General features: G+C 44.8%; 3 protein-coding genes across 4 annotated transcripts in view; 1 reads left to right on the plus strand and 2 right to left on the minus strand.

Annotated features, from left to right (window-relative positions):
* Positions 1 to 5816: 5816 nt before the first annotated feature.
* On the minus strand, positions 5817 to 23503 carry CLEC19A (C-type lectin domain containing 19A). The gene is made up of 5 exons (XM_083152005.1): positions 23245 to 23503; positions 18339 to 18504; positions 17039 to 17132; positions 15440 to 15572; positions 5817 to 6186 (listed from the first exon to the last, which is right to left on the minus strand). Exons 1-5 carry the CDS (start codon positions 23351 to 23353, stop codon positions 6107 to 6109), a joined length of 582 nt encoding a protein of 193 aa, XP_083008131.1. The 5' UTR covers positions 23354 to 23503; the 3' UTR covers positions 5817 to 6106.
* A 15250-nt stretch (positions 23504 to 38753) lies between these two features.
* Positions 38754 to 148572, minus strand: SYT17 (synaptotagmin 17). 2 transcript variants are annotated; one of them, XM_083153280.1, is made up of 9 exons: positions 148430 to 148572; positions 148229 to 148318; positions 117792 to 117809; positions 113137 to 113285; positions 103934 to 104079; positions 100865 to 101484; positions 75883 to 76003; positions 74145 to 74300; positions 38754 to 39940 (listed from the first exon to the last, which is right to left on the minus strand). In XM_083153280.1, exons 2-9 carry the CDS (start codon positions 148241 to 148243, stop codon positions 39744 to 39746), a joined length of 1422 nt encoding a protein of 473 aa, XP_083009406.1. In that variant the 5' UTR covers positions 148244 to 148318; positions 148430 to 148572; the 3' UTR covers positions 38754 to 39743. The 2 variants fall into 2 exon arrangements, with proteins under 2 accessions (XP_083009406.1, XP_083009407.1); XM_083153281.1 differs by lacking the exons at positions 148229 to 148318; positions 148430 to 148572 and adding an exon at positions 142143 to 142317.
* Positions 148573 to 201240: 52668 nt separating this feature from the next.
* Positions 201241 to 288358, plus strand: part of SMG1 (SMG1 nonsense mediated mRNA decay associated PI3K related kinase) — a 112476-nt gene continuing 25358 nt past the window's right edge. Inside the window, exons 1-42 of the mRNA XM_083153282.1 lie at positions 201241 to 201515; positions 214823 to 214986; positions 217956 to 218105; positions 218801 to 218937; positions 219344 to 219402; positions 226452 to 226665; positions 228023 to 228148; positions 229829 to 229901; positions 234224 to 234321; positions 236880 to 237053; positions 238483 to 238707; positions 241748 to 241849; positions 246474 to 246743; positions 248460 to 248590; positions 250063 to 250224; positions 250747 to 250865; positions 252201 to 252288; positions 252977 to 253078; positions 253742 to 253882; positions 255962 to 256158; positions 256237 to 256433; positions 258371 to 258532; positions 258648 to 258802; positions 259273 to 259412; positions 259537 to 259738; positions 260551 to 260657; positions 261807 to 261954; positions 263109 to 263268; positions 265335 to 265455; positions 274662 to 274910; positions 275014 to 275298; positions 275701 to 275845; positions 275985 to 276123; positions 277477 to 277707; positions 277823 to 278000; positions 282350 to 282511; positions 282696 to 282913; positions 283007 to 283161; positions 285240 to 285462; positions 285983 to 286229; positions 286344 to 286573; positions 287895 to 288143. Of these exons, the coding sequence (XP_083009408.1) occupies positions 201436 to 201515; positions 214823 to 214986; positions 217956 to 218105; positions 218801 to 218937; positions 219344 to 219402; positions 226452 to 226665; positions 228023 to 228148; positions 229829 to 229901; positions 234224 to 234321; positions 236880 to 237053; positions 238483 to 238707; positions 241748 to 241849; positions 246474 to 246743; positions 248460 to 248590; positions 250063 to 250224; positions 250747 to 250865; positions 252201 to 252288; positions 252977 to 253078; positions 253742 to 253882; positions 255962 to 256158; positions 256237 to 256433; positions 258371 to 258532; positions 258648 to 258802; positions 259273 to 259412; positions 259537 to 259738; positions 260551 to 260657; positions 261807 to 261954; positions 263109 to 263268; positions 265335 to 265455; positions 274662 to 274910; positions 275014 to 275298; positions 275701 to 275845; positions 275985 to 276123; positions 277477 to 277707; positions 277823 to 278000; positions 282350 to 282511; positions 282696 to 282913; positions 283007 to 283161; positions 285240 to 285462; positions 285983 to 286229; positions 286344 to 286573; positions 287895 to 288143 (6915 nt within the window). The 5' untranslated portion in view covers positions 201241 to 201435. The remainder of the gene's footprint in view (positions 201516 to 214822; positions 214987 to 217955; positions 218106 to 218800; positions 218938 to 219343; positions 219403 to 226451; positions 226666 to 228022; positions 228149 to 229828; positions 229902 to 234223; positions 234322 to 236879; positions 237054 to 238482; positions 238708 to 241747; positions 241850 to 246473; positions 246744 to 248459; positions 248591 to 250062; positions 250225 to 250746; positions 250866 to 252200; positions 252289 to 252976; positions 253079 to 253741; positions 253883 to 255961; positions 256159 to 256236; positions 256434 to 258370; positions 258533 to 258647; positions 258803 to 259272; positions 259413 to 259536; positions 259739 to 260550; positions 260658 to 261806; positions 261955 to 263108; positions 263269 to 265334; positions 265456 to 274661; positions 274911 to 275013; positions 275299 to 275700; positions 275846 to 275984; positions 276124 to 277476; positions 277708 to 277822; positions 278001 to 282349; positions 282512 to 282695; positions 282914 to 283006; positions 283162 to 285239; positions 285463 to 285982; positions 286230 to 286343; positions 286574 to 287894; positions 288144 to 288358) is intronic.

The following is a 288358-nucleotide window of genomic DNA, read 5'->3' on the forward strand; positions in this document are numbered from 1 at the left end:
GTTGGCAAAACCATCTAATCAGCTTTTAACTCTAATTGAACAGCTAGAGAAAGGACAACGAAAGCTGATTGGTTGCTATGAGCAATTTTTCACTTTATATTTCGCCAAGATTTTATAAACTTAAGAAGTTGATCAAATCAACCAATCAGCTTGTAACTGCCATTTCAAAGACTATGGGGTCCATTTACTAAGTCTTAAAGAGAGAGTATCAGCCAACCAAGTTTCAAGTATTAACTGATATTTTTCAGACACGGGGGCAGATGTATTAAGCCTGGACAGGAGACGATTGGCTTCTGCATTATTACAGTATCTTCCACTTTATCACTTCAAAAGGCTTAATACATCTCTGTCTCACAGTCTGTAACATGGCAGTTAGGACCTGGTTGGCCTGAACCCTTGGCTGCGAATTCGCAGCCTGAGCGATTGTCAAATGATTGCATACGGTCCGCGGTGCTTATGCGCAAGCTGCCAGTGGTGGCTATCCTGAGGCAGTGTGGCAGCATTTTCTGGGAGTGCTGTGGAAAACTCAGCCTTCAGACTCATCAGCGGCCTCCTCCTCTTGGCCACAGCAGCGCAGAACAAGGCAAGACTTCCACAGCTGCAAATAGGGGGAAACCTTTAGTGGTGAGTGATTGCAAATGGTTTCCCCCTGTGTGCATTGCTGCGTCGGTATTTGCAGCCATGCACAGGGGTGGGGAGAGCTCTGGCGAGGCTGTGTTTTCCTGATCGCTGTGTTCCGAAAAATTACAGCCCAGCAATCTGGTCTGAATCAGGCCCCTTATCTCTCTACAAGGCTTAGTACATAGGCCGCTGTGCTACTGTTAGAAGATGCTACCACTTTATCTCTTTCTCTAAAGCTTGACATATCTCCTCTTATTTTTGTATGGGCCCTGTTCATGCCTTTAGCCCATATTTATCAAAGAATGGGCCTAATTCAGACCTGCTTGCTAGGCTGAGTTCACTCACAGCCTTGTGTACATGTAAACGCTGCCGTTTGATGAGCTACTACAGAAAAAGATAAAGGCGCCTATGATATGAGCTGGTTCTCAAAAGCAGCTGCTTAGGTATAGTGGCAGTCAATCCCTATGGAGGTAAAACACGAATAATACAAATGAAGCAGCGCTTATACAACAACGAATAAACCCTAAAGCAGTTTGAATAATAAATTATTTATGTAAAAAAATAATAAATAAAAACATTTATAGTATACATATACACATTACAATAATGAGTAATTAAAACTGATTGATAAGCTCACTCCCAGGACAAGGTGAAATCGTAGATGTTGCTTGCTCAATAGTAAACAGATGCAAGGTAAGTGCACTTTACCAAAAGAGCTGGGATGTAGATCACTGTTCCTACATGTTAAAGGAAGATGGAGTAACACAGGTGCTCTCTATTCGTATGGTATCCTGATCCGATGCCACTGGAGGAATCTGTGAAGGGATAAAGGTGTTGTAGACCCCAAATCTAACCCAAAAGTCCTCTCTGGTGATGCGGTGCCCCCAAAACCGCTGGAGGGAGTGTAGTAGGGCAATAAAGCAGAAGGTGAAAGAATCCTCTTTTGAATGGTGTTTAGAATGGAAATTTCACCTGGAGGTTTTCACCCAGATTGTCTTTTACTTGCTACGGATATGGCCGAATTCAGTGTGGGCACGCTATGGCCCACAGGCACAGACCCGCAACAATGGTCCCTGGACCAAATTCACGCAAGACCGTTCGGATCTGAATCAGGCCCAATGGCATACGTACCTATCCTCCAGGATTGTCCGGGTGGGTCCCGAATATTGGGTCCCCCTTCCGGCATCCCCCCCCGGAAGGGTGGCTAAGACTCCCGCATTTAGCGGGGCCCCCTGCATCAGCCCCCCTGCCGTTCAAATACCAGCATTCATGGGGAGTGTGCGGGGCTAAATTGATGCAAATCGCATAATTTAGTACCACCACCTCCTTAAAGAGCAGCATTTAGTGGTATTTACCAAAATGGGAGCAACGAGCTGCACAGTCTCCTCTCAGGGCTTCTCCCAGACAGGAGATAGACAATCAAAGTAGGGAAGTATGCCCAATGGCCCAGTACATTGTGTCCCTTCTTCAAAGGAAGCAGACTAGCATTACACACTGCTGCTGATTTCACATGCTCATCAATGTGCTTCTTAGTTCTTATAAAAATAAGAGTATTCCTATAAGTCTTGTAATGAATTTTTCCATCCCTGCAATCAGCAGGCAACATACATATTACGTGTACAGAAACATTGCATAACTTCTTTAACAGTAAAATACATAAATATTAAATGCAATCTAATAGAGCTGCTAGTCCTGCATTACTTCTCTAACTCAATACAGACACATTATAGATTGCTATGTTGTAGCAGAGGCATTATCCGGGGTGGATAGTTCAGATAACTGTATACGGTGGATTTCTATAGGCCATAATGTTCTGTCTCCCGCTGAATCACAGCCCTCTAGAGGATTCTGCTTTCCAAGAATTGTGCCACAGACGATTCCAATATAAAGAAAATGAAGTAAATCTCCGGCATGTATCCTCATGTTTATAGTTCAAGGAAAGGCGTATTGTGAAGAAGCCCTCATCGCGACTCTTCAAATTCATCAAGATTAGTCACAAATATTCCATATTTACATTCCATACTGGCAATCACATAAAGCAGAACATTCACATATTTAAGCAATTAAACTAACACTGTTTCTCCTTACCACCAGTGGGGTTAATGAAATTGCAGCATTACTACTGACCGGATCCCATCAATGGGGCAAAAATGAGCCATTAAGGGTCCTATTTACGAGAAAGCATCCCCTCGCTTGAGCCGCTGGCAGGAGAAATCTTTCGATGGTCATCGACAATCAAATGAGTTGTCCTGTCTTGGCAAATAAGAGTCAGTCTCGGCTGACTTTTATTTGCATATGGCTGGTCGAAGACGAAGCGGCCGGTTGATGTCCTGTGCTGTCAGCCACCTGCCCCTGGCATGATGTTGCCCACCTGCATAGCCATGGGAACGCCCAGCGTTCTCATGGGGATGCCCATAAAATGCTGGGCGTTTCCATGGGCGAGCCCCATTCCCGCCACCATCCGCCCAAAAAGTTTGGGAATGGTTCGGCGACTATGCAAGTTGCCGAAGCCATTCGCAAAAGGAGGCTGCACATGCGCATAATAGACCATGCGCATGCACAGTCCCCTAAACAACAGGATGGGGCAGAACTTGCTACATAACAAGGGAACCAGAATCAACCCCTAAGTGCAAGGTTTCATTTGAACATTGCATAATGGACCTGACTCAGCTTAATTTGCTTAAAACGCAAAACTGCAACTGCGGTCTCTCGCCATGAGCCTGGTGCTGGTTATAGAAATACAGCCTACCCCAGCTTTTCCCCCCGGTATTTCTGCAACCGGGACTGACACAATGAGCCCAGGGCTGGTTATAGAAATAAAGCCTACCCCAGCTTTTCCCCCCGGTATTTCTGCAACCGGGACTGACACAATGAGCCCGGGGCTGGTTATAGAAATAAAGCCTACCCCAGCTTTTCCCCCCGGTATTTTTGCAACCGGGACTGACACAATGAGCCCAGGGCTGGTTATAGAAATAAAGCCTACCCCAGCTTTTCCCCCCGGTATTTCTGCAACCGGGACTGACACAATGAGCCCGGGGCTGGTTATAGAAATAAAGCCTACCCCAGCTTTTCCCCCCGGTATTTTTGCAACCGGGACTGACACAATGTGCCCGGGGCTGGTTATAGAAATACAGCCTACCCCAGCTTTTCCCCCCGGTATTTTTGCAACCGGGACTGACACAATGAGCCCAGGGCTGGTTATAGAAATACAGCCTACCCCAGCTTTTCCCCCCGGTATTTCTGCAACCGGGACTGACACAATGTGCCCGGGGCTGGTTATAGAAATACAGCCTACCCCAGCTTTTCCCCCCGGTATTTTTGCAACCGGGACTGACACAATGTGCCCGGGGCTGGTTATAGAAATACAGCCTACCCCAGCTTTTCCCCCCGGTATTTCTGCAACCGGGACTGACACAATGAGCCCGGGGCTGGTTATAGAAATACAGCCTACCCCAGCTTTTCGCCCCAGTATTTCTGCAACCAGGACTGACACAATGAGCCTGGGGCTGGTTATAGAAATAAAGCTTACCCTAGCTTTTCCCCCCGGTATTTCTGCAACCAGGACTGACACAATGAGCCTGGGGCTGGTTATAGAAATAAAGCCTACCCCAGCTTTTTCCCCCAGTATTTCTGCAACCAGGGCCAACACAATGAGCCCCGGGCTGGTAATTGCCAGGCGGAGGGACCGCACGCATTTTTGTATACATTAATTTATGTCTACACATTTTTTACAGAAGCACATGGATCAGTCAGATCCATGCAGGGTTCAGCCCAATACGCCTGGAATATGAGGAGTATTTTCCAGGCGTATTTCCTGCTGAATTACTGGCCGTATTCAGCATATGGCCTGATACTAAATTTGGATTCACCATTCAACTGAATGGTGAAATATGTTCGTGTTCTGTAGATGGAGTATTCATTCATTTAAAAAAAAATATATACAAATGAATATACCATTCATAAAACAGCATACATACACGTATTTTCAGCTTAGTAAATTAGCAAAAGCATACGGGCATTTGTAGCCATTCGATCTTAGTAAATATTCCCCAGTGTGTATTTACATTTCTGAGTAAAAGAAACAAAGAGAAAAACATTGGGGGTTATAGGATGTCATTTAAAGAACATTTCCGTATGTCATTGGCAATTCAATAAAAGTGAATTTTGGTCTCCTTGGTTGTGTTATTTTCTGTGTTGGGGTGGTGACTCCTGCCTCTCTGGTGTGGGAAAGACAGAGGTAATTTCATGTTCAAGCATGGAGTGACAGAAGGCCAAGCAACACCAGGGTAGAAGCATCAACAGATAAAATGTCCTTCCACTTATTCAAAGTTTCAGATTAATGCTCAATGTTATCTTAAACTGTACTAAATGATTAGATAATATAAGCTTGCTTATTAGGAAGTAGGAAATTGTATTTTATTTAAAGTAAATCTGATAAGGGCTTCACAACACAACTGATGGCCACAAGGCTAAAATTAGGCAGAGGCTCAGGTTACCCTGAGGCAGTGCCAGTGCAGCAGTGATTATAACTGCCACCTTTTATATGTGTCCTCTCGAGGTAGGATTCAACAGGACACATACAGCATACACAATGTGTATCTTTGTGTGTAACAACCCGGCTCGATGTGCAGTGTAAATGGGCATCGACCCAGGACCCTTTCACTGCAATGCAATTGCCGGCACTGGAAAATACTCTCATCTCCCAACGCTGTCTCAGGACCCCCCTTGGGTAATGTCACCCACCTGGCATAATGCCAGTGTAGACTCCGGTGTAAAAGGGGCCACAATCCGGGTCATGGGGGGTATGCAATCCGGGATCACGGCTGTCGACCCCCGCCGGCAGCCGTGATCGTTGCCCGTTTTCGGTTTGATCAACCGCACAACAACAGGCGGGATTCAATGTCCCGCCTGCCGCTCTGTGGAAAGGGGGTGTGGCCACAAAACGGCCGTGAATTGGCGATTTGTGGCCAGGATCACGTCAATCCACGGCCGTTATCATTCTGTCGTGATCCCGCTTCAATGCTAAAGATAGCATTGAATAGGGAGCCACCGCTATTTCCCACGTTGGAAATAGTGGCGGCAGATTGCATACCCCCCCATACCCGGGTTGGAGCCGGGTGCAAAATCCCTGGTGCGAGTAGGTGTAAAAGGGGTATAAATGATTGTGGAACAGAAATCCTTGTATAAACTTTTCTTTATTATTTACAATGTATGTGCATATGATATTTCATAAACGTGAAAATGTACTGATTTTACTTCATTTAGAATAGAACTGTGATAATAATCTATGTTATTACAACTCCTAACCACCTCTCTTGTTCTGTTCCCAACATCACCTTTGCTTATTAAAAATGTTTTAAAAACAAAAACAAAAAGATTGATAGAAACATTCCGTAATAAAATCTCTTCTTTCCATCAGATAGTGAAGATTATGCAGGATACACAATTGCTCAAAGTTCAGATGTTTAGGCTGTCACCAGAGGGGTCACATGTGTGTCATAGACTGGATCTTGCATACAAAAGGAAATTCTCGGTTGCAGCTGTTGTCATTCCAGGAACGTAAGGCTGGTGGGAGGAAAACAGGTAACTGTAAACTTATCGAATGTTCTACAGTATATAAAGTTATATAACAACTAAACAATATAATACATCATGTTGCAGTATTTGATGGGGAAGACAGGGTCCATGCAAACAAGCTACAGCCCATAAAAATCAGCTGGACTGCTATTCATTATGTACATGTCCTTTATACTCAACAAATCATCATTTTTTTTTATATTGGTCAATATGTATAAGGTTATTTCTACTGGAATCAACTGCAATAGAAGCCAGTGGTGCCAGACTGAATAGAAATGTGTGCTTGCATTAAATACCTAATTTTACAACTAATAATGTAAGGAAAACATTTCCAAACATGGAACTGGAATTTGTGGCCCCATAGCAATTACCTAGACGAAGATGCGCCCCCAGTTTTTCTCTGAGATCTATCTATCTATCTATCTATCTATCTATCTAAAGCCTAGCAGCCCTCCTTCTAAAGCCTAGCAGCCCTTCTACTAAAGCCTAGCAGCCCTTCTTCTACAGTCTAGCAGCCCTCCTTCTAAAGCCCTTCTACTAAAGCCTAGCAGCCCTCCTTCTAAAGCCTAGCAGCCCTTCTTCTTAAGCCTAGCAGCCCTTCTACTAAAGCCTAGCAGCCCTTCTACTAAAGCCTAGCAGCCCTCCTTCTAAAGCTTAGCAGCCCTTCTACTAAAGCCTAGCAGCCCTCCTTCTAAAGCCTAGCAGCTCTTCTACTAAAGCCTAGCAGCCCTTCTACTAAAGCCTAGCAGCCCTTCTACTAAAGCCTAGCAGCCCTCCTTCTAAAGCCTAGCAGCCCTCCTTCTAAAGCCTAGCAGCCCGTCTACTAAGCCCTTCTTCTACAGTCTAGCAGCCCTTCTTCTACAGTCTAGCAGCCCTTCTTCTAAAGCCTAGCAGCCCTCCTTCTAAAGCTCCACTTACCTGACCAGCTCTTCTCCGCAGTTCGCCCCCTAACTATTCACACCTCCTATTAGCATGCCACCAGAGCTCCTCATCTAGTCATGTGCCCTTACGTGTGAGGCTAACTGTGTGCTGATCTGCCTCCAGTCACCTCCGCTGGCCCATCAAGATACATAGATACCCAACCTTCACCCCCTTATCTAACTGTACTGTACCTAGATTTATTATTCTATGCCCCGAAGATATGCTAGCTTACATTACTCACTGTGGCTGACTAGGACCCACCCAGAAAATGGTAGCAACATGCTTTTTGGATCCCCATCACCGCCCTGTTACAAAGTCATTACTTTGCAAATAAATCCTCATTGCTTCCACTACTGCTAATCAATCCCAGCACAGTGGCCAACAATTACTATACCACATCCAACATTGACACTGCATCCACCTGTGAATCCTATGTGAGCACTGTTGCTAACGAATTCACAAATTGAGATTGGACTAGGTTGACTTGAGTATGAATCTCCAATACAACTAATGCGCAAGCTCAGCCCCAGAGCCATCTATAAGAAAAACTGACCAGTTCAACTCTGCATCAGCCCCAAAATGGGAAGTATGGGAATGGGTTTTAGGACAGTTTTATAAATGTTACAGGTGTCTGAGCACATGAGAGTGGAATTAGGGATACCAATCCCAAGGATTTTTTTCAATCCCTAGATTCGGGATTGAAAAATGCTCAATCCCAACATTCATGGGATCCCCGGAATTGAGTTTGCCAGTTGCAACCCAGCAGGTGGGCACCCAAGAGTGCAGTGGCCAGAAATGGTACAGTGGGAGGGTGGCAAGCAGCTTTAGCCGGACTGCACAGCATGACATGCTGAGGGTCAGGAGTAGCCGGACAGCATCTGAGCTACAGTATGCTAAAAGTAATTGCACATATGCATACTAATCCAGGACTAAAGTGCAACCATATTCACATATCTTCACATGATAGTGTCCTCTATTCACCCTTATTCACGTTATGTCATACAGTAGTGTCCCTTGTTCCTGTTATGCCACTCAGTAGTTCCCCTACACATAGCCACTGCATGCTGTCAGGCTGAACCAGCACTAGGCTTGAAACACACTAGGAACGCATACCCCTTGGCATTCCTAATGCCCTAGGCATTTGAATAGTTTGCCTATGCCTAGAGCCAGCTCTGCATATGTATCATGTATAATTCAAGTATGCATTGTGGAACCTGATCTCTAGAGGTGGAGGTGGGCCTAGAGGCAGTAGGGTCCACCAGGGTTTCCACTGCATTTAGGGGTGCCATGGGTTGGTGGTCCAGTGCCAAATCAAGTTATGAAATATGAATGGCCAATGTGAGAGACAAAATGGACAAACAGAATCGCAATCCGGACCCTAAGGATGAGATGAAATCACAATTTACTTAATTTAATAATTTTTACTGGATTTTCTCAATAAGAAACTATTATTGGTCTAGTGGTACCGTAAACAATATACTGATACTCTAGTGCCCTGGGATTCAAAAGAGTTTGGAAACCACTGCTCTATTTGTATAAGTTCCTGACCTTTTCAAGCTGTGATACATCTGTCAACACAAATGCTACATGATGTATTGTACTACATCATACCTGCAGATGGAGCGCCTCTCATGCTTGCGGGTCCTGGCGATTCTATCGCCAACCTCCAGGACCCGCCATCAGAAGGTAGGGGACATGGGCGCATGAGATGCTCCTGCCCCATTCCATCTGAGCCCTGCGTTGCCACCCGTCAATTCCCCGCACTCCCCCGTAGCTCCCCCTTAACCCTGCCTGTCTCCTTGAAGCGGAGACGGGCAGGGTTTCCCCATCCGCTGCCGAGAGAAGGGGACCCATGTGCATGTGAGACGCTCGCGTGTCCCCATCAGATGGAGCGCCTCTACGCCAGCTCTTGCCAGAGGAGGAGATCTGGCGATTCCCACCGCTGACTGAGAGGCGCTCCATCTGTATGTGCAATTGTTGTAATAAAACCATACATATATAACGATTGTTTATCATGCATGTTTCCATTCTGTCTGGTGATGTTTGCTACAGTGAGATGAGTTGCATTATTAAATATCATCCAAAATGAAACATGCAGATGGGTTAATATTTAACTTAAAAATGTATACAATAAATTTGATATAGGGACAGATTCAGAGATGAAGGCAACCCCAATTATTTGCGTAAAGTACATCTCCATTGTCTGCAATGCATAAAGCACATGCAGATCTGTCTGTAATAACGGTTGCCATGCCACCTAAGCAGCAGTATCACTGACATGCTGTGGATGTTTGGGGATGAGGATAGACCAAAAATTGGGGGCGTGTCAGCCTCCTTTTCTCAGTATGCCAAGGCCAGTGGCGCAGAGAGGGGGGCAGTTGGTACTCTTTACTTGGGCCTAGGCCTGTTCGAGGGTCTTGCTGCCTCCCTTCCCCAATGTAGACAGCAGGGAGAGAGAAAAGTGACTGCTGCAGCAGCAACCTCTCTCCCCAGCGCTTCGGGTGAGAGTTAGCCGCAGAAGCACTTACTCCTCTCTTTCCCACGTAAATGTGTATGGGGTGGTGGTAGATCACACCCGCATGTCCGCTGCCTTCCCATACGTTATTTGACGCTGATCAATTTCCATGATGGTCCCCCCCTGTGCGTTGTGTACATCCTATATTTTCTAAGAAGGGGTGCTGGCCACACCTTACTGCATTGGCAACGCCCCCTCCCTTTACCTAGGCTCAGCACAGCTGTTGGCGCTCCTGGTGACTGTATTAAAAAAGAAATAGGGCTGAATGCAGTAACATCCGCAGCCCCTCTCCGTCACACATAGATGATAATTGTATATGCACTAACCTAAGCGATTATTATCGCAAAGGACAGCTCTTGTGTTAAGAGCTGGCCTTTGCGATGCGCCTGGCATGAGCAGGCGCCTCTCCCTCCTCCTCCTGCCTGGCAGCCTCCTGCTGAGATGGCTGCAGGGCCTGCCGGGGTGTGACTCCTCCTCCCTGCACCCGGAAGATGTGCAGGGAGGAGGAGGTCACAGGTCCGGGCAGCACAGCAGGATGCGATACCCCCTGCAGCGTAAACCCAGCATTGGGGGTTTTCCTGCATATCAAAATGCGGTAAAAACTCTGATCTGGTAACAGGGTTTTTACCGCATTTTTCCTTTAGTGCCTCTCGCCCGTAATCACTTTACTTCCAGACTCTGATCTAGTAGTGTTACTATACACATGTGCCAGTGGCCATTTCCATAGAGGGATCCATACAAATAGTAACTTGTTGTAGCCTATACACTACAATGGCTAATGCAATCAACCCAAGCTCAGAGGCTGTTCCTGCGACCAGTCAGGAAGACCCCATGAGTGCTTCCATTTTTTTTTTTAAACTGCTGGCTTCTCCAAAATGTCCTTAATTAATATCCATACCATGTTAGACCTACTTTGTAAAGAATGTGAACTATCAACAGTATACTCCAGTTCTGTCATCTGATATTAGGAAAATATATTCAGATGTTTATCTATAGTATATGGGAAATTCATGATTATGTTCTGACATTCATGGTGTAGTCTGCTGTTTGGTTGGAACCTATTATTTGAAAAGTATCATTTGGATTGACACTGTTCCTACTTAAAATTCAGGATCTTTTGGAAAATGACAAGTAAGAAATGAAAGGGGGTCAGAAAGGCACGCATGCCAAGAAGGTAATGCTCAGCAAGTGAGAGATTCTCATGTTGGTCTGGGCTAACGTAAGGAAACAATTTAGAGAGGAAAACAGAAAGATAGGACAGATAGTGTGGAGAGCTCTTACATTTAGGAGGGGGGCTACTGCTACCACATGCCTGGAGAGAAGAAGATACATCCAGCGGGTGCCGGACGGGTTCCCGACAGTCGGGATCCCGACAGTCATTTACCCGACGTCGGGATCCCAACTGTCAAAATGCCGACAGCCGGGTGCCCGACGGACACCCGCTATTTTCCCTCGTGGGGGTCCACGACCCGCAGCGTGGCGAGCGCAGCGAGCCCGCAAGGGGATTTTTTGCGCTCGCCATGCTGTCTGACTCCGGGCAGTCGGGATCCCGACGTCGGGATAATGACTGTCGGGATCCCGACTGTCGGAGTCCCATACCACACCCCATCCAGCCAGGTTCCTAGACCTGCATAATAGATCTGACAAGCACCAAAACTGGCACATGTGCATGACTGTGAACAGCACTGACTTCTATGGACTGCATTAGCTGCAGCAGATAGAAGCCAGCTAGGGCTGCAAGAAAAGCAGGGAGTGGCTTCCCATAGGAATCAAGCTGTCTGCTAATTGCAGCCCGGACTGGCAATCCCAGAGGAAGGAATTGAATGACAGGGAGAACTTTCAATAGGAAGTTACTGCAAGTCACAGTGAAGCCAGTGGAGTCACAGTCTGCATCTGGACCACTGGGGCTGATTTGGGGTATTTTGCTGGGGGCACTGCAGCCATACGTAAAATCCGTCATTGAGAGTAATTAAGTTTGGTGCCATCATTTGGAACTGGAAATTAGAAGATAATGCACAGTACAGGAATATTAGAGAGCGGAGGACAGATGAGAAAGAACATTTTTGAGTAAAATATTTACACGCATTTCACATTATTTTAGTATCACCTAGATGTACAGTATTTAAGGGCATTTGGGGAAGTTTACTGGTGCATTAAAGTGATGCTGCAAACCGGCAGCTCAGTTTACAGCACTGGAGATCACAGGAGCCCCGATGGGTGGCAGCTCTATAGGACTTGTCATCCCTGGGTATTGGTAAGTAAAAGCAGCGTTGGTGGTGATGAGGAGCAGCGAGGTGGGCATTGTTAAGTAGAGGGGGCACTGGCTGCGATGGTAGTGGCAGCTATGTCAGACAGGGGCAGTGGCGTAACTACTGCAAGTGTTTGAAAAATGACAGTTAGTAGCTGATTGGCTGGAGCACCATTTATCATATGCAACAAGTTTTAAAACTCATTATGTACAGTATGATAAACTTGATAAATCAGCTCTTAAGTATCAGAAAATGTTTAGAAGTCTGACATTAAATATGTCTAAAAATTGTAGGTACTCTGTTTTTTACATAAGAACACGTTAATCAAACCCAACAATTTTGTAAATGTTTGTAGGAGTCAGCACCTATTTAGGGAGACTAGGGGCATGGCCAGCAGCTGATAGAGCGCCAGCCATGCCTCCTGAGTGATAAAAAACATTGGCATGGAACGCGGCATTGATGTAAAGCCACGTCCCCTTTAGTGAGGCCTTTTCGGGAGTTCCGACCCCGCAATTTAAAAAATTTGGAGGTATGCTTTAGTGCAGTGTAGTTAGTCAGAATTGGAAAATCAGTTGGAGGAACTGAAGCAGACTCCTGAATACTGAATGCTATGGTTTAGTAGTGTTCCCTCCAGCATCGCAGGGGGGCAGGGTGCTGGAGAACAAGGGGCACTTTGAATGCGGCGGGGGTCATTAATGTGGGTGGGCTCGCCCGCTGACATCACCAGTGCGGGCGGATCCGTCCACCAACACCACCAGTGTGTGCGGGCACGTCCGCCAACTCCACCCATGCGGGCGGGCCCACCTGCCAAAGTCTATGTTGGGGGGTGCCTGGCACCTAGGTGGGTGCTGGGCCTCTCCCTAGAGCTCCGGAAGCCCGCAGCGGGGACGAAAGGGCTGAATTGTTTTATCAGGGTGCCGCAAAATGGGCAGGGTGAGTTTTGCCCTTAAAAAATTGTGCAGAGCGCATTTTGCCCTTTAAAAATCGAGCAGGGGCGCTCATGCAGCCTAGCCGTGAACACTAGTTTGGGAGGTAACTAGGTGGCTGAATGTAGACTTTCTAGAAACCTACAGTATCTTACAGGCAGATGAATGGATTGTCCTTACTTCTCCATACTTTGTATTGGTATTGGATCTCGCACAACAGCATCATCGAGTCTTTCCTCTTCCAGAAACTTTAATAATAAACAACACTCATCCTAAACATTTAAAAAAGCAACATAATCTTGTTTTTCGCTGTGATATAATTATTTTTGTCCTTTTGTAAGCAGCTGCTGTGCTGGGGATGCATATATTCCCTAAGCCTCGTTATGACAAATTCATATTACTGTCTTAATTGCCTTAGTGACAGAAAGGGGAATAAGTGAAACAATCTAAAAAATAGAGATGTGATTCTGGGTTCTTGGAGCCTGACAGGAGGTATGCAAATGAGTAACCTTTAGATGGAATATGCTAATAAGGAAGCGTCAAGCATCCACCCTCAGATGCAGATTGCATTGGCACAGACACATAATGTCACCCTCTACAGCAGCGAGCTTATAAATGTGAAGGCTGGAATGCTATAGAAGACAGCCCTCTGATATACTAAGCAGATAGCTATGACAAGGTGAAGGAAACTCAATAGACAATCATCTTTGTTCTGTCATGTACTATATCTATTATGTGCAGCCTTTTTCCTACCTGGTAGTGGAAGGGTTACTAAATAATACATCAACCGTCTCACTGAAGGGGGTTTCTTTAGGTGTGCATTGGTTCCATGTATGCAGACTACATGACCTGGCGTGGGGTTTAATAACCAACGGTTTCCAGATAAGCTTCCATTAATGGTAAACTAATGCAGATGTTGCTGTTACAGGGGGTGAACAGGGTAGACTCAAATATGTTTAATGTCTGGGATCAGAGGAAGGCAACCTCATATGGGGAATTTATCAAATATTGGAGAGAGATAAAATGCAGAGAGGTAAAGTACTTTATATCACTCTCTAAAATTTCATAAATATACATAAATAATTTTGCTGCAATGCATGCTTATTCTTATTGTTAATATACTAGTGTTGCGCATCTCCTAGCTGTCACAAGTTAAGCAGCACATTGGGTCCCCCTCCTGGCCCCCGGAAAGGTGGGCAAACCTCCTGGATTCAACCGTCCTGGATCCCCAGGTCCCCCCTCATCTCCCTGGCAGTGACTTTTCAAGTGAGGGGGTGGGGCTAATGATGCAAATGGCATTATTTTAGCCCCTCCCCTCCTTGAAGACCCGCAAATTGCGGGATTTGCAGTACTGGGATCGAGGCTTGATTTTGTCTACATCAAGCTCCGCCCCTGAAGTGCTGCTGATAGTCTCTTCCCTCCTTTGAAAGTAGGCAACCCTGCCATGTGCACTGCAGGAGGGGCAAATGCAACGTGCGGAGAGAGTGGGTGGGGTGTGATCAAATTGACATCTAAATTGCAGTGTAAGAATACAGCTGACAGTATATACCCTGCACAGAAACAAAATGACTCTTTGCACATGTTACATCTGCCCCACCTGCAGTGCAGCATGGTTTTGTCCATCTGTAAAAGCCAACAGGCCCATAGGCTCCGATAAGAGCCCATCTCAGTGAGGAATAAAGTGATGGTTATAGAACCTCTGTGTGTCTTCTGCACATGTACGGCTTTCTGGCTGCACTTGCACAATTTGGTAAGATTGCTTCAGGATGTCCTGAAGCCCACCGGAGGGGGATCGCAAAATTTCTGTCCGTCAAGTAATGAGCTACCATAGCAGGTAATGTGCTAACGCCATCTGTAGATAGCATTAGCCCAGGCAGGCAATAATAACAAAGCTTTAGATAACCTCCCCATAGAAAACGTATGGGACGATGCTGCAGGAGTCAGCGGATGGAAATCAGGAGACATCTCTAAATATCCCCCTGTGTAGTACGTGGCACCCTCCTGTGCAACCAGGGTCAGTTGCTGAGAGGGGCAATGCAGCGCACAGAATTCTGTCACTTTGTTTAGGTAGTGTGGACGCATTGTCACAGATTTGGTCACACCCACAGCATGCCACCCCCCAATCTCCCATCACTTTCAATATGTAAGTAACCTTTGGGACCTCCACATTCTTCCTTGCCCCTGGAAAATGATCACTTTATTAAATAATTCAACTAATACTAATACTTTAACGCCTCACAAATAACATGGGTTGATGCGGGGTCAGACTGCCGCCCCGTCCCCAGATGATGTCACCGACCCACTCCACCACGCCCCCTGATGATGTCAGCGACCCACTCTGCCCCTCCCCCCAGATGATGTCAGCGACTCTTCTTATATACTGTATTTGCTTCTCCCTTCCCCATCTTTCTACAGACTCTTCTAAATGTGTTATCAAGACAGAAGGGAAATAATGTATTCAGTTCTTATTTCCCATTATATTTTCCTGTGTAAATAACAGTCTCTTTACAACATTTCAAGTTCCTCTTCTCAATATTCCAAATATTAAAGAAATGCTGTTAAGTTGCATGGAAATATATTTTAAGTTATCTAAACGGCATGTACAGAAGCTCCAGAGCCATAGTACTCACCACTGTAGTACCTGTACCATATCTGTACACAGTCCTCATCCTCTGGGCTGCTATTGCTGGCATCATCCGGCTGATTTCCATCCCAGTAACTGTAGTCATGGGCCGTTCCATCAGTCCACTCAAACTCACCTTCCTGAAATTGAGAAGACAAATTAACACTCAGGGGTAAATTTACTAAAATGGGAGTTCTATTGAAGATGGGATGTTGCCATAGCAACCAATCAGATTCCGGGCCAGATGCACTAAGCTTCAAAAGTGATAAAATGGAGCATGATAAACAGCCAGCCAATCAGCTCCTGCCTGACATTTTTCAAACACAGTTTGTGACATGGCAGGTAGGAGCTGATTGGCTGGCTGTTCATCACTCTCCATTTTAGCACTTTTGAAGCTTAGTGCATCTGGCCCGCAATCTATTCTCTTTTTGAAGGTGCTAATAAATAAAGTATATTTGATTGGTTGCTACGGGCAACATCCCATCTTCAATAGGACTCTCATCTTGGTAAATTTACCCCTCACCATCTCATGCAGCTAAAGCACATTCTACATTTTCAACACACATAAGGGAAGACATCACATTATGAAGGCATGAGATATGTGGCATCTGTCACAACTGAAAACATGTGCCAGGGTGAAGAAAATATAGACAAGATACTTGTAAAACAAGTGTCAGACACAAGCTCTTCAGCTTCAGAATCACCCAGCGGCTAGAATTGCTATTTAGAGACTAATTTGGCATCGCTGTTGCAAGATTGAAGCACTATCTCTGCCTGTTCTCTAGGAGGGGCATGCAGGAGGTATGCTTCTTGCATGTAACTGTGATCCCAGCAATGAGACCAACTATTGGTCGTGGTTCCTTGCAGTAGTCCAGCTGGGTAAGCGTAGCGTATAGTGAAAAGAATTAAAGATCTAAGAACTAGCAAAGACTAATGGCTGCCTTTATGTGAAAATCTGGGTAAAAACCACGGTATCAGAATTTTTACTGCATTTTCGTATGCACTAAAGCTCCTCTGCTGGGGCACCGCTGCGTGGGGTGTCATCGAATCATAAAGCAAAGCTGTTATTGCAAGCGCTGTCCGTTGCGTTAATAATCACATATGTAAGTGCAAATGCAATTATTATGGATGTGGTAGCCGGCGAATGCCAGTGAAGTGGGCCACGGAGGTTAGAGAATCCCACCCCATATGAGAGATGCTTAAAGATCAGACAGTGCTCTTAACTATATAAGTACGGTGGGGCAGATGTAACGTGCATTTTAGATTTCAGTTTCAACACACCCCACCCAAATATAACTCTCTCTGCACATGTTACATCTGCCCCACCTGCAGTACACACGGTTTTGCCCATTTTGAGAACAAATTTGTTCTGTGATCAGATCTGAATAAGGGCATATATACAATATAATGGTTCTAGATTTTTTTTTCAAATATATTTCACCCACAGCTGTATGTTTCTTGCTTGCCTTATAAACACTGTAAATCTCAGCCTATTGTACACTCATGAACTCTGACCATAATAACGCATTCACATTTCTACATTATGTTCTTGTGTAAAATAAAACATTAACATATGTGTTCTGTCCATGTGTAATATGACCCTTACCTGTCTCCTGTCACTTAATCCTATCCAGATATCTGTGGGTATTCCTGGGACTTGACTGTTCACAAGATCAAATACAAAAATATTTTCATCCCAGCTAAAAAGGGAAGAAAAATAAAAAACGTTTAGGAAGTAATTCATTAAAATGGGTACCTTCAGTGGTGGCGCCTACCGCAGCTTCCGGGGGATAGGCAAGAATGGTCTATGGGCCTGATTCGGCATCAGTTGCAGTGTTGCTAAATTCACAAAACTGCAAATGCTTGCTTTTGCATGCTAGGGGCCGCCCACCACTGGACAATTCCGCCCAGCATACAAATAGATGGCAAGCAATCGCAGAACCAGGAAATAAGGGTGAAAAGCAAAAGGCAGGTGAACCACCGCCATCTTTCTCTTCGCAACGGCTACATGTGATGTCACGTAGCTGCCCTAAAAATGCTGCGTCAGGGCTAGCGGTACTATCATGTGGCGTAATGTGAATAATTAGCACTGCTATGTGGCCTAATGTGAAATAGATTGTGCTACTATCTGACGTCATTTGAATTAGGGGTACTATTTTGTGGCCACACCACTTCATTGCTAGACCACACCATCTTTTTGAGGCACGCACCTTCGGCACACACTGTTCCCTTTGAGTTATGAGGGGCAGGTCACAAATGTATAGTTTGCAGGGGGCACTGAATACTGTAGCACTAGTTCTGGCTTTGCCTAATAAGAGTGGGTGTAGGTGGCTTGGGAAATGAGTTCCACAATCTCTCACAACCACTCTAAGTACTGATTATTTGATACAGATTAAAGAGATGTAAAATGCAACTGGTATAGATTGACTCCATTCGCATAAACAGTACATAGTATAATGTTTCCCACGCTTGTACAGAATTCACTGTTGTTCGAAAGCAACAAACATCATTAGTGAAATGTAACAGGATGAGAGATGCAGAAAGTGAGAGATTTGGTAAGAAATCACCAGGGTTTTTTCTTTTAAAGTGGCAATCATATGCACTGCAATACCAGTTTGATTTTGCAGTGTAAATAATTGCCGCTTTAAAAAAAACTGTAGATTTCTTACCAAATCTCTCACTTTCTGAATCTGTCATGCTATTAAATTGCCCCCATTATTTGGAATAATAAGTGTAAAAATAGAATAGCTTTCACTGTAAGGGGCGAGGAATAAATGCTTCTGCAGTACAAGGCGGCATGTTACAATGTACAACAGTGGCTGATTATTCAGTTAGCTGTTATGAGTGGAAAGTAATAACAGTGGCTCATGTTCTGGCTCCTGCAGACGAGTAGCGCTATACAGTACCTGTGGATAGAAACTAATTTGGCAGATGTCTTGCCGAGCGAAAACTCAGCACAATAAAAGTCGGCTTCTGCCCATGTTTTATTCATTGGGAAGAATCTGTAGCAGTTCCCGCTGTACTCTGTCCAAAACAGGGGGCACTCAAACGGCTGGCTGACATCTGTAAATGCTGGGGGGGGGGGGGGGGGGAATAAAACAAACAAAGCATTATTTTATTACCTCTACTCCAGCTAAGTAACGCTGGTACATGTGATTACTGTACAGATTGGGCTTGATTCAGACTGGCTCGCTAGTCAGCATATGTTCACTGCCTAGTGAGCACCTTAACGCCGCCGCCTCCCCTCCCCCGGCACCTGAATCGCTTCCCTGCCATGCGAGGGGATGTGTTCGATAACTAATGATTTCTCCTGCCTTCGGTAATAAAAGTCAGTTTCACTCTCAACTGACTTTTATTACAGCTGCTGATGACCGAAGATGGGGCAGGCGCTGACATCAGGTGACATTGAGCAGGGAACACCAAACCTGCACTCCCAGGGGAACGCAGGTGTTACCCTGCTCCATGGGAGGTTTCTGTCCTCCCTGAGCGCACCTTAGGACACCTGCGTTATGGTTTGAAAGGTGTACTGCCCCAGTCAAACTCCCCACCTGCCACTGTCCCCGGAGCGGGGACACCCATAAAACATTGGGTATTCCCCTCCAGCCACCCCCTGCCTGCTCCTCTCCCCTATCCGGCCCCGTCCGAACATTTTGTACTGGGAGCTCAAACATGCAGCTGCCAGTACAAAATAAGTTATGGGGCCATACATCAGCACTACATCTCTCTGACTTCAATCCGCCAATCAAAAACACCAATAGGTGGCCATAGATGATAGATGAGCAGTTGGGTAACGACATTCTGCATGTTATAGATCCCCAATATGCTGATCCTTATCATTTTTTTGGTACTTGTGGAGTATCACGGCTCCCACGATGGCCATCGTACATGAAAAAATCGCATGCGATTTGATCTCATGCGATCGCATGCGATCTTTAACAGAAAAGCATCCAAATGTATTGAAATTAGTATGAAACATGTTCAATGGCCCCCAAATAGATTTTTGAGGCTGTACCACCCCCACTATCAACGCGAACCCAAAGCGTGGCGAGCGCAGCGGTACGCGTCCTACGACCTTTTCATACCTCCACTATCCACGTCTACATGAATACATGAATTTAGGGGCAGATATAGCGCAATGCTATAATACTTCCTGCTTCGCCTTATTAACGAGGCGAAGCAGGAAGTAAATAGTTGTCACCATTTTCTTGTGATTTACTTATATGTGTGGGGCTCGCTTGTGTTATAAATTTAGGTGTTACCCCAGCAGCCATGACCGCTGTTTAGAATGGCCACAGCAAGTCCTAAACTGCCTCTGTTGATGCGTCACAGAGGGTGGCTAGTACCTGCAGATTCTACGGCTTCACCTCTGATAGCCACATTTGGAGGGATAGATTAGGTCCACCCCATCTCTGGTGCCACCAGGTCTTAAGATGGGCCAAAGAACCAGAGACCCTCTGGGAACAGTCAAAGGGTGAAATAATGACTAACAAGGGCCTGACTGGGGAAGACACTAACTAAGGGCTCCTGAGCCAATATCAGGGAGGTGAATCTGCTAACTTAACAAGCGACCTCATCGCATAAAATAGGCAACCAAGTCGCAAGCATAAAAGTAATAACACCACACAAAGAGTAACGGCATGCAATGACACAGCAAACCACACACAAATTATACCAAAAGTATCGAATACAAATATGGACCCAATTTGGGTCTATGTGCTTAAAGCACAACCTGAACCACCTTCCTGGTGAAGACCAAGATGGTACAGAAACGGGGCACTTCTGTCCAACAGAAGCAGCCAAAGAATAAAGGAAAACAACAGCACTTGCGGTACCAACACCGGACCGTGGTGGATGACCAGTGAACCCAGGAGATGACGAACCGGACTGACCAACAGGAGTACAACTGGAACCAAGAGCAGGCCAGCAGAAGGAACCAGGGTAACAGGATCCAGCAGAGAGGCAGGTGAGTGATCCCAAAATGGATGCTATCACTGGTAGGGGTTGTGCTTGCCTGGACCCCTTAAAATGACTCAGGTGGCCAATCACCTGAGCCAGGTGCAGACCAGCCTCCCAGTCCTAATTATACAGCTGCAGCTGCTGGGCCCAGCTGGCTATTCTGGGTAAACCCAGCAACCGCTAAGCAGAAGCTGTAATGGCCCCACCGGAAGCAGGAAGATGTGGATGGTGAGTATTCTCCCTGCGCCTGGCCCCAGTGTACACAGGAGCAAGCGGCAGAGACTGAAGACCATCCCCATCCCCGAGACACCGAGCTCCACTGTCGTCGTACCACCCGCCGTGGGCTGCATGCGGACAGCACTGAGGGGCAGATTTATTAAGCTCAGTGAAGTGATAAACTGTCTGGTTTTTATCACCGGCCAATCAGTTCCTACGTGTGAAGTTACAGGCTTGGTTTGAAAAATGACAGGTAGGAACTGATTGGCTGGTGATAAAAACCAGAACTTTATCACTTCACCGAGCTTAAAAAATCTACCCCTCAGAGAAGCCGCCGTCTGCTCTGCCCACTCCCGCAGACAGGTAACAACAGGCTCAAATCTCTTGAGTTATTGAGTCAACCCGTCAACTGGAAGGTACAAGTACGATAGTGTAATATCGCCTCCTGTGACGGATCACTACTGTGCTAGCAGTTATTACTGCATACACATCTAAAAATGTACCTTATAGGCTATGCCACATACTAACCTACCCTCCCAGGATAGGCTGTAATGTCCCAAAAATCGGGTGACCCAGATGGGTGGGCAAGCCTCCCGCATTTGCCCCCGCACCACCTCCCTCTGCCAGTCAAATACCAGCATGTGTGGCTCTTTGGGGAGAGGGCTGGGCTAAAATGATGCCAATTGCATCATTAAGTACCACCCCTTTCCCTGAATAGCCAAGAAGCATGGCATTTTGGAATGGGGCATGGCTTAATGATGGCAAGCCCCGCCTCCACCCCCGGAAAAGCTGCAGAAGGTCTGCTCTTTGGGCTTCTCCTGGAGATGAGACACTTAAGGCAGGCAAGTATGCTACAGTATGCCATCAAAAGCTACAGTTGGCAATATTGCAGTCACAGCTGAACCCTGTGGTGGCTGCTGGCCTTTTAAAACATCAGGGAGATATTTAATTAGAAAATCATTCAAAAACTGCACTTTCTCAGGATTTCACGCAATTAAAGTAGTACTATTAAATATGATTCTCTATAAGAAATCAACTTGAATTCTTATATCCAAGGGCCCAGTAGTAGAGGAAGTTATTTATGTCCATATGAGGAGCCATACCTAGACATAGTATACTGATTAGGTCCAGCTGCTCATGCTCTGAGATAACAGTCTGAGAAATCCTATCTTGGTGGCACACAAATAGCAATGTTATCTGCATACCTCAAACATATCATTATAATCTGGTTTTCCAGAAACTGTTAAAGAATTAATGGCAGCTTGGAGACTAAGGATGACATAAATCAGTCACTCCACCAGCTGGAAAGCATCCCTAGCCTATCACTCAGTACTGAAACAGGGAACAGAATAGGGTTTGCTCACCCCCTGTAACACAGGAGCACACTCTCAGAGAATGCCTCATGGAGTTTGGAGCATAAACCACATTTACTGTGTATGAGGGATGACCATTCCCTATTCTGTTCCCTGTTCCGACACTGAGCGATATGAGTGCTACAGTAGGAACACTTCCTAGTTGGAAAAGTGCTAGTTCAATGCAGTGAGTCAACACAAGGATTTCTGTGGTATGGGCTCTAATGCTAGACTATAGGAGGAAATGTTCTTCCTCCCAGAGCACCACTGATACTGCCCTGACATTGTATTTTCAAATGATCTTACCGGGTCCTCCAATAGGGATATTTATAAATTGCCTCCTGTTTATGTGATAAGATGACAATTTTAAAAGATACGTTAGTATTATATCACACTTCTAGTGCTTTACAAGTAATGAATCTGTACAGCACATTTCAAGACAGAATTAAAAACATAATGCAAATAAACTGTCCTGAATCCTGTATCAAGCTCAACCAGTCCAATTCATCAGTCTATAAAATAAAGGCAACCTCTAATTCCAATGTAACTTGTGCCATTTGATAATAGAATATTAATAACACTATTATTGTACTCTATTTTTGTTATTAATTCAATGTTATGCCAAGTTTTGTCTCCCTGTATTGTTCCTTTGTACGGCGCTGCAAAACACTTGTGGCGCCTTATAAATAAAATTATAATAATAATAATAATAACACAATGGGTGAAATTTAGTAGGGTGAGATATTCAGAAAGTGAGAGATTTCGTAAGAAATATCCAGTTTTTTTAAAGCGGCAATCATTTACACTTCAAAATCAAACTGGCATTGCCGTGTAAATGATTGCCGCTTTAAAAAAACCTGGAGATTTCTTACCAAATCTCTCACTTTCTGCTTCTCACATCCTACTAAATCTCACACAATATGTTGATTCTGCATACAAGTATACCACAAAAATGCCATATTTTTATCTGTACACACACACACATAGCAATAAGGTGTCAGCTATCACTACAGTAATCATTATCAACAGGAGATGCCAATCCAAGCTCCTTCTGTCTAGTAAAGGTGGAGGAACTTGATCCTAAAGGACAGAAATACTTATTTTAGATATGTGTGACAATACCCTTTAAAAAATATGCAGTGGACCATTAAATGTTATGACAACACATGGTACCATGAAAAACTGTAATGTGCCGCACGTGTATCTATTTTTAATAGTTTTTCTTTTTCAGATGTGATCTTTATAAATGTTATGAGAAAAATGGAATGTCCAAATGAAGTGCACTCACCTTGACTGAGTTTAATCTCTGTCTGGGGAAAAGCTTGAACTGTGAGTGTAAATAATGCAAGGATTGTGAACACGTCCCATTGAACTGGAGCAGTCAGACAGTGTCTCATTTTCAGGTTTTAAGACAGCTTTAGTGAGATGTCAAGCCCTCTTGGAGTCAGACTTGGAAGCCTTTGCTTTGCACATTTAAGTTTCCTAAAGCAGATGTGATCTTCATGCAGAACACACCCCTAACATAAGAACTGTCAAGCACTTGTGGGATAGGCTGGACACAATTCTCCCAGTCTTTTACCAGCTCCTGAACAGTAAAATACCACATCTCCGTTGGGTCCATGGTTTCGTTTAGGAGGAATAACCTTTGGCCCCAAGACATTTGTGAAAAGGAATTTGAATGTAACACAATCACTTTAGTTTGAAACATGGTTCAAACCCTACAGTGACTTGAATGACATTTCCAATAACCATACAGGCACGTACAGTACTTAAAGGGAGTTTCTTAAATCACCACCACCACGTGCTCACATCCAGGGGAAGCATCTATTTAATCTCCTTCTGTCACCATTGAGAAAGTAGGGGCCCTGCAGACTATTTTGGCATAGCAATACCTATTCTAAAAGGATCCTTTTTGTCTTGCTTTGCAGCAAATATGCAGTCCATTATGAATAACAGTGTGTAATGATAAACCTGTCACGATTTTCGTGCTACAGTACCATTTTTTGGGGACTGTCCTGCTCTCTCACCTGCGGGCAGTAGTGTGCCACATTGGGAGGGCAGTTTAGAGACCCCCTGTGCAAATGTGAGTAACAGGGCCCTAACTAGACATGTGTAAGTAGTGCCTCCCATATATAGCCTGATTCAGACCTACTCGCTGGGCTGTGAGTGCTCGGAGCCCAGCAAACAGGTAAATGCTGACCTGCCGAGTTCCCACCTCCGCCCAGGGCCGGTGCAAGCTCCCCGCCCGCCCCAGGCAAAACCCCCTGCGCCGCCCACCGGGGGGGGGACGGTGCGGACTATACTACTCCACGGGGTGTGTGTGTGTGCGGGGGTGCGATACTGCCACACCGAAATACCCCCAGCGTTATTTAACGGGTGGGATGGAGGTCAGGGAGGGGGAGGAGGATTACAGACTCACCTGCTCCCCGTTCCCTGCTTTCTGGTACCTCTCTATGGTACCTCGGCGGCTCAGTACCGCCCTCCAGTGGCCGGCGCCCTAGGCAAATGCCTAGTCCTGCCTAGTGGTGGCGCCGGCCCTGCCTCGCCCCTGTGCAGGGCTATGAATGCATTCACCATCAAATGATTTCTCCCTGCTCACAGAGCCGAATAAGTCTGAATCAGGCCCATAGTGCAGAGCCATGGGGGTGCCACCATCGCTGCCCCACTGCCAGTGGTGCCTCCAATAACATAACCCCCTCCCTCTGTAATGGGGGCAGAGTCCCCATTAAATGTCATGCCAGGAAGAGTCCTCCGCTACACATTATGCCAGGCAGAGCACCTGTTAAGCATGAAGCCAGACAGGGCCCTTGTTATGGCAGGTAGAGCCCCTTATACATATTATATTAGGCAGAACCCCCATTACACCAAGCAGAGCCTCCGTTAGATGTTAGGCCAGGCAGAAGCTCTCTACCTGGTGCAATGTGTACAAGTGAAACTACTTTGTGGTGTAATATGAATAGCGGACACTACTGTGTGGTGTAATATTAATTGTTACTAATATGTGGCCACAACCCTTCCCCATGAAGCTGTGCCCCTAAATATTATGTGCACACTTTTGGTGCGCACTGTCCCTGTTTTGAGTATGGAGGGCACTAATTCCCTTTTTGGTACAAGGCACCAAATTTCTATTTACAGCACTTGAAAGCCATCGATATTTCTTCTGTGGCTGACTCCCCCTCCTATCAGGATAGATAGACGTCACACTCTTTATTCTAAACATAATTTTTGCAAGCGTCACGCACTGTGTCAGAACCCATACCCATATATGAGCCATCATCGCCTAGTGTGTACAGCAGCCGGGCTGAAAGATGCGCGGCTTTCACCCCGTCAGGACGCCCCCCTCCCTCCCCCTGCGCCACACCGCCCCCCCCCCCTGCTTCAGAAGCAGCAGCAGCAGCATACTCACTGCGCCGTCCACGCCGCCCCGCTGTCACGCTCGGCCGGCTCCCTGCAGTGCTTCCCCGTCCGGCCACACACACACACACAGGCTGTGCGCTCTGCCCCTCCCGGCCTGTTCGCCCCCCCCCCCCAGTCTGCTCAACACGGAGCTTACTTGCCCTGGCCACCAATGCTTTATTTTTAAGCCATTAATGTATACATTGCTGGCACAGGCCAGCAATTTATATGTTATTGGTTCTACTGGACACCAATGATCTATTAGCCAGTAATATATATATTGCTGGCACAGGCCAGCAATGTATATGTTATTGGTACCACTGGGCACCAATGATATTCATAAGCCAGTAATATATACATTGCTGGCATGTGCCAGCAATGTATATATCACTGGCACAACTTGGCACCAATGACATTCATAGGGCAGTAATATATAGATTGCTGGCACATGCCAGCAATCTATATATCACTGGCAGCACTGGGCACCAATGACATTCTTAAGCCAGTAATATATAGATTGCTGGCACATGCCAGCAATGTATATACTACTGGCACCACTGCCCACCAATGATTATTTACTGAATTTATTAGGCAGTAATATATACCCGGCTATTTCAAATGACGGCCAATCGAAGCTAGCGGCCCAGCAACCAATCAGGCTCTGCCAGGCTGCAAGCTTTGATTGGCTTGCGAGTCACGAGCCAGCACATCATTTCAAATAGCCGAGCCACTGATGGATAGACCTGTTCTGAGACATCTGGGTTTCCCACCGCTATGCCCTGGCTGTCTCCTTTACCACGCTGTGCAGTGCACAGAGTAACTTCCCCTGGCAAAGAGCATGTAACCCCTGGCAAAGATAAAGAAAGCCGTAGCTGGCAGCGTAGGGTGGGGTTTACCTGATCGCAGCCTAGCCATTAGTTCTGAATCAGGCCCCAAGAACAGAAATGCACTAAATACAATGGCCTCTGCTCCCGCCCTTGGAATTCAAACCCCGCCCATTATGTAAATAGCCTTTTAATGAAAGATTTTCAGCAAAGTCTTTCGCCTCCTGAAAATCTTTTGCTCTTTGGGGAAAATAGCTCAGTGTGTAAGAACTACTTTGGTGAAAGATATATCTATCAAAGATTTTGCAAAAGTCTTTTGAAATGAAAATCTTCTAGTGTGTATGGGCCTTTAGAGGAGATGGGAATTGGATGGTAGAAGATTGGTGGATGAATGTAGTGCTTTCTAATGAACTGGAGTACAGGATAAATGGAGGAGAAGTTGAGTAAGGTTGATAAGTTTTAATAATCAGGTCTTGCGATACAGTGAATGAATGAACTGAAATAGCAACAAGGAACAAATACTGATAATGTACAGAATTAAGCAACAGTAATAACAGTAGCATTTTGTACATAAATGAATGGACTGTTGCATAGAACTTGGATGAAGAACTGTAAAGAGGTTGGAGATGACTGAAGGATTTGGATACCAATATATGAAGTTGTAGATGATGGTGAGGACCTTGGAGGAAACTGTAAAGATTTGGAAATGATTGAAACTTTGGAGACCACTGTAAAGAGTTTGTTGATGATAGTATACAACTTGGAAACACTGTGAACAACTGTGAAGACCTGGAGATGACCGTGGATAACTTCAAAGATTTGGAGATGACTGTGAATAACTGAAGACTTGGAGATGACTGTGGATAACTGCAAAGACTTGGAGATGACTGTGTATAACTGTGATACTTTGGAGACAACTGTGAACAACTGTGGTACTTTGGAGACAACTGTGAACAACTATGGTACTTGGACACAACTGTGAACAACTGTGTCAACTTAGAGACAACTGTGATTAACTGCGGCACTTGGACACAACTGTGAATAACTGTAGCACTTTGACATGACTGTGAATAACTAGCACTTGGACACAACTGTGAATAACTGTAGCACTTGGACACGACTGTGAATAACTGTAGGACTTGGACACAACTGTGAATAACTGTAGCACTTGGACGCAACTGTGAATAACTAGCACTTGGACATAACTGTGATTAACTGCGGCACTTGGACACAACTGAGAGTCACTATGGAGCTTTGAAGATAACTGAATAACTGTAGTACCTTGAACATGGCTGAGAATCACTGTGGAGCTTTGGAGATAACTGTGAATAAATGTAGTACCTTGAACGCAACTGAGAATCACTGTGGAGATTTGGAGATAACTGTGAAGCGCTGGAAGGTTATCCCGACAGGAGAGAGAGGTGGGTCCCCTGCAGCACGATGGTGGGTCACTGCAGCACTGGTACCTTTAAGGAACACCAGACAGGAGCATCAGCAGGTTGGACAGGAATACTGTGGAGCGCAAAACCACTGAACCACTCTCCAGGAGGTAGACTGAAGCACTGGCAGGGAGACATGGGCCAGACCCCTTTTATCAGGGAAAGACAGACCAAATTGGCTGGAGAAACCCGTGGCGAGGGAATTGGAGAAACCTTGGTCTCCAACAGGGCTGCTCCCATACTGGAGCCACTGCAGAGAACCAGGCACACCTCCTCTCATAGCCACAGACACGCAGCAGGTATGCCCCTCCACAACACTGTGCTACAATGGTGGCCTCCGTTGCCGCACCACGCTCCCCGGAACCTGCCTCCTGTGTGCTCCTGCTCCCTGGCGCCCCGACCACACCACGCAGCCCGCAGGGCAGACAGCGCGACCCCTATCTGCGGTCAGCCTCTGCGTGCTGACATAAGAAAGATGTCTGAGAGAGAAAAAAAGAGAAAGATACATGCATATACATATATATATATATTTATATATATATATATATATATATATATATATGTGTATATATATATGTATATATTTCCACGATATGCTGGCACTCGACAAAAGTAAATCAATAACAGGTGTGAATCCCGAAAAATATTTCATACAAAGTCCAGGAGTTGGGAGGCACTCAAACAAAGCGCTATCGGGGTTACCCCCATCCTCAGGGCACATACACAGGAGAAAAGCAACAAGATAGTGATCACTTACCCCTATATGAACCCCCCCTCCCCCAGAGCCTGCACCTGCCCCTTTGCCGCCCAGCACCACCATCCCATCTGCCGTAAGGGCTATTTCACACGCTCCGGCTCCTGCCGTGTGGCAAAAACCTGTACGGCCCGAAAGCCGTGCAGCACACAGTAATTTATCATGCCGTGGCCGTCCCGTGTGAATGGACACAATAGTGTCCATTCACAACTAATGTGTGCGGCATGGCTCCCTGCCCGTGTGGGATTTCGCTGTCCAGCAGGAGCCGGACTGTGTGAAACCGGCCTAAGTCTGTGGGTCACCACTTCCGGGAAGTCGTTCCAGCACAGTTACCCTGGGTTCCACGGCTCCGTCATATCATGATCCTCCTACAGGGATACAGCGGCACCCTGTGGCCGACCATGGGCGCTGCATGCCTGGCACCTACAAATACAAAACACCATGTAAAAGCATATGCTAAAGTACAAGGGGCGTTCAATAGCGCACACCAACAACTTAGCGGCACTGTGACCATTCCCATTCTACCCCTAAAAATATATCCAACAACATGAAAAACAAAACTACAAACAGAATATATAAATGTAATAATCAAACAACTATATGAAAAAAGAATATAGACAATAAGAAAAATAAGAAAAAAATAAAATGAAACAAAAAATAACAGAAGATCGCCAATACACATAAAAAACAAAAAGGAATAAACTCATTATAGAACACTTAATAACCAGGATCAGTGAACAAGATATGCAGATCTTCAACTGTACCTACCCTCAATCTATCAATAGAGCCATCTTACCATGGCCAGCAACTGCCATCATTATTTACCCCCACTCCGCTCTAATTAAATTAAACTATTCCAATTGATTTTTTTGTTCAATCCACCTGGACTAGTAGTGCGCAGACGGATAATCCACTGTGATTCCTTAATCAGTAGTGTTTTAGCCCGATCCCCACCTCTAAGTGACATGGGCACATGATTGATTATGAAGTATCATAATGACTCCAGGGGGTGACCTGCCTCCCTGAAGTGTCTAGCCACTGGTTGGTCAATGTCCCGACCTCCCAGAGCTAAACAAATGGAAGACCTTTGTCCAGCCATCCGTTGTTTAAACTTGCATGTCGTCTGGCCCACATAATGTAGGCCACACTGGCATACAATTAAATAATTAACGTGTGTGGTGCTGCAGGTTAACACAAATCTGATATCATAGTTTTTTCCTACAATGTGGGTGTTTAAAGGATTTACACAAGATCATAAATTTGCATGTAATGCAATTATTACAGCTGTAACATCCCGCCGGTTAAATGTACAGTATGTATTGGGATGAACACTTTTTCCCATTCCTGGGATATCAGACCTCACTAAACGGTCTTTAAAATTCCTACCTCGAGTGGAGGCCAAAACTGGACATTTGTCTTTAAAAATGGGGAGGTCCTTATCGGTGCTCACTATAGGCCATAACGCCTTGGTGGCCCGTTGTAGAATTCTGATCTTGGGATTTGCATCACCTCCTGTCTGGCCTCTAACAACTCGTGCTCACTATATCCACGGTCTTGAAATTTATGAACCACACTATGTAGGCTGGAGGATCTTTATTCTGAATTACTGGTGACAGGCCGCCGCGACGTTCCACGGGGGGGGGTTTGCTAGGGGCAGGGGGTGTCCGGTGATGTGGCGAGTGCCGCTATGTAACTCCAGGGGTGGGGAGGGGGAACGGGTGATGCGGTGGCAGCCACCTAGTCGCTCCAGAAGGGGGGGGGGGGGATAATTTTTGACTCACCTCTGCATCAAACGAAACAGGACATGCACAGAGCATGATTTAATGGATATGGTTTAAGTGTATCCAAAGCCACCATTTTTCCCTCTGTAAAAGAGCTTTAGCACAGCCTCCATCCCTCCGATCATCATGAAAAAACTTAATTAATTTATATCTGAGTGTGTCTGTGTTCTTTAAAGTGCCTGACTACAGGCTGTTCATTAGGATTTCCTTCAAGGGCAGACTTGATGGTACTCCAATGAAGTGCCACCCTCTTATTAAATTTACATGTGATTTTTCCAATATATTACAAGCCACAAACCTAAAAGTACAGGGTAATGTTCCGAATCTTAATTTTTTTACACAAATGCGGATAGGAAAAACTATTTCCAGTTTCTAGAAAATGACCAGTAGTGTATCCCAGACACCTGTAATAACTGCCAAGTTTTCTAGAGCAAAATGCTGCATGGGATTTTCTGGTTCCTTACATCTTACGTATTAGGTCCCTAATACTTTTGCCTCTCTTATAACATGGGAGCAATTTAGAATTCTTTGAAAATGTTAATTCAGTCTGTTTATATTATCGGAATAAATTGCTGTAATCTTATCATTAAAGGTGGGATAGTTATTAACCCAGATAATCGATTTTTTAAAGTTTTCTTAATGTTGCATTTATTTATTTATGATGTATTCCCTTGGAATAGCCCAAAACTTTAAAGGCCCTTACACACTAGTGAACGTTGTGAAATATATCATTTAGAAAGGGCCTTCTGAGCTTTATCTTTTACAATATCCTCTAGTGCACAGGTTTTCAAACTCGGTCCTCAGGACCCCACAGAGTGCATGTTTTGCAGGTCTCCTCACAGAATCACAAGTGGAATAATTAGCTCCACCTGTGGATCTTTTAAAATGTGTCAGTCAGTAATGAATGCACCTGTACACTTGCCGGGTGACCTGGAAAACGTGAACTGTATGGGTCCTGAGGACTGAGTTTGAGAACCCCTGCTCTAGCGTGTACACTCAATGCCATTAATGATGCTTGCTTACGTGCATTGTTAATGACCCCTGACGTCTACTGAATTCTATTGTTTACTGATATTGTTAAGTGTTTATGCTCATATCGGCCTCCCACGGCCATGGTTGATAATGATGCCCAATGCCGCCCAGGAGGCCTAGTGTGTATTGGCCTTTACTCCCGCTGAGCTCTTTGGAGTATCCTCTTTGTAAAAGTTTGTTGGTCATTGGTTCTATTTGCTCATTCTGTATTTATCTTCCTTGTTACTGCAAATCCAATGGGCCATAAGATATTGGAAAAAGGTTATCTCTGATTTACATTTGAAATTCAAGTTCAGGAGATACATTTTATTTAGATATTAATATTTTTCTCAATGAAGGACATTATCAACCTCCCTTTTCTACAGTCCAACTGATTGCAATAATCCTCTCCTAGCTTTGTAATGATCCAATCCCTATTTCCCAGTATCCCTGCGTGATGCTCTGGTAGGTGCCTGTAAAACAAAGAAAAAAAGAAAACACTTCTTCCAAAACTGGGATAGTTGGGAGGAAGGCAGCAGTAAAGAAAGCTGAGGATGGGACAGGGCTGAATGGGGGGAAATTGTCACGACCCAACAGTTCTTTTATAAACAATTAGTTAATTAGAATTTTACCTCCTGTAAACTCGGGGGTTATTCTGGTCTCTTCGCTCTCATGCAAACTAAAATGTTTGTGCATTTCTTCCCATGTGCATGCCCCGGGTGCGTACGGCCAAGGCGAACAGAGTGTTCACCAGTCGCACTCACCCAGGTCTGCGGGCGGGGGGCATGGGGCAACGGGCCGATGGAATTGGCTATGGGAATACCCAGCGTTTCCTGGGCATTCCCATGAAAACGGTGGGAGTTCCCATGGAAATCACACGGTGACACAGGTGCGTGGGGCGGAAGCTGACATCAATGGATGTCAGCTGCCCACCCAGTGCCCGTCAAATGTGCATGCAAATGTAAGTGACCTAAGATTCACTAAGAAATGCGTGCACCCTCCACATCATTCCAATGATGTGGGTGTTTCCCCATGACCTGCAAATGGATGTTTATGTCAATCACAGCTATCCATCCGCCCAACCAGATGGATAGGGGGAGGAGGAAAGCAGTGATATCCATCTGGAGGTACCCACTGTGCACTCTTTCAAAACAAAGAGGACTTTGACAAACTTTTAAGTAATAATTGTTCACTTCTTCTATTATATTAAAAAAAGAATAAAAATGGGTGAAGTGCACTATCTCTGCTACAGTATGTACTGCATCTGGCTTCACTTAGCCCATAGGTAAAAACCGCCACTGGTACTGCTTATTGCACAATTATGGCCTAATTCAGCTCGGCTCAGTAAGCAGCAAAATTCGCTGCTTACCCAAGCGCTGAAACGCCACCTGGCCGAACACCCTGCCACTGAATCCGAGTCTGTACCATGTGAAGGTATTTAAGCAAACACCAGTGGCGTAACTACTATAAGGCAGCCCCAGCTGCCGCTTGGGGGAGCAAGCCACAGTGGAGTCTATGTGGGTGCCAGCATCCGCTGGACGCACTGACATGCTGCTGCCTGCCGCTGCCCACTGACTGAGCACCGGAGGCGAGTCATCCGCAGCGCGGGTGCGTCTATGGCAGAGACGACAAATCCCCATCACTGATTCAATTCACTGTACACAGAGTCGGCTAATGGCTACTGTGTACAGGATGGGCATGCTGGGGCGGCCTGGGATGTGTCGGAGCCAAGGGAAGCAGCAGTGTATTTCTCCTCCTCTATTGTGCTTCAGCTTCTCCGTTATGCGTGTGACGTTGTCACCTCACACTGGGGAAATGCGCTGGAGAGGAGCAGGGGGGGGGGGCACAAACTTTTTGGCAGGAGGGGCAACATTTATAGTTACGCCACTGACAAACACATCCCCTTGCATGTGGATGAAGGGGAGAGAAATCATTCAATTGTCTCACCCCTTCGGAAATATAAGTCCGTCTAAACAGACTTATTTCCGTCATAGTCCGCTGTAGACGGGGCAGGCGCTGATGTCATGTGACGTCAGCCGCCCACCCTGAGCAGGGAACTCCATGCCTGCATTCCCAGGGGAGTGCCAAGCATTTTTACGCCTATTAAACACTAAATAAGAATACAAAGCGGTAGCACATAGGGAGGGGCAGATTAAATTTTTTGCAGACTTCAGACAGTGAAGCCTCATGTTCATATTGTGGGATATTTTTGCACAAAATTCTAACTTTTCAATTCAGTCGCTGTAATTTCTCCAGTATTGTGACTGCATTCTGTAAAGTGCAGAACAGAGTGGGGAAATAATCCTGCCCCCTCCCCAGAAGGTGGCAAGGGAGTGCAGGAGGCTGTTAGTGGCCATAATAAAAGTATAGGAGATAGTTTAAAGATGTCCAATGTATGATCTTTACAGCTTTGCTTATTTATTAATGTACAGTAGCGCACACACATTCTGCAGCACTTTACAGAGAATATTTGGCCATTTACTGTCCCTGCATCAGTAGAGCTTACAATCTATATTTCATGTGCACGCATTCTCATTCACATTGGGGTTTTCTTTTTTAGGAGTCAATTCACCTACGAGTATATTTTGGGATTGTGGAAGCAAACCAGAGCACCCAGAGGAAACCCACGTATATATGCAGAGAATATACAAACTTCACACAGTTAGGGCCATTGTGGGGAAATAAAGCCATAACTTCAATGCTATGGGGTTTATTTACTAAATGGAAGTTCTATTTCAGATGGCAAACCAATCAGAATCTACTTATTTATTTAGCATTTTCTAGAAGATAATAGCTAGAATCTGATTGGTTCCCATAGCAACATCCCATCTGAAATATAACTCTCATCTTAGTAAACCCATGTGAGGCAGTAATGCTAACTATTACACATACTTGCCTATTTTTGAAAACTAATTTCAGATTATAGTTGGTAATAAAATTTTGCACAGTGGCCTATTGAGGGACGTGTTATGCTCCACACAAAGGGCGTGTCTAGTTCTATATATGGAGAGATTGTAAAAAAAAAAGAGATTGTGAACGTGGCACCTAGAAGCGTGGGTGTGTACTGCTACATCTGAGAGGAGTTTTTTTAAATGATTTATATTCAAATGTAGATAGACCCCAAAGCAGTTAGTAAGAGCTACTATACTTGCTAAAGTGCTGGGAAAAGGCGCTGTTGATTTAATGTAAATGTATCTATCTCTAATCACTTTTTTCCCAAAAAATGTAACGGTGTAATGTGGGTTAGGTGAAATGAGGGAGATTGCTAGACTAATGAGGGAGAGAGGGAGATTGCTGCTATGTCAGGGAGTCTCCTGCAGAATGCAGGAGGGGAGGTAACTATGCTATTACACCACCCATGCTGTCCCAAGATGGAAACATGATAGCCTGCAGGCGTATTTCAGTAAATTAAAGTGTTAGAGGCACATTTAAATGTCTCCATTGAAAGTTTTATGTGCCTTTATATAACTTTATAAAATAGGAATATAAGCTGGGTCCCAGCGGCCGCGGATATTGAATGGCTATTGATGGCTAACGGGTTGGCCCGTTAGTACACCCCTTTTATTCAGCCTGGTCAGTCCCTGGCAAATCTTCATGCAGTCACACAGACCCTGGCCTCGTTCCTCTTGGAAAACGGGCATCTCATCCACATTTCCGGGAACGCTGCACCGACACTTACCTCTGGCATTTATGCTGCGGCTTACGGAATCTGAGCCACAGCAAAAGAGAGCTCAACTCTCCTCAAATCAAATTGGAGTTAGGAGGACGTAACACCATTTTAACTTTATTGCTCAGAACAATACATTTAGGTTGTGCTTATGCACATTAAGGAGTTCTGGCTTGTCAGAAGCTGGTGTTTGATTTCCGGCCCACAAAGATAAATACAGGACAGTGCTGCAGCCACTCACCTTGATAAAGATTCAATGTAATTTCATGTTGGCCAAGTAGAAGGCAGATTGCAGTAGTTTTACGACAGTGACATCCAGTGAACGGCATCACATGGACTTATCACCCATGTTCCATATCAGTCCAAGTATGTATTTTTGCTGAGTTGTATGTCATCAGATGTCTTGTATTAAGAGCCTTTTTTCCCATATGATTTTATATGTTTTATATATGCACTACAAGTTCTGAAACCCCAGAGGGGGTGAAAGATACCTTTCAGTGCACGCGGGGCTGAACTCTAATGTAAGTTCTGCCACATATCTTATTGTGAACTGAACGCAGTTTGAAAGACTGAGAGATATCTTGCACAAACACCTGTCAGAAATTGGATGTGAGTTTCTGTACGGAGGTTTTCTGCAGGAGAGGGCTGAAACAATTGGGAAGCACTTAACAGCATAAGAATTGTGGCATCGTACCTCCCAGAGACCTCCAGCGCTGATTCATCTCATATTGTGTATAACGTATTGTCATCCCACTTGTGGGATTTGGGGTGCCCTTGGGTGGACACCCAGAGATTAATTAGCTGCTGCACCAGCGCTAGGTAGTTCACAACTGTTTTGTCATGTAAAGTAATCCGTGTCCCCTCGCGGGGCTTGCTGCGCTCACCACGCTTCGGGCTCAGTGGCTCGCTGCGATCACCACACTTCGGAAAATCAACTCGACACCAACGTGGATAGTGGGAGTATAAACAGGTCCGGGAGACTCGTCCCCTCGTGGGTCTTGCTGTGCTTGCCATGCCTCGGGCTGATAGTGGGGGTTTGAAAAGGAGGCTCTCCCTGAAGCGAACACGGGCAGGCTTGCCTTACCCTGCCACAATAATACTGAGACGCAAGGAGCGTCTGAGATGCAGGAGCGTCTGAGATGCACCTGCGTCCCAGACAGATGGAGCACCTCTCCGCCGGCGTCAGCCAGTGCAGGGGACCTGGCGGTTACCGGCGCTGGTGAGAGGCGCTCACTAGGCTTGCCATGGATGACGGGGACAGAGCCATGGATGCCGGGGACTGAGCCAGGCTGCCGTGGAGTAACTAAGCTAACTACACTAGGCAGCCATTGGGCTGCCGCGGAGTCACTACACTAAGTACACTAGGCAGCCGTTGGGCTACGCTGGCAGCGTACCTTAGACTACGCTGAAAACGTAGCGTAGCCGGGCGCCATGCTATTACACAAGTACCCTCCATTCTATACAACATCTCTTCTTCTTGTTGGTATAGTCACTTATTCCCCTCATTTACAAAACATTATATTTCTTTTTCATTTATTCTATGGTTGCTGTTGTCATTGAATTGCAAGAGCATCTAAACATTTCCAGAACTCTCTGATTATTGGGACGATAATATATGTGATCACCAGCTTTGCTTCATGCAAAACCAAGATAGAAACCACACAGCGTAGAGGAACATAGATTACCTCATCTATGATGGATGATTGTCCATTTAAATAAAGTTTGCAGATAAACATATACTTTTTAAAAACAATATACTTAGTACTTACAAGTTCACAACCTAAGGGTGCATACACACTGTACAATTTTTTTGACCAATTTGGTTGAAAGACATTTCCATTGAACCCAGTGTCCTGGACTAAAGATGTTGACGAAATATATTGACGACAGACGAAAGAAGAAAGATCTAGCTACAGTTTCTAGGCTCTTTTTGAAAGATATTCAAATTGAGCTGCATGCACAGTTGACGAACAATCTTGATGAACTGGCGGGTATGCACATCATCATTCATCGTTTGTTTGTTGACAATATCTTTTGTCAACATCTTTCGTCCAGGACACTGGGTTCAATGGAAATGTCTTTCAACCAAATTGGTCAAAAAAATTGTACAGTGTGTATGCACCTTAAGATGCAAAATTAGGGGGTTGGCATATACATATGGTATGGCATTCATGATTTCATTATTTTTTTAGAATAATTTCCTTTTTTCTGCACCAGATCTGTAATGTACAATAATTATTTTGTATTTATGTAAAAACCTGATGATCTAAATTAACAGGACACATTGTAATATATTCACCATATTACTAGATTTGGTAGATTATTTTGCTAACTGTATGTCCCAAGAAGACCTTAAATCACGTTTCCAGTTTGATATTTTAAAATTATGGAAGACCTATACGTGTTCAAAAATACATGACAGGTATAACTAAAGAATGCTCACCTACAGTATATGTGACAACAACTTGTGTATTTCAGTGATCACCGCTAATGGAAGTATCTGTAAATTAGAAGCAAACTCAGTGGATAATTTACCCATTCTTTATTTAAAATGTGTCACGTCATTCTTATTTGACTGTTGCCATGTTTTTAGAAATGTACAGTATATACTTATGGAAAGAGTGGTATCTTTATTGGCCAAATAAATAGTTAATAGTTTAAATGGTAAAGACAGACATCAGGCATGTTAGTACAAGGTCAATAGCAGAACCTCTTCCACCCTTTACAACAAGCTGCATTTCTAAACTTGCCACTTAAGTTCCAGTTACCTGGGCTAAATGAATCAATGAAAGAAAGGACCAATTATTTGTTGCAGGTTACTGCAACAAATAAATGAAGAGGTAAGTTCATATTAAATCTAACGCATAGAGACTTTGCATTAGAGAATAAATACACTAAGGGGTACATTTACTAAAGCTTCTACAAATGAAAAGAGGTATTGTTGCCCATAGCAACTAATAAGATTCTGTCTATAATTTTTAATTTTAGAAAATGATAGCCTTTGTTTTTTGTCGACATTTTTGGTCACCAGCTCTGGAACTTTCTGTGAATCTGAGCAGTGAGGGCCCCTTCTATATGAAAGCTACTATAAAGAAGAAGGAATGCTTATGGGACATTTAAGTGACTCCTAACCTTGCTGCACTATAATAGCCATTTTATGGAGTGGGTGGGGACAGGGCCGCCGAGAGTGGGGGGCGGGTACTAATTACCCGGGCCCAGGCTTGCTGGAGGAGCCCAGTGGGGGCCCTGGTCCGACCCCTTTGTCCCTCCCGGGCGGCAGCACACACGTACAGCATGTGGTGTGCTGGCAGCAGGCTCAGCATGAGCATACACTGACAGCGTGAGAGCTCATGCTGAGCCTGATGTCAGCAAAGCACATGCTGTAGGTGTGTGCTAGTGCTGAAGGGGTGGGGGGTAATAACACTTCCCCCTTGACTTTAGAGGGGTTTTTTTTACTCTCCCATAATAATTTGGGGGCGTGGCCAAATCGCAGGAGGTGGCCACACCTACCACAAATAGGCCATGCCCCCAATTTTACCGGGGCCCAGCATACCTCTCGGCAGCCCTGGGTGGGGATAGTACCCCAAGATCTCATGTGCTATAGAAGTGCTCCATCATACAGTGTGTCCAGAAGAATCAAGCACCATCTGCATAAAATGGAAACCCCCTTAGGCACTAGCTTCCAGTCTTTATTCTTGTTGGCACTGCTTTCAATTCATTTTCCAAGTCAAAACAATGGGCCTTGTACAAAGGTAAGAACCCTGGAATTGAGAGACTCGCATCATGGACCTCAACAAATAAAGAGGAAACCAGAGGCGTTGAGGCCAGAATTTAGATAACCCACTTCTAACACCAAGTTTTTGATGTCATTTTCAAGTAAATACGCATTTCATAAAAATGGCAAGCATAGTACACATACAAGATATTGATGGCACAAATATATATTTATTTTTTCATAAATATACATTCTTAGACTAGACTTCTTATGAAATATACAACACAGCGTTTTGCAGTTGTTGGAGGCTGTCACTGAAATGTTTATTGTAGAATGAACAGCCTCGGAGAATGCACTAGATCGTCTTAACCCTGCCCTGGCTGCAGCCAGAAGCTACGACCCACCATCTTCAAAGTTTCCTCTGGGCAATCTCATAAACGATTTTGGATAACTGTATTACAGTAGTCTGCAGGAGCTTTTAATAACATATACTCTGTTTTTCATATATTTATTTAACATATACAGTATATATATATGTATATATAATATAGGTACCTGTGTATAATATTATATATTTAAATCAATATCTATAAATATGGATTTGTCATTTGTACTGTATAAACAAATGTAGAAATATAGATAGGTGTTTATACACAAACAGACTCACACACATTAACGGGTATAGAATTCAACATGTATAAGGACAAAACTGTATTTCATATAGGTGCAACATATTTTTGTTTTTCATTTTTTTGTTTTTGTACTTGTAGGTGTTTGACTTTGAGCACATTCACAAGTTAGACCACAGATACTAACACTTCCCTCAAAATGGACTATGACAGTGTGTACGTTGTGCAGAGTTCCGTAAGCTTACTGCAAGCTCACCTTAGCGCTAATAGCTAATACCACATACGATTTCAGATATCTGAAATAGCTCTATATCTGTATCATTTATATAATAGCTGAAATGGAAACTGGAATGGACATGCAATGCCATGGCAATTCTAAGAATAATCAGCCTATTGTGAGACATTTCACAAAGCTGATTAGACCAACAAATAAACAATTGTTTTGCATCATGAATTTTTGTTGAGGCACATAGGCTAAAATGCTGCCATTTAATCAGAAGCAGCTGAGATAGTTGCTCCCAATCCTGTGGTTTCTTGCAAGTAAGCGTTGTGACATCACAGACTTTGGGCCTCACGTCACCTCCAGTGAAGCTGGGGAGACTCTGTCACATTCAGCTCGGGATCTCAGGCTGTGCCACTGCTCCACTGCTGTCCTATGGGTATTCAACATGCGTCGCCAATGGTTGGATTCGGGGGATCCCGATGAATACTGACCAATCACTATCCTTCCGATAAAGTCATTGCTGCTTTTCATGTTGTGTCCATAAGCTGCAAAAGAACATATTAATTTGAGTTATATCATATTCTCCAAGATTTCTGCATTTTATCTGAAGATGGTCTGGGGGGGCGGGGACCATCCCCGAATTCTGCAAAGAAAGAAGTTGCTTCCCTATTGTGTAATGTATTGATTCCGAGAACAATGTTGCTTTTAATAGAAATATTTTATTTATTTGTAATTATGGTGCCAACCTATCACACATTCCGTTACAGAGAATATTTGATCATTCCACCACCAGCCCACTGCCCAGTGGCGTAAACATCCACACACTAGGGTAACTTTTGTCAGACTTTAATCATAAGTCAATAAACACATTAATATGTACATATTTGTATGCCAGGATAAGACATTTATAAAAAAAAAAAGAAAGAAAAAATATAACTGGACAACTGCCTTAACTGCTTCTACTGCTTTCACTGTATATTGGAGCTAAGGGCTGTGTATCCTATTTGATATCTCCAGATGCAGAAGGACGTCAGTACCAGGTGCAGGTCACGTCAACAAAGCAGAGTGTCTGCGTCACTGCATGAGGAGGGCCACATCCCATTAACCATTAGCTCCACCCATTGTGTGGCTGATGGAGGTGATGATAGACGGGGGGGGGGGGGTCTAAGTATTTCAGTGATATTAACAGATGATGTGGAAATTAAAAAGTGATGGGGTTGAAGGTATTATAATGATTATAATAAGGATAATGGGATTAATGAGGAGGTTTGTTAATGATGAGGATAACGGTAAGGGAGTAAATAATCATGACAGGTTAACTGGTGATAGAGAGTTTAATATTATTATGCTGAGGAGATACTTACCTATAATGCGAAGGCAAATGACCTTCATCAGGATGGGGGGATTCATGGGTGAGAGGGCTGGTGTTTATTAAGGGGAATAATGACAGAGAACATGCTACCAGCCCTGACCCCTCTGCCCCATGTCATGTGCTCAGGGGCAGGCCAGGCACAGGACGCACTGCCACCCTGTTACGCACCACAGATTTGGAGAATGTAAAACTTTGAAGAGTGAGAAAAATGTTGAGGTGGAAAGGAACAGTGTGATAAAAAAAGATATGTGGAAGTGTTATCATTACAAGTAACACTTAAATAATCTCTCCTAGGGCCAGATGCACCAAGCTTCAAAAAGTGATAAAATGGAGAGTGATAAATTACAGACTGGTTCTAAAAATGACAGTTAGGAGCTACCACCACTGCCAGGTCGTTCTACACCGGAGGTGCAACTAAACACCTCCCCACCGCACACAGCGATCCTCTTCCTGCTGTGGACTGGGAGCACGGCGGGCAGCGGGTGCTGTAAAGTAAGAAGCAGCTTTGCAGCATTACTTTACTGCACCAGGGGTTAAGCAGAAGCACAGGATTATCCAATGACTGTCATCCCCCACCAGAGCACTGATCACTGGTCCCTAGATGTAGGTGAGACACACACAGCTGATCACACTGGCTTGTCCCAGCACAGTTCTCTCTGTCAGCAGGCAGAGAAGCTGTGCAGGGGAAGGGATATCGTAGCGAGCCTTGTGATTTATGCTTTAAAAGAGATTCACAAACTCCATAATACAGCCCAAGTTTTGCTTGAGCACATGTGACTTAATTAGCACCTACTGTAAGTCAATTTGATTTACCAATCTGGATTTAAGCATGGAGATCCTTAAAACTTGAACTAGTGTTCACACTAGGCTGTTTTAGCGGGGCGCCGCACCTGCCTGATTTTTAGAGGGCAAAATCCACCATGCCCATTTTGCGGCGCCCTGCTAAAAGCCTGTCCATCCCCGTTGCGGGCTTCTGCATGCCCCGCAAGAGACTTCGGCGGGTGGGCCAGACCACATTCGTGACATTGCCGGGCAGGCCCGCCAATATTCGTGACGTCAGCAGACGGGCACATCCACATTCGTGATGTCGGCGGGCAGGCACACCAACATTCGTGATGTTGGTGGGCAGGCCCTGCCGCGTTCAAAGTGCCCCTTTTCCTCCAACACCCTGCTCTCCTGGGATGCTGGAGGGAACACTATTAAACTATAATGGCAGTCTGGTAAACTTGAGACTACATACAGTATGTGCCACGATTGTACTTGGCAAGCTACAGTTCCTTTGTAATGCTGATTGCAGTGAGGATTTAAATGGAGAATAATTGACAGGAAGGGAGCATTTGGGGGAGATAACAGAGTGGCTGCAAAAATACAGGCCTGTCACTGACATTTTTCGGGGTGTATATCTGCTCTCTTGAACATAAAGAAACAAAGTGCCAGCGTCACTACTGCTTCAGCCAGTCTGTGCGACCATAGACTCACATGACGAAGGGATGTTCCTCATTATTGCGATGGTGATGTGTATGTGTAGGCAGTTGCTGAGGACTTTGCAATGGCTCCTGTGTGTCTCTATTCTTTCTGGACGACAGATTCACTACTGTAGGCTGAAAAAATTCAGCTGCGCACAAACATGAATTAGACTTGCCTGCTTAAGGCGATCCAGTTAAAGATCACATGTGGAGGGGCGCACAGTGCATAAAGGGGGAATGTAACAGCATCTGAGGTTATTAAAAACAACTATTTTTCAGTGATTTTCCCAAATAACTATTGCCAGAAACTCCCTTTTTTCAAACACAAGACGCTGTCCCAAAGAATTCGGAGCCAATCACACAGGAACAGATTGTGGAACAGTAGAGTTGACTGGCCGGCGAGATGGATAGCTATTGTATTAGTAGTGTCACCAGCTCTGCAATTCACTGGAATATTGTGTATATGAAACATAAATGGAATCATCTAAAAATATCCGTTAATATTGCATTACTTGTCATTATCTCCTATGAGCTGGACTTAATCTCATAAGGATATTTTCTGCCAGCGAGGTCATGATTATCGGCATCCTTATATACAGTATGAGTTTACATTAGCATATATAGCTATTTTGAGATACTGACGAGACCTGGAGAGGTTACTTCTGGGATTGCCCCAGCTCACCTCTGGAAGACGACACCCATGTATCAGCAGTACTTTAGGCTCAGCCTAATAGGATGTGACATGGGCAGGACAGAGGTCCCTGGGGCAGGTGGCACAGCCGCAGAGTGCACAGAGATGTCTGCCAGCTGCATCACTAATCACTAATCTGTAGTTTGTGCAAAAAGTTGCATCATCAGAATGTCCATTAGAATATGGGCACCGATCCCAGTGTCACTGAGAAGGAGCCAGAGTCGCTGGCCGAACATGCTACGTTTAGCTAGCCACCCCCTGCTACCACCCAGATGCACCCCTCTCAGCCAATCAGAGAACGGCCGGTCATTTGACAGGAATTTTAAAAATCTAATAGCCGCCACTGCACTGCCCGTCCCCGCTGCTGCTATTTGTTATCACATGCCGGGCCAGGTCAGCAGCACTCGCCACACCCGGCACCCGCTGGGAACTCATTTGAGAGCCACCGACCCCCACTACTGCCGCTGCACCCCACCTGCTCCTCATTGGCATCGCTGCTACCCGCCCCACTGCTCCTCACCGCCCTGCAGCTCCCCATTTGTTTTACATGTGATAAATCGCAAGCGATTTATCACATGTAAAAATTGGCTCATCAAGTCCTAAATTGTATGTGAGCCTCCCGGGGAGCTGCCGGGCGGCTCAGAGGAGAATTGCGTCCGACTTGTCCTTAGGACAAGTCGGCCTAATGTATGGGGGCCTTTAATTTTAAACCTGGTATCTTTGTTTCTGGCAGACATAAAAGGAACATTTTATTCACATATACATAGCTATACAGTATAGTTCATTAGTGAGCTGGAATGGGTCTATTACAGGCCTTCGGAATCATGGTGGTGACACATTACATTTGTGGAAAGGTAAAGAAATACATAGAAGTATGTAAAGCTTAATATGTGCTAGGTTAACAAGTAGTTGGAATTTAATGGTGCCCACACACTATCAGCAGGGGCTGGTAACGTTTCTCATGTGGCAGTGTACTGTTGTTCTCTTGTTTTAATGAGCAGATAATAAAGGTTATATATGACAGATGCAACCTACAGTAGATTTAGCTTTTTAAATATACAGCTTATATCCTTATTAAATGAACATCGCAGCTGGCTGGTATATGCGGTAAGCAGTTGACCCATGCAGTGGCGGAACTTGTGGCCCAGATGCAAAAAATATACTTTGGGCCTTCCTCCTCCACCCCAAACCAAGTTCACAGAATGCAACATAGCAGTGGGTGACAGGGAGAGGAAGGGGGAGGCAGAGTGTGGCAGGGAAAAACTGCCACACTGTGTGATCACATGCCCGGCCAGGTCAGTGTGTGTGCTAGTGCTCAGAGACCCGCTGCCCGGCGTGCTCCCGGTCAGTCTGCATGCATATACCTGCCAGGTGGGCAGGCATATGCATAGCATACAGGGAGGTCAGACATGATCTTATAGGCTCCCATACACTACACGATTTGGGCCTGATTTCACCCAATTCTGGAGGATCGGGCTGATACATCGGGTGAAATTGCCCAAATCACGTAGGGTATGGCATCCAATCTGATCCGATGCGCGGCATTGAGCTGGTCTGGGGGAGTGAGGACCGGAGAGCAGGGTCCGGTCCATGTGTGATGCAGAGGGGGTAGTCGGGTGGCGGGGAGCGGGGTCCGGTCCAGCTGCAGGAGGGGTAGTGAGCTAGCTGGCGGACTGGAGACTAGGTAGCGGCAGGCGGGGAGCACGGAGCGCACGGCGCATAACAGAGTCCGGGTAGCGGCGATTTATCACATGTAAAAAATGGCACATCAAGTGCCAAATCATATCAGGAGATGCCGAGGCTGACATTAGGCTGACTTGTCCTTAGGACAAGTCGGCGTAGGGTATGGGGGCCTTTAGTGCTGACCGTCCGACCTCCCTGATCCGGTCCGATGCGCACGGGACCGCGCATCGGATCAGATGTCACACAACTGCGATTTTGGGCCGATTTCATCTGGTTATCAGCCCAAAGTGCCGAAATCGGATGAAATCGTCCCAAAATCGCATAGTGTATGGGGGCCTTAAGATGCGGGCATCATTTGGGGACCCTGGGTAGCGTTACACATTCAGAAATATTCATTTTTTAAGTTACAAGCCCATTATTTATTAGGAGACAGATGCAGCCGCCCTCTATTCCGAAAACAATGAAAACTGACATTTTCAGAGTTTGACTGTGGAGATCTACGTCATGTTGAAATGGCATTGGTTTTAGAGTCCTGCACCTTATGGGAAAGAGGTCCAGGTTGCTAAGAGGAATCCAATACCCCCCAGATCCTGTGTCCCCTCTGGCTGTACATGTGCACGTACTCAACTACCAATTAGTGTTGGGATTAGCAATAATAGGTATCACGGGGAGTAAAACACCTGGAGTGAAGCCAATTAGAATTGAATTTGGTTGCTAATTTAGTTGTTCCCAAACTTTTTTGAATTACGGCACCCTAGAGTATCAGAATTTTATTCACAGCACCCCAAGGCCAAATGTTTTATTACTGAGAAATTTTGAAGAAAATATAAAATAGGAAAATTGTGTTTATATATGTAAGTTCAGTTATGCGGCAGTTGACAGGATTTGCTTCTACTTGTCCACAGATTTTATGATCAGATTGAAAGCCATCAGCACTAGGGATGTGCACCGGGCACTTTTCGTGTTCCGTGAAACACGTTTTGGGTATGTATCTCGGGCAGTGTTTTGGATCTGGATCTGTTCCAAAACACCACCAATTTCGTGTTTCGTGTTTTGGGCTCTGATTTTTTTTTTTTTAAAGCATACAAACTGCTAAAATTGCAGAATTTGTTTTGTTTTTTTGCACCTACGCTATTATTAACCTCAATATCATTAATTTCCACTCAATTCCAGTCTATTCTGAACACCTTACACCTCACAATATTGTTTTTAGGGCAAAAGTTTGCACCAAGGTAGCTGAATAATTATGCTAAGCCACACAAGTGTGCGGCACAAACACGTGGCTCATCTAGGAGTGGCACTGCAGCGGCAGACAGGATGGCAGTTTGAAAAACTAGGCCCCAAAAAGCACATAATGGCAAAAAAAAAGGTGCAAGATGAAATTGTCCTTGGGCCCTCCCCTCCCACCCACCCTTATGTTTCGTAAATAGGACATGTAGACTTTAACAAATCAATCATTTCAGCGACAGGGTCTGCCACACGACTGTGACTAAAATGATTGATTTGTTTGGGCCCCCACAAAAAGCAGGTCACCTCTCCCTGCACAAACTGGCTCTATAGAGGCAAGATGTCATCCTCATCCTCCTCCTCTGATTCCTCACCCCCTTCAGCGTGTACTTCCTCATCCTCACAGATTATCAATTCATCCCAGCTGGACTCCACAATCACAGGTCCCTCTGTAGTCTCTGGAGGCAATTGCTGGTCTTCATTAAATAATTGATCATTCGTTTTAATAAACATCATCTTCTCCACATTTTGCGAAAGCAACCTCCTACGCCGATCACTGACCAGGTTCCCCGCTGCACTAAAAACTCTTTCGGAGTACACACTGGAGGGGGGACAACTCAGGTAAAATAGACTTGTGTCCGTCGGAAACAGAGCCACAACATACGCTTTTAAACCGAGGATCGAGTGTTCGGGGGTGTCTGGATTCCCGGAATCCGGACGCGCTCATCAATAACCAGCACTGGTTTTGCCTTTTACCTTTACCATAAAGAATTTGAATAGACCCCAGATGACCAACCTAAGGCGCCCCTGTAAGTAGCCAAAGGCACCTCGGGGTGCCACGCCACACAGTTCAGAACCACTGTCCCAATATCTTATCCTAAAGATTAGCATTTTCTATGTTGAACATACTTTCAAGATTAAGTTTCAAGCTTTCAAACATCACAGAACACATTGGTCATATGCTTGGGTTCAGTGCACAGGGGCAAGGTTTGTAACACCGCCTATGACCAGCATTCTCTCCCCCATAGCTCACTGAAGCCCATATGTGTTACTAGGCATAGCATTAGGGCTTCCCTACCAAGTTTTGTACTATACCATGACTGACCTCTCCTACCTATGGGCCTGATTCAGACCTGATTGCTTCAAATCTTCAGAGCCCAGTGATCAGTTAAATGCCACCCCGCCAAAGTCGATCCCCATCCCTGTGGACAGCTGCAAATGCGTTCGCAGCTGTGCAAACAGTAGGAAATCATTCACAATCACCCACCATCAAATGGTTTTCCCGTTTGCAGCCGCCAAGTAAGTCTAGACTTACTCTGCGCTACGATGGCCTTGGGGAGATGGAGGGCACTGCTGATGTTAGGGTCCCTCCCATTGGCCAGGCAACACCTGCGTTTTCTGGGGCAGTCCCAGAAAATGGTGGGGTACCGCCCACAAATGGCCGTTGACTATCAATCTTGTTGCAAACGGACATCGCTGGCTTAATTCGTGGGGGGGACCTTGTGCATGCGCACAGTGGGCCTGATTCTGGTTTGCTTGGTAAGCTGCAAATATCGCAGATTTCCGAGCATCAGAGACGCCGCCCCACCAAATACCCGCCCTCAGCATCCCCTCGGAAACATGCAAAGCAATGTGTAATGAGAACACATCCGCTCACATGCCTCCACTGCAGGACAAATCATTCGATGGTCGCTGGCCACTGGGATGAAGACAGGGCGGGTGGCTGACATCATGTGACATTAGGCGCCTGCCGCGGCAGGCATTGGCCCGCCCGTGTACTGATGGAAACACCCAGCGTTTTCATAGTGAAGCCCATGAAACGCTGGGCGTTTCAATGGCCCAGCACCATCAATGCCCCCATCTGCCCCGGGCCCTCCCTCCCTCCCCACTGTGAACAGCCCAGCGAGTGTGTAACTTGCCACGGCCAATCACCATAAGGGTTTGCACATGCGCAAAAATGTGCATGTGCAAACGCCGACCATTGCACAGGGGCCAAATTCGTATCACTACGAGTGATCCAGAATCGGCCCCAGTGTACTGTACGTATGCGTGGTCATTCGATAATTGCTCGGGCTACGAATTCTCAGCCCAGGAAATGGATCTGAATTGGCCCCCTTGTCTCTATTATAGCCAGGGTCGCCCTCTACTAAATAGAGATTGTCAATCAAAGGTCATGTATCAATCTTTCTCAGGGTTGCCTACCCTCCCAGATTGTCCGTGAGGGTCCCGAAAATCGGGTCCCACTCCCGGCCCCCCGGAAAGGTGGGCAATCCTCCTGGATTCTGCCTCACCCTCCCGATCTCCCCAGCAGTTGCCCGGCCGCATAGTTGAATCACTGCGATTCGCGGCTATTCGGCTAAATATGCAAATCATGCCATTTAGCCCCGCCCCTCCGTGAGGCCCCACAAATGGGGGGATTTCCAGTGCTGGGGGCGGGGCTTGATGACGTCTACATCAGGCCCCTGCCCCCACACGTGATGCTGACAGTCTCATCTCCGGGCTTCTCCCGGAGAGGAGAATTTAAAAGTGGCCAAGTATGATCTTTATGAATGATATGGTACTGGTTTCATTGTATTTAATATATGTAGAAATAGGGCAAATGGTTTTGGTTTTATTATTGATTGATATGTTTCCGTACACACAGTGGCCTAGGCAACCGCAGTTGGAAAATAAACAAAAATATCACCAGTGCGCAGTAACAATGGAGATGCCGGAGACTCAGAATAAAACATTGCTGCCACTATCACGTTTTCAGGTTCAATCCTATTATAGGATCGATCCAATATTCATGGTGTACCGTGTAGGACATGACTGAACTTTTGTAAAGACTGATCTTCCTTGTGCATCCTCAGGAGGAAGCTCCTAGTAAGATCAGCGCACGGTCTCCTCTATGTCATTCCTTATATGCACATGGGTCATTGTGGCCACTGGAAACAACTGGGAAAAATGCTTTGGGCAACTAGATTTTAGGCATAGCAAATAAAAAGTGCAGAGCGAGAAAAGTGAAAACACCACTTCAAAATCTAACCCTATTTGTCTTCACATGTCTAGACTGTCATATAGCTGCTCAGTAGCGCACGCAGGGGGGGGGGTTCTGAGTACCTAGAAACCCCCCCAGGAGTCTAAGGGTCTTAGGCTGAAAGCTGAGGGTCCCCTCTTTCCATGGGCACAAGAATTTTAAAAATCGGCCCTTGGGAACCGGAGATATCTGACTTCAAAGCAGTGGTCCCCATCCAAGCCTGTTAATTGCTCTTCCCAGTCTGATATTTCAGGTTCTGTCTGACTTAGAGTTTTTCTGAGGGTATATTCCAAAAGCTGGGACTCTCCCCCTTTGATGGACACTAGCATCGTGTCTCTACTATGCCCAGAACCAGAGATATCAGCCTTCCAGCAGCTGGTTACTGCTCCAGCTCCACACACCTGGTATGTAGTTTTATATTCTCGTGGGCAGATTGCTCTGCCTCCTGAACTCTAATCCCCTAGTCCCCAATACCATTTGGTAAGTGGGCTTCTCTAGTTTTTAATTCCATTAAAATCTAAGAAATCTAGTTCCGGGAACTGGAGATATCTGCAGTCAAGCAAGCTGTCCTCCCACCAGAAAATTATGAATAATAAGCCCACTCCACTATACACCCCTCGTCTGCATGTTAAACATCCTCTACCAATTAAACATGTATCAGGGCCCCTTCATTCAGCCCAATGCCCCCTTCTACCACCCCATCTCCCACCATCTGTGCAGTAAAGGGGTAATTAGTGGAAATTACTGATCCAGGCCCTACATGCTGAGTGGTTGATATATTACCCCCTACCACCCGGGGGACATCAAAGCTTCCCCCACCCCTACCGCTGGAGGATCGGTAGGTGCCCCAATACATTGCTATGCCCAGGGGTCTACACTGCTGTTGACGCCCCTGTATGTATGTATGTATATATATATGTGTGTGTATGTGTGTGTGTGTGTATATATATATATATATATATATATATAATTATTATTTATATACATTTGGTCTATCTATAATACTTTAACTGACCCGGCATATACTGGGTCACCTAAGTGTCCATCTCCGTGCTTTGCTCCGCCCCTCTGGAAACCAACTTCTGAAAATCCTGCGTTTGCCACTGCTGCTGATGTGACACAACCCCAGGTACAAAGTGACAAAAAACACTGGGCACAAAGGATACTTTTAACAAAAATAAACTTCAAATACTTCAATTTTAATATTACATAATATTTAACCCTTTGAGTGCCAACATCTCTGTGAGCGATGTACAAAATATCCACTAAAAATACCAGCGTCGCTCACATTTGTTATATATATTCAAATAAAAAATGTTGTGTAAAAAAGATTATATTTCCTGACATTACAGGTCTTTATGATGAATATAAATGTTTGCTTGCCAATATTCACACTGATTTTAACAAATCCACTTAACACTCAAAGGGTAAAATATCTTCTGACTTAATTCTTTATTCATAATCTGTAAACTGTTCTCCTGGGGATCTTGTGCCAGTTTACTAGGTGGGCACTTATTTTCTTATGTTCATAGGATCACAGTATAAATTACAGTAGGACTCCTCCTAACTGGAGGCTCTGGAAGTCTGTATATAAATGTTTTAGCTTTTTTGCAAACAAGAACTTTGCTGCCCTCATCAGGATTAATGATTAACATTCAATACACGGACAAGAGTCAGATGCCTTATTCATACAACACCCGTTTGTGTCACTTTTAAAATAAAATACAAAAATGTCAGAATTTCAGAATTTTTTTTATGTCAAAAAAGGCACCTCATAAAATACAGCATCAACAAATCTGGCAGGTGAGCTTAGGGGGGTGATTCTAATTGACTTGGTAAGCTGCTAAGCTCGCAGTTTACCGAGTCCTTGTGACACCGCCCGTCCGAATACTGTCAGCCGTCCGCCCCGGCAGACTTCATCCTACCCACATTCCAATGGGATCACCCAATGTTTTCATGGGGATGCCCATGAAATGCTGAGTGTTCCCCTGGCCCAGCGCCGCCACGGCCCCCGTCCCTCCCTCCCTGCTGCGAACGGCCCAGTGACATTGTTAATCAGCAAGGCTGTTCAAAGTTGGGGTTTGCACATGCACAGAAATGCGCATGTGCAAACCCCGACCATCCGGGCAGGGGCAAAATCGGTTCACTTAAGGTCCAAACACACTGGGCTACTTTTTCCAGTGTGTATGGACAGCGATGATCGGTATCATCGCTGGGGGGAAAGCCGCTCAGTGCATTCACGCTGAGCAACTTTCCCCCTGCCCAGTGCCATCAGCGGGACGAGGACGGCTTTACATAGCACAGTGCTATGCAAAGCCGTCCTCAAAGCCGCTCATCTGCTGGTAATACCAGCGCTCACTGCTCATCGCCGGGGAATACACACTGGGTGGCTTTGAGCTGAAAGCCGCTCAAAACAGAATTGGCCTCTTAGTCTAAAGACAAAAATTCACTGCAATAGGCATGCCAAAGTACATTTGCATCCTACACAAAAATTAAATGCTGAGTTTTCAGTTAGACACATTGCAACTCACCATGAGGCAATCCAGGATCATCCTATATGGTAATATAAGGGTCAGTATTCACACCAGTCACTGATCACATACAGGCCTCTCAAAAGAATAATACTCAGAATAAAAGCCGCCATATTGGATGATCCTAGGGTGCCTCCAGGTGAACTGATTTAGCACCACATGAATATTTGACCCAAAATGGTGCTTTATCATGTAGTGTATGACCCTCTGATCAGAAAAGCCTTTAGGTAGCTGGTGGCTAACCATATGTTTGCAAATTGTGTAACTGAGAGCTCTGTATTTTATCATTATGTACTGTAGTCTCCTTTGTTGTCCTATAGCAGTGTGCAGGGAAATTTTGGGAATATTTTTTATATAGATTAACCCCTCCCTTACATGCACCTGTGATAGGCCCAGGGCCATACTGGGACTGAACTAAGACCTTGCATTTAAAGCACACAGGTCCACCTCAGCGTCAGTGCCTGGCTCCTAGTTTAGATTTCTCTCCTTATGTTCCTTACTACTTCTTAGGGGGGTATTCAATCTCCCGCAGCCATCTCCCGATGGGGGAGATGGCTGCTGGGTCCTATTCAATGTTGTCTTCCCCAACAGCATTGAACAGGGTATCTCAGCAGAACCAGCCCGACATCACAAGCAGTCGGGATCATTCTGTTGAGAACGGCCGGGAAGTGACAAGCTCCCGACTGCAGCTCGCCTCTTCCCAGCTGTAGCTCATGGCCACGCCCCCTTCTACAGCGGGACATTGAATCCCGCCTGCAGATTTTCGGTCGAGCAGACCAAGAACGGGACAGGGTCACAGCTGTCAGGCCAGCTCGACAGCCGCAAATCATCCATTCGTGTGCGGGCAGCCCTTGGTGGACTTAATTTGCAGCCTTGCGAGTCAACCAGAATAAGGGCCCATGTGTACACACCATCACAGTTTAAAACAACTGATCGAGGTTTATAAACATTTCTGGAGCAGCAGATATGAGCGGATAATCAGTCAAACTGAAAGGATTAATCCTGTTGATGACAGTCAGAAGGAGAAGATGGTATATGGTAACTGAGGGAAGAGGACCCTGCTCATGAGAGCATACAAGGGAGCGGGAGACAGACAGGAGTGACACAAGGGGTAGAGACAGGGAACGAGTGGCTGCGGCATGAAGCATTGGGTTAGTGTTAGAGCTAGAAAGCTTTGATAAAAAAGTGGATCTTGAGAGTCCGCTTTGTAGAGAAGTAGACCGCATGCAGACCATTGCCTATATATTATTAAGGTGACAGGACCCACCCAGATGTCTGATAATCAGGAACATTGTAGCAATGCATTGGAATAATAGGTCTGGCACACTCAGTATCAGACACAGTGTGTGTGCACGGAAGGCACATCTGCCACTCTGCACTGTACGTTCTTAAGAGTCTTTGTAATTGAATTATAATATGCCGCAGGAGCTGAGCAATCTTGGGGGAGACATGAATTAAGATGATATTCTACCCCATCTGTAAATGACAAATATTATGTTTGCCGAGCTCCTGAATTTCCATGCCAGGCATATGTCCTTGTTTTGTTACAGCAGTGACTGCTCCAAGGAAATACAATAGAACAGAGTAATAATTATATTTTCTTCTTTTAGTGGAGTGTGCCCAATTACAGCTCTCATGGGCATCTGGCGGTCCAGCATTTCAAGGAACAAATGTAGCAAACATTCAAATGACTCTTATTGCATATTGTTGCTTGTAACATTGAATAATATATAACTGAAGGGCAGCCATGGATAACCCCAGCCATCTGCATGATAGGAGATTCATAGTAATTCACAAACAGCTTGAATGCTGAAGATTGCCCGTTCTTGGTCTCGCGTACAGTAACTGCCAGTTCCCTTCTTTACCCACTGCGCCTAGTTTTATATTCACAGTATGCTTCTGCTCATGTGCCAGACATAGCAATGCTCTGCTATTTTCCTTAGTAAATATGTATGGCCATTTAACCCAAGAACATGGTGGCATATTGATCCTTCACCCTGCTGTGTTTGGGTAGCGGTTCCCAACCTTTTTTCTCTCCCGTACCCCTTGATTAGGCTTTTTATTTATGAGTACCCCATCCTCAACCTTTGAACATGTCAACTTTTTGTACCTATCGACCTCAACTACTGTCTTCCTTTCATTGGTCGATATTTTTCTACCTGACATCCTTTTGTACCTGTTGACATAATGCATGTCAACCATTTAGTTTTGACCTAAGGATTGTTGACATAACATTTGGCGTTCCATTGATCCACACCCCCCATTAAACTTGATGGAGGCTGCGGTCTTTAGGATTGTAAAGGGTTTGAGGTAAGGATGAAAAAAAAAGCAAATCTATCCTAGGAGACATACTGTACATTTTGTTTATTACAGTTAGTATAGTGCACACATATTCCGCAGTGCTGTACAGAAAATATTTGGCCATTCACATCAGTCCCTGCCCCAATGGAGCTTACCATCTATATTCCCTACCACATACACACACACATTCATTCTAGGGTTAATAAAGTTGATAGCCAATTAGGTACTTGTTTCCTAGCACGGCACCCATCGCATACCATGCCATAAGGTATGCGATGGTATGCGATGCGATATTCGGGTAAATGACCCGGAATGTACAGCTAAATATCGCAAAGCACTGCATGCCAGCAAATGGCATGCGATGCGATTTTTAATTGTACAACCACCCTGATGGGTGCTTACAATGTTATATGCACCCCCATTGTCAATGCCACCCCCACTATCAACGCCAACCCAAAGCGTGGCGTGTCCTCCGACCTTTTCATACCCCCACTATCCACGTCGGTGTGGAGTTGATTTTAGATAGTGTGGCGAGTGCAGCGAGAGGGACGCGGAATACATGTTAAGTAGTCCGCGTCCACTCACGGGGCTTGCTGCGCTCGCCACGATTCGGGCTCCGTGGCTCGCCACACTATCTAAAATCAACTCCACGCCGACATGGATAGTGGGTGCTTGTACAATTAAAAATTGCATCGCATGCCGCTATATTGCATGCGATGCAATGCACTGCGATGGAAATTGGGGGCGCCCAATGCTAGGAAACAAGTACCACCAATTAACCTACCAGGATATTCTTGGATTGTGGGAGGAACCAGAGCACCCGGAGTAAACCCACGCAAGCACAGGGAGAATACACAAATTCCACACAGTTAGGGCCATGGTGGGAATCAAACCCACGACCTCAGTGCTATGAGGCAGTAATGCTAACTATTACATTGTACGTGCACCATCAGCGCCTGTGTATCTGTCTGGTACACAATGAGCATGATATGCCCTTAATATAGCTTAATAGGTTTGGTGAGGTGAATTTATAAACTTCTTTAACTTTTATTATTCTTTAATACTGTGTAGGATAATGTGCACAATACTTGGCTACATTTAATATCTCCAAGAGTGGAGAGACAAACAGAAGGTGAGAGCATTGTGGGGACGTATTCCATGTCTTTATGGCCCCCACCCACTCATGATATCATGTCATCAAGCCCTTGGACTGCTGAATTCATAAGGAACAGATCTGTGAGGGTATTATTAGATAAAATATATTCATAAATGACCATTGCTCTAAATCTCCAATAAAACTGCCCAGCACTGAATGGCCTTTTTTGCGACCTAGAACTAAATGTGTCTGTATCAGAGACACCTCCAGTTACAGTATCATGCTGGTAAAGTGATGAGGTGTTCAGTGAAAACAGACGGCAATGTAACCAAGATACTGTGTATCTTTGCATTCAGCAGGATTGTGAGCCGCTGAACCTGGGACTCCTGTCACTGTGCTGCTTGCTGTGTGATATGGAACATACACAATACTATAAATAGCAGTGTGCTGTGTGCTTCATCCCTCAGCTCCACTTATGTCTCTTCTCAATTGTGACCAATGGCTGGACCACAGATAATCAGCAGTGATAGAGACCATCGGTAAATGCCGGGAGGCCATCCCTGAGGGGACATGTGTTCGTGTCTGTCATTAAAGTGCATTAATGCAAGTATCTGAGAGACCTACAATAGTAAATATAAATATGATACATTAGAGCATCTGCTGGCGAATGTGTCGTCATGCACCGTCCCCCGCCAGCCGCCAGAGCTTGACAGAATGGGGCGCGCGTGCGAGACGCTCGTGTGCCCCTTTCTCCCTGAAGCGGAGACGGGCAGGGAAGCACCCCGTCCCCGCTCCTCGGCATAAGGCGGTCCGCTGTCCCTCAGCCTGCACCAGCACATGAAACCTGGTGATCGGGCAGGCTGGCGGACGGCGGCTCCATCTGTATAGTGTGTATGAATACTGAAGACAGCACATGCTCCTTCAGCTCCTTCCGGCCAGTCTGCAGATGTGATCATTCTGGTGCTGAGACATAACTGGAACAAATGCATTCACGGCCAAATACAATATTCATCAATGAAGCTTCTGACCTGTATTTCTCGTCTTGCATAATGAATTTCAAGGACCAAAAAGTGAGTGAGGGCTATAGGGTGGAAAGTAAGAAGGTCGACAGCCACTATTAGTGGTCAACAGGCCATAGTTTGACGCCTGAAAAAAGTTCGACCTGCCTTAGGGAGACAGGGTTGAAAGGTCGACACAAGCAATAGGTCGACCAGAGCTTTTCACTTTTTTGTGTCTATGTCAACATAGGTCAACATGAACACTGTATAAGTTTACCATGCCCCCTCTCATGGAACGCTACACTCAACATGCTTCCGGTACACTTTTATAATCTAACTCTATACACACTTAGTAAAGTAAGAAAAAAAATTTTAGGAAAAAAAGTGAAAAACTCATGTCGACATTTTTCATGTCGATCTTTACCTACTGTATTGCTTGTGTCAACCGTTTGATGATGTCGACCTAAGGTATGTTGACATTTTTCATGAGGTCAACCTTTTTGAGCGGACGCAGTAAAAGATATGGGGAACCACAAACTAAGATGTCGACAATGACCCACCACAACACAACCTCCAATAGCATTCACATCTAATTGCATCCCATCAGGACTGTCTTGTGATCTGATGGGACTGCCATTGTATGGAACCAGATCCTTATGTATCCAGTGGCGTAACTACTTATTACGCGCCCCCACCGCCGCAAAAAAAAATCTCCCCCCACTCTCCCTCCCCTCGGCGCCCCCCCCATGCCCATACCTGCCCACCCGCTGCTGTCTGCGGTATGTACCTGCCTGCCGTGCCGTCACGGTCCCGTAGCGCTGGCTCCTGCTGCTAATAATGAAAAGTGACTCTTAGAAAATGGCTGCCCCCATACTGCAGACAGAAAACTGTCTGTAGTATGGGGGCAGCCATTTTCTATGTGTCCGTTTCCATTATAGAAGCAGGAGCCAGCGCTAACAGAAACGGGACTGTGACGGCAGTCACGGCACGGCAGGCAGGTACCGCAGACAGCAGCGGGTAACTATAGCCCCGCAGATCCCCGGCGCCCAAACTTTCTCTGCACCTCCCCGCCACTGCGGGGGCTGCGGAGCTATAGTTACGCAACTGTATGTATCCCTCCTATTATCCCTATAGATTGTAAGCTTGCAAGCAGGGCCCTCCTACCTCCATGTCGGTTTGTTACTACCTAGTTTGTTTAATCACTGTTGTTTCCAATTGTAAAGCGCGACAGAATATGCTGCGCTATATAAGAAACTGTAAATAATTAATAATTAATAAATGACACCAAATAAATGTGAAAAACTAATGTTGACCTCTTCATGTGTCAACCTTTTCCGTGCCTGCAGAAACCTTGTTCGGGCCAAACTTTTTGTGGTGTTTCAAGTAGATGGATCCAAATAAAATGCCTATCTCCTTCTCTAACTGAGCCACAGTCATCCTGGGTGTCCACCTCAACGTTGTCCAGCGCAGACCAATCAAACACAGTGGTTCGGGGGGGGGGGGGGGGGGGGGGATTTAATGAGTTATTCACCAGCAAGTTTTTACACAGTTATTAGGTCAACACCATTAGGTCGACATGCATTTAGGTCGACTTGTGTCTAGGTCGACATGCAGGAAGGTCGACATGAGTTTAGGTTGACATGGGTTAGGTCGACAGGGTCATAATGTCGACCTTTTGACCGTTGACCTAATGACCCTGTCGACCTAACCCATTTTGACCTAGACTCATGTCGACCTTCCTGCATGTCAACCTAAATGCATGTCAACCTAATGGTGTCAACCTAATGACTGTGTAACAACTTGTTGGTGACCCAATGACCGTATCCTGGTTCGGGCTGGTGCTGTCTCTCCAAAATCACACAGAACTCTCCTGCTGTCATAGACCACTATTGTACTGTAGTTGTAGAAGATCATGACTCTGCAGTAGCCTCTGTTGAGTTCTATACCAAGTTCTATTTCAGATGGGATGTTGCTATGGGCAACCAATCAGTTACTATCTATAATCTTCTAGAAGATGTTAAATAAATAAGAAGTAGTTTTTGATTGGTTGCCCATAGCAACATCCCATGTGAAATAGAACATTCATCTTAGTAAATTTCCCCCATTGTGTCTACTCTACATATGCACTGCACATCCTTAAAACTTATTGCCCACCCCTCGTTCTAAGAATAAACACCAATATTCCAGAAAAATTGAGTACCAATGTCCATCTTATAATTTCTATTAAAATAAAATCCCGACAGCCATGCCCGTTTACGTTTTGCCTGACAGCTAATCAGCAGGCGGGATTCAATGTCCCGCCCGCCGTTCGGCGAAAAGTGGGCATGTCCGCCAAATGGATCGCGACAATCTACGGCTGTTATCGGCAGAATGGGCCCGACAACTTCTGAAGTCGGGCTCATTCTGCCGTGATCCCTCGTCAATGCTGTCGGTGAAGACAGCATTAAATAGGGACCCGCCGCTATTTCCCCGGTCTGGAATAGCGGCGGAACATTGAATACCCCCCATTGTATAGTTTACTTTCTTATTTCATTCTGGTACTTGTTTCCTAGCACGGCGACCATCGCATACCATAAGCCATACAATGGTATGCGATGTGATGCGATGTTACGCGATGGCAGCCGATGTTATACAACTTTAAATCGTATACCATCGCATTGTATGCCATATACAATGGTATACGATTTAAAATTGTATAAGCACCTTAATGGGTGTTTTCAATGTTAAATGGGCCCCCTACAAGATTATTAATTGTATAAGCACCGTAATGGGTGCTTACAATGTTAAAAGCACCCCCACACCACCCCCACTATCAACGCCAACCTGAAGCGTGACGAGCACAGTGAGCCGCGGCGGTACGCGTCCTCCGACCTTTTCATACCCCCACCATCCACGTCGGCGTGGAGTTGATTTCACATAGTGTGGCGAGCACAGCGAACCACTGAGCCCGAATCGTGACGAGCGTAGCGAGCCTCGCAAGGGGACGCGGAATACATGTAAAGTAATACACGTCCGCTCGCCACGCTTTGGGCTCGGTGGCTCGCTGCGCTCGCCACACTATATAACATCAACTCCACATCGATGTGGATAGTGGGGGTATGAAAAGGTCGGAGGATGCGTACCGCCGCCCCACGCGGGCTCGCTGTGCTCGCCACGCTTCGGGTTGGCGTTCATTGTGGGGGTGGCGTGGGGGTGCAGTTAACATTGTTAGCACCCATTAGGGTGCTCATACAATTAAAAATCGTATAGGGGGGCCATTTACCATTGAAAAAACCCATTAGGGTGCTTATACAATTTAAAATCGCATCGCATCCAGGGCTCTACCATTAGGCAGCTTTAGGCAGCTACAAAAAGAAGGAATTCCCGCACCAGTATCTTTTGTTTGGATTCTCCTCCCCCAGTTATTTTCAAGATTTAGTGGAGATCCAATCTTCCTCTAAAAATGTCCGGGGGGTGCTACCCACTACTTAAAGTTAAACCTATACACCCACAGAAAAAGAAGTATCTTATTGGGTGCACTGAGAATCAAATATCTATTATAAAATGTAACTTTTAATAGTTCCTATAAAAAGGTCTCTTAATCGAATAGAGACCACATGACCTTGTCTCAGAGTGAAGTATTAAAAGATAGAACAATGTGATAAAGATTGAAAAAAATGTGAAAGAATTAAAAAATGAAAAGAAAAGGATGAACTTGTGTGTGTCGGTTACTTATATATTTCTTGGCTTTAATTGCCTTTATAATAAGTTGCTGCTTACTGCTGCTATTATGTTGCAGCTGAATAAACAGTAATGTTGCCACCAGGGTTTATAGAATGATGTATTTAATGAGGAAGCACTATATTATATTGCAATGTCAATTTTTCCTCAAACGAGCAATATTTTATGCTGCCCAGTAATGTGTGATTTTACTCCCAATTGAGTAGTGATTTTATGCGCATCTGCACTACAGAGGTGTGTAGGGGGGGAACCTTTATAGATCAGGTTGACTATGACATGTCCCTTCAGTATTTATTGTCCAATCTGCATGTCCCTATATCCGAATTTGAGCGGACTAAACCGCCAGATCGGGAGCAGTCGGACCGTATAATTTTATTGTCACACCTCTCCTTAAAAATGGAGTTGGTTAATATAATACAGCCTATATGTATCAATGGAATCTCTATTACCCAAAATTGAGCGATGTCCTCGCTGGGTTTAGAATGGCTGTGTAGATATGTGACAGTTATGGACAGTCTAATAATTAAGTAGTCCTTCTGGGTTCTAGGGTGGTTTATATTAGCACCCCTTGTGATATTCCCCACCTCTTCTCGATCCCGGTACTAAGCGGTTTACCGCCGGGAAGTGCAGTGGTAAGTATGTTAAATTAAATGTTTATCATGTATTCAGTTTTTATTAAATATGCTTCAATTGTACACACAACGTTAGATGTTTTTTTTATAAACACATATGAACACCACATATACTGAGCAGTAACTATTATTGTGTATAGTTTTAATTTTTAATACCATAAAGATATTTGGGTTCATGCGTTCATACGCACGATTCCCTTTCTTGCCCCAGTGTTACCAGGGTCATGACATTAACTGTGCCAGTATGGAAAGCGCTATGCGCAAATTGCCAGTGAGACAGGACAGGATTATCAATATCATACAATAATCAGCGGTCGCATATATTCTTGCGCCGCCGCCTGTCAGTTTTTTATTATTACGGGCGGTACAGTGTATCTGCTCCCGGCACTGTCTGTCAGCTCCCTATCCTGCGGTCGTACAAGGTATGCTGCGCCGCTGCCTGATAGTACAGGTCCCGGGTAGCGCTGAGAGCGTGCTCCCGGCGTTACTGTGCCTTAATGCCGCTATTGTATTTACAGGTTGTCTTAATAGTACAGATCCCGGGTAGCACTAAGGATATGCTCCCGGTGTTACTGTACACTTATATCGCTGTCGGCTCCAGCAGTGGGCTCCCTGATAGTACAGGTCCCGGGTTTTGGGTAATAGAGATTCCATTGATACATATAGGCTGTATTATATTAACCAACTCCATTTTTAAGGAGAGGTGTGACAATAAAATTATACGGTCCGACTGCTCCCGATCTGGCGGTTTAGTCCGCTCAAATTCGGATATAGGGACATGCAGATTGGACAATAAATACTGAAGGGACATGTCATAGTCAACCTGATCTATAAAGGTTCCCCCCCTACACACCTCTGTAGTGCAGATGCGCATAAAATCACTACTCAATTGGGAGTAAAATCACACATTACTGGGCAGCATAAAATATTGCTCGTTTGAGGAAAAATTGACATTGCAATATAATATAGTGCTTCCTCATTAAATACATCATTCTATAAACCCTGGTGGCAACATTACTGTTTATTCAGCTGCAACATAATAGCAGCAGTAAGCAGCAACTTATTATAAAGGCAATTAAAGCCAAGAAATATATAAGTAACCGACACACACAAGTTCATCCTTTTCTTTTCATTTTTTAATTCTTTCACATTTTTTTCAATCTTTATCACATTGTTCTATCTTTTAATACTTCACTCTGAGACAAGGTCATGTGGTCTCTATTCGATTAAGAGACCTTTTTATAGGAACTATTAAAAGTTACATTTTATAATAGATATTTGATTCTCAGTGCACCCAATAAGATACTTCTTTTTCTGTGGGTGTATAGCTTTAGGCAGCTGCCTAGGGTGCCGGGATCTGGGGGGCGCCAACAAGTCTGCAAATCAAAAAATCAATGATGTCTATGAGGATCCTTGTTGTACTTAATGCAGGTGGCGGCTGTGGAACTTCTAAGACCTCACCTCCATAGTTTCCCTTGAGACATACTGTCCTACATTGCTGCCCCCTCCTTCTTGTACTCTGTTGTGGGTGGCAAAGGGGAGGGTACAGAACTCCTCCAGGGAAAGCAGGGGGCTTGCTCACCCTCCCGGGGTGGGGGAGTACGTTGAAGTTTTGCCTAGGGTGCTGAGAAGCCTTACACCAGCCCTGATCGCATCGCATGCGGGTATATGGCATGCAATGCGATACAATGCATAAGATGCCATACGACGAAATATCGTGGGCACCGTGCTAGGAAACAGGTACCTTTATTCTTTACATATTTCATACAAATTGCCAATTGAACAGCAACCCCCCAAAAGGTAACTCATTCCCCTTTCACATTGCACCCGGGATTTGGACACGTGTCCGTCCCGGGACCAACCCGGCATTTGCGCTATTCGGTGCTCACAGCAACCCGACTTATTACCGGGCTTGTTGACATCATCTGGGGGCGGTGCAGTGCGGCGGCACATCAGGCGGGGAAGAGACAGCACTAAAGTGATGCAGCTGCCTCCTTCATAGAAGTGAAGGGGACCCAGTTCACTCTACTCGGGTTACCTGTTCAGACTATCCAGCAACCCAGGTACGACCCGGGAAAAACAATGCTTATATCCCGGGTTGGATTGCCGGGTTGCTGGACTTGGGATATTCAACATGGCCCTTTCACACCACACACCGACCCGGGCAACAACCCGGGATCAATGCAGGTTATTTTTGCGGAGTAAAAGGGGGTAACAGATTCTTTTTATGGGTGGGCAGAGCTACCAAATGCAGAATGGGAGTTTGCCCTACACATGCTATATGCAGATAGAAGGTGCATCAGATAGAAGGTGCATACATAGGCGGCGAAACGGTGGCGCCCACGGAAAGTGAGGGACCCAGCAGCGGATATGTTGTCAGCAACGGGGGTCCCTGTGGCGGATGGGAACTAGTAGCGGTATTAATACCGCTGCTAGTTCCCATCTTCCGCAGGGACCCTGTTGCTGATGGCATATCCGCTGCAGGGACCCCCTTGCGGCACTGCTGCTGCTAGGATACCGGACCCCGTCGGCAAGCAGCGGGTAAGTCCTGGGGGGGGGGGGGGCCCCTGGGTGCATATGTAGATAGAAGGTGTCATATAGTAAATGATATGTTATATCACTGTAAAGTGACTGATAATGAATATAAATTCAACTTCAAATGGGAACCTAGAGACGCAGGTTGGCTAGAGATTGCAACACTGAAATAATGAATTCAGCTAAGCCTCAGGTTGCTGTTAAATATTTAATAAGAATTTATAAAGGATAACAGCAGGAAATACATGATGTATTTCCTATTCTGAAAAGATGACTGCATTAAGGGAAGGGGAACAGAACACAAGACTTTAATCACCATGGGTTATACACAATAAACCCCTTAACGTGAAGAACTGAATTTTTATTCCTAGAACCCCATGCTGGCTACCAGTGCGCTGAGTACTGTACTAAGCCTCTTTCATTCCAGGTCGCTTTTGTAAGATCCTAGCTGGTGAGCGACTTGCAAACGATGGATTTTGCAATATTAGCGAACACACGGCCCTCCACCAACAATGATCAGTACTTTTCTTTGAAATTTCTGATTTAACAAAGAAAAAAAATGACTTGGAAAAGTCGGTTTAGTAGATGAAAGAAAATAACGATCAAACTCAGAGGCAAAAAGCCAGAATATAAATAAAAAATTAAAAAAAATTACACATTTGTTTGCAAGTCCTCTTTAATGTTTTTCTCCAGGATTAAACATGTTTAATGTTTTATAAATATATTTAAGAAACAAAACATGTTATTTTTGACAACACTGTTGGCATGCTAAAACGGAGGCTAATGCTGGGTACACTCTGGTCCATATATTGGCCATTCAATTAAGTGGCATATATATATACACATAGGCACTTATTCTGGTTGATTCGCAGCCTTGCGAGTCCCCCAGACGCCTCCCGCCGAATGCCGGTCATCCCGCACCCTCGCACGCCACGTTCGTTCACATGGGCTGCAAATTGATGTTTAAAATAGACATCAATTTGCAGGCTATGTGGAAACACCCACATCATTCGATGGTCGCCGACCATCGAATGATGTGGTGAGTGCACGCATATCTAAAGTGACTCTCACTCTCTGGTGACTCTCAGGTCATGCGTGCACACTCGAGAGGAACTGGGCAGGCAGCTGACATCCGGTGATGTCAGCTGCCCACCCCCAGCACCCACGACACGGGCTGATTACCATGGGAATGCCCAGCATTTTCATGTGAACATCCATGAAACGCTGGGCGTTCCCATGGGTGTGACTATGTGCCACCACCCCCCGCCCGCAGTCTTGGGTGCATGTGCCCGGCGAAGAGTCTGTTCGCTGGGCACATATGCACAACATCGGCCCGGCCGGGATTTATCGGCCTGATGCATCAAGATCGTGGGAATAGGGCCCAAATCACACTAGTGTATGGGGGCCATTAGGGTTAGGATGCGGTGGAGGCATGGTTAGGCTTAGGTTGCATGGAGGAAGGGTTAGGTACTTAGAAGGGTAGTTAGGGTTAGGCTGCATGGAGGAAGGATTAGGGTTGGGGGGCAGGTGGATTGTAAAGGATTCCCTCCTTCGTGATGCCGTTGTCGGTATTCTGACTGCTGGACAGAGGCGGAACTACCATTGGTGCAGCAGGTGTATTGCACCAGGGCCCCTGAGGACTAAGGGGCCTGCTGTTGCCACCCACTGCTGTGGCATATTGTGAACTTGGGTTGGAGTGGAGGAGGGTGGGCCCAAATTATATATAAGTTCCGCAACTACTGCCGGCATCCTGACCATTGGTCATTCATACAGTATGTATACCTATCTAAATGTATATATTGCCGTGTGCACCACCCGTACACCTACTGCACAAGCCATCGGTGACTGACAGCGTAACTAGGTGCATGAAAATGCCTGCCCAGTTGTGACATCAGTCATCGGGCAGCATGTATGCAGAATACACTACCTGATTCGTCTAGAGATTGATCTGCAGATATAGCTATAGATGTGTGCCCAGCTTAAGGAGATCTGCTTATAAATAACAGTACTTGAAGCTGCAGTATGATCATATGCATTGGTGGACCACCAATGGCTGCTGCAGGCAGAAGTTTTGATCGATCTCACAGTCACAACATAAACCCAAGTGGTTTGATGCTTTGGGATGAGGGGTAAGCCGCAAATCATGGACACTGCAGCTTCTGATTGGTCCGCTTGTTCATGCACATTTTTTAAGTATTCACTCATTTTGGGGAAAAAAGTAGCTAAGTATCTACCTTGTACAGTACAAACATGGTAGAAATGATTTAACCACTCACTGCAATGCTCTCTGGGAGATACTAGTGAGGAGGTCTAAGGGCAAGGGACTTAATAACTTGATTTGCATAATCACAGTTAAGCGCCAATTGTGGCCAAATTTATGGCATGTAACCATAATTTGAAAGCCCATTATTTTATCTCTTTAGGGTTGTTGTGGTTTATTTACTAAGATTAGAGGTCTATTGAAGACATACTTGCCGACTTTTTTTGTCTCCTCTCCGGGAGAAGCCCGGAGAGGAGACCCGACAGCAGACAGTCAGGGAGCGGGCAGGAATACGTCATCGAGTCCCGCCCCCATGGCAGGCAAACGACGAAATTCGCAGGTCCACGAATTGGGGGAGGGGCTAAAATGACGTGGATGGAGTCCCGTATCAAACTTCACAATGCTATAGAGATACATCAAGCAATTAACCCTATAAGTTATAGGACCTCTAATACATATAAATCGATACAAAAAGGAAAACAGTAAGAGAAGACTCAGCAATATAAATAATACAGAATTCAGTTCCTAGTCGCATATAATCAATTTGCATCACTTAGTAAGTTAGCGCCATCTTCTGATGACAGGTATTCTTGCCATCTAAACCACTTGACTAGAGGAGATTTATTTGTAAAAGAGTATGGCAATCCCATAGTTTCCATCTGAAAGGCATGGTGAATTTTCCGAAATACTTTAATAACTGATGGGGGGGGGGAGGGATTTTTCTAATCTTGGGCTATCGCTGCCCTAGTAGCAATATGGACAGGGGTGGGCAACTATTTTGGCTGGAGGGCCACTTAACAAAACCAGAAAATATTCAAGGGCCGCACACATAATATCTTGTATATGCAATACAAGTCACGAAAAATGCTTTAAGATTTTTATCAAGAATATTTGTAATGAACATGTTACAAGACATACAGAATGCGGTACTTGTGTAGTTTCACAGCGCCAGCATGGCATGGAGTTGATTTTAAATAGCGTGGCGAGCGTAGCGAGCCACCGAGCCCGCAGCGTGGGCGAGCCACAAGGGGACTCAGATGCACGGCGCCATACTGGCGCCGTGAAACTACACAATTGCCCAGAATATATATACACACATATACATTATAGATTAAACAAAAGAAACAGAAAATAATATAGGCCCAACAGGCACCAGCTTACTTTAAATTTTTAAGGGCCGTGGACACAGGACATAATAATAAAAAAATGAAATGATATATAGTGCAGGTTTGTACGGCGGCACTCACAGGATTTAATTCTTTAAAAGTATGGTCTGCATTTCTTTTAAAGAATTAAGTACTGTGAATGCCGCCGCAGTACTTCGCACAAACCTGCAATATATCTCGGGAAGGCGTCGGAAGTCATTTTCAATTGCTGTGGAGTGCCGGCTCGTGCAAACATCATATATATATATATATATATATATATATATATATGCATTGTCTGTGCATACAGTTTTTAATTAATTTTTTCATCTTCTCATTTGTTTTGGGCAGCCGAATAAGATTCCATCACCTGCTCGGTGTATATAAAACTACCGGTGCATGCAATGCCCATATAAATTTAGTTAGGGTGACCACCTGTGCTCACGGTAACATTTTTATTTTACGTGCCTCTGGTCAGTCATTATACTCTGAGGCTTTCTTATTATACAGTCCACTTGGTATTGGCTGGGAACTCGAGCACAGGTGCGCACCCCTTTTTGATGTATGTACATGGTATACGTCCGCCTTTTTCAGTACATACGGTATCACCTTGTCATTTGACGCGTCACACGTCATGGGTGTTACGTACCAACAGGTTGGACGTGCCTTCTGACACCGTCCACACTGCAGCCACACCCATCTGTTCTGGCCCCCGCATACACATTGGCTGCCGCGGTCAATGTGATGTCCTTGTGACCCACACCCAGACAAACTTAGTGGCCAATAGGAATAGCCGAGCGCTAGTCTGAGTGACAGCGCCTGTGCTATTTAAACACCTACAGCGTATGTAGTAGCCACGCCCTCTGACGAAGTCTTACGACTACTACGCTCCCTCCCACCTCACTGCTGACGTTGGATCCTGGTCATCCCTGGAAGCTTCCCTGCATGCCAGCACGGCGGCGTGTTCCTGTGGACTCCAGTATCTGCGCAAAGTGTGAGCAGCTTAGCCCCTGGCTATTGTTTTAAACCTTGTGATACCCAGCCCACAGTGCTTTTTATTATGGTACGAGTCTTTATGTGATCTGTACCTTGGATTTTATTGTTGAACAATAAATTGTATGTGTGATACTGCACCATGAGGCGCCTTCTCTCTGCCTTTTTCTAGATATATATATATATATATATATATACATACTGTGTGTGTGTGTATATTATATACCCACACACTGTGTGTGTGTATATGTATATATATATATATATATATATATATATATATATATATATATATATAGATATATACACACACACCCACACACTGTGTGTGTGGGTGTGTGTATATACAGGTTGAGTATCCCGTATCCAAAATGCTCGGGACCAGGAGAATTTTGGATAACGGATTATTCCGTATTTCAGAATATTTTAATATTTCAGTTATGTATTTTGAAGTATATTGCATTTATGCTGTATTAACACATAAAATACACACAAATATATTTTATTACCACATAAAATACACACAAATATATTTTATTTGTTCAAAAAACAAGGTTTCAAAACATGAAACAAAATTTGTGTACTATCTCAGATATTGAATTTGAATGCCAAGCAATCATTTTCTTGCACATATATAGTGCCAGTTACATATCATGTCACCAGTAGTGCTGTTACAAATGTCCCCAGTGAGTTTTTAGCAAAAAAAATTTTTTTTTTCCACTTTCTGGAATGTATGGTTTTCGGAATAATTCGGATAACGGATACTCGGATACGGGATACTCAACCTGTATATATATATATATATTTATATATATACAGTATATATAAATACACACACACACACCCACACACTGTGTGTGTGGGTGTGTGTGTATATATATATATATATATATATATATATATATATATATATAACACTAATGCACCTAACATAATTGCCTGTTCCTTACTTTGCAGCCGTTTTGCTGCCTCAGATTCGCCCGCCCTGCACAGATTCAGGGAGCCTGGAAGGGGACGCAGAGAAACTTTAATACTGCTGCTGCCGCCGCCGCCGCCGTTGATGCCTGTCTGTGGCTGCCCCGCACAGAATTTCTTGGATCTTGGGAGGGGACCCGGTGAGCGGTGACACTCTGTTACAGCTGCTGCTGCTGCCGCCGTTAATGAACGTCTGTGCCTGCCGCGCACAGCATTTCTGGGAGCGTGGGAGGGGATGCGGTGACGCGGCCGCGCCAACCAATGGTGGGGAGGCATCTGCCGCGTCATCACGTCCCCTCCCATGCTCCCAGTAATGCTGTTCGCCGCGGTGTACAGACGGACATTAACAGCGGCGGCATTAACAAAGTAAACAAGCATATGTCAATGACAAGCGGCTATAGTCGGGCCGCTTGTCATACTAATATATGTCAGAGCGGCGGTCCAGACCTAAGCGGCTCGCGGGCCGCCTGTTGCCCACCACTGTGTTAGAGGCAAGTTCTTTGACATTTAGTTTGGCTGGCCTAAAATAAGCTACCTTATGCCAAGGAACTCGGCAATACTGTGCCAGATGTGCTGCCTTCGTATGAAGATCAGAAAGTAAATACAGCAGCATCTATAACAGCCACATGCACTGTACTCTGAGATTGACACATAACAGTATAACTCGGGATACGGTCACTGGGTCTACAAGCATTAGGTCGACACCACTAGGTTGACATGCATGAAGGTCGACATGACTAAAGGTCGACATGCTGGAAGGTCGACATGACTGAACATCGACATGGGTTAGGTCTACAGGGTCATAAGGTCAACATAAACATTAGGTCGACCTGGGGAAGGTCCACAGTCAAATGGTCGACATGGGGTCTGTCACTTTATATTTGAGCCGACATGAGCCGACAGGCAGTATCTCCCGCCCTACCATCCACTAGGGCGGGGTGAGAGAATAAAATAGTGTGCTGAGCGTAGTGCGCTTTGTTGCGTTTCAGTGTCCATGTCGACTGTGTTGAAATTCAAGACAAAAAAAAGTGAAAAACCCCATTTCGACATGTTTTGCTGTCGACCTTCCCCATGTCGACCTAATGATTGTGTCAACCTAATGACCCCGTCGACCTAACCCATGTCGACCTTTAATCATTTCAACCGTCCTGCATGTCAACCTTCCTCATACTTGCCGACTTTGGTATACTCCTTTCCGGGAGAAGCCCGGAGAGGAGTGAAAGGGGGCGGGTAGAGGCTTCGTTTTGGGGGCGGGGCATGGGTGATGTCATCAAGCCCCGCCCCCATGACGGGCTGAAGCCTCAATTTGCGGGTCCGTGGGTGGGGGAGGGGCTAAAAATGCCGCGAAATGCAGCGAATTGCGTCATTTAGCCCCGCCCCCTCCCCGCGGATCCGCGAAAGTCATAGTTTTTAGACCGCGGGAAGAGGGGGAGCCGGGGCTGTAGGGAAATGCGGGAGACTTGCCCCCCTTCCCAGGGGACCGGGAGGGGGACCCGATTTGCGGGACCCTCCCGCCCATTCCGGGAGGGTAGGCAAGTATGACCTTCCTGCATGTCGACCTAGTCGTGTTGACCTGATGCTTGTCGACACCTAGTTGCTGACTATCGTATGATCCATACCCATATAACTCATAGTCGTGCAAGCCCCTGCAGTCTGGGTCAGTGTGACCCTGTCACTAGTGTACTAGGTTGCTGGATTCCAGAGATAATTATCCAGAAATGATGTTACATTAAGTTCCTGGAGGCAGGGCCGGATTAACAATGGGCCTGATGGAGCTGCAGCTCCAGGCCTGGAGCTTTCCAACGAGCCTAGCCATGCATTGCTAGCTCCCCGGGAACCGGAGATACCGCCAGGCAAAGCTGGAATGTCCCCATAGACAAACTAATTCCGTGAGACCCACTAATTCCGACCCCCACCCAGTTCAGATGGCTGCCAGTCCCCCCCCCCCAGTCATCACAGAAGCTCAGTTGATCTCATTCGAACCCAAATCGCTGAGCCCTCAATCTGATACCAGACTGGTTCATATGGGTTCATTGGCTCCATAGATATTGTGGGTAAACCAATTTTTTTATTGCTGAAATGTAATTTTATGGCTGTTCGTGTTCTTTGAGGGCAGATTTCTCTGGAACCAAATGGCCCAGTTTCATGGGACCAAAATCATTTGAAGCCCACATAAAAGTTCTTTAATATGATACTGGTCTCATGTTAACAGCAGGTGGTTCTGAAGATATAGCCGGTTAAACGATATAGCTGGTTAAAGGGGGTGGGGTTTCTCTTCCCTTCACACCAGAAAATGCAAGTGTAAAAGGGGCCAGCCCAGGAATGTCCCTCCATGATCCTGGGACCATATTCCCCGTTAAGTCCCTGCATTTTGCATTTTCTGGTCTGAAACGGGTATTATTACATAATAGCCGGAACCTGCAGTGCTCTGAATACAGCCGGGCAGCCAGGGCCGGTGCTAGGGTGTTCGGCGTCCTCCTGCAAAGTATAAATTTGCGCCCTCACATACTTTACAAAGGGACAGCGCACACCAAATGAAAGACATGAGGTCTCACAAAGAAGGGGCATGGCCACACAATAAAACCCCATTCCAAATTACACCACACAGTAGCACAATTGTATTCATAATACACAGCACCAGTGCCGTAACTAGCCATTTTGGTGCCCTGTGCCAGAAAGAGAATTGATAACTGCCCCACCACCACAGACAACACAGGAAAAGTGCGCGCCGAAGGTGCGCTGCAAAAATGTAGGAGCGTGGCTTTATAGGGCAGGGGTGTTGCCATATAAAAGTACCAATAACACAGTAATGCCCATTATACATTATGCCACACATCATGATGCCCCTTACACAGTATGCAGCACACCGTAATGCCCATTACACAATATAACGCACACCATAATCAAGGGCTGAAACTAGGATTTCTGCAGTGGCACTCGGGAGAAGTAAACCACCAGGCACAATGGGTTGCCATTTCAAAGCTTTGCAATTGGATTTACATCTGCAAATATTCATACAAAGCCACAAAGTATAAGCCAAATATCACATTTTGCACATTTACACTGGGGAATGGGGGAGCATAATGTTTAGGCACAATGGGGGTACTTGGGGTTAGGCTGCATGGTTAAATGCTAGGGTTAGGCTGTGGGGAAAGAGGTTTAGGCAGGGCCGGTGCTAGGGTGTCCGGCGCCAGGGTGTCCGGCGCCCTCCTGCAAACCATAAATTTTGCACCCTTTCACTAAAGGTGCCCATACACACTGCGAGAATCGCATACATTATAGGCTAGATCGCATCGCACAGCATGCATGCAATGTGTGTGCGATGAGATCTGAAAGCAGTACAAAATGTATGTGCAGCACTCATGACTGAGGGGGAAAGGAGGGGAGAGAAGGAGGAGATGGAAGAAGAGGGGAGGAGAGGACTGGCAGTGGCACTGGCACAGCACACTGAGAAGAGGGAAGGAAGGGCGGAGCTGCTGCCTGTTCGTCATTTTATCAACAGCTGACAGGCGCAGGGAGCAATGGGTAGGGGGCGGATCCGGACATGACATGTCATCCAGGCATTCACAGACAGCACTACATGCCTCAGCGCAAGTGTCTGTGAGGAAGAGGGGGCAGGTCGCAGGAGGAGGACAGTGTGTGCGCAGTGCAGGGAGCTGCTCAGCCTCTCCATACTGCCGCCCACCATAGGTGCCTATTCTGTGGGTGCTCAAGGGCCCGAGCACCCACAGGAATTTATAAGCACCCACGTGCCCGTAACTCCAGAGTCCCATCGCCGGACCACTGTATTTGCTTGTTGAGCACAGGCTTTAGCACCCACCAGCAAAAACATAAATCGGCACCTCTGCCGCCCACTGTCAGATAGGCGCTGCGGCCAGTGTGCAGGAGGCAGTGACAGTGAGGGCTGAGGCAGCTTTAGCAGAGCAGGGAGGGAGACAGCGCCTTTTCAGTATGGCGCCTCCCTGCTTTGCAGGAGCTGCTGAGTGGGTAGCGCCGGCCCTGGGTTTAGGGTTCAGCACTTAGAAGGGGGTAGGGTTAGGCTGAGGGGAGGAAGGGAGGATTAGGGTTGGGGGGGCAGGCTAAAAGTATACCGAAACTGTCAGGATGGCCGTGCTGGTATTCTGACTGCCAGCATCATTCTCCACCATCGGTCAGCTTTCTCTCCAATATGAAGTTATTTAATTAACATAATGTAATCAATCATTACCTCCCTCACTATAAAAAAAAAGGATTAAGGGCGAGATGTATTAAAATACATCGCCACCCTTCGCGCCCCCCCACGCGATGCCAGCGCATATGTACTAACATATGCGGCTGGCATAGCAATGCGGTGACGGAGCCCCCCCCCCCCCCCCCGCGATACCTGTACTCTGGTGTGCGGGGGATGGAGGCGGCACCAGAGCAGGTAGGGGGCATCACCATTGAAGGTGGAGCCAGAGAGTTCCAGGGATGGCCTTGCAACGATGGGGGCAGGGGGAACCTAGGATACCCAGGCAGCGCTGCAGCTGCTGCAGCAGCAGAACAAGCACCGCTGGGAGCACAGAGGTAGAAGGCGCTATACATAATATCCATGAACATGGCTGCAGAGGATGTGATTGCAGTCTTTCACCTGGCCGCACATCACTCCTCCTTTGCAGCAGAGCCACTCTGTCATGTTTCATGTTTCACTCTGAGCTGCCCCTGTTCTGATGTACATGTACCCCTCCGCTGCCGACACCGTTGCCAGTCATACACTATGACAGGCGCAGCGGCAGCGGCAGCTCCGAGTCCACACATCACTGAAGACATCAGCAGAGCCACGGAGCAGGGAGGGCGCCTTTCCAGCCCAGCGCCTCTCAGGCTTTGCTGAGCGGGTAGCGCCGGCCCTACGGGGAGCCCCCCGCTCTCTGCCCGGCTGTCAGTGGCTGTCACTTCTGCCTGGCGGCGACTGTCCCACAGTTACCACAAGCATGTATTCCCACTTGGCAATGAGCATGTAATCCCACATGGCAAAGAGCATGGAACCCCTGGCAATGAGCATGGAACCCCTGGCCATGAGCACGTAGGTCAGCAGCACTTATGTAGCATAATTTTTCATTGGAATTATGGTGTTTGGCATAATACATAATAGACATTTTGTAGTGTGGCTTAACATGAAATGGGCATTATGGTGTTTGTGAAGCATATTGTGACTTTTGGCTCTATCCGTTTGGTACAGTGTGTATTATAGCTCAATCCATGAGCTATAATATATATGAATTTTTAATCAATCCGTATGCCATAGTTTGAATTTTGGCTCAGTCGGTGTGAATTTTGGCTCATTCCATGTTTCATAATGTATATTTTGACTCCATTAGGAAGCCTGTTGCACACCTGCACACCAAGTAATTTTAATGTTTCAGAGAAGAACCCCAATTCTTTGGATAGGAAAGAGGGGGTGCTGTTCCTAGCAGTCAGGCATATAATGTTTGGTACAAGAGAGAAAAAAGTACGTAAAAATCAGGATTGTGGATGGCCAGATATCTACTGGCCTCTATAGAAAAGACACAGACCATAACTCTATATTACTTCATAATAGTTGTCACCCGTTACCTTTGAGACGTGGCCTTCCTTTCTCATAAATGCTGCGTGTGAGATGTATTACTAGTGACTTGAGTGAAACCATAACTGCATTGGATGATATGATAGAGCGCTTTTTACAGCGGGGCTATCATCATGCAGATTTGTTGGCAGCTAAAACCAAAGTTTTAAATATTCCTAGACAAGAGTGTTTGGTCAGGAAAAATAGTGCTACCGATGGTGCAGCGATTATCCCATGGATTAATCATTATACTAGCACCAGTACCAATACTAATAACTATATCAAAAAACTTTGGCCAGTTGTCAGCACCGACAAAGACTTGCCATCTCTATTTTAAACTAGATTAATGCCAGCCTACACTCGTGAGTGCAATCTGCGCGACCATTTGGTCAAAATTGATATTACAGATCTCGACAAACCATCTGTTCCAGCACATTTTATGGTCAAGCGCAATGGTGTATGGGGTGCACTACTTGAGGTCCTACAATAATGAAACTTGCTTTATTTTCGTATGAATAGTTATATACCCAGTAACGTTCACTTACCTGTAAATACCAAGCTGGCATTCTCAAGCTCTTCCTGTGGGACCTTGAAGCTGAAGGACTCATTGTAGAAAGGGTCGATAGTGCCTTTCATGCAAGATGTCTTTTTGGTTTTTGATAACTTTAGCCCATGGACTAATTGAATTTTCACAAAGGGATCTAAAAGAAACATACTTTATTTTAGGTGTAAAATTATATTTTATGTACAGCAAGGAATTGGGAAAGCTCGTGCTGGAACTCACATTTGATAAGTGTTGGCAAGTTTCTTTTATTTATATATTTACCTATTGCAATGCTGAGGGTTTTCTCACCCCTGTGCTGAGCCTTTTTTGGCATTATCTATGTTAAGAAGGGGGTAACACCATGGGCAATTGTTTCCCCGGGGCCTATACTTATAATACTAAACAACTCAAAGAAATAATTTGTGGTTCTTCCATTTTAATCCAGTTTTGCAAGATTCTATAGATTTTTAATAATACTATAATACATATTTTTTCTACTAGTTTCTGCCACCTTGAATTAAATGCATATAAAGCCTGATTCAGAGTCATATGCTGGTGCAATTTGCAAATTTTAAAAAGTCACACCTGAGTTAAGTAGTGGCTTGGGGCATCTCAGTTACTATACCTAGATGCAAATATACCATTATTTGCTTTCTTATTTCCACACTTATAAATAAATGTGGAGACATCGCCTTCCCCAACTGTGCATGAATTATTTTTTATCTCTGAAAAACATGTTTTGTCATGTATTTAAATAAATGGGTGTGTTTTTTTACATTTACAACCAATTGAATACAGTCATCACTATCAACTTGACATTTACACCAAGGCCAGTGCTGCCTAAGGGGTGACCCCTTTAGTCGCATTCATGCCCACTTCCCACAATAAAAGGCCCATTCCAGCCTGGCCTCTGGCCCCTAGTGGCAGAGAAGGTCATGTCAGACTTGAGACAATAAAAGATGCATGTCAAGACAGAAAAAAGTCTCAGCGCACACTGGCTCTGAATAAAGTTCTCAATGTGTTGTAATAATATAGTAGACCAACAAGGCATAACATTTTGAACAGTAGACAACTTACGATGGTGGGGGACTGTGTATGTGCAGAGGCACTAATGCGCACGTACAGTCCCCCACGGCAAGCGCCTTCTACAAAATTTTCATTCGCCGGGGCGCTCGCTGCATGATTGAGAGGCAGCGCCGTTCCGGGGCAGGCATATGGCATTTCATGAGCATGCCCACAAAAACGGTGGGCGTGCCCATAGAAAAGCTACGTGGACCCCAGCAAATGCAGGCAGATGGATGACGTCACATGACGTCAGCACCCTCCCCCAATTTGCAGAAGACCGTTCTGCTTAAAATTAAGTCCTGGTAGCAAGGGGATTCGGGCGGCGGGGAGGGGAGCGTGCGTTTGCCGTGCGCCTTTAACAGGCTCACTAGGCTCCAAATATGCGCAGCCTAGCGATCATGTCTGAATCAGGCCCATCGTGCAGTAGCAAATGCAGGATTTCAGGAGGGGAGTTTGCAAATGTTTGATTTTACAGCGATTTTCGCTGGCCAATGAGAAATGTATAATTAGCCTGTAACAAGCTATAGTATCATATGTGCTGCCTTAATGGGTCTTAAAATATCATCTGCTTCATAGTAAGTTGCTATACAGTTGCCTTATAATGTACATTCTTATTTTATGCCAGATAATTGTATTGTAAAATAATTTCTTTCCACATAACAAATCAGACGTACCAGATCCTTGGCTCATATCAGTTTGTAGAAGCTGCTTTGCTCTGATAATATCCACATTCAATCTCCCGGCACTTGGCAGGTAATTAAGAGACAGAAGCAGCTCTCCCAGCTCAACTTCATTCTAAAACAAGACAATACATGAGCAAAACATCTTGTATGCATCAATGTGGTCTATTGCTGAAGACACATGTGGCTTTGTGATGTACATATACAATGAATTATTTACTGTAGTCCAGAGCTAGGTACATCTGTTTATGTACTTTATGCCAAAGATTTATTAATACATTGCAGCAAGCGCGTAACTACCATAGGTGCGAGGGGTGCAGCTGCTATGGGGCCCAGAGCTGAAGGGGGCCTATGTTTACTGCCTAAGTCAGTGGTAGCCAACCCTAGCCCTCGAGAGACACCAACAGTTCACATTTTCCAGACAACCTAGCTGCCGCACAGCTGCACTCATTAATCACTGACACATTTTAAAAGATACACAGATGGAGCTAATTAGCTCACTTGTGATTCTGTGAGGAGACCTGCAAAACATGCACTGTTGGTAGCTCTCGAGGACTAGGGTTGGCTACCCCAGGTCTAAGTAATATGTTTTACATACATTTATCACCATCAGTTGCTAAATAGGGGGCCCTTACAAACTTTTGCTATGGGGCCTACGAATATCTATGTTATGCCGCTGCATTGCAGTACATCAGGCATTCCCAGGGTTGCCGAGTTTTACAATCTCCTCTCCGGGAGAACCCCGGAGAGGAGACTGTCAACATCACTTCTGGGGGCGGGGCCTGATGGAGACATCATCAGTCCCTGCCCCCAGTAATGCAAATACCGCAATACGCGGGTCCCCGATGAGGGGGCGGGGCTAAATATGCACGATTTGCATATTTAGCCCCACCCCTTCCACCGAAATGCCGCGAATCGCGACAATTTAACGCTTCCGCCACCACAAGGCACATGAGGGAGGAAGGGGACAGCCGGAATCCGGGAGGGTTGCCCCCCTATCCGGGGGACCCGATTTTCGGGATCCTCCCGGCCATTCCGGGAGGGTTGGCAACCCTGGGCATTCCCAACCACGGTCTTCAAGGCACACCAACAGTGCAGGTTTTAGTGATATCCAGGCTTCAGAACAGATGGATTAATCAGAATCCCTCAGGTACTAATTAAGTCACCTGTGCTCAAGCCTGGATATCACTAAAACCTGTACTGTTGGTGTGCCTTGAGGACCGTGGTTGGGAATGCCTGCAGTACATTATGACATAGTTGCCTGTCCTCCTGCTCCCTGAAATAGGAGCAATCTCCCTGATTTCTACTAACCCACTTTATGCAGCTGTTAATTTTCTGGGGAAAACAGGAAATCAGAGATATATACAATCTGATGGGATTCGCACTTGGAATTTATTACATAGGCATCACATTTATTATAACGTATGTTGTACTGAGAGAGAAGAAACGAAATATCACAGCAAATAATTGCAAACAAATAAACCAATATTGCAGGCAGCAATGTTATTATCAAAACCTGCTACATTTCCAAAAGTGTATAGTTACTAATGTTATCTAGAAATATTTCGCAACAAGCATTTAAGCACATATATGCCCATATATGGACCTAGCCACAACCTCTGGGTGGAGCATGACACGCCCCATTATTAGGCGCTTTGCAAAATTCTACTGCCAATTATAATGTCCCTGAAACTAGTTTTCAAAAGTAGGTAAGTATGCATTACAATTATATATGAAGTCACCTGGGGCTATGTGTATGACCAAGTTTCTACCTCTCTTGCCTACTCTCCCAGAAGCTGTGGGAGACTCACGTATTTGGGGTAGTTCCCTGCAGCCCCAGAAGAGTAGACAGCTCTCATATATCCTGCTTGCTTCCTGGTGACGAGGGCAGGATTGTATGCTACAGAGTGGCAATCACGAGACCCGCAGGAATGGGGTGGGGCCCCAATGAGGGGTGGAGATAAATGAGGTGATCCAGTTAATTAACTGGATCACGTCACTTAACTCCACCCTCTCACCGGGGATCTGGGAATCATAGGTGTTTCCTTATGTTGGGGGCGTGGTGGTGACTTCCGTTGGGGTGTAGTAAATAATGAAAATCCTCTATTCTCTACAGCTGTGTATATTAACTGGAGGATGCATGCTGGACATAGGGATAAGTGCTGCAAATGGAAATAGGTACTGGATATTGGAAGACGTGATGGAGATGGGAATACATGCTACAAATGGTAATAGGTGCTGGATATGGGGATACATGATGGACTTGGGTATACAGTATGTGCTGCAAATGGGAATAGGTGCTGGACATGGGGATATGTGCTGCAAATGGGAACAGGTGCTGGATAAGGGGATATGTGATGGACATGGGGATATGTGCTGGATATGGGGATACGTGCTGCAAATGGGAATAGGTGCTGCAAATGGGTATACGTGCTGCAAATGGGAATAGGTGCTGCAAATGGGAATACGTGCTGCAAATGGGAATACGTGCTGGACATAGGGATAGTTACTGTATATGGGGTAACTGCTGGATACGGAAATGGTGTTGGACTTGGGGTTAGTTGCTGAGCATGGAGATAGGACATGCAGATCGGTGCTGGATATTGGGATACATGTTGGTCATAGAGGTAAGTGCTGGCCATTACTATACATCTTGTTGCTTGTAAGCTGTGGTACTGCATTTCTCATGATACTTTGGCCTCATTATCACTGTTTTGAAATGAATGGGTTGATACTCTACTCTATATGAATTCAGTAGAAAAGGCCTCTGGCAGCTCTCATCCATATGAATTCAGATAAACACACAGTAGATAAGATTCTATGTACAGAATAACTTTTGCAAAGCCAACAAACTAAAAATGCAATAAACGAATAAATCCTTGCTATAAACAGACATAATCTCATTAAACATGGAGGGTGACATTTAATAGGATGAGATAGTTTGACTTTCGCGATTTTTAGTCAAAAAACTTCTGAATTTGCACGTTTTCCATAAGTCGCACATTTAATAGGATGCTAATTGTGGTAAAAATCGCAGTTTTTGGATGCAAAAATGGCACATTCTGACCTGTTGATTTTTTCTCACACTTCAATTTGCATCCAGATGTTTACCCATTAAAATGTATGCAACTCACAAATTTAATAGGATACGATTTTTGGAGAATGTTACCAAAAATATAAAAACAAATAGACCAAGTTCGAAAGAACCATGCATAGACCAGTGTGATCTGTGCATGGTTCCATCCAAATAAATGTGTAAAAGTAAAAATGAAATAAAAAAAATGGTGTGGGGTCCCCCTCCTGAGCATAACCAGCTCCGGGCTCAAAGAACCTGTCCTGGTTTTAGAAATTCAGAGGACAAAAATCATAGGGAATCTCCAGGAATTCTAAAACCAGCACCAGGCTCAAGGGCCTTTCCTTGTTTCCAAAATCTGTTTATCCCCTATGAATTTTGTCCCCTGAATTTCTAAAACTAGGACTGGTTACACAAATCGCGCATGTGCTTTAATTCGCACATTTTCCTGACTAAAATTTGAACATTTTCTGACAAAAATTTGTTGCATCACATCGCATTTTTCATGCCTCAATTCACATTCCATTAGTCAATTTCTTTAAAAAATTTGCGATTTGAAAACAAGGTGCGATTTGAGAACCTTACTAAAAATCGCATCAAATTAAATGTCACCCGGAATCTAAAATAGTAAATACATTTTGCAAATGCTGTAACCTGATGCAGCCCAATAGTATAAAGTGTCACCTATACCTTCAATTGAAACTCCACTGAGACCCCCAAATGGCTGCAGACTGTCAATCACTTGACATCTGCAGCGGGTGCCGGACGGGGTCCCGACAGTCGGGATCCCGACAGTTATTGTCTGAGACCAGGCAGTCGGGATCCCGACGTCGGGATAATGACTATCGGGATCCCGACTGACGGTGAATCATACCACACCCATCTGTAGCTGTATTGCATCAACAATGCACATGTGTAGAATGGGTCCTGCCAGTGGCGTAACTATAGAAGGTGCAGGAGGTGCGCTTGCTATGGGGCCCGGCAGGTTGGGGAGCCCGTGGTCCCAGCAAGCAACCCCCTGCACTATTGTTTTTGAAAGCAGTTCTTTTCTTAACACCACCACGGGTCCGGGGGACACTTCCTGTATTTGGGTCCAGGACTCCGGGGTCATTTCCTCTAGTATGCATGGGTCTGGGGTCATTTCCTGTATTAACACTGCCGTGGGCACAGAGTCAGTAGTTGGCCCCTAACAGAAGCAGAGTGGTGCCTACCATAGTAACACATGCGGCAGTAAGACAGGAGCAGCGATGAGCCGACTGCAGTGACAGGAAGCAGGACCGTGACCAGGAGCAGCGCTGAGCCGTCGGCAGTGACTGGAGGCAGGGTCGCGACCAGGAGCAGCGCTGACGCGGCGGCAGTGACAGGAGGCAGGGTCACAACCAGGAGCAGCGCTGAGGCAGCGGCAGTGACAGGAGGCAGGGCCGCGACCAGGAGCAGCACTGAGCCAGCGGCAGTGACAGGAGGCAGTGCCGTGACCAGGAGCAGCACTGAGCCAGCGGCAGTGATAGGAGGCAGGGCCGTGACTAAGAGCAGCGCTGAGGCGGCGGCAGTGACAGGAGGCAGGGCCGCGACCAGGAGCAGCGCTGAGCCGGCGGCAGTGACAGGAGGCATGGCCGTGACCAAGAGCAGCGCTGAGCCGGCGGCAGTGACAGGAGGCAGGGCCGCGACCATGAGCAGCGCTGAGCCGGCGGCAGTGACAGGCGACAGGGGCTCCGACCAGTACCAGTGTCAACCATGCGCAGGGAGCTAAAGATTATGACTGGGAGATTGCAGCAGCAGCGTCCCCACCAAGCCAGCTAGCGGTAAGCTGCCTTTTCTTGTGATGCTATGAGAAGTGGCTCCATTGTCTCCCCGTTCAAAGTGATAGCAGTCTCATTGTTACCCGGAACACAGTTGTATATTACTATGAAGTATATGGATAAGTGGACATATGTACTTTTGTGGGGGGCAGTGTATAAACATGTATATGGGAGGTAGGAGTATGGACATATGTATGTATGTGGGAGGCAGCGTATGGACATATGTATATATTTTTATGTATGACAAAGGCCATGTATGTATTTTATGTGTGAGGGAGGCAGTGCATAGATGGATGGATATATGAAATAGGAGGTGTAAGTATGTATGAGGGAGGCAGTGCATAGATAAGTGGATATATATATATATATATATATATATATATATACTCGGCTGTGCGGCCTGGCACTCTCCCAAAACAGTATCGCCCCGGTGCCCTCCGGAAAATATTTAGGGTAATCAGTTAAAGACAAACTGCGGCACTCCAGGGTCTTGTAAAAAGTCAAAGTGGCATTTATTGTATAAATGCAGAAAGATCCGACGTTTCGAGGATCAAGTCCCCGTTTTCAAGGTGTGGTGAAACAATGTGTGTATGTGCTGTGCTTACCTATATAGGGTGTCCCTCCCGCCGTCACTTCACCTGTTCCCGGTCCGTTCTGACGCTGGGACCATCTAGCCACTTCCGGCCACGAGACTTCCCCACTGACGAAGTCCATCGACGAAACGCGTAGGGGCGTGGTCTGTGTGACGCATCTTTTGAAGCCGCTGGTCTCAAGTCTGCTTGGAAGCCTGTGGAACTGACGCTGAGCCGCCGCTGGTGTGGAACGATCGTGCCTGCTGGGTTTCCCGACCGGTATCGTGAGTTACACACCGCACCTTCTGGGCATGCAGTAATTGAGCCAGTGGATTGTGTATAAACCTTGTGGTATTAAGCCCACACCGGATGAATTGTTCGGTACGGGCATTTTCCTCTCCGTAGGAGAGATTCTTAACAGTGATTTTCACGTTTTATAATAAACGGTATTACACCATGAAGCGCCCCCTCTATCTGTTATAGGTGCTGTTGTTTGTTGAAGGTCCCGTGGGAATCGGGTCGTTTGAGGGGAGCTGCACCGATATAACAAACAATTTGGTTTGGTGTGGATTATTTCAAGGACTTGTCATTCCTTGGAAGGAACGGACTTTTAAATTAGTGTCAGCGCACCTGTATATTTGCATTGGATATATATATATATATATATATATATATATATATATATGAGATGTATGTATGAGGGAGGCAGTAAATGGATATATATATATATGGTACTTATGTAGTATCTGGGCTGCCGATTTTGTGATTGTATGCCTTACCTTAAGGCATACAATCAGATGCGATGCGATGCGATTCGATGCGATTTTGCATAGGATTCAATGTTAAGAAGGTCCTGTTCATTTCCCCACTATCCAAGTGGGCATAGAGTTGATTTTATATAGCGTGGCGAGCGCAGCGAGCCACCGAGCCCGAAGCGTGGCGAGCGAAGCGAGCCCCGCGAGGGGACGCATATTTCTTAAAAAGTATTCTGTGTCCCCTCGCGGGGCTCGCTACGCTCGCCACGCTTCGGGCTCGGTGGCTCGCTACGCTCGCCACAGGTTTATATCCAACTCCATGCCCACTTGGATAGTGGGGAAAGGAAAAGGACCCCTTTTTCCCATTGAATTCTATGTTAAAATGGACTCAGACCATTTTAACATTGAATCCTATGGAAAAATCTTGACCATCGCATCGCATACGATTTGGTCGCATGCGATGCGATACGATGCGATGCGATCCGATCCGATTTCTAAATCGGACGCCCAGATACTACATAAGTACCATATATATATATATATATATATATATATAAGAAAGAGGCTATGTATGTATGTATGTATGTATGTGAGAGACCGTGTACAGTATATATGAGAGAAGCAGTGTATGGATGTAAATATGAGAGACATCCATGTGAGATACTGGGGCAGATGTATTAAGCCTGGGGAAGAGATAAACTGGAGATAAAGTGAAAGGAGATAACGCACCAGCCAATCAGCTGTGTTTGAAATATGACAGTTGGGAGTTGATTGGCTGGTGCGTTATCTCCTTCCACTTTATCTCCAGTTTATCTCTTCGCCAGGCTTAATACATCTGCACCATTGTGTGCAAAAGATTAAGCATTAGAGAGACAGAGAGTGAGGGATATAGAAAGAAATGCAAAGATGAGAGAGATTAGATAAATGCATAGCCCTATTTGCATCTGGTGGAAGCACAGTAAGTGAACCATGCAGTCCATGTGAACCTAATCCCCCATTCTGCCTCCGCCAGCCAATGCCCAGAACCCACAGAGTTTTAATAAAAATAATTGTTAAAAAAAGTATTCAGGAAGGTGTGAGTCAACGTTAAAATGATAGGAAACACCACACCTCCTGTGCGGCTCTAGACATGCCAACTCTAGTGGAGACCTGAGTTAAGGACCCTTAAAAAAATTTGCTATGGGGCCCACAAAGTTCTAGTTACGCCTCTGGGTCCTGCATATGCGCAAAGTACCAAACATCGTACAACACGCAAGGCAACAGCAACAGGCTCTGAATCAGGCCTGTAGTTTGAAATCAATTGTTAAAAATATTCCAAACACAGCAACATGCTGAGGAGGTGACTGAGTGTATAATAAATATATGCACAATCTCTACGCTCAAAATATATTTAGCTAAACAGAAAGCACCAAGCCAAAAAACAAAAAATCAATTTTCTGCAAGGAATATGAGGACTGATGATTATGTAAACAGCCTTTGCCCCATGACTCACGCTCACCATAATAAAAATGTGACATGTTGATGGAGGTATTTAGAATATTTCATCCAGAAATAACGTTCTGCTTGTAATAACTGAGCTACAGCAACATTCCTACAAGATGAAAATCACCTAGACACCAAAGTAATCTAGATACATTGTCTAATATAACATCCACACACAATACCAAAACAGAACGCTATAACATTATTTAATAGCAATCAGTGGCAGATTTTATAATATATAGATATGGGACACATTACCAATAATGTAGGGTAGAGGCATCAAACCATAGAAAGAGATAACGCATCAATCAAATCATCTTCCAAAAGACAATTTACAATCAGCTCAATCCGGGTTATCCAATCAAGGTTATGCTTAAAAGCTGCTGATTGGCTGAGTATTAGAGGCCCGTTACAAGGCCTGTCTGTGAGTGACATGTAAGACAGGCCCAGTTCCAAATGGGTTCTTTAACAGGAATAACATACAGTAGGTGCAAGGTGCGGTATAAATATGGTCTAATCCAGGTTGGAAAACAGAAGTGGCGGAGCGCTAGATATTAAAATATTCAACAGTCTAAATCACGGGTGTCAAACACAAGGCCCGCGGGCCAAATCCGGCCCGACAGACCTCGCCATGTGGCCCGCGCAGCCGCCGCCAGCCTTCACCTTTTATTCTCTTTTTTGAGAGGTTTTTTTTGCACTGCCGGCGGCCATGTTCCTGTGGTCTTTTAAGATGTCTGCGGCCACAGGAACATGGCCGCCGGCCTCCACGGCTGTTCCCTCTTATCGAGGCAGTGGCAGACGCTGGGTGGGGACGTCATGACGATGACGCCTCCCACCCACGCGTCTGCAGAGAGGAAGGAAGGCAGGCCGAGTTGGGGGGCCGCAGCAGGACAGGCCGCGGCGCAGAGAGTGGAATTGAAATTACTGGAGCCGCAGCAGCAGCAGCAGTAAAGGAGCCTGAGGGATAAAATACAATAAGTTACATAAAAAAACAATATATCTGGTGGTGGTGTCATGGCATTACTTTTATATTATACAGGGGGAGCAGCCTGTGGTGTCATTATTATTGTACAGGGGGAGCAGCCTGTGGTGTCATGACACCACAGGCTGCTCCCGCTGTATAATATAAAAGTAATGCCATGACACCACAGGCTGCTCCCTCTGTATAATAATAATGCAAGGACACCACAGGCTGCTCCCCCTGTATAATAATTTGTGTCATGGCATTACTATTGTTATATTATACAGCGGGAGCAGCCTGTGGTGTCATTGCATTATTATTATACAGCGGCCCTTTGAGGGTGCCCAAACTGCTGATGCGGCCCCCGATGAATTTGAGTTTGACACCCCTGGTCTAAATAATTAAATAACTAAAAATCTGATCAATTGGGTATCACATATAAAATGTATTTAATAAAAGTAAGAACATATATCAACAACATATTATAAAGGTCATGATAAAAAGCAAAAAATGCACTTCAATAAAAGAATTGTTGGATTGGTAGTATACTTAGAATGTGTTCCGCTTGTTCCTATTGTACTCTACTGTTAATCAAAATGGTATCCCAGACATAGGCGAATCTAGGGGGTGGTCCGGGGGTGCACAGGACCACCCATTAGTCCATTTTGTAGCTGAGGGATGGGGCTTTCCAATGAGCCCAGCCCCGTGTCTCTAGCCCCCTGGGAACCGGAGATACTGCCAGGCAAAGCTGGAAAGTTTTCCCTATAGGATAACATGGGACCCGCTAATTCCGACCCCCACCCAGTTCAATGGCTGCCAGTTCCCCCTTCGGCTTCACTGAAGCTCGAGGTTGATCTCAGTTGAACCCAAATCGCTGGGCCTTCAATCTGATACAGGCTGGATCCATATGGGTTAATTGGTTCAAGGGATATTGAGGTTAAACTGTTTTTTTCATTTCTTAAATGTAATTTCATGACTGTTTATGTTCTTTGAGGGCAGATTTCTCTGGAACCAAACAGCCCAGTTTCACGGAACCAAAATCATTCGAAGCCAATTCAAAAGTTCTTCAATATAATACTGGTCTCATGTAAATGGGTCAGTTAGTTCCAAAGATATAGCTGGTTGGTTAAAGGGGGGTAGGGAGAGGGGAGTGGTTGCAGTGGCGTAACTACTGTAAGGCAGCCCCAGCTGCCGCTTGGGGGAGCAAGCGGCAGTGGGGTCTGTGTGGGTGCCGGCACCCACTCCATGCATTGACATGCTGCTGCCTGCACCAGAGGCGAGTCAGCCACAGCGCGGGTGCGGCCATGGCAGAGACAACAAATCCCCCTCCTGATTCAATTGACTGTACACCGAGCCGCCTATTAGCTAGTGTACAGGATGGGTGGGCGCATGGGCATGCTAGGGTGGCCTGTGGTGCATCGGAGCCAAGGGAGGCAGCAGTGTCTGCTGGTCTCTCTTCCTCTATCCTGCTTCTCCGTTATGCATGGGGAAACGCGCTGGAGAGGAGCCCGGGGTAGGGGGCACCACAAACTTTTTGGCAGGGGGGAGCAAAATTTATAGTTACGCCACTGAGTGGTTGTCTCTCCCCCTCACACCAGAAAATGCAGGGACTAGGCTAGTGTATAAGGGCTGGGAATGTCCCTGCATGATCCTGGGACCATGTTCCCGGGTAAATCCCTGCATTTTCTGTTGTGAAAGGGGTATTATTTCAAACAGCCGTGCTTTGAATACAGCCGGGCAGCCCCCTGCTCTCTGCCCAGCTGTCAATGACTGTCACCCCTGCAGCTTCCGCTCCAATTCTTCTCCCCGCTTTCACCTCAGCCCGCCACCCCCCTTTAATCATGTGGTGCCAGCGCCCGGCGTGCTCCCCCGACGTCACGCACAACAACAGCGCACACAATATTTTAAATGTCCACTTGGCTAGAGGGGACACCAGGAGGGGAGTGGGAGCATGCTCTGCGCTGCGCTCTGCTCCTCTCCCCATAGAAGCAGCTGCACCGCTCTCCATCTCTCCCTGCAGCAGCAGCGAAGGCTCATATAAAAATTTACAGTAAGTGGCACTTTTGGGGGCATTGCTTAAGGGACGCTACAAGTGGCGGTATGTGGGGGCATTACGCATAATGTGTGGCTTAATGTGTAAGGGGCATTACGGTGTGCAGCATCATGTGTAAGCGGCATTATGTGTGCAGCATCATGTGTAAGGGACATTATGTGTGCAGCATCATGTGTAATGGGTACTATGGTGCGTGGCATCATGTGTAATGGGTACTATGGTGCGCGGCATCATGTGTAATGGGTACTATGGTGCGTGGCATCATGTGTAATGGGTACTATGGTGTGCGGCATCATGTGTAATGGGTACTATGATGTGCGGCATCATGTGTAATGGGTACTATGGTGTGCGGCATCATGTGTAATGGGTACTATGGTGTGCGGCATCATGTGTAATGGGTACTATGGTGCGTGGCATCATGTGTAATGGGTACTATGGTGTGCGGCATCATATATAATGGGTACTATGGTGTGCAGCATCATGTGTAATGGGTACTATGGTGTGCGGCATACAATAATTGTAACGTGTATGGGCACCTTAAGTTAGGCTTGGATTGCTCAGGTTCTCTGGCTGGTTGACTTCAAGCCTGCAGTGATATACTCTATGTCAGGCAACAGAGCCTTGCACTCTGTGTATTACTGGTGTGTCACTCTGGATATGGGTCCCTTGATCAGAGCCCTGTCTGCCTCTCTGCTCCTGGAAGTCTCCCAAATGACCTTCCCACAAGCTGGGATAAAAAGGACTCTCATGCATACCTCACGGCCATCCATATAACCATCCTGCTCTCAATACACTGAGACTCTTTCTACTTTGTATTCTGCTTCATCTCAGTGCCTCGTATGCACAAGAGTGGATGATTATGTAAATCATCCATTCGCAGCCGTGTGGAAGGTACTGCGGGTGGAGGGCGGCGTCTGATGTACTTGCAAGGCTGCGAATTTCGCAGCCTTGAATAAGGTCCAAAGACTTTATTATTACTTATACAAGTAAAGGCCGTATATTAAATATGTTTTCGGTCAAATGGCTTCTATACTGTACAGTATATCGATTTAATTGTCTTGATCCAGTACATCAATTCTTTCCAGAGTAAAGGGCGATATACATGTACATGTGATTTGGTAATGTTTTATGCGATTGTGGTGATTAAATCACATGCATTTGACAGCAGGTCTGATGCGATGTACCATTTCATGAGCATCGCATGGGAGACTGCAAGTCGCACCGCCAGCAGTAGATATCCGTCAGATCGCAGCCAAGCCAGACAGACTTGGGTGGGATAACATGCGATATATCATGTGCAAAAGGATATATTGTATGCGGTCCTGCGGCCCAGGAAATTCCCGGGTGGCTCAAGGGGGGACCGCAGGCGACTTATCCACTCGGAGAAGTCATCTGATGTATGTATTTAAACTACAGTTTAATGCTAAAAAATGCAAAATTATGCACTTGGGACTCAAAAACCCAAAGGCTTAATATAGTATCAAGGGTACTATAATGGAAACTACTGAGGAGGAAAGAGATCTAGGAGTCACTATTTCAAGTGACTTAAAGGCAGGGAGGCAATGTAACAAAGCAATGAGGAAGGCTAGTCAGATGCTTGGTTGCATAGGGAGAGGAATCAGTAGCAGAAAAAAAGACGTAATAATGCCACTTTATAGGTCATTGGTACGACCTCATCTGGAATACTGTGTCCAGTTCTGGAGACCATATCTTCAGAAGGATATAAATACATTGGAGAGTGTACAAAGAAGGGCAACTAAAATGGTTCATGGCCTACATCACAAAACTTACCTGGATAGACTAAAAGATCTTAACATGTATAGTTTGGAGCAGAGAAGGGAAAGGGGGGACATGATAGAAATCTTCAAATATATCAAGGGTTTTAACATAGTACAGGTGGGAAATTTTCTTCAAAGGAAAACAAGTAATAAAACACGAGGACATGCACTGAAACTGGAGGGAGGTAGGTTCAGGGGAAATGTTAGAAAGAATTACTTCACAGAAAGGGTAGTGGATAAGTGGAATAGCCTCCCATCAGAGGTGGTAGAGGCTAAGACAGTAGAACAATTTAAACATGCTTGGGATAGGCATATGAATATCCTTACAAAGAAATAAGGATTAAAAAGGGTTGAGTTTACCTGAAGGGTAAAAAAGGGGCAGACTAGATGGGCCAAATGGTTCTTATCTGCCGTCAAATTCTATGTTTCTATGTTTCTATGAACAGCTTTAGGTTAACTCAAATACTGCTCCCAAGGATGAGATATTGTTCTCAAGCCTCATACTGAGACATACTACAAAATATAAAGGGTGTGGATCATTAGGTCAACAGTTTCTAGGTCGACAGTCATTAGGTCGATCATGAATGATCGACAGTGAAAAGATTGACACTTGGAAAAGGTCCATGTGCAGTAGATCGACATGGACAAAATGTTGACACAAGCAAAAGGTCGATCTGGAAATGTTTGACACAGGAAAAGGTTGACGCAATTTTTCATGTTGACGTGGACCCCCTATGAGTGTAACATGTGCCCTTGCATGGCTCACGCTACTGGCACGGTGCCTCGCTTCACTTGGCATACTTTCCATTCCCATTTGGAGTCCAAGTGGATCTTGCATCACAGTTATCTGAGTCAAAAAAATCATGAAAAACATGTTGATCTGTTCATGTGACGACCATTTCCATGTCAACCTATTTGTCACCCTCGATCTAGTGCATGTCGACTGTGGACCTAGTCACCGTTGGAACCAGATATAATTACACTGTGATATTTATCTGTGGTATTTTTATATCTTTAGCAACATACTGTAAGTAATTTTAGGCACTAAAAACATAATCTTTAACAAAAAGAACATATACATATACACAGCCACTGATGTATCTTAGCATTTCACTGTTTCAATTTTAATTGAGTTTCTTATTTCTTTTTTTAAGTTGCCTCTTTTCACCTAACCTTTATAGTTTCTTGGCCGCAGAATATTACACTTCACTAATCTAACCACATTATCTGCAGCCTCTGGAGCTGCTTTCACAGCACGCTGCTGAGCCTTTTATCAGTGTGTGTTTCTGTTCTTTGGACAGAATTGGATTTGTATTTTTCCATTCATGACTCTGAAGATGGCACTGTTGCTATTAATGCCTACAGAGAGAAACAGATGGGTATAACACAATGGGCGGTATTCAATGAGACTGATTTGCCAGGTTTTTATGGCGATTTTGTGCTGTAAGGCGAATTTCTGACTAAAACGGTGAATCACCCTATTCAATGACCAGATGGTGAATACATTTCAAGGTTTTTTTCGCCATGATTCACCAAGTAGCAATCGCTATCTTTTTATGGTGAAGTGGAAGGTGAACTTTTAAAATAAAGTGTTTTGTTTTTTACAATTGGTGTCAAAAAATCTGGAATTTTATTCTGAGGAGGGGCATGCTATTTTTATTCATGTGCTGTAAGCACATGAATATATATTTAATTTAAAAAAATATATATATTTTTTTTTTACACAGACCAGCCAGCAGGGGGCCGGAGCCGAGCCGCTCATTAGATATTCATATATTCACTTCACCCGATCATTACATATACATGATCAGGTGTAGTGAATATACCCGCTCCCCTGCTGGCACCCCCGGGGGGCAGCCTGTGCTGCCTGGCTCCCGGGGAGCCCACCTCCCCCCCACAAACGTTCTGGGGCAGGCAGGGAGACTTCCATCTCCCTGCCTGTCACCGTCCTCAGGCTCCCTGCGGTGTCCACCGCAGGAGCTCAAATTCGCCAGTCAGGGGCAGCGAGCCCCTGACTCGTTGAATACCGGAGCCGGCGAGGCTCCGGAACGCGGCGAGCAGTGGCGAATGTGCAGCGAATCCTAAACAGGATTCGCTGCACGTCGCCAGTATTCACTTTGAATACCGCCCAATGGGTTAAGGTATAAAACAATGATACAATGATCAATTGCTGTAGTAGTGTGATAAATATTTTGGGTGGGATGCTCTAATGCAAAAATGTGGTAAAATCCCCGTTATGGGGGGTGGTTTCACCAGCAAAAGCTGGCCATACACCATAGAAGCCTATGAGCCTATGGGCTTCTTAACGCCACCGGCCTGCTACAAAAAATGGGGGAGGGGGACGCAAAGCATGCCCTTGCTCCGGGCACTGTGGCACCTAGCTACACCGCTGACGACTGCACCAGTGCCCTCCATTTTAAAATAATGACTGGAAAAGAGTTTTGGTGTCTGTTTAGCAAGACTGGCAGATCCCTGTTAAAAATCTCTGCACAAAGCATCTCATGGGAATCCAGCTACTGGAATAATCAAATGTGCAGCATGTATATGCTGTATAGTGAAGCTTTACAAAAATAAAAGTGTTATTATTTTCAATGACTTGCAGTAAGCTTGTGGTTGAAGTGATATGGAACCTCTAGTCTAGGTTATATTTTCGTGAATACTGTGTTGGTTAACTAAATGGCTGATTCTACTGTGAATAGAGTCCACCATAATTAAACGACAAGAAGGTTAAAGCTAGTATATCACAGGCATGTGCATAGTAATGTATTTTAATATGTAGAATTCACTATCTTGCCACAGCAGTCTTTCCCATAGCTGCCAGTTGAAATTGCCATTATTTCTAAGAGAAATGTCATAGTTATGGTGCTGTGAAAGGATGAATTTATGTTAACCCCTTCCCGACATTTGACGTACATTTACGTCATGGTCGGGATGTACTTCCCGACACATGACGTAAATGTACGTCATGACTTCAAAGTGTCACCGCATCTAGAGACGCGGTGACAGAGGGACGATGTCTGCTGTCCCTGACAGCAGACATCTTCCCTCATTGCCCAGGGGGGGCAGCGATGCCCCCCGCCATGGGCGATCGCTGCGATTGGCTGTTCAAACGTGAACAGCCAAAAGCAGCGTTTACTGTGTGATGTGTAAAATTTAGACTCTGCTGCCCCCTAGTGTCCAAAAAAAATAAAAGAAAGTTGAAATAATGATGTAATAATAAAGTTTAGATATGGTCTATGTTAGTTATTAACTATTTTGAGTGGTATGATTATTTGTCTCACAAGCAGAAAATTTTACATTTTGCAAATAGCAAAATGTTCAATTTTTTTACGACATTTTGGTATTTTTCACAAAAAAAAAAAACTGTATCGACCAAAATTTACCACTAATTTAAAGTACAATGTGTCACGAGAAAACATTCTCAAAATCACTGGGATAAGTAAAAGCAAAAAAAAGTTATCCCCACTTAAGTGATACATGTCAGATTTGAAAAAAAGGGCTCTGTCAGGAAGGCAAAAACATGCTGCGTCGGTAAGGGGTTAAAGTGCATCAATACCTCTTTCAATATCCACATAACGTTTTTTTAGCATTCTCAGCACAGAATCTTTCTTTGTACAAATTCCACTACTTGTCCACTGGAACTGCCCCCAATTAATCGATTAATTTCTCATTTTGAAATATAACAGCGGTCATAGCCCAAAACATGTCAATAAAGTTGGGTTGGATACCATCTCAAAATTGAGAATCACTGCAGCTGATTCCCTGCACAGTTAAGGTCCATACACACAGGTTGATTATGCCCAGGGTGTATGGACAGAGATGACTGCTGTCATCGCTGGGGGGGAAGCCGCTCAGTGCATACACACTGAGTGGCTTTCCCCCTGCCCGGCGCCGACGGAGGGGGGAGGATGGCTTTGCATAGCGCAGCACTATGCAAAGCCATCCACAAAGCCGCTCATCTGCCGGGCCATACACACTGGGCGGCTTTGAGCTGAAAGCCCCTCAAACTTGGTGTTTTGAGCGTCTTTCAGCTCAAAGTCACCCAGTGTATATGGGCCTTAAGGAAGGTTATTACATTTTTTATGTATGTTAACTCTTTCCTGTGATTTTTTTTTTTTAAATATTACATTTTTTATTAATGGAAAACAATGTACATTACAATATGCACATGGCAAACCAGTATAAAAGTTCAACAAGTAATTAAAAACAGAACATAATACCATATAGGCAATGGTATAACCATTAGATAAAACACAATCTACCATATCCTAATATACTGTATATACAGGAAGACAATAAAACAAGAGTAATGCTGTTTACACACGGTGAGATTCCCTTGCTATTCGACTTAAGATGCGAGTGCTATACAATCTTTGCTAACTCTGTATTTCTTACATACAATTCATGCTATCTACATTCGATTTGCACTATATAGTCATTGCTGCCCTGTCTATCTGGGTTTCGATTTGTGCTGTCGCGGGAGCGCGCATCGGGATCGTAAGGTAAAAAACCTGTGCAATCTGCATTTGATCTGCTTGCGATCTGCATGCGATTTTTGACTATATACAGATGTAGCGGGTCTTATTGTTGCTGGCGAATCGCCAGCAGCATGTTGCTGGCGATCCGCCAGCAACACGGCGCTCCATCTGACTGAGACGCGTGTGCGTCCCCCACGCACGCGCGTCTCAGTATCTGGGCGGCGAGGCAGACGCAATCCTGTCCGCCTCCCGCTTCAGGGGGCTGCGGGGGGCTTCAGGGGGCTGCGGGGGGTGCGGGGACCCGGTGTAGAGACCGGGCGACCGCCGGCAGCACCGTCGGAAGGGGACGCGCGCGCACCTCATGCGCGCGCGTCCCCTTCCGGCATACAGATGGCGCGGGGCAGGGGATGGCGGCTGGCGTCGCCATCGCCATCCCCTGGGTAGATAAGTCCCGCTCCATCTGTAGTGTGTACACACCAATAGACATAGACAAGACAGGCAGAAACAAGAGGAGTGAGACAGGGTAAGCCATGCAGTATATTTCCTGACAATTATATAAAAAGATCCTAATCAGTGTCAGGTCTGGGGGAATTAAGTATCGATAGATCAAGGGGAGTATTATATGTATAATGGGTTGACCCTGTTTCTCATGGTACTTTGTCCACTTAAACCATCTCATATGAATGGAGGAAGCAGAAGAAGAATATTACCTCTTTCAAACAAATAATGTTTATGCACCTTATGGACTTGGGATTGAGGTAGCCGCTTTGGTGGCAATCAGAATAGGACCAAGAATATACTTATCACCACACGACGGAACAGTGCAATCAAGGGATCAGCAGGAACTTGGACTTTCAACACAGCATTAATAAGAGAGAATACCTCAGACCACAGCCGATGCAAAAAAGAGCACTCCTAGAATATATGAAGGATAGATCCAATCCCTCCGCACTTCCTCCAACAAAACTGGGAAACAGAAGGCCAAATGCTATGCTGCCGCTGGGGTGTGAAATATGCCCTCTGACATTATTTCAGAATGGTTCAGACATTTGGATACCTCCAGGCGAGTCGGGGTGGGGGCGCCCCGGTGCCGGGGGGGGGTACCTGTGCTGCGGCGCTGTGTATTTAAATCTGGCGGCGGAGGCAGCGGGGGTCCCTGCAGTCCATTAGAAATCACGAGCGCTATGCGCCGGGCTATGCGGAAGCGCTTCTAGTGTGAAAACACTGGCAGCACGCTGATTGGCTGAGATCAGCATGCGCCGTGCTGCCAGAGTTTTCACACTAGAAGCGCTTCCGCATAGCCCGGCGGATAGCGCTCGTGATTTCTAATGGACTGCAGGGACCCCCGCTGCCTCCGCCGCCAGATTAAAATACACAGCGCCGTTGGACAGGTACCCGGGCGGCACAAAATGCCGCCCTCCAGTGGCCGGCGCCCTAGGCAAATGCCTAGATTTGCCTAGTGGTGGCGCCGGCCCTGGATACCTCAAAACATGAAAAAGAGATATAATTACAATCATCCTTTGAAAGTGTTATAGATAACTCGCAGTCCCACCTAATATGTGCCGATAACTTTCCCGTCTTAAATATACTGTAGCAACTACAGTATGTGTTGGTACTATTTAGAAATCCCTCCCCTGTGGCAAAGGGGAGGACAGCCAGGAGTAGAGCAAATTGGGAACAGCAGAAGCCCCAATTCTACCCAGGTAAGTGTGGATCCAGTGTCTCAATTGGAGAAATGTATAGAAATCCTGTTTAGGAATATCAAATTTAGATACATTTGTAAATCTGCAAATTACATTAAACTACCAGAAGAAAACAAATCTTTCAGGCTAACCAGGCCTGAAAAAGCCTAACCAGATAGAACAAGAATGGAGTCAGAGATCTGGGATTAGGGAAGCTATGGTGCTAAGAGATAAATTAGGGTCAGGAAAGGACACTTTTTCGTCATCAAAAATCATTTTAAGCCAGACGGACATAATCGCAACTGCTGGGGCAGATCATAGCGGGGTGGCCTATGGAGGAAGCCAAAACAAATCAGTAGGATCAGCAAGATGTAGGCTAAAGCGGAAGATTCATTCTATAAGGACCCATGGTTTAGGAGGCTGCAAAGCAAACCAGTCCCTAGCCTGGCTAAGTAAACAGGCAGTGTGATACCCCTCAAGATCTGGATCAGTTACCACCACCACCCCGTACCCCTGACACCACCCCCCCCCCCCCCTCCCAATGTGTTTAGGCCGGAAAAGGAGGGCTAAAAATGGTGCTGGAGAGGTGGTGGAACTCCTTTTCCATAACACCAACCCCCCCCCCCCCCATTAGGCAGAGCCTAGACCAGTGCCAGGGAATTTTGCCCTACCTCCAATAAAGGGATAATGGACCTCACAAGGAAGGAGTGTGGTCACACAATAGTAACTCCATTTAAAACTACAACACACAGTAGCACAATCATATGCACATTTCAACGCATGCAGTGCCCTTGATTCACATTAAATCTCACAGTAGTGCCCCTTATATACATAATGTCCACGGTTGTGCTGCTTATGCACATCTGTCACTCCACTGTCCATGTCCCTCAGCAGCTCCATGCTCTGTGTCCCTCCAGCACCTTCCCCACCTCTGAGTCCCTCCAGCCCCCTCTCACCCTGTCTTCAGAAAGCACAGAACCTGCTGTTAGTGGTCCTTCTTCACTTCTGCGGTGGTGGCGGTATGACATCACATACGCCGTGCCAGAAGAAGCCGCCGCTGGGACAGGCTTTTCTGTTGGAATTACTGTTCAGGGCTGTGATAGAGGTGGAACTCAGTTCCCCCTACCACTAGAGGTGGTGTAACTCAGTTCCACCCAGTTCCCTCTCACTTTAAGCCCTGTGGACAAGAATCTGTAAGTTTAGGTAACAAAATGATTTGGGGAGCTGCAATTTGACCTAATTTTGACTGATTAATTTCTTAAAGGAAAATAATAGGGGTTTAAAGTTACGCTCAAACAAATCACAATCTTTAGCAAGAACCCCCAAATATTTAATGGACATGGATTGCCAAGTATACCTATACTGATCCTGAAGGAGAGTAACTTAGTCACCAGGTAAGTTAAAGGTGAGGGCCTCAGTTTTGGAGGTATTCAAAATATGAATGAATATTCCTCCAATATCCTATGAAGTGCAGGAAGAGAAGCGGATGGATTTAAAACCAATTAAAAGGATGTCATCAGCAAAGAGTCCAATTTTATGAGAGGAGCCACGATTATAGGCCCCCTTACTTGCTCTGTGGCCCTAACCATCTCAGCCAAAGGATCTACAGCAGGGCAAAAATAAGTGGGCATAGCGGGCACCCTTGTCTAGTGCAATTATTTATATTAAACCCCGAGGAGAGACATCCAATTACAAATACCCTTGCGGAAGGAGTGGAATAAAGAGCAAATATCGGATCTAAAAATCTACCGACAAATCCAGAACGAGACAGTACTAATTTCAAATAGACCCAATGCAGTCTGTGAAATGCCTCTAGCATCCAGAGACAGAATCATGTTGAACACCCTATGAAAGTTCTCTGGGGCCTGCCTTCCTGGTACAAAGCCAACCTGGTCTGCCGCTATGAGAGAAGGGAGTAAAGCGTATAAGCAATTGGCGATCCGTTTGGCAAAAAGTTTAACATCCGTGCTCAATAGGGCAATCGGACAGAAAGGGGGGTTTGCCAGGGTTCAGTATAGCTACAATTTGAGCTTCCAGCATCTCCTTCAGGAAGCAATTAGAGCCTGACTCCTCATTAAAAACATTCAGTAATATAGGAATAAGATCCTTTTTATAACACTTAGAAAAATGTGCGGGGAAGCCGTCAGGGCTGGGAGCTTTATCCCGCGGCATAGATTTACTGTGATTTCTTTATTGTTGTTCTCTGACTCCTCTGTGTAGGATTATTGCCTGTTGCTTGTTTTACAAATTGATTCCTTTGATACAAATATATTTTAAAAGTATGAACAATCGTGGATGCAAAGTAGAAAATAGACACATAGAGTATATGAATAAAACATTCTAAATAAGAGTAAGGGCCAGTGTGCTGTACGTCTTCCCTATTCTGTCTGCTATGTAGCAAGTTTGATTCAATTGAACAATCACTGGTCTTAAAATTCTGTATCATTAATTCCTGTGACAGTTAGGGAACGTTTACTCACAAGCATCAGCACAAGTGAGAATTCATGTAGACTGGCAACATTTTGTCCATCTGTGCTTCTCTAATTATATGGGCAAATATTCTCTCCACCATATGGACAAAGATGTTCAGTTAATGATCTGTTTGAACAGTCGGCACCACGGACCTCTGATGTGCACTGAATCACATGTGTGTACAATCTCTATTAGTGCCGAGTTGGCAGTTACAACACATTGCTACTACATTGACAAAAATAATACTTTTGATTTTCTTGGATTTATGTTATTGTTTTTATCACCTCTGTATTAAGGCGAAGCAGGAAGTGATATAGCGACAAGATGTATGATCATTTTGTCTGCCGGAGGTGGGGAGTGAAAGCTTCCCCATCGACAATCCCCTCTAGAGCACACAGCGCATCAGCCTAAAGCACTGTTTCTCCCTGCCTGACCGGCTCCAGTGCGCCTGTCTGAGATTTTGATACTCACGTTAGATCGATACGCACATGAGATGCAGGTAGGACCCGGCACTCACCACAGATAGGGACAGGGCAATGATGCCTGCAGCCCTGCATATCTGGTGTGCTATATTGTAGATAGCAGCGTCGATATAGACAGGGGCACATAGCAGCACAGTCGTACATGGGGCAGAAGCAGTATCAGCACACATAACGTGCCCTTAAACCGTTGCTGATACCACTTCTCCCACATAATGATGAATAATACATCTAGCCCTGTGTATCTTTTCTCCACAAAGGGAGGTATTCAATCCCCGCCGCTATTTCCGATGGGGGAAATAGTGGCGGGCGCCTATTTAATGCTGTCTTGTCTGACAGCATTGAGAGGCAGATCAACAGTACAGGCTCGACTTTAAAAGCTGTCGGGCCCGTTTTGCCAAGAACGCCAGTGATTTGTTGTGATCATGGGTGGATCTCAACAATTCATGGCAGTTTACGCGAACGGCAGGACATTGAATCCCACCTGGCGATTTGCGGTCGAGAAAACAAAAACGGGCCAGGGTCGGGACGGACCGACAGTCGTGACCTGGGATTGAATACCCCCCTACGTCTGTACAATAGAAAATTCATCTCACTTAAGGTGCATACACACTGGGTGATTTTGCCCAGTGTGTATGGACAGCGATGATGCAAAAAAATCACTGGGCTGAAAATCGATTTTCCTGGGGGTGGACGAATTTCCATACCAGGTCCGCCCCACCGCTCATCTACAGGTAATACCAGCAGATGAGCAGCGGCGGCTGGTGATGATGCGGAAGCACGCATTAGCATTCACCGCTCATCGCCGGGTCATACACACTGGGCGGCTTCAGGCCCCTAGACCCATAAGCACCTACTGTTTTTTAGTAAACTAACAATTAAGTTTAAGGCAGAGGTAACAGTATAGAAGAGCTGAAAATCCCACTACACAAGGGTAAAAATAACGTTGTGATTATACCTAAAAGTAAATGATACCTTTTTATAATAGTTACCTCATTACAGGAGGAGAACATGCACACAGATGGGTTTATTTTGTTTATTATTGTATGGTATATCCTGTTCCAGTTCAAAAGGAAAATACATATAGTGATGTATACAAATCTTAATCTAGGACTTGTAAGAAACATTGCAGCGTTTGGCTGTTAATGAATATAAAACAGAAACAGCTGGTTGTAAGAGAAACCATAATTGTACATTAGTTGCCCTGGATACGACTCTGGTCAGCACCAGGAATCCCTATATCCGACAAACTTCCTCATCATTGCCATAGCTAGAACATCTGCTGCTGACGCCTGCTTGTGATGCAGTGCAAAGAGCAAAACAGAATCTATGCAGAACACAATGTTCAGGATGATGTGCTTGGAATGAGCTAAGCACCTAGAATTCCAATTGATCTCATCGTGGGGATGATACAGAGACAAACAGAAGTCTGTATGCACGAATATTGTGTATTGTCACACTGCTCTAGAACCAAGAATATGTAACTATAAACAAAACCGGCATCAGTAGGTGGATGTAGGGACTGCACTAGATGTCATCATCCAAGGGTGTGATACCAAAATACCAGGTCCACCTCAGTGACCAGGATCAGGGCGCTGTCATGCAGATCCTGGCTCTTGATCATTGAGGAGGAGGCGGCAGTACTGGGAGAGTCTCTGGGGTCAGCTCAGCATCGGCGGGAGTGCTGGGATTGCCCCTAGTAGTCGAACCTGTCCTCAAGACCTACCAACAGTTCATGTTTTTGAGACAACCTCTGGATCTATAGTAGGCAGAAGCGTAACTAGAATGCTGGTGGTCCCATAGCAAAGTCTTGAATTGCCCCCCCACCCTCACACATTGTCACTATAACTCCCCTTAAGCTGGGTACACACTGGGCTACTTATTGGTAATGATATGGATGATATTGTTTTACAATGAATTATTGCTATTTTGGCAAACTTTTCAAGTGAGATATTACACAATTTAAATTCTATAAATTGGCAAATACATGTAAACGACCATAAATATTTGTTATAAGTGATAGTTAATTACAGAAGCTCCAAAACAGAACATTTGCAGACTGCAACAACAATCTGATCACCCAACATATAAAATGTAGCAATACAATGTGGCTACATTCTAGTGCTTCCATACATGAGTCATCCTGTACCAAGACAAGGACCAAAGAAAAGTGTAATTCTTTTTATTAATATTTAATGCCTCAAGGCTCAGCTGCTATTTTCCTCATACAATATGTGAACAGGAAGGTCATATATTATCAGTGTAATACGTATTTGTGGTAGCAGTAGAATGCTAACGGATTATTGCTCAATAATCCCTAAAACTGAGAAAGTATTACATTATTTGTTCTGTAATATGAACAAAACTAAAGTTACTATCTAGTCCAAATATTAACACTTTGCTTTAAGGAGATTTGTTTGTACAAGTGCTCATCCACTATGCCAATCTGCATCAAAACACTAGTAGGGGGCTACCTAACTATAGTATATTAAAACATAAAAGACACAAAAGGTAAAACAAAACTCTAGAGGTAGCCTATACGGTACTGTATATCTTTCAGCATTTGATTAATTTACGTTTTAAAAGTGCAAGTATTACTAGTTTGTTGTTCTTCATGTTTATACTGCTGGGACTTAAACACTAAACTTGGGTCACCCATTGTAATATAGGGTGACCTGGGTTTTAAAAAGGTTTAAACCCTGGTCACCTGGGTTATTATTTGGTGCTATCACACAGTACTTCAAACGTGGTCAACCCTGCAGCAACACCTATATCATTATAGTTGTTTTGTTTGAAATGCATGGGTGCCGGATGAGTGACCGACAGTTGGAATTCCGAAGGTCTTTTCTCCAACTTTGGAATCCTGACTGTCAGGAGCCCAAAAGTCGGAATCCTGACTTACACAGGCTCTTTTCTCTTAAAGGGTCCATAGAGGGAAAACAGAATAGATGGTGACGAGCCCGCAGGATGGCATGTGCAGTTAACCCGCAAAGGGTCTTCAATGCGTTTTCCCCCCTGTCTGGCTCATGACATCGGGATTCCGATGTATACTGTATATGCTTTCAGGTATACCATACCCAAATGCATTACATACAGTATATAACACTAGTTACCAGCATGTCAAAATGATGGAACAACATAACTGTAATGTCATGAATGGGTCTGTGTGTTCCTGAATGGAGCAACACCTGAATTAGGTGCGGCCTCTGGTGACCGCTGGGGTGCAAAAAACTTGAATTCCTTGCACATAGGAGCAGCATTAGCCATTTATTATATAGGAAAACCCCTCATTTATTTGTTTAGATAAAAAAATAACCTGCAATAATTCAGAGATTATTAATATACAAAACATGTATTATTTATTATATACAGTACATTGTCCTTCATCTTACCTGAGAGCTTGGTATAATGGCCTTCCACCAGTGTCCTCCTTTAACAAGGTCAACCTCGTTCAGTGGCATGGAGACTTTCCCAATAACACAATGTCGTGAGAACTTGTCAAAATCCACCACAGTTAAGAGCAATGTTCTTCTTTGGGCTTCTAAAAATGGGATTTCAAAAGTATATCTCTCTTCAAATACTGGATTCTGAGTCTTACGCTTCACCCCGGTTTGCTTAGAGTTCTTCTGGTCTGGCAATAGGCATATCTTGACATACGGGTTAGAATGAGCCATGTCTTGTCTAGAACCATCATAAGATATGGGTGGTGGCAAGTCTCTGGCTTCTATTACCCTGACAATCAGATAGTTGTGCAGCAGATCATACTGGGTACTGAAATGCATCATACCTAATTGATACTTGGTTAGAATTTCATCATCAGTTAATGAGTCTACATCATCATTACTGGAATCAACCGGATATAAATGTGGTTCGAATTTCCTAAAATAGTCCTCTGGGGTATAGGTTTTCCTTAGTACTGTTGGTTGTACGATTTCTTTTTTGGCTCCTAATGCACCAAATTCAATCGGTTTAATATCAATTAATGGAGAACTCGGTCTTCTAGATTCTAAACCTAGGAGATAATGATATTATATATGACATTTACTAAAAATTTAAATACAATTGTTGTAATAAACACATATGACATATTACATGCATTTCTAATATATGTTTACACAGCCTGTAGAACAGAAAATGTCTGGTTGCAGAATAAGAATTTTTGAATAGACGCAGAGATATTTCAAGATCTCGGCCCACAAGTAGCACACATAAACAGCGAGAGGTTGACAGTCCAGGGAAATTCTAATTGAGGTCCCAGATACAGTATTTAAAAAAAGCCACTGCTGTCTATCATGACCAATTAGCTTATGTGGGTTATACATCTATGGCCCTGATTCTCTGTCCTAGCAATCCAATACGCCAGTCCGCAATTTGCCAGTTGGAGACATTGATGATCGGCCGTTTGTCAGGGGATCCTGGAAATTCAACATATTAAAATTTTCAGATTGCCCAATCTCAGACATTTTTTGTGGTTAGAATCAGTGAGTATGTAATATTTCTAAGATCCCACAAGTCAGCCATCTGCAAGATCGGGAATTGTGGCAAGCATGTGCCCATTAGTTTGTGTTTTACAGTATTAGACCCTAGCATGATATCATAGCAACAACATAGCAACAACATAGCAACAACATATAAAATGTGTTCTCTGGCAGCAAACCTTAATACCTGTATAATTATATTTTGCAAGCTTACAAGAATTATTTCTATTTATTAAATACATGCAACATGATACAGAACTCCTCTTTTTGTTCTAGATTACTCCCCGAGGAGCACCTCCACCTAAGTAATACCCCTTTTACACCCAAATCCCGGATCCGACCTGGAATTTGGAACAGGTCGGATCCGGGATTTGCACCGTTTACACTGCGGTGCCTACCTGCAGTGTAAACGGGGGCGGCACTTGGAGATGACATCATCTCCAAGTGCCGGGACCACCGATCGTCGTGCTAGGGGCAAGCTCAGCACAAAGGTAAGCAGATGGGCTGCCCCCAGCTGCCGTGCACCCTCCCAGCTCTCATCCGCGAGTTGAATGGATGCCACACACAGGCATCCATTCACCTCCTCTCTTCCTCTGCTGCTTTCTGCAGAGCACAGCAGACAGCAGCGGGGGCTGTGTGCGCCCCCTTGCCCAACCTCCATGTTGACCGCAGGATGCTGCGGTCCAGAGGCTGGGCTTCCCCCATTGCTGTAAACAAGAGCCGGGTTGGACAACCCTGCATACCCGTTTACACTGTCCTCTACTCAGGTCCTGCCCATGTTCTACCCTGGTCAGGACCTGGTCAGAAGTCCCATGTAAAGGGTTAACCCCTTTTACACTGCTGATTCGGGTCCACGAGGGAGAAATCCAGATTTTTGCGGCAGTGTAAAAGGGGTATTATTGATACATCAGTATCATACATGCAATATTGTGGATTGGTATGATATTTTTTATCTGTACACTCAATCATTTTAAATTCTTGAGTTAGTGCAAGTTGCAACCTGTGCATAGGCTACAGTATCTCCCATTTCCCTTTCCCTTGGTAAAATTGTATAAGCCCCAGGGTTCTCTGGGTCTCCAGGACCTCTACAGAGAGGTAGCCATACTAAAGAAGTGCCCTCATACATTTTGCCTCAATACTTCATGCACCGCGAGATACATAATATGAGTAAGCCAGCGGTTCCTATGCAGCTCTACTAATGACGGGCATCTATTTTGCCAAAAGGGTGTCTAATGGTGCCAACACATGAATAGATTTTGGATACAGTCCAATATCTATCCAGAACTCCCCTGATCATGGCCAAACACAGAACGATTGAGTAAACACTCAGAGGGTTTACTCACTCATTCTATGTGGCCATGATCAGAGGAGTTTGGGGTGATTGGGTCTGCCCCCCCCCCCACACACACACACACACACAAACACTGGGCGAGAGGTCCAGCAGGAGGGTGGGGGTGAGAGCTTTCTCAGCAAATCAGCAGCCCCCCATTCCTTTGAATAGAAGTTTCGAAATCTCCTGTCCGCTGCCAGCATCTCTGTCCATCTGCCTGCTGCGACCCTCATAGAGGGAAAATAGAATAGGTGGCGAGTGCATCTCGCCACCTAGCCTGCAGCATGGTGGGTGCAGTGAGCCCACAGAGGGCTTTGATGCGCTTGACTGTGGGAGAAACAACCATCAGAATTCCAACTGTCGGTAACTTATACCACACCCAACTTGATCAAGTGGCCTGTGATAACGCACCAGCTAATCAGCTCATAACTGCCATTTTTTAAAACTCAGCCTGTAACTTGATAGGAGCTGACTGCATACATTCACACTTCTCCATGCTGTGAGTACAGAAGAAGCATTACAGTAGGTGCAGGTATTTCCAATGGTGGATACCTCTCGTTTATCAACATTGGCTCATTCACAAATAAAATGGATGGCTGACGTTCTCCTTCAGGACTATATGTACTCATATGATGATATGCACAACATCTTACTTGAAATGCGTCTTGTGAGGCTATATGTAGATCTAGATGTATCTGAAGATGACCGTCTTCTGTCGGGTGATGTTTCCTGTGGTGTTGGCGGAGGCTCACTTGTAGCATTATCTGAATCTTCCTTGTCATCACTGCGATTGTTTATCCTATCAACAAAATAATTTTTTAAAATAATATTTCTATTTTACAACAGAAAGATTGCCATGATTTTACATATATTATTAGCACAGAAAAGAAATAGATGCCAACAAACACATCAGGATAACAAAAAAACACACACACACACACACAAAAACCCCACAATATTTACATTCAAAGTTTAATTTCCCTTTATATAAGGGAACAATGAATTTATGAAGTGTTGTGTTGAAGATCCCTCCCACTTCCCTTATGTGCAAACAACCGGTTAACTATTCCTCCCCTGGATGTCACCAACTTACTTATTGCCCCTCCCCTTTTAGAATATAAGAACTCACAAACCAGGCCCTCTTCCCTCATGTGCTTATAATGGATAATAATAATAATAATGATGATGATGAAATAATTACCACCCAGTTAAGCCTCTTATGCCCCTTTCCCACTGCAGCCTTAAAATGGTATATTGCCGATTTTTGAGGGCAAAATACCGTTTAAGGCTGCAGTGGGAAAGCGCCAGAGTTGAAATACCGTTTAAAGTTCAACGGTATTTCAACCCGTTTTCAAAGCAGTGTTTTAAACGGTAATCTACCGTTTAAGAGGCAATGGGAATGTATCTTAAATGGTATTCTTAATGTAAACAGGCTACAATTCAAGCGATTGGTTGTTGCCTGTGTTGTGACACTCCCCACAACCCTGAAAAGCCCATTAAAGTCACAGGCACTCATTTGTGCTGTAAAAACGTTTTGAAGAGCTAAAACGTTTTACCTGCAATGGGAATGGTACTTAAATGGCATTTAAAACTGCTAAATACCATTTAAGATTACCTGTAACTTAAAACGGGTCTGCAGTGGGAAAGCAGCATTAAGCTGCAAGTGAAGATACAACTGAGTTGCATATGACTCGAGTTTTACTCATACAGGTTGAGTATCCCGTATCCGAGTATCCGTTATCCGAATTATTCCGAAAACCATACATTCCAGAAAGTGGAAAAAAAAAAAATTTTTGCTAAAAACTCACTGGGGACATTTGTAACAGCACTACTGGTGACATGATATGTAACTGGCACTATATATGTGCAAGAAAATGACTGCTTGGCATTCAAATTCAATATCTGAGATAGTACACAAACTTTGTTTCATGTTTTGAAACCTTGTTTTTTGAACAAATAAAATATATTTGTGTGTATTTTATGTGGTAATAAAATATATTTGTGTGTATTTTATGTGTTTATACAGCAAACATGCAAGATACTTCAAAATACATAATTGAAATATTAAAATATTCCGAAATACGGAATAATCCGTTATCCAAAATTCTCCTGGTCCCGAGCATTTTGGATACGGGATACTCAACCTGTAGTTGCATCAGTTGAGTTCCATAAGATACATCCTCAAAGCGTAACAGCTCTATGAGGGCCAGTTCAAGTAATTTATTTTGATTTATTTACAATTTCTTATATAGCGCAGCAGATTCAGTTGAACTTTACAATTGTTGACAGTGATAAAACAAACTGGGTAACAACAGACAAACTTGGAGGGAAGCGGGCCCTGCTGCAAGCTTACAATCTATAGGGGGTTAAATATGGCTCCCTGAATATGACATATGAGGAGCTGGATATGATGTATGGTGAGCTGGATATGATGTATGGTGAGCTGGATATGATGTATGGTGAGCTGGATATGATGTATGGTGAGCTGGATATGATGTATGGTGAGCTGCATATGATGTATGAGGAGCTGGATATTAAGTATGGCGAGCTCGAAATGAATTATGACGAGCTGGGTATGATGTACAAAAAAATGAGAATAAGACTGCGCTGAACCTGCAGTATGTGGAAGGGTTGCTGCAGAAATTCCTAGGGTGTACTACAATAACTCCCTAACACAAAATCAGAACATAAAAGAATTGGATATTCTTGCTCAAAACCCAACCGATTAATAACAATAAAGAGAAGATACAGTCACAGATCACCACAGATTGGCAGTATTCAATGAGGCCAATTCGCCATGTTTCATGGCAAATTTGTGCTATTTTCACTTTGGAAGGTGATTTTTTGTGTCAGAAAGTGAATTACCCTATTCAACGTGCCCTTTTCGCCGACGGTGAACAGTGAATGACGGACAATTCACCGTCTGATACTCTCCACAACTCGCTGTGGTTTTTCAATGGGTTTTTCAATGTGATTCGCCGTGAGTGTATTCAATGAGAAGATGGCGAATTGCTTTCAAAGTGATTTTTGCCGTGTAGCAATCGCCATCTTTTCATGGTGAAGTGGAATGTGAACTTTTAAAACAATGTTGTTGTTTTTTTTTTATTTGGTGTAAAAAAATCAGGAATTTTATTCCGAGAAGGGGCATGCTATTTTTATTACAGCACATGAATATATAGTTAATTTAAAAAATATATATATATTTTTTACACATAACAGCCAGCCGGGACCCGAGAGACGCTCAATACATATTCATATATTCAGTGCTCCCGATCATTACATATGCACGATCGGGAGCAGTGCATACCCGGTCCCCTGCTGGCTCTCCCTGTCAGGAACCAGTCTGTTTTGTTTTCTGTCAGTTTCTGTTTGGCATTTTGACTCACTGGTGACCTCCAGTGGCAGGTCTGTTGCCATTACAGCTTTGTGTTCTGGGAGCTTACTTTATTCACTAGGCTGTGAGATATTAAGCTAATCAAGCACTAGCCTGGGAGCTCCCTGAATCTTCAGGTGTAATTAATCACCTGAGCCCTTTATAGGGCAGGCTCACCTGCAGTATTCTGCCAGTGATAGCTTTCTGTTTAAGTTCCTGCTGCATTTGCAGGGAACTTCTGTTTGCTCCTAGCCACGCTTCCTGGTCCCTTGTTCCAGTCTTCTGTTTGGATCCCAGGATAGATCCTCTGCAGCTCAGCTCCTTGCTAGTAATAGCATAAGCCTGATTACCCGGTCCCCGGAGCATTGTTGCTCCAGTCTTTGAAGTGTCCTGGTGTATACTCCTGCTCTCTTGTCTCCCAGCCTGCTTGGATCATCATCCTGTCCTGGGCCAGAGCCTGCACCTGTCCCCGTTACCTATCTGCCTGTGGGTCACGTAAGTGCTCCGTTGGAGCCTGCTGGTTATTCCTTATACCATCTTTGGCCCGTCGTGGCTGTACCCCTCCGTGGGTCCGCTGTTACTTTGCGGTATCATTTCTGTTGTCCTTCCTCTTTAGTTATTGTCTGTCACCTTAGCGTTGGGTAGGCAGGGGTATTTCCCTTCTAGCTACTCCTTGTTTTGGGGAGTCGCAGTCTCGGGGTGTCCCTGTTCCGAGATTCCCTATTTCCTTGTTTGTGTCTGCGACTGGGTCGCCGTTCCCCGTTCTTGGCCAGGTGCCGGTAGTTAGGGGTCTCTTCCCAGCTAGGCCCTGTAGTTAGACGGTCCTTTTGAGATACCCCCTGGCGATCGCTCACCCCTTGTCTTTACCTAACACCTGGCTGCATCGGGGTCAGAGCCGGCCTAACTGGCTCTGTCGAACGCGGCGGCTACAGGCGAAGCCTAGCACTTGCAGGGGTATTCCATCTGCCCGGGGGACTCAACAGAGTCAGTGTAGGTTTCGCTGTGGCCGTTCTAAACAGCGGTCCCAGCTGCGGGCTCACGCCTGACCTTTTTCCTCCTGCCAGCTGTCGTATCACCCAGAGCCCAGGCGAAAACCATAACATTATCACTGGCCATACCGATATATGCATGTGTTCACAGTAGTCATAGGTATACATGCATATATAAAATTTTGTTTCAAGGTGATTTGGGTGACTTATAGATTTGTCCATATTAAGATTTTTTTTTTCTTCCCGCATTTTGCCCGTTACGGGGTTTTGCTTTATTCAGCTTGCCCAGTTGGTCTGGTCTGTTTGTTTCATTGCTGTAATTAATCATGCAGGCCTTGCAAGCTTCCTTGATGGCCTTAAATACGGCCTTTACAGAATTAAAACCTGAGCTGGTTAAGGGTCTGCAGCAGTCATTTCTGCAATTGCAAGATCTGTTAACCCAAATTTTCCTGGATCTGTCTGAGGTTTTTGGGGTTCAACCAGCTCCTAGGGAGACCCTGGCTAAGGGGGTAGTCAGTCAAACTTCAGATCAGGAGATTCAGAAGGGACATAGAAGTTTTTTACGGCCAAGGCTCACACCAGAAGAGCGGCGACGGCGTAAATACTTTAACCTATGTCTGTATTGTGGGGAATCAGGCCACTTTCTCCAGTATTGCGAATTGCGCAGACCTGGTGGTGGTACTGGGAAGGGTTTTCCTCAATCCAAGTGGTATCAGGAGATTACATCTATGCCTATCTCCTCTAAGCAGGAGGAGCCTGACCACACACCCCACATACGTAACGCTCCGACTTACAACTGGGGTCCTAAGACTAGAGCGCCCCATGTTGAGGTACGGAATCAGACGGGAATGTGGAATTCATCCACAAAGATTCCAGACAGAAAGACGTTAGATACTAATCTTCCAGTCAGGGAGATCAACGTTCTTTCAACATTGGAACTGTTAAGTCCCGTAGAGGAGTATCAGGTTTTTCCCTCAAAAGGGGCTTCAAGCGGCATAATCCCAGAGGGGGTCCTTGAAGCCATCACCCCTAAGAGGGTCTTGGGGAACTTAACCCCACATGGAGTTATGGAGGTCATTGCTCCTGATGAGGCCTTGGGAGGCATAACTCCGAAAAAAGAATCCCTGACATCAGTCTCAGCCGGGATTTCTAGTGACATCATCCCCGATCTTGGGGTTCTCGGAGTTGCCTCTGAGGTTGTGGATCCAGGAGTCCCGGTCTCCTTAGGCGAGTCCGATGCCGGGGGCTCATCTAGCGGCAAGGACGCTTGGGGCTCATTGAACGTTTGTGGTGCTCGAGGTCAATCGAGCCAATTTGATGCCCAAGGCCCGCCGGGCGTGTCTGATGATACTCCTAACACTCCATACTTCGATGGAGATTTGGCCCAGCTCCGACCAATTGCTCAGCAATTCCTCGCTGGAATGGACTTCTCACACAATGTGAAGATGACTCCTGCTTCTGCTGTCCGTTATCTCTTATCATGCTTTAGAGGAGGAGCTTTGGAGTGGGTTAAACCTCTCATAGAGGCTGACGATCCCATCCTAAGGGATCTTCCGGGTTTCCTAAAAACCGTGCGGAAAGTGTTCAGCCCAAAGGCCGTAGCCCCGAGTGGGGGCCCAAAGGCCGTAGCCCCGAGTGGGGGCCCAAAGGCCGTAGCCCCGAGTGGGGGCCCAAAGGCCGTAGCCCCGAGTGGGGGCCCAAAGGCCGTAGCCCCGAGTGGGGGCCCAAAGGCCGTAGCCCCGAGTGGGGGCCCAAAGGCCGTAGCCCCGAGTGGGGGCCCAAAAGTCTGTTTCGCCCCAGAAGGTGGGCAAGTCTGTTTCGCCCCAGAAGGTGGGCAAGTCTGTTTCGCCCCAGAAGGTGGGCAAGTCTGTTTCGCCCCAGAAGGTGGGCAAGTCTGTTTCGCCCCAGAAGGTGGGCAAGTCTGTTTCGCCCCAGAAGGTGGGCAAGTCTGTTTCGCCCCAGAAGGTGGGCAAGTCTGTCCGGTCCCTGAGGGGGACTCTGCCAGTTCGGTCCCTGAGGGGGACTCTGCCAGTTCGGTCCCTGAGGGGGACTCTGCCAGTTCGGTCCCTGAGGGGGACTCTGCCAGTTCGGTCCCTGAGGGGGACTCTGCCAGTTCGGTCCCTGAGGGGGACTCTGCCAGTCCGGTCCCTGAGGGGGACTCTGTCTGTCTGGTCCCGGAGGGGGACTCAGTCCATCTAGTCTCAAGTGGTATCATAGAAGCTGTGTCCCCGGAAGGGGTGGCCATATCCTTGTCTGAGGTCCCAAAGACCACAGCCTCAGCAAGGGTCTTGATGGCTGCAAACCCGGTGAGTGTTTCGGTTTTGCCAGCCTCTCGGGAGGCTTCAGAAATCTTAGCCCCCAAGGTTGTTGTTCCCATAGAGAATTCCAGTTCTGAGGTCCCAGAGGTGGATGTCCCTACGTCCATCGTGTTTGATGGAGATCTTGCCCATTTTATTGCCCTGGTTGGACACTATGTTTCCCTGTTTGAATCTGGACCATCTTCAGGGGTCACTTGGGCTAACATTGTAGACCTCATCATTTCTGCCTTTAGGGGTAGACCTCAGACATGGGCCTACGAGCGGATCAATGCTGGTGACCCTTGTATCCGAGATCTATCTTCTTTCTGTGATGCAGTTATTAAGAAGTTCAGTCCCAAAAAGAAGGATGGGGTTCCACCAGCTCCTGGAAATGTGGTGCCCAGCATAAGCCAGGGGCTTAAGGACCTGGCTTCTGGAGACTCACAGTCTCTGTTTGTTCGTTCTTCTGCCTCATCGCTTGGTCCGGAATCCAGGAGTTTAGCTATTGGTTTTGTCTCACTGACTCCTGACAAAAAAATTTTGGACACATCTGGTACCTGTAATTCTGGGTCTGGGGAATCCAATAAGAGTTCTGCCTATGGCCAATTAAGACATTCTTCCCTTTCTGAGATTCCCTCTGTTAAAAAGACTCTCAAGATCTCCTCAGATCGAGACTTCAACTCTGTTTCTGATTTGGTAACCCATAGCTGTGATTTGATAGAAGGTACCATCAGATCTGATAATGTGTGGGGCCTTAAACTGCTGATTCCATCAAAATCTAGGAAAAAGAAAAAGAAGAAGCATTAATCTTTTTCCGCTTTCCTGGATCATCTTGTTTGTCTTTTTGGTTGTGCCCTGTGGTCACCCTCAAGGGGGGGCACTGAGACAAGCCGTGGTTTTAGCTTGTGTTCACCTTTCTGTTGCCTTTGCCCCGTTATCCAGAATCCAGATACATTTAATTTTTGGAGGTCTGGATTTTGGGGTCTGTTGACCCCTCCTCAAGGGGGGGGTACTGTCAGGAACCAGTCTGTTTTGTTTTCTGTCAGTTTCTGTTTGGCATTTTGACTCACTGGTGACCTCCAGTGGCAGGTCTGTTGCCATAACAGCTTTGTGTTCTGGGAGCTTACTTTATTCACTAGGCTGTGAGATATTAAGCTAATCAAGCACTAGCCTGTGAGCTCCCTGAATCTTCAGGTGTAATAAATCACCTGAGCCCTTTATAGGGCAGGCTCACCTGCAGTATTCTGCCAGTGATAGCTTTCTGTTTAAGTTCCTGCTGCATTTGCAGGGAACTTCTGTTTGCTCCTAGCCACGCTTCCTGGTCCCTTGTTCCAGTCTCCTGTTTGGATCCCAGGATATATCCTCTGCAGCTCAGCTCCTTGCTAGTAATAGCATAAGCCTGATTACCCGGTCCCCGGAGCATTGTTGCTCCAGTCTTTGAAGTGTCCTGGTGTATACTCCTGCTCTCTTGTCTCCCAGCCTGCTTGGATCATCATCCTGTCCTGGGCCAGAGCCTGCACCTGTCCCCGTTACCTATCTGCCTGTGGGTCACGTAAGTGCTCCGTTGGAGCCTGCTGGTTATTCCTTATACCATCTTTGGCCCGCCGTGGCTGTACCCCTCCGTGGGTCCGCTGTTACTTTGCGGTATCATTTCTGTTGTCCTTCCTCTTTAGTTATTGTCTGTCACCTTAGCGTTGGGTAGGCAGGGGTATTTCCCTTCTAGCTACTCCTTGTTTTGGGGAGTCGCAGTCTCGGGGTGTCCCTGTTTCGAGATTCCCTATTTCCTTGTTTGTGTCTGCAACTGGGTCGCCGTTCCCTGTTCTTGGCCAGGTGCCGGTAGTTAGGGGTCTCTTCCCAGCTAGGCCCTGTAGTTAGGCGGTCCTTTTGAGATACCCCCTGGCGATCGCTCACCCCTTGTCTTTACCTAACACCTGGCTGCATCGGGGTCAGAGCCGGCCTAACTGGCTCTGTCGAACGCGGCGGCTACAGGCGAAGCCTAGCACTTGCAGGGGTATTCCATCTGCCCGGGGGACTCAACAGAGTCAGTGTAGGTTTCGCTGTGGCCGTTCTAAACAGCGGTCCCAGCTGCGGGCTCACGCCTGACCTTTTTCCTCCTGCCAGCTGTCGTATCACCCAGAGCCCAGGCGAAAACCATAACACTCCCAGGCAGGCAGCTTGTGCTGCCTGGGTCCCGGGGAGCTCTCCTACCCTCCACATACATTCTGGGGCAGGCAGGGAGACTTCCATCTCCCTCCCTGCCGCCGTCCTCCGGCCCGCAGGGGTTCACATTCGCCATCAGGGGCAGCGAGCCCCTGCCTCATTGAATAGTGTGTAAGCGAGGGCTGTCAGCGAGGGCTCCAGCCCTCCGGAACACGGCGAATGTGCAGCGAATCCTAAACAGGATTCGCTGCACATCGCGATTAGGGTCATTGAATACTGCCCTATATCTTCTCTTTATTGTTATTGAGCTGGGTATGATGTATGATGAGCTAGCTATGAATATATCAGATTTTTGTGAGTATAACATATACCGAGAAGCACATTACTTTATTATCCATTATCCAATCACAGCTCTCTTATATATAAGCTGTGGAGGGAGGAGGAGGAGTTCAGTCTATCAGAGCTGCTGCGAAGTTCTGAACATTGGAGCAAGTGTCCCTGCAGGTTTGCAGTAGGGGTAAGAGAAGCTCTCTCTTTGCTGGGTGCACTCTTACATTTGTGTTCTTTTTTATATCCAGTAATAAGGGGCAGTGATTCCCTATATGCAGCTTGCCATATGTAATATCCGTCTCACCATACGTCATATCCACTTCGTCATGCATCATATCCAGCTTATCATACCTATTCAGGGAGTCATAATTTTGACTTGACCGGCCCCTCTTTAGCTCTGAACTTTGTACGCTCCACTGTATATAATATTACATAACTATGTCCAGCTTACAAGGACTTTATAAGTGCTGACTAAAGGGTACATTTTTAATGAAGTTTTTAAAGACTACATATGATCGCCTTTCTCTAAAAAAAAACGCAAAAAAACAAAAGTAAGAAATAATAGTATTGCAATGCCAAAACATTGTAGGATGCTGTGATAAAGAAAAACCCTTTCCACATCATACTGTGTGTCGCTGTGTTCTCCCCCCCCCCCCATAACACCTGAAGCTTAAGACTAGATATAGGAAACACATTGCCATACTAACATCCAGGGTGGTGTTTGTGCGGGAAAGGGCCCCAGGATCTCCACTTCATCTTCGCTTGATTGGCAGCAGCTGCACTCATAGCACTTCTGACAGCAGTTCCTGCACGTCCACCGGCACAGCAGCAAATCTGAAATTTTGGACAGGAACCCCTGTGCCAAAAGATATGAACACGCAGCATGTTATTACTCTCATGCCCGCTGAGAATGCAGCTTACATCGGCAATCATTTTGCAATCATTCAAACAGTATCCCAGTGGTGTATTGTTTTCATCACATATGTTTTTACAGAAATACCAGTGCTGGGCCCAAGTATTCCATAAATATACATTTATTTTACACATACACCCCAGCATGCCCAGAGCATTCACACTGATAACATATATTATATAAAGTAAATCTATTAACCAATCATTAATGCCCGAGAAAGGACAGCGCAGTTTTAAAACATTGCTTTGTGTACCTAGTGTACAAAATGTGTTTATTTTGGTGCACAAATTGGCATACTGTACACAACACATTATGTCAGGCCATTCTTTTGGATTCCTAGGAGGTTATTAATTAGAACACACTCATTTTAGAGCAGTATGTAGCATGGTCAGTGCTGTGCAACCCATCACTTGTAACTCTGACATACCTATTTTGTAAACTGCACCATAATGACAGAAAAATCTTTTATTAACGCAATTTACTAAGAAATCTGAGGCAGCCGAGTGACATTGGCGATACTGGTCTCTATAGCTGAGGATTTCATGTTTATTTTTTGTATGTGTAGGCTTTATTTTGAGCCTTGTGTCACAATGAAGCAGTATTATACTACTGTATTTGAAGTTCTTTCTATTTGACGACAAACAAATGATCATCTATATACTGAAAGGGAGACCGGTAAATGGTGGTCAGAAACCATTTACACCCTGATTGAAAGAAATACTGATTGGCGGGCTCCGCTTAGCATATATTGAAAATAAAGACTGTAGACTATTAGTTCTGATGTTGGCACTGATTCAGCAAGGGTTTCTATGCAGTGGTCGTTCACTGCTTAACGAGCCCTGAAATGCCACCCACTGTCTGGACAAATGTCCGCCCACCCCCCCCCCGCCGAATCCCCTCAGTACCATGCGAGGAGATGTACGAGAACACAACCCCTCCCATGTGGCCAAAGGGGGGAAAAATCATTGGTGTCCGCTGAAGAGGGGATGTCATGTGACGTCAGCCAGCCACCCCCCACAGACATCGCCCAGCATTTTCATCAGCTGATGACCCCTCTCCCCTATCCATACAAACACCTCGGCGACTATGATAGTCGCTGAAGGCGTTCCTACAGCGGCCCTGCACATGTGCAAACACACGCATGTGCAGAGCCGCACCATCGGTCCCCGATGAGAATCAGTGGCGTAGCTATGTTTTGGGCGCCCCCCCTGCGTAAGGGGGGGGCGCCCCCCCCGTCGCCGCCCCGCCGAGCACCCCTACCCCGCCGCCCCGCCGAGCAACCCTACCCCGCCGCCCCTCCGCCCATGCAAACCCCCCTCAATCCCCCACAGCCTTACCTATCGCGCTGGTCCCGGCGGCTCCGTTCTTCTGCTGAGGACCACCAGAAAATGGCCGCCCCCATACAGCAGACAATTTCAGAGAACTTTGTGCTATATGGGGGTGGCCATTTTGTGGTGGTCCTCAGCAGAAGAACGGAGCCGCCGGGACCAGCGCGATAGGTAAGTCTGCGGGGGATTGAGGGGGGGTTTAACTATAGCACCGCAGCCCCCGGCGCCCCCACATGCACAGTGCCCCCCCGCGGTGGCGGGGGCTGCGGTGCTATAGTTACGCCCCTGATGAGAATACAATGGGGACAGAGTGGTAATGAATCAGGCCCAGTATTTCTAGCAGTGTTGCACTATAGTGCATTAAACTGGCACGGGAGTCTGCTCGGCAGCATTATCCAAATATGTGGAAGAGATACCTTTATCTGCTGTTGTAAGTATGCTGATTTGGGGGTTCCACTTAATACAGATTAAGGATACAGGTGGAAGATACCATACAGCAAAGAACAGTGGTAAACACTATTGGAAAAACAACACTTTATATATTTTTATTTTTTTATTATGCTGGACTAATTGATACAGTGAGGTTTATTTACTAAGATGGGAGTTCTAGTGAGGATCTGATGTTGCCCATAGCAACCAATCAGAATCTACCTGCTTATAGCAGCATCACATTTTCAATAGAACTCACATCTTAGTAAATTTACCCCATTACTGTATCTCAATTGAGAAATGTATAAAAGCACACTGAAACTGAGATCTGATCACATACAAAAGGATGTATTTTCTTTTAAAAATATGTAATTTTTTTTGTAATATGTCTTTTTTTTTTATACATTGTTACTTATTGTGTGTGTTTTGGCTCTCCTCCTGTTTTTCCTCATGCCTGTTATTAATATGGTAGTTTTGGGTGACACTAGAACTTAGAGGCAGCTTTTGTTTTTTGTTTAGATACGATTTATTTTTTATTTTTTTATAACTTGTACTCGTGAGAAAGGAATCGGTCCAGTCTCCAAAGGGAAAAAGTTGTGCTGTGAAATTGGAAACAAAGGGTCCGAATTCGGCCCTGTTCCGATGGTGGGGGGTATGAGCATGTGCGGTCTCGTGTGCATCTGATAGGGGTCAGAGGTCAAATGCAGCTGTCAGCAGCACATCGCGGATGCTTAATATCACATCCTATAAGGTGCTGCTGGTTGGAAACTACTGTAGGACTGGGTTGCAGCAGGTGGCGAACGGGGTGCGGTGGTTGGCGATAGGGTGCGGTGGGTAGAATTGAATAATTCTATTCAAAAGACTGGGCAGCCGCTGAATGGCTGAGAGAATACCGGAATGGTGACAATTAGGAGAATGCTGACACTGGCATTACGACTAACAGCATTACGAACTTCCCCTCACCCCACATACTGTAAGTACAGTATGTGGGGTAGGGGGAAGGTTATGGTCAGGATTCTAGTAGGGTAGGTTAGGCACTGACAAAGGGGGTAAGGGTTAATCTGGGGGGCAGGGGGGGTTAGGTTTAGTTAACAGGGTACGAGGGATAGGGTTAAGTACTAGCTGTGTGGAGGGAAGGTTATGGTTATTGGGGCAGCATACTTACCTGACCCCTGTCTGAATTCCCTCTATCGGAACCCAAGCATTGGTATTCAGCTGGGATCTCGTACTCCGGTCATCCCTATGTATTTCCAAATAAGCAGTATTCATGTGTTATCATGCTATCAATAGTAAAATCAATCCCAAGGTGACGTGTCTTGATAGAGGGAAAACCTGTCAACTCTTCTTCTCATTATCCAGAACTACAACTTTCATTTGATACTTCCCAGGATTGTTTCATTCTACAAGATTGTTTAACTTCCCAGGATTGTTTCATTCTCCTGTCTACTATTGATGACAGGAGACCTGGTTCCTACGCAAGAACAGCAACAATTATGCAGATTGTAATTAGAGGAGCAGTTCCAAATAAACAATATGCAGGTGTGTTCCTAATTACACGGGTAGTAAAGCTTGCCATAAACTTTATGATCATCTAATTGGCTGGCTGATTGGAATTAAAATCTGTTAATGTGTGGGAACAAATAACAATCCAACTTTTGCTCTCAAACACTGGCAAATGGTTAAAAATAGTAGTTTACCAAATGGTAGCTTAAACCTAATGGATATAACCAATTTGTCCTTTTTCCAGTGTTCAGGAGTGAATGATTGATTTTCATTGGCTCCAACACATTAACAAATTTCATTCCAACCAGCCAATTAGATGGAATGTACGCTCTCACGAGCAGGGCCCTCTCCCCTCTTGTTCTTTTCCTTCTCTTACTTAAACCATCTTCAATGGAACCCAATCCAGAGGTTTTCTGCCATGCTGATATTTATGTCAGTGTCCTCTGCTGATGCAGCTATGGTTATGTACCCTGCACTTGCCCTCTATTGTATTCAACTTTAAGTCATTACTTTACTTATTTGTTTATGTACTCTGTAATCGGGCTCTGTGGATCCCTTGTGGTGCCATATAAATGAAGGATAATAATAACAATAATTGGATAGAGGAGCTTAATAGCCCAAACACACTTGGCGATATAGTTCACCATATTGTTTAGAAAGGGCCTAGTGTGTGCACTCAATATCGCTAATGATGCATGCTCCCCCACGTTTTTAACGACCCCCTCCTTTATCTGAACATGTTCAGACGAGGGAGTCCTGCAGCGCAAGTGCTCCCTTTTCCCCCTGCATCGGCAACTGCCGATGCCGGAACCCCGCTGCCACCAATATTGGTGACAGCAAAGATTTGTTTAGTGTGTATGTGGCGTAAGGTGTATGGTCAGCTTTGGGTACATTTGTGCTCCAAACATTTTTACAGTTCATAAATTACTTTCAAGATTTATTCATTTATATAACTCAAAAGCAGCTTGCTAAATGCCTATAAAGATTTTTCCCTTCTTTTTTTAAAAGCGGCAATCAATTACATGGCCAAATCAACCTGGTTTTTCAGTGTAAATGATTGCCGCTTTAAAAAAAAATAGGAAAACCAAATTTCACTTGGCCCTTTATGTGTAATCTGGCTTTTCATGAATGCTGCCATATATAAACATTAAAAAAATGAATCTTCTAATTAAATGTCAAATACACTTACCTCATTTATTGGCTCCAACTGTCCTTTTTGATATCCACAATGAGGCAAATGGAGAAACATAAAAGGAACAACAAAACCAATTTAGTGATTTTTACAAGATCAAATGTAGGAGCAAATTATAATATTATTCTATTTACATAATTAATGTAATACACGAGTCTTAAGGTATACAATTCATATTTAACTTCTTATCACTGTAGCATTGTTATATAACATAGTAATTTTTACTGTGTATAACTTTTGGTATCTACCCAAAAATGTTCTGCTCTCATTGAACCATTAAGGCTTATTTAGTTGACGAGTAATCCAGATGGACCAAACAGCCTAAAGTATTGGACATATATCGTATAAACTAAAACAGGCCAGGCCTAAATGGTTCAGGTTAATAGAGTGACAGTGTCTAGATCAATAGTCATCTACGTTGACCACTATTGGTCGACAGGCCATAGATTGACACATAAAAAATGTTCTGCACTCATTGAACCATTAAGGCTTACTTAGCTGATGAGTAATCCAGATAGACAAACAGCCTAAAGTTTAGGATATGTATCGTAGAAGCTAAAAGGGTTATCTTAACGGCAGTGCCTAAATGCTATGTGGAACCTTGATGTGGCAGTATTCAATGCAGCCGGCTGCTCACCATATTCAATGTATCGCGGGAACCCTTGCTGTCAGATGATGCCGAGGATTCACCAAAACAGCTAGGCTCGCGGCTAATGCAGGGAGCCCGCTGCATTTAGCCGTGAGCCTTGCTGTTTTGGCGGCCGCACACGTCATTTTCACATCGTTGCAAAAACCCAGTGACATGGAAACAGCGTGTGCAGGGGGTCAGTTGAATACTGACCGTGCGAGCTGTGACAGCGAGCAGTCAGCATTGCTTGCTGTCACAGCTCGCAAAAATCATTGAATATACCCCATTGTGTTGTCAATGTAAATGTTAATAAAGAGTGTGGTAAAAACCATGTGCATTGCAGGTGGGACAGATGTAACATGTGCTGAGAAAGAGAGTTACATTTGGGCAAGTTCTTTTGTTTCTGTGCAGGGTATTTTTACACTGCAATATATATTTCAGTTTGAACACACCCAACCCAAATGTAACTCTCTCTGTACATTTATATTTGCCCTTCCTGCAGTGCACATGGTTTTGCCCATTAGAGAGATGTTATTTTTGCGAGCCAACCTGAATTAGGCCCTCTAATAGATAAATTCATGTTCCACTGCAGGTGGGAGAGAGAGATTTGGGATTTGTTTCTGTGCAGAGTGAATACTGGATGCTTTATTCCTACACTCCAATTTACAGTAGATCTCAATTTTAACCCAAATCTAACTTTCTCTGCAAATGCTACTGTACATTAATCCCCCCTGCAGTGAAACATGGTTTTGTCCATTAAAGTCAAAATGTGCTTCAATCCAGTCTGAATTAGGTTCATTACAGACACAATGGGGCAGATGTATTAAGCCTTCAAAAGAGATAAATGCGAGGGTGATAAAGAGAGATAAACGTCCAGCCAATCACATCCCAACTGCCATGGTGCAGGCTGTGTTGAAAAACGTCAGTAAGGAGCTGATTGGCTAGATATTTATCTCTCTTTGGGCGGGATGTATTAATAAGCATAGCCACCCTTCGCCGCCCGGCCGCCGTGATGCCAGCGCATATGTACTAACATATGCTGCTGGCATAGCAGTGCGGTGACGGAGGCCACCCACGATAACCTGTTATGTGGGGGGTCTCTGTCACCTCCCTGCTGTCTCCTGCTCCCCTCATGCTGGGGACAGCTAAGCAGGCTGTCCCCGGCACCTCCTCCTCCCCCCTGCAGCCGGAAGGACGTCCGGCTGTTTTACTAGGGGGTGGAAGGGTTTATCTTCTGGGTCCAGGAGGACCTGGACTAAGGTAAGTTAGAGGGGGGGGAGAGGGGGGTCGGCGGAGGAGGCGAAAAGAAGCCCATAGGCTTCTAAAGGGTATCCCCACCCAAAGGTGGCGATACCCTAGTATGCGGAAACGTGGCTGCGGGGTTTGAATACATAGAAAATGCAGTAAAACGGGGGTTTTACCGCATTTTCAGCTTAATACATCCCGCCCTTTATCACCCTTGCATTTAACTGTTTTTAAGTTTTAATACATCTGTCCCAATGGATGAAGGCTCTTTTTGGATTTAATGATACAATCCAATTTAACCCCTTCCCGACACAGCCTGTTTTTGCCTTCCTGACAGAGCCCTTTTTTTCAAATCTGACAGGTATCATTTAAGTGGGGATAACTTTTTTTTGCTTTTACTTATCCCAGTGATTTTGAGATTGTTTTCCCGTGACACATTGTACTTTAAATTAATGGTAAATTTTGGTCGATACAGTTTTTGGTACTTGTTTCCTATCTGGGCGCCCACTAAGTTAATTGAGCACCATGCTATTCTCCGTAGTGAAATCTGATCGCATCGCATCGTACACATACACGATATTGAACGATGCGATGCGATGCGATGCGATCCGATTCGATTTCCCATAGGAAACAATGTTAAATGGCTCAATTTAGCCAAATTATCATAGGAACAATAGTAAATGGGCCAAAAACACCCCTGAACATTGAAATGTCCCCCCAAAAGTAGTTGACGCCACCCCGCCATCAACGTGAACCCGAAGCGTGGCGAGCGCAGCGAGCCCGCGAGGGGCGGCGGTACGCGTCCTCCGACCTTTTCATGCCCTACTATCCACTAGGGCGTGGAGTGAGAATAGAATAGTGTGGCGAGCGCAGCGAGCCACCGAGCCCGAAGCGTGGCGAGCGCAGCGAGCCCCGCGAGGGGACGCGGATACCTTCACAGGTAAACGCGTCCCTTTGCGGGCTTCCCAGGTGTCCGCGTCGCCATGGACACCTGGGAAGCCCGCGAGGGGACGCGTATAACTGTGAAGGTATCCGCGTCCCCTCGCGGGGCTCGCTGCGCTCGCCACGCTTCGGGCTCGGTGGCTCGCTGCGCTCGCCACACTATTCTATTCTCACTCCACGCCCTAGTGGATAGTAGGGCATGAAAAGGTCGGAGGACGCGTACCGCCGCCCCTCGCGGGCTCGCTGCGCTCGCCACGCTTCGGGTTCACGTTGATGGCGGGGTGGCGTCAACTACTTTTGGGGGGACATTTCAATGTTCAGGGGTGTTTTTGGCCCATTTACTATTGTTCCTATGATAATTTGGCTAAATTGAGCCATTTAACATTGTTTCCTATGGGAAATCGGATCGCATCGCATCGCATCGCATCGCATCGTTCAATATCGTGTATGTGTACGATGCGATGCGATCCGATTTCAGTACGGTGCCGTACGTAGAAAACCTGGGCGCCCAGATAGGAAACAAGTACCCAGTTTTTTTTTTTTTTGTGAAAAATACCAAAATGTCGTAAAAAAATTGAACATTTTGCTATTTGCAAAATGTTACATTTTCTGCTTGTGAGACAAATAATCATACCACTCAAAATAGTTAATAACTAACATAAACCATATCTAAACTTTATTATTACATCATTATTTCAACCTCCTTTAATTTTTTTGGACACTAGGGGGCAGCAGAGTCTAAATTTTACACATCACACAGTTAAACGCTGCTTTTGGCTGTTCACGTTTGAACAGCCAATCGCAGCGATCGCCCATGACGGGGGGCATCGCTGCCCCCCCTGGGCAATGAGGGAGGATGTCTGCTGTCAGGGACAGCAGACATCGTCCCTCTGTCACCGCGTCTGTAGACGCGGTGACAATTCAAAGGCATGACGTACATTTATGCCATGTGTCGGGAAGTACATCCCGACCATGACGTAAATGTACGTCAAATGTCGGGAAGGGGTTAAAGTAGATCTCAATTTTAACCCAAATCTAACTCTCTCTGCAAATGTTACTGTACATAACCCCACCTGCAGTGGGTGGTGATACCCTTTAGAAGCCCATGGGCTTCTTTTCGTCGCCTCCGCCGACCCCCCCCCCCCCCCCCCTCTGACTTACCTTAGTCCATTTCTCAAATTTGTAATGTTATTGAGTGGCTGTTAATCAGTGTAGGAGGAGGCTGTCGCTGGCCATGATGCCCCCCCCCCCCCGCCTCCTTCTATTAGCTATTAGCCCATAGAAGCTAAATCACGGTCCTGGTGTCTGTACACTAAAGATCCGTACTAGTGCATACGCAGTATCGGCCTTGGTACTGCACATGCGCATACCCCAGATTCTATGGGCTGCAGCCAAAGCAGCCCATAAAGGCAGCCATGAGGGAGGAGGGAACCCCTCCCAATTGGACTGCCTTGGGTGACTGGCAGGTCAGACTTCCAATAGGACGTCACTACCAGTCACAGTGAAGCCAGTGCAGTCTCACAGACTGCATATGGCTTCACTTAAAGGCAGAGCACAGTGGCAAATTTTATCTGGGGGGCTGCCGTCCTGCAGCCTATAGGTAGAAACCACCACTGCTGTTGTTATTCCCTTTGATTTCAGTTATCTTCTAATTAGGCCTATATCCTCATTTTTTTAAGTTTGTGCTTATTTGTCATATATTTCTTTTAAGTAATGTTTACTGAGCAGATTACACAAGAATACATCAGAAATAAAAGGAACAGAAGCATCCAGAGGGAATACATATGTGAATTCCTGCCAAATAAGAATGACAACATTTTAGTGATCTATTTTTATAAAACACAGAGGAGAGAAAACATTCTCAAGAGCAACAGCTATCAAAGCCATCTAGAAAAGAAGTGAAAGAAGGGAATAATAAAATAATGAAAAAGAGGTTTAGGAATAAGAGATTTGAGAGGGATTTAGGAGGACCTCTAGTGGTGTTGAATCGGTAAAAAAATAGCTCAAGGGCTCAATTATGAAACGAGGAAGAAGCATTTTGGGTATTCTGCCAGGAACCACAGATTTTATGAAATTATTTAGAAGGGTGTTGCAAGACATATATTCCATTTTGTAGCTATACCAAATCCGTGACAGAATTGCTGACATACTGTAGGTGGTGGGGTAGGCTTTTTCCAATCTGCAGCAATCTGACAAGTCATAGCTGAGACTATATGATGGAACAACTTATTCTGGTGTCCAGAGAGGGTGGGGAGGCTTAGGGGGTATTCAATATGTGACAATATTTCCTGATGGGAAATATTACCAGTCACCTATTCAATACTGCAGTTAACGACAGCATTGAAGGGTGTCAGATCCGACTATTTTGTCTGTTTTGTCAGAAACAGCTGAGGATTTTTAAATTCGGCAATCCGCATCTGTTTTCGACAATCCACAAACTTTCTGACACTCGACAGCCGGAACAATGTATTCCGACTTTTGACTTACTATCAGATCAGACGAAAAATGTCCGGGATTCCAACTGGATGTTCCGACAGTCAGAATCCCACATTGAGATGTGTGGGCAAGCCCACAATTGGTGGAAGAAGGCTTCTCTAGAAGTCCCACGCAATCCCCCCTTGAGATGGTTGGGACTTTCCCGGGCAGCAGGATCGCACACAATATAGTTAAAAATAATTGGTCAATGCTGAGCCTAAAACTTGTTTTTCTTGTAGGGGTCAGTAAGGTGGCACTACAGAGATGGGTGTCCTGGGCAGGGACGTAATTTGTAGCGTAATTAAAAAAGTTATATTCAGTGGGCGTAGTATGGGAGCATGTCAATGAAAGCGGCTGCATTCACAGATGTACAGACACAAGCATAGGAGGCCGTGGTCACATAGAGAAAAATCGTTTAACAAAATCCAAATGGGTTCCTGTGACATTTTACAAGTAATTCAATAATTCAAATAGTGTCATTCTTGGTTCATTTTACTCTATGAAGGAAGGAATGAGGGTAGCTGGGTTTATAGAAAATTCAGATGTCATTAAAGAAAAGTTATGTAAGGGTTACACCTTCATGAACTATCCCAAGGAGACAATACTTTAGCGAAAAGATGGTTCCTGTTATAAAGGTAATGTGTAAAACACAAAACATTTTAGCAGCAGGACCATTACATTCATAAACCGCTTGTCATGGTGCATAACGGAGGGTAACACAGGAGAAGTAACAGGGGCCTTTTATTAATATAGCCTAGGGATGGCATGTACTAAAGTGAAAATGCATCCAAAAGCCAGTTTTCTGCTTTGGACCTGATTCAGTTTAGTACGTAAACTTGATGCTTCAAAACATAGAAAATGACAGGTAAGAACCACTTGGCCCATCCAGTCAGGTGCTGGATGACTGACTGACAGGGGGGATCACGATGGACAGTATCCCACGTCGGAATCCTTACTGCAGGTGCTCCAACAGGGGGAATCCGGACTCACATGGGCTATTCTCCCTTGTGGAGGTACACGACCCCCATAGAGGGAGAATAGAACCTGTTGAGAGTGAAGAGAGCCACCGAAGCCCTCAGCGTGGTAAGCACAGTGAGAACAAGGGGCTTCTTGGTGCTTGCCCTCCTGTCGGAGCACCGGCAGTCTGGATTCACACATCAGGATACTGACCGTCGGGATCCCACCTGTCGGACACCATACCACAACCCATCCGGTCTCCCCCTTTTTTTTATCCTAATAATAATATTTTTTTCAACATGTTAATCCGATGTTTGTGGGTTTGTGTGCATGCACAGGACAAAGGATCCAGCATTGCTCTCATTCCCACCTAACCCATCTGCAGCATTATTGATATGCAGTGTTTTTTAGGGGGCGTCAATGGGACTGGTCTTTAAAACAGCAGTTTGGGGGGTGATTTCCCCATTTATAGGCATACCAAGCCCAATCAGACTTCCTGGACCCAACAGAGGGGTTCCAATAGTCAATCTGATGGTTGCAATGATGATCAGATGCTGTGTCTGAGGACGCAGCCCTCGGATCACAAATGCTTACAAGAGCTATCAATTTCCAACAGACTTACAACATTTGAATTTTGCAGTTGAGCAATACCAACCACATTGGAATCCAGCCCAATTTTAATGTGTATTGAAGACCAATGTTAATCTTGCAGATATGTCTACAAACAGACCTTTTATTTGTGCCATGCTGTGTGACTCAGTAGCACTGAGCGACTCTTTGTGTGATGTTTTCTGGTGAAATATATTATTTGCAAAATGTTGCCTATAGGATGCCCCATCAGCTCTTGCTGATTAAAATTATATGTGCATTATCTATAGTCTGTGTATGAACGTGGCTATTAGTGCCTATGTAATGCTACAGCATGTTACAATGTTTTACTGGAAAACACTGCAATGTGTAGATGTTTGTATGCAGATACAACCGCAGTCGCACACAGAATTTAGGCATGCCACATATCATTTTAATTTTGCAGATAAGACACATTTTAAAAGGAAAAGTTGCACAACAAGACGTGTCCTACCAAGTCATGGGGCATTCAGACGTTATGTGTGGCGCGACTTGTAGTGCACAAAGGATAAGTGTATGTGGACACATCGGTACTTCCAATCAGCAGCCACCAACCTTGGGGAAGGGACAACGGCACAGTAGGGATGGTGACCTACGCAGAATTACTAATAGAGAGATGGGATAAGAGGATCACATGGGGAAAAAGAGGTTCAGGGGAGCAATTAAAAAGGTGGGTCAGAGGAACACATGAGGGAAAGAGGCCAGAGATGCACCTAGGGGTGTTATATCCCACTTCTGGGAGGTCAAAGTCACATTTTTGACAGTACCAGTCAAACGTTTGGACACACCTTCTTATTCAATGTTTTTTATTAATTTAAATTATTTTCTACATTGTAGATAAATACTGAATACATCCAAACTATGATAGAACACATATGGAATTATGTTGTAAAGAAAAAGTGCTAAACAAATCAAAATATGTTTTATATTTTAGATTGCTCAAACTAGCCCCCTTTTGCTGTGATGGCAGCTTTGCACACTCTTGGCATTCTCTCAATCAGCTTTATGGGGTAGTCTCCTGGAATGGTTTTGAATTAACAGGTGTGACAATCCATCAGGATTGCGCTTACTGGGACCATCATTTGTTTTTCAACAAGACAATGACCCCAAACACACCTCCAGGCTATGTAAGGGCTAATTGACCAAGAAGGAAAGTGATGGAATGCTGCGTCAGATGATCTGGCCTCCACAATCACCCGACCTAAACCCAATTGAGATGGTTTGGATGAGTTGGACCACAGAGTGAAGGAAAAGCAGCCAATAAGAAACATAGAATTTGATGGCAGATAAGAACCATTTGGCCCATCTAGTCTGCCCCTTTTTTATCCTTCAGGTCATCTCAACCCTTTTTGATCCTTATTTCTTTGTAAGGATATTCATATGCCTATCTTTAATTGTTCTACTGTCTTAGCCTCTACCACCTCTGATGGGAGGCTATTCCACTTATCCACTACCCTTTCTGTGAAGTAATATTTGCTAACATTTCCCCAGAACCTCCCTCCCTCCAGTTTCAGTGCATGTCCTTGTGTTCTATTACCTCTTTTCCTTTGAAGAAAATTTCCCTCCTGTACTATGTTAAAACCCTTGATATATTTGAAGATTTCTATCATGTCTATCATGTCTCCCCTTTCCCTTCTCTTTCTCTTTCTGTAAAAAAATTCTTCCTCGCATTTCCCCTGAATCTTCCTCCCTCTAGTTTCAGTGCATGTCCTCGTGTTCTGTTGCTCCTCTTCCTGTGAAGAATGTCTCCCACCTGTACCTTGTTAAAGCCCTTGATATATTTGAAAGTTTCTATCATGTCCCCCCTTTCCCTTCTCTGCTCTAAAGTATACATATTAAGATCTTTTAGTCTTTCCGTGTAAGTTTTGTGATGTAGGCCATGCACCATTTTAGTTGCCCTTCTTTGTACACTCTCTAATGTATTTATATCCTTCTGAAGATATGGTCTCCAGAACTGGTACAGTATTCCAGATGAGGCCGTACCAATGACCTATAAAGTGGCATTAATACTTCTTATTTTCTGCTACTGATCCCTCTCCCTATGCAACCAAGCATCTGACTAGCCTTCCTCATTGCTTTGCTACATCGCTTTCCTGCCTTTAAGTCACTTGAAGTAGTGACTCCTAGATCCCTTTCCTCCTCAGTAGTTTCCATTATAGTATCCTTGATACTATATTGAGCTTTTGGGTTTTTGAGTCCCAAGTGCATAATTTTGCATTTTTTAACAATAAACTGTAGTTGCCATGCTCTTGACCAATTCTCAAGTTTACCTAGATCATCAGTCATTTGATTTACCCCTCCTGGTGTGTCTACTGTGTTGCATATCTTTGTGTCATCTGCAAAAATGCATGCTTTCCCTTCAATACCATTTGCAATGTCACTAAGGAAGATATTAAAGAGCACTGGTCCACGTACAGATCCCAGGGGTACTCCACTGGTAACATGTCCCTCCATAGAATGCACTCCATTACTACAACTGTCTGTTTCCTATCCTGCAACCAGGTTCTTATCCATTTAATTGTTTTATAATCCAATCCCCCACTTTCAAGTTTATTTAGCAGTCTGCGATGTGGGACAGTGTCAAATGCCTTTCTAAAGTCTAGATATGCCACATCTATGGCACCCCCTTTATCTATTATATTGGTCACGGAGTCAAAAAAGTCAATAAGATTTGTTTGGCATGATCTCCCTGGAGAAAAACCATTGTTTTGGATCCTATAAGTTGTTTAATTTAAGATATTTTACTATTCTTTCTTTTAATAGGGTTTCCATTAATTTCCCTATTACTGATGTAAGGCTCACTGGTCTGTAGTTACTTGCTTCTTCTTTGCTTCCACTTTTCTGCAGTGGAACTACATTTGCTCTTTTCCAGTCCTCTGGAACTGCACCTGTATCTAGTGACTGGTTGAATAAATCTGTTAATGGTTCTACCAGCACATCTTATAGTTCTTTTAGTATCCTTGGATGCATTCCGTCTGGCCCCATTGATTTATCCACTTTCAGTCTTGAGAGTTCTCCTAAGTAAATGTACTTCCATCTACCTTATTTTTATGAATGTCCTTGCAACTTAACTGTGGTCCCTTCCCTTCTCCTTCTATGGTTAATATGGAGCAAAAATAATTATTTAGATCAGGCATGTCCAACGTTGTGAAACTACACATCCCAGCATGCTTTGCCACAGTTTTGCTATTAGAAAATGCTAAAACTATTGCAAAGCATGCTGGGATGTGTAGTTTCAAAACATCTTGAGGGTCAACGTTGGACATGCCTGATTTAGATGATCTGCAATTGCCTTGTCTCCCTCCACCAAATTCTCAGTGTCTGTCCGAAGTCTTATTATTCCTCCATTTGATTTTCTCCTTTCACTTACATGCTTAAAAAAAGTTATGCTTCCTTTATCTACTGACTGAGCTATTTTCTCCTCAGCTTGTGCCCTGGCACGCCTGATCACTTTCTTAGCCTCCTTGCATCTGCAAGATACACTTCTTTGTCGTTATTATTTTGAGTCTGCTTGTATGTCCTAAAGGCCATCTTTTTTGCTTTTACACTAGTTGATAAGTGCTCAGCACCTCTGGGAATTTCTTCAAGACTGTACATATCCATTTGCAGCCCCTGCAAACCAATTCGCAAGGCGGGATTTCATGCGGCAGGGGATGGATATAGACCTGTTCACATGGCGCAGAATTTGGCCCTGTGCAAACAGGTCTGAATCAGGCCTGATGTACAGAGTTTATGTTGTGTTTTTGGGAAGGGGATTAGAGCTGAGGAACCTATGCATTTATAACGTGCCTTATATTACAAGTAAAGAGAAATCGGTCTAGCAGTATCGTATAGCTACAAATTATATTGGAATGTTGACAATACGGGGGAAATTGACTAAGAATAGGAATACAAAATTTTGTATTCGTATTCTTAATACGAATGAATACTTCTGCATACGGCTGTTTCAGCCGTATGCAAAGTCGTGTTCCGGAGGGGAATTTACAAAGCAGTCAAATATGACTGCCTTGTAACCCTCCGATGGCGTAACTATTCGTATTAGCGGCCGTATATACGGCCACTAATACGAATTCGTATAGGCAGTCTGTACGGATCAGTCAGATTAAAAAAAAAAGGTAAAATAAATGAAAAAAAAAACGGCGTGGGGTACCCCCACAGCCGTAACCAGCACCAGGCTGGTTATGGCTGGTTACGGCTGTGGGGGGGGGACCCCACGCCGTTTTTTTTTTAAATTAATTGAATTATTTTTCTATTTTTTACACACTGAAGCCTGCAATTACGCCAGGAAAAGAAAGTGTATTTTCCTGCCGTATTTGGCTGGCCATTCGCAGCCGTTTAACGCCAAATAGCGGCTGTATTTTCAATACGGCCACTTAGTAAATCAGGAACCACCATTCTTTTAAATGGTGATTTCTGTCATATTGTATCGATGGTGTATTCATTCGTATTTGTAAATACAAATACGAATGTCCTATCAATACAAATACAAAAATTCGTATTTTTGGCATAGTAAATGCAAAAAATACGTATACGCCCCCCCAAAAATCGTATTTTCGTTTGAAAATAACATTTTTTTTCACGATTTTTTCTTAGTAAATTTCCCCCTACATTGTTTTGTTTTCACTTTGGGTTCAACTTGAGGAACTTCGGTTCGACTCAGCTTGAGCACGATCACCCCCTGAGACCTGGATATACTTTATGTGTCCTCCTGTGTGTACGTTAGGCGGAGAAGATGATTCATCACCCAAAAGTCCTTACTGTGTGGTTGAAGAAGAGGATCGTGCCCCACCATACAGAGATGCATGTATAGAGTGCAGTCATCTCTTTTTTGTGTCAGGAAGCCTAAGTTAATGAAATGTCCCCTCTGGTATGATGCATACCTCCCAATATTGAGCCATGTGACAAGGGGCATGGCCCAATAATTTTTTTTGGGGTGGCCTTGTGGCAAGGGGCGTGGCATATTGCCATGAAATTGTAATATGGGCTATATAAGGTATAGTATTATAATCAGGGCTATTTTTCAGCAGGCTCCAGCAGGAACTGAGGTCCTTATTCTAGTTCACTCTTTCTGACAAAATATTTCTTAGATGGACAAAACCATGTGCACTGCAGGTGAGGCAGGTGTTACTTGTGCAGAGATAATTAGATTTGGGTGGGGTTTTACACCTGCCTCACCTGCAGTGCACATGGTTTTGTCCATCTAAGAAATATTTTGTCAGAAAGAGTGAACTAGAATAAGGGCCTCAGTTCCTGCTGGAGCCTGCTGAAAAATACCCCTGATTTTATAATCATCATCATACTAATAATAATAATGATAATAATGATAATAACAATAATAATAATAATAATAATAACAGGCAACGTAAACACTATCTCCTTGCACCCTTTCTCTGATCATGCTAAATGAAAAAAAAGATACAGTCAAGCAAAAAAGCAAGTCATTTTGTACCTGGAACAAACCACGTTGCTAAGCAAGGGTAGCAAATACATTTATATTGTTTCTCTGCAGTGTAAATACTGGATGATTTTGCATGTAACCCACAGATGTTAGGCAGCTTTATTCAAACACTGCAATTTAGATTTTAGTATGAATACATCTCACCCAAACCTGCTCTCTCTGCACATGTTACATCTGCTCCACCTGCAGTCCAGCATGTTTTTTTTTTCCGATTTGGTGTTTTTTGGCTTTGCTAACAAAGCTGAATCAGACCCTTAGATCATACCAGAAATCTGCTCACAGAAACCTAACAAGTTCCCCCGATGATTGTTCACAGCGCACACACATGACCCTTTCTGTGGTCACATAGCAAAAATGTGATTGCCTTTATCTTATTGCCAGGCAGAGGCATTCCCGTGGAGGGACAGGGGTGGCCGGCATTTCAGAAGTGGCTAGGTCAAGGACTGTGCCGCAAGTCGCAGTTTCTTTGGCCACAATAGCCGCCCAGGGACATCATGGGTAAGGTTAGTTTAATGTGATGACAAATGTAGGCAGGGTTGGTATGCACGCAGGGCCAGTGGAAGGCACCGGAGCGCCCCAGGTGGGGGTCGCTCACCCGGATCACCGCGTGGGGGGCTCGCTCCACTGGGGGGGGGCCTGGTAATGCGTCACGGGCCGCTGCGACGTTCAACTGATGGGGACGGGAGGGGGCTGGTGTGATGCGGCTAGGGCCGCGGAGTCAAATCAGCCGAGAGGAATGCCGGGCCCTGGTAAAATTTTGGGGGGGTGACCTAAGTGTGGGAGGTGTGGCCACCTCCTGCGCTTAGGCCATGTCCCCAAAATGTTTAGAGGGGGTGAAAGAAAACTCTAAACTCGGCAGCAGCACACACCTACAGCATGTGTTGTGCTGTCAGCAGGCTCAGCATGAGTTCTCATGCTGTCAGTGAAACACACATGCTGAGCCTGCTGTCAGCACAGCACATGCTGTATTTGTGCTGCTGCTGATGCCAGGAGGGATAAAGGGGGAAGGTGGGGGGTCGGACCAGGGCCCCTGCCGGGCCCATCCAGCAAGCCCGGGCCCGGGTAATTAGTACCTGCTCCCCCCCCCCTCTCGGCTGCCGTGCGGGGAGTAACTCCATGGAGAGGGGGGGGGTGCGGCGGTGCCGGCTGCCGAGTCGCTCCAGGGGGGGGGGAGATGGGAAGAGATGGGGGGAAAGTTGCCGCTAACCTCCATCCATGGGGACCTGCTCCTAACTGCCGCCTGTAGTCGCCAGCGTCCTAGGCAAATGCCTAAGGCTGCTTAGTGGTGGCGCTGGCCTTATATGCACCTCTGCCTGCATTTGCATCGCTATCAGTGGCGGTTTTTACATATGGGCTGCAGGTAAATCCGCCACTTTAGTGAAGTGTCTGTGAGATTGCTCTGTCTTCACTGTGACTGGCAGTGACTTCCTATTGGAAGTCTGACCTGCTAGTCACAAAGGAAGTCCCATTGGGAGGTGTTCCCTCCCTCCGGGACGCCTTTCTGCGGGCTGCCGTGCAAAAACATTGATTGCGCATGCGCAGTACCTATATCAGATTTGGTGCCTGTCATTTGAATTGTACAGGCGCAGGGACCAAGATTACTTCTATGGGCTGTTGCCGAAGCAGCCCATAGAAGCTGGCCGCATGCGCAGTACAGATGTTTGTACTGTGCATGAGCATGGACCCAGGAGAAGCGGCAGCGGCGGCGACAGGGGGAGGGGGGTGCCTGAATCGTGGTACCCCCTCTGTGGCCAGAGCCAGCCCCCTTCCCCAATAATGTACAAGCCACCACTGATTGCTATGGATTGCATATGCAAAGCTGCAGCGAGTAGCTCAGCATTAGGAATCCTTACTGATTTGGGTCCTACATGCGAATTGTTAGAAATGGTAGTCTTGCCAAGCTGGAATACTTTTTCATCTTACATCCACATTAAGCACTCGCTAATCAGGGACAGTAATTATATCCACTTTTAGTTATTCCAAGTCTGACAGGTCTTTACAGCTTTGCACAGCTCATTAACTATATGGTTTATTCAATCTAACTGGGTAGAGTACAAATAAAGTCCATAGTTCAGGCAGTCTCAATATAGATGATTAGAGCAGAATAACAATTATCTTAATAAAACTAATTATAATAGAGGAGTGCCCACAGAGCTGGTTGTGAATATAGCATGCCCTCTTTATATAATGCTGGGGGAATAACTGCTCCTACATACCTCCCAACATGACTCATTCCAGGAGGGACACAATGCTCTGTCCCTGGACCTTCTAATCTTCCATCCCCGAACATCCCCTCTTCTCCCACTATCTCCATCAGCATTGGTGAAACCGAGATCACCTTTACCAACCAAACGTGTTGCCTCGGTGTCATCATTGACTCCTCCCTCTCTTTCACCCCCACATTCGTGCTCTCTCACAGTCTTGCCGCTTTCACCTCCGCAACATCTCACGCATCAGACCATTCCTCTCTGCTGACGCAACCAAAATTCTCATTCAATCTCTTGTCATCTCCCACCTTGACTACTGCAACATCCTTCTCTCCGGGCTACCTCTCGCCCACCTCGCCCCTCTACAATCCATTCTTAACGCCACTGCTTGGCTCATCTTCCTCTCCCGCCGCCCTACCTCTCCGCCTCCCCCCTCTGTCTATATCTTCACTGGCTCCCCATTCCTTTCCGAGTTCTCTTTAAACTCCTCACCACCACCTACAAGGCTCTCTCCTCCTCCACCGCTCCTTACCTCTCTTCATTGATCTCTATCCACACTCCCTCCCGTCCTCTTCGCTCCGCCGCCGACCGCCGCCTGGCCTCTCTCCAGTGGCGTAGCTACGTTTTGGGCGCCCCCCGCCGTTAGGGGGGGCGCCCCCCCCTGCCGCCGCCCCGCCAAGCACCCCTACCCCCCGCCCCGCCGACCATGCAAACCCCCCTCAATCCCCCACAGCCTTACCTATCGTGTTGGTCCCGGCGGCTCCGTTCTTCTGCTGAGGACCACCAGAAAATGGCCGCCCCCATACAGCAGACAGTTTTAGAGAACTGTGTGCTATATGGGGGCGGCCATTTTGTGGTGGTCCTCAGCAGAAGAACGGAGCCGCCGGGACCAGCGAGATAGGTAAGTCTGCGGGGGGATTGGGGGGGGTTTAACTATAGCACCGCAGCCCCTGGAGCCCCCACATGCACAGCGACCCCGCACGGTGGCGGGGGCTGCGGTGCTATAGTTACGCCGCTGCCTCTCTCCTAATCACCTCCTCCCACTCCCGTGTCCAAGACTTCTCACGCACTGCCCCCCTGCACTGGAACAACCTCCCGCCACCCATCAGGCTCTCTGATTCCCTTACCTACTTCAAACGCTCCCTCAAAACCAACTTATTCCGACTAGCCTATCCCTCCTCCTCCTAACCTCTTTCGCTCCTCCTATCCTGCCTACCCTACCCCTCCATCCATTCCCATCCATTCCTACTTATCCTATTGTGTTTTGTTCGTCCACCCATCTCCTTTTAGTCTGTCAACTCTTATGTACTCACCCTACCTCTTTACCTCTCCAGCACTCCTGCCCTGTTCTTCCCTTCCTCTACTTCATCTTTAGTCTCCTCGACAATTTCGACACCTACTTCGGAACTGATGCTGATTTTAGTTCTACCAGTTATACCCCTATTTATGCTGTATTTTATCAACACACCCTGTACGTTACTTTGTAATTTGTTTTTTGTTTGCTATGTACGACACTTTGTGGCGCCTTATAAATAAACAAACTACTACTACTACTACTGGACTTCTTGAATGCTACCCCCCGTTTTGAACAGGTTAGTTGATAAGAAAGGTGTTTCAACACAGGTGATAGCAATCATAGATTACGAGTCCAGGAACAGAGCATTGTGCCCCTCATAGAGAGGGTCATGTTGGGAGGTGGCAGAAATGGGAAACTACCAGATCCCAGGACTCACCACGGCCCGGGTTCATTTGTTCCAACTATCCCCCTCTCAGCAATCCCATCTAATGTCAATTTAAAAATTTATATCAAGTTAATGGGCCATGTTACTAAGAAAGATGTCTGCACTTGTCCAGTAAGCTGTTCGCGTCCATGTTAGTACACTGTCTATGTTGTATAAGTGACACCAAAACAGGTATAGAAATGCCCCATGTCTTGTCCAGGTCAGAACCGCACAGTACCCTGCTCTCTGCCAAAGACAAAGTTTGTGGGAAACATTTTGGAGTCAATTCACTTGTACATATTGCAAAGTACTCAAAATATTTAATCAGACTTATCTGGGAATACATTGTATAAGGTAACAAATGATGCAACCAGAGGCGGAACTAGCGAGTTGTGGGTCCAGGTGCAAAAATATGCTTCTGGGCCCTCCACCCCATCCGCAAAATAGGAGCAGTGTGCGCCAAAGGTGGGCACCAAAAATGAAGGGCATAGCTTTGCTGGAAATTTGCGTGCGTGCAGCAGGCATTCATGCACGCAGCGTTTAGATGACTCGTAAAGCATTGAAATTTGCAGCTTTGCGAGTCAACCAGAATGACCCCCATTGTCACACACTGCAGTACCCATTACACACTGTAAAGCCAATTATACATTATGCTGCACACCGTAGTGACCATTACACATTATGCCGCACACGGTAATGCCCATTACACATTATGCTGCACACCACAATTGCTGCACACATATTGTTGCACACCATAATAGCTATTACACATTGCCGCACACCGTATTGCCCATTACACATTATGCCGCACACCATAATGCCCATTACATATTGTTGCACACCGTAATGGCTATTACACATAGCCCCACACCGTATTTCCCATTACACCTTATGCCACACATTACATATAACTGCCCTTCTACGCCCACTTGTCTTTACAGCATAGCCCACATACACCCCCTAACATCTCTCCATACCCCTATACCGGCGTCACCCCCCCCCCCCCTCCTGCCTGTTGTGCAACATTCTAAACAAAGTTCCACCCACGTCTGTCCCCCGCACCCACTCCGCTAAACTTGAATAAAAAAAAACCCACAAAACGGCGGCTAGCGGTGCAGACGGCAGTGGGCCCCATGTATTGGCTTGTAGTAGTTCCGCCCCTGAATGCAACAGTCTTGAAAATGTCTTTGAATTCCAGAACACCGAGAACAGCTCCTGTTTATGAAAACGGAGATGTGTTGCCATTATTTAGGGGATGAGTAGAGGTCAGCAGTCCCTATTATAGGATGCAGACTAACTATATTTCCTTCCCCCTCCATAAGGAAGGAAATATAGTGCATCATAAATCTTATAGAATAAATATTAGGCCACATTAGCTAGCGCAGCATCACATTACGTAGCACTAGCATTTCTTCATGTTGTGCCTCTGACCAATAAACAAAACGTTAATGTTTTCAGAAAAGAGAACAAATATTTCTGTGCCTTTTTTTTCATCAACATTTATTGGCTTTTTCTTCCTGCTTTTCTTTCTTTCTTTTTTTGCAAGATAAAAGTGTACAAATGAATATTGGAATAGATATGGAGATTTTGTAAGGTTTGGTAATTATCTGATCTAGGGGTTTATAAAGTAAGGATATCAAAAGCAAAATCTTTCTCTAATGGGAAAAAACCATGTTCACTGTAGGAGGGGGAAATGTAATGTGTAGAGAGAGTTGAGGGGTGTACAGATCGTGCGATTTTGGCAGTTGATTTTGACTAGATAGTCAAAAATTTCCAGTAAACTTAGCCAAAATAACACAATGTTAAATATGTAGGCAGGGGCGGATTGGTAATGAAATCCGGCCCTGGAGAAATCGTAGAGCAGGGTGGGGTTTGCTGACGGGCTCCTGGTGGTGGGGGCCCTCTTGCTCAGTGCTGACGGGTTGCCCTGGGGGGAGGGGGGGGGTGCTGACTGGTTCCCGGGGGGGAGGGGGTGTGTGCTAACGTGCTGCCGGGGCGGGGGGTGCTAACAGGTAGGATCCGTTCACTTACAGGCTGCTTCTCTTCAGTGGCGGCAGGGGTCCAGGGAGGACAGCTCTGATAGCAGGAGCCGGGCACCGCCACTCTGGGCTGCAGGACCGAACACGTGTGGTGCAGCACAAAGGACAATAATTGGGCCAGATGTATCAAGCTTCAAAAGTGATAAAATGGAGAGTGATAAACAACCAGCCAATCAGCTCCGATCTGTCATGTTACAGGCTGTGTTTGAAAAATAACAGGTAGGATCTGCTTGGCTGGCTGTTTATCACTCTTCACTTTATCACTTTTTTGAAGCTTGATACATTTGGCCCTATGGGAGGAAGAGGAGCTGCATTGGGCATGGGCAGTAGATCTCCTCTAGGACCACAGGCCGCCACCATCTTTATCACTGGCAGCCTTTCCAGTCATCCCACTTGCGGCAAGCGCCCGCGGCCCAGCCAGGGGAGACCGCGGTGGCCCGGTCAGGAGGGGGGGGGGGGGAGTACAGGCAGATTTTCCCATTTTTCACCTATACTTTTCTCTGCTTTTGCCGGCAAGAAGTATCATGCAGTTCCCATTTTACACATTTTGAATTGGATACCTCTAAACATAGGAGTGTACATATTGGTAAACCATTTTTGCTGCACTTTTCATTCGATATGTGTAAAAGTGTATTCTATAATAAATGATGGTAGTTGTTTAGTTTCATGGTGGCAGTTACGTACTTAGCGTAGCGTCCCTTTCAGAATCGGCCTTGTGTTCCCGCGCCCAGCGTAGTGTTAGCGTTGTAGTCAGAAGAAGCGTAGCGTCCCTGGCTGCCTTACTTGTGTAGTTTCTCGACGGCAGCCTAAGCTACGTTATCAGCGTAGGCTGCCGCCATGAAACTACACAAGTAACTACCGTACTGTTGCCGGGAACTGCATCTCTGTCCCCGGCGTCCCTGTCAAGCCTAGTCAGCGCCTCTCTCACACCACCGGCGCCAGCATGATCCCCTCTCTTTGGCGGAGAGGTGATCACGCTGGCGCTGGGGGACGGGGCTCCATCTGTTTGACACGCTGGAGCGTCTTTTCCTGCAATGATACGCTCCTGCGTCTGAGTAGCTATTACTCAGATGTATGATATGGCAGGTGTGAATGTGTTCCTGAAAAACCCCCACTATCCACGGCAGCTTGAAGCGTGGCGAGCGTAGCGAGCCCCGCAAGGGGACGCGTTAGGAGTCCTCCCAACCTTTTCATACCCCCACTATCCACATCGGCGTGGAGTTGATTTTATATAGTGTGGCGAGCTCAGCGAGCCACCCAGGCGCTTGCCACGCGAAGGGACGCGGATTACCTTACATATAATCTGCGTCCGCTCGCCACGCTTCGGGTTCGGTGGCTCGCTGCACTCGCCACACTATTTAAAATCAACTCCACGCCGACGTGGATAGTGGGGGTATGAAAAGGTCGGGAGGACGCGTAACGCTTCCCCTCGCTGGGCTCGCCACGCTTCAGGCTGCCGTGGATAGTGGGGGTGTTTCAGGAGCACATTCACACCTGCCATATCATACATCTGAGCAATAGCTACTCAGACGGAAGGATTGTATCATTGCAGGAGCGTCTGAGACGCTCCTGCGTGTCAAACAGTTATAGCGCCTCTCCCCCAGTTCTAGCATGATCACCTCTCCACCAAAGAGAGGGGTCCATGCTGGCGGCGGTGGTGTCAGAGAGGCGCTGACTAGGCTTGCCAGGGACGCCGGGGAGAGAGATGGAGTTCCTGGCAACAGTACGGTAGTTACTTGTTTAGTTTCACGGCGGAAGCCTACGCTGATAACCTAGCTTACGCTGCCTTCGTGAAACTACACAAGGCAGCCGTTGGGCTGATCTTAGCGTAGCGCTGCTGCCGGCGCTACGCTGATAACGTAGCTTAGAGAAGTAAGGCAGCCGTTGACGTGCTGCCAAGATCCAAACATAGCACAGCGTACAGCTGCCGCCGTGAAACTTAACAAGTACCTAAATTACCATGTTTTCGATGTCAATTGAATTCCCCTCTAATTCAGATAACAGGCTATGGCAGCAGTTCCCAACCTTTTTTTTCTCCCGTACCCCTTGATTAGGCTTTTCATTTATGAGTACCCACTCTTTTGAAATATCCACAGTACTTACAAGTGGAGTGTAAGTGAGTGGTATTCGTGTCCTTATAGTAAGGAGTAGCGGAGGAGTAGTGTAGGGTCAGGAATCGGGTCCCTTTGTGTCTGGCCGCTGGCTGTGTACTGTCTCTGGGGTTCCCGCTAATGCCTGTAGGATTAATGCTGTTGTTTCCTTCACCCATGTTAACGTGAAGCAGATGATCGTTGGTGTCCGAGGGCAGCGCGGGTAGTTTCCAGTGGATTGCTGGTCCGGTAAAAACAAGAGGAGATGCTGATAGCACTGCAGATGGAACCGGAAAAGATGCAACGTGGTTCGTCTCGATGGCAATGGGAAACATCATCCACCATCAAGAGACTTCTTCCACCACTACCAATTTTATTTTCAAGTACCCCCAACTGGTCTGCAGAATACCCCCAGGGGTACTACTGGGTTATGCCATTAAAGACATCCTTCTTTAAAAATTTAACAATACAGTATATCTCTTTTATTGTTTATTTACAACAATGTGTGTGTGTGTGTGTGTGTGTGTGTGTGTGTGTGTGTGTGTGTGTGTGTGTGTGTGTGTGTGTGTGTGTGAATGAATGAATTAAACATGGTAAAAATAAAAGGCTAAATATAGGTTATGGAGTGATAATGATAGGTTATGGAATTACTGATTACAGTAAATCAATTATTGCAAAGGTCCTGTCTTATTGTGACAGTAAAACATAATCAGTAAAGTTTTGATGAAACAAAAATTAAAATGATGCTGTAGTTTAATCTACTTAACTGGTAATGAGTAGGCAGAAGGTGACAAGGACACTAATCAGATAAAAACAGGTGGGTGGTTCAATAAGGATTTTGTGTCCAGGAATACACTGAAGCCCAGGGTTGGTCACTATCACCTGTGACCCTGTAGTGACAAGTTTGTCTTTCCAGTACATCATCAGGGGGAGGGGATGGTTGATCCCTGTATTGTTTCTTCCATCAGAGTACAGATCTTACTTAGAAATTAGCCGAGCCTGTAACCATAGAAACATCTGCAAAGGATAGCACGGCTGCAGACCCTCTCACCTCTCCTGGGAGACAGGGAATCAGACGCCACAGATGTATGCCTTTAGCGTTTGCAACAAGTAAAAAAAAAAGAGAACAGACACTCCTCTTGATGTACACTGCTACATCACATAAATCCCCACTAGTGCTTGTCAGCATTCATCTAAACGTAGAATATATAAAAACATCTCACTGGGCCAGTGAAAAGGTAAGGCTTGTCATGATTTATTGGCAAGGTTATATTACTTTATATAAAAGACCGGTGACATCAGATATTTGGAACCAGAAAGGTGACGTCACACACGACAGATGCACAGTGGGGAGACCAAGTAATTATAATAACACATGTAATCATATAAATGAACATGTTATTCATTTATACAATTAAGAAGAATAAAAGGCACATTTAGAGGATCGGATTAAGGCCCTTATTCTGATCGGTGCGGATATTCCCGCTTGCGTACGGGCCGCCGATGTTTATCGTCTGCGCATGTGCAGAGGTCACTCTGCGCATGTGCAGGCGATTTCGCCGCATGGATTCTTTATACGCCGCACAGGGGGCGTAGAGGGGCGTGAGGGGCTACTTAGCCTCATTACCCTATGCATACGCCCCGCGTTTCATGGGCGTTCCCATGCAAACGCGGGGCGTATGCATGGTAATGAGGCCGTGACGCGTGGGTACGGGGCGGGCATCTGACATCGCCGGATGTCAGCTGCCCGCCCCCATACAAGATTTCACACGGACAAGTGTCCGTGTGGTCTTGTGTTGCGGGACCTGGTGGAGCGTGCGGCCCTGCATTCGATGTTCAGCGACCATCGAATGCAGGGGCTGCTCCCACCATGGAGGAGGCGTATCCCCGTCCACATTCATGCGGACCGCCACATATCCGCATACGGACGGAGGTGGCGATCCGTATGGAAGGCGGGGATTCGCCAAGACGGACATCACCGCATATTTCTGATCAGGCCGCACCGATCAGAATAAGGGCCTAAGTAAGAATATATACATTTCATGTCTACAAGCCATTCCATTCCAATGGTATTGCAACTAAAATAGCTTTTGTTCTGATATATGTTCTACTGCCTGGTGCTGGTCAGCGACTAATGCTCGACTAATTATAAACTTTTCTCTATATATTTCTATAAAGAGTGAGTTATTGCTGTGTTAGACAATACTGCTTGTGTGGCAGATGCCCTGGAGTCATAATTTGCCCAGGTCTATTGTACACCAAAATGTTTGGTTTAAAATCCATAGCGATAGGACTATGTAAAATCTGGACTCGGACAAGACCCCGGACCGGACATCAAAGTCTGCAGTCCAGAACTTGTAGTGTCCAGGCCGGGGTGTGTCCCGTCCTGGGGGAGTCTTGTCTGGAGGGATGCCTGTGATAGCTTTCACCAGGGACATGGGGAAGGGGAGATTACAGCCTCCCCGTGTGGTCTGACCATACAGGGAGGCTTTATTCTCCCCCTCCTCCTCTCCCTAGTGACAGCTGTCATGTGAAGCCCCCCCCCCCTCCCCCGGACAGGACCCTACCAGGGCGGGACACTACAAGCTCTGGACTGCAGATTTTGATGTCCGGTTCGATCTTGTCTGGGTCTGGTTTTTACCCATACTCCATAGAGATTACTTCAATCAGTTATAAAATTAAGGACCAACCATGATTTGTGGGAGCTACTAAAGACAAAACGGACAAAGCAGGTACTTGGAGAATATGGACTCCTGGTAGGTACAATGGGGCAGATGTATTAAGCCTGGAGAAGAGATAAACTGGAGATAAACTGGAGATAACTTGGAAGAGTTAACGCACCAGCCAATCAGCTGTGTTTGAAATATAACAGTTGGGATCTGATTGGCTGGTGTGTTATCTCCTTCCACTTTATCTCCAGTTTATCTCTTCACCAGGCTTAATACATCTGCCCCAATATTATATACAGTTTACATCACCTTGATAAAGGTGCGACACCAACTGTCTGAATGAACTAGTTGGAGTAACAATGTTCGGATCTTATAAACACAAATGGCTGAGACCAGTTTCTAGAGGGATTTTTAATATACCAGCCTATATACTGTAATTGCCTGCATTTCTACTGAGAGAAACAGCAACTGTGCCTAGGAGAAAGTAATTCATACAATTTGCATAATGAGCTTGAAGTTCAGAGACTCCTAAATTATTCCGACACCAAAGGCAGTATGTAAGATTATGTTATAAGTGCAACAGTTTCAACTCTGTCAATGGAGTTGAAATAATTTAGGATTTAATGGACCTCATTATTAACACGACTTTTCTGCGATCACCCAGAATTTCTGTTTGGATAAACGTTAGCTCTCGAGTGTTCAGTTATAAACTGCAATGGCTCATGCTTTAAAAAAAAGCATTGGATACATGACTGTAATAATGTAGAACACAGCCTCAACTCACTAGTTCCGCCCCTTAGTTGTCACCTGTAGAACAACATTAATTTTCATCATGACAGAAAGAATAAATTAAAATACAAATCTGGTTTTACATGGAGCTCCCCCCCCCCCCTCCCATGTAAACACAGTCAACAAGCTGCTACCCATCACAATGACAGCAAACCTCGCTTCTAGTACTCACTTGTCAATCACCCACACCCTTCTTTCTGCTTACCCAGACAAATAACAGACAGCTTTTAAAAAGCATTTAATAGTAATGATAGAAATAAGATGACAGATATATGAACTGCAGACCAAAATAATGCAAGTCACTAGCATATGAGAACGATTAGTGTTCTCTGTTCTCCCACAATCTCAAATATAGAAATATACAGACTATGTATTAATCTGTTACTGAAAGAGGCAACTTTCTTTCATTGCTATAACAAAATAGACACACAATAATAGAGAACACACGGTACTATTAAACATTAAATATATTCAGCGGTTATATGTTATCGGAATACTTACAATCATTGTCTTTGGTAATCAATGCAAAGGCGGACTGTGAGTGTGCTGCACTGATATTCCAGACCCACTGATATATTAGATTATGTTTGATTATAGTGAGATAGTTGCGTAGCAATGACTAACTACAGTATGTGCTTGCTTGATTATGCCACAGAATCCTTCATATATATGCAGAATAATGGGTAGGGATGAAAAAGAAGATGTATAGAGAAGAACCAAGTGGGAGGAATAATATATGGTACAGAGGAGTTGAGGGTGGGTGGGGAAAAACGAGAGAATAAAAAATAAATATTGAAGGTCAGAACAGCTGGGTAAATAAATTATATTACAGGGCTGAAGAGGTGGAATACAGGAACCAAGACAGAAGAGGTACAAAAAGTAAGGGGCAATACATGGGGCCTGTAAGTAATATGAAAGACAAAGGACATGGGGTACAGGAACCAAGGGAGAAGACAGAAGAGAGATGGGATCCTGAAAGTGAGGTGGAAGACAGAAGAGACAGAGTCCTGAAAGTGAGGTGGAAGACAGAAGAGATGGGGTACACAAAGCAAGGGAGAAGACAGATGTGATGGGGTACAGGAAGCAAGGGAGAAAACAGAAGAGATGAGGTACAGAAAGTAAGGTACAATAGATGGGGTCTTGTTCGTAATATGGAGGACAGAAGAGATGGGGTACACAAAACATGGGAGAAGACAGAAGAAATAGGGTACAGGAGCAGAAGGGCTGGAAGACAGAAGAGATGGGAGAAGGAAGAAGACAGACGTGATGGGTTACAGGAAGCAAGGGGGGAAACAGAAAAGATGAGTTACAAAAAGTAAGGTACAATAGATGGGGTCTTGTAAGTGATATGGAAGACAGAAGAGATGGGGTACAGAAGCAAGGTAGAAGAGATGGGGTCCTGAAAGTAAGGTGGAAGACAGAAGAGATTGAATACAGAAGCAAGGTAGAAGAGATGGGGTCCTGCAAGTAAGGAAGAAGACAGAAGAGGTAAGGTACAGAAAGTAAGGTCCAATAGATGGAGTCCTGAAAGTAAGGTGGAAGACAGAAGAGATGGAGTACAGGAAGTAAGGAAGAAGACAGAAGAGGCGAGGTACAGAAAGTAAGGTCCAATAGATGGGGTACTGAAAATGAGGTGGAAGACAGTATAGATTGGATACGGGAAGCAAGGGAGAAGACAAAAGAGGGGATGTACATAATGTAAGATAGAAGATAGAAGAGATTGAGTTTAGGAATGAAGGTAGAAGACAACAGAGGTGAAGTAGAGAGTTTTAGGGCCAGATGTACTAAGCTTGAAAAGTGATAAAATCGAGAGTGAGAAACAGCCAGCCAATCAACTTCTGCCTGCCATGTCACAGGCTGTGTTTGAAAAATGACAGGAAGGAGCTGATTGGCTGGCTGTTTATTACTCTACATTTTATCACTTTTCAAGCTTAGTAAATCTCGCCCTAAGGGAGAAGATAGTAAGGTAGAAGACATCAGAGTTGAGGTACAGAAGGAAAGCAAGGTCAAAGACAGAAGAAATGGGGTACAGAAAGCAAGGTCGAAGACAGAAGAGGTTAGGTGGTACAGGTAGATACAGAAAGCTATGTAAAAAAACAGAAAAGATTAAAAACATAAAGTAGAATACATAAGATGGGGTACAGACAGCAAAGTAGAAAATAGAAGTGGGAGAGTACAGGAAGTTATGTAGAAAACAATATAATTTTATAAACAAACTGCAAATTATACCTAATCAGGTTTAAAATAGTATTATCTAAACCACTTGATTTACAATTTTGTGGGCATTTTTGTAAAAAATATTAAATGGTTAAAGAGGTATGGTAGACAATTTAGTAATACCTACCTAATGTCCCGAATAAAGCAGGACCAGTGTCAGATAAGGGCTCTCTTGAGGATTTCAGTGGTGGAGGCCAATATTTAGGGGTGTGGTCAGTCTCCAGATGGGTTGTGGACTGCCACCACAGAGGTTTAGCTAACCAATAGAGAGTACATGGTCTGGGCCCCTTAATAAATATATAAATACTGCTAGTGCATGCATGGTAATGTACCAGAAGAATAACAGCAATGCACTCTAAAAAATAATCCATATTCCTGTGCAGTATAAAATGACATGTATAAATGCTCAATCCAGAACCTAATCCCTAGAAAAGGAGGTCAGCCCCCAGGCAGCAGGGCTCACCAGGGGTTTTCCTATATCCCTGTTGGCCAATCCACCCCTGAGCAAATTGCAAAAGTCTCCATTGAGACGAATAAAGAAAATCTATCTAGCAGGATAGTGCTTATTGGGGGCTCTGTCAAACCTCACCAATTGGGACAGCAGTGTCCCAATTTGCTTGGAAATCAGGGAGGTAAGTTTTGTCTGTTGCTGGTCAGCCGTTTTAGATGTTAGTAGATATGATTTATTGCAAAGTACTGAAAAAATGGGCTACAAAATATGTTTTTAAAAACTAAATGGGTACAGAAAATATGACAGAAAATGAAAAACACTGGGAAACAGGTAGTATTCAAAACTAATGAAAAAGTCTATTAATTGCCAGTCATAAGACTGAAGAGAGAACACATTGGTAAGGACTAGGATGAAGTAAAGTTTATTGCTGAAGAGGTAGAGTACCAAATATTGGATGACAGACAGAAGTTCTATGGGTACAGAAAGTGTGGCATTGGTAAGAAGAATGGGGGTGGGGGGGTGGGCAGAGGACTCAAATAATGTGGAGGATTGATGAAGTGATGGTTAGAAAATATATGTCAAAACTGGATATGCGTTCCATGAGTAAAACTAAAGAGTAGAAAAGTTGTGATGCAGTAAAAATGGTGAAAATAGAGTCCAGGAAGAAAATCAAAGTGACTGGAGATTGGGTAAAAATTGGTTAATAACAGCAGAAATAAGCTATAGAAAGGAGGAAGTAGGATATAGGAGATTGGTAAAGTAAGGTTGGCCTACAACATTGGCATCATCCTGACAAAGAGGTAGTTTAGTGCAGGAGATGTCAAGTCCACAATGGATGGCAAAGAACTAGAGAATGGGAGAGGAAAGGATAAAGGGCCAGATGTATCAAGCTTCAAAAAGTGGAGAGTGATAAACAACCAGCCAATTTAATCCTAATTGTAATTTTTTTAAACAAGGGGGCAGATGTATTAAGGCTGGAGTAGAGATAAAGAGGAGATAAAGTGAAAGGAGATAAAGCATCAGCCAGTGAACTGTGTTTGAAATATGACAGTTGGGAGTTGATTGGCTGGTGCTTTATCTCCTTTCACTTTATACCAATTGGTATTACCAACAAAAGTGTTGTGCAGTATTATGAGCCCAGAAAGAATAGGAAGGGAAAGATGGGTAGTAAATCACTGAAAACCTTTGGCTTAAAAATAATGGAAAAAAACAGAAGGGAGTATAAAAAATAAAGAGGGGAGTACTGCCAGGGTGATGTATCATATATGGTGGGATGATGAAGAACATAATGGGTGGGTGGAATACAGCGAGAAAGTCAGGCTCTCTAAGTATAGCCTATATAGAAAAATGTACGAAGGTGGGTCAAGGGGAACATAAAAATGCAGAAGAGGTGAAGTACAGAAATTGCAGTGAAGGATCCAGCCCACGAAGGCCAAAATGGACTAGGGAATTGTCTAAAGCCAAAAATGGTGACTGACTGGATGGGTGTGACATAAAACAATGGAAAAATCTAAAGTGCGATCCAAAAAGTTTGTTTTGTAAGAAAGGTATAAAAAAAGGCTGTGTGGAACAAATGGGGTGGGGTCAAAAATGGGAGTTCTAAACTGAGACAGATTTGGGATATGGAGGAATGGCAATCCAATGCAAAAGTGTTTCTCCATAGGGGCTGCAGTGCTGTGGCCCGGCAGTTGGCTTTGTGATACTGGGCTAGATGTATCAAGCTTCAAAAAAGTGATTAAGTGGAGAGCGATAAAAAAAAAATTGTATTGTATTTTTTTAACTATGCACAAAATGTGAAAATAAAAAATACTTATATATAAAGTGGAGAGTGATAAACAACCAGCCAATCAGCTCCTACCTGCCATGTAATAGGCAGAGTTTGAAAAATTACAGGTAGATGCTGATTGGCTGGTTGATACATCTGGCCCACTTTACTAGAACACACAGCAATTTGCATCTTCTTAGGAACCATTAAATCAATTTTGTATACCGATCAAGCACTATAAAATGTACAGTACAATAATAATAATACAAAATAATAATACCACTAATAAGTATACAGCATAAGCATTTTTAACAGCAGTATGACCAGAAAAAGCATTTCCATTTATAACAATACACAATTCATATATTATACTTTACAAAATAAATGCTTTGCTTCCCAGAGCTTACAATCACAAGGTCATACATCACAGCTGCATGATCCTGATAACAGATAACAATAGATTGTATATCTGTACACTACCACAGTAAGCAGATATAATAGAAAAAACACAGTCATTGTGTGAGAAAAGATGTGCTAGAATCAGGCATTGTACATATAACAAACATAAATAATGTGTGCCCAGTATATTTATAAGGTGTCATAATAACTAACACTTGTTTAGGATGAGTGATGCAGCTATTGATAAAATGTCACAATATAATTCCTATTATTTGACAATGATTATCCCCATGTGACAGACAGGTAGAATGAATAGAGGTAACATATGTACTGTGTTTATTGTACAGCAACAGACTGTAAGGAAACAATCGGTTATTACAGTAGGACTGAGGTAACTTGACACTCAAAGTGCAGGCAATTTACAGCAAGTGAGCAACATCTGCTCCCAGCATAAACAACTGTTGCTTTGCAAATAATGTCTGCTCTCTGTGCATCAGCACATCAGCCAATCAGGCTGTCCGCTCCACCCAACACACATCAAAACTCACTTCAAGTCAGACACAAACCATAAGAAGCTGCCTGTAATACGCTGCCCGGTGACAATTTCTGTCACATCCCAATTAACCTCATGATGATAAATAAACCAACCTAAGCTGCAAGGCAGGATGAACAAACAGCTCGTTCCATTCCTCTTCCCATCTGTATCCATTGTATATCCTCTCACAATGTTTACTGACACATACATTATTTGCAATTCTATTTTAAAACTAGCATCAAATATATATATATATATATATATATATATATATATATATATATATATATATATATATATATATATATATAAAAATCAGTTTCAAACAAGCAGCGGCACTCCACGATTTGCTGTGATCAAAGGTTTATTCCAACGTTTCGGGGCGTATTCCCCCCGTTCTCAAGGATACAGTGCAACAGTGGTTGCACTGTATCCTTGAGAACGGGGGGAATACGCCCCGAAACGTTGGAATAAACCTTTGATCACAGCAAATCGTGGAGTGCCGCTGCTTGTTTGAAACTGATTTCTATGCATGTATCCGGAAGGCACCCACGTACACTGCACTGAGCAGGGGAGAGTGCCGGACTGAAACAAAAGTCTATATATATATATATATATATATATATATAAATATTATTTGTAGGAGAACTTGGAATTACCTATATTTATATTTAGGAACTTAATTATGCACTTTTGCATTTTTTGCTTGACTAAACCTTCTGCTATAATTCCCTATGTACATTTGTGTTATAAAGTTCCACCGCTACAGTATGTGTGAGACACATACATCACAGTCCTTTCTATTTTATCACACCGATTTTCTATAAAATGTAAAGCGCAACAGAATATGCAGGCGCTATAGAGTGAGAATAATTATTCCATGTGCCATTGGGGGGAATTTACTAAGATGGGAGTTCTATTTCACATGGGATGTTGCCCTTAGCAACCAGATACTATATTACTATATATATTATCTTCTAGAGGGTGCTAAATAAATAAGTTGATTCTGATTGGTTGCCCATAGCAACATCCCATGTGAAACAAAACTTCCATCTTAGTAAATGTCTCCCATTGTATAGTGCTCAGGTGGTGTTACCTGCCAGCCCAAACCCATCCTTTTCTACACAAACCAGTGACTTGTTCATTGGCTGGAGCTCTACAAGTTCTAACCTGAGACTCCTTTTTCAGTAATGTGTAAGATAAGTGTGAATGACACCTACCTGTATGTACGCCATCTTCACTCAAAGTGCCATCAGGTACCAAATTTGCAAGCTCATAGCGTTCCCCCTCTGTCTTGACTCCTCTTTGCCCTCAATAAAACACACACAAGGGAAAAATAGACGTGACTTGTTTAGTTGATCAGCTCAGAGCTGGGCTGTTCTTCCTCACGGTGACACTTCCTCTGCACAGGCTACTCTTACTTGTGGCTTGGATGTCACATCAGATGCACCCTGGATTATTTTGGGGGCTGCTCCACTGGCTGAGCCTGTTCCTGGGAATGGCTCACTCCTCCCTGTCACTTGCAGACTCTGCTGCTTTGATTATAAGAAGTGTCTTATTTGCTTTTCCCTGTTTTGTTTTGAATGGTGCCTATCTTTCCAGCACAAACTCACTGTCGCCACTTAGTGGTCACCAATATTATTTTTTTATATATATTATTCTACAGTACTTGAAAAAAAAAATCCCTTTAAGGCAAAGCACAGAGGCGTCTACTGTAATATGAATCCCCATCAAATGCATTGGAGTCAAACTGTCTTGTGTAATTGTGTCAGAATGTGTGCTTTGTTAAAATAATTACATTTGAGTAATACATATATTTCATATATTATTTTGTAGTTGTATTGATACAAAAATATGTTACACGTGAACATTCTGCATCACATTAAGCAATACTTCAACACGTAGGCTAATTTAACCTCACCAACTATATTTAATTGAAACAATTATATCATTATATATCAGTATCATCTCTTTACAGCAGTTGTGGGCAACAGGCGGCCCATGGACCACATGTTGCCAAGCGAACAGCTCCTGACTTGCCTGCCGCTCAAACCTGTAGCGCAATGACAAGCAACCTGACTGGCTGAGCTGCTTGTCACTGCGACACAGCAGTCCCCACCCATGTCCCAAGGCCGCTGCTGAGGAGAGTGCTGTGCCCAGCTGAGCAGGGTGGACACTGCACTTCCGCCCAGCGGCGCCAGGTCCCGGTGCATCATTTGACGTCAGTTCTGCTCCACGGCATTCCCCTGCAGCCGCTCGGTGGTTGCTATAGCTACAAGGGATGTTGGGCAGCACGTGCTAGACCACCTCAGGTTATTAGGCCTGGGTGGCTGGTGCACATGGCGGCTGCTGACTTTTAAGGGATCTGGCCTAGCTCAGCCCCGCCGGTGATATTGCCTTGTTTAGGTAGTCACTTGCCGCGCTGCAGGTTCCTGGCCATTGCAGTCGGTTCCTGTGTCTTGCCAGCCAGTTTCAGTTCTTGCCAGCCTGCCTCTTTCCATCTGCAGCTAGTGGAAGTCTGCTGGGCCCTTTTTCAGTGCAATGTCACTTAAGTGCTCCATGTGGAGCCTGGTTCCTTATTATCACTTTTCTCAGTTATTCGCTGTTTGCTCGTTATCTTTGCTATTTCCATTCACGTGGGGTTCTCCCTGTTCTGTTCCTCCCCGGCGTGGTGAGGCACTCAGAACATCCTTGCTGCTGTCGTTTTGGGTACCGGTTGTTTGTACTCCCATTTACTTTATTACTGATTGGTATTCCCAGCATAGGTTTTGTTGGAGGTTCCCTGGTTCTTTTGTTGTTTGTGTCTGCGACTAGGTTGCCTCTTGGCCTGGTGCTGTTAGGTAGGTTGTTTTTTCCCAGGCAGGCCCTGTAGTTAGATCTCCTTTTGGTCCCTTCCTCTGAAGATCTCTGATTCCTTGTCACCTCCTAAGACCTGGTTGCACCGGAGTTGAGGATGACCTAATTCGCACCTCCAAGCGTGGCGATTATAGGTGAAGCTTTAGTTCCCACAGGTATCAGCCATCAGCCAGAGGGTGTCAACAGAGGTAATGCAGGGTTCGCAGTGGCCATTCTAAACAGTGGCCCTGGCTGTGGGTTCACGCCCAAAACCAAACACATTACCCGTCTTTGTTACAGAGAGCTCCTGTGAGATGCTGGGTAGCTTGCGGGGTGTGCCTGAGTGGTGCCAATCTCGGAATTTTAATTCAATTTAATTTGGTTTCTCTGCATCAGATGAAAACATTCCAAATTGCATTAGTAGAGAGGGCCTTTACACTTGAAAAGTGACCCCCTCCCACCACATAACAACATTTTTCATCATTCAATGTGGCATAATGTGAATTTTGGCTCAATCTGGGTGCCATAACGTGAATTTTTCATCATTTTGTGTGGCATAACGTGTATTTTGACTCATTCCATGGGAGTTTTGTCTCATTCTTTTTGTAATAATGTGAATTTTTACTATTTCAGTGTGAATTTTCACTCATTCCACGTGGCATAATGTGACTTTTGGATCAATCTGTGCGGCATAATATGTAAGGGGCAAGTATAAGGGGCCTACTATTGTGTTGCATGATGTGTAAAATGGGAATATGGTATGCTACAATACATTCAAAGACACACCAACTTTTGATTGACCATACCCCCTATTTCTGGAGTGCTGCCCTTGAATATCTGCTGGAAGTGTTAGGTAAGTATGTAAGTTTATATAGCGCACTTTCTCCAACAGGACTCAAGGCGCAGTGACCCCCCCAGCTGAAATAATTGCCCACCCCTGCTTTACAGTATACTTGCTACCCTCCTGGAATCTGAGGGAGACTCAAGATTTTTAGGGTAGTCCCCGCAGCCTCAGGAGAGTAGGTGGCTCTTCATAGTGAAGTGCACAATTGCATCATGACACCCTCACACCCCATCTTGCTGGCACTGTTAAGTGGGGTGCGGGGCTACAATGATTATCCATATCAAGGCCCGCCCGCTTTTGTTCTGGAAATGGGGGTAAGCTTCGGGAGGAAGTGAGGGTCAGCTGGATGTGGGAGATTTGATCACTTTTCAGGGTGGCTGGGAGAGCCACCCAATTTTTGGGAGCCTCAAAACCATTCAGGGAAGTAGGCAAGTACGGGATAACATCAATTCAGTTGAAGTCACAGTGTGAAGGGGGTAGGGCTAAAAATGCAAATCATGTCATTTACCCCCACTCCCTACCTGCAGGCCTGTAAAATGTGGGTATTATGCTGATCTTGAAGACGGGGCGTAATGAAGTGACAGTCCTGCTGCCTCCAACTAGACTGGCCTGCTATACCTCCTTTGTGTTCTTCTCTCAGAAGGGAGATAAAAAAGTTAGTTTGCTCTACAGATGTGAACTTATACACTCAGTTGCACCAAGCAGCCCCTCTTGGCATTAGGGGGGTTATTTTGGTTGACTTGCAAAGCTGCGAATTTCATAGCTTAGCAAGTCATTTAAATACCGCCTGCACAAACGCCTGCGTGCCGGTCAAACCTCATATCTCACGAATCGATGTTTTGTATAAACATCCATTCGCAGCCCGCCTGTGGGGGCGAAAACATTAGATGGTCGCCTGCACGGGAAGTGGGTGGGCAGCTGATATCCGCTGACTTCAGTTGCCCAACCCAGCGCACCCGCGGCACCTACAAATTTGTATGGGAACGCACAGCGTTTTCATGGAAATGCCCATGAAACGCTGGGCGTTCCCATGGGCACGACCACAGCCCGCTGCCGCACCCCCCCCCCCCCCACACCTGCACTGCCACCTGCAAGCGGTCGACGAATAATCAATTTGCCGTGCCTGCTTGCACAAAGAGGCTGCATATGCATATAAATGCTTATGCCAATGAGCAGTCTCTAAAAATGGCCAACGCGCAGGGAAGCCAATCAGTTAGAATAACCTCCTAGGTCCCATGTAATTAGTTGCACTAAGCATCTTTTTCACTTAAAATGTGCATCTGATTGACACAAATAAAACAATTGGAAATGATAAAACTTCTTTGCTAGACTGCACTGATAAATATCATGTGCGACATTTGTATATTTGTGTGCAAATTAATCTAATTCTGTATATAAAGCATCTCTCGCACCAAGTTCTGTTGTGCTTCATCTGCCACTTTCTACGTGTCTAAAACTAATTCCTGTGCAAATAAAGTTGTAGCCCTGGACGGTGCTGCGGGGAGCGGTGGGTAGAATGAGATGGGCCAGGGTCACTGAGGTTGCACACTGCTGTTGCCACTGACTGTCTGGATTTCTTGCCGCACGCTTGTGGGCAGGTGGCTGCGGAGCTACACTTCTGCTGCTCGGCCGGACGGAGGTGAGCGGGGGAGGCACGTGGTACGCCACCATAGCACTGGCGGCTTCCATTTATTGATGTGCTGCTGGCCTCGGCTGCTGTGAAGGACACTGCTGGGAGTTCTGCCACACTTGATACCATATGGATTCATCTGTGGGCTGTGTGTTCTGCTGCCTGTCACGGTCAGCACTGCTTATTTACTCTCTGTGACTGCACCTGTGCGGAGACATGCCATTTTAGGGTTCTCACTTCATCCCCTGCAAGCAGGGGCGGCTCTACCATTAGGCAGCTTTAGGCAGCTGTCTAGGGTGCCAGGACCTGGGGGGTGCCACCAAGTCTGCCTATCAAAAAATGAAGGATGATTATGAGGATCCTTGTTGTACTTAATGCAGGCAGCTGCTCTGGAACATCAAAGATCTCACCTCCATATTTTCCCTTGAGGCACACTTCCCTACTTGCTGCCTCTTACTCCTTCTACTTTGTTGTGGGTGGCAAAGGGAGGTCTCCAAGGAAAGCAGGGGAGTTGCCCACTTTTCCTCGGGGCTTGAAGGACCACCTGATTTGGAATATTAGGAAAATATGCCTTAAGGGGTTGGAAAGTGGGTATTGGTGTAAGTATGGGGAGGGGAGGGCAGTAGGTTGAAGTTTTGCCTAGGGTGCTGAGAAGCCTTACACCACCCTGCCTGCAAGTTTTCCGAAGTGCACTTACTGACTCCCTTCTCTAGACACGGCTGCCTGGTTTACACTACTGGCCACATATTTTCTCAATGCTGCTTCTACTATTATATATATCAAGTCATAGCTGGCTCTGCTTCACAGACGGCCTTTGTACTCAGTATATATAATCATAAGTTTATCTTGGGTGTTGTGATGGGGAAGTCTCATCAGGCAGCGGCAGCTGCTCACTTGGAGCAATTATCTAGGACAACTAATCTTTGAGGTGCGCCTACTGAGCAGGTTCCTGATACCCAGCCTCCCCCCTCCCCGGCAAACCCGATACCTACTCCTGATAATATGCAGCAGAAGGTCCTTGAGGGTGCGGCTGCCTGCAAAACTAGACTTGGGTACCAAATTTTAAAGGTACAGTCTGATCTGTCAATTATTCATCATGGCCTTCATTGGGTACCGAGACATAGATAGTATTCTTAGACTGGCCCATACCAAGGGTCCCCTGGTGAGCATTGGCTCTAAGGTCTCCATATTCCCTGACTTTGCAATGGAAATACAAAAGAATTGTGTACAATTCATTCCAATTAAGCATCATTTGTGGGAGTTAAATATCTCCTATGCCATAAAGTTTACCTCTAGGCTTAAAGTAATTGTGGACGGAGAGGCCAAGTTCTTCGCCGCTCCTAGTGAGGTGGCTGTCTGGCTGGATACTCACAGACCGGCGAGAAGGGCTATGGCAGTTGTTCCAGATAAGTAACCTTAACACGTCTGCTTAATTACATAGCATGCTCTAGGCCTTATGTATATATTTTTGGTACTTGTTTCCTAGCATGGCGCCCGTCGCAGGTGATCGCATACCTTAACTTAAGGTATGCGATGGACGCGACCGACGCGATTTCAGGGCTATTTCTAGCCTTTTCCCTTAAGTTAAGGCATGTGATGCGACCGATGCGATGGACACGATTTTACATAGGGAACAATGTTAAATGGGCCAATGGACCCAATTTTTCATTGTATACCCACCCTTATGGGTATTTTACATGTGAAATGCCCCCCCCCCCCCCATTGTTAACGCCACCCCACGATGAACACCATCCCGAAGCGTTGGGAGCGCAGCGAGCCCATGAGGGGCTGCGGTACGCGTCCTCCGACCTTTTCATACCCCCACTATCCACGTCGGCGTGGAGTTGATTTTATATAGTGTGGTGAGCGCAGCAAGCCACCGAGCCCGAAGCTCGACGAGCGCAGAGAGCCCCACGAGGGGACGCGTAATACCTGTGAAGTAATGCGCATCCCCTCGCGGGGCTCGCTGCGCTCGCCATGCTTCGGGCTCGGTGGCTCACTGCGCTCGCCACACTATATAAAATCAACTCCACGCCGACGTGGATAGTGGGGGAATGAAAAGGTCGGAGGACGCATACCGCCGCCACTCGCCACGCTTCGGGTTGGCATTCATCGTGGGGTGGAGTTAACAATGGGGGGGCATTTGACCCATCAGGGTGGGTATACAATGAAAATTGGGGTCTGGGGGGCATTTAACTTTGGGCCCAATGTAAAATCGGGTCTCAGGGACCATTTTACATTGGTTCCGATGTAAAAATCGCATCTATTTTATCGCATATTTTTTTACTATATTTGCCCAGGACTATATTATGTTGCTCTGTAATTATATATGGTTGTGTTCATTTCTGTTGCAGATATGTATTGGAGGTTAACGGGGGTGCCCATAGTCATACGCTAGTACACTGGGCATGCTATGTTTAATGCATGCACTACGTCGTCCTGTTTTATAAGTTGCCACTGTTTTTTTTTCCATCATTGGGTGACTTTTCATGATGGTTTACAGGGTGGTTCGGGTGGTGTATATACCGCCCCCATATTCTCATGATGTATGTTAGAAGCCTTTTGTAGATCCTTTGAAATACAGTATCTAGCTGATGGGTAATGACATCTCTAAAACAAGCCAGCGCTGGTTAACTCTTTGTTTACTTTGAGTATAGGTTACTGTTTACTAAACATTCCCAGCATGCCATGGGTGACAGACCGGGAAGTTATTTGGCTAGGCTTTTGAAGCTGGAGAATGCCTCCAACACTGTAAATATGATGGACCCACATGATATGGTGTATACCTCAATAGTTTCTTAATTATTTCAAGAGTTTATATAGTTCCAAACTAACATATGATATTTCTGAGATACAGAGATATTTGGATGGTATCCATGCCGGAGCTGGACTCAAGAGACTTTCTTGATTCTGCTTTCTGATTTGATTGACAGTGGTTCTCTTCCCCAATCCATGTCAGAAGCGCTTATTGTTATATTACTAAAACTGGATAAGGACCCTAAATGTGTTGAATCTTACAGTCCAATTTCTCTACTTCCTACCGATATTAAGATTTTGGCAAAAGTTTTGGCGCTCAGACTGAATTTGATTATCACTTAATTGGTGAATGGTGATCAAACTGGCATTATGCCGGGTACATCTACAGCCATAAATCTGAGACGTCTATTTACACACCTTCAGGTCTCTCATGGGCATACTTTCTCTTCCGTAATAGTCTCCTTGGACGCCGCAAAGGCATTTGACTCGGTGGATTGGTAGTTTCTGTGGGAGACCATGGCGTGCTTTGGCATAGGTCCTAAGTTTATCAGATGGGTGAAATTGGTAGGCTTTTCCCCATCCACAAGGGTTTCAGTAAATGGAATTATCCCATTGTCATTTGCACTTTCCAGGGGGACCCGACAGGGCTGTCCCTTATCATCTGCTCTGTTTGCCCTGGCAATAGAACCCCTAGCTTGCCTTGTCAGGGACAATCCCACTTTATTGGTTTACACCATAAAATCGAGAACTGACTAAATTGGACATTCGGCAGATGACATTTTGCATTCCATTTCCCATTATGACATATCTATGCTCCACGTGTTAGACGTTATTACTACATTTGGAAAATACTGTTTATTGATAAATTGGGACAAATCATGCATACTCCCTTATGGCCACTATACCTGTATTTTTTTATATAATTTTTTTTGTGAACAGGATTGGTGGAGGCCGCTCTCCCTCTGAACCAAGCTGCTTGGTCGGCAGCCAGCGGGCCTTCTCCGTGCCGCTGGTGGGGTTCCGTGGAGAGTGAGAGACTCCGCTGGGTGTCCTAGTGGTTCGGGGTTGACTGGTTGGTGACCTGGGTTAGCCGATTGCATGTGGGTGTCCAGTAGCGGTGGGGTGAGAGCCCCTGTTGCTGGTCCCGTATGTGATTGTGGCTGACACCTTGGTCAGCTGACTGTGCAGTTGCGTCGTTCATTACCATGGCGACTGGAGTGTTGGGACGCGTTGCTACGGTGATGATGACGGCCGGTGTGAGCGGCTTACGTCATCACTGGGGGCGCGTGTCCTGACCGCGGTCAGCTGTGGAGTGACGGGGCAAGTAACGAGGGAGTTTGGCGCCACTGCTCCTTTTTAAAGGGTGAGTTGTGTATTATGTTGTTGTGTTGCTTTTATCCTCTTGATAAAGGGGTGTCGTCCCCGAAACGGCCCGTCGAGGCATAATAAAACTACGATTGATGAAGACGCTGCAGTGCCGTGTTTGTTCCTGAGTGACTTTGGGAACCCTGTCCTATATGTATCGCGACAAGGGCACGCAGTAACGCTGAACCATTGAAGGATAGTGCCGGTCGAGTGGAGTGTATGTATGCAGAGGATCTGTTGGATTCACTGCGAGGGACAAGGCACCTCACATTTGTCGTGAAGCACTCACCTGTGGTAATTGGAGCACTTTCCTGTAAAGTGCTGGACTCATAGATATGGAGTCATCCCTACAGAATTCTGGTATGGAGAGATCTGTGCCAATAAGCAACATTGCTGCACCTAGAGGAGAGATCCTGAGCTTCTCTGCTGAAGAAGCAACAGACATTTTATTTTCAGGATCGTTTAATGACAGTGCCCTGAATGGTGAGGATCTATACCATCGCCTGCTAAAATTGCGTAAGAGGGAAATAGACTTTCTTTTACATGGACAGTCATTATCTGACTACTTCCGCAATAAGTTAATTCCACGCGGCTTTCGTGTTCATAATGTGCCAACAATAGGACGGTCAAGTCCAGAGTTTTGCCGCTGATGGATAGCCGTCCTGAATAAGTGCCGATTGGACTTAATGCTCCTTGTCATAGAACAAGCAGGACGTGAATTAAAAACTACACGTGAGAAGCTTGATGCATTTAACATTGAACACGATGCCACCCTGAAAAATCAGGATCATGAACGATTGTGGAATAAGCTGCAGACCCAATGTGATGCTTACAGGGCGGAATTAGTCAAGTTTAAGAAGTCTAAACTGTACACGGTCCAACAAGACTATGAAGAAAATCTAGTCTATAGATGGATATCTGTCCAAAGTAACCCTAGACGCAAGTTCCAGCCAAGAAGAAATACAAATGCATGGCGTAAGAAAAGAGGCAATCAAGACCAGGCCCGGTCATCCTCACAGAGCGACAGCGATTTCGTCTTGCCGGAGTCAGATGACCCCTCAGCAGCACGCCCCCCTTTTAGGGGTAAGTACAAGGAGAAGGGGTTCTCCAGGGACTCGAGAACGAGAAGAGGTGGCCAGAACGAGAGGCTCTTCAAGAGCAACAAGCCAGAGGAGGAATTAATTTTTAACCTTTCGTCCAGAGACTTTTCGTGCATGGAGAGACATGTATTGAGTAAGGGTTTATCCTTTATTCCCACAACCCATCATGATAACTTTGAATGGCAATGTAATTTACAAAAGATGGGGAGAAATTTGATATTAAAGGAACATTTTCAGCATGTCCCTGCAGGTCAGGAATTGGACACTTGTGGGTGCTTTTATTAGGAGACAGCACATTTCCAAATTTGACCCTGTGAGCTCTAATAGCTCAAGTAAAACTTATTGTCGTTTAATGGATGACTCTATGACCCGTTTTAACGCTGCTCAACATGTGACACATAGAAACCTGTCTAGACCAGAACAAAATGCTTTAAAGACCTTAAGCCGTCATAGAAGTATCACAATCCGCCCCGCCAATAAGGGGGGCGGGATTGTCATATAGAATCTGGTTGACTATTGTACTGAGATTTATAGACAGTTAGCAGATGTTAATGTGTACCGCAGATTGCCATCAGATCCAACCAATAAATATAAGGTTGAATTAACACAGATTATTGATCAGGCGGTAATGAGGGGTTTGCTGAATCAAAAATGTGCTAGTGCACTTAAAACTAATTGTCCTGTAATACCGGTTCTGTACACCTTGCCAAAGGTACACAAGAACCGGGAACATCCATCTGGTAGACCCATCATCTCTGCCAGGGGGAGCCTGTTCCAACCGGTGTCTCAATTACTTGATATGCTGATACAGCCCTACATTGCGATGCAGCCGACCTTTTTGAGAGATACTACGAGTTTTTTAAATCACATCGCCCGATGTGATGATATCCAGGTACACACCATCATGTGTGTGATGGACGTGTCCAGTTTGTACACGTCCATCCCGCATGATCAAGGGTTGAGTGCGATGCGTAATTTTCTACGTGATGTGGATTTGTTCAACTTTGATGTCAACCTTTATCTAACATTCCTAGAATTGGTACTTACCCGGAATTATTTCATTTTTGATGGCTCTATGTATCTACAGACGTCTGGATGTGCGATGGGAGCGGCGGTAGCCACAGCCTATGCTAATGTATTTATGTTTGAGTTTGAAAAGAAGGTGTTCTTTCAGCATAGGTTTGGCCAGCACATCCGGGCGTTCTGTAGATACATAGATGACCTCTTTATGTTTTGGAATGGTGGGGTAGAATTTTTGAAATCATGATGCAAGAAATTAATGCATTAAATACCCCTATCAAATTTACGTATACATACAGCAGTCAGACCATCGACTTTCTCGATGTGACAGTCTTGCTGAACAGTGGTGTGGTTTCTACATCACTGTTCAGCAAAGCTACAGATCGAAACACTTTGCTGTTGGCGAGTAGCCATCATCCACCCCCATTAAAGAAGGGTCTTCCCTATTCCCAAATGGTGCGGGTGGTGAGGATCTGTAGTGATGTATGCAAACTTTAGGGTGAATTAGATAAAATTGTTGATAAATTTCGCATTAGAGGGTATACTCTCTCAACATTGCAAGCTGCTAAACTAAGAGCGTTAAGATTGAAAAGATCTGACCTACTGCAGACCACTGCCAAAAAGGTGGGGGAGGTGTTCCCCTTCATTTCCAGCGATGATACTTCCAGTAAAGTCGTTCCATATGCCAGTAAGGCCCTGTGGCCAATTCTGGCATCTGTTAGTAACCTTCCTGGATTTAAAAATGTACGCCCACTATCTTATTACACTAGAGGGTGGAACCTAAGGGACATCCTGGTTCATGCAGATGTCACAGGTTTTTCTTTGGCCAATAACCCCAACGTACAGGTCAAGAAACCAGGTTGCTACCGCTGTCCACGCTGTGTGACCTGTAGTCATCTGATTGCAGGTCATGATTTTAAAGATCCACATTCGTCTAAAATGTATAAGATCAGGCATGTGTTAACTTGCGATACACGTTTTGTCGTTTATATGATAGTATGCCCGTGTGGTCTCTATTATATAGGGATGACGTCTCGCAAGTTTAAGGAAAGTATGGCCATGCACCGGTCTTCCAATAAAGCTGCATTGGCCGGAAAGGATGCTGACCAACCGGTAGCGGTGCATTTCAGGGATCATCAACACACTTTAGCATCCCTGCAATATCAGATGATTGACCATGTTCCGGAATCCAATCGTGGTGGTGACAGGAATAAACGGTTACTTAAACTGGAGGCCAGCTGGATCTACAGGTTGAAAAATGTAGCGCCAGCTGGGCTTAATGAAAGAATTGTATGGAGCAGTTTTATGCAGTAGTAATTCAGATGTGGTGGATTGTAGAGATGAAGATATGACAGCCTATTTAATTAACATAGAGTATGCACTCCGAGCTGCCTGCTGTTCCTATCATGTAAAGTTCTATATACAGTATTTGATGATATATGTTAGATATGATTTATATACTGTATTTTCCGCTGCTGTATGTATTTCTGTATATAGTATTTGTGATTATTATGTATCATTTGTGTATGTCTTTTTTTGTATATATGCTTTTTTTGTATTTTTTTATATAATTTTTTTGTGAACAGGATTGGTGGAGGCCGCTCTCCCTCTGAACCAAGTTGCTTGGTCGGCAGCCAGCGCGCCTTCTCCGTGCCACTGGTGGGGCTCCGTGGAGAGTGAGAGACTCCGCGGGGTGTCCTAGTGGTTCGTGGTTGACTGGTTGGTGACCTGGGTTAGCCGTTTGCATGTGGGTGTCCAGTAGCGGTGGGGTGAGAGTCTCCGTTGCTGGTCCCGTATGTGATTGTGGCTGACACCTTGGTCAGCTGACTGTGCAGTTGCGTCGTTCATTACCATGGTGACTGGAGTGTTGGGACGCATTGCTACGGTGATGATGACGGCCGGTGTGAGCGGCTTACGTCATCACTGGGGGCGCGCGCCCTGACCGCGGTCAGCTGTGGAGTGACGGGGCGGGTAACGAGGGAGTTTGGCGCCACTGCTCCTTTTTAAAGGGTGAGTTGTGTATTATGTTGTTGTGTTGCTTTTATCCTATTTATAAAGGGGTGTCGTCCCCGAAACGGCCCGTCGAGGCATAATAAAACTACGATTGATGAAGACGCTGCAGTGCCGTGTTTGTTCCTGAGTGACTTTGGGAACCCTGTCCTATATGTATCGCGACAAGGGCACGCAGTAACGCTGAACCATTGAAGGATAGAAACTTGTAACCCAGAGTGATATTGAGCGCTGATTGGTTTTATTCTGTACTGCAGCTGCACCAAAAAGTGGGTTTACCTAAACCCCTTTAGTAGAATCAAACAGACAAGAAAAAAGAAATATGGAGCAGCGCTGTACTGAATAATAAAAAGTTATTTTTATTTTAAAATATAAAATATAACAATAATATGGCCAACAGTAGACAAACAGGACTCACAACATATAATTGATTAGTCCATTCCCATCCCTTAGGACCGGTTAGTGATTAGTAGCATGCATGAATGGTAATTAGTAGTAGGAATACTCAAGTACCAGTCCTATCACTTGCTGTGCACATACAAGATTTTTAAAGACTTTATACTTATGATTTTCAAGCTTGTATCATTGAAGGATAGTGCTGGTCCAGTGGATTATATATATATATATATATATATATATATATATATAAACATCATGTAGATCGGCACTGCTGCTGAATGGTTGTAATAGTATGTGGTGCCTTCCAAAGAAATAGCAATATATACAAGGTCCTATTGTGGCTGGCGAATCAGCTTCAATAAGCAGGCGGCACTCCAACGGCAGAAGGATAGAAAAAATGCAATATTTTATTTTCAAATAGCCATTGCCTATGTTTCAAGACCTAAGTCTTTTCATCAGGGCGTGCACTTTTTTCCAGCTACATGCCCTGATGAAAAGACTTAGGTCTTGAAACGTAGGCAATGGCTATTTGAAAATAAAATATTGCATTTTTTGTAACCTTCTGCCGTTGGAGTGCCGCCTGCTTATTGAAGCTGATTCGCCAGCCACAATAGGACCTTGTATATATATATATATATATATATATATATATATATATATATATATATATATATATATATATATAGGATGCAGGTTGTTCGGCACTCACTTTATGCGTGGCAACTGCGAGCTGGTGCCTTCCACTGAAGACAATATGCAGACAATATCCTTGGAGACCTTGTGCAGGTAGAACCCAGGGAAATGAGGCGGCACTCAGTCGACTTGTGCAATAGATTTATCGGGTATTACAGATTAAAGTACATGCGTTATCCGTAACGTTTCGAGACTACATCAGTCTCGTCTTCAAGACGTGCGCTTAGAAAAGTGCAGGGTGCATTGTGCAATAGAAGCAGGAATACAGAGCTCGTAAGCTCTCTTACCTTAAATGTGCTGCGTGTGGGGTAGAGATTGCGATCCCCGCTGTCTGGACCCGACTGACAGCTTCCGGGTGTGCGGCTCCGCCTCCCTGACGTGGCCGTTGCCATAGCACCTGTGGACGCTGCCTATCTCCATACATCAGCTTTGGGGAAGGCCAATTCATTATATACATAATTATTTGTCCCTGCGGCAAATATTATGTGGGGCAAACCATTTGGACGTTTAGGGACCGCATGGCACTGCACCGCTCGGCTATAAAATCTTGCCTCAGCGGTGAAAAAATTGAGCAACCGGTGGCCAAGCACTTTAAACAGTGTGGCCACAGTGTGGAAAGTTTAAAAAGCATGATTATAGATCATATTCCCCCACTCCCACGGGGAGGAGATCGACAGAAACTGCTGACACAACGAGAGTCGGCTTGGATATTCCGACTCAACGCACTAGCCCCCCAGGGTCTAAATGAAAAAATCGCTTGGAATTCATTTATCTAGAATCCCACTGACAGCAGCCTTTCATATTCCTTACATTCAATTGATCAACATCCTGATCCGCCTAACCCTTGATATAGATAGCATCTCCAGCAAAGCATACATGCCAACGGGCATAAGACAGACAATACGTCTGATTGTTTTGAGTATAGGCTGTTTTTCACTGATATCTCTATATAAAACTGGCAATGTATGTTATTATGATACCATGTAAGAAAAATGCAGAGGTTGCTTGATGCCCGATACCATAATGAGCGCGGACTATGACACCCGCTCACATCTCTGTGCACATATGTTATGCACACATGCTCAGTTCATTTTAAAAGGTTCCTATATATATATATATATATATCTATTACTCTGTAGCCATTGCTTTTCCAATATGCTGCATTCACTTGTTTTTTATGGTTTAATTTTATACACGTTTTGCACTTTTCCAGCAGACACGCTGGTCTTACTGAGAAAGCCTTCCCCAAAGCTGATGTACGGAGATAGGCAGCGTCCACAGGTGCTATGGCAACGGCCACGTCAGGGAGGCGGAGCCGCACACCCGGAAGCTGTCAGTCGGGTCCAGACAGCGGGGATCGCAATCTCTACCCCACACGCAGCACATTTAAGGTAAGAGAGCTTACGAGCTCTGTATTCCTGCTTCTATTGCACAATGCACCCTGCACTTTTCTAAGCGCACGTCTTGAAGACGAGACTGATGTAGTCTCGAAACGTTACGGATAACGCATGTACTTTAATCTGTAATACCCGATAAATCTATTGCACAAGTCGACTGAGTGCCGCCTCATTTCCCTGGGTTCTACCTGCACAAGGTCTCCAAGGATATTGTCTGCATATATATATATATAGTTATGTATTGTTATCAATTTAATGGTGGGTGCATTATGTACTGTTTTATTTATGACAATTTGGATGTATTATGTATGTGCAGGAGGCGGACCAAGAAATTTGTAACCGATTACTTTTACCACTTTTTTGTATCATTGTATGACATTTAGTAATGGTATCTAGTTTTAGATCATGTAAATTCATATGTTTTATTTATATGCCAATGCCACCTGTTTTCACAATGGACTGCCCCAGGGTAGAAAGTTAAAATATATCTGTGGCACCCGTCCCGTGGCAAACTTGAGAACTGCTTATGGCACACTAGTGAGTCTTGGCACAGTAGTTGAAAACCGCTGCTCTAGAAGGTGCCCCTAGAATCTGATTGGTTGCTAGGGGCAACATCTCTTGTTTCTAAAAACTCAGACTTTAGTAAATGTTCCCCTAGGTGTATAAGAACACATATGTACCTATACTTAAATATAATTAGTTGTTATTATTACTAATATAATTAATATAATTAATATAAATAGTTGTTAATATTAAAAGTATGTTGTGTTGTTTATTTGCAATATAAAGATCTACTAATGAAATCGTGACGTGAGGAAGGTGTATCAAAGACTGGCTCTACTCTGCCACCTTGTGGATAAAGGATAATTCTGTGGAATAGAAATTGTGATTTATTCTGCAGATGCACCAGAGACATCACTGATCCATTCCAAATGGGAGGTATTTGTATGCTCTTGTATTTGTTGCTCAGAATGTAACTGAGCCCTCTCTATCTATCTATCTATCTATCTATCTATCTATCTATCTATCCTCCTATCCACTTCATTTGCAATGTATTATTATTATTATTATTATTATTATTATTATTATTATATATTATAATACATTGCAAGATGTTTCAAATGGTGGTGTGCTGGTCTCTTTTCCTGGACGCATAAGTGGATTTGAGGATACATTTTTGATGGGAAACAACACCCAGAATTAATGAATCTAAAAGTGAGCAGCTCTTCACTTTAAGGATATATATATATATACGAGAAGAAAGGCAGCGGCACTCAGAGACTGTGGAAATGTATTCAAATCAATTCAAAAGACATGTATTGTATTACTAATTGATTTGAAGACAATTCCACATTTAAAGTCTCCAAATGCCGCTGCCTTCTTTCTTCTCGTATTTCTATTCCACTGAGGGCAACGGAGCCATTTTATACAGTTGCGCTGAGTGCTGGACCGCACACACCGGTATATATGTGGTAACCACAGGTGAGTATTTGTAGTTCTCTCTTACCAGTACCACTCTCCTGGGCCGTGCTTTTCTTTCTTCTTGGTGGAGATTTGAAGGCAGGAAACCAAGTGTTGCTCAAAAAGGGTTAACACTTTATTTTCACCAGACTGAACAACCTGTAGTTTTTAATATCAGTACATAATACTTAATGACAGTAGATAATTCACCACATGCTCTGACTAACTACAACTCCAGGGAGTCGCTACATTCTCTGGTTCTAACCAATAACGTTACACACTAGTCTGTATAGTTCGCTTCTGCCTGTTTATACTATAAGACTGTCTACACTTCATATTCAATGGAACATAACCTGAGAATCACATTTGCATGAATCAGAACAACATGTATAATCAGGGGCGTAACTATAGCACTGCAGCCCCCGCCACCGCGGGGGGGCGCTGTGCATGTGGGGGCGCCGGGGGCTGCGGTGCTATAGTTATAGTATAGTTCCAATCCCCCGCAGACTTACGTAACTTGCTGGTCCCGTCGGCTCCGTTCTTCCGATGAGGACCACAACAAAATGGCCGGCCCCATATAGCAAACAGTTCTCTGAAACTGTCTGCTGTACGGGGGCGGCCATTTTGTGGTGGTCCTCAGCAGATTAACGGACGAAGCCGCCGGGACCAGCGCGATAGGTAAGACTGCGGGGGAGGGGGTTAGCATGGGCGACGGGGCGGCGGGGGGGGGGTGCTCGACGGGGGGGGTGCTCGACGGGGCGGCGGCAGCGGGGATTGGGTGGGGGCGGCCAAAATGTAGCTACGCCACTGTGTAAAATGGTTATTGCATAAACGATAAACAAGTAATTACTGCTTCCGCCTAGACCACAGTAAACCGACAAATATATATTGCATAGGCCACAGTGAACAGATAATTATTATTGCGCAATAATGAATGTTTTTATAGTGCATTTAGTACCTGGAGTGATATCACTAGCAGCCATTGACTCAATGTATCCTTGCTTTTGTGTATCCAAACAAAGTCGTTGAGAGTAGAGTTCAACTGTCCCTCAGAATTGTATAAGTGACTAAAGCGTCTTTAACAGTCACATGAAGTTAGGTCCGGGTGGACGTGTCACCTCTCAAGTTATCACCGCAATGTATTGAACTCCCAAGCTCCTATCAGCCAGTGAAGGAGCTTGGGAGTTCATTACATTGTGGTGATAACTTGAGAGGTGACACGTCCACCCGGACCTAACTTAATTTGGCCTATAGGTGTAACCGTTTAATTACGGCCCTGTGAGTCCATTAGTTAAGGACCTCATCCTTACGGAAACATTTGACACGTTAAAGACGGATTGGCTTCCCCTAAAACCTACCCTCTTATTGATTTTATCTTGTTTGAAAGAAATAGTAGTTGCCTGACAGGCCCATTATTAAACTTTGTTGTCACACCCCTGATGAAGTTGTTCTGACGAAACGCGTTGGGTTTCAATAAAGAACTTTTATCCTGAACGAATTTCACGTGTCGTTCTGGAAGGGGACAAGGAATTGTCATATGAAGTGTGATTGATATATTTTTATGATTGCTGTTTAATTGACTAGGTGGTACCAAGTCCAGCGCTCTCCGATAAACCCATCTTTTTATATATATATATATATATATATATATATGCTATGGATAAAAGGCGCCACTTGTGCTATTTGCGTATAAAAAACAATAATATTCCCTTTGGTTATATAGGGTGTCTGACACTCTTTAAATAAAAGTAAGGGTATGTTACTCAAAAATGAAATTAAAAGTAATGTATAAAGATATCGGCGACTAATTATTGTAAAAGAGCTAGAATATATATATATATATATAAAAGGCTGGTTTATAGATATAAAAAAATTTTTTTATTAGTTGACAAATTCGATATAAAAGAGAAACAAGTAAACAATGATCGCTAAAAGAAAAAAGAAAAAACAATTTTTGCCCAACGCGTTTCGTCTTATGTGACCCCTTGAAGAAGTCACATAAGACGAAACGCGTTGGACAATCCTTCCTACTCCAAAGATAAGCACCTTTCTCTATTTTATTTTAGAATCCTGTCTTTTTACTAAAAAATTTTTATACCAAAAAGTTTTTTTAAAAAAATTGTTTTTTCTTTTTTCTGTTAGCGATCATTGTTTACTTGTTTCTCTTTTATATCGAATTTGTCAACTAATAAAAAAAACTTTTATATCTATAAACCAGCCTTTTATATATATATATATTCTAGCTCTTTTACAATAATAAGTCGCCGATATCTTTATACATTACTTTTAATATATATATATATATATATAGAAGACAAGGAGTCGGCACTCTTCTAGAGAAACAAAACTTGGCACCGGTGCCTGTCCAGCCAGGGAAGGCACAATACAGATCCAACAGGTGGCACTCGGTTCCCCCAATAAATACGCAGAGGCAATATTCACATCAACGTTTCAATTCTTGTTTGAATTTTCGTCAGGATACAAAATTACAAAGACAAGAGCTTACCTTTATACCTAGTTGATTGAACAGGTGCTGATGCGTCCTGCAGCGTCCTCCGTCGCGCCATCGTCGTGCGTCGCTCATCTGCGGCGTCATCACGCAGCCGACATGCCGTGATGACGTCATCGCGTCAGTGCGTCCGTCCACTCTGCGCTGACGGGGCATCCAACAGGGCGATCGCATCCTGTAACCATAGAAACAATAATATAAACACCAAGAAAACAGTGCATAGAAAAATTAGATCACAAGTACAACGCAGCACAAGCAGTGTACCATAATAATGTTGTGCATAAGACATAAAGGCAAATACTGAGTGCATATCAACCAACGTATACCATACATATAAATAGATGCATGACATACGAAGTATATATATAAATGCAGGATACAAGAATACGAACAGTTACACTAAATGATAACGGAGATAAAAATAAGCAGACATTTAAGAAAAACATGACAGGGGTACCATCTCATTCAGGCCTTTAGGGTGGATCACATTTAATCGGTGTATCCATTTGGCCTCACACCTAAGGAGAGCAGCATCTCTATCACCACCACGGCGTGATTTAGCAATGTGGTCAATCATACGATATTTAAGGGTAGAGATATTGTGCCTGGCCGCCAGAAAATGGCGGGCAACAGGTTGCTCGCTTTTGCCTGTAGTAAGTGCAGTTTTAATTGCTGAGCGATGTGCCGTCATCCTCTCTTTAAATTTCCTAGTGGTCTTCCCAATATAGGAAAGACCACAGGGACCAGTGGCGTAACTATAAATTATGCTCCCCCAAGCCAAAATATTTTTAGGCGCCCCCCCCCATAATGCCCCATACACATTACCTCTCTGTGGCTACCCATGTCCCTTGAAAAAGACTGGCCGGGCCGGAAGCTTCCTGTGGGGCCGGGCCGGAAGCTTCCCGCCCCACAGCCCCCCTATATTACATTATACACAGCCCTCCCCATATTACATTATACACCGTCCCCCCATATTACATTATACACAGCCCTCCCCATATCACATTATACACCGTCCCCCCATATCACATTATACACAGCCCCCCATATTACATTATACACAGCCCACCCCATATTACATTATACACAGGCCACCCTATATTACATTATACACAGGCCACCCTATATTACATTATACACAGCCCACCCCATATTACATTATACACAGCCCCCCTATATTACATTATACACAGCCCTCCCCATATTACATTATACACAGCCCACCCCATATTACATTATACACAGCCCCCCATATTGCATTATACACAGCCCACCCCATATTACATTATACACAGCCCACCCCATATTACATTATACACAGCCCACCCCATATTACATTATACACAGCCCACCCCATATTACATTATACACAGCCCACCCCATATTACATTATACACAGCCCCCCCATATTACATTATACACAGGCCACCCTATATTACATTATACACAGCCCCCACCATATTACATTATACACAGGCCACCCTATATTACATTATACACAGCCCCCCATATTGCATTATACACAGCCCCCCATATTACATTATACATAGCCCCCCCATATTACATTATACACAGCCCCCCCATATTACATTATACACAGCCCACCCCATATTACATTATACACAGCCCCCCCCCCCCCCATATTGCATTATACACAGCCCACCCTATATTACATTATACACAGCCCACCCTATATTACATTATACACAGCCCACCCTATATTACATTATACACAGCCCCCCCTCCCATATTACATTATACACAGCCCCCCCTCCCATATTACATTATACACAGCCCCCCCCCCCATATTACATTATACACAGCCCTCCTATATTACATTATACACAGCCCATTCCACATGATAAACAGCCCCCACACACACTAAAGTACAGATTCCCATCATATTACAGACCCCACTCCCCCAGTTCACACACAGCACCACAGTAATAAGAGTACCACATTACAGTAGATAAAACACAGCCCCCTCACTCCCCCACTATACAACACTCACCTGGCTTGCCCATTCCTTGGAGGTGCAGGGAGCTAGCAGTGTGGTGAGTGTTTGGGACCAGCATCAGGGCGGCGGCAGCAGCAGCAGGTTACAGGAGCACTGTGCAGGGAGCCCAGCAGTATGGTAGGTGGGGCCAGCATCAGGGCAGCCGGAGAGCAGGGCTGAGCAGGGAGCAGGGCTGAGCAGGGAGCAGGAGCAGGGAGAGCAGGGCTGAGGCCTGCTGCACGGAGCCCATCAGTGTGGTGGGCGGGGCCAGCATCAGGAAGCCCTGACTGAGTGACGGCTCTCCTGCTCCTCAAGCTGCAGTGCACGGACTTCCTCTCACAGCGCGGTGGCCGGCTGTGTATAATTATCATGAGCAGGCCCCCTCCGGACTGAGGAATGCTCGGCTTCTCTGTCTGGCCTCTCCGTGCGGGAGCAGGCGCCCACGCAGCCCCCGCTCCCCCAAGCAGTGGCGGGGGCTGCCTTACACAAGCTACGCCACTGACAGGGACACAGAATCTGGTAGACCACATGGCTACTTTCACAAGTGAGGTGGTGTCTGATGTAATATACATGACCATCATGAGGATGGTAAAATTTGTCACCTTGAATAAGGAACTTGCAGGTGGTACAAGGACATCTAAAGCAGCCCCATTGTTTTTTTGATAAGAAATTGGCAGATGTGGGCATGCATTTGCCAGAGATGTCGGATTTAACCAACAAATCTCTAAGATTCTGTGGTCTAGAGAAACAGGGCATAAGTCTAGTCTGCTCCAGTCCTAGAGCAGGGTCAGTATGCATATTATACTGACAGACCCATGGCATGATGTCAGTGGTTTTTTTGGGTTGAGCATTTTTAAGTAAGAGGCTCTCTCTCGGGATAGTAAGTGCCTTGGTTTTAGTGGCTAATAAATCATGGAGATGGTACCCTCTTTCTTGAAAACGACCAATAAGCAAATCGATTTGTGCAGTAGCTGCCTCTATATTGCTATTGATGCGTAAAATCCTGAGCATCTGCGAATAAGGGAGGCTCATTTTGAATTTTTTGGGATGAAAGCTGTTATTATGTAAAAATGTATTGCGGTCAGTGTCCTTGGAGAACACTGTGGTGGAGATGACAGAGTCCCGGATGGATATCCTCACATCCAAGAAGTCTATCTGCTCCTGGTGCATAACATATGTAAATTTTACAGGGCTAGAGCTATTATTGTGATCTAACATAACTTTCTCAAATTGCTCCCGTGAACCCCGCCAGAACAACAGCAAATCATCTATGTATCTGGTAAAAAATACAATATTATCAGCAATCTCCCTGTTAGAAAAGAATATGTCCTCTTCGACCTCAAACATGTATATATTGGCGTATCTCAGTGACTATTTTAAAGCCAAAAAAATACCTAGAGGCTTCCGGATTCGGAACTGCCCCACTATTGGCCGCTATGACCCCAGTTTCTGCTGTAAATGGATATCAATCCTTAATAAATGTTCTTCAGACCTAATGCTGCTAGTGATTGAGTTTTCTAATAAAGAGGTACTATCTACAAAAACAAAGATTGAAGCTTTTGAAACCTCTGAGATGCCTAAATTAACCTCAGATACCACCATAGATTGGATGGCAAAACTCACTAGTCAGCTTGCGATCTACAAAAGAGATCTGATTAAATTTAAGAAAGAAAAGATGCTGAAAGTCAATAAGGATTATGAAAATCACCAAGTATATAAATGGCTATCCGGCAACTATTCAGCAGAAGGGGAGAAAAGGCGTCCCTTCTTCAGACGCAATCGGTACCCTAGATCTGCGGTTGATACTGATACTTCAGCAGACGGTAACAGTTCAGCGAGCGATGGTGAAAGGAGAGCCCGACGCCAAAGGGGCCCATCAGCACCACTGAGCATGGCTATTAGAAACCGTGGGCCGCCAAAAAACGACCAACCCGGAGGGGAGGCCAGTGGAGGCGGCAGAGGAAACAAGAAACCTCCAATAAACAACAAAAAGAATTGATCTTCAACCTCTCCAGCCATGATCTTACTGAACCAGAGGTGGCACTACTCTCTAAAGGCCTCTCGTTCATTCCTACTAACAATTTCAATGATCTGAAATGGCAAGTTGAACGACATCAATTACAGCGAAAATTAAAGCTCAAAGAGTTCTTTTTTAGCAAGTCTGATACGGCAATATCAGGTCCAGACATACCTGACAAACTGAGACAATTCAAGGCACCATCCAAATTCGACCCCCTATCAAATAATGCCAGCATTAAAACCTTCATGAGACTGCTGGATGAGGATGTGAGTTCCATCAAAGCAACATCTAATCTTCAACACCATAACCTTTCTAGTGCTGAACGCAATGCTCTGACCATGCTGAGCAAGAATGACTCTCTCGTTATACGCCCCGCCGACAAAGGCGGTGGCATAGTCCTGCAGGACATTACAGATTATAGAAGTGAGATCTTGCGACAACTGGAAGAGCCAGGCGTATATTGCAAACTTCGTGGTGACCCTACAGTGGGTTTTACCAAAGAATTAAAAGAGACTTTATTGTTGGCGAAGGATGCCCACATTATCAATGAGGAGGTTCACGACATTTTGGTCCCTCAAAACCCATTAGTACCTCTATTATACACTTTGCCTAAAGTGCATAAGGGCTTACCACCACCGGGCCGCCCTATTATCGCAGCACGTGGCTCCTTGTTTCAACCAACATCAGTATTATTGGACTCTATTCTACAACCCCTTATCAGGACACACTCACATTTTTTGTTGGACACCACATCACTGCTATTAAAACTCCAGGACCTTGGAACCTTACCACCTGACATCTGGCTAGTTACAGCCGATGTCTCAAGCCTCTATACGGTGATTCCACATGCCGAGGGCATAGCAGCGGTACAAAGATTACTTCGTTCTACTGATGGCTTCAATGCTGAGTCTATTGACATCATCCTACACCTCCTGGAACTTATTCTCACAAAAAATTTCTTTTTGTTTGACAGTGAGTTTTTTCTTCAGACCCGGGGCTGTGCCATGGGATCTTCCGTGGCACCCACATACGCCAATATATACATGTTTGAGGTCGAAGAGGACATATTCTTTTCTAACAGGGAGATTGCTGATAATATTGTATTTTTTACCAGATACATAGATGATTTGCTGTTGTTCTGGCGGGGTTCACGGGAGCAATTTGAGAAAGTTATGTTAGATCACAATAATAGCTCTAGCCCTGTAAAATTTACATATGTTATGCACCAGGAGCAGATAGACTTCTTGGATGTGAGGATATCCATCCGGGACTCTGTCATCTCCACCACAGTGTTCTCCAAGGACACTGACCGCAATACATTTTTACATAATAACAGCTTTCATCCCAAAAAATTCAAAATGAGCCTCCCTTATTCGCAGATGCTCAGGATTTTACGCATCAATAGCAATATAGAGGCAGCTACTGCACAAATCGATTTGCTTATTGGTCGTTTTCAAGAAAGAGGGTACCATCTCCATGATTTATTAGCCACTAAAACCAAGGCACTTACTATCCCGAGAGAGAGCCTCTTACTTAAAAATGCTCAACCCAAAAAAACCACTGACATCATGCCATGGGTCTGTCAGTATAATATGCATACTGACAAAATTAACAGAGCAGCCAAACAGAACTGGCGCATTGTACAGACTGACCCTGCTCTAGGACTGGAGCAGACTAGACTTATGCCCTGTTTCTCTAGACCACAGAATCTTAGAGATTTGTTGGTTAAATCCGACATCTCTGGCAAATGCATGCCCACATCTGCCAATTTCTTATCAAAAAAACAATGGGGCTGCTTTAGATGTCCTTGTACCACCTGCAAGTTCCTTATTCAAGGTGACAAATTTTACCATCCTCATGATGGTCATGTATATTACATCAGACACCACCTCACTTGTGAAAGTAGCCATGTGGTCTACCAGATTCTGTGTCCCTGTGGTCTTTCCTATATTGGGAAGACCACTAGGAAATTTAAAGAGAGGATGACGGCACATCGCTCAGCAATTAAAACTGCACTTACTACAGGCAAAAGCGAGCAACCTGTTGCCCGCCATTTTCTGGCGGCCAGGCACAATATCTCTACCCTTAAATATCGTATGATTGACCACATTGCTAAATCACGCCATGGTGGTGATAGAGATGCTGCTCTCCTTAGGTGTGAGGCCAAATGGATACACCGATTAAATGTGATCCACCCTAAAGGCCTGAATGAGATGGTACCCCTGTCATGTTTTTCTTAAATGTCTGCTTATTTTTATCTCCGTTATCATTTAGTGTAACTGTTCGTATTCTTGTATCCTGCATTTATATATATACTTCGTATGTCATGCATCTATTTATATGTATGGTATACGTTGGTTGATATGCACTCAGTATTTGCCTTTATGTCTTATGCACAACATTATTATGGTACACTGCTTGTGCTGCGTTGTACTTGTGATCTAATTTTTCTATGCACTGTTTTCTTGGTGTTTATATTATTGTTTCTATGGTTACAGGACGCGATCGCCCTGTTGGATGCCCCGTCAGCGCAGAGTGGACGGACGCACTGACGCGATGACGTCATCACGGCATGCCGGCTGCGTGATGACGCCGCAGATGAGCGACGCACGACGATGGCGCGACGGAGGACGCTGCAGGACGCATCAGCACCTGTTCAATCAACTAGGTATAAAGGTAAGCTCTTGTCTTTGTAATTTTGTATCCTGACGAAAATTCAAACAAGAATTGAAACGTTGATGTGAATATTGCCTCTGCGTATTTATTGGGGGAACCGAGTGCCACCTGTTGGATCTATATATATATATATATATATATGCACTCCTGTTTTGGGATCCAAGCTATACACATCTTATATATACGGTAGTTGGCTGGTTATAAGGCCATAGATTCTAAGCTCACTAGAGCTGATTAACTTGAGCTGATTCACTTCCTAGAAGATTCTTTCACCAACGGTTGAATACCTCTGATTTAAATCAGATTCCAGATAGTTGTGTATGATATACACCCCATTCAATAAGAAGTATATCGGTTTGTTCTCGCCCCTAAGGAAGTCTTATTGATGAAACGTGTTTGGGCCCTACACCTCAACCAACTCCTACTAACAAGTAACCAATGAACTTTGCTAATACATACCAACATCAGCTAACAATCAATCAAAGGAGATATCAAGTGCCAACAAGCTTCTATAAGTGTTCATAAACTGCCAAAACAGCGCATTTCTGTTTTTTTAATGTCATTTTTATGTGATTATATATGAATTGTATATTTTAATATTGTTCAATACAAATATAAAACCAATTTTAGCGCCCTCAGAAACGCCTTTCTTTTTCATATCTATATGATGAACAACATTGGGGCAGATGTATTAAGCCTGGAGAAGAGATAAACTGGAGATAAAGTGGAGATAACTTGGAAGAGTTAACGCACCAGCCAATCAGCTGTGTTTGAAATAAGACAGTTGGGCTCTGATTGGCTGGTGTGTTATCTCCTTCCACTTTATCTTCAGTTTATCTCTTCACCAGGCTTAATACATCTGCCCCTATCTGAGATGCACTCAAGGTTTTTGGAACACGGGTATTCGAATTCCACTCTCTCACTTTGCCTTACCAAAGCAAAAAATAGGTTTTCCATGAATACCAGTATCTCTCCATCAGCTGACACATGTCCGAGCTTGATATATACCAACTGTCACATCCACCATGGTGTTTACCCAAAACCCCTGTGCTGTGCTCAGCCCTAAGCTGCACTTATAGAACCATGGCGCTCACCTCTGCTTGTGTCCCTGGCTCCGGTGGGGTACATGTGGCCGCATTGTCATCGCGTGGTGACACTGGTGCTATGTGCTCCGCTTCTATGCAGGGTATGAGTGGCGTGCCACTATGTGTGTTTGTGCCTGGTTTGCTCTCAGACTGAATGCCGGCGTTGCGCAGCTGCGTACATCCAGGCCGCTGAAATCTGTCGCCCTCACTGGCGGGCGCCATCTTGTTGGTTACCTCTGCCTCTCCTGTGCGGCTCACCTCCCCTGTCAGATTGCCTGACCAATCACTGCGCAGTCCACCTGTTAAGTACTGACTGACCAGGCTAGTCCGGCAGTCAGTACAATGATGTCGATCCCTCAGCATCATTGCTCCCGCCTGGCTCTGTAGCTTTCCGCTACCATCCTGAGCATCTCCACTGAACATACCCTGCTGGTCGTCTACTTCTCCAAGTGCCAAGGACTCACTACCGCCAAAGAGGATCTGCCAAGGTTAGCCCTTCCAAGGGGTCTCGCCTTGTCTTCATTCCCAACGTTTACTTCCACGGTCACCTCTGTCTGCAGCCACGACCATACTCAGCAAGGACAAGTCTTCTTCATTTATTTCTTTATTCATCCAATCCTCATCCAATCATCCAATCTTCATCCAACCATCCAATTCTCAATCCAATCATCCAATCCTCATCCAACCATCCAATCCTTTATCCAATCATCCAATCATCATCCAATTCTCAATCTAATCATCCAATCCTCATCCAATCATCCAATCTTCAAGACAATCATCCAATCTTCAACCAATCCTTCATTCTTCAAATCCGATTCTTTATTGTTCCTACAACTATTCAAACAATATTGCAATATTCTTTCAAGACCAAGCATCATCATCTTCTGCAATAATATATTGGACTATTGACTTTATATTTTCATATCTGCCATATATATTTTATGCCATCAGTATCATTGTCTTGCAATACCTTTATTAAATCAATTTCATTTTATATTACTTGTTTCATTCCATTCTGTTGTGGGTGCAACCCCCATACGTTAAAGCACCCAGCCTACGTTACTCTGCAGCTGGTGCTTCTAAAAGCATGACACCAACACTTTCGATACGGAAGCACACAACATGAAACGGAATATGGCTAAACATTGGCCGATTGTAGCGACTGATCAGACATTTTCAAACATTAGTCCAATACCACCGATGTGCGCGTATCGTCGTGGACCGAACTTAAAAGATCTACTAATGAGACCACTGGCACAGCCTACGAGACAAGTAGACACCTGGCTTCCATCTATGAAATATGGTTGCTTCAGATGCAGAGACTGCACAAAATGCAGATCACTTAACACTGGTTCTTCATTTAACCACCCACATAGTGGGAAAAAGATTCTAATTAAACATTGTTTACATTGTCGGAAGGATCATGTGATTTATATTCTCATCTGTCCATGCGGGCTCTATTATGTTGGACTAACCAAAAGGAATTTTCGTGAGAGAATGGCGAATCACCGCACGTCCATATGGGCAGCCTTAGAGTCCAAACCCTCAGACAAACCGGTTGCTAAACACTTTTTACAAATGGGCCACAGTGTGGCAAGCCTTAGATGTATGATCATCGATTTTGTTCCTAAACCAATTAGAGGTGGTGACCATTATTTGATGCTTAAAAATAAGGAATCAAGATGGATTTTCGAATTGAACACATTGTTCCCTCGAGGATTGAACGAGTATAATCCATTCTCAATCTTTTTGAGATAAGAAGCAGATTGAGCCCCTGTTTTTTTCCCCTTTTCTTCAGTTTTTCTGATAAATTTTAACATTGTTTGAGTTTGCATTTTTCTTTTTTTGAGGCTGAAGTGGGTGTCTCCGGGCTGTTCTTATCTTATTATTTATGTATTTTAGTGGTTACTATTATTATACTTTTGTATATATTATGTTTGTTCTTACGAAAGATGGTGTTACACCTTCATGTTCCCGCAAACTCTGTGGAAACCTAGTAAGGTGTTGATCCATATAATTATAGTTTTTTCATTTATGTACATAAGAAACACTACTTAAAGCCACATAAAAACTTAAAAATTCTTTAGAAAAAATATAAAATATAAAATCCTAAAAATTACAAATCACATTGGACTCTTCATTTTATGAGGGTCCCGCTATTAAAAAAAGCAGCAGGGTCCATGTGGCATGGGGCAGTCTGGGAACTAGTAGCAGCATTTGCTGGGAGGTGCCAACAGGGCGGGAGGTGTCTGCTGAATTTGAAAAAATATTTTTAAAACTCTGGCCGGCCATTTATTGGCTGAGAGAATTCTCTCATCCAATCAGTGGCCTCCCATTAGCAGTCTTCTAGAATTTTTTTTTTTAATTCAGCAGTCGCTTTCTGCCCAATATTAGCTCCCAGCTGCCGCTCCGACCCCACTATGACCTCGCTGCCTGCTCCACGGACCACGCTGCACAGACACACTGCCCTGCCTCCCATGGACTCTGCTGCTGCACCCCACGGACCCGGCTGCCCACCCTCTGCCACTGCACATAAGTGTGTGCCAGCGGTGCTTCACCACTGGCCAGGGCCGGATTAACAATGGGCCTGATGAAGCTACAGCTCCAGGCCCACTCTACAAGTAGGCATATTTTGTAGCTGAGGGCCAGGGCTTTCCAACGAGTCCAGCCCCGCGTCGCTAGCCCCCCGGGAACCGGAGATACCGCCAGGCAAACCTGGAACGTTTTCCCCATAGGATAACATGACTTATTCCGACCTCCACCCGGTTCCAATGGCTGCCAGATCCCCCTCTGGCATCACAGAAGCTCAAGGTTAATCTCAGTCGATTCAAATTAGCTGTGCCTTCAATCTGATACCTGGTCCATATGGGTTCATGGGTTCTAGAGATATTGTGGGTAAACCAATATTTTTTTCATTTCTGAAATGTAATTTTATGGCTGTTCATGTTGTTTGAGGACAGATTTCTCTGGAACCAAATGGCCCAGTTTCACGGGACCAAAATCAAATGAAGCCCACATTTAAAGGGGTCAGTTGGTTCAGAAGATATAGCTGGTTGTTTAAAGGGAGGCGGGGGTGGTTTTCTCTTCCCCTCACACCAGAAAATGCAGGGACTAGGTTGGTGTAAAAGGGGCCAGTCCGGGAATGTCCCTGCATGATCATGGGACCATATTCCCGGGTAAATCCCTGCAATTTCTGGTGTGAAAGGGGTATTATTTCAAATAGCCGGGACCTGCAGTGCTCTAAATACAGCCGGGCAGCCCCCTGCTCTCTACCCGGCTGTAATTTTTGCCCGCCGGCGGCGGCTGTCCCCCAGTTACCGCGAGCATGTATTCCCCTTGGTAATGAGCATGTAATCCCACATGGCAACGAGCATGGAACCCCTGGCAATGAGCATGGAACCCCTGACAATAATGTAGGTAAGCAACACTTATGTAGCATAATTTAATGGAAATTATGGTGTGTGGCTTAACATGTAATGGGAATTATGGTGTACATTTTTAATGTGCGCCTTTGGCACGCAATGCCCCTGTTTATGAAGCATATTGTGTATTATTGCTCAATCTGTTTGGTATAGTGCAGGCATGTCCAAGCTATGGCCCTACAGCTGTTGTGAAACTACAAGTCCCATCATGCATTGCAACAATTTTGCTATTAGGGAATGCTAAAACTATGTCAAGGCATGCTGGGACGTGTAGTTTCACAACAGCTGGAGCACCACTGTTTGGACATACCTGGTATAGTGTGTATTTTGGCTCAATCCATGTGGTATAATGTGTAAGAGGCAAGTACAGTATAAGGGGGTTACTATTGTGTTGCATGATTTGTATAAGGGGTATATGGTGTGGTAAATTTAGGTGACCACATAAAAGGTGCTGAAATGTTATCTCCCTGCATTTTTCTTATGCAAGCCCCCTACCTTTTCCAGGCATATATAATTAGTTGAAAGTATTTACACAAATAGAGCCACACCCATGAGCAGACCACCCAACCAGAACACTGGTCACCCCTCCCACATTATTAGGTGCTGGCCACAATCCCTAATATTGCGCATAATAGGCCCATGATCGTTTTCAGCTCCAGGCCCATTTAGACCTTAATCTGGCTCTGATAATAAGTAATTGACATTATGGTGTGTGGCTTAACATGTAATGGGCATTATGGTGTCAATTTTTAATGCGCGCCTTTGACGCGCAATGCCCCTGTTTGTGGAGCATATTGTGCATTATTGCTCAATCTGTTTGGTATAGTGTGTATTTTGGCTCAATCCATGTGGCAAAATGTGACTTTTGCCTTAATATGTATGGCATAACGTGAATTTTAACTCAATCTGTGTGCCATAGTGTGAATTTTGGCTCAGTCGGTGTGAATTTTGGCTCATTCCATGTGGCTTAATGTGTAAGAGGCAAGTACAGTATAAGGGGGTTACTATTGTGTTGCATGATTTGTATAATAAAAGGTGCTGAAATGTTGTCTACCAAGTTTCGGCTTTCAGTATTTTTTTTTATGACTTGAGTGCCGCCTCACCCCGCAAGTATCTTAGAACATCGGCATCCCGCGGGTGCACCTTTGGAGGGCACCCGCCAATATATCTCACTGCATTTTTCCTATGCCAGCCCCCTGCCTTTTCCAAACATATATAATTAGTTGAAAATATTTACACAAATAGAGACACACCCATGAGCAGACCGCCCAAACAGAACACTGGTCACGCCCCCCACATGATTAGGTGCTGGCCACAACCCCTATTATTGCGCATAATAGGCCCTTGATAATTTTCAGCTCCAGGCCCATTTAGACCATAATCTGGCACTGGTACCAGGGACACACCTAGGATCAGACCCAACACATTGCAGGTGCTAGAAAGCACCCATGATGCACCCATGATGCACCATGTGCAGTCGATCCGAACTCTACTCTATTCCGATGTGCACGGGACCACGCACTGGGTCAGAGGGGATGACAAACACATCCGTTTGGGCCAATTTCTTGGCCCGATACGAGTATGGGCACCTTAAGACATCCATGAACTATACTCACACATTCAACATATTTTGGATGTAACAAAACTATCATGCAGACAACTCATGTGTTGTGCCGCCAAGCTTCCAAACCTTTTCTGCGAGGGGAGTTTATCAAAAAATACATTAAAGGGCAGTGGTATTAGCAAGGGTTGGGAATTGGGATCATTGGGTCCACCTAATGATGGTGACAGCCATTAGGTCAACACCGTTGGGTCGACATACAGCAAGGTTAACAGGTGTCTAGGTCGACATGGCACAAGGTCGACAGGTGTCTAGGTTGACACCTGCATTAGGTCGACATGGGTTAGGTTGACAATCAAAAGGTCAACATTGGGTTTTTCATTGTTTTTGTGCCCGAATGTCGACACAGTCGACATGGACACAGTTTTAAGTGCACCGCACTCGCTGCGCTCGCCATGCTTCAGGCACGGTGCCTCGCTGCACTCAACACACTATTTTATTCTCCCACCACACCCTAGTGGATGGTAGGGCATAAAATACCGCCTGTCGGCACATGTCGGCTCAAAAAAAAAGATGAAAACCCCCATGTCGACCTTTTGACTGTCGACCTAAGCCATGTCGATCTAACGCATGTGTCAACCTTGTCCCATGTCGACCCAGACACCTGTCGACCTTTTGCAATGTCGACCTAGACACCTGTCAACCTTGCTGTATGTCGACCTAATGACTGTCGACCATCATTAGGTCGACCAACTGACCGTATCCCACTAGCAATGTTCTCTAAGGCAAAATGTTTGCTAGCAGCGCGGTAGCCAAACCACACAATAATGCCAAACGTCAGAATGCTTCCAATAAAGCATCTATAAGAGTTTGCCATAGTGGCTCTGTTCCCAGTCACACCTGCAGCCCTAAGACCCATTAAGAAAAGGAGATGTAAATGAGCCGGTGACGCAAGTGTGTGGGGCGGGCAACTGAAGTCAGCGGATGTCAGCTGCCCACCCGCTTCCCGTAAATGCACCCGCAGATGTAAGACACTAGTGAGATGTCTTACATCTGGGAGATGTCTTACAAATGATCCCGCACACAAGGCTGGGATTGGATGTTTATGATAAACATCCATTCGCATGCATGCAGGGGCAGGCATTCGTGTGGGGGGCGTTTAAATGACTAGCAAAGCTGAGAATTTTGCAGCTTTGCATGTCAACCAGAATGACCCCCATTGACTCCCCAGCACACTAAATTATACCAGTAACCAGATTAAAAGACCACAGAATTCTGAGATCTGGGTTACATATATATGCAAATACAGATGGAGCCGTCATCATAATGTTGTATATGCATGTGCCCAATGCTTGCACAATTTATATACAGGCTTATATATAGGCTTTTCATAATATGTATATTTTGGTAGGGGATATGTGGACATGCCCCCTATTTAGGACATGCCCCCGATGCAGTAATGCCCAGAGCTCTGCTCTCTATGGCCCTGACTGTGTCCGCCTCTGAATCAGCCCCTATACATTTGAGGCAACCTTGTTCTTTTTGTTTTCTGTTCACAAGGCAATTCAGAATGCCAGTCACGCTGTGTGTTGCTTTAATAAAAGTGCTTCTAGTTTTCATACAGAGAAGACCACTCCGCAGTGTCAGGATTCAGCCCACATGTTTCCTTTCTTAGGTTGTATGAAGCAACAAATAAATACACCCACGCTAATTGTCCAGCAGTGTACAACTGGGATTGTGACAAATGACAAAACAGTCCAGCGGTGTTAGCGGGCATTACTGCATAAAAATGCTTTAACCAAACTTACTTGATTACTTGATTCTGAACACTTGATTGCATTTGATTATTATTATTGTATTTATTCTGGAAAATGTCTCAGCAAGGTCCAGTAGAAATATATGAAGGTTAAACCTTGCATATGTTAGAAATACGATAAAGTACCATTTTGCCAGTGTCTCTAGAGTCAGAGTCATATGCAAACATGCATTGCTGCCAGATAAACTACATTATGCCAATGCCAGTATCCGCCAACCTGTGCGATATTTTGCTTAAACATCAAAGCACTCGCCACCATCATTAATACCACCATCTGCACATACTTGCCTACTTTTGAAAACTAGTTTCAGGGAGATTATAGTTGGTAGTAGAATTTTGCACAGCAGCCGATTGAGGGGGCGTGTCATGCTCCACCCTAGTTCCATATATGGAGAGATTGAGAAAAGAGATGGTGTACGTGGCACCTAGAAGCGTGGGTGTGTACTGCTATATCTGAGAGGAATCTTTTAAAATGACTTATATACAAATGTAAATGAGCCCCAAAGCAGTTAGTAAGAGTTATTATACTTGGTAAAGTGCTGGGAAATGGTGCTGATGATTCAATGTAACTGTATCTGCCTCTCATTCCTTTTCCCCCAAAAATGTAACAATGTAATGTGGGCTAAGTTAAATGAGGGAGATTGCTAAAGAGGGAGAGAGGGAGATTGCTGCTATTTCAGGGAGTCTCCTGCAAAATGCAGGAAGGTAGGCAACTCCCCCCCCCCCCCCCCCGCAATTAAACCACCACCACCCCACCACCACCCTGCAGTTAAGCTGCACACAAATGCCATGAGCTCACCTGTGGTCGGAGCCTGGGACCCACAGAAGATTTGTCCGTGGTCCCAGCTCCCCTGTCCGCTCCGTCCTGGCTCCAGCGTCTAATAAAAATGGACCATCACAAAATGTCCGCCCCCTTACCTCATGGTAAGGCTCCTGTCTCTTCTTCCTGGTTGCTGCTCTCTGGTCTAGTGCACTGATTGAAGACTCAGATTCACATACACAGAAAACTTGGTAAGGCTCCTGTCTCTTCTTCCTGGTTGCTGCTCTCTGGTCTAGTGCACTGATTGAGGACTCAGATTCACATACACAGAAAACTTTGTAGAAGAAGCAGCTACCACTGGGCATGTGCAGTATCTCTGCTCTGTCCCTTAAACTGCATGATGTGGAGGCAGCTCTATATATTATTGCTATACAGTAGTTGCCATCATTTTAGCCACTTGCTAAGAGGAGGTGGTTTCCGGGCAACCGAAAAATCCCTTCTGCATTTGCTTATGTGTCCTATATAAGTATTAAATAGCTATTTGAGAAGTAAACATACTACAAAATTTGCAAAGCCAACAGACCCCCAGATGACCAACTGTCACGGGTAAGGGATTTGATGGTATTGTGTGGTGCTCAGGGACTAAAGATGGACCAGATGGTGATGGGTTACAGCGAGCAGGTTTACTGTGATAAAGGATTTCATATAGGAGTAACAGAAAAAGGACTCAAATACTTCTTTGAGAAACAGTCACTGGCAGTGGCGTAACTATCGTCCCGCAGCCCCCGCGATTGCGGGGAGGCGCTGAGGGTATGTGGGCGCCGGGGGGGCTGCGGGATGATAGTTGCCTTCTGCCGCCGGACCGGTGGTTTTATTTGCACCACCGGGTCCCAGCTCACCCGAGTCCCGGCAGCCGCAGCGCTCTGTTCTAATACAAAAAGGTGACACTTGGAAAATGGCTGCCCCCATACCGCAGACAGTTTTTCCTCTGCAGTATGGGGGCAGCCATTTTCCAAGTGTCACTTTTTCATTAGCAGCAGTAACGGGAGAGCCGCCCGGGACCCGGCGCAGACGGCCAGAGGTAACACACACACACACATACACACAAACACGTCACACATACATACAAACACACACACACACACAGAAACACAACCCCCCCTCCCCACCGCCGTACCACGGCTCCCCTCCGCTCCGTTTTTTTTTTACCGGGGGGCGCCTCCTGCATTGTCGGCAGGGGGGCGCCGAATATCTAGTTACGCCGCTGGTCACTGGTAAACGTAAAAGGCAAGTCTTTGCATGAAAACTTGGGATAAACGTGGATCGCAGGTAGGTAGAGATTTCAGAGGTTTGTGGCAGACAACTTGGAGGAGATGCTGAAGATGATAATTGTATCCGGAGGAAGAGGTGTATTTGGTGAATGAGATAATTGGATCCAATGAGAAGAGCTGGAAGACAATGGAAAGAGGAACCGGCTTAGGACTGGAACTGGAGGGTACTGACGCCCAATGGACCCAGTGGACCAGAGCTGGCAACTGGAGCGGGGGAAACTGTGACTACAGCGACGGGGTCATAAGCCAGCAAGAGAAAAGGCAGGACTGGATAAGCAGCAGGCACTAGAAACAGTCAGGAGTCTTCCCAAAGTACTGCACGGCTCAGAGGACTTTTTGTACTGACCCTGATTAGCCTAGGCAGATCCCCTATATGCCTAGTGGGCGGCTGCCATTGGCTAACAAGGCAGAAGAGCAGGATGGACTCTAACCTGGCCCAATCAACCCTTTGCCCAGAACCAAGATGGCGGCGCCAAGCAGTCAGAGTCACCTCCTGTCTTCCAGTCCTACCAATACCGCTGGTCCCGCTACCACCTGCCAGCCCTGGGAGCCAGAAGGACCCACACACCAGCCGACAGCGGACAGGGACAGGTGAGTACTGTGCCGTGTACCGACGTGGCGGCGTGTGACACCAATATACAATGATGATGATTTGACCAGTAAATAGTCTTCACTAAAGTCGTATATGAAAAGACAAGATAAATATACAGTGCTCAGGTTTGACTGAATAAGTAAACTAGTACATGAATAAAAATGAGTCACATTTATTAAACAATAATGACATGAATATATAAGTATGAATGACTAAAATTGAGAATTCTCATAAAAGAAAAAAGAATTGTATAAAAATTGCTAGCATATTGCTCCAATATGAGGAAGGAAATGCAACAGTTCAGTGCACCTGAATGTAAATGGTTACCAAAAAAAGGGGGGTTATAACCCCCCTTTTTTTGCTCTATATTCTACACAGGGAGATTTACACCCTCCCTCATACAGCAGCTTTAATTGGCTTCGAGGTTCACCTTCTTCTTTCTGTAAATGGTTACCATACTGATGGATGATAAAGGTGGCAGTATAGAGGAGATTTCGGTACTTGTGTAGTTTCACAGCGCCACCGTGCGCTCAGTGAAACTTTGAAACTTGTCAGTCTGCCAGACTCTGTGTTTACTGTGCGCGTGCCGCTCTAGCTGTTCTCATCGCAGCGCGTGGCTGCTTTCCTTATGTAAGCTATGTTATCAGCGTAGCGCTGGGCAGCAGCAGTGCACGCGTAAAACTAAGCAAATAGCTTATAGGCGCCCAACTAACATATAAATACCAAGTCCTGTGTAAATTGACACAGGTTGACCCCTTTTACACCGCTGCTGATCTGGGTCCACAAGGGAAAAAACAGGGTTTTTTCGGTGATGTAAAAGGGGTATTATTAATAAGATTACTCTCTGCTTTCTAGCAAGGAGTACATATAAATGTTTTTTTTTTTTTTATGTAACCACTCAAGTTTCTGCCATTCTACAGCTGGTTATTGGTAATTACATTGTGTCTGTAGCTGGTAACAATATCTGCTGTTTAGCAAGGACTGGATACTAAGGTTTCTGTTTGTTATAGGCTGAAATCCAACGAAAACTTGATATTTCACTTAGGAAAGGACAATATAGTGGAATGTACATTTTTGGAATGTTTGTTCTCCTTTGATATGTATAATGTATGTATATTAATTAGTAGTAGTGATTTTTTTAAAGCATCCTTGTGTCTATTTTTTTTCTATTTTCTATATAGAGTTTCTCTGTATACATTGGCCTTCATTCAGGTTCTATCGCTCCCCCATGCATTTACAAACATTTATGTGCATGTGCAGCCGTAGAGGAAGATGTCTGTAACCCTGCAGACGCCACACCCCCATGTCGGCTCCTGTGCACACCTGTGCATGGAGTAGTTCATTTGAAACTGTTGGGAGGTGATACCCCTTTCACATCGCACTTTTAAACCGGTATATTGCCGTTTTTTTCCCATTTTAAAACGTTTAAGGCTGCAATGTGAGTGCCAAAGTTGATTTACCGGTTAAAGATAACCGGTATTTCAACACGGTTAAAAAGCAGAGTCCTACACGTTTTAAAGCCGTTTTTTAGGCAGTGTGAATGGCTCTATTTCAATGGCTTGAAACGTGTCCCTTGGGGGTTAAACGGGTTGAATGTTTGAATGGTATTAAATGATTTTTAAAACGGTTTTCACCTGCAATGTGAAAGGTCTCAAGGCTCAGACCCGTTTTAAAGTCCCATTTAAGAATACCGTGTCATTACCCATTTCTGCAATGTGAAAGCAGTATAATATTCCAGGCAGCAAGGGGGGACTGTGGTGACCTGCCATAGCCATGGCTCATATTTCTGATTGATTAATTAATAATAATACATTAAATAGTTGTAGAGTCATTATAAATTCAATAATAATTTGTAGATGACTGATGTGCCATTTTACAAGTGACAAGTAGAATCTTCACCGGACAAACATGTAAAAAGCGTCATTATCCTTGCATGTAGCACAAGCATCCTTGTTTATGTTACCAGTATCTTATATCTTATATTATGAGCCAGTAATGTAATAAGTGGCTCTTCTGCTGAATGCACAGCCAGAGAACCTGGAGAATTATGGGATTTGTAGTAGTTCTACAGTAGCGAGAGATACCGTCCTCTACAGTACCTATAGTATGAGTCTCTGTCCTTATCAGTGCACTGATATCCACAATATATATGTGATTTTATGTTAGGAGTATCCAGTGCTATTTTTCAGCAGGAACCAGCAAGAACTCAGTTCCTGAACCTCTAATAAAATATGACATCAACAGGAACTGGGTTCCCGAACCTGTTCTGGGCCCAAATGTACTTTCCACAAGATGTTATTTATTTTTATTTTTTACTCACACCTGTGAGTTCCTTTGTTTCTTAATACAATATATATATTGGTGTGTACACATGGGCCGATATGGCTTCCGATGTTGCCGATATAGTGAACATCGGAAACCAAATCGGATGCATATCCCATGCTAATTGTATGGTTTTAGTGGGCTTGCGACTTGCGAGCCCGATGCAAGTGATAGTCGGCGCTCACATAGTGAGGGCAGCCAAGACTTTCTAGTGTTAATTGCAAGGTGATCTCATGCATCTCAAGCGCCTTGCGATATGCATGCGTTGCGATCACCTTGCGATGTCCCGGGACCTGCCACTCACCCGCCCGTGCCCTCTTGTATCCAGTCCCTGCGCCGGCAGCAAAAGAAGAAGCAGGTCTCCTCTGTGTGCTGCTGCGTCTCTGTTCCTGCGTGGTGCTTTTATTTAACTATTGGTTTTGTTGTGGAACTAAGAGTCCCAGCAAGCCCATGGGCTGCATGCTGGGACTTGTGGTTCTACAAGTCCCAGTTTGCGTTTCAGGCTGGCTGCATCTCATTGTTCATTGTTCCACAACAAAACCCAATGGTTTAATCTATTTTTTTACACTTTATCAGCCCAGTACCCACAGCCCAGGGGTACCGGGGACAGCACCAGGCTTCAGCCTGGCCAGGTAAGTCCTGGAGGGGGGGGGGGCGGACCCCTTTATTGTATTAAAAAGTCTCCCCCCGGCTGCGGCATTACCCTGCTGGCTGGTTGGGCTGGTTCTTAAAATATGGGGGACCCAGTCATTTTGTCCCCTGTATTTTGGGAACCAGCCCCGGCCCTGGAGCCTAGGGCTGGTTTTAAAAAGTACAGCGGAGCTCTGTGCAAATTGTTCCCTGATTTTTTAATACCAGCCCCGGCTCTTTCAGCCTGGTGCTGGTTACGGCCGTGGGGGGGGGACCCCACGCCGTTTTTTTTTTAACATTTATTTATTTATTTATCTATATTTACACTGAAGCATGCAGGGATCTGACTGGTCCGTGTAGGCTGAAGCTAAATACGACAGGAAAATTAAGTGTATTTTTCTGGCGTATTTGGCCGGCAATTAGTGGGTGTATCACACTAATTGCCGATAATTACCGTCCGTATTGAAATTACGGTTAGTAAATTAGGAATCACCATTTTTTTGAATAGTGATTCCTAGTCGTATTCTATCGACGTATTTGTATTTACAAATATGAATGTCCCATCAATACGAATAATCGTATGTTTGGCATAGTAAATGGCAAAAATACAAATACGCCCCCCAAAAAATCGTATTTTATTATGAAAATATGATTTTTTTTTTTACGAATTTTGCTTAGTAAATTTTCCACAATGAGTTTTTTCGGTACTTGTTTCCTAGCACGGCACCCGTCAGGTCCCATCGCATACCATAACTTAAGTTATGCGATGGGACCCGATCAGACCCGACCGACCCGATTTTCTGGGTTTAAAGACGTTTCCATACAATTTAAAAATCAGTCGCATCGCATGCCATTACAATGGCATGCGATGCGACACGATTATACCCGATTTTACATTGTACAGCCACCCTGATGGCTGATTACAATGTAAAATGCCCCCCCCCCCCCAGACCCGATGTTTAATTGTTTACCCACCATGATGGTTAATTAGTAAGTCAAATTCCCCCCATTGTTAGTGCCACACCACCATCATCGCCAACCCGAAGGGTGGCGAGCGCAGCAAGCCCGCGAGGGTCGGCGGTACGTGTCCTACCAACCTTTTCATACCCCCACTATCCACATCGGCGTGGAATTGATTCTATATAGTGTGGCGAGTGCAGCGAGCCCAAAGCATGGCGAGCGCAGCAAGCCCCGCGAGGGGACGCGGAATACATGTGAAGCTGCGCTCGCTATACTATATAAGAGCAACTCCACACCGACGTGGATAGTGGGGGTATGAAATGGTCGGAGGATGCGTACCGCCGCCCCTCGCGGGCTCGCTGTGATTACCCATCAGGGTGGGTATACAATCAAAGATCGGGTCTGGGGGGGGGGGGGGGGCATTTAACATAGGAATCAGCCATCAGGGTGGCTGTACAATTAAAAATCAGGTCAAATCGGTCGCATCGCATGGCATGCGATCTGGTCGCATGCCATGTGATGCGACCGATTTTACACACCCGATGCCATACAATCTACATCGGTGGCGCCGTGCTAGGAAACAAGTACCGTTTTTTCTTCCCCCTGCCCACCAATGTGTTAATAGGGGATGTGGTCATTTGGTCTACAGCATTTAGTTCTACAAGCATTAGGTCGACACCATTAGGTCGACATGGGTTAGGTCGACAGGGAAATTAGGTCGACATGAATAAGATCGACATGGGGAAGATCGACAGGCAAAGATCGACATGGGGAAGATCGACAGGCAAAAGGTCGACATGGGTTTTTTCCACTGTTTTTTGAGCCGACATGTGCCGAGGGACAATAAAATAGTGTGCCGAGCGTATCGAGGCACCGTGCCCGAGACATGTCGAGCGCAGCAAGCCATGGGAGGCTTGTTAACCTGTCGACCTTGTTACTGTCGACCATTAGTGGTCGACCATATGACTGTCTGTCATGAGTCAATCTATGTTTAATTCCATAAACCCCTGCTCTCATTGAATGCATATGCACAGTAGGGATGTCCATCGTTGCCATTGCCATCGATGGTTGCCATCGATGGCAATTCTGCAACTTCTCATCGATAGACCTAAACTATGCAATTGATGACCATCGATATTTCTACATATCGATGGTCATCCATTGTGTTTGAACGATTGGCCTGTAGGCCAATCAAAACACGGGGCCGGGGCTTTGCGGGTGACAGGGAGCGAAGCAATGCTCCGTGTCCCTGCACTTTGAAAACAAAACATTGTTTTGCTGTTCCATTGTTTCCATTGAGAAATTATTTTATTTAGCTAGAAATAGACTGCAAGTAAAGAACACCCTTTATTCAAATATACAGATAAGACAAAATCGCATAGTGAAAATCTCATAGCAAATCTCGTAGCAAATCTCGTAGCAAATCCTGTAGCAAATCTTATAGCACAAAAGTGTAAATCTCAAGCTGATCTCACATGAGTAGAGAAAAAAAGGGAAAAGTAAAAATCGGATGAAACATCGAATCGAACATCGAATCACATGGCACATCTCACCGTGTGTACATACTATGGGTGAGATTAAATAGGATGAGAGATTCAGAAAATGAGAGATTTGGTGAGAAATCTCCAGTTTTTTTAAAGTGGCAATCATTTACACTTCAAAATCAAACTGGTTTTGCTGTGTAAATGATCGCCGCTTTAAAAAAAACTGGAGATTTCTCACCAAATCTCTCACTTTCTGAATCTCTCATCCTATTAAATCTCACCCATTATCTCTCTTTATTTTTATTTAATCGATCCACCCCCAGACCAGGCATTTTTGGACCTAATTTTCCAGAAAAATATTACTGGGAGTATCCCATCAGCATGCAGTATATTATTATCTGGGCTGTTATTTCACAGTAACACAGTCGACCAGGGCACAAAAGAAGGAGAAACCAGTCGCACAGGAGTGTAATTTCAAATACAGGGTGTGAGGCCCCTCTTATCAGTGATTCCCATAAAATGTTATTATTTGGGAGAGGGTGTGCCACCACTGGACATGAGATATGACATAGTAAGAGGAAACAAAAGGAATGTCTCTATGTGGCGCACCAGAAAGATATAGGCAAAAGAACTAGAAATGCTAAAACTAGATGGGCTGAGCACATTTATAATATCAGGAAAGGTGTCGACACACACTCTGTGTCGGCACACTTCAAGGCTGTTCATAATAAAAATGAGTGTTTCATCATTAATTTTGCAGGTATCCAACAGATACTGCCAAAAGTGAGAAGCTGGGACTTGGAAAAACGTTTAACCCAGGCAGAGATTAGATGGATTTATGAACTCAAAACTTTAATTCCTGAATAATGATTTTGAGCTTAAATGCTTTTTTAACTTAATTTATTCATTTGTCCAATTTTACTCTTAGTAAAGATAGTAAAGAGAGGAAGAAGGATAGATGTGTGTAATGTGGAAGAAGAGGGAAGAAAAAGAGAAAGATAAAAAAAAAAAAAAAAAAAGAATAGAAAGAGAAAAATAGATAACGAAAGGATTAAGGGGAAAGGGAGAGGCAGACACTGTGCACATTTAAACGGGTTTGGGGTGAGGCCAGCTCATTCCCTACCCGGTATTTTCCTTTGATGCAAATTGTACCAGGAATCCCATACGAGGTGAAATGTTTTAACCTTGTTGTTTAGGAGGGCTGTAATATACTCCATAGATGCTAGATACCACATCTTGTTGTTCAGTGCATTTAAAGATGGGGCCTCTAGTTGCTTCCAACATGTCGCTATAAGAAGTTTCGCTGCGTTAAATAATTGGAAGCAAAATGCGTTCTGGGTTTTAGATAAGGAGTCAAAGGGTTTACACAAAAGGGCATTTAAAGGCGTTTTAGGAATAGGTTGGCCAGTTATATTCGAGGCCACCTGTATGACATCATCCCAAAATTTAGAAATTACAGGACATTCCCACCAGATATGGTAAAAGGTACCATTGTGGCCGCATTGCCTCCAGCAGAGATCAGAGGAGCCTGGAAAAACCCTAGCTATCCTGTCCGGGGTCATATACCAGCGGGAGTAAACTTTGAAGGAGGTCTCTCTAATGTTTGTATTAATTGAGGATTTACTCACATGCTGCCTCAAATCTGACCAGTCCTCGTCCTCCAGGCTCACACCCAAGTCCCGCTCCCAATCCAACTCAAATTTTTCTTTAGTCACCTGGGTCTGTGGAATGGTCAATGAATACAAAATAGATATGGATCCCTTGCGCCCAGGGCTGTAAATACAGTGCCGTTCGAAAGGGGTAGGATTTCTAAATTTGTCTGATTTGTTAATGGAGTTGATAAAGCTAACTATTTGCATATATGCAAAATTAAAAGTGGGTGAGAGGCCATGGCGTTCGCAAAGTGATTTAAAATCTGGAGGGGAAAATTCTCCTCTAATATGTCTTACCCTATCGATGCCAGCTGAGATCCAGGGAGCTGAGTATGATTTAACATTCCCTAGCGAGAAATCAGGATGTTTCCAAAGCGGGGTCAGTGGTGAGGGGTAGGCAGCAAGAGTTAATTTTTTATTAAGTTTATCCCATGTCTGTAGAATAGCGTGCACACATGGGACTTCACCTATTGAGGAAGGCCTCAGTCCTGGGGGGATCCACGGGAGATAACTAACCGATGGCAAACCTATGAGATCTGATTCCAATGTCACCCAGGTTTTATTGCCTGGAGGTGTATGCCATGATGAGATATGACTCAATTGCGTTGCATGGTAATATCTTTCGAAAATGGGGAGTCCTAAGCCTCCAGTTGTTCTTGATTTGGAGAGGATCGATCTGTTAATTCTCGGTTTAGTATTGGACCATACAAAAGAGCCACACAGAGACTGAAGTTCTTTTAGAAACGAAAAGGGGACCTTAGAAGGGATTGTTTGGAAAAGGTATAATACCCTTGGCAGAACGTTCATTTTTTTTTTTTTTTTTTATATATTTTATTTATTGAAGCAGAGGTATAGACATACAGAATGCACAAGTGAATTGAGCACAGCACAAATAACCATAAGGTTTCCGCACAATTTTGACAGAATAAAGTTGTGATACAAAATAATGTCTGTTCTTTAAATTTACATCAATTACATAGATACGGGTTGTATATTTGGCATACAGAAAGTACCATAAGAAGCTATGCTCAGGAAATATAATAACACTAACGTAGTAATTAAAAGGAAAGAAAAGTGTCTGGCGCTCACCTATTGGGCAATTCGATTGGCGGGTCGCCGATTAGGACACGGTGCTCGTACCATTGTGTTAATCGCATAGAATTATGAATCTGAGACTGGATTGGAGTAGGTAAAGTTGCAATGAAACTTTCCCATGTATTAAAAAAGGAGGCAGCCTTCTTTTCCTTAGAACGTTCATTTTTATAGAATTAATACGGCCAGTCCAGGAGATAAAAAGAGTGGCCCAGCGTTTTAGATCCGTTTTAATGGAGTGTAATAAAGGGGCGTAATTTGCTTTAAAAAGTTGACTAAAAGATTTTGTGATCTGGATACCTAAATAGGAAAAGGAAGTAGACTTCCACGTAAAATCAAAACCCTGATGTAAAAGGTTTGTTATGTCTGGGGACAGGTGAAGTGGCATAGCCTCAGATTTTCTATTGTTGATCTTATGTCCCGAGCATCCCCCATAGATAGAAAGCTCCCTCATCAGGTTAGGGAGGGAAATCAGAGGAGATGACAGGGTCAATAGTACATCATCTGCGAATAATGATATTTTGTACTGTTTGTCTTTGACCGTAATACCCTTGATATCTGGATTCTCTCTGATTTTAGCAGCTAGAGGTTCGATGCTCAGGACATAGAGCAAAGGAGAAAGGGGGCAGCCCTGTCTCGTTCCGTTATGAAGACTAAAGGACGGGGAGGGGAGACCATTAGTGGAAACAAGAGCCAAAGGGTTGTTATATAGGGAGCCAATTGCTTTTAAAAAATTGCCATTAATGCCATAAGTTTTTAATGTTTGAAACATAAATGGCCATGATAGCCTGTCAAAGGCCTTTTCTGCGTCTAATGATAACAACACAGACGGTAGTTTAGACCTGTTAATGAAAGAAATCAGATTAACAGTCCGTCTGGTGTTATCAAGTGCTTGTCGTGTAGGGACAAATCCCACTTGGTCAGGGTTGATAAGTTGGGGCAGCAAAAGGTTTAATCTGTTGGCCAGTATCTTAGCGAATAATTTGATGTCCGAATTGATCAATGAGATTGGTCTGAAATTAGTTTTACATGTGTGATCTTTTTTAGGTTTGGGGATGACAATAATAACAGATTTTAGGGAGTCTGGGTGAAATTTATCGCCTAGTAGAATTTTGTCCAATTTTACTCTTGACCATTAATTAGCATGTATTTGTATTTCTGATATTGTATTTTTTATAATGCATGGTTTTATATTGTACTGTTTATATACGATTGCTTTATTTTGCACATTTCCATAGGAAAAAATACCCCCGATGAATGAAGTTCTACAAAATGAATAATGAGTATCCACAACAAAGACTTTACTGGTTGATATCTACAACTGTCGTCATATGCGGTGGTTGTGGAACGCATGTGACACGCAAGACGGAACTTCCCAAAGTGACGTTAGGTCTACTTCCGCCCTCCGGAGAATGACGTCTCCATGTACGCTCATCTGAACTGCTATAGTGTTGATTGTTTACAGGTGTTCCTAACTGTGGGGGTATAAATGTGCCTCAAGTCTGACTACACACACACTTCTGACGAAGGACACAAGTCCGAAACGCGTTAAGTGTGTGAGGACTGTCCACCTTGGATTGACTGCTTTGCAGCCCCATACACTGTGCTGTGGGATCCTTGTGCCGGCGCCTGGACTCCAGTAACCTCTTCGACATCTTGGGGTGAGAGACTGTGTGTGGAGGTAGCCCAGCAGTTTGCCTGGTGGATTGGTTCATTGTTGCTTTTACATTTGGTATTCCCTTGTGAGTGCATCTTTTTAATAAATTACATTGTTACTTGTATGACATACTGCACCAATTGTGTCGTTTTGTCTCTGCTCTGGCACATCCAATGGCAACATTTGGGTGTTGTGGAGAGTTTTGATTCCAGATTCATGATCAACCTGTGAATGTTGAACTGTTAAGGAATAGCCCAGGTGATTTATGCCTTAAGGATTGATTGATTGATTGATGTGCTTTTTATCATCCGCACACTTGTGAGTCTATCATATAAAATAAATATCACTCCATTTGTTAAAACCCACTACACCAAAGTTGTTGTTGTTTTTTCCTCCAAAAAACCCAATTGTGGGGGATTTGGAAAATATTTCTTTCAGATTTGGGAAAAGTGTTACCTCATCTGGGATTTATGAAGCTACAGCGACATTATGGTCATTAAGGGCCTTATTCTGCTTGGTGCGGTCCGTTCCGAATTCTTTCGGAACTGACCGAACGCCACGCCGTGCGGACATTCTAAGAACACACGCCCACAGTTCGTCCGCATCCCTTCACACGGACTCACTAAGAAGAGGGAGTGTCTTCGGACTTCATCCGAAAGTGCGTGTGTGGTCGGAACACGAAAATTCTGCACGGTCTTACCGCGTCCGAACGGACGGGAAGCTGGCCGTACGCACCGATTTGGTGTATTTCCGCAAACCTCACTACTCTATTCGGAACTCATGCATCTGCAACATGACACAGTTATGCAATTAGCCAACCTCATAAAAAATGGTTTATTTGTAAATGTAATCAATTAATTCCTAATTGATACTTAAACACATTACTAGCACTTTAGATTAACCCTTACATCATGTTAAGTGGTATTACTTCACTGTTGCCCCTTTACCTGTCTTAGTGGTTCCAATTGAACCCGTGAAAAGAGTGTAATTAATCACTAATGAGTAGAGGAGTGGATTGTATTGTGGTCAGCTGAGAGTGCTTCAGGTGCGGGCGTACTAATTGGGCGAACCGAATGCCTAGCGCATGAACAAGTGGTCTCCGCAAACTGAAACCTGCTTATGGACACCGCATATTTCATGCGTGTTGGTTCGCTTGCAGTCGGTGTCCTGTCCGAATGCACGCCTACCACAGCTCGTGCACTCCCACGTGTACGCCCCGATTTATGCCACTTTGAAACTGCGCCCTTGTGTACGCCCACATAATGCTCATATTACGCCCATATTTCCCAAGGCAATTCGGTGCACATTTCTGGACGGTCTTGGCAAGAACGAGTGCGGAGACACTACGTTGCAAATGGGCATGGCGTTGCCTACGCATGCGCAGGCGGCTAAAATGCACCCTCCGAAAGAATTCGGAATGGACCACACCAAGCAGAATAAGGCCCTAAGTTATGTACTACATTCCATCTTAATTGTAAGGTCTTTTTCTATATATGTGACTAGAGATAGCGCTAAAGGTTACCGTGTGATTTTTCTCTTTACTGTTTCCTTTATTGGTGATTGACAAACACCTACCACATTGGTTCCTAGCTGCACAGTCTATAGATAGCGCCAGTATTCCTGAATATTTTTTTAAAAGCACCAGAAAGAGTTAACAATAAAATATAACGGTACTTATGTATTATCTGGACTCCCATGTTAAATGCACCCCATTTTTTCATACCTCTACTATCCAACTATGCATGGAGTTGATTTTATATAGTGTGGCGAGCGCAGCGAGCCACCGTGCCCGAAGCGTGGTGAGCGCAGCGAGCCCCGCGAGGGGACGCGGTCTTATAAGAAAAACGGGAGTCCAGATATTACATAAGTACCAATATAACTTTTATTAGTTGAATACTTAAAAAGCGAAATAAAACACAAACATATAACATATACACACGGACATGTGATTAAAATGGGATATTTCTATCCCTACAACGTGGGACCCCAATGTCTTTGTTTCTTTCAATTAGTCAATCATAAAACATAGGTGGGTGTTTTTGATAAACGTTCTATACTTGTGGAGGCGACTTCTTATCTATGGAGAAAATTTCTCCAGCCTTTATTCCCTGTTTTAGTGACAGCCAACAATTGACGTGTGCACTGGATTAATTAAAGCTTCTATGCGGGTGCAGGCTAAATGTGAGGTAGGTGGCACACTTTCTCCTATAGGAACCTGTATGGAGTATTTAACAGGTTAACGCTTGTCCTTATATATTATACTTGTGGACAAGTTTATCATAAGGAGTTAGTTGCTTGACTGTCAACGCTCTGGGCATTGTGCCAAATACGTGCTGGTCACTCAATAACCCAGGCACTGTGCCATGTATACTTTGCATCTCCTGGGAGGGAGGTTGTGGCAGTATGTATCGTCTTGCCGGTGGCCAACCCAATTGCTGCTCACAGAGAGGAAGCGGTAGCAGACGTCTTGTGCCGCTCCTCTGACAGTGTAACTCCGGAACGCCGGAGAACCGCCGAACGCAACACCTATCTAGGCAGATCAAAATACATTGTATGTTGGAAGGCGGACATGGCATGGGGGTTCACACACGAGGTGTGTACCTGAGGTTTAGAGTCCAGCTATAACACTGGAGAGTTGGACGGAATTGTGTTTTTTAAAGTGCATCAGGAATTAACCCTTATCACTATCAGTTATAGGCTGCACTGTCGGCATTGTGACCAATAAAATCTGCATTCTATAAGAAAGTGCATACCTTTGTATTAGATTTCTATATATACCGTATCTACCAATCAGCGCAGGTCTCTCTTCTATTTATATTTTTTAAGGTTGACATACATTAGATCGACCACTAAGGGTTGACAGGCACTAGGTCGACACCTATATTAGGTAGACATGCATTTGGGTGACATGGTCAAAAGATCGACACACTCATTAGGTCAACGTAGCGAGTCACTGTGCCCAAAGCATGGCGAGCAAAGCGATATATTGATACAGAGTCCATTTTGACTTATGACGATAACGAAGCAAAAAAGCCCCCCCCAAAATGTTGACCTTATGCATTATGATTGCGCACGGCATCTCTTCAGTGCAGGGAAGAGGGAAAACCTACACCACACCCCTTTATTCAAAGGCCCTGCCCACCCCCTTTAGCCACTCAGCTTTTCAGGCAGGCCTCACCATTGGCAAGGCAGGTCCTGCTTTACAGATTAGCACAGTTGGGAGGTATGTATGTGTATTCTACCGTGAATTTTATTTGTGATTAAGCAAACAAAATTTTTGTGTTTGGTCAGGGCCGGCGCCACCACTAGGCAAATCTAGGCATTTGCCTAGGGCGCCGGCCACTGGTGGGTGGCATTTTGCCCCCGGTGCTGCCAGGGTACCTGTCCTGCGGCGCTGTGTATTTAAAGCTGGCGGTGGAGGCAGCGAGGGGTCCCTGCAGTCAATAAGAAATAACGAGCGCTATCCGCCGGGCTATGTGGAAGCGCTTCTGTTGTGAAAACACTGTCCGCACGCTGATTGGCTGAGATTCAGCCAATCAGCGTGCGCCGTGCGGCCAGTGTTTTCACAACAGAAGCGCTTCCGCATAGCCCGGCGGATAGCGCTCGTTGACTGCAGGGATCCCTCTCTGCCACCGCCGCCAGCTTTAAATACACAGCGCCGCAGGACAGTTACCCCCCCCCTCCCCCGGCACCGGGGCGCCCCCACCCCGACTCGCCTGGGGCGCTCCGGTGCCTTGCACCGGCCCTGTGTTTGGTAAATTACTGGGATGCATTTTTTCAACTGAAAATGCAATCTTTGACTCAGAGCAAGGGGTAGAGGAAGATGTCTGTAACCCTGCAGACTACACCCCCCCATGTCGACTCCTGTGCACACCTTTGCATGGAGGAGTTCATTTGAAACTATTGGGAGGTAATATTTCTAGGCAAGGGGGGACCGTGGTGATCTGCCATTGCCATGGTTCATATTTCTGATTCATTCATAATAATCAGAGGCGTAGGGAGGGCGGAGCCAGTGGAGCATGAGCTCCGGGCGCAGAGACATCAAAGGGCACCAGAGCCGTGCAGCCCGCTCCCCCGCTCCCTCCCTCACCCATCTGCTACCTGCTCTCTCCCCTGCCCGCTTCCCGCCGCTAGCCAAGTAGAGGTGACAGCTGGGCAGAGAGTCTGGCTGTCCTGTCCTTAGAGCAGGTCCATGGCCCCCTTCCCCCCCTCTCGTCACAGATCGGATCTCTCTTACAGATCCGATCTGACTGCAGCTGAGCCCTCTGTGCTCTGCTCCCTCAGCTGAGCCGCTGTAGTACAGGGCAGCAGAGCTAGAGGAACGGAGAGCCGGGGCCCTGGAAGCTGCATTTATCATCTTAGGAGCAGGGATGCCCGGAGCCATGGAAGCAGCATGGGAGACTACACCAAATGTCTGTATTGATGCCTGTGGGGTCTCGTTATTATACAGGGGGGGAGCAGCCTGTGGGGTCCTGTTATACGGGGGGGGGGAGCAGTCTGTGGGGTCTTGTTATACAGGGGGGAGCAGCTTGTGGGGTCCTGTTATACAGGGGGAGCAGCTGTGGGGTCCTGTTATACAGGGGGGGGCAGCCAGTGGGGTCCTGTTATACAGGGGCCGCAGCCTGTGGAGTCCGTTATTATACAGGGGGGGGAGCAGCCTGTGGGGTCTTGTTATACAGGGGGGGGGGTAGCCTGTGGGTTCTTGTTATACAGGGAGGAGTAGCCTGTGGGGTCCTGTTATACAGGGGGGAGCAGTCTGTGGGGTCCTGTTATACAGGGGGGGGGGCAGCCAGTGGGGTCCTGTTATACAGGGGGGAGCAGCCTGTGGGGTCCTGTTATACAGGGGGAAGCAGCATGTGGGTCCTTTTATACAGGGGAGAGCAGCTTGTCTGGTCCTGTTATACAGGGGACAGCAGCCTGTGGGGTCCTGTTATACAGGGGGAGCAACCTGTTGTGTGGTGCTGTTATTATAAATGAGAGCAGCCTGTGGGGTCAAGCTATTTATATTATACAGGAGGAGCACCCTGTGGGATCCCGTTATTATACAGGGGGGAGCAGCCTGTGGGGTCCCGTTATTATACAGGGGGAGCAGCCTGTGTGGTCCTGTTATACAGGGGGAGCAGCCTGTGGGGTCCTGTTATTATTATTATTATACAGGGGGAGCAACCTGTTGTGTGCTGTTATTATACAGAGGGAGAAGCCTGTGGTGTCCAGTTATTATACAGGGGAGCAGCCTGTGGGTCCTGTTATTATACAGGGGAGCAGCCTGTGGGGTCCTGTAATTATTATAAGATAGGGGGAGCAGCACGTTGTGTCCTATTATACAGGGGGAGCAGCACGTTGTGTCCTATTATACAGGGGGAGCAGCCTATGGGGTTCTGTTATTATACAGGGGAGCAGCCTGTGGGGGTCCTATTATTATACAGGGGGAGCAGCCTGTGGGATGCTATTATTATACAGGGGAGCAGCCTGTGGGATGCTATTATTATACAGGGGAGCAGCCTGTGGTGTCCTGTTATTATTATACGACAGGGGGAGTAGCCTGTGGTATCCTGATATTATACAGGGGGAACAGTATATGTGGGGTCCTATTATTATACAGGGGAGCAGCCTGTGGTGTCCTACTTATGGGCCAGTGCTGTGGACCTGCCCCCCAAGCTAAAAGTTGCCAGCACAGTTCTCCTGCTGCACTGTCATTTACTTACGGTGCAATTATGAATGGTGTGCCTTATCACCACTAGGAGGAAGTGCATATCACTACACCAATGGTTCCCTAACTTTTTGAATTGCGGCACCCTTAAGTCTCAGAATTTTTTTCACGGCACCCCTAGGCCAAAAGTTGGTTACTAATTTCACAAACAAATATTAAGTAAGTTGTGATTTAAATGTTTTCCTTAGGTCCAGTTATGTGGTGAGAAACATGATTCATTTCTGTTTACCCACATATTCTTAATTGGAAGCCACAAGCACTGATTTTGCCTATTTCATTGTCCATAAATAATTTGAATTGGTTCTGGACCACCAACCTAAGGCACCCCTGCAAGTGCTCCGAGGCACCCCAGGGAGCCTAGGTGCACAGTTTGGGAACCACTGCACTACACACTTAAGCAGCCCATACACGGTCCGTTTAACGGATCCGTTTGGGCTTTAAACAGCACACATCGTGTCGGATCGCATCCCTAGTGCATGCAGTGTGTATGCACTGCGATCCGATACGATGTGTACCTAATACAAAAAGTATGTGCAGCAAATACTTTTTGTACCGTACTATGTGATGCGCGGGAGCGTGCATCGCATAGTACAGAACGGAGCCGTACACAACGGAGCGTGTATGGGCTCCTTTATACTTAATAATAATATTAATATATTTTTATATTTGGACACAAGGAATATTTACATAAATAAAAACAGTGCTTCAGGGAGGCAGGATCCAGGCAGCCTGTGATGCTGTCAGCTGCTCTGCTGTGTGGAGCTGTAGACACTGCTGCAGAGAGGTGATATACACATAGGGGGAGATTCTCTAAGCTAAAAATGCGGCGCGAAACATGCACTTGCTCTGGGCACCGTGGCACCTATATACACCACTGATAATAATACATTAAATAGTTGTAGAGTCATTATAAATTCAATAATAATTTGTAGATGACTGATGTGCCATTTTACAAGTGACAAGTAGAATCTTCACTGGACAAACATGTAAAAAGCGTCATTATCCTTGCATGTAGCACAAGCATACTTGTTATGAGTATCTTATATCCTTTATCTTATATTATGAGCCAGTAATGTAATAAGTGGCTCTTCTGCTGAATGGCACGCACAGCCAGAGAACCTGGAGAATTATGGGATTTGTAGTAGTTCTACAGTAGCGAGAGATACCGTCCTCTACAGTACCAGTATGAGTTGCAGCACCTCGGTAGCACCATGTGGGCAGATAACCTGATGGTGCTGCTGAGGCATAACAGGCAGGTGGCGCTGTTGTACATCACCACCAGCGCTCGCGTACCTGTATTTCGCCTCCAGAGGGCAGCAGATCACGGAGACCTCTCACACACAGGGAACCCAACCAGGAGGACAGGGGCGGGGCTTGCGCTCTTTGCCAATCACAGAGGCAGCGCCCGTAAAGGAAACGGTTCCTTTTTTGCAACTACCAATTACAGGGCGCAGATGCCAGCAGTTGGGCGGATCTTTCGCCGCCAGCCCTGGAGCGAGCAGCTCACACACATCAGCAGCAATAGCAGCAGCGACCCGGAGCCGCCTCCTCAGGAAGCCGGAACCGAAAGCGCCGCCACCACTCTCCCCGCTCCGAGCGGCCCCGTCCTCCGCTGCTGGCCATGCCGGCGAGGGGAAGGTAATGAGCCGCAGAGCCCCGGGGTCTCGGCTGAGCAGCAGCACCAAGCAGTACCAGCGGAGCTGGAATGACTGGCAACCCAGGTCAGTGGCGGCCTAGGCCTCGTACTGCTGGCAGGGCAGCGGGGGGCACAGCGCCTGGCGGCCCGGGTCCGCTTGGCTGAGTCTACTGTCATTCAACGTTCAGGGACCCCTCGCAGGCGCCGTGTCTCCACTCTCCCAGGCCTGTGCCCGGGAGCCGGAGCCCGCCTCATGTGTGCGGTGTCTCAGCCCCCCAACCTCATGTGGGTAACAGTAACCCTCCCAGTACAGACCCCCAGTCTCATGTGGGTAAGAAGCCCCCAGCACAGACCCCTCCAGTCTCATGTGGGTAACAGGCCCCCAGCACAGTCTGATCTCAGTCCTGCATATCTCATTTGGGTAACAGGAGCACCTTGCACAGTCTGATCTTAGTCTCCCAATCTCATGTAGGTGTTAATGCCCCCCATCCACTAGTGCAATATGGGCACTTTCAATGCGATTATGATGATTGCATGAAAAGTGTCACATCGCATGTCCTTTTCCTGTGATTGCGGTGCGAGGTGTGTTCCTGTGTGCTTCGCAATTGCAGATCTCACTGGCTGTCGCAGGGGTCATGAATTTTTTTTTTACCCCAAAATATATTTAGATACGCCGACGTTACCCCCTTGATTTGAAAGGAAGGAAATCTTATAATTGTAACACACACTATACCCACAGAAATTGATATGCCCTGCTAGTATGGTATACCACCTGGCAGCCATTCATGATGACGATAATGTATGGCTGTGGTACATGTTCAACATCATCAATGGCTGCCAGGCTGTGTGTGGTATAGCCATTGATAATGTAACTATTAGTGTCAGTATTTCAAGCTGATATAGAGGCAATTTTTCCCCCTAGACTAGAGATGGGTATACCTTGACAGGAGCCTATAACCAGGCAAAGAAACTCGGTGCAGTATAGACTGCCCGCTGCCAAGATGGTGCCGCAATTAGTCGAGTCTACTGAAGAAGTGGTCGGACTTGGAGGTGGGGCATCACACAGGAAAGTGTGTTATACACAAGGGCCTGATGCACTTCACTGCTGTACTGTAACACACACACACAGCGGGGTATGCATATAGAATCTATATATAGATTCTATATGCTATGAAATTCCTGGGTAATGGACAATCGCGCTGCCGAAACCCAGCCAAGCATGCATATAGACTGTCCATTACCCCCCCCCCAGTAATTACATTTTACCCCATTTGGAGTAATTTACCCCTGACCACTGATCAATTGGATCCCGCAGCCATGACTTGGATTACATACGATACATTGCATGAAAAGCCAACCAGTAGCTACATGCGATACCTCGCACTAGTGGATTGGGGGAGGGGGCCCTGTAGATGTCCCTGGCAACATCTGATCACAGGGTGCCAGATGACTGCCCAACAGTTGGGATTCGGACGGCCGGTGCTCTGACAGTTGGGGCTATTCTACCTTCTGGGGTCTACGACCCCCACATAGGGAGAATAGAACCTGTGGTGAGCCACTGAGCTTGCAAGGGGCTTCTTTGTCCTGGCCCTGTCGGAGCACATGCAGTTGAGATTCCGATGTCGGGATACTGACCATCGGGATCCCACCTGTCGACCGTCATACCACACCCCTGATCACAGCCCAATAATTCCAGGAACCAGAAAGGATTGTGCTCAGCTCACGATATCATTAAGGAGTTAGGCCCCCAGCACCTTCTAATGGCAGCCTCCCAATCTCATTGGTAGCAGGTACACACCACACAGTCTGACCCCCACATAAGGAGAATAGAATCTGTGGTGAGCCACTGAGCTTGCAAGGGGCTTCTTTGTCCTGGCCCTGTCGGAGCACATGCAGTTGGGATTCCGATGTCGGGATATTGACCATCGGGATCCCACCTGTCAGACCGTCATACCACACCCCTGATCACAGCCCAATAATTCCAGGAACCAGAAAGGATTGTGCTCAGCTCACGATATCATTAAGGAGTTAGGCCCCCAGCACCTTCTAATGGCAGCCTCCCAATCTCATTGGTAGCAGGTACACACCACACAGTCTGACCCCCACATAAGGAGAATAGAACCTGTGGTGAGCCACTGAGCTTGCAAGGGGCTTCTTTGTCCTGGCCCTGTCGGAGCACTGGCAGTTGGGATTCCGATGTCGGGATACTGACCATTGGGATCCCACCTGTCGGACCGTCATACCACACCCCTGATCGCAGCCCAATAATTCCAGGAACCAGAAAGGATTGTGCTCAGCTCAAGATATCATTAAGGAGTTAGGCCCCCAGCACCTTTAATGGCAGCCTCCCAATCTCATTGGTAGCAGGCACACACCACACAGTCTGATCTCAGGAGCCCCTCCAGCACAGTCTGATTTAGCACTAAAGCTGAGTACACTCTGGGTGATATAGTGTTAACGATAAGAATGATATAGATATTGTTAACGATCTCGTGTGCATAACATCCAGTGTGTAAGTTCAATATTGTTAATAACGACACCCCCTGTTGCCTGTACATGCAGCTCAAACTGACAAGACTGCATGTGCATAGTGGGTGATGGTCAGTGTATGTGCACTATATTGTTTTCCCGTGGCACTGACAATATAGTTAACTATATCCTATAATGGCGGCCACAGGAATTGTCCAGTGTGTACCCAGTTTAATAAATTCAGGTTGGTCATATACTTTGCACCAGAGGGGATTAGATTCCGCACTTGATTCTTCTCCCAAGACCCAATGGGCAAAAGAGCTTGAGGGTAATGAGGGGTAATATACTTTCCTATCATAGCCAGATTCAGACCCCCTCCCCCCCCCCCCCCCCCCCACCCCCAAATTAATGTTGGTAACGGGTCTCTCAACACAGTCTGATCTCAGACCCACATCCCCCGATCTCTCCTGGGTATCAGGCCCACCAGCAAAGTCTGAACTGAGACCCCAGCCCCCAATCTCATGTGAGTAACAGACCTGCGTTACTGTCTGATCTCAGGCCTCCAATCTTGTGGGTAAAGACCATCAGCACATTCTGATCTTGGCCCCAAATCTTGTGTAGGCAGCAGTACCCCCTGTCTGATCTTAAACACCCACCTGCATTCTCATATAGGAAATTTACCCCCAGCAGTCTCCTGTAAACATTATGCCTGCTGTATCATCTGTGCACCAAGCATAGACCCTATCTTATTTAGCAACAGCCCTTACCCCAAACCAGTTTGGACCTTGTCGCATCAATTTTACCTGGGTACTAAGCTCCCCTATCTCTCTTTAGCAGAAAGACCCACATTGCCCCTCAGTCTTGTCTTTTTCAGCAAGCCCTTTACAGCAATTCTACTTGCCCATGTGTTGTGCCATAAGTGAGACACTATTACATGTATATTACTCATGTGTCTCATTGGTGTACTAGCAGAGTGTCAGGGAAATGTGGTGCAGATCGATGGCATGCAAAGTTCTGCTATTCAAAGCTTTTATTTGAAGGATAAGTTGAAAAAATAATGCATTCCTTTAGAAATATATGAATTGGAAAGATTTTGGCTTTAAGGTGCCCACACACAGTAAGATTTAAAAAACAAAAAACGATATGGCCGTATGACTGTTTGGAACGACTAATCGTTTAAAAACTTTCAGTGTGTGGGCATGATCACGATCCAATGCGCTCACCCGCCATTCCTTCACTGAGGCTGCTGATCCCTTCAGCAGGTGGAAAGATGCACGACCCGTCGTGCACGATTTGGCCGCACCATTCATCTTGATGAACGACGTGGTATATGGTTTGCAGTTCTTAAACAACCCATCATTTACTCAATCGTTCTGTGTGTGGGTGTGATCACTAGTGTTCTTGATTTCAAGGGACATTGGATAGACATTGGATTGTACATGATAACTATTTGTGTGTGGGCACCATAACAATTGTCTGAGGGTACTGATGAGGTCACTGAATAATATAGTTTATTGAAATCGTTCAGTTTATATGCTCCAATATTGGGACCCGCGGCCGATATCGTTAACTATATGGGCTGGTGAACTAGGAATTGTTATTTTTTTTATATCTTATGTGCTTTGGTTCTGGAAAGGCCAAAGTGATCTGATTTAAATGGATTTCTCCACAATTTCTGACAAACCTTGATTCAGTTTGCGTATGAGTGCATATGTATCTTATTTTATTCTTGTGACCCAGGTAAACTGCAATAGATGCAATGCTACTGTAGTTTATCAAACAAACCAAAGACCTCTCAAAGCTCTAACACCTTAACATATAAAATAAGAAATGAAAGTACAAAGGGTCTACATTTTCAGGCCTGGGGCAATTTAATCGTTGGTATTGCCATCATTTAGGTTTGACACTCATTGATTTAATATGTTCGACATTTAGATCAATGACGTTTTTGGTGGTGGTTGTAAGTTTTCTATGGAAGCTGCTTAATATGCTGTACAGTAGTACATTCTACTACTACTGACCATTTCTTGGGCTTTTCCTTTCCCTCATGCTGGTTTTTTTTTTTTTTTTCTTCATTTGCAGGTAGTTAATGGCTTTTTTAACTTGTGCATGTTCTTCCCCTATTTCCAGTGCCTAGAGATCCGTGGTTTGATCTTCCTCTACGTAATTGGGCATGTCTGTCCGAGGGACACATTTTATTGCATTATTGACAGTACAGCTGTGCGTTAAGCCCCAAATACACTAAAGAATATTGTGAAAGATATCGCTCAGAAAGATTCTTCTGAGCGATATCTTTCACAATATCTAGTGTAAAGCTGGCCATACATCCTGCAGATTTATTGTCCAATCTGGCTGGCTGACACAAAAACCTGGTGATGGTTGAGCGCAAATGCCAGTTGACCATTTGCTTTGAAATGCTGGAAAACTGGTAAAAACTGTCATTCAGATATTACCAGGTTTTTGTTCCAAACAGCCCAATCTGACAATCCATCTGTAGATGTATGGCCAGCTTTACGCTTAATATGTTAACTAGACGCACTCCCGACCATTGATGTTTTCAGAACATGCAGGTCAATTTATATAGCAAACGACCTGCATGTTCAGAGGGTACTGATGACCTCACTGAACAATATTGTTTATCAATATCGTTCAGTTTATATGCTCCAATATTGGGACCCGAGGGTGATATCCTTAACTATATGGGCTGGTATCGTTTAGTGTGTATGGGGCTTTACATCCTCATTAGGCAATTGGTTTTGCCATGGATTGTCGCGATCACGGCAATATCTTGACAATACATTTTCGTTTAAGTGGTCACGCCTCCTTTTTGCTGATCGGCAGACGGGACATTGAATCCCGCCTGCCGATATGCAGGCAGGCAAAATGAAATTGGGCCAGGGTCACGGCTGTCGGGACGTACTGACAGTCATGACTTGGGATTGAGTACCCCCTAAATGTGCCTTTGACGGTGTGAACTGACTGGTGTACTCTCAAGGAAGAAATTTTTTTTACTGGAATCTGCCTATGCAACTAAACTTAAATGGAAACATCACTGAACAAGTGGATACTGTTTAGTTGCCTGGGTTCAACTATATGTGGTCAATAAACGTGAAGAGCGACGTCCACCTTTTTCATGTCATCTTATCCCATGTCGACCCATTGCACATCTACCTTTTTAATTGTCGACCTAACGACGCCATCACCTTAGAAGAACTATATTACTGTATAATGCAGAATCATGAACAATCCATAAGAAAATGACCTACAAGGCTGAAACGTAAAACTAACTGGCCACTGGAGAAATGAAAATATCCTAAAACTATACCAAGACCAACCCACAAGTGAATCCTATATTAAAAGACCATAGTCTTCAGAATACCATACCATTGCCTACATAACAAATGCCCAGATGGATGGAACATAGCACATGATGCACAAAAGAAAACATGGCTCAAGTACATTGGCCAAAACCTCCAACCATTGCCCTTACATAGTGATGATGTTGAATGAAACAAAATGAGTTGTAGAAATAGGAGCACAATAAATTAGGACGGTGCTGCCCACTCTATCCTATAAAGATGGGGGTACACCACTTCCCAGGAGAACAATGATTACAAAAAATTATGTTAAGTGTGGCGCACCTTCCCTAAATGATGTTCACAAAAACAGTTTCAATTTTAACAGGATTTATTCAATGAATAAAAAAAAGAGAACAATACGAACAAAAGAAGATGCAATACTTATTAGGAACGTTTCTTCAAGTCCTGGGTACATACAATCAATATATACAATGGATATCTCACCATTTTTAAGTACTGCGGTGGGCTATACTTATTGAATCAGGTCTGTGGCACCACCGCAGTAAGCTTGTTGTGGTCTTTTCCCAGGATCAAAAAGGTGCAAATGCTTCCCAGTAAAGTGCACCCAAATAAAGCGCCTTGTTTTAGTTAGAGGCAAATTCCTTCTCAGATGGACAAAACCATGTGCACTGCAGGGGGCAAATGTAACAGGTGCATATAATATTAGATTTGGGTGAGTTATTTTGTTTCTGTGCAGGGAAAATACTGCCTGCTTTATTTTTACTGCAATATAGATCTCACTTTGGAGAAAATCCCCAACCAAATCTTAAGGGCCCCATACATCAGCAATTAATTGTGACAATTTTCAGATATGGAGATGATTGCCACAATTAATTTTAGATGTGTGGGCTCCCCCTTTTGGCAATCCCAATCACAATCGCCAATCGATTGCTTAATCAGGTTTTTAAACATGTTTAATAATCTGGTATTCTCTGCAGATCTTTTTTAGATGTGTGGTCATTCCCAATTCGTTTTCTTCATCTATTTACATTATGAACAGCTGAAATGACAATCGATTGGGGCAATTTACAGATATGAAGATGCAATCTTTAGATGGAAAAATCTGCCGATCACTGAAAAAATCTGTAATGTGTGGGCAAAGTCGGATAGATCTGAAAATCCATTTATCTGGCCAAAATATCCCAATATCTGAAAATCCATAAATTGTGATTGCTGATGTATGGGGCCCATAATTCTCTCTGCACATGTTACATCTGCAACACCTGCAGTGCACATGGTTTTGTCCATTTGAGAAGGAATTTGCCTCTAAGAGTGAACTAGAATAAGGCCCAAGTGCCAAGGTGCTTTTTATGAGAAAGTGCAGTGGCGTCAATATAGTCCAAATTAGCTGCTAACTATATCCAACTGCAGTACTTACAAATGGTGAGACACTTAACATAATTTGTTGTAATCATAGTGATGATGTCGAGCAAGCCATCCTAAGCCAATCCCCTTAGTGAGCTGTTGTTGGAGATTCTCTGCCTTTTGGCTATCAAAGTGCAAGTACGTGCTGAATGCTGTACTTGTGGTTTGGTGGTGATTTAAAATGGCAAATCAGTGTAAGCATGCCAGGCTTTACACTTATGCTGCTTTCAGACCGCATAACTGGCTTTGACCCTGTATTTGGAAACGTTTCCAAAAACGGGTCTGCCAGATAAAACCCCTTTCACACCGCAGCACTTAAACGGTATATTACCGTTTAAGTGCCGATTTTTTGACACTGGCAGACCCGTTTTTGGAAACTTTCCAAATACAGGGTCAAAGCCAGTGCAGCCTTCAGCCCTCCCCTCCGTGCAGCTCACCCCCCCCCCTCGCGTGTCGACCGAGAGCATGTCGACGCCCCCCGCGCATGTCGACGCCCCCCGCGCGTGTCGACGCCCCACCCCACCCCGCGTGTCGGCGCCCCCCCCCCCCCCGTGTCGACTTACCCCGTGCCGGTACCTCCGTTGTGGACTGCAGCTCAGTATGCTCGGAAAGCACTTATGAAAAAAGTGTCTTCCAGAAAATGGCTGCCCCATAGGAAACCCTGTTTAAAAAAACTGTCTTCCGTATGGGGGGCAGCCATTTTCTGAAAGACACTTTTTTCATAAGTGCTTTCCGAGCATACTGAGCTGCAGTGCCGGGAACCACAACGGAGATACCGGCACGGGGTAAGTCGACACGGGGGGGGGCGCCGACACGCGCGGGGGGAGTCGACACGCGGGGGGCCGTCGACGCGCGCGGGGGGGGGGCTCCAGTGCTGTGAATACTTAATGAGCGCTCATTAAGTATTCACTGTGCTGAATTTAGGACCCAGCTCATTGGCTGGGTCCTAAATACCGTTTCTGAGCCGATTTTTGCGCTAAAATACCGGTTCAGAAACGGGTAGGACCCTGCATTTTAACCGGTTAGAAAAAACGGCATTTTCTAACCGGTTAAGTGGGACTGGACCTTTCAGACCGCACACATTACCGTTTTAAAACGGTAAAAAAACGGCAATTTACCGTTTTAAAAGTGCGGTCTGAAAGGGGCATTACTGTAACATTTCACTGGAGAGCAGTTTTTTTTTTTTTTTATTTTATAATTATTTCTGTTGGATTCTATATTAATCTGGCAACAATCAGCCAATATAGTGGACCTGGTCTGATCCTGTAGACCAGGGATGGCCAACCAATCAGAGGCAATGAGCCCCCCAAAAATTGTTATAAGCCACAAAGCAGATACCATGCAAAAAAATGTGCTCCAACAAAGCCATGCCCCATTTGTAAATGGGTTGTGGCCTAGCTGGCACAAGGCCATGCCCCATTTTAGAGTTCACGCCTTTTGGAATGCGATTAGCACAAGGAAAATACTCAATTTACATAATGTTCCCAATATGAAAAACTTTATCTTTTTTATTTACAGTATCTTATATAGCGCAGTAGATTTCATTGCAATTTACAATTGTAAACAGAGAAAACCTTTTCAATTACAGTAGCTGTAACTTTTTAAATTTTTTTTATTAGTAGGACTTTTGATTTTATTTGTTTCAGTGCTAAATAAAACGACTCGCAAAGGTCAGTAAACCCAAACATTGGTAACAGTCTGAGTGCACTGCATTTGACATTGGGGTAATTCTCCGTTGGTGCAGTTCTCTAGAACTTAATTGTTCCTTTCTTCAGGACCGATTTAAGGCGGTCATCCTCAGAAAGTTCAAGCACCTCAATCTGTAAACTTGCTTCATCTGTCGCTTAAGGGGCTTCCGAAGTATTGGCATCCATATTGAAAGGGTCAACCAGGAATCTTAGCTGAGGTCTTTTCAGCTGTAGATTATGAAACAATTCCTACAGTAAAAGCCATTTTTAAGTCAATGTTGCATACTGTGTTGTGCCACTTTTGGAGATATCAGGTGCTTGTTCACTTTCCTTTAACAGTAGGGGAAATGTTAGTCCCCCTCCCTTTTTTTGAAGTCGGACATTAAGCAAATTGAGTTTGACAAACGCAAATATACTTTGCACCATGTCGGGCAGTATCTTGAAGATCCAGGTGGAGTCTGTCCAGATTTTTAAGCATGTCCACAAGAAACGCCAGGTCTAAACCCATTGTGGCTATGAGATCTCGTGCTGCTTTTTACCTTTTACTTCCATAAAAAGCTTCAGAGGATTAACATTTTCCAGAAAACGTGATAACATTTTACATTTTGAAAGACCCCTTACGGTAGAGTGAAACAGCAAGTCATCTGGAAAACCATACTAGTTCTCAGATGCCCCTACACGGCCCCCACCCTGCTGACCAGATTTTAGACAGCCCCCACACCCACTCTATGCAGCCGCACTCCAGCTCTTGCCCCTCAGTCTTTGTTCCTGCTCCCTGATGCTGGGTACAGTATGATCCGCCAGCAACGTGAACTCGAGCACACAGCGGAATAGAGGAGGCAATTGGCAGTGCCACGGATGCAGGAGCTGCATCTCATTAACTAAAGAGCCGCGGGTTGGCCACCCCTGCTGTAGACCAATATATTAAAGTCTGCCGGTGGTGGGAACTGCCAATGTTTTGTTGTCTGCTATTAACCGGAAACAAGTGCCATCCCTGTGGCCTGTATTCAGATCTGATTGCAGTACAAATTTGTCTGGAAAATGGACACAACCATGTACACTGCAGGTGGGGCAGATGTAATGTGCAGAGTTAGATTTGTGTGAGTTATTTAGTTTCTCTGCAGGGTAAATACTGGCTGCATTATTTTTACACTGCAATTTAGATTTCAGTTTCAACACACCCCACCCAAATGTAACTCTCTCTGCACATGTTACATCTGCCCCACCTGCAGTGTACATGGTTTGGCCCATTTTCCAAACAAATTTGTACTGCGATCAGATCTGAATAAAGGCCTGTGTGTGAACCAATACTCTCAATACAGCCTATCCATTATGTAGGAACTAATGACCACTGTGGTCGACTACGTGATTGTCTGTGTAGACGTCGTTGATCCGTTAACCAGATACACAAAATATATATATATTATATTGATTGCAAAGAGTTTAGAATGATGTATGGTAACCGGTCATCCAATGAAATAAGAGGCGTTTTTTTTACAACATAACCTAGTTTTTCTTCGTAAGAATTTTTATTGCTTTTTGCACACAGTGTTCTGACAAATGCTGTAATTCACACACACAAACATACACATGACAGATTACATATTTCTGCTCCTGCCAGGTGCATAGGGCACATGTACTGTGCTTACTGTTAAGCAGAATCCCTTATCTAGACGGGGTTTAGGTTAATAGACTTCTGCTTCCCTCTAAACGTCACTACTGACTGCTGCCTAATAGCATAATTTGTGATGTCATTGTAATATCAAAAACCCACTTAGACAAATTCAAAACTGATATTAATGAGCAATAACCTCAAATAGTTAATCCAACCTGAAAAGCATTGTACAATATATCTAGGGCTCTCTTTTAACCCTTTGAGTGCCGAGTGAATTTGAGAAAATTGGCAAGCAAATCTTTTTATTCATCGTAATGACCTGTAATGTGTATGCCCTGAACAATTTTCAGCCCAGCGATTTTTAGAGATCATTGCTGGGCAAAACCGTAAAAATATGTATGCACCTTTTAATGTGAACTTAGATTTTTCAGTTGATGCAGGATATGTGTTCCACTGAATGCTATCTGTCTCTGTATCTATTTTTTATACAATCCTTGTGTGTTTACAGGTGTATATAAGGCTAGGGGTACCAGAAGCATTTGTATAGTGCGCCAACAGTCAGGTTTCCGACAGTCATTAGTCAGACGCCGGAATTCCGACTGCTTTTTTTCCATCCGTTTCACCCCCAAACTCCTTCACCTCTTCCCCACTTGTGCTTCATCAATTGTAGCTGGGAGTTTGACTCGTTCTGAATGAGGGAGTCCCCTGGTCATTGGGCAGGGCGAGATATCTGGTCATCATACTGATGACATGAGGAAGGCTCTACTGCCCCCCCCCCCCTTTTTTTTAAACTGATTTAATAAATGTATTGATTTACTACAGCGGCACTGGGCTTCCTTGTGCGCACTGGCAGGGACAGGTGACAGCCTAGCATGAACATTAGTTTATGACTATTTGGTTGGAGTCAAATGCCCTATGTTTCTCCTTAGCAGACCTATGGTTGTTATGAGTCAAAAGACAAACATTTGGTTTGTATTCTCAAGGTTCATCTAATTGTGTTAGTTTTTTTTTTTGGTTGATAAATTATATTTTAATCTTGTATAAATTACCTTTTTATGGTTTGGGATTCTTGTATAGTATATTCGTTCTATTTTGAATTTTTTTGATTACCGTGCAACAAGTCGTTGGTGATGAGGTCTGACTGATGCTTTGGCCAAGTGGCATGGTTGTTCAGAAGGGATAACTACTTGTAGATGTACCCAACTTTAAGGACAGTTGTGTAGCTAAACCATTATCATTGAGTCCCAAGGAAGTAGAATTACAATTTATGAGCGACATATCTGTTTTTTTTTTAATTATTATTACTTTGTCTCACTTACCGTATATAAAACTGCACCAATCATGAAAACAAATGTGTTTTTTTTTACGAAATAAAACAAGTATGCTCTTTTTCTTGGGGTGTAATATCGGTACTTGTGTAATAGCACGGCGCCTGGCTACGCTACATTTTCAGCGCAGGCCAACGGCTGCCTAGCGTAGTTAGCATAGTGACTCAGCGGCAGCCCGGCTCTGTTCCCGGCGTCCATGGTTCTTTCCCCGGTGTCCATGGCAAGCCTAGTGATTGCCTCTCGCATATCTCCAGTAACCGCCAATTCCCCTGCGCTGGCGGATGCCGGCGGAGAGGGGATCATGGGGGAGCTGGCAGAGAGGCGCTCCAGCTTTCTGAGACACAGATGCGTCTCAGTAGTTATTGCTGCAGGGTACGGCAACTCTGCCCGTATCCGCTTCAGGGAGCCGGGGTTAGGGGGTTCGGTAGCACGTTCGTCTCCTGCACAAAGGAGGTTATGTAGGCGCAAGTGCGTCTTATGCACATTAAAGGAGGTATTTGCCAGTGCTCCATGTTACATACTGGCGCAAAGCCTCCTTTTCAAACCCCCACTATTCAAGCCAGCCCAAAGTGTGGCGAGGCGTTTGAGTCCCCCCGACCTGTTCATACCCCCACTAACTACCTCGGTGTGGAGTTTATTTTATAAAGTGAGGCGAGCGGACGCGGGATACATGTAAAGTAATTTTGCATGGCTCGCCACGCTTCGGCCTTGGTGGCTTGTGCGCTCGCCACACTATATAAAATCAACTCCACCCCAACGTGGATAGTGGGGGTATGAACAGATCGGGGGGAGGCGTAACTCATCCGGTCGTGGGGCTCGCTGCGCTCGCCACGCTTCGGGCTGGCATGGATAGTGGGGGAGTTTCAGGAACACATTCACACCTGCCATATCATACATCTGAGAAAGTAATGGCAGGGACGCTGACTACGCTGGCCGCGGAAACACTACGCTGCTTCTGGCTGGCTGCGCAAACATTACGCTGATTATGACAAGGACGCTAACTACGTAACGGGTGCCGTGCTATTACACAAGTATCTTCTGATCATACAGAAATAAATCCTTATAAACCCATTAGTTATCGTTTGTTAATAAGGTACTGTGGGTTTGTTCTAATTGCGGGTGAAGGAGTCAAGTTGCCCTTGCAGTGGCATGAAAACGCTGGCAACAGCAGCGCATCTCCTCCCCCTTGACACTTGATTTCTCAGGGTCACCTGTAATGTGCATTTGATAAATGTGCCATCTCTTCTGATTTGCTCACAGCTGGCCTTGATATCATCTGTTCTGTTGAAGCCATGATACTTCAGAATAAGGGTTTCAAGTCGCTCTGTGGGCTTGTTTGATATCTGCATGTCCTCTATCATAGCGTAATTGCATTTCATAGTTTAGGGTGTTGGTGACCTCATCTTCCACTTTTCCTCCAGTCTACTTAAAAGATATTGCTTTTGCTCACTTAGGACTCGGGTGTGACAATTGCTAATTTTAGTATGATTATTTAAGGCGGTTTGTGGTGGAAGTACATACAATATAGGATTATTCAAATATATTGAGGTTTTTCTTCCGGTTTATAGATCTGACAGTGCTTCAGCCGACCCTGACAATTTAAAATACTCTACTTCAAGAGACCGGGACAATTCTGTCTCCTATGGATCACACACTTCGAATTCAGCTGTGTTTTCTCGACAAAAGCATGATGATGTCAGGGTTCACACAGATGTACACAATGAAGACCAAGGTAAGGAAAGAAACTGTGTAATCACATAATATTGTGTAAGATAATGGATACCTAAACTACGATCTTAGGCCCTTATTCTGGTTCACTTGCAAAGGCAAATTCCTTCTCAAATGGACAAAACCATGTGCATTGCAGGTGGGGCAGATGTAACTTGTGCAGAGAGAATTAGATTTGGGTGAGTTATTTTATTTCTGTGAAAGGAAAATACTGACTGCTTTATTTTTACGCTGCAATATAGATGTCACTTTGAAATAAAACCCCACCCAAATCTAATTCCCTCTGCGCGTTCCATCTGCGCCCGTCACGCAGTGCACATGGTTTTGTCTATTTTAGAAGGAATTTGCCTTTGCGAGTGAACCAGAATAAGGGACTTAAAGGGAAATTCATTTGGATGCGATGTACCTTTTCGGAACAGCACACCAAGTTTTCCCTATGGGGGCCCAAGGGGGAACTTGTGAAGGTGACACTGTTATAACTGGCCAATGTGCTCAGAAACCTCATCATGTTGCCCTGGGGCACATTGCGCAGAATTGAACCCTTTTCATTAAGATGTACATAGTTATGTGGTAGACTGCAAATCTCAACCCTCTGAAATGAAGACTCCACTATTTCGCTTTGATAAAAAGGTTTAACCAAAAGAATAAATGTCAGCACAATCTGTTTTAGATGTTAGATCATTAAAGTGTAGACAAATGGCTGATGATCTTTTAATGTACCACAAAGGTTAAATAGTATGAACATGGGAAAAAACAAACATGCATACTATACTATTTTCTTATTCTCATAAGCCATGTCTGTATCAATATGAAGTGTTTTTGTTTATAGCCGTCTATTGTGAGATAATTTGCTAAAGTCAGGTACACATGTTCTCCTTGCTGAACGACATGCTTAAGCTCCATTGCTCAGCACACATCGTGGGTCACCCAAGATCGTGCTGAGCGATGCTTTGCCTATTTTTAATTTTTTTTATAGGCAAAGCCCCGCAATCTAGCAGGAAAGCCAGGCTGCGGGCGACATGCGGGACCGCCGTCGCCATTGCTGCAGGGCATACAGACTGAGCGATCTGTGCTCCATTTCTAAGTGATCTAGTCAGATCACTTAGAAATGGGGCTGAAATCACCACATGTATGTAACTATAGGCTTATAGCTTGCATAGCGCTGTTTTTCTGATGGAAGCAAGCTTGTTTGTTCTCTGACAGCGTTTGAAACAAGTTTTACTGTATCCAAAGTGGTTATATACGGTTTCAGGTCTGTAAGGTGACCAGCTCAATCCAAAATAATTTCTTAAACCGTTTAGAAATAGTAGCGTTGCATCACTGTAGTAATACAGTAGCTCTTACTAGTCTCAATCCCTAAAGGCCCATACACACTGGGCGACTGAGCTGAAAGCCACTCGAAACAGCAAGTGGTGTCTATGGCTTTCCGTAGCGTCTTGGTAGTGACATTTTTCAAACCCGGCCTGTAACAGGAGATGCATGTCTGGTGCTTTATCACTCCATTTTATCACTTTTTAAGCTTCGTGCATCTTTCACTTGGAGCTGCAATTTCCTGCCTGGACGTCATTTTATGGCCTATTACTACAAAGAAATGCCACAAGTTTCTGTTAAAACCAGGGAAGAATATCAGAGGGGTATGCTATTTACCTCTACTGCATCTTCTAGCAGAAGTCTTACTATTAATGTAGTGTGAAAATCTTTGCTATTTAGATTTCCATATTTATACAGTATCTGGTTAATTCAGGTGAGGCCAGCACTAAACCCTGCTGCTGCCTACAATCTGGGGTTCCCCCTAGTGGAGGGCTGGGTCCCCCTGGAGTAGACCTTGGGGATGGATGAAGATAACCATTATATAGGTAATGGGGGTTGGGTGTTGTTCTTTCAGGACATTGAGATGATGGTGTCTGAAAATTGAATTCAGCCCTTATAAGTGCTCTAGTTACGGTTATGTTTGCTGATCAATTATTTCTACAATAAAAGTAGGTATTAGCCTTATTAGAAATGTTTTACATATAAAAATGGTTGACAATAGTTTAGCTAATTGTGTATTTTTTTTTTTTATTTACTTTTTACTATGATTTGTTTAGCTGGAGAAGGAGCAGGTCTTCCACATGTTCTATGGAATCAGTTTTTCCATATATTTCTCACCAGAGTACACTGGTCCTGACCGATCGCACATTGCTGTGTGCTGAACAATCTAGCATTGCTCAGAACGCTCATCTACACACCCCGCTATTTGTATAGGCCCAATTACTCTCAGTGGGTATTCAATGTGGGTGTCACGGCAGTCGAGCTTGCTCGACCGCTGTGACACCTTCCAGTTCTCCAACGCTCATCTACACACCCCGCTATTTGTATAGGCCCAATTACTCTCAGTGGGTATTCAATGTGGGTGTCACGGCAGTCGAGCTTGCTCGACCGCTGTGACACCTTCCAGTTCTCCAACGCTCATCTACACACCCCGCTATTTGTATAGGCCCAATTACTCTCAGTGGGTATTCAATGTGGGTGTCACGGCAGTCGAGCTTGCTCGACCGCTGTGACACCTTCCAGTTCTCCGTCAGCTCAACCAAGAACATGCCGGCGGGATTCAATGTCCCGCCTGCAGCGGGACAAGAAGGGGGCGTGGCCGCAAGTTGCGGCCGGGAAAAGGCAAGCTGCAGTCAGCAGCTTGTCACTTTCCGCCCATTCTCTGCAGAACGAGCCCGACAGCTTGTGATGTCGGGCTCATTCTGCCGAAATACCCTGCTCAATGCTGTCGGGGAAAACAGCAATGAATAGGGCCCCGCGGGCATCTCCGCGACGGGAGATGCTCGCCGGTGATTGAATATCTCCCTAAGCTTATCAGAAAGGTTTATGATGAGATGACAATTAGGAGCTTGCATTATTCTTTACCTATCCAATCATATCTTCTTCTCTTTCCAGTGCTTAATCCATAACATGCATTTCCATCTACTTTTTTTCTTTCTGTAGATAGCTACAGCGCTAATGGAGGATCTGGAGAAAGTGCTTTTGGTCGGAAGTCGTTGGGGCAAGAGCTGAGGGTTAACAATGTGAGCCCTGATTTCACTGTCCAGCATGGAACCCGTGCTTTATCTACAAAAGATATGAGGAAATCCCAGGGTAAACTATTGTCTTTTACACTACAAACTCCTTTTACAATTAAAAATAAAAAAGCTTTTGGGTACATTTCAAGGCTATATACATTTAGCTGTAATACCTACAGTATAATAGTATGTATATGTGTGTTTTATATGCATGTACAGATGTAGCCACTCCAATTGCCATGCGTTACTCATGTGGCCATTGGCGTGATCCCAATGCCACGCGCGTGCGTCTGTTTCACTCCCACTGCTCTTAGAAACCCATTTGGCGGTGATATAGAGATATATTACCCACGACCTTTTCATGAAAGAAAAAAAAAGCAAAGAACCAGCACTCACCTTTATGCTGCTTTTATTTTAAAAAAACTCACACGGAGTCCATGAAAATTCCAGGGATCAGCAGCAACAGCCCTTGTTGAAATGATCATCTGGCGGGCTGTTGCTGCCGATCCCTGGAATTTTCATGGACTCCATGGGGCCCATTTTATTAAGGATCACATATGCAATAATACAATCTGGGCAAAATATTACCACCCAAGATCGCATTGTATTATACGATCCTATGGCTGGTACACATCATCCAGCGCATGCAGGGACAGGGCTCTGAGAGGAGCCTGTCCTCACGATGCGACCAGCCAGGTGCCGTTTTCTTTTTCCCTAAATGAGAATTACTCACATTGCCATTCAAATTTTTTTTTTTATTTTTTTTTATAGAGAGATCGCTGTCCTATTCTGATGAGTCTCGGTTGTCGAATCTTCTACGGAGGATCACCCGGGAAGACGACAGGGACCGAAGACTGGCTACAGTTAAGCAACTGAAAGAATTTATTCAGCAGCCAGAAAACAAAATGGTGGGTAACTATTTTATGTAGCATCTGTTTAAATCATGGTTGCACAACAGCTGGTACTGTTCTATGACATATAGCCGTAGTTACTTTTATATTTAATCTACTACATGGTTTTTAAAGCTAGTGCAAAACTTGTTCTTACCTTTTTCTAATATCCAATCCTCAGTCTGACTGTCATTTGGCATTTTTACTTGTTTCCAAATATAAATATGTTCTATACGAGCTATTCGGTTCATCCATTTGATGATTTTTCACAATCTCCATACACTAGCTTAGCACATTGTGTGTATAAATGAATGCAGGTGACTCGCATTTCCTATAAAGGATAGCTACTCTAGGTAAATAAAAGCATGGTCTTTGTTTTAGCTCCCTGTTTTAACACTGCATATATTTCCTCCCTTTTGTGTAGGTGCTGGTAAAACAACTTGACAACATCCTGACCGCTGTACACGACGTGTTAAATGAAAGGTAAATTCTGCTGCTGGTGGAAAAAGCTTTTAGAGTGCAGATAAAACAGTGATGCTTCATTGTTTTAGTGTTTAATAATCTGGGACGTTGCAGGAAAGGAATGGTTTGGTTTGTCAGTGCGTATCTATTATGTTTTTTGTTGCAGTGTGTGTAAAATAAAAAATATGTACAGTTGTGCTCATAAGTTTAGGTGTAATGGTTAGCATTACTGCCTCACAGCGCTGAGGTCATGGGTTCAATTCCCACCATGGCTCTTACTGTGCGGAGTTTGTATATTCTCCCCGTACTTGCGTGGGTTTCCTCCAGGTACTCCGGTTTCCTCCCACAATCCAAAAATATACTGGTAGGTTAATTGGCTCCCAACAAAATTAACCCTAGAATGTCTGTGTGTGTGCGTGTACATGTGGTAGGGAACATAGATTGTAAGCTCCACTGGGGCAGAGACTGATGTGAAGGTTCAACTGACAATAAAAAAACACTATAGAATAGATGAAATGGTTATAACCATTTATCTGAATAAAATAGAAACGGGAGATTCTTTCCACAGCTCCTAAGGAGCAAGAAGGAGAGGGTATCTTTAAGCAATATACTCAACATGGGTATATAACCACTACAGTGTTAAAATAAAAATAAAAACATGACTATAAAATAAATGGGAGTAACCAGAAAGAAAATAAAACTTGTCAAATGTAGACAGTGACTTACAGAACAATAAAACCAAGTACTTGCCCAACAGCTGACCCGGGCCGCCGGCCCATCCATGGACCGATCCAGCCAATCTGCAGGAAATGGGGATAGGAAAGACAAGGAATATAGAACGGGTAGGAGAAATGGGAGAAGGGGGCAAAGTAGATGTAGAGTGTTATTTAGAGACCTAATCATATAGTAATATGGAGAGTGTTTTGTAAAAGTTGAAGGGAGTACCTCAATGTATTCTGGAAGCAGCACTGAATCGCCAGCTTAGTACAGGGGGGTAGGATCTGGATAAATTTATCCCAGCAATTAAATAACTTTTCAGTCAATAGTTCTTTGTGGAGTGAGGATTCGAACCAATCCATGGTGACCAGAAAGAGGAGTCCTGAGGTCGCCATGTCTAAAGAAGGATCTGAGGCCTGTATCCATTGTTGTAGGATGGCTTTCTTACCTACTGCCGAAATAAGTATAGTAAGCTTTTTGTCACATTTAGGGATGTTGGGTTGGTCTGCAATGTAACCGAACAGGGCCCAGGGGCCAGTACATTGAAATGACAATCGCAGAGTGGTTGTAGCATAATTGTGTAGTGTTTGCCAGAAGGCGTGTGTATGTGGACACTGCCAAAGGCAGTGAAAGAGACAGTCAGATCTCTCCGCCGTGCCCATCAAATAGCTGCGTTTAGGTGAGAAATAGGCTCTGTGAAATATTTTTAGACGTTTTCTGATAGGAACTAGCTGGACTGAGTTTCAGGTTAGTTAAAAAGGGATCCAAAATAGCTTCTGAGTCAAGCGAGAGGAAGTGGGAGGCCCATTTAGTAAGCGCTGGGAGGTTGGTTTCAGGGTCTAATTCTGGGCAAATACGAGCTTATATAGTAGAAATAGAGAGTGTTTTGATGCGGATTACCGAATCAAGAGGGTTCGTAATATCCTGGGGTCCTAATTTGGTCAGAATTGATTGCAAATAATGGGTAGCTTGAAGATAGGGGAAGGCGTGACTAGGAGGGAGATTGAAACGTTGCATAGCTTCCTCAAATGTGAGTGGGACATTAGAAGCGTTAAGTAAGTGTCTTATACATAGGATTCCAGAAGACCGCCACGCCGTAAAAGGAGACCCGGCTTTGCCATTCTGGAACTCAAGGTTTCCCACCAAAGGGAGGGATAGAGAGTAAAAATGTTGCAGACGAAGGGATTTTCTTGCGTGTATCCAAGTGTATATAGTAGAGGATTATCAAATTGGGGTAGTTTTAATTGGGACGGACGAGCATGTAGAAGGAAACCAAGAGAAAGATGGGCGCATAGCTGTGAATCTAAAGCCGCGTCAGTGAAAACAGCAGAGTTATTGATCCAGTCCACCACGAACCAGAGAATACAGGCTAGATTATAATGTTTTATGTTGGGTGGATTGACTCCGCCTCGATGGGTGGCCTGTGACAGTTTTTATAGAGGCTGATCCTAGGCTTTTTAGAATTCCAAATAAATTTGGTAAGCATGGAGTGAAGTGATGAGATATCTGGTTTAGAAAGCAAAATGGGAGTCATTTGCAATATGTAGAGTAATTTCGGGAAGCTGGCCACTTTAAATAAATTACATCGGCCCAGTAGATTGAGTGGTAGGTTCTGCCACAAATTAAGTTCCGTTTTGATCTTAAGGATAACTGGAGTGACATTATACGCATATGTTATGGGAGAGAGGCGGTAGAGCTATGCCTAAATAGGTTATGTAGGTGGGAGCCCATTTTGAAGGGAAAGGATAAGACCAATCCAACCTCGCCTGACTATATATAGCCAAAGCTTCTGTTTTATGGAAATGAATAGAGAAGCCGGCAAAGGAAGAAAAGCAAATGATAGCATCTATAATAAAAGGGACAGAGTGTTTCGGGTTAGACAGGAAGAGAAGAATATTGTCTGCAAAGGCAATAACACGTAACTCTCTATTACCTCTTTTTATACCCGAGAGGTTAGGGGAGGGCAATATATAGCGTATAAGTGGTTCAAGTGCTAAATTAAAAAGTAAGGGGGAGAGGGCATCCCTGTCGTGTTTCTCGCTCGAGGCAAAGAGAGGAGGAAGCAATACCATTAACCATCACTTGGACAGTTGGGGAAGAGTACATCGTCTGACTAAGCCCATGGAAGGGTCCTCCAAAATGCTGAAGAAGGGGAGATTGAACACCATGCGCTGCTAAATGGATATGTGTTAATACCTTGCTGAATAGAATGCACACTGGACACATTCTATACGTTTAGTTTCATAAAGAGTAACATCTATTTAAACAATTCACAGTAAAAACAATCAGGCGGCTTACTTGTGCTGCTGGCAGTGGTGGATACCCTGCAGAGTGGCTGCACGTGGAGGGGAGACAGGCGGCAATAATTAAACACAATAATTTAACGGATAATGTAACCATAACATACATTTTCGGTGGGACAGAGTTACAATAGCAAGCTTGCTTGACAACCCTCATTTATTTGTGCTACTAATCAACTTAGCAATCCCTCATTAATATTAATTCTGATTACCTATCAGACAGTGACTTTATACTGTTTAGTCTAGATGATTCCATGGATAAGGTTTGCAAACGTGCTAAATTAGATTGATACTTTTATGCTACAATTTGCATTTTACGTGTATGCATTGTTTTTACTGTGAATTGTTTAAATATATGTTTCTCTTTATAAAACTAAAATTATACAGTGTGTCCAGTGTGCATTCTATTCCGCAAGGTGTTAACACATATCCATTTAGCAGCGCATGGTGTCCAATCTCCACTTCTGCTTACATTTCTTGTGCGAGTCCCAGCAGACCCACAGAAACACTTGCAGCAGCAGCAGTGGATATTTCATTCATATGATATTTTTTCATCTAATCTTTATATACAATTATTTTTACTATACAATATTTAAGTGCCGGAATTTGCAGGTTGGAAGGTGGTAATCCAAACCACCACCCTGCATACCCTTGTTTTTTTCCTCCAAAATGCTGCCAAGCAAGTACATTGTGGAGATGGGACCAAGCTATTTTATCAAAAGCCTTTTCGTCATCCAAATTAATTAATATATTATTTTGGAGATTATGAAGGCGATGTGGGATATTGCAGCAATAGCTGCTCGTACACCTATCACCGATTGTCTACCTTTTACAAAACCCAATAGGGCAGGCGAAATCAGACGAGGCAAACATTGTTGTAGACGGTTAGCCATCAACTTAGTCAATATTTTAAAATCTTGATTTAGGAGGGATATTGGGCGATAGAAACCCACCAAATTGGGATCTTTACCAGGCTTGAGTAAAACTATAATCCTTGCCTCATTATGCCGTAGAGACATTTCTCATTAAATGGTTATACAGTGAAGTTAAAGTGGGTGCAATATCTACCTTTAACAATTTATAAAATTCAGCACCAAAGCAGTCTGGTCCAGGACATTTACCATTAGGCAAGGACTTAATGGTATCAAGGACTTCTTCCTCTGTAACAGGGCGGTCCAGCAGCTCCCTTTCCTCTTGCGTTAATCTAGGCAAGTTAGATGCCGCAAGGAACATCTCACTTTTAAGAGCATCAGAGGGCTCCTTAGAGTAGAGGGAACTATAAAAGTTTTAAAATTCACTACAAATAGCATTAGGGTCGGTGAGAAGGGTGCCGTAATGGTCAATAGCCTTAACCCATGTGCGAGCACGTGGGCCTTTGATTAGATTTGCTAGGAGTTTCCCAGATTTGTTACCAAACCTGTGTAACTTGTTACGATAGTAGTCGTGGTGTGTCTGAGCCGGTTCAGTTAGGAAGGTGCCATAAACCTGTTTAGCTGAGAGATATTCCTCTTTGTGGGTAGGAGTGTCATTTCTTGTGTAGGTATTCTAGGCTATGGTGAGTGTGGTACTGAGAGTTTTAAGTTGGGTAGATTTTTTTTCTGTTTGGAATGTACGTATGACATGATGTGGCCCCTAAGGACTGATTTTGAGGCGCTCCCAATACAGGGGAAAGCTGTCAGCCTGAGCTGAGTTGTCGGTTGTATAGTTAAACCAAGCCTGTTTAAGGTGTAAGAGGAAATCTTCAGAGTGAAAAAGATAGGCAAGGAACCGCCAACATTTGGTAGCGCGAGCTCCCGCGGGTGTCACGAAATCTTAGCCATGGCTCGTCCGGCTGCGGTAGGCAGCGATCCCAGAAGCGCGACCCAAGTCTCACACGGCGCTGCGGCCGCCTTCTCTAGGTGTCCGGCTGCTGATCCAGCGGGTGTCCGTCTGCGGTCCGGCGCCGTGAAATTTAGGTCCCGGCTTTTCCGGCCACGCTAGGCCGCAACCTGCAGGAGCGTTATTCAACCCTCCCTGGCTCCACGGTCAGCATGGTCCGGTGCCCAGTAATCCTTTTAAATCATAATGACAACAAAAACTAGCCACCCTGATCAAAAGTTTACATACCCTGGAGATTTTGGCCTCATAACATGCACACAAGTTGACACAAACTGGTTTGAATGGCTACTAAAGGTAACCATCCTCACCTGTGATCTGTTTGCTTGTATAAAACAGGAAAGGGATATGAAAAAATATCCAAGCAATTGAGAATGCCAATCAGCAGTGTTCAAACTCTAATTAAGAAGTAGAAAATGAGGGATTCTGTGGAAACCAAATCACGTTCAGGTAGACCAACAAAAATTTCAGCCACAACTGCCAGGAAAATTGTTCGGGATGCAAAGAAAAATCCACAAATAACTTCAGCTGAAATACAGGACTCTCTGGAAAAAAAGATGCGTGGTTGTTTCAAGATGCACAATAAGGAGGCATTTGAAGAAAAATGGGCTGCATGGTCGAGTCGGCAAAAGAAAGCCATTACTACGTAAATGCCACAAAGCATCCCGCTTACAATACTCCAAACAGCAAAGAGGTGAGCCTCAAAACTTCTGGAACAAAGTCATTTGGAGTGATGAGACCAAAATTTTACTTTTTGCCCATAAACGTTACATTTGGAGAGTAGTCAACAAGGCCTATGATGAAAGGTACACCATTCCTACTGTGAAACACGGAGGTGGATCGTTGATGTTTTGGGGATGTGTAAGCTACGAAGGCACTGGAAACTTGGTCAAAATTGATGGTAATATGAATGCAGCATTTTATCAGAAGATACTGGAGGAACATTTGCACTCATCAGCCCGGAAGCTGCGCATGGATGTTCCAACATGACACTGATCCAAAAACACAAGGCCAAGTCCACCCCTCATTGGCTACAGCAGAATAAAGTGAAGGTTCTGGAGTGGCCAGTCTCTTGACCTCAATATTATTGAGCCACTCTGGGGAGATTTCAAATGTGCAGTTCATGCAAGACAGCCCAAAAATTTACAGGAACTGGAGGCTTTTTGCCAAAAAGAATGGGCAGCTTTACCTTCTGAGAAAATAAAGACTCATCCACAACTACCACAAAAGACTTCAAGCTGTCATTGATGTTAAAGGGGGCAATACACGGTATTAAGAACTGGGGTATGTAAACGTTTGATCAGCTTCATTTGGGTAGTTTCTGTTGTCAGTATGATTTTAAAATTAGTAAACACAGTTGTTTGACAATAAATGGCTTCACCTAACCACTAACCATGAGTGAAAGAAAAGTTTGTGAGTTATCATTCATATTCTCTGACAAATGGCCAGAAAATCACAAATCCTGCTAGGGTATGTAACCTTATGAGCACAACTGTATATAATAGACTGTACTAACGTCTTGGTACTTTAACTGCTGCTGCACCTGGCTGTGCTAAACTTGCGCTGATGTACGCAATTGCACATCTCAAAGACGCGTTATTGAGAACAGATGGTCACATTTATAGTCTTGTCACTTGTTACGAATGGTATATGGAGCTCCAGCCAATCAGCCTAACTGAGATGTTTGAAAAGTGAGAGCTACAGATGTAGCGCTGCTTATCATTGCAGGTGACGGGGCCTCCGGAAGGGGACGCGCGTATGTCCCCCCTTACAACTGAGCTCCCCCTGGGTTCCCAAAGCGTTTCTCCACTCCCTAACCCTGCCAGTCTCCCTGAAGCGGAGACTGGCAGGGTTCCCTTCCCCCGCCGACGGTAAACTGGGAAGTGCGTGCATGTGGGTCCCGGTCAGATGTAGCGTCCACTCGCCAGTGGAAGAGGTCTGGCGAGCCCTGGCGATGGATGAGCGGCACTACATCTGTAGAAGCTGATTTGGCAGGAGCACCAGATCCCATTCATAACGAGTGATAACAATATCAGTAGTTGATAAACCTGCACCCCCCCCCCCCCCCCTATGCCAGGCATTTCGAAAGGAAATTTAGCACAAAGGTGACTTGAGATTGGATAATAATCATTGCACGTGTAATGTGAATTATTTCCTATTTTTGTTTTGTTCCTCTAGTAGTAAACTGCTCCAAGAACTGCGGCAGGAAGGGGCACAGTGCTTGGGCTTGCTCTGTGCTGCTCTGAGCTATGAGGCGGAGAAGATCTTTAAGTGGATTTTTAGTAAATTTAGCTCCTCGGCTAAAGATGAGGTCAAACTTCTTTTCCTGTGTGCAACATACAAAGCTCTAGAAACTGTTGGAGAAAAGAAGGCATTTTCATCAGTAATGCAGGTAAGTCATTACTATGTTGGTTCTCCTGTATAAGGAGTCACACTTTGCCATTAAAAGCGTGAAGCGTTTCTCTGAATCCTTCTGGTCACTGTATTGTCTTCCCATGTATGCTGCTGCTCACCCTAGTTTTACAGCCTGTTGGCCAGAGAAATCTGAGCACTCCAACATAACTGCTAGATTTGTTTTTCTGCGGATGCTGTAATTGGAACCCTGAAAATTACAACGATGACAAGTTTAACATTAAGGGCTATTGGCAGTTATGTAGAAAATGGTTTATTTGTTAGTGTTTACTTGCTCTACTTGGTCCCCCAAAATCTTCCTGAATGGGTGGTAGATGCCTGATGATGACCTCTAATGGTCCATATTTTAAGGATAAATCATGCTTGGGCACAGGTGATTATGTTTTGGAACTACTGCCCTACAAACACAAACCAAGGAGAAAGGTGGGAGAACCTGCTATTATGCGAGACATACCTTGGTTGCCAATGCAGTCTCTGGTAGTGGTGCAGTTGGTTAGAGAGGTTTAGATGTTCTGACTAATGGCTGCATAACCATGAATCCACAGATGCACTTTTGTGTTGTGATGTCACCTGAGCGTCGTATTGTGGGTCTTTTTTTAATTTTTTTTAAATCCGAGTATTTTAAAAACAAACCAGGTGCTTTTTGTGTGGGTTCTGCTTTGGTGGAACGTGCTGCATAAGCAAGCTTCAGCTCTTGGTCTCTGCATTGACAGCAGAGCACCGTTCCATCTGGGGAAGCTGGCTACCGCTGCACCTAGTCCAGACAGCAGTGTCAGTGTGGACTTTTCATACAGCTATCCCAGGAGATATTGCCACATATAGTATGGAGGAAATACAGTTCGAGACAAGGTGGTAAAGCCACAAGGCTTTGAAGAAGAAAAACTACAGACACTTTGGGTAGCATTGTTTGTTTCTTAAAATATTTTTGTAGTTTTTAGAACTAGTTCTTTCTTGCCGTAGGTATTCATAGATGTATGGAAATTTAGAATGTGTTGCCATGACCACTGTATGCATCAATCTACAAGGTCACAAGGAAAGACAGTACTACTATTCGTTAAGTCTATTGAAATTTATCAAACTAGCTGCAAGAAATGGAGAAAGTGTAAGCAATTTATTAAGCCCCGTACACACTAGATGAGAGGTCCTGTAGCAAAACTGAGCTGCTCAAAATCACCCAGTGTGTATGGGCATTTAGTAGCAGAACATGGTAACTTGTGCAAAGGAGTCATAGAATGGGGGCTTATTTAATAAAAGATTCTCTAAAGGTGTACTTTTTATAATTTTAGTTTTGTATTAGAAAATATTAATGTTAAATTTCTGTTCTCTGTGTTATTCAGTTAGTAATGACCAGCCTGCAGTCAATCTTGGAGAATGTGGATACACCAGAATTGCTGTGTAAATGTGTGAAATGCATCTTGCTTGTTTCCCGGTGCTACCCCCATATCTTCAGTACTAATTTCAGAGTAAGTCTATATACGTTACGTTTTATTGCTTTTATTCTGTACTTTTCTGGTCATGATTTATAGCGAACATTTGACAAATTTTTAATTTAAACTTGTTAATCTTTATGTCAAACCACACTACTGGTCACAAGCTTTAGCGCACCCACATCTTTGTAGCTTTTATTGATGTTCATTGAATAACCTGAAATGTCACCAAGGTAAGCTGTAAACTGCTAGGGGTTGAAGATTTGCTAGCAAACACCTAAGAGGAATGTTAATTTCACAGTTTAAAAAACAAAAAACTTTTTTTTCCCAGTGAGCAAGTAATTGGTTAATGATGTAAAGCTCCACAACGTGGCACTATGGCCTGACTAGATTTTGACTGCATGCAGTCAAAATCTAGTCGAATTGCTAGTACTCTTGCCAGAGAACACTGGTCTGCATAGATCGCAGTGATAAGTGGGCAGTAATACCCAACAATCCAGCTAGACAAGCAGAAAGGTGTTCTGTATGATTACCAGGCTTCTGTGAGTGATTTGTAAGGAGGCGGCCAAGCTGCTCTCTGTAACTGCTGAGGCAGCAATGTGCTTTAAAGTGGCTGTACAGCATTCTGGTGGTAGGAAGAGGGGAATAGTAAAGGTACATACACACTGGAAGATTTGAAGCAACATGTGGGCGTTCCCGATCAATAGCAACGACCAATCGCTCATGCATGCAGGAAGATCATAGACCAATCTTTTGTGAAGGGTTTCAAATCGTTTCCTGTGTATGTACGATGAACGATTTGAAACCATCGGTAATGATGTCTGATAGTTCTGTGTGTATGCAACTTTAGCCTTAGGTGGGCTGTAAACGATGATGAAAGCTGGCTTGGGGGGTGAGAAAGGGACCAACAGAATGTGCCTGCCTACCCATATGTAAAAAAAATACCCAGGTTCAATAGCCACACCGCCAGGTGGTGTACAGTTCCAAAATGCTCTGGCAATCCTCTGTCCTGTTTTTTATTTTATTTTTTCTGCATCTGGCACTGGCACCTTGACCCTGGGCGATGCAATACACCAGGGGCTGCTCTGGGACCCTGTCAGACAATAACAATTATTACTCGACCCCAGCAAGTTACCACAGAATGGTCGCCACATGTGTGGTCAGTGAAGTGACTGCTATTGTGACAGGGCAGCAGTGGGTAATGAGGGTATGTAAAAGGGGGAAAGGGTATGGAAGAGGGAAGCAGAGGGTGTTTACTTAATGAGTTATCCCTTGACCCCCCCTCCACAGACACATTAATCTGATGGTCAGCAACATTGAGTCGTGACCCCATGCTGAGGTGGTCGGGACCCACAGTTTGAGAACCGCTGCAATACTCTTATAATTAAGTTATTTAAGGGTTCACCCTACAGCCATCTTATGACCCAAAACATACCTTAGGGCTATAACAGAACTACTGTGTAGGAAAATAACTACAAAGGTAGACTTCAAATCTGGACTTAAACCCCATGAAGCTGGTTTGGAGACAGAATGGAGAAAGCACAGCTACCTACAAGTGCACACATTTGTGGAAACTTCTGCAACAGATTCTGTAGAATATCGTTAGTTGCTAGGTTCATTGGTTATATTTGTATGCGCTGGTCACTTATTTTGATTACATTTTTGTGTAAATTATTATTATTTTTTATTCTCTAATTGTTTTACTCCCATTTGCAGGATACTGTTGATATTTTGGTTGGATGGCACATAGACCACACACAGAAACATTCTCTCACGCAGCAGGTGTCGGGTAAGATTATCATCTCAATTCCTTGCCAAGCATGGCACCTTTTACGGTGTTTGTCTTTTCTAATGCTCGTCCTTGTTTTGTACGGTAGGAATTAATCACCAGATAATGTGCTTTCCAAATTTACTTCCTTACCCACCTCCATGGTCAGGCCATTATTTCCTTCATGCCATTTGGTGGGCAGTGGGAAGGGGCGGAGCCATGGCGACGGGCACCAAGTAGCAAAAACTTCACTGGTGCAGCCCAGGCCCCTCCTTCTCAACACTCCACCTTAGGTCAGTTTTTTTCTTGGTGCCTTAGAGCACAGGCACATTTTTTGGTAGCTGCTGCAGAAATACTGCAGCTTTAAAAAAATATATATATATTTTTTTTTGTAACAGTGGCGAGCAAGCTGGATACAGGACCCAAGCTCCTCCTGCTCCGGAGCCGGCTTGCTGCGATCTGCCGCTGACTAGACGACCCCCTTCCCCGGCATAGAGGGGATGTGCGCTGAGGAGCAGGTATGCTGTACTCCTTTATCCCCCCTCCGCCTCCCCACAGCATGCTACGGGCAATTCCATTTCAGGTCGGCCCATGGTGATCCGATTGGATCATCCTAACAACGGATGCCAGCCTCTGAGGCTGGGGAGCTGGGCAATCTATCGGGCCCTTCTTCAGGCTGCCCCACTTCTCTGCTCTCGAGCAGTAAAGGTTCAAACGAACAATGCCACGGCAGTGGCTTACATCAACCACCAGGGAGGAACCTGGAGCAGGGCAGCCTTTCAGGAAGTAAGCCCAATCCTCCGGTGGGCAAGAACGTCCCCTTCTGGCGCTGTCAGCGGTATACATCCCAGGAGTAGAAAACTGGGAGGTGGATTTTCTAAGTCGCCAGGACATCCACTCCGGCGACTGGTCACTCAACCCAGAGGTGTTTTGCTCTCTGACCCGTCGTTGTTGCAAGCCTCAGATTGACCTCTTGGCCTCCCAGTGGAACCACAAGTTGCCTTGTTACATGTCCAGGACTCAGGATCCGAACGCCTTTCTGGTCGATGCTCTATCGGCACCTTGGCCGTACGTCCTTGTATATTCCTCCAGTAGCTCTCCTTCATGGTTTCTTTGTCGGCTCAAGCAGGAACAGGTGACTGTCAACCTAGTGGCTCCCAATTGGCTGCGCAGATCATGGTATGCCAGTCTTACAGATGGCGATGGAGCCTCAGTGGCGACTCCCACTTTGTCCAGACCTTCTGTCTCGTGGTACCTCTCAGCATCCCAATCTAACTCACCTTGCTTTGACGGGCTGGCTATTGAAAGGGAGGTCTTGAGGAACAAGGGCTTTTCGTACTTGGTTATTCAGACCATGATATCCACTAGAAAGCCCTCTTCAGCAAGGATTTACTATAGAGTATGAAGGTCCTTTTTCCGCTGGTGTGAGGACCACAGAAAGAACCCAAGGGTCTTCACCTTACCCAAGGTTCTGGCCTTCCTTCAGTCAGGAATGGATTTTGGCCCTTCATCATTCCACTTTAAAAGTTCAGGTTTCGGCCCTTTCGATTTTGTTTCAAAGACATCTGGCAACACACCCAGAGGTTCGTACTTTCTTCCAGGGTGTCATGCACCTGGCTCCTCCGTTCTGTAGTCCGATAGTTCCCTGGGATTTACCCTTGGTCATCAAGGCTCTACAGACATCTCCTTTCGAGCCTTTGGATTCAGTGGATCTCCACTGGCTTTCATGGAAATCCTGTTTCCTCCTAGCAATTGCATCAGCTAGGCAGGTCTCTGATCTATTCTCCTATCTTGAAAACAACCATTTCTGGCTTTCCACCCGGATCGGGCAGTCCTCCATACCATGTTGGGTTATTTACCAAAGTTTGTCTCTCGGGTTCCATGTTAAACAAGAGATCGTTGTCCCTTCCTTCCAGGACTCCAGTGGAGAGCAGACCCTCAATGTGGTTCAGGCTCTTCGCATTTACGTTGATAGGACAAAGGACGTTAGGAAGACGGATGCCTTATTCGTCCTTTACGATCATCACAAGCACGGATGGCCTGCCTCCAAACAGTCCCTGGCTAGATGGCTGCAGCTTACTGTTCAGCAGGCTTATGTCTTGGCTAAAAGGCTGGTCCCACCTGGTCTTACGGCCCATTCTACACGCTCGGTAAGCTCATCGTGGGCTGCTGGCTCTGGAGTCTCTGCAGAGCAGCTTTGCCGCGCAGCCACATGGTCTTTCATGCACACCTTCATTCGCCACGATCAGTTTGATACTTTCACCAAGGTCGACTCTGCCTTCGGCAGTGATGTCTTTGCTGCAGTTTAGGAGCGTTCCCTCCCGTGAGTGGACACCTGTATGACGTCCCAGTGTCCACCTAATGGATTTTTGTCCTTAACAGGAAAATCCTTATTTATGAATCCTTTGGTGGACGCTCTTACACCCCTGTTCGGCTGGAGGGTTGGTGTTAGGGGGAGCTCTTGTTTCACATTGGTACAATGTCGCTCTCTATCTTTTTACTCTCCTTTTCCTGTGCTCCTACTGTAGTCTAAACTGACCTAAGGCTAAGTGTGGGGAAGGAGGGGCCTGGACTGCACCAGTGAAGTTTTTGCTACTTGGTGCCCGTCGCCATGGCTCCGCCTCTTCCCACTGTCCACGACAGGATCCAGAAATAAGTATTTTCCTTGTAAAGACAACCCCCCCCCTTTTTTTTTTTTTGCCAATATAGCTTTTCTATTGAAATTTTTTTCACCCAGGATGCTTTTGTTTTGTGAGGTCTTTTTATTTTGTCATTTTGTTGGCCAGTACAACCGTTCTAACTAAAGTGGTTTATTTTGCTAAATAATATAAGTATTTATTGACCTTGAGAGCTATGGACCAGCCAAGGTCCTGAGCACAGGACTGTATAACACATTTAACATGTATAATACTGATAATAATACTGATCATAGCAGACTACCCTGTGCCAGCACTTTCCTACACCACTGCTGGTTATATCTAGGGCCAGTTTTCACATGGTGCAAGAATGTCTTTCTGCATTTCTATTTTGACTGGGCATACACTTTGGCAAACTTGCTTATTGGGGCTTGGTTAGAGTTCAATCCATAAGGTCAGTGGGTGCTTTCTGCATGGCTATGAAGTCTGCTCCGGCTTTTAAATGCTAGTTTGGGCAGAGGCTTTCTCTGCACAGAACATAAGCATTCCCTCTCTTTATACCCCTTTTCCACTGACATGAATAGTTTTTTTTTGCATAAACGGCACCAGAGGGAGACTCTGGGAGAGGCTACATTCAGCCTGGGAATACATTGCAGTGGTAACGGGCATATTGGAGAGACCTGAAAAAAATCTGGCCCAGGATTTTGGTGGAAAAGGTGTATTGGACAACTTCACTTCCCATGGTTCCATTGTCCACCACAGATTATAGTGAAAATGGAATTTTGTTTCTTGCCTGCAAAAAAACGAATTTTCTCTGATTCCATGTGGGATGCTTACCGTTGCGCCTGGATATATGGAGGTCCAGATTCACCAACGTCTCCTATGGCTGTTTCTCTGTATGGCTGGCTGTTTTCCCCTCTTATTCCCCCTGTTCTTTTGCTTTATTAGGAGCTTGTGCTCGGCACACGTTTACACTGTGGTGCCCAGACTCCTGCAGCTTCAACTATACGCACAGTTGCAGTGGCTCAGGGTTTCAGAGATAAGAGTTTAAGCAAAATCCAATTTTTTTTTTTTTTTACATTATATTCTGTTAATAGAGCAACAGTGCTATTTTTGCACAACCTATGGAGGCAAAATGAGAAATCTTTGCGATGTATCAGGGCTTAAAGTGGTCATGCAGAGGTGGTGGAACTCATTTCTCTATGCCACCTAATTACACCCCTCCCCTCCCCCTATTAGGCAGAGACAGGGCCAGTGATAGGGTTTTGGGCATCCCCCTGCAAACTAGAATGCTTTTCTGTGAGAATTACTGTGCAGGGCCAATGTGGAGGTTAAAATGTTCCACCTCACCATTAGAGGTGGTGGAACTCCGTTCCATCCCATTCCCCCTCACTTTAACCCCTGGATGTATCTGCTACGTGTCTACCAACGGCTCTTTACCTGCAAATTAATTGTATCCTTTTCTTTTGTCCTTTTTAAATGGTTACTGGTCCTTTTTTTTTTTTTTTTTTTTTTTTTTTAAACATACATACATGCTATATGTGATATTAAAGTTCTAAACTGAGTGCTGTTTTAAAAAAAAAAGTTCATCTGGGGAGATAGTTGTATAGTCACAAAAATGTTTTTGTTTGTTTGTTTTTAACCATGTATTTTTATAATGTAGTGTCTTCAGTCACTAATGAATTGGATTTTGGCTTGCTGTTTCAGGGTGGCTACAAAGTTTGGAGCCATTTTGGGTGGCAGATCTAGCATTTTCTACTACTCTATTGGGGCAGTTTCTAGAAGATATGGAAGCCTATGCTGAAGTAAGAAACTACTAATTTAAGTAAATATGTGAACTTGTTACCGATTACAGTACTTCTTTTTTATTTATTTTTTTTTATTGCATTTTAAACTACTTTTTTAGATGTTTTGTTAACCATTTAATATTACTCTAGCATTTAAAAGCACACAGTGTCACAGGTTTACCCAAAGATAAGCACTGGATAAATAACTTACCAGTCCCTAGAACTCCTTTTGTTGAAATGCAATTAGGGTGACCATTGCTACTGCACTTTGTGAACTGGTTTCCCTTCTCCAACACTTTCCACATGGTACAAGACCTGTCATTAAATCACCTGCTATTTTATATGTATAATACTGTAAATATGTACTTTGTAGAGGTTTCAAATATTGTTAGGGTGGTACGATGTACACCACATGATCTCATGTTCAATGACTCAGTATATGGTTACATGATCATTGTAATTTGCGTTCTCCCATCTAATGTGAAGTGCATAAGGTGGAATGTTGCGACTCAACAATTCATCAAACAATATAGAGTGTGTGTGTGTATATTTACATTGTGTGTGCGTGCTTAGTACTCGTCTACACAATGGTTGTTCAGAGTGGTTGCAGGTACCATCCAGTACAATGTAAGGTTTGTCGAGCAGGGCCTTCTTTCTTCAGCTTTTCTTCCCTTTTACCATAATTTCCTCCCCACCTGGGTTCTCACACCCCACTGCTTATTTCAGTATTCTGATTACTGATACAGCATGGTTTATAAACCGTGTCCTTTTTATAAAACCATGTGTTTTTGGGATTAACAAAAGAACGTAGGGCGCTTGGGTATGACAAGGAATACACAATTTATTAAAAAACATAGACCACAACAATACATACAATATTACAATTAAAACCAAGGTGTCACTATGGTGCTATAGAAATAAGCATTAGACAATCTAATCCCTTATGGTAGAAAAAAGGGGGATTAATTTGGATGGTGAAAGTCCAATTAATTTCCAAGGTACAATATCCTTTAGAAACAGGGTAGTTCACATGGGTGATTCACCGCGTTGGGCAAATTAGTGTGCACACTTTTTGTTTTTTGCAGCACAGATATCCTGCTCATAGGGGTAGTAGCAGTCACAGTTTGAGCACAGGACTTCTGTCACACAGAATGCAGTGACAGTGTCCGTCCTGTACTTTTAAAACAGATCTTACCGCTCTGTAGCGTTGGCAGGTATCGGTAATGATGAATTAGTGCAACTGCACTGTAGCGCCTGCCTGCTTGTGCCTCTCGGCTGGCTCAAACAGTCCTGTGCTCAAACTGTGACTGCTACTACCCCTATGAGCAGGATATCTGTGCTGCAAAAAACAAAAAGTGTGCACACTAATTTGCCCAACGCGGTGAATCACCCATGTGAACTACCCTGTTTCTAAAGGATATTGTACCTTGGAAATTAATTGGACTTTCACCATCCAAATTAATCCCCCTTTTTTCTACCATAAGGGATTAGATTGTCTAATGCTTATTTCTATAGCACCATAGTGACACCTTGGTTTTAATTGTAATATTGTATGTATTGTTGTGGTCTATGTTTTTTAATAAATTGTGTATTCCTTGTCATACCCAAGCGCCCTACGTTCTTTTGTTGTTCCTGTTTATTTTAGAGGCTAGCAATCCTCTAACGTGGTGGCTGCAGGGGGACAAGTTACACCCCCTTTGTCCCGAGCGCCAAAGACTACTCCCTGGGTTCTAGTATGTTTTTGGGATTGTTGTGCTGTGGAACCCTTGTGGGGTCATATATAGAAAGTAGTCTATACCAGCTTTACTGTGGGATCCGGTTAGGCATCAGTTGTCTCTTGCAATCCATTTTCATTGGTGAATTGGCACCATGATTTGCATTTGCAATCCAGTTCCAAATTAATTCTTTGGTGCATACCCGTGAGCAGGTGCGGGAATGATTCCCTCCCCCCAGCGATGATGGCGATCATCGCTGTCCATACACGCTGGGCATAGTCGCCCAGTGTGTGAACCTTAACACTTCACCATTACAGTCCAGGTTTCATGGGTAACCATGCTTCAGTCCATATGGTTAAATCAAGTTAATGTACTAATGAAGTCATCTGTGCTGTGCTCAAGCATGAATATCTGTAAAACCTGTACTGTAATGAGTTTTATCCTGGATTTGCCAAGCCAGTACGTATAGATTGAGCAGACTGCTTTAAGAAATCAGGAAAGCCACGGTGACACAACTGAACTTGTCACAACATGATGGTATGACGAACCGTATTTCTGAAGGTTATTGCACGTCTTACCTCGGTAGATGCGCTACACCAGCATGCAGTCAGTGTGTGCTGCCGCTTTTCTCTGCTAAGAGCATAGAACTGGAGCTATAATCATCACAAGCTCATAGAAGTTGAAGATTGGTAGAATGTTGCCCTCCTCTTCCTGCTGTGTATATGCATGTTTAGGTATGTATGCAAATCTGTGTTTAAATATGAATAGGCACACAATTCTATGTATGTTTGTATAGTTGTAAATTTATGATATCCGTGGTCCAAAAACGAATTGCTTCATCTGCTAATTTTTCTCCATCAGGACCTGGGAAACCTTGCCTCTGGTGAATCTGTTGATGAAGACATTCCTCCTCCATCAGTCTCCTTACCTAAGCTTGCTGCTCTGCTCAGAGTATTTAGTACTGTGGTACGAAGTATTGGGGAGCGCTTCAGTCCAATCAGGGGCCCTCCCATCACTGAAGCTTACGTCACTGATGTACGATTCATTTAACTTTTCTCTTAGTTTATGTAAAAGAAAATGTGTGTTCCCCCCCCCCCCCCTCCTATAGAATTAGACCTGTTTTTCAATGCCTCAAAATTGTCTTGATTTTACTACAGTAGAGTTAATATTCATTTTGAAGTTTCACTATGTATATATGTGTGTAGTGTGGTGTACTGTGTTGTATATGTATATCCCCAATGATTCCTAATTGTTGAAAGCCTCCATCAATGTTACAATGTGTTTGCAAAGACCGCAATGAAATCAGGTGTGGTGGTGTTCCTTTGTCATCTGTTTCATAGATCGCCAATCTTTTTTCCAGATCATCAATAAAGGCAAATTGAACCTTGGTGTTTTTTAAATTTCTAAGGCCAGTATTCAATGAGAAAAATTCGCTGTGATTTCTGGAGAGTTTGTGCTTTTCACGCGGTGGAGAGAGGTTTTTTTTCTCCAAAGGCGAGCCACCCTATTCAATGTGAAATATTCTCCGTCTTTCTAAGTGATTCTCGCCGTCTCTCTCCGTGTAGAAATTCTCCATCTTTTGATGGAGAGCAGGAATGTGAACTTTTAAACTAAAAGGGTGTTTTTTTTTAATTTTGGTGTCAAAAAATCAGGTTTTTTTTTCTGTGAAGGGCCATGTTATTTTTATTCATGTGCCTATAGCACATGAATATATATTTAATTTAAAAAAAAAAAAATTTTTACAATTTTTTTTTTTTTTTTTTTTTACACAGTGCAGCCAGCAGGGGGCCGGAGCGCTCGAGCCGCTCATTAGATATTCATATATTCACTGCACCCGAAGCACGTTCGGGTACAGTGAATACTGGGTCCCCCGCTGGCTATAGGGGGGGCAGCCTGTGCTGCCTGGGTCCCGGGGAGCCCTGCTCCCCTCCCCATATCCCCTGCAGCAGCCAAGAGAGACTTTAATCTCTCTTGGCTGCTACGTCCCCCGGCTCCCTGACAGCTCCCTGCCGCGGACGCTCGTCCGCTGCAGGGGTTAAGACTCGCCGCGAGTGGCGGCGAGTCTTTAACACGTTGAATAGGGGGAGCAGGAGGCTCCGGAACACGGAGAGTGCATGGCGAGAGAAAAAATCTCTCGCCATGCAAGGAGAAAATTTCACATTGAATACTGCCCTAAGTGAAATTTTCCAAAAAATGACTTCGATGTGCATACCACCAGGTCCAGAAGTACCTTTTTGCCGAATTTAGTGACTGAGTGTCACGGTGGATTTTTTTAGATATTTTATCTCTTTTCGCTGCTGCAGCCTTGGCTTATTGGGGCTAATTGGATAGCCCCCGTTGAGACATTTACCCACTGTAATTGATTTCCCCTTAGTATATATATTCATGTTTTAACAAAAACAACATTCCTTGTAAATAAGCAATCTTCACTAAGGAAATGACATTGTCCCACTTTAAATTCTAGATTTTATATCGAGTTATGAGGTGCGTTACCGCAGCCAATCAGGTGTTTTCTTCTGAGGCCGTTCTGACCGCTGCCAACGAATGCGTTGGTGTTCTACTCGGCAGCATGGATCCCAGCATGGCAATACACTGCGAGATGGTAATCACATATGGATTAGGCCAACTGGGTAACTGCCAAACTTCCGGCACGGATTACATCATCTCGGTCCTGCACCTACTTACGCTGGTAATTTTTTTTTTTTACATTTTTTAAGATTTAATACAAAAAAAATGTATGTAGCTAGAAGCATTTAATAAGAAATCAGAGTTTTAGTCTGACAATTATCGTAGTGAAAATACGTTTGTGATTTGGTTGGTAGCCATAGAAAACATACATTAGAGGAGATCGGAGGCGCTCCAATTTAAACTCTGTGCTTTTTTTCTGTCCTATTCACAGACATTTACACTATGTTTATCCATCATTCGTACTACAGCATAACACATTTGTCACAACCCTTATTAGCATGTATTTTTTTTAAATTGCATCTGCCTTTGGACTTTTTTTTTAAATATATATTTTATTGAAAGAAAGGTATATAAAAATAGAATGTGTTTTTTTTTTTTTCCTTATAACTTAGGACGTACTGAGAAACCGTTATTTGGGGGTCACTGTTCTACTGTAAAATGGCATAGTTTCTGGACTGGGCACTTCTGCAATTTTGTTTCTTTCCCATAACACGCCTTCACAGTATGAAAATGACTTTGATTTTAGGGACTCCTGCTGAAACTGCTGTTTTTACATATCTCTTAGCATTTTGTTTTGTAGTAGCGGAGCAGGTTTGAGTAATAACTGATGGTTTACCTCTGCTACTACTACACACTATTGGGACACTGGGAGATGTGACTTATGGTGTGTACACACGGTGTGAGTACTGTGCAATGCGATCCCGGCGCATTCAGATCGCATCGCACAGCATGCATGCGATCTGCATACAACTTTGACTATATAGTGCAAATCTTCAATGAAGCCAAGACTTTCTGCTTGCGATACGTGAACGCGCATCGGGATCGCAAGGGTTAAAAACCCATGCAATCTGCATGCGATCTAGATGAGATTTTGACTATATAGTCAAAATCTCATGCTGATTGTACCTGTGTGTGTACACACCAAAACACTCAGTCACTGGGGTTTTTGTGTTAAGTGCCCAGGGCTACGCCCTGGAGCTGTGGTGGGATTACTAGGGACTACTGCACTCTCTCCCTATTGCATTGCAAAACCTCAGAATGCCATTGCACATGCTCTGATTAGGAATAACACTTGTATTACAGAGTATACTATTCTGCCTGATTTGTGTTTGGTTTTCTTTGTTCAGCTGAGCATTGCACTTTTTTCTGTCAGAGTACTTTCTCTGTCTAAAATATGACTGCTTTCTCTTTTTTACTTTTCATTGCTCAAGTATCTTTTAAAAAGATGTATGTTTTAAGCTATTGTTAGTATGTCAACTCTCATTTTACTTCTATTCTATATGGATTCTTTCCTAATAATGTCCTATAAAGGAAATCCTAGATTTAAAGATTCAGTACATTTTCCAGATTCTACAATATGGCAGGGGATGTTTAAACATGGTCCATGTACGTGAGATATTTATCCAAAATGTAGGAACTAGCCTCATGGAGTCACTTTCTTAATCTTGGCAGGGACACGACCGATTAGACCATGGGTCTTCAAACTGCGGCCCTCCAGATGTTGTGAAACTACAAATCCCAGCATGCCTTGCCACAGTTTTGCTATAAGGGAGTGTTAAAACTGTGGCAAAGCATGCTGGGATTTGTAGTTTAACAACATCTGGAGGGCCACAGTTTGAAGACCCATGCATTAGATCAACCTTGTGCGGAAAGAAAGATTTCTCCCCTATTAACTTTTTTTTTATGTTACTCTTACCTCCATCTCAATGACATTGTATCAGTGGTCCTCAGACCTTCAAGCAGTAGTCTTAAGGAGGCCACACACGCACCGATGCGGGCGGTGCGATGCTGTACGTTGGGGTGCGCGTTCCCGCGGCACCTCATCGTACAGTACAAAAAGTATGTGCTGCACATACTTTTTGTACTAGCTTTTTCTAGCACAGCATCGCATCGCATGCACAAGGCATACGATGCTAAGTGTGCTAGTTAAGCCCACAACGCACGTTGGGATCGGTGCGTGTGTGGGCTGCATTAGAAGCCTCCCTGGGTCAGTTCCCAGCAGAATGGTTTTCACCTTGGCTTATATGGTGTAGATGCCTAGAACACTAGGGTTCTCCTATGTTCTATATCTCAGAGAATTCTGATTTGGAATGCCCTATGATTTTGTAAGATGGTTTCCCAGATGGAAAACCATGCCTTGTAAATGATTGGCACTTAAAAATAAAAAACAGCCTCTGCTGAGTTTGGCACGGCCACTGGGCTTGCACCACATAACATCCGGCCCCTGGTATTGTTTGTTCTTTGGATGGTCTGTCTCTGCTTACCTGGGCTTTGTTACATTTTAAGGTTTTTCATAAATCCCTTCTTTACAAAGTCTGGCCTAGGAATTGGCTTTAGGAAGTTGTAGCTGCTCATACCTGATGTTGATTGGTCAATACAGATTTTTGTCAAAAGATCAGCGGCTTCATGGAAGATGAGTAGACACTTTGTTTATGGTTCACACGAGAGGATGGCTGGCAACTAAACAGTTGTTGGCCAGGACAATGGCATAAATATCTTGGCTTCATGTGAGGGGTACTGTTAGTAACAAATTCATGTGTTTACATATGCGAGTATTGTTCTGGTCTGGGTATTTATTTCTAGTCTATAGGCTTTGTTTGAAAGTTGAAAACTGCCGATTTGACATGGGTTCCAACCCCTGTTCCACCACTCCACCAGTTTACAGAAATGCCTACTCCTGCCACTGCTCTCTCTACACCCCACAGTATATCTGCATCTCACAGATGGGTTCAAGGAAAACCCCTTGAGTGCTGGAGGTTTGTAGAGGACTAGATCTGTCTTCTGGAAGTAGCACAAATGATACAGGGCACTTCTCTATAGGATATCGCAGAATGGCTTCACAGACCTGTTCTTCCATGCACTACTGAGCCAGCACCATTCTTTCAGATATATAGTTAATATTTAGGTGACTGGATATATTTTACTAATCTCTTTTTTTTTTCTCTGTTGTAATTGAATGAATTTCTTTGCAACGCACAATTAATCTTTTTAGAATGAAAAAACCTTTGTAGTAGTTCATGTGTATTTTATTTTTGTTTCAGATTGTTGAACAAATTAATACAAAACTGCCCTCCTCTTTTGTGGAGAAACTGCTTGTACCAAACTCAAAGCTGCTTACGCTACGGTACCATAAGGAAAAGGAAGTAAGCAATTTTCAGACTTCTGTGATGCTACTGTATTTTTATATTTTTCCTCCTATGTTATTTGTATTCAAATTTGCCCTTAAACAGTACAGTGGCGATTTTATGTAAACTCCTTGCCAACTGTGTGGGAAACCTTCTGAAATCACATTTTCCATCTCCTATATATTTGGCTACATCTGTCACTCAAAGTGGGTGTCTGTGTCTATAACGCTCTGTTCCTGGACTTTCCTCTTAATGTGTGATTGCCTTCATCTGTGCTGAACACCTTTCTGAGAAATGAACCTGTTTAAAACAGGTGATGGCAATCATACATTAAGGGGAAGTCTAGAAACAGAGCATTGTGTCCCTCCTGGAGAGGGTCATGTTGGGAGGTATGTGACAGAGAACCAGCCCAGTGAGCCCACAGACAGTGCCAGACACCCACTGCCTTACCATGTTGCCCAGCACTGCTACTCCACAGCCACCAGGTGAGCGCCCCCCTCCCGCGATTTGCGTCAAAACCTCCCCCCCCCGCGTGTCCCCCCCTCCCGTGATTCGCGGCAAAAACACCCGCTCCCCCGCGACCCCCCCTACCGCGATTCGCAGCAAAAACACCCCCGCGACCCCCCCTCCCGCGATTTGCTGCAAAAAGAACCCCCCCACGACCCCTCCTGCAATTCGCGGCATAACCACCACCCCGCGACCCCCCCCTCCCGCGAATCGCGGAAAAAACACACCCCCCCCCCCCGCGACCTCCCTCCCGCGATTCGCGGCAAAAAGACCCCCCCCCCCGCGACCCCCCCTTGCACGATTGGCGGCACCCCCCCTGCGACCCCCCCTTCCGCGATTCGCGGCACCCCCCGTGACCCCCCACCTCCCGCAATTTGCGGCAACCCCCCACCGGAACCCCTGTGAACCCCGCGATTCGCGGCACCCACCCCCGCGACCCCCCCTCCCGCAATTCGCGGCACCCCCCCGTGATTCGCGGCAGCTCCAGAATTAAATTGCACATGGAACACTGACATGGCTATGGTCGACAATGAAAAAGGTTGACATGAGTTTTTGAAGTTTTTTTGTCATTTTTTGAATATTTTCATATTCATTCTCATGTAGGGATGCCAATCCCGGGGCATTTTTTCAATCCCGGGATTCGGGATTGAAAAATGCTCAATCCCGGGATTCCCGGGATCCCGGGATTGGCTTCCCTAATAATAAAAAACACCCTGGCCGCCCAAGCGCTGGGCGGGTGGGTGGCAGGGACCGCTGGGTGGGAGGGCGGGTGGGTGGCAGGGAGCGCTGGGTGGGAGGGCGGGAGGGTGGCAGGGAGCGCTGGGTGGGAGGGCGGGTGTGTGGCAGGGACCGCTAGGTGGGCGGGTGGGTGGCAGGTACCTTTGGCAGGTACCGCTGGGTGGGCGGGTGGGTGGCAGGGACCGCTGCCGCTGGGTCCCCGTGAGCGCTGGGTGGGTGAGCGGGCGGGTGGCCGGCCGTGAGTGCTGCCGGCCGTCAGCGCTGGGTGGGTGGGCGGGCAGGTGGCCGGGAGCGCTGGACGGGCGGGCAGCCGTGGACGTGCGCTGTGCCCTGCGCAGCGTGACCTCGCAGCGTGACCTCGTCACGCTGCGCACTGCGGGGATTGGGAAAGCCGGGCAGCGTCTGAGTGCTCAGACGCTGCCCGGCATTAAACTGCGCATGCGCAGTTTAATCCCGAAATCCCGGGATTGGAAATTCCAATCCCGGGATTGAAATCCCGGCGTTTTGGGGGCCAAATCCCGGGATCCCGCCGATCCCGATCCCGGGATTGGCCACCCTATTCTCATGTGTCGACATGGACACCAATGAAGTGCCACACTTATGTCAACATTTACATGTGTTGACCTTTCTGTGTTGATTTTTTTCTTGTGGCGATTCGCGTCACACCCCCCGCAACCCCCCCTCCGGCGATTCGCGGCACACCCCCCCCCCCCCCCCCCCGCAATTCGCAGCAGCCCCAGGATTAAATGGCACATGCAAAACACTGACATGGCTATGGTCGACAATGAAAAAGGTTGACATGAGTTTTTGAAGATTTATTTTTAATTTTTTAATTTTTTCATATTCATTGTCATGTGTCGACATGGACACCAATGAAGTGGCACACTTTTGTCAACATTTACATGTGTTGACCTTTCTGTGTTGATTTTTTCTTGTGGCGATTCGCGTCACACCCCCCGCAACCCCCCCTCTCGCGATTCGCGGCACCCCCCGTGACCCCCCACCTCCCGCAATTCGCGGCAACCCCCCACCGGAACCCCTGTGAACCCCGCGATTCGCGGCACCCACCCCGCGACCCCCCCTCCCGCAATTCGCGGCACCCCCCCGTGATTCGCGGCAGCTCCAGAATTAAATTGCACATGGAAAACACTGACATGGCTATGGTCGACAATGAAAAAGGTTGACATGAGTTTTTGAAGTTTTTTTGTCATTTTTTGAATATTTTCATATTCATTCTCATGTAGGGATGCCAATCCCGGGGCATTTTTTCAATCCCGGGATTCGGGATTGAAAAATGCTCAATCCCGGGATTCCCGGGATCCCGGGATTGGCTTCCCTAATAATAAAAAACACCCTGGCCGCCCAAGCGCTGGGCGGGTGGGTGGCAGGGACCGCTGGGTGGGAGGGCGGGTGGGTGGCAGGGAGCGCTGGGTGGGAGGGCGGGAGCGCTGGGTGGGAGGGCGGGTGTGTGGCAGGGACCGCTAGGTGGGCGGGTGGGTGGCAGGTACCTTTGGCAGGTACCGCTGGGTGGGCGGGTGGGTGGCAGGGACCGCTGCCGCTGGGTCCCCGTGAGCGCTGGGTGGGTGAGCGGGCGGGTGGCCGGCCGTGAGTGCTGCCGGCCGTCAGCGCTGGGTGGGTGGGCGGGCAGGTGGCCGGGAGCGCTGGACGGGCGGGCAGCCGTGGACGTGCGGCTGTGCCCTGCGCAGCGTGACCTCGCAGCGTGACCTCGTCACGCTGCGCACTGCGGGGATTGGGAGAAGCCGGGCAGCGTCTGAGTGCTCAGACGCTGCCCGGCATTAAACTGCGCATGCGCAGTTTAATCCCGAAATCCCGGGATTGGAAATTCCAATCCCGGGATTGAAATCCCGGCGTTTTGGGGGCCAAATCCCGGGATCCCGCCGATCCCGATCCCGGGATTGGCCACCCTATTCTCATGTGTCGACATGGACACCAATGAAGTGCCACACTTATGTCAACATTTACATGTGTTGACCTTTCTGTGTTGATTTTTTTTCTTGTGGCGATTCGCGTCACACCCCCCGCAACCCCCCCTCCGGCGATTCGCGGCACCCCCCCCCCCCCCCCCGCGACCCCCCCCCCCCCCCCCCCGCAATTCGCGGCAACCCTCCACCGGAACCCCCATGAAACCCGCTCTCCCGCGATTCGCGGCACCCACCCCCCGCAAACCCCCCCCCCCTCCCGCAAATCGCGGCACCCCCCGCGATTCGCGGCAGCCCCAGGATTAAATGGCACATGCAAAACACTGGCACGGCTATGGTCGACAATGAAAAAGGTTGACATGAGTTTTTGAAGATTTATTTCATTTTTTGAATGTTTTCATATTCATTGTCATGTGTCGACATGGACACCAATGAAGTGCCACACTTATGTCAACATTTACATGTGTTGACCTTTCTGTGTTGATTTTTTCTTGTGGCGATTTGCGTCACCCCCCCCCCCCCCCCCCACAACCCCCACTCCCGCGATTCACGGCACACACACTCACACCTCCCCCGCGATTCTCGGCACCCCCGCGACCCCCCCTCCCATGATTCGCCGCAACCCCCGCCCCGTAACCCCCCCTCCCGCGATTCGCGGCACCTACCCCCGTGACCCCCCCTCCCGCAATTCGCGGCACCCCCCCCCCGCGATTCGCGGCAGCTCCAGAAATAAATTGCACATGGAAAACACTGCTATGGTCGACAATGAAAAAGGTTGACATGAGTTTTTGAAGTTTTTTTTTTTTTCATTTTTTGAATGTTTTCATATTCATTCTCATGTGTCGACATGGACACCAATGAAGTGCCACACTTATGTCAACATTTACATGTGTTGACCTTTCTGTGTTGATTTTTTCTTGTGGCGATTCACGTCACACCCCCCCCCCCCCCCCCCCGCAACCCCCACTCCCGCGTTTCACGGCACACACACACACACCCCCGTGATTCTCGGCACCCCACCCCGTGACCCCCCCTCCCGTGATTCACGGCACACCCCCCGCGACCCCCCCTACCATGATTCGCCGCAACCCCCGCCCCCGTAACCCCCCTCCCGCGATTTGCGGCAACCCACCCCGCGACCCCCCTCCCGCGATTCTCTGCAATCCCTCCCCTCCCGCGATTCGCAGCATCCACCCCCCCACAACCCCCCCTCCTGCAATTCGCGGCACCCCCCGCGACCCCCCCTCCTGCAATTCGCAGCACCCTCCGCGACCCCCCCTCCCGCGATTCGCGGACACCTAAGTTGCAATACAGGGCATCTTTCATACAATTCTAACCATATTTCTCATATACAAACGTTCACAAATTAAGGGGGCGCAGCCCCTTACGACGGTGTGAAGAGCGCCCGTAGGGCGCGATGAATCACCTAGTAACCATAATATTCTGTGTTTTATCAGGTAGTAGATGCAGCACATGCACTGTACCAGGCAGTATTGACCCTGAAGAACATTCCTGTTTTGGAGACTGCCTACAAATTAATTTTGGGAGAAATTACTTGCGGATTAAACAGCCTTTTGAGCTGTCTGCAATTACCGGAGGCCTGTGCAGAAATCCAGCACGAAGCTTTCAAGAACGTTACGTTAAGTGTGGACAATGCAAAGTTTGTTGTTGTATTTGACTTAAGTGTTTTGACGACCATCGGAAATGCAAAGAATTCGCTTATTGGGGTAAGTCTTGGTTACATTGATGATGGTAGTCGGAAATGTTTAGACCTCATTAAAGCACCGTTTATGCTAGGCGATGTTGTTCATAAAAAGGCTTTCTGAGCGATATGGTTTACAGTATTGCCTAGTGTAGAGGGAGTCATCGTTAACGGTCATGCTGCAGCAGTCACTCCCTCCACAGTCATTGGCAAGTGAGCATGCACATTCCGTTGCGGGCAACCCGCCTCCACCAATATCGATGTAGCCGGAGACTCGATTAATGTATGTGATGCTTAAGATTGATTAACCTGAAACTGTTCCTGTTGTTAGCGAGCATAGCCCACTGGCAGAGCATCTGATCTACAATACCTGGTTCCTTGTAAACAGTGCTATTTCTAGACTAAGGTTTTTTTAATGGTAATTACGGTATTTACATGTTAGTTGTGTGCCCAATTAGCATACCGACGGTAACGTAGGGAAATCGCATTGCATGGGCAATTTTAAGGGCATGCGATTCTTTTCATGTACTTATTTTTTTATATATTTTACACCACAATATCGCATCGCACCTCCCGCAAAATCGCATGCGATTTTATTGTGTGTGCGATGCCATTACATTAGCTATACAATAATATGAATGTATGACCAAAAATAGCTTTTACGCACCCCCCCACTATCCACGCCACCTACGACCTTTTCATACCCCCAGTATCCACGTCGGCGTGGAGTTGATTTTATAGAGTGTGGCGAGCCACCGAGCCAAAAGCGTGGCGAGTGGATGCGGATTACTTTACATGTATTCCGCGGGGCTCGCTGTGCTCGCCGCACTATATAAAATCAACTCCGCGCCAACGTGGATAGTGGGGTAATGAAAAAGTCGGAGGAAGCGTTCGGGGTGTGGGGTGTGTTAAACCTATTTTTCGGGGCACACAATCATATTATTGTATACCTAATGGCATGGCATCGCACACCCTATAAAATTGCATGCGATTTTGCGGCAGATGCGATGGCCCGGGGCTGAGAGCGCAGTGAATAAATTACATAGGAAAATCGCATTGCATCACATCGCATGGCCCTAAAATGGCCCATGCAATGCAATGTGATTTCACTACGCAGAATAGCCAACTAAGCAAATTGTTTAGTGGGCGCCCAACTAACATATAAGTAGCATAATTACAGATCTCTTATCTGGAAAGCTGTTACTCTTAAAATAAAAAAAATTAAAAAAAATGCACATATGATCAGGAAGTAGGATCATATACTAAATAGTATTTAAGAAATAGAATAAACCAAGCAGTTATGTGCACAGCGAAGCAACTCCTATATACCAGGTGTTGCACTAGGAAATACTAGAGATTGGCAAGACTCTAAATCCTAGTAACCTAAATGCAAGAGCCATTTAAAAAATAAAAGCAACAACATTGGGCATCATGGTGGCACATTGGTTATAGTTGTTCCTCACATAGCTCATTCTGTGGAACCAGGTCACCACATGTAGAGTTTTTATGCCCGTCCCTTCTTTGGGTGGACCAGTGTGCACTGTCCAAAAACATGTTGTTGCCCATCCATCAGAATTGGGCTGCATATTTGTGCGGGTAGGTCATTGATTGTAAGCTTCAGTGAAGCAGGGACTGATGTCACTGATTCCATGTACTCTGGGAGCTGTGTTTCTATAGAAATAGACTATAATATGTAATTGAATGGCTGATATGTAACCACATATAAATCTTTATTTTTCAGATGTGGGCTCTGTCTCCTACGGTGTTTGCATTGTTGAGTAAGAATTTAATGATCGTACATGAGGAAATAGCTGTTCATTATCCAGCAGTGCAGTACTCTGTGCTCTCCACTTTATATTCCCATTGTACCAGGTATGGAGCAAAATGCAGTAATCCCGTTCCTTTTATTAGAATTCTTGCTAAAGGAGTGATGATTGCTGACATTAATAAAGTCTTTGTGTAGACACGTAGGTTGTCGGAGAAAGTGCTGCCTGTAAAAATTTGTGTTTGAGGAGTGTTGCTGCAGCTCAGTTTGTCTGTGTGTGTTCTAAAAAGGAGTAATATAATGCATTGTGAGACACGCATTCTAAACATGTTGGTATTACAAGGCTATAGTGCATATTTATGTGTGTAGTCCTCTGCTAGAATGGGGTGCTGGGAGATCATTTCATTTCCTCCTGTGGAAAAAATATGTACTGTTCATTTTTTAAATAAACTTTTGTACGTCTGTGCTGTTCTTAAGGGGGACTTTTACATTAAATATAACATTCTTCTTGGGATATTTTTTATTTCTAGTAAAATAAAAATTGTATCCCTGAGGGTGGCTGACAAATAGCAAACAAAGTTCACCCACTTTCTCCATTCACCTTTCTCTCTCATCAGACACTGTCCCCCAGCATTAGCATGCTTTTTGTGTCTCCCATTCTTCAGAGATCCTCCCTTGCACTTGATATGGTCTCTTATTACCACTGCATTTCTCTCCTCCCCTTTGCCTCCAAGCTCCAGGAGCTATTGTTTACAACCACCCTACCAACCTTTTATTTGATGCTGCTCTGTCTGATCCATGCCAGTCTTGCCTATGTCCTCTCTGCTTTACAGGAAATGTCATCACTACAGTTAATAACACCCTTCTTACTGCCAAATCCAAGGGCCACTTTACCCTCTATGCTGCTATTGACACCTTGGACCACCCTCTTCTGAAAATGTTTAACTTCATTGGTGTGCTTGGCACTGCCCTCTCATGACTTGCCCCCTACTTCTGAACAATCTTTTGGTGTATGACACCATTTCTCCCCCTATTCCACAACCAGTTGATACCCTTCTATCTCCGTTGACTTTGTTGAAAAGGTCTCTCCATGATGTGAGTTTGGAGATTTGGGGGGTGTTCAATCCCCCATCGCTCTTCCTAAAGCTGCAGGTGCCTATTCAATGCTGTCTTTACCAACAACATTCAAGAGGCATCTCGGCAGAATGGACCCGACTTTAAAAGCAGTCGGGCCTGTTTTGCCGGGAAAGCCCGTTTATTGTCAATATTAAGACCATATCTCGACGATCCACGGCTATTTCTTGTGGACATGCCCCCGTTTCGTCGTCCTTAAATCCCACCTGCCGAATTTCAGTCGAGCGGGCCAAGAACGGGCAGGGTCCCGGCCGTTGGGATGTCCCAACAGTCGTGATCCGGGATTGAATACCCACCTAAATCTTTAAGTCAATAGATTCTTTCTATGATCCAAAATCCTGAGGTTTCAGTTGCCTCAGCCAGATCCCTATAGTGAGGGGTTCAGGGGACACAGGGAGTTTCTGAAATGATGCATGGTGTTCAAAATGATTTTCTTTATTTCTAGACACGATCATTTCATTTCCAGTAGTCTCAGTTCCTCATCTCCTTCGTTATTTGATGTTGCCGTAATCAGCACTGTAACCACTGCTACGAAGAAGCATTTCTCGGTCATTCTAAATCTCCTGGGACTGCTGCTAAAGAAGGACAATCTTAGCCAGGATGCCAGGTAATCCATGCCCAACCTGTGTTGTACAAGTCATTGTTGGGGGAAAAAGTAGGAACCATTTCTTTTTTATATAGTGCAACAGGTCTTTAAGTTTGAAAGTTTTTGGTTTTATTATAATGCAATGCATAGATTCATTTGTACCAATATGAGTGTTAAAGATTCAGCATGTGACTGGCCATGCAATTGCATGTAGATGGTAGACCTTTTTTTAGTCTGTTTGGATTAAATGGAAAATTTGCATGCATAGCAATTTTTATTATGATTAGTATCAGATGGAGAATTGTGTAAGTGTCTGCTTTACCATGTCTATGAACTGAAAATAGTCATCTATAGAACAACAACTTATTTTGCATTACAATAAATCTATTGCATATTCTATCTTCTCTGGGGTAAACTGCAAGACTAGGTTTAGCGAGAAACTTAATTAATTGCTATTATATGTAGAATGTTGTGCTTGATATCTACATAGCAGATTAGTAATGTATGTTTTTTCATGATTGCTGACTCTCTATCTCCCTCTAGGAAACTGCTGATGGTTTGGGCTATGGAAGTTGTTGTCCTCATGAAAAAATCTGAAACCTATACACCATTATTTGCATTGCCATCCTTTCACAATTTCTGCAAAGGGCTCCTGGCAAATAGTAAGGCCTGGTTTATATGTTTGGGGGGTTTTTAATTCTATTTGTTGTTCAACAGATTTCAGTTTCCACCGCTCAGCCTGTTCAAATTTAGGGAGGTATGCAATCTGCTGCCACTATTTCCGACGTGGGAAATAGCATTGGCTCCATATTCAATGCGGTCATTAACGTCAGCGTTGATGCTGGATCACGGCAGAACGGGCCCGACTTCAGAAGCTGTCAGGCCCGTTCTGCCAGTAACGACCGTAGATTTTCGTTATCCGGGCCGCAGATCGACAATCCACGGCTGTTTTCATGGCCACGCCCCCTTTGTGTCCATCGGCAGGCAGGACATTGAATCCCATCTGTCGTTTTGCGGTCGATCTGACTGCAAATGGGCCAGGATCACGGCTGTCAGCGGGGATCGACAGCCGTGATCCCAGATTGCATACCCCCTTAATGTCTTTATTAACAACCGAACACATTTAATGAAGCCTTAACAAGTGGCACATAGAATGGTCACCAGATTGTGGGGGTTCCCCTACATCTAGCACTCAAGCCAGACTATCGACCTTCGCTTCAAGCACTGTGAACAAATACCATAAGAACGGATAACTTATGATTTCATTGAAAGGCTGGATACACACCTAAAGATTTGTCTGTCTGGTCCAAACAAAAATCTGGAAGTTTGTGGGAGCAAATAAAATTCAGCATTTGCTCCCATATAGTGGAGATAGACAAAACCGATTGTCTGGATGCATACACGTTATATCAGATTGATTTAACCAATTTGTCTTACTGACCATTGTCTGTTTTCCAGCATTTGGGGGCACATTTTTTATTCCCGTACATCACCAGGTTTTCGTTCCCACCAGATAAATTGGACAGATAAATCTGTAGGTGTGTACCCAGCATAAGAGGGGATACCGCTCACCTGTCTAGTTCTGCATACATCAGTGATCAAGACCTGTTCCTATACAGGCATGAGTTACAATTAGGTTGGATAAATTCTAATCAATAATAAAACTGGAACACAAAATACACTGTACACTAGCAGCCATGTGCTATCGTGTTAATACTGGCAACCCACAGTATCTGTTATAACACTAAAATGTATCCAGTCCCTTTTTAGTTCCTTCAAGCGTCTCTAAAAATACTGTATTTCACTTTTAATTTCTTATGTTGGTGTGTACTAAATTTAAAGACCCATCTGTCCCTTAAATAAACTTATGCAATATGGTCAGGCCGTGATGGAATTTACTTAAGTAATTTTCATTTTGGTTGTGGTGAACATCTGTGTCCTGAGAATATGTCACTCCAGTACATTTTCTTATGTATGTTTGGTTGTTCTTTTACCAGCTCTCTTTGAAGATGTGAGCATTAGCCTCCAAGCTTGCAACGGCCTCCATGTTGTATCCTCCTCATTACCAGAAGACCTATTGCAGAGGTATGTTAGGATCACTGGATAGATAGATAAAATTTATTTGGGGGGGGGGGGGGGGGGGGGGGTAGTTAAATCTAAGGGTGATTTTGAGAAAAGTTTCCGTATATTAGGTTTTTTAGGGATCTTGTATTCTGTAGGAAACTTCAACATCTATGCAATGAAAACTTTTACTGCATTCAATTCATGGTTATGTAAAATGACAGTGATAAAAGACAGAAGTTACCAAATATGGGGGCAGATTTATTAAGCTTGGCAAAGTGATTAAGTAAAGAGTGAGAACATAGAAGCCAATCACTACCTAACTATCCTTTTTCAAACACAGCCTGTAACATGGCAGTTGGCACAGAAGCCTATCGCCTTTCACTTTGCCAGGCTTATCCCTTTGAGTGGCATGGGAATTTGTCAAAATAGGTGTGAAAATTGGCAAGGAAACCTTTTTATTCATCAGTGACCTGTAACCTTTACCTTTTTATATAAGACATAAAAACATTTTTACATAATAGTTTTTTTTGTTTGAATTTAAATAACAAATGTGAGTGACGCCGGCCTTTTTAGCAGACATTTTGTGCATCTCAGATTTTGGCACTAAAAGGGTTAATAACTGGATCATTCATGGTGACATTGATAAAGTTTTTATTATAATGGTGCAGCAGATTATAAACAAAGTATGTCCCTTTTTTAAATACAACAGGTGTGTCGATGTGTGCCGTGTACAGCTTGTGTCAAGTGGAACACGTGTCAGACAAGCTTTTGGGAAACTGCTCAAGTCTATACCTTTAGACATTGTATTAAGGTATGTGTATGTTTTGTAACACTCTGTCATGGCTCCATTGTGGTTTACATTGCTTGATGTGATTTATGCTTTTTCTGTGGGGCGGCGCGAAAACGATGGGTGTAATTTGGAGCAAGAGAAGCATGGGCACCAATAGGTTAATCTTCAAACCAATACTAGCTTCACATCCATTATACCACAACCCTTGCCTACAGCCACCAATGGGGCACAGCTAACAGTGGGTACAGCCTGGTGAGGAGAGCCTGTGCAACAAACAGTTTAGTCTCCCTCTAAATTTCCCTGCCACTGGCCAGCACTTTCAAGTATGGTGCTGTCATGATCAGGCACCATTTTAGGGGAGATGCTTTTAAAGTGGCTCACTATAGTTACTCTTAGTGGGTTTATTAGTTGTTCGGCATAGCCACTTCTCAGCTTCCAGACTTTCTATATAGCCTCAGGCCAGGCACATATCTCCACTGCAGTTTTCTGCAGATATTTACTAATGTCAAAGGACATGCAGTAGGATAAAAGCTGAAAAAAACACCTCCACCAGCAGGCGGGAGGAAAAAATTGCTGGCAACCCCCTGTTTATAGGCATGAAGTCAGACTTTTGGAGGAGCCGCTAAGTAGTGATGCATCCTGACACATTGAGTTGTAAATAATGACGTAATTTGGCTATTACAGTAACACCAGTCACACGGAAATGCAAGAAATCTCCTCTGCTATACGAAACCACATGGGTAAATCTCCCAGCAACACATTCCACCCACAGGACTTTTCTGATGTGCTCAGTTTTATTCTCTACGGGAGCTCCCACAGATCAGGGTAAGTATGCTTGTGGAAAACGGGATTATTTAAATTTTTTTATATAAATGGTTCTTCAACCATCTTTAAGGTTCTATTGTGCTGGAATTTTAGAATACCATTTATTTCTGCGTTCTAATGGGGTTGGGTACAAAATGCTTGAGCTCACTATCCCAACCGTAAGAATCCTGACTGATTATGGTAATTATTTTGGCACTGACCATTCCCTCAGGAAACCTAAAACCGAAGTTTAAAACTAACCCCATCCCTAATACCAGCAGATGAGCGGCGGGTCATACACACTTTGTATGGGTCTTTTTAACTGAAAGCAGCTCAAACGGCAAAACTGAGTGGCTTTCAGCTCAGAATCGCACAGTTTGTATGGGCCTTTACAGTTGTGGTGTTGCTGCCCGGATTCTCACCATCAGGATGTGTGCTAAAGAGGGGAAATGACCCCCAAAGTATTGCATTCAAGTTGCCCTGTCACACTATAGCACTTAAGTAGACAGATACAGAACACAAAACTGTGTGCAACAGATGAAAAGCCTTGCTCTTATTAACCGTAACGGTCACACTTTAGGACTTCCAAAATCTGCTCATGGGATGAAAACTGACCAGTTTTGGATCTTGCCTTGGTTTTGCCCTTAGATGCTTGTAGTATGAATTGTTTATGGTCGTCCGTTCAGAGAACAGTTTGAAAGCCCATTACGTTGGCTTAATTCTGTAAATTGACAAAGTGAACATCCTAGACATAATTTTTATTTTTTTAAATTAAACTAAATAGGCTTCGTTTTGAAATAGGTACAGATGCAGAGTTTTTTTAAAAAATGGCTGATTTTACATAAAACAGAAATCTGTTTTCCCAGATGTCTACAACTCTGCATATGTGCCAAGTTTACACAATGTATATATCATATAGACTTACACTTATTCTTAACCATTAGTTTTGTTTGCCAAACATGTGCATTTGCAATAATATTAAAAGCATCTCTGATGCAGGAGAAACGGCTCTAATTTTTGAACCATAAAAAAATGTGCTCATCAATATGTGGGCCTTAAAGGAACTTCACTAATGGCAATTATGTCATCATGCGATTTACCAGGACGTGTCCAGATGCGATTTGTACTTTTGCTTCAAGATCCAATGTGACGTGTACAGAAGAATGGCAATTACTCCCATTTGGACATATCCAGGCACATCCTAGTAAAATGTATAAAATTGCTGCGAAGGAAGTTCCTTTAAAGACCTCATATTGCTGAGCACTTTATCATTTATATCCTGGAACACAGACTACTTTATTGACAAGTTGGATCACAAAAATAATTCACTAGAGAGTGTGGTTTCTCAGTATTTTTAGTAATTCTTGGGTGGCACAATGACACACCAATAGAAATGATCAGCAGACATCTGACATGCACAAAGTGTTTTACGACTTTATGAAAAAAGACCAGTACAGAAAATGGCAGTGGGAATATTCAAATAGGTGACATTGACAAATAGTCTCACTGTGGGTTTTACATACATTGTGGAACCCGTGTAAAAAGGGACTATTATTAGTCCAAAAACTCTAAATCACCACCATCTTGAGATTGAGTCTACCCCTGATGAAGTTGTTAGGACGAAACGCATATCGTTTGGAATCGTCATCTGTTTTTTGTAAAACATTTTGTAAAAATTGTTAACATTTTACGAATTAAATGAAGTTTTCCATCGCAACAATTGTCATGTAACTGAAAGGGACATCTGTGCTTGTAGGGTGGTAACACTAACAGCGCACTGTATTTCTATTCTTTTCACCTCAACGAACAGTGGGGTTTATTAGAGTCCATGTTATTCTTATTAGCACTTTATAAGGGTCATACTTTTGTGTGTATGAATCTGGTCCCACTTACCCTTAGGTCAGACTAGTGTATGAAGCCTTTACTACGTTCTTCTGTCAAGTGTTACAAAAGGGGATCCACCCATTCTGCACTGACTTGAAATGAGACAACATGTACTTTTCATTGTGGAAATTGTGACTGTTCTGAGCCTATTGTACCTGTTAGACCTATGTAAAATAATAAATTGCATTCTTTTAAGCATGTTGTTGTTTCTCCTAGCAAAGATAATTGGCTGGAAAGGTTGTTCTACAGTTGTCAAAGACTGGATAAACGAGACTCTCTCATTCCACGAAACCTGCTGAAGACTGAGGCTGTCCTGTGGCAGTGGGCTGTGTGGGAAGCTGCTCAGTTCACTGTCCTGTCCAAGTTACGCACGCCTCTTGGAAGGGCACAAGATACGTTCCAAACTATTGAAGGTATTGTGTTCCATCTATTGTATGAAAGGATATTCCTTTTCCTGTTCAGCATTTGATTAGAATGTTTTTGTCCTGGAGGTATTATTCGAAGCCTGGCTGCTCACACTCTGAATCCGGACCAGGATGTTAGTCAGTGGACAACTGCAGACAATGATGAAGGACATGCCAATAATCAGTTACGCCTAGTACTACTCCTTCAGTACATAGAGAATCTGGACAAGTTAATGTATAATGCCTATGAAGGATGTGCCAATGCATTAACCTCCCCTCCCAAGGTGAGTACTTATCTCTAGTACTTCTTTCCTTCTGTTGTGGCTGCATTTTCTGTAAAGTTACGATTATTCTGTAGTTTTTATTTAATTATTTTTTCGGAATGATTTGGAATAATCGTAAATTAATGTTTGAGGTATCTTTTATGAAAGTGATGCATCTGAAATGGATATAGAAATTGTGATGTTGTATCTGCTTATGGTGTGTTCAGTGCTGTATATACGTTGTGTAACGAAAAATATGACTCTTGGTGCTCACAGTTAAATCCGTTTCTCCAAATCCATATGAGGTAGTATAGTCCGGTCAGGAGTTAGTTGTTATATAGAACTCCTCCCCGCTTCACCTGAACGCGTTCTCCTCTGTTAGACTTCCAAAGCCACAAAAATAGAGAACCATTAAAAGGAGGAAACCGCTTAATCTCCGTAGCCACCATCCAGAAACTAATGAGCATAAGGTTGTAAGTTTCCACCAAAGGGATTCAAGACTATACCTATGGGTATGGACCATAGGGTCAACAATGTCTAGGACACCAAAAGGTCCACATGGTTTTTGTATTTTTTTTTGGGGGGGGGGGGGGGGTCTCTGTCAACACATAAGCCAGTGGACCCCTAATTAGTGTGCCCATTCGGAGTACACATGGATGCAATGTATGAAGAAAAATTTTGCAAACCTCATGTTGACCTTTTTGCTCATGTCTGCACGCGTTGTCCTTTTTCCAATGGACACCAAGCATACAATAATTCTTCAAGGGGTATTCAATCTGGGATTCCAACTTTCGGAACATCCCAACAGTCGGTATACCAGGCTGTTTTCTTTCCGTTCGAGAGGAACGTAGCGGTCTGAATTCAATTTTCTGGCTGTTGAGTGTCGGAAAGTCTGATTGGCGAACATGGCCGTAGGTTGTCAAAAAAAAACGGTTGAGCATTCGATCCGACTAGTCGATAACTGCCTTCAATGCTGTCGGAAACGGCAGCATTGAAAAGGTGAGGGCCGCTATTTCCCCTGTTGGAAATACCCCCCTTGTAAGCAAACAATAATATGACCAAACAGATATTTAGGACAAAAAAAACTTCTGTTGGTTTTTATAAGTTACTGGTGTATGGTCAAGATACTGGTAATCTGACAATTCTGCTACTGTAAGTGCAACTATTCAGTTAGAGTGGACGGATTCTACCCGTAAAATAAAATTAAAAAATTCTGAATTGATAAAAGCCCAATAGCAAAAGTGTCTAATTCTACCAACAAATTACCATACCTAAATTAAAGAATTTTATACCTTGTTAAATTTCTGAAACACTGGAAAGGTGAACCGAGCCTGAGTATCTTTCCCACTAAAAGGGCCAGCGCTCTACCATGACCTACATCTCTACACTTCAGATGCAGTCTTCACTGGTGCCCTTGTTTCCTGTAAAGGATGACGATCTCTGTATTCTTTCAGTCCTCTTTTTGCGTGCACCTTTTAACTTTTTTACCTGAAGCATACCTCCCAACATGACCCTCTCCAGGAGGGGGACAATGCTCTGCTCCTGAACTTCCCTCTTAATGTATGATTGCTATCACCTGTGTTGAACAGGTTAAATCATAAGAAAGGTGCTTCAACTCAGATGATGGCAATCATACATTAAGAAAGAAGTCCAGGAGCAGAGCATGGTGTCCCTCCTGGAGAGGGTCATGTTGGGAGGTATGCCTAAAGATGTATGGTTCAGTCAATATTATGTGTTGAAATTTAGTTAGGAACAGTTCAAAACCTTTAATGGTGCAGTTAAATTAAATGGGGACAGATCCAATCTCGGTTTTATAGAACTGCTGTAAGGTGAAATGTGACTGACCAAGATATAGCTTATGTAAGGACTTCTATAAATTGCTTTACATTAAATAAACTCTTGACAGAAGAAAGAGCTTCTTGGTCACTGTTTTTATTTATTTATTTTTTATTCCAAAGGTCATCAGAACATTCTTTTACACTAACCGACAAACCTGCCAAGACTGGCTCACTCGAATCCGAATTGCAATCATGAGGGTGGGATTGCTAGCCGGCCAACCAGCTGTAACAGTCAGACATGGCTTTGACTTGCTCTCAGAAATGAAGAACAGTGGACCTCAGGTAATCCATCTTACAACATAATATATGTGTGGAACACATGGCACAGCTTATGGTGAACTTTTTCTTATGTCTTTATCACTGGCTTCACTAAGTGACTCTTGTTAATTATATTTAGGGAACAGAACTTGAATTGACAGTGATGATGGTGGTGGAGGCTCTTTGTGAACTTCAGTGTCCTGAAGCTATACAGGGTTTAGCTGTGTGGTCTTCAGCTGTTGCTGGAAAGAGTCTTTCATGGATCAATTCTGTCGCTCTTCAAGCAGATGGAAGGTATGTTGGAACCGAAGTCTAGTCCCTAGAAGACAAAATGGCTGCTCTCTTGACTTTGCAAAGTTGCAATGGGGGCATTCACCCTTTTCATTCTCCAATGTAACCTTGACAACAGCTGCATATGTTTTAGTTAATAAATTATTTGCCCTACTTTGTAGTCTCATCTTCTGTGAGATAGGTATTGTGCAGTCGGTTTAACTTCTACTCTGCTCATGTTCTCCTCTCATAATTACGAATGTTCTCCTCTCATAATTACAACCTCCATGTATGTGTCTTAATATTTGATTTTGTCCGATATACATTCCAGTATGAATCCTCCTGCCACCTATGTTTGGGTTTTGTTGTTTGTCATGCAAAAACTCAATAAAAATGATTGAATTTAAAAAAACTTATACTCTGCCCCCATTCTGCATTGTTATTCTTATTACTCTAGTATATGTAATTATTTCATAACCTGTTTTGTTTGGTAGATTTGAGAAAGCAGCAGTGGAATACCAGGAACACTTGTGCGCCATGACGGGAGTTGACTGCAGCACATCCGGATTTGATAAGTCTGTCTTAAAACTGGCCAATTCCAGCAGCACATCTGCTAGCCCCAAACATTCGAATGGTAAATATAAGTTCTGTGCATTGATTTATGAAGCTTGTTTTCTATACAAGTATGAGTTTTACCTGTAAAATAATGGTGCTTGTCATAACACACTAGTGATTTTTCTGTGGTTTATGCTGTGCAGGCGATGCGCGTAAAACTGTTCTGACAAAGCCCAGTGACCCTTTGCCTGAAGTTATCAACTACTTGGGCAACAAGGCCTGCGAGTGCTACATTTCTATTGCGGACTGGACTGCTGTCCAGGAATGGCAGAACAGCATGCATGACCTGAAGAAAGGCGCATTAGGAAGCTGTATTAGCCTAAAGACCGACCTCAACTACATCAAGTAAGTCTTCTGGTATAGCCGTACTGAGCAGTGTGTAATCCAACACTGTATCACATTTGACAGAATGAGCTGCACAAGCAAGAAAATGTCTGCAGTTTTAGCATGTTATATTCATATAATCCACATAATATGCAAAATCTGTGCAATGATTGTGGGTTTATGATGTGACATCAATATGTCGACGGGGAAGTGATGTCGCATGTGTTTTATTAAGGACAGGGCTCATGTGACAGTGATGTGATGAGGGTAAGCCAGGGCTTGACAATTTTTCTTTTCTAAAATCTAGGAGCCTGACACATAAGTGCATCTTACCTACATGCTTGTTTCTGGGGTTTCTTGCTCTTTGCCAGGGGGTGTTACCCCTTCTCCTCTTCCCTCCCGACCCCCTCCTTACCGTTACCATGTGCGGTAACTGCAACAATTGGCCCGAACGGTTTGAAAACCCACCCAGATGTATCAGAGCAGGTGTGCAGCTATTTTAAAACTTGAGGTGCATTACGAGACAATAGGAGCTTGTGGTCCCAGAGCCAATCAGGAGTTGCCACTGCTGCTTCTGATTGGCTGCTGAACCGCGAGCTCCTAAATGTAATGGGAAATCGACAACCCATTTTTATGATTATCCTCTTCCACTTGCCTTGGTGATTAAATGCTTGAAACTTGTGATTATAAGAAAACCACTATTGCTCTGTGACCACAGACTTTGCATAATCCAGTCTCCTTGTGTCCTATTTGCCTTTACTTTTACTGTAACAGTGTAAATCTGAAAAATTTTTCATACTATAAAATACATATTTTTGTTCTGCATCTTACAGGGCTTTAAGCAGTTTTGAGTACGGAGAGTTCCTTGAATGTGCAGAACAGCTGGAGTTGCTACCAGGGGAAAATCTAAGTCTTGTAACCGGTTCCAAAGAAAAAATAGGTAAAACTGTTTCGGTTTTAAAGGCAGTCACCATGAAATGATAAATGCGACTTTAATCATGTGTCCTTTTTAAAATCCCGTAAGAATACAAAAAAATAATAATATATATTTATTTTTTTTGCTATAAATGCAGATTATGCATATTTTATTTTATGTACTAGTTATTTTTATACATTTAGGTCATTATTCTGGTTCACTCTCAAATGGACAAAACCATATGCATGGCAGTTGGGGCAGATGTAACTTGTGCAGAGAGAATTAGATTTGGTGGGGTTTTCTTCAAAGTGAGATCTGTATTGCAGTGTGAATATAAAGCAGTCAGTATTTTCCCTGCACAGAAACAAAATAACTCACCGAAATCTAATTCTCTCTGTACATGTTACATCTGCCCTCCTGCAGTGCACATAGTATTGTCCATTTGAGGAGGAATTGGCCTTTGCGACTGAACCAGAATAAGGACCTTAGTTGAAGTGTAAAGTCCCGGAGTGACTGTGGAGCCGGTGCTGAGTGACGTGCTTAAGCACTGATCGCTCAGCACACATCGCTACACACTAGCGATGTGTGCTGAGCAGCATTTTGCCTATGCTAATATACAAAGCGCTGAGATATCAGCAGGATAAACAGTGCATGCACTGTCTATGTCTGCAGGCGATGGTGATGCGTGGGACCGCACATTGCCATCGCTATACCCTGTACACACAGAGTGATCCGGTCTTATTATCTAGTCAGATCGTTTTGAAAATATTGCGTATGTACAGGCCTTTAGTGAAGGATATGTCTATTGCATTGGTTCCTAAACTGTGTGCTTTGGCACCCTTGAGTGCCTCGGGACACTTGCAGGGGTGCATTGGGTTCATGGTCCCCAATACCCAATTCAAAAGCCAGTGCTTGTGGCTACCAATCATAAAATATGACAAACAGAAATTAATCCTATAAGTCATCACATAATTGAACCTAAGGCTGACCTTTAAACACAATTTAAGAAAAAATAATGCTGTGATTGAGAGCCTAACTATTCTAGTTTCATACATAGCCAAGCTATTGCAGTCTCACATCTAACTACTCTATATAGCTGTATTATGATATATTTGGGTTTATTTAGTACCTGGCATAGTATTGATATCGTTTTTTTACTTATGTTCTATTTAGATATGAAGAAACTGCTGACCAACATGCTTAGTCCTGATCCCAGGGAGCTGCAGAAGTGTATAGAGGTTCAGCTGCTGAGAAGCTCTGTGTGTTTGAGATTATCTTTGGACGATGCAGAACATGATAATAAGTGGCAGACCATCTCGGAGTAAGTTGTTTTGTGTTTTTTTTTAAACTGCAATCATTTACATGGCAAAACCCCATGGTCTTTGTTCTAAGATCCTACCGTTACCATAATTGTTTCAGTGGTCATTGATTACCCTGTATTCCTTTTAATTTATTTCTAAATACTGACCTAGTGATCACTTTGGGTAATCTTTCTTCACAGCATTTATTTCTTTAGTTGCGTATTTGGAAAGGGAACAAGCATTCTGATATATGCCGCCAATGCTTAATCATTCATCAAGGGCAGTGTAAAGGAAGAGATGTTCTTAGTTCAGTCTACGTGCAAGTCACTTTGCCAGTGATGTCTGCTGCACAGACTAGTGTAAGGCTGGGTACGCACCTAAATATATATTTTTCCAGTTAGGCTGGTGAGAACAAAAAATGTGGTATTGTTTCAATCAGCCATTTGCTCTAAATTGCCTGGAAGATGGAAAAGAAGACCCTCGGGATAAATTGGTTAAATTAAACGGTTTTATTAAATATGTATGAATTTACCAATTTTGGCTGTTTTCCAGTGTTTGGGAGCAATTTATTTGCTCTTATACTATGCAGTACCAAATTTTCATTGTAGCCAGCCAGATTTGACAGATATATCTTTAGGTGTGTATTGGCTGCAGGGTGTGCAAGGCTTCCCTGGACTCATGCGGAACATGTCCACTGCACGCTCTGCAATCATAGATATTCCCATGCCATTCAGCATACGTGGTTTTCACTTTCAGGCTGTGGGTTGTATTCAATGCGGCCGGCAAGGGGGTTAAACGTTGGGGATCGCCGAAAACAAGCATTCCTCGTTTAACCCCTGCGCCAGCCGCTCACCCTATTCTACGTTCCGGGGCAATCCTCGCTGTCAGAGGACGGTGAGGATTGCCCCAAACACTGAGGCTCACGGCTATTGCAGGGAGTCCGCTGCATTTAGCCGCAAGTCTTGCTGTTTTAGGGGCGATATGCACTGTTTCCCCATCACTGCAAGGACCGAGGGGGAACTGGTGTTTGCAGGGGGTCAGCAGGCAGTCAGCACTGCTCGCTGTCACAGCTCACAAAAGTCATTGAATACAGAGTACAAATAACTTGACTTGCCTTCTAAAGAAACTCTATTAGTTCATGGCCACGGTTTCATTTCACTTGACCTAATTGCAGGAATCTAACAAAGCACTTGAAGCAAACCGCACGTATAGCGATGGGACCGCTGCGACTCTCCACATTGACCATATCCCAGTCACTGCCTGTTCTGGGGACATTGCAGTTATATTGCTCATCTTCTCTGGAGAGTACAGTGTCCAGCAAACTCTCCTCTGAGGTAACTGCATTTATTGGGTTTGCTGTATAATTTAAATGTCATAAATGCATTTTTAAATGAGATTTTCATATTGAAGTAGAAGTCTGTTCCTGAGTACTGTACATTTGGTACACTGGTCCCCGAGAATAGTCTACTTTTTAGAATGAGGGATGGATAAAAAAAAAAAAGATATTCATCTCTAAATTTCTGAGTTTTTGTCCGCACGGTTCCCATGTTGAGGAATTAATCCCTCTGTTCATCATGCAGGCCTTGCTGCCGGGTGATTTCATCGCATACCTGGTTCCCTATTTATGTATTCCCTGTTGGGAGGATTATTTCTGACCATTACCACTTTTACAGGCCTTGCTCTTTGGTGTATCAAGCGCACCTTGTGTCTGTTATTAGGGTCACCTTCATCTTAGCAGTGTTTGGATTGTCCTATACCTGGATGACCTCCTCATTGTGGCTCAATCTCCTGTCAAACTTTAGGAGCACTTCTGTCTCATAAATTGGTGCAAGTCTATCCGGTCTTTCATAATTGATGCGTCACCTGTGGTCTCTGCTGGATATAGGGTTACCACCTAGTCCCTTTAATTCCGGACACATATTAATTACACAGGTTCTGTGGCTTGCTGACTTCAAGACTCCACTTCACCTGATTTTAAACTGCCACAGAACCTGTGTAATTAACATGTGTCCGGAATTAAAGGGACTAGGTGGTAACCCTAGCTGGATACCCCGTTCCCGGGGACCAGACTTAAGAATACAGAACTCATATAGGGCCAGATGTATCAAGCTTCAAAAGTGATAAAATGGAGAGTGATAAACAGCCAGCCAATCAGCTCCTACCTGCTTTGTCACAGGCTGGGTTTGAAAAATGACAGGCAGGAGCTGATTGGCTGGTTGTTTATCACTCTCCATTTTATCACTTTTGAAGCTTGATACATCTGACCCATTGTCTCTCCCTCAGATGCCGGGTGTCAGTACATCTTTGCATAAGAGTTCATGGCAAATTAGGCTCCCCCTTCAGCATCATGATATAGTTTTCTTTTTAATTCACAACTGTCCAAATTAAGCATCTTTCCAAATGGAACTGCTCTCCCCTTCACTTATGGGGCCAAATATAATAGGTTGTGAGAATCAGAAAGTGAGACATTGGGGGAAATTTACTAAAGGAAATTTGTAAAAAATAGGTGTATTTGTATCCAGAAATACGCTTATTTTTGACATTTACTATCCCGAAAATACGGCAAGTCGTATTGATGTGCTATCAATACGACTACGAATTGCCGTATTTTCGGGATAGTAAATGTCAAAAATAAGTGTATTTCTAAATACAAATAACCTATTTTTTTTTACAAATTTCCTTTAGTAAATTTCCCCCATTGTGGGATAATGTTACCCTTTTTATTTATTTTTTAAAGCAGCAACCATTTACACTGCAAAACCAGGTAATTTTTTTTGCATGTAAATAATTGCCGCTTTAAAAAAATAAAAAATGTGGAAACTCTCCCCAAATCTCACTTCGATATCACACCCTATTACATTTGCCCATGGTATCTGCTTCTCTCCAGTGTCACTCAATGCTGTGGTGCCTCCTGTGCTCCCACCTCTAGTCATCTTCCGGTTTAGGAACTGTATACTGGTCAAGACCAATACATGCCTGCGGCACAAGAATACTGTCTTCCAATTAACATTCCCCTGAGTCCTGTGTTAAGCAATGGGCCATATTCAATGCGGCTGGCGAGGGGGTTAAAGGGGATCACTGAAAACAAGCAAAACTCGCCGGCTGCTTACCCTATTCTATGTTCCGGGGGAATCCTTGCTGTCAGATGACAGTGCGGATTCCCCCAAACAGCGAGGCTCAAGGCTAATGCAGGGAGCCCGCTGCATTTATCCAAGAGCCTTGCTGTTTTAGCGGTTGCGTACACAGTTTCCCTGTCACTGCAAAAACCCAGTGATGGTGAAATGGCTTGAGCAACAAATCGCCCAGTGTGTGCGCACCTTTAATGCGGGTGTCGAAATGTAAACTCTTTTCACAACAGACTTTATCTGATTATTTTTTTCTACCTCATTCTCTCCCACAGGACTGTCTAATCCCTCTCTTCAGTGACGCTTTGCGCTCATGCAAACAGCATGACGTGAGACAATGGATGCATGCACTGAGATACACCACTTTCCAAAACCAACTTGCTGACAAATTCAAAGGTATGGGTTTTCTTTTTTTTTTTTTTTTACTTTACACAGTTGTTCCTTTCTCCATTTTTTTTCTCAATGCATTTATATGGAGAGGTATTGAGTTCCAAACCTAGGGGAGCAACGCTTGCGATATCTTGGAGGTAGTAAGAAGGAATCTGTTGGCAGGAGAGGCAGCATGCATTAGCAGAGCGAATAGGATGGGTGGTCAGAGATGTGAATGATGGCTTTGTAAGTGAGTGTAAGAAGCTTGAATTGGATTCTAAAAAGGTGAGCCAGCTTGTAAAGGGAGATGGACATAGTACATTTGTGAATGAAGATGAGCCGGGCAGCTGCATTGATGATAGATTGAAGTGGAGGGATTCCAGATAGGAGATTACAGTAGTCCTGTCTGGTGATGAGCGGATAAAGGTCTTGGGAATATTTTTGTATCTGAATGGCAGGACTGTGGAAGGTACTGAATGTGTGCAGTTTATAGGAGGGGGAGGAATCGAGGATAACCCTAAGGTAGTGCATTGGCATGCTAGAGGAGATGTTTGTGCTATCAGTAGATTGTGAGTGTAGTAGGTGAGGTGATGGAGGAAAGGTGACCAGCTCAGTATTTGACCTGTTAAAGTGTTGGGACATACGGGTAGAGAAAGCAGAGAAATATATGGACATATGAGTGTGGAGAGAGGTCACGTGAGAAAAAGTAGCTCTGAAGGTCCTCCGCATAGAGATGATATTGGAGGTCAAACCTGATGAGGAGGTGGCTTAAATAGAAACTAGTGAAAGAAGAAGGGAGCAGGAGGCACATGTGGGATTCTTGAATCCTATAGAGGGGACCTAATATTATCAGAGTCTGCATCTATGTAACGTTTTATGCAAAGAGATTTTCAATGCATTTTTTTAAACTTTGGTTTTTAGAAATGTTACTGTATATAAGACCACAATTGTTAATATGAAGCACAAAGATCCCTTATTCCACCACTGTAACTGTGATTACATTTTGATGATTTTACTATTGCAGTAACACTTTTAAGGTACTGCATGAAAACATGCAGGTTCCATCCACAAATCTGACTTGAGCTGTTATTCTTGATGGCCAGGTGACCTGTTGGAATTGTGTAATGTTTTTCAGTAAATATTGTGTAAGCCTTTGCTCTGAAAATGTCTTTCTCACGTGAGAGAAAAGTTTAAATTCGATCATATTTGATGTTTTGTGTGTTTCTTTCTGGTTGCTGACCCACCACATCCTAAGGGGCGAATTCAGCCCCATTTATAGGCGATCTGACTAGACCGCTTACAGATGGTGCACTGATTGCTCCGTGTGTATACTGTGCAGCGATGGAAATGCGTGGTCCCACATGTCACTATCGCCTGCATCGTTCTTGCACTGCCTGCTAGATCACATGGTTTTTTGCCTATAAACAATAGGCAAAACCCCACTCTGCGCGTTCGTTCAGCACACAGCATCGCGGAGTACATCGCCAGTGCCGCAAGACGGGCTGAGTGATGGTGCTTAAGCCTGTTGCTCTGCAGGGAGGCAGCAGTCGGCCCATGTGAACGGGCCTTTCCTATGGAATACTATGCAGTACTGTGCAAGATAGCAAATTTAAAAACTTAGTTTTTTTTTATCTTATCTGCTATAAAGGAACACAGGAAGGTTTTGTGTCACCCCAGTGTCACACTCACTGTTGAAAATAGAATTTTAATCTGTTAAGTTATTCATCTAGTAATAAGTTTAGCCATGGCGGTGGTCCAGTGCAGATAAGGCAGAGTTTGGTTACTTTCCACACTCCCCTGTGCTAAAATTGGGAGAAATCCTCAATTGACATAAGTGATAATGTGCTGCTGACTTGGACAGGCTTGGGCAGTTTCAGCAACAATTCTGTTCATTGAAAAGATCTGAAAGATGTGGTTTGAAGCCCTCAAACTATAGATCTCAACTTGTATAGTCAGATCAGATGGGGGTATCCTTATTTGTGTCACAACACAGATGGGCCATTATCCTTAATGATGGCTGCTGATATTTGTGGGCCCTGGAGAAAGGTACAGAAGTCAGGTGGAAAGGCACCATGTAAATAACTCATTTCAGCATTCAGCTGAAGTGTGGTATACCCAAATGATGTCTAGCAGTGCCTGCTCTCCCCCGTGTCCACAGCTGCAGGGCAGTAACACTACCTGAGGTGGGATTGTATTGAGGGTTCATGGTGTCGTTGCTTGTTCCATTACTGTGCACTCTCCTGGCTACAACTGTGTACATATCATGGTATGATGCCACAGTAATCCATGCATATCTCAGGGGCAGATGTATTTAGCCCTGCCAGTAATTTATAGCAGGCTTTATGAGCCACCGGGCTATTTAATTCTCTACAAAGACGGCACTTAAACAGGCATTTCTCATAAGGACTGGGTAGAACTAAAACAAAATCGGTGATAAAATATCCTGGTAATCGGGTGCAAACAGTGTGGGAACTTTTCCTGGATTCTAGGTTTTAACAGGCAAAAAAAAAAAGTCTGTAATAAAAAATAGCCCCGAGGCGTCCCTTTTTTTTTCACCCCCATTAATGGGGTTTAATTAAAGTTTGACCCACAGCTTGGAACACAGCAGTTAGGAGCGAACTGGCTGGTACTTTATCTCTGCCCACTTTATAACTGGCTTAGTACACCCCCTTTATCCTCTTGCAAAGTCTGTTTCTAAGCTCACACATGGCCATTGATCTCACCTGATCTCCACATAACTTCTGACTATCCTGGCGGCTGTCGAGATTCGGTGGGGTGATATCGTCCTTCTCTACAGACTTCTGATTAAGATAGTATCCACCTTTTGCTACTGGCACACTGCCAAGACGTGGCAGAAAGGTCAGAGTCCTATGGCTGGATTATGAACTTCCAGAAATCCCTACTCTTCTTCCAGTGAGGTGACTAGGAACAAACTCCTCTCAAAAAAGATTAGGCTGTTCCATTGTTTGACACAGCAACAGTTGAGTGTGTGGCCAATATCATGTTGGTGGCTCAGATGAGTCTGAACTGGGGAACTTTTTTTGCCACTTGGTATTGGACATTTATGACTACACTGCTCTCCCATTCATTTACACACTCGTTTTTCTGTTTGAAGTTAAATCGTTTGTCAGAGAGGTTATTTCTTTAATACATTTTTATCTGGTTCCATTTTGTGAGGCTTGGTTAGACCAATCATACACTGTCCAGCAATGTAATGATATGGAAGAGGGAAGAGTTCAACATTTTGTGTATTGCCGAAGTACTAAAGCAGGCACTGTATAGCCTTAAGGTGCATACACACTAGACTATTTTTTGACCAATATCGTTAATTTTGTCCCTTCTGAATGATATTGGTAAAAAATATGGGGTGGTGTGTATGCTATGAACATTAATGCGTGGTCCCACCGCTAGGTCATCAAGGTTGTTAGTCGACTATGCAGGCAGGACAATTTCTCTGACATGCAGCAGGGACCACTGGAATCACATCGGGTATTAGAGCTGGGAATGCTGGGAGCTAGGCACTTCTTAATATTAATTAGGGGATACTGGCTCCTCCCCTCTAAGACCCACAATCCCCCAGTGAGAAAATTGTGCCAGGGAGTTTTTTGCTAGATATATTTTTTTACAAGTACTTTTTACTTGGTAGTAGTTGTGAATCCCTTCCCCACCTATTGAAAGGTGTGGGTCCGGGTATTCAGCGCCCCTGGAGATCCAGGTCGTCAGTCAGGACCTCGCTAAAGGTGCCTGCCTGCACGAGATCCGTGCTCCTGCCGCCCCTCCAGCAAAGGGGACGCCAGTCACGACGTGGAAGCCTCCGGTGGTGAGTAGGCGCTGAGCGCTCTTTCCACACGCCGTCCCCTGCTCCCCGTCTGCCGCGCTGTACGCGGTTCCCTGCAGCGCTGTGAGGCGTCGCCATCTTGACAGACGGCGCGTCCTCGTGTACAGGTCTCACGCGGCAGATCTATGTGCCGGTGCCGTTACACGGAGGAGCGCTACCAAGCGGGTGGCTCTGGGCGCTGTCAGGTCTGCACACGCTGGCTAGGTAAAAGGGAGAGGGGACACGCTTGAGGCGGGCATGGCGCGGCCATTACGCAGATACACAGTAAGGCTGACTCTTTCCTGTTCACAGGTGACTGCAGCTTAGAAGGCTCTGAAAGAGGTTTATCACTGACACAGCGTGTTGCGCTGTATTAGTCTTGGTGTAACAGGGCGCATTCTCCTCCAGGTCTCACGGAACCCTGAGGTTTTTGGCTTGTGAGAGGTGTATCTGTACTCAGTGTGTGTGTGTGTGTGTGTGTGTGTGTGTGTGTGTAAGATTCTGTATCGCACGCTGTATTGGACCGGGCGAGCAGGGATCATGACGGGCAAGTCCAAAGCCTCTCGAAGGTTTTCGCTTGTACTGTTTGCACAGCAAAGTTTTCTCAATACACAGCTGAGGGTAATGCCACTGTTTGTCAGTCATGTTCAGGTGCTGAATCTGCATCACTGGCGGGGTCTCAGGCGCCCCAGTGGGCCTCAACCTTAGTGGGAACTATGTCAAAACTCACTTCTGAGTTGGCGCTGGCTCGCAGAGCTGAGCCTTCATGGGCTACAGCCCTAGCAAGGTCTGTGGAGGGGTTAGCTAGCTCCATGAACAGACCAGAGAGGCCTTCCACATCCAGCAATAAGCGACCTTATCAGGCTATTATTGTGGAGGATGATTTAGAGGAGGAACAGGATCCATTTCACGAAATGGAGGATGGTCAATGGGAAGAGGTTCAGGATGTCATTCCTGAGGGAGAACCTACTCCTTTAGGGATAGAGGCTCTTATTATGGCGGTAAAGGAGGTTCTTCGTTTACCGGAGGATCCCAGACCAGAGCCGCAGGAATTTGATCTGTTTGGTGGGGTTCAGAAAGCATCAGTAGTCTTTCCCTGCCCAAATCAGGATCAGCTTGTGGCAGCATGGAGGAACCCGGACAAACGGTTCCAGATTCCCAGACGTTTTATTTCTCTGTATCCCTTTTGAGCCAGCCGCCCTAAGCAAGTGGGAGACTCCGCCTCCGGTGGACACCTCAGTTTCCCAGCTGTCCAAGAAGACGACACTGCCAGTCCCGGGGGCTTCGGCCTTGAAGGATCCCTCTGATAGAAAGATGGAGGCTACTCTCAAGGCCATTTATGTAGCAGCAGGGACTCAGCTCAGACCGGCAATAGTTTCGGCCTGGGTAAATAGGGCAAATGTCAAATGGGCGGAGTTAATCATCGAGGGATTGTAGGCAGGTATGCCTATGGATGAGATACGCTGCTTAGCAGAACACATTAGGGAGTCTGCTATGTTTTTAGGAGAGGCGGCTAAGGATGTATCCTTGATCTCTTCTAGAATCTCAGCAAGCGCCATTTCTGCGCGGCGAGCCCTCTGGCTTCGCTCTTGGCAGGCGGACGCGGAATCTAAGAGGGCTGTGGAGGGTCTTCCCTTTTCTGGGGACATCCTCTTCGGCCCTGAATTAGATAAATGGATCTCACAAGCGACGGGGGGGAAGTCGGCTTTCCTACCGTCTGCAGCTCCTCCCCCTCCTAGACGACAGTTCGCAGGTCCGTCTTTTCAGTCCTTTCGGACTCAGCGCCCCTTCCGGGGCAGAGGAAGAGGCTTCCAGTCATCCAGAGGTGCCAGAGCCCGTCCTCAGGCTGCTCCAAGAGTCCAGGAACCTAAGCCCCAGCAGAAGCCGGTGGCATGACGGTTTACCAGCTTCCGTCAGCAGTTTACCAGTAGGTGCCCGTCTGTTGGCCTTCGGAACCCAATGGTTCTCCCTTTCGGAGGATCCTTGGGTTCGCAGGGTAGTTTCAGAGGGCTACCCTATTCAGTTCGAGGCCACTCCTCCGGTACGGCTCTTCACAATGGCTCTACCAACATCTCAGGAAAAGAGAACGAGCCTGCTAGAGGCCATTCGGATCTTGCTGGAGGCTCAGGTCATCATGCCAGTCCCAGCAGCTCAGAGGAACACAGGGTACTACTCAACCCTCTTTGTAGTTCCCAAGCCGGATGGGTCAGTCAGGCCCATTCTCAACCTAAAGCCTTTGAATCTGTTAGTCTCATATCAACCATTCAAGATGGAATCTATCCACTCAGTGATTGCTTCATTGGAACCAGGGGAGTACATGATATCCTTGGATATCAAGGATGCTTACCTACACATCCCGATTTGGATCTCTCACCAGGCCTTTCTCAGTTTTGCCATAGGTCGGGATCATTTTCAGTTCAGGGCTCTGCCCTTCGGATTATCGTCAGCTCCCAGAGTATTCACAAAGACTCTATCAGTAGCCATTGCATACCTCAGATGTCAGGGGGTGACAATCATCGCCTATTTGGACGATCTCCTAATCAAGGCTCCAACGAGGGAGCTACTGGAGAGTCATGCAAGGTTAACTACTCAGACGCTCACCAGCCTGGGGTGGATAATGAATTTCAAGAAATCCTCTCTAGTCCCATCCAGGAGGATCTTGTTCCTAGGTCTTTGGCTAGACACAGAGGCTCTGAGGGTCTTCCTGCCGGAAGACAAGGTCCAGGCGATTTTGCTCCTAGTTCAGAGGATCTTACTTCCACAGAAGATCAGCCTCCATCTGTGCACGCAACTTCTGGGGAAGATGGTGGCAGCCTTCCCAGCTCTGACGTGGGGACGTTTCCACTCAAGACCGTTTCAGTGGGATCTTCTCAGAAAGGGTGCGGGCTCGCACCTGAATCTTCACAGAAGGATCCACTTGTCGGCCGAGGCGAGACATTCACTACTGTGGTGGCGAAACAGAAAGAACTTGATAGAGGGTCGTCGGTTTGCAGTCCAGGACTGGATTGTCTTGACGACGGACGCAAGCCTCCGCGGCTGGGGTGCCGTAGTGCTTCACCTCTGTCTCCAGGGCAGGTGGGACCTGCAGGAGAGTCGCTTGTCCATCAATGTGTTGGAGATCAGAGCCATATACAATGCTCTGCTGGAGGCTCAGGAGTTTCTTCAGGGTCAACACATAAAGATAAGGTCGGACAATGCCACGGCAGTCGCCTATGTGAACAGGCAGGGCGGCACGAGAAGCAGCATGGCCATGAAGGAAGTAAGGAAGATTCTTCAGTGGGCGGAACGGTCAGGAGTAATTCTGCTGGCGGTATTCCTTCCAGGCCGGGAAAATCTAGAGGCCGATTTCCTCAGCAGGGAGGACCTACACCTAGGCGAGTGGTCTCTCAACCCCGAGGTGTTTCGGGAGCTCACCGACAGGTGGGGAGTTCCCGAGGTGGACCTGATGGCGTCTCAGAAGAACTACCAGCATACGTGGCACGTACAAGAGACCCTCAGGCCATAGCGGCAGACGCTCTGTCAGCTCCGTGGGAGTTCAGTTTCGTCTACCTGTTCCTTCCACTTCTGGGCCAGGTACTGAAGAGACTCAAGAGGGAACCAGTGCAGGCTATTCTCATAGCGCCCTGGTGGCCTCGCAGAACGTGGTTCTCAGACATCCAGAGGTTACTGGCAGACGAGCCAGTTCGATTGCCCCTCAGACCGGATCTGCTCCTTCAAGGACCCTTCTTTCATCAGAATCTGCCACAGCTACATTTGACGGCGTGGCTGTTGAGACCGAGGTCTTGCGGGAGAGGGGAATTCCAAGAGCGGTAATCCCAACGATGTTAAGGGCCCGAAAGCCGGCCTCAGCAACGCATTATCACAGAATATGGCGCTCATATGCGGGCTGGTGCGAGTCCAAGGGCTTGCCATTCCGAGTCTTCAAATTGTCCCGCCTTCTATTGTTCTTACAGAGAGGGTTGGACGGGGGTCTGAGACTGGGTTCTCTTAAGATCCAGGTCTCAGCCTTGTCTGTCCTTTTTCAGAAGAGATTAGCCCTCATGCCTGAGGTACAGACATTTTTTCATGGGGTTCTTCGAGTCCAGCCTCCCTTCGTACCTCCCACAGCTCCTTGGGATCTGGATTTGGTACTAGCCTTCTTGAGGTCTGAGACCTTTGAGCCACTGAACAGAGTGGAACTGAAGTTCTTGTGCTGGAAAACAGTAGTTCTGCTAGCCCTTGCCTCAGCTCGCCGGGTTTCGGAGCGGAGTGCTCTGTCCTGTAAGCCTCCTTATTTAATTTTCCACGAGGACAGAGCAGAACTGCGTACTCAGGCCGGGTTCCTTCCGAAGGTGGTATCTTCATACCACATTAACCAGCCTATTGTGGTTCCGGCCTTCCAGGGAGATTCTCCGGAACAATCCTCTTTGGATGTGGTCAGGGCTCTTCGGATTTACGTCAAAAGAACCAGGTCTATACGCAAATCAGATTCCTTATTTGTACTCTATGAGGCTTTCCGCAGGGGGTGGCCTGCGTCAAAACAGACGATTGCACGATGGATCAAGTGGACGATCCGTAGTGCTTATCTTCATGCGGGACAGGTGCCTCCTGTCTCCTTGACGGCGCACTCTACCAGATCAGTGAGTACGTCGTGGGCCGCTGAGAGAGGGGCTTCTAGCTCTCAGCTTTGCAGAGCGGCCACTTGGTCGTCTCAGAACACGTTTGTAAGGTTTTACCAGTTCGATACCTTTGCAGCTTTGGCTTCAACTTTTGGTCGTCTGGTTCTACAGAATCCTCAGCACTCTCCCTCCCGGGGCTTGGTCTTTGGAACCTCCCCGATGTGATTCCAGTGGTCCCTGCTGCATGTCAGAGAAAAGAGGATTTTGGTACTTACCGGTAAATCCATTTCTCTGAGATCAGCAGGGACCACTGGACACCCGCCCGGCTGTTGGATTCTGCCTGTTGTGGTTGCTGTTGCGGCCCGGTCCGGTACCCGCGTGTTGTATGTATGGTTATGTTGTTTATGGTTTTCTGTAACCCTTTCCTCTGGTGGGCCAATTTCCTCACTGGGGGATTGTGGGTCTTAGAGGGGAGGAGCCAGTATCCCCTAATTAATATTAAGAAGTGCCTAGCTCCCAGCATTCCCAGCTCTAATACCCGATGTGATTCCAGTGGTCCCTGCTGATCTCAGAGAAATGGATTTACCGGTAAGTACCAAAATCCTCTTTTTGGATGTTTTTTTACAAAAAGCTATACAGTTTAGCTAGATCATTCGTTATATGGTTCAGTGTGTAGGCACCATTAGTCCTGGCTTTTCCAATGGATTCTATCACACACACACACACACACACACGCCTACAAGTATTTAAATGTTTAGGGACCATACTTATGGCACATAAATGAAACCTGTGTGTGTTAAATGCCTTTTCATTTTCAGATCAAACAGTGTCGGTGAAAAGTCACCTGATGGAGTTGGGATTAACCGCTGCCAAATGTTCCAGAAAACGTGGAAATGTCACACTTGCTGCAAAGCTACTCGCCCAGTGCAGCAATATCCAACTTGGACAAGTATCCAGTGCCCAGGATTTAGTCACCAATTTTAAAAAGCTCTCTCTCCACGGAAAGATGGACGAGAAGTGGGGACCTGAACTTGATATTGAAAAAGCCAAATTGCTGTATGCTGCAGGTTAGTATGAAACTTGGAACAACAACATTCTTCCTGTACCCTAATGTTACATAAGTGCAGTACAGGAATAGGTGAGGGATCACCAGTGTGTTTCTATTGACAGGTCAGTCCACTCATGCCATGGAAATGCTGAGTTTATGCGCCATCTCTTTCTGTAAATCCGCAAAAGCGGAGTATGCGGTGGCAAAGTCTATCCTCACCTTGGCCAAATGGATCCAAGCAGACTGGAAAGAAATTTCAGGCCAGATGAAGCAAGTGTACAGAGCACGCCAGCAAGCAAATATCACTAGCCTCTCTACCCTGGGGAAGAACGTGCATACGCTGATTGATCTGCCACCTGTCAATGCCATGGAAGAGGAATATCCGCGCATTGAGAGCGAATCCACAGGTAAAATATATTACATAGGTTATTTAAGGAATTCCATAAGTTTGTATGGTGTCCATAAATACAAATACAGGTTAAGTGTCCCTTATCCAAAATGTTCGGGACTGGAAGCATTTTGGATAACGGATTATTCTGTGTTTTGGAATATTTTTATAGTTGAATGAGGTATCTTTAGGTACCTTTCATTTATGTTGTATATACACATCAAACACATAAATACACACAAATATATTTGTTTGTTTACAATCTCGGACAATGAATTTAAATGCCAAGCATCATTTTCTTGAGATACTCAACCTGTACAAATTCTTTTGTGGAGCGTTTTTTAAAATTATTATCTGTTCATTTTTTGAGATTTCTTTCTAAAAGTATGACCGGATGTGTCTTGCATTGTTTTTACAACAGTGAACATTGGCGTGGGCGAGCCAGACTTCATACTGGGCCAGCTATATCACTTGTCTTCTGTGCAAGCCCCTGAAGTGGCCAAGTCATGGGCTGCATTGGCTAGTTGGGCTTACAGATGGGGAAGAAAGGTGGTAGACAATGCTAGGTAAGTTGTGTTTCTTTTGTATTTACAGTTTTCATAAAGTTGAACGCAAAACCTTTTATGTTTGACCAGTAAGCTTGGTATGGTAAACATGTTGGCATACCTCTTATGTTTTTAATTTTTTATCTTATTCTGTATACAGTCAAGGGGAAGGTGTGAAATTGTTGCAGCAAGAGAAACAAGAGGTGCAAAGCCTACTACCAGATAATGTATCTGATGAAGACAAAGAGAAGATCTATGGCATCCTGGGACAAGCTATGTGTAGGCCAGCTGGTATACAGGTGTGTTGCGTTTTTTTTATACCTTATATATAGGTAGAGACCTATATAGTGCATTTATTTAAAAAAAAAAAAAAATTCAAGCATAAACTGTATACTGCTTTGACTAGTTGCTTTTCTCAGACAGCCATTGGGGAACACTGAAAACATCATAAGATGCAGGGAGCTTTGGCACTTTAAGTGAACCTGCAACAGTGTTGTAAAGCCTGCCCATATCCTTAGGATAGACTGCCAGCTCTAAGCCTTGTGACAATCAACATAAGCAGCAGCCCACCAGGTAGCTCCTATGCTAGGGTCCTCTCTGCTACTCTACAAGGATTAGTGGTTTAATTCCACTCAGACACCCGGGTGAAAGCCATTGTCATTTGGGGATACTCATTGTAGGTGCTCTTAATATCCATCGATGGTTTACTACCGGCAGACAAAACAAGCACTCAAGTACCATCTTTTTGTTATTCCTTAAATATCTTCATGGTGCTCAAACCAGGATGATCCTTTTTACCAGTTGTGCGTGAAATCCTTAGATTGTCTTTTTCAGGTAGGCATGTTCAGGGTTGGAATGCTTCAGGTCAGTCACCAGTAGCATGGAATAGGATGAGTTTATGGTGTCCTTGGAAATGAAGGCTGCACAAATTTATGATCTAATCTATGGGTACACGGTGCATGTCCAGAGTTGGCCTGCCCAAGCCCAGAACTCACTGAAATTTTGTTCCAAGATGCCCAGATCTTGGAATCTTGGTAGTTGGGTTCTCAGTCTCAGAGTTCTTCCAGTGGCTTTTTTTTTGACACATTTCAGTAGAGGGTGTACTTACGTTCTCAGTGAGTTAAGTCCCCTGCTGAGTCATGGACAATTGCCAAATCACTTCTGCAAGAGTATCCATTGAAAGATGGTGTCTGCCATGGGGTTGGTACATTTTCCGTCATTCCATTTGAGGATGTTCCAGATTAGGCTGGCCAAGCGGGATTCCAGGATTTGGCCCCAAAATGTGCAGGATTTGAATCCCAGTATTGGAGTATCCAATCCTGGGATATCGGGAATAGACTGCGGTTGCAGTTACACCCCAGGCAGGAAGGGGAAATTACATTGATTTTGGAAGGTGCAGAGTTCTAGAATGAACAGTAATCCCTCCTCTACAAAACTTCATAGATGGCAGCATAATGCAGTCATGTTCTCCCTGCATTTGTCAAGCCCAGACTCGCACATCTGACTGTCAAATAGAGAAGCCTGATTAGTCAACCCACTTCCACTGCTCCAGAGTCCCATGTCTGTGTGCTTTATACAACTCCTTCCAACGCTTGTCATTGTGTTTGGTGTATGTTCCTTTCATCTAATCGCTTTATTGTATTGTATTTTAGGATGAGGACATGTCCCTTCAGATCACAGAGAATGAGGGCGGTGATGAGAATGACACCGTAGATGTGATTTGGAGGCAGCTTTTGGCCTGTTGCCCCTGGCTAGCAGACCAGGATGAGACCACCTCAGAGGGTCTCATCAAGCTGTGGAGGAAAGTGGTGGACCGGATCTTTAGCCTGTACAAATTATCCTGCAGTGCATACTTCACTTTCTTAAAACTGAATGCTGGCCGGGTAGGTGAAGCCGTCTCCATTAATGATTTAGAAATCTCATGTGTAACGGCCGGGGCTTTTTCCTACTTCTCACTGTAAGAAAATAGTGTTTAATTGTTGTCCCATTCCTGTCTAGGTTACTCACGATGATGATGATCCGCGGCTGCATTTAACAAACTCTTCTAAGCAGAGCACAGATGATGTTATTGTCATGGCTACACTACGACTGCTCAGACTGTTGGTAAAGCATGCTGGAGAACTCAGGCAGTACTTGGAGCAAGGACTGGAGACCACGCCCACTTCTCCATGGAGAGGTAACCTTTAAAAGCAATGTATAGTAGACCACCCCAGATTTCACATTTATATAACCCTGTGCAAATAAAAATAAAAATCTAGATGGGATGCATGGACATATAAGACTTATCACATTAATATAACTTATTAATTGTAGATCCACAGTCTTATGCGGTGTACGCACGGTGCAATTCAGGGTCACTTTCTAATAGAAAGTGACCCTGAATTGCATGTGTACAGCAGCTTTCCATCCAGATTGGCTCCCGAAGCGTGACATTGGGATCAAAAGCAGAAATGGACTGTGCCGGAAAGTCTTTCTGCTTTGATCTGCTAGATCGAAAGAGGGCCGTGCTGCTCAATGCAATATGGCCTCTACACGTTCCCTCATTGGGTCAACAGACAAAGGGTCGACATGAGTTTTTCTGGGTTTTTATTGTCCCAAGTGTTGACATAGTCGACATGTACAGCGTCTCCACTATTCTATTCTCCCTCCACACTCTTGTGAATGGTAGAGCATGAAATACCGTTTCGGCTAAAAAATAAAAAGTGTAAAACTCATGTTGACCTTGCCATTGTTGACCTAAGTCCTGTGTCGACCTTAGCAATGTCGACATTCAGTGGGCGACCTATATGTGGACCCAACGACTGTATACCCCAGACATGCATAAGGTTTGATACTGTTTTAGTAGGCACTGCAGTACGTTACACAGGGGAAGTGGCATATTTGGAATGTGAATGATCCAGTAACCCCAAAGTGAATAAAGGCTAAACTGTACTTTTATACTGCATTCACCACTTCAGTGGTACTCACGTTAAATTTCCGGGCTGTGTAGATAAGTTGACCTTGGCAAACCTGGAAGTTCTCCGTGCTGTATTTTTCACTAAACTCCTGACTGAGTTCATTGTCAGGAGACTTCATAAATGTGCTTATTATGCCATCTTGTGGCTTTTAACAGTATTGTTCTGTGTGCACCATTACTACAGCTGAAATTTATAGAGCACTGTAGCTAAATTGTATCATTACCACAGCCTGCAGTGTGTGCAATACAAAGTATCCAGCTGAATTATGGCCAGAAGAAAAGCTAATAAAATGTGTGCAGAGTTTGTCCCGGTAGAAAAGAAAGGCTGCTTTGAAAAATACCATACCTAAAGAAAGTATTAGAATTTGTTTGTGATTTTGCTCTTATAGCCTGCCTTCATGGCAAAATATTCTGAAAACTACTTATTGTACTGTTAAGTAAATTATTGTAAGATGAATTTCATGATCGACTCATTTAAAAACCTGCCCTGGGAGAGGGGTGACATGGTAATAAAAACTCACCACTGAAGGGGTTAAACCCTGTTCTTTATCTTCTGGTCTGGGAGACACAGTTGTCGTATGTTGCCTTCGGGGATAGAAGGAGATGGCACTTAATGTAAGACCCTGGCTCTTCTCCACTGCAGCCCCTGGTCATCAGTGTTTGAATGCCTGTGGGAGACAGACTTCTGTAGCCACTGCCACTTCGGTTTAGATTTTATTTGAGAGCATTTTCTTTGTTTTTAATGAAAGTGATGTGAGCTGGGACTTTCAGCACACGTCTGGCGATTGGCAGCGACGGGGCAGTGAGGATTGTAGGCTTCTGCACTGCTGGATTTCTGGATCTGGTAGGAAGTGTCATCACCCTTTTTATATGGTGTCAATGGCCGAGTCTAGCCGCACCCTCATTCCCCGCAGCTGCTGTGGTATTAGACCCTACTGCAGGCATGTCCAAACTACGACCCTCCAGCTGTTATGAAACTGCACATCCCAGCATGGCTTGCCATAGTTTTAGCATTTCCTAATAGCAATACTGTGGCAAAGCATGCTGGGATGTGTAGTTTCACAACATCTGGAGGGCCACAGTTTGGACATGCCTGCCCTACTGGAAGGCTATGCAGTGCTTTTAATTTTTTTCTGGTAAAAAAGGCTAAATCTTTGAAGTCTTAAGGGATGGTGTAGCAATGGTTTTTGAGACCCTATTGAATGTGTTAATAGTGCTGGATTTCAATGGTAGAACCTGCATGGGATTAGGTTTTTCTAAGGTCTGCTGCTGAGTTGATTAACTTGGTGGCTGACCAGAGGGAGGAATAGTCTTGTGCTCCTCTGGAAACAACTGTTCCTGTTCAAGTGCAGGTTGTCAGCTTCTAGGGGGCTTCTGATTGTCTGCTATCTGAAGCGACATGAATCCAGTCTCTATGAAGGGGTGAGCTTTTGGTTTTGCATAAGTCTATCACTGTTTGTACCTGTCCTTTTAAGGCCTAGGAGTCAGAGAAGCATAGTCATTTAACCCAACTTACCTTGTATGATTTGGAGTATGAGCAGGGGGAGCATTTTGTGGAGTTCGTGAGTTGATGCCTAAAACTAGAGGCACCCTGTTTTGTTCCTTTCTCCTGTCCTTTTGGTGCTTGGGCAGCTAATAGAGGGCCGAACTCTGGATGACAGCCCTTCTTTCCAGATTTGGAACTCTGCACATCCTGGCAGATCTTCCGGGTCCTGTATGTTTTCTAGACCATACTCCATTAGAAGCCTGGTGTCAGTTGTGGGGCTTCACGGGACCACTGGTTATATGGAGGTAACAAATGTAGTGTCATGCTTTATCAATATAGCGACAGCTACATGAGTTTTTACAAAACTCATGTTGGGGTACTCCTTTAACAGGGATGCCACCACTACTGCTGTACCATCTGGACTTCAGGTGTTATAAGAACCTGGCTAGTTTCTGAATCTGAAGAAGTTCCCTTTGATGCCCTGTCAATGCATGCTGCTCTTGATATTGATTTTCGACACCAGAATTCAGAGTACTCACTCTTGAAGACTAGGACTGGTCCAGAAGGTTTTGACCTTGGGTGGACAGTCTATCATGCTGTGCAAATTGATCGGTAAGATGGTTTCCATCTTTGAGAGTTCAGTGGGACATCCTGAGTTGTTGCACCAGGTCCGCTGACATCTGCCTATCTGTTGCTCATACTCTCGCTAAGCAATCGTCTGCCCCTGTAGTGGGTGGTCGCCAGGGAGAAAGGATCTTTGCAGAGTCTAGGTCCTGGTTGCTACATCTTGGGTTATTGTGACCATTGATGTCAGCCTCCTGGGTTGTGCAGCGGTGGCCTTATACAGCTGACTGCATAGTTTCTGCTGGAGTCAACCAATTCCCTTAAATGTTCTGTATTTTTGGGCCATTTGGCCCTGTCCAGTGCTCAGGCTATCCTGGTGGGGAGGTTTATTTATTTATTAACAGTTTCTTATATAGCGCACACAAATTACGCAGCGCTTTACAGAGCATAGTTATAATCAAAAACACATAACAAATTACATTACAAGACAGTTTAGGACAAGTACATGGTTAATATGGATAGTTGCATCAGTGGACAGGACACTGAAGCAATCATCAGGGTGGCAGTGGTTTATATATTCTAAGAAAGGCACATGAGGAGAGAGGGCCCTGCTCGTGAGCTTACATTCTAAAGGGGAGGGTTAGACTGACAAGGGTGACACAGAAGGGAATGAAGTGGGCATAAACAGTAGGTTAGGATGAGAGATGGTCAGGTTTTATGCAGGAGGGTGGGAAGGGGTCATTTAGGTAAACAAAGGTCAACTCTCATGGGTACTTGAACAAAGTGTTCTTCCTGGGGATGGATTTTCTTAGCAGTAACAGAATCGTACTGTGGGGAGTGGTCTCTTCTCTTGGATATCTTTGAACTGTTCATTCGGAAGTGGGGTTTGCAATAAGTGTACCTCCATGGTACCATGGCTTTCTAAATAAAACGGGAAATTTGTGTGTTTTCCTATGTTTCGTACATCTACTTACTCTGGACCATATATGTTTTAGCTCTTTTAAATGTAATGTACTCTCAGCATCTGTATTTGGAAACTTGCTTAGTTTTTGGGGTGCTGATTTTCTTCTAGTACATTATGATGTGAACAAACACTGGTGGCTGACAGGGAAGCAGACTATTGCATGGTGCATCCTATGTCATTCTCTGGGCCTATTCCGGAACATGGTGGCCATATCCAAAGCATGTGTTGGCTTGTTCTGCCTGGACATTGAGTGATTTCTGGGCCACATGACATGGAGCCTTCATGGCGCCATTATCTTATGGCCACCTGGACCTCTAAACATTTGCCCAATTTATTGTTGTGGTACTTATGTAATATCTGGACTCCCGGTTTTCTTATGAGACCGTGTCCTCTCGCGGGGCTCGCTGCGCTCGACACACTATATAAAATCAACTCCATGCGTATTTTGTATTTAGTCAGTGTTTTTGTTTTTTCTCTGACTTGTTCAGATGACTTAGTATATTTGTCCTTCAGATTTTTTGATTTGTGACACCACCTATTGCGTGTTCTTTATAGGTATAATTCCTCAGCTCTTTTCACGTCTCAATCACCCTGAAGTTTACGTTCGTCAGAGCATTTGTAATCTGCTGTGCCGAGTAGCACATGACTCTCCTCATCTCATCCTCTATCCTGCAATCGTGGGAAGCATCTCGCTGAGCAGTGAATCCCAGTCTTCAGGTAAATGCACATCTTGCAGTTTGACCTAGTCCAGTTTGTGTGGTTTTTTTTTGTTGTTGTTTTTTTAAGTCTCATTCGTCTGTAGTTATAAATACTAAGCATGTTTGGTTTACAGTATGGTAGAAAGTGAGTGACTATACGCCTGCAATGGTGGTAAATTATTATGCTATTTTGCTTAACACAGGGACCAAGCTCTCGTCAGCTATTCCAACTTTGCTGGGAAATATGCAGGATGAAGAGCTCATGGGGGGTGAATGTGATGACGGAAGTCCTCCAGCTTCTCAAGAAAGCAATAGAGATGAAATTAAGAATGCGCTGAATGAGGACCAAGCCATGATGCAGGATTGTTACAGCAAAATTGTAGATAAATTATCTTCAGCCAACCCCACCATGGTGCTTCAGGTTTGTATATACATTATGGCACTGCTTTAGTGGCAAATATTTCAGATTTCTATTGTTTTATGTGTTTATATCAATCTTGTGCTTTCTGTATAGGTTCAGATGTTGGTTGCTGAACTGCGGAGAGTCACTGTGCTTTGGGATGAGCTATGGCTGGGTGTTCTGCTTCAGCAACACATGTACGTCCTCAGACGCATACAGCAGTTGGAAGATGAAGTGAAGAGAGTCCAAAATAACAACACTCTTCGCAAGTATGTGCTCATGGGGATAATCAAGATGTTTATTTATTGCAATGCATTCAATTTTAATTCTGTATTGTGGCGATATTCTTAAAGACGACATTTTTCCCAAAATGCTTTGCAAAGGACAGATTTTTTTTTTAAATGTCCTATTGCATGGGGTTCTCAAACTCTGTCCTCTGGACCCCACACAGGTCACTCCACAGGTGACATTCAATGACACATTTTAAAAGATCCACAGGTGGAGCTAATTATTTCACTCGTGATTCTGTGAGGAGACCTGCAAAACATGCACTGTGTGGGGCCCTGGGGACTGAGTTTGAGAACCTGTGTCCTATTGCAAGGACTCTTTAACATTGCTGTTGAGTCAGCATGGTCATCAGAGTTTTGCGGACATAAATGACCATGAGAAATGTGACACAACAGTATCTGGAATTCGTCTGCTGTGGTTGAGTGTTCTATTCTGGTATTACTCAAATAAAACTTGTGTCATTATCTACAGGGAGTAGTTTCAACCCCTTTTGTCACGTTTTGTTGTGGTACCTGAGGAAACAAGGTCTACATGGTTACACCCTTTCTACATTTGACTTGAATATTTGGACCACAAGTGTTACTCTGTATGAATTGACAGTTGTTGCAAATCATCTTCCAACAGTCTCAAGTGAATACAAAGTTCCACATACATGTTCTCGAAATCAGTGTGGTACCAAACACTTTGTTTAACACTTAGGCACAAATTATTTTGACCTATGGAAAACCACCAAGATATTCAGCTGGTAGTAACAGTATGTCCCATCAGTCTGAAAGGGTTATTGGACACCTGAAGGCATTCCCAGCGGACAGTTTCATGAGAATACCAACGGTTATGTTTGTTCTGATACCTGTGCTTCTGCGGGGCCCAGAGAAGAGCAATAGAAAGGGTTCTTTAGAGATTTATTTATGCACAACATTCTAACCACCATAATACTGCTCTTAAGAGAATACAGAAGTTGCGGTCCATATTTCCACTTAATTTGACTGGGGTTAATGGGCTGGCTTTTAATGTAATGATCCCTTAAATCCTTTGTGGTTATTCATTAATGGTCAATAGCCTTTTAATCCCCCAACATAAGAAAAAAAATTCTACCATGTAAACGGAGTTTTAGATTTTTAACATAAATACAAAAATTTCTAAATAATCCCATGTCCAACATTTGGAAGACCAATGCAATGTGGCAAAAGTAAAATAGTGTTACCATCAGGGGAGGCTCCAGGAGGTGGAGCCACAGTGCAGTTTAAAATTCAAATGGAGGCACAGCAACTGCCGGTGAGTCAGTTTGGAATACCAGTTGGTGTGGCTTCCTTATTTGAGTTTTGGACTGTGCTGCAGCCCCCTCTGAAGCCACCATTGGTTACCATACGATCCAATTTAAACCAGGGCACTTGGGAATTACAAAAGTTCTCTAGCGGCTTAAACAAGGTGAAAAGCAGGCTTGAAGTCAGCCATTCACTGAAGTTATGTAATTCATGAGTGCCCTGGTTTAAAGGGATTGTTTGGTTAAAAAAAAATCACATTCCCTTCCAGTAAGTTTTTATATATATTTTTCCTTTTGTTGAAGCACTTTTATTTTAAAACCTACTAATTTTGCGTCTGAAGCAGTGGACCAACATGCATGTCTTCAGTGCAGCTTGTTACCTCATACGAAAAAGATCTACTAGACCCTAGTCCTCCTGACGCTTTGGATATTTATAATTTTAAAGTCAGAGTATAAAATGGGGTTTTCCCTGCTGCTTGTGATCAATGGGATTGGTAATCCCTACCACATAAATGGATTACAAGAAAGAAAAGAGGGGGTTTGGTCACAGCATCTGGGGAGAAAAAGGGGTTTTCCCAGACTCTGTGACCAACCCCCTCTTTTTTTCTTTCTTGTTACCTCCTACACTACAGAATTCCTTCTCATTGAACTGTTTTAGGTAGGTACATGATGCAAATGGTATATAGGTGTCTTACTGCAAAATGTAACTGCATAGATTTGGACTATTGTATTGTCTACCTGATATGACAATTGTGGGTGTCTTTAATACTTTTTTTTTTTTTCTTTGCTCGCTAGAGAGGAGAAGATTGCTATAATGCGTGAGAAGCACACTGCACTGATGAAGCCCATTGTCTTTGCTTTGGAGCATGTCTGCAGTATAACATCAGTGCCTGCAGAAACACCCCATGAGAAATGGTTCCAGGACAACTATGGAGAGGCAATTGAAAATGCTTTGGAAAAACTTAGAAATCCATCCAATCCTGCCAATCCTGGAAATAGCTGGATACCGTTTAAGCAGGTATTTGGAATGTTTCTTGCGTGCCAGATTTGATCTAAGAAGGCTTCGGAACGTGACATCAGTTTACTAGTCATGACTGTATACACAATGGATCATTTTCATCTGGTGAATAAACAGAGCACATTGGTGTTTATAGTGCGGGATGGATGATTAGCTACAATGCTGCAAGTAATGTGTGTGTAAAACCCTATGGTCCTGACCATCTAGCCAGTGTTTTTGGTCTCATGAGGGGAATGTAATAGGCTGTGATTTTGGGAGAGTTTTTCCACATATTTTTTAAAGTGGCAATCATTTATACCGCAAAATCCAATCGATTTGTAAATGGTTGCTGCTTTAAAAAAACAGGAGAACTCTTTCAAAATCTCACTTTATGATTCTGACACCCTATTACATCCCCTTCCTCTCCCACCCAGTGATACTTATCAGAGGGAATAGATCACTGTGATCTTTATTCCTGCACAGTTTAGTTTGTAATTCCCTAAGCTTGTATAAAAAGCTATTGGTTAAATGCACTTTTCAGATCATGCTTAGCCTGCAGCAGAGAGCTCAGAAGCGTGCAAGCTACTTGTTACGCCTTGAAGAAATCAGTCCTTATCTGACTTCCATGTCGCACACTGAAATAGCCCTTCCAGGGGAAGTGTCGGACAGAGACACCATCACAATTCATAGCGTGGGCAGCACCATCACCATCCTGCCGACAAAAACCAAGCCTAAGAAATTCATCTTCCTGGGATCTGATGGGAAAAACTACCCTTATCTCTTCAAAGGTATGTCTCTCATTTATCTTTTCAATATCTAGAGTTGTGTGATTTTAATGTTTCTCCACGTCTAGTTCTTAATACCATTTTTTAGCGTTTCTTTATTTTATTTTTTTAAAACAGGTTTGGAAGACTTGCATCTTGATGAGCGGATTATGCAGTTTCTATCCATTGTAAACACCATGTTTGCAACGATCAATGGTCAGGAGTCTCCCCGCTTCCGGGCTAGACACTATTCGGTCACCCCCCTTGGCACACGATCTGGGCTTATCCAGTGGGTGGATGGAGCCACGCCTCTGTTCGGTCTTTATAAACGTTGGCAGCAAAGGGAAGCAACATTACAAGCGCAAAAGGTATAAATGCTAAAGAGCGGTCGTTATTTTATGTATGGACTTTATTAGGAACCATTTGTTTAAAAAAAAATTGACCTGTTATTTAAAGGATAGAGATGATTTTAGTTTTCTAATTGTTTCAGGAGGTGCAGCTGTTTGAGTTGCATGCATAATATGTTGTGCAGGATCTTTAAGGCTGCGTCTATACACAAAGTTTTGACAGGTCCCTCTTTAAAGGGACTTGTTTGGCAGGAAGGAGCCTGCATATTGAAATATATAGGTGCGTCTAATCATTGCATTTTAGCTAGATGCAGTTGAACAGGAGCTGTTTGGCAGGATTCTTACTCAAGACTTAAGGTGTCCATACACGTTGCGATAAGCAGCGTGCGATGTGACGTGCGCTCCTGCGGGTATTGCATAGTACAAACAGTATGTCCTGCACATACTTTTTGTACAGCCCGCGGATCGCATCGCATGCAAAACATGCATGTGCAACGCGATGCATTGCACACTGCTTATCGCAACGTGTATGGGCACCTTTATGTACAAAAGCCTGCTGCATACTGCTAAAACACAATGGCCCTTATTCAGATCTGATGACAATACAAATTTGTTTGGAAAATGGGCAAAACCATTTGCACTGCAGGTGGGGCAGATGTAACATATGCAGAGTTGCATTTGGGTGGGGTGTGTTGAAACTGAAATCAAAATTGCAGTGTAAAAATAATGCAGCCAGTATTTACCCTGCACAGAAACAAAACAACTCACACAAATCTAATGCTCTCTGCACATGTTACATCTGCCCCACCTGCAGCGCACATGGTTTTGCCCATTTTCAAAAAAATATTTATACTGCGATCAGATCTGAATAAGGGCCAATGTGTAGACACAAGCAACTGCATCCTGCTAAACAGGACTCTGTTCTACTGCATCCTTTTAAAACGCACTCGCAGGCACACTCGCAGTTTGACTTACTGCTCCTTTTATAAAGCCTCTCCTCTACCCTATCCTAAAAGCTGCAAGCAGTTGCTGTTATAGCCTGGTTTTTGGACTCAAGCGGCTGGTTAATATACTTTATTTAGTTTTTTTATCTGTTTTGAGGACCTACTTCACAGAAATGGAAGCCACCGAGGTCATTGCTACTTTAACGGGCGCTGGGAATGCTACTTTAATACTGTTAGGTCAGGACACAAGCAGGGGACAGTGTAGTGTGATCACCAAGACTTGCCTGTTTTGTGGTCTGTAATCTTGGGCTTTGAAATTGCTGAACTGCACTGTTGCGAAGTGCTAGGTTTGTGACTGTCATCCAGCAGAAGGTGTTAAATAGCCTTTTTTGTTTTAGGCACAAGATTCCTATCAGACTCCTCAGAACCCAGCAATGGTTCCAAGGCCCAGTGAACTGTATTACAGTAAAATAGGCCCTGCGCTAAAGACGGTTGGTCTAAGTTTGGATGTGTCCCGCCGAGATTGGCCTCTGAATGTAATGAAGTCTGTGCTTGAAGAATTAATGGAATCCACTCCCCCAAACTTGCTTGCCAAAGAGTTGTGGTGCTCATGTGCTACTCCTGATGAATGGTGGAGAGTTACACAGGTGAGTCGCATAGTGCTCTATAGGACGGCTAGAGAGTCAAGTCCAAGATTTGTATGTTACCCTGAATCCTGTGTTCTGTGCCTCTAGCTTTTTTCCTATGAATCTCTTTAAATCCTGAGAACGTGATCATGCTGTGATATGTAATTGTTATAAACCCTCAGAACTGCCAAATATTATTTTCACAGAGCTTTAATGTAATCTCTGCTATACATCTT

The sequence above is a fragment of the Crinia signifera genome, chromosome 7 (genome assembly GCF_055691185.1).
Source record: "Crinia signifera chromosome 7, ASM5569118v1, whole genome shotgun sequence".
In the NCBI taxonomy this organism is placed as follows: domain Eukaryota; kingdom Metazoa; phylum Chordata; class Amphibia; order Anura; family Myobatrachidae; genus Crinia; species Crinia signifera.

What these genes read in the sequence shown, in the direction of transcription:
- CLEC19A (XM_083152005.1), bottom strand. Translation starts at nt 23,353, where the DNA reads ATGAGACACTGTCTGACTGCTCCAGTTCAATGGGACGTGTTCACAATC. An exon ending in AGAGATTAAACTCAGTCAAG is followed by an intron (nt 18,505 to 23,244) that starts GTGAGTGCACTT and finishes CCCCCCCCCCAG; the next exon opens with CATTTACAGATGTCAGCCAG. An exon ending in AAATTAGTTTCTATCCACAG is followed by an intron (nt 17,133 to 18,338) that starts GTACTGTATAGC and finishes TTCCCTTTTTAG; the next exon opens with CTGGGATGAAAATATTTTTG.
- SYT17 (XM_083153280.1), bottom strand. An exon ending in CCTCACAAGACGCATTTCAA is followed by an intron (nt 101,485 to 103,933) that starts GTAAGATGTTGT and finishes ATTATCTCCTAG; the next exon opens with GTTTAGAATCTAGAAGACCG. An exon ending in CCATTATACCAAGCTCTCAG is followed by an intron (nt 76,004 to 100,864) that starts GTAAGATGAAGG and finishes GTCTTGTTTTAG; the next exon opens with AATGAAGTTGAGCTGGGAGA.